The sequence below is a fragment of the Lepidochelys olivacea genome (genome assembly GCF_965140295.1).
Source record: "Lepidochelys olivacea isolate rLepOli2 genome assembly, chromosome: 2".
NCBI classification, from domain to species: domain Eukaryota; kingdom Metazoa; phylum Chordata; order Testudines; family Cheloniidae; genus Lepidochelys; species Lepidochelys olivacea.
In genome coordinates, this window is record NC_140412.1 from 36,001,949 (window position 1) to 36,253,228 (window position 251,280).

The 251,280-nt window shown below is 42.1% G+C and overlaps 1 protein-coding gene across 2 annotated transcripts; it reads left to right on the forward strand.

Moving 5' to 3' along the window:
* The first annotated feature begins 123,361 nt into the window (after window positions 1–123,361).
* On the forward strand, window positions 123,362–229,673 carry LRP12 (LDL receptor related protein 12). 2 transcript variants are annotated; one of them, XM_084621935.1, is made up of 7 exons: window positions 123,362–123,751; window positions 175,346–175,402; window positions 194,839–194,974; window positions 197,159–197,361; window positions 214,440–215,541; window positions 216,782–216,914; window positions 227,335–229,673. In XM_084621935.1, exons 1-7 carry the CDS (start codon window positions 123,532–123,534, stop codon window positions 228,199–228,201), a joined length of 2,718 nt encoding a protein of 905 aa, XP_084478061.1. In that variant the 5' UTR covers window positions 123,362–123,531; the 3' UTR covers window positions 228,202–229,673. The 2 variants fall into 2 exon arrangements, with proteins under 2 accessions (XP_084478061.1, XP_084478062.1); XM_084621936.1 differs by lacking the exon at window positions 175,346–175,402 and having other exon boundaries at window positions 123,363–123,751.
* The last annotated feature ends 21,607 nt before the right edge of the window (window positions 229,674–251,280 follow it).

The following is a 251,280-nucleotide window of genomic DNA, read 5'->3' on the forward strand; positions in this document are numbered from 1 at the left end:
CCAAACTAGTTCGCAGCCAACCGGTAGCTGTCTGGAGTCTCCAGCTTCCACAAAGTGATTGCCACACGGTTCTCTACAGTGAGTGCAGTTCTCAGTCTGGTGTCTTTGTGACACAGGGCTGGGGAAAGCTCAGCACACAGTTCCATGTAGGTGGCTTTTCACATCTGAAAGTTTTGAAGCCACTGGTCATCATCCCAGACATGCATAACGATATGATCCCACCACTCTGAGCTAGTTTCTCTAGCCAAAAAACGCCATTCCACAGTGCTCAGCTTCTCAGTTAATGCCAAAAGCAATCAAATGTTACTGCTTTCCATTTCAGTCAACTCATCAGGCATCTCTGACTGCCGTTCTCTTTGCAAGTTTAAGAACAGCTGCATTGCCACACGCGATGTGTTAGTGACAGCTATCAGAGCAGTGGACAGCAGTGCAGGATCTATTCCTGCTTGTAGATGTGGCGGGGAAAGCAGCCAGACAGCAAGAGGTGTTAAAAAATGCCACAAAAGAAACAAGGAAGTAATGGGGCTGCCGGGACATGAAGCTGTGCATCACAGGGCACTGAGCAGGGACCCAGAATGCCCTCCGCTCACCCTCCCCTTCCCAGAAGACCTATCGTCAAAATGGAGAGAGCTGCACTGTGGGATAAATGCCCTCAGTGTGGTGCTCTCATCGGTGATGGAAGTGCTGCAAATGTAAACACTCTCTGACGCCTGTGGAAGAAAGTGAGTACACAAACTAGCACTTTTCTTTCACTAGCTCCCTATCACCGGTGAAACTGACAGCGCAAAAACTCTGAAAGTGTAGACGTAGCCTTAATTGGCATTATAGAGACAACTCCCATGATTGGAGTAACAGCACTGATGGATATAGCTTCTGGACCAACAGGTATGAAGAAAAAGGAGGCGGCATTGCACTCTATGTCACGAACGTATACACTTGCTCCACAGGTCAAGAGGAAGTGAGCAGCAGATCTACTGAGGGTCTCTGGACGAGGATAAAACGGGAAAAAGAATAGTAGAGATATTATGGTGGGGGTCTATTACAGACCACCAAATCAAGAAGAAGAAGTGGATGAGGCATTCTACAAGCAGGTAACAAGATTAACTAACACACATGGCCTAGTATTAACTTCTCTGATATATGTGGAAGACTGTTGCAGCAAAACATAACATTTCCTGCAAGTTCTTAGCATGTGTAGGGGATAAATTTCTGATTCAGAAAGTGGAGGAAACAACTAAGGGGTCATCCGTTTTGGATCTGGCGTTGACCAACAGGGGTGAATTAGTTGCAAAGGTGAAAAAGTGGTCAGAAATTTGGGAGGAAGTGATCATGATCTGAAAGAATTCAAGATCCTAAGGAAAGGAGGACACGAGAACAGGAAAACAAGGACAATGGACTTTAGAAAGGCAGATTTCAACCAACTCAGAGAAATAGTAGGTGCGGTCCCATGGAAAGACCAATTAGGAAGAAAAGCAGTGAAATGGAGCTAATGTAAGGGGACTGTTGCCCCCTTACTAACATTCAATGGGGGTGTTCTGGTTGGCTAGCTCCCAGTACTCAAAGGGGAAGGGTCTATGGGAAATCAGGACCCTGAGACTGAAAGTCCCCAGGAACAATGGGGAGAGGCCAATGCTCCAGGTTAGCCTGATTGACAGGGTGGGCAGGCTAATCAGGGAGTAAGGAGGCCAGGGAGGTCCCGTCCTCCGTGTCAGCTGGAATTGCCTGGGTCAGACAGAGTGGGGCCGAGCTAAGGAGAAAGCAGGGGCCCAAGCTGAGCTGGGGAGCAGAGCTGTGCCAGATCCAGAGGGACTAGAAAAGCCGCCCAGAGAGAGCAGACCCTGTCCTGGGAGCAGAGCTGCAGCCCCAAAGCCAGAGGCACAGCCCAGAGAGAGCAGATTTGCCCTGGGAAGAAAGCTGCAGCAACCAGAGCCATATGGGCCAGAAAAGCAGTCCCACATGACATTCTGATAGTAAACTAGGAAAATGCGGGCTTGGTAGAACTACCATTAAGTGGATACATAACTGGTTAAACAACCCCAAACAAAGAGTAGCTATTAATGGAATTATGTCAAATTGGAAGGAGGTCTCAAGTGGGGTTCCGCAGGGATCTCTTTTGGGTCTGGAGTTATTTAACATCTTTATTAATAACCTGGATGTAGGAATAGAGAGCATACTGATCAAATTTGCCGATGACACAAAGCTGAAGGGAGGGGTTGCAAACACTTTAGAGGATAGAGCTAAAATTCAAAGGGATCTTGATAAATTGGAGAACTAGGCTATAGACAACAAAATTAGATTCAACAAAGATAAATGTAAGGTTCTACACTTAGGGAGGAAAAAACAAATGCACAAATACAGAATGGGGGATAAAGGGCTTGGCAGCAGCACTGCCCAAAACACCCAAGTTATGCTCTAAGATCCTGATCCAAATCCATTGAAGTCAATAGAAAGATTCCAATTGGTTTCAATGGACTTTGGATCAGGCCCATAGAACCTTTATCTGGATTTCCTAGGTCATCTTATTTTCATCTGTCTATTTAGATTTTAAACTTTTTGTGGCACAAAATGTTTCCCTTTCAATATTTTGCACAGAGCCAAGCAATTGCTGGCCCTTAATAAATAGTACCTTTAAGAGAATAAGAGAGATTGGAGATGGAAAAGAGCCAGTAGACCAAATATTGTCTCTTCTTACTAACACAGGATTGCTTCCTACAGCACATTTATATGTATTTTGTCTAATCTAGTTTTGAGTTCCCCAAATAATAGAGTTGCTACCACTTTTCTTAGGAGATTCTTCCAAAAGCTTCTAGATCTGATTGTCAGGAATATTTTTCCTGATATTCAGTTTAAATTATCCTTTTCTCAATTTCACCCTCCCTGTCATGCCCCCTTACAGTATCCTCCCATGTTGGCATTCATACTGTACCTATCAAATTCCAGTAGCAGCAGATCAACTCATCCTTCATCATTGCTCAGCCTAGATATACGTTTTACATCATTCCTCATACATTAATCCTCCCAGACTCCTAAACATTTTTATTCCCTCCCCCATCCCCAGTTATAATTTCTCTGTATAGTCCAAATTCCATTGGCCCATTTGCAAGCTATTTACGTTTTAATTGTTGTCTAATTTGCTGTCCACTATCACTCCTATTACTCTCTCAGCATCACTACTTTCCAGTTTTCACTCTCCCATTAAGTCTGTGTTCTGATTTATTTTCACATACATGTAATAACTAGAGTTTTTCCAAGATACATTCTTTTTATCCCTTTCTGCTTATGTTTCTAACCCATTAGGACCTTTTGTATCATGTATTTTTTCTCATTGCAACTCCCATCCCATTTACCATCAGCAAATGGTTGTATTAGGCTGGTGGCTCCCTCTTGCAATCATGAATGAAATTATGAAAGACTGGAGCTAAGATTAAAAGACTGTTACTGCCCTCTGCTGGAGAGAATAGCAGACATCAAGTGCATACAACAACGTAAATTCTGGAAGTGCCACAGCTACCAGAGACTCTTCTGTAGCTTAGATTAGAAACCTACCATTCTGAAGCTCAAAGAGGTTGGCTTGTTTAGCCTAACCAAAAGAAGGCTGAGGGGATATATGATTGCTCTCCAGTGAAGAAGCTTCCACAACCTTCCTAGGCAGTCTGTTCCATTGTCCTACTGTTCTTACAGTTAGGAAGTTTTTCTTGAGATTTAATCTAAATCTGCTATGCTGGAGTTTGAACCCATTGCCACTTGTCCTGCCATTAAGTTAAGTGCCAATGTGGACACAAGAACAAATGCCTATAAACTGGCCAACAAAAAGTTTAGTCTCAAAATTAGGCAAAGGTTTCTAACCATCAGAGTGAAGTTCTGCAACAACCTTCCAAGGAGAGCAGTAGGGGCAAGAAACTAACTGGATTCAAGACTGAGCTTGATGAGTTTATGGAGGGCATGTGGCCCATCCGTGACTGACAGTAGCAAAATTCCTCAATTGCTGGAGATGGAACACTAGATATGGAAGGCTCTGAGTTATTACAGAGAATTCTTTCCCATTAATCTTCCTGGCCGATCTTGCCCACGTGCTCAGGGTCTAACTAATTGCCATATTTGGGTTTGAGAAGGAATTTTTCCCTGGGTCAGCTTGGCAGAAACCCTGGGTTTTTTCACTTTTCTCTGCAGCATGGGGCATGGGTCACTTGCAGGTTTAAACATGTAAATGGTGAATTCTCTTTAACTTGAAGTCTTTAAACCATTATTTGAAGACTTCAGTAACTCACCCAGAGGTTATGAGTCTAATTCATGAGTGGGTGAGGTTCTGTGGCCTGCAATGTGCGGGAGGTCCGACTAGATGATCATGATTGTTCCTTCTGACCTTAAAGTCTAGGAGTTTATGAAGCTGAAGCTTCTATCCATGTTCATTTTGTTGGCCATTGTGACAGGGCAACGTCCCACTCCTGTCTTCTACTGTGTCTAAACAGATTTGGAGAGCTTCAGTTGTTTAACACTCTAATGCAGTTTATTTACATTTGTTCTTCCTACAGTCTTACTGATCCACATACTATTTACAGTATCAATTTCTCCTCAGTTCTCTGCTGAAAGTTCTCTTCTACCCAGACATTCTTTCTAGCTCTGCTAGCCAGCATCTCTCTCCCCTGCCTTTCCTGCCTGTGCTTTCTTATACCTCCTGTGTTATTGGGCCAATTTTCTCATTAGTCTTCCCCCAGCACATTCTAATCCACTAATTAGGCCCCATCAGGTCCACCCTGGGGGGAATTAATTGATATTTATGTGACCAGAATGCTGGCTTAGCTGTTGGTTCCCAGCATTCTGTGTCAGCCATGGATTCATTACATTCTCCTTTCCCTATGGTCTAAAGAGCTAAGCAAGGATTTTGTCTTACTGCAGATCAGAAACTATGTATGTCTACAATTGACACTTGGTGTTTTTGCTTCTGTGGCTGACATTTGTCCTACAATGTTACTACTTTATTTGCAAGTAGAAGAGAGAACACCTCATTCTTCCTCCTCCTTCGTGAGGTAAGGCACCTAGTGTGAGTTCTTTTCCTTGGATCCCATTCTGACCATGGTGATTCATGTCCTACAAGGATCAGGTGAGGAAACTTTCCTTTTGGAGCAGATATCCCTGGTTCAGTCTAATCATAGTCTTCCTGGGAAGCTTTCATTTACAGACTTGCATGCAAAAAAAAAGTCTCTGTGGACAATCAGAAACAGTGGAGACTGGAAGCTGGTTAAGTACACTATGCATGGCATCATCTTATAAACTCACTACAGTAGATGTTCTAGCCTGGAGGTTCCATCCTTTCCAGGTTTCAGAATTTTCCACAAAGATTCAACATGCTGTGAAACTTTCACTCAGATAGGATCAGTACCAGGTATTGAATCAAAAGACTATAGAAAGCTCTAAATTTTCTCTACTTAGTTCAATGATTCATATCCTTAGTTTACAATCATGGCCTTGGTTCACCATTACATTACTCCAGTGGAATTATAGCAGTATAAAAGTGGAGTGCAATAGAGAATTTGGGTTAATGTATTCAAAAGCTGAACATACTTTTCCAACATCTCATTCTGTGTAACAATATTTTTTCCGTTTGCCAAAAACTACTGATTAAATACAGGACAAAGGAGCAATTAGCAGTATAGAGCATGAGCGTGGGTCACACCACTCACATTACCATTGAAAGGAGTTATGTAGCTCACATATAAAGTCAACCATTCTTTATCTTTGGCAAGAATTACTTTAAGATAAAATGAAAAATGGGCCTGATTCACTACTGTTACTCCTAACGTGACTTCATTGACATTGACATCTAGGTTTGTTTCCCTCGAAATAAACCAAAAAATGAACTAGTTTTGTTTTAATTTTCTTTAGGATACTAACATGAAGTTTTTGCACAGAAGTTATACATCCCTCACAAGAGTGTTTTAAAATAGAATTATTTACACAGAGAGAAGCTACACACTAGGTGTTATAATTAGGGCTTTTAAAAGTCTGATAATTCCGTTCTTTTTGTTTCTCCTTCTTTGATTAGCTGATAAATGTCACTTAAATATTTGCATGAGCATTCAGTAGTAAAGCTGGTTTTCTATGAGAGAAAACAGCATATACACTTATTCCTCATCTACTGTATATAAATTCTAAACAGTTCCTTGACAGAATTATGAAATAGAAGTGAATGCTTTTAAAAGCATTTGTGGAGTCTGGGGAATAAATGATAGAATGTTCTTATATTTCTTGTATATGCAGATAACAGATATATTTAATGCAAGAAGGAAATAGAATTTTAATAGAATTTTTAACTAAAGATCTTGAAACAAAACTAGACATACATTTTAATTGAATTTCTGGCTCAAATTACAGCAAACCATTATAAATCATTAGGAATCAGTTTTAAAACTGCTTTCACTTTTACCCGTATTACAAACACAGAGGTAAGCTTTTACAGCTACAGATAAGTGTTAATAAATTACCCGAATTTCAAAATTAATGGCTGCCCGGCTGCTTTGGGGAGATATCATTGTGTTTCATGAATATTTTGATTTTGTGATTAGATCAAAATGCGCTGAATTCCTAAACAGTCATAACTAAGGTCTGCTGATCATAAACTGTTCTTTTTTTAATAAATTATATTCCTCGCAAATCTGCTGATATGGAATAATTAGAAATTGGTTGCCTGCATTTACTGTAATATTTGCATGACTTTAGATCTCCACCTACTGATCTAGTGGCTGGCAGGAAATGTACATTTTGTACATTTCTAAATATACCTTGCCTGCAGAGATAATGGTTTATATTGTGATGTTAAGAAGGTTTTTATTTGCAAAAAACAAAGAGGTGTCACTTGCCAGTTCTGGAAGACATTGATTAGGCTGTTTATGTCATTCCTATTCAGAACTTATTATTTACAGCTTTCCTGTTTCCTTTCCTTTGTAGGAGATAATGATCTGTCTCTTTTAAACTGCTTAAAGTGTGCCTATTTTCTCTTTTTTAGAGTCCTGAAATACATTTTATAGAATGCAAGCATATTGAAAATGGAATGTAAATGGTGTAAAATACAGCATATTAATCAAATATCATATCTGTCAATATAATCTTTAGGTGGTATACAAATATTTATAGTTAGGGAAAATGAAAATTGCAAATCCATTCTTTAGTGTGGAATGTATGTGTATCTGAATTTGATCCCACAAAACATATATACTCTATTATTAAATGTACTTACATTTTGGGTACTATTCATTTTAAATGTACTGTACATATGCATATTTATTTTTCCTATGGATCTTCTGAAAGGAAGGGAGGGTGTACTGAGTATGTAGCGTCCACCTCTTAGAACATCCAAAACACAGAACACACAGGGATTTTTGGAAACATTTAAAATATAGGAAAGGATCTACAATTTTTGAACCATTTCTTAATGCTGACTGTACTTTCAGCAGAAAAGAGAGAGACTACATATTACTATGTCATAGTTACATGCTAAAATTAAAATAATTCTCCATTTCAATAACGCCATTAGACAATATGAACAATTCTGTGGCACTGTAGTCCTGAAGATGGATTCAGGAAAAACCAATCAACAACAACAAAAAGACGACGCTGGTGTAAAACAAAATTGTTGAATGGATCATTGACTTACAATTTAATGGTAATGCCCACTTATTAAGAAAAGTTGACTCTGTTGTCTGCTTTTTCTAATTCCCACCACACTAGTTACTGCAGCTCAGTGGAATAGCTTCTTAGTCCTACATTGGACAGCTGGTACTGTAAATTATGAGCTATACTGATCATGGACAATTTAGCCGCTAATTTTTCACAACATTCCAGCTTGTTTGTGCCTTCTTGCTTCACAGTGTTATATGGACATTTGTTCTGTTTCCCCTGACAGCATGACCCACCTGTATTAATATTTTCCAGTGTTCAATGTTTATTTTCATATAACCATACACCCTCTCTATTTTTCTGTGATTCTCTAAAATACAATATATTTTCTTTTTAGAAAGAAGACTATAACAGAGTGAGGAGAACTTCAACATCTACACTTGTTGAACCAGATACCCATATTGGTGCATCTTTACGAACTCTCAAGATTGCCACAGAAATATTTGTGTGTATTTTAAGGGAGATATTTTTGACATAGGAAAATCAGGCCATCTAGCCAAATGCATATGGACAGATTTGGTCCCAAAAACGTTAATGGTATTTGAGATGCCCCTTCCACTAGCTACAATGGGGCTTAGAGTTTCTGTTGCACCCACTATCGCTGGTTGTAATGCCTGATTCTGGATCCAGTTCTATGCTGGCCGCAGCATGCTTCATAGCAGTGCGAGCTCTAAGGTATTCTTCAGCTCCATTCTGCTCCTGATACTATGGGTGAGGAGGATACCAGATCTGCCCCAGATGTGGACTATCCCATGATGTGGACCCTCTGATGCAGAGGGAATTCCCAGGATGGGAAATCTGTCCAACTTGCAACTCCTTTGCAACACCAGAATGGTGCAAAGGAGATGGAGTGACAGAGAGACTTTGTCCCTGTGTGTTTATTCCAAATAAAGATTGGAACCAGAAAATCTGTCTGCCTAATGTTGAAGTAATGAAGATTGTGCCTAGCCTACAGAGAATATGTGCAAGGGCAATTTATCCTTATGATAGCCTTACAATTCCATCAAGGTGAATGAAACCTTGGATTATAAGCTTACATGTTTTTGACATGGAGTTTATAGCTATCTGAAGCAGTATTAACTTGCACAACTCTTTTAAAAATACATTTGTGCTATATTTGTGAATTGTTTCTACTTGCTCCACTTCCCCTGTGTTCATTCATTTCTCCCTTTTGGAGTATACATATCCCCATAGTGCATGCTGTATGCTTATGGATGCGCACATTTGTCTGCATTATGCAAAAATCAGTAAAAAGCTATAAAAGAGATATATTGGAATTGGAAAAAGTTCAGAAAAGGGCAACAAAAATGATTAGGGGAATGGAATGGCTTCTGTATGAGGAGAGATTAAAAAGACTGGGACTTTTCAGCTTGGAAAAGAGTAGACTAAGGGGGGATATGATGGAGGTCTATAAAATCCTGAGTGGTATAGAGAAAGTAGATAAGGAAGTGTTATTTACTCCTTCTCATAATATAAGAACAAGGGGCCACCAAATGAAATTAATAGGTATCAGATTTAAAACAAACACAAGAAAGTATTTTTTCATGCAATGCACTGTCAACCACTGGATCTCCTTGCCAGAGGGTGTTGTGAAGGCCAATACTATAACGGGGTTTCAAAAGGGAGCTAGATAGATTCATAGAAGATAGGTCCATCAATGGCTATTAGCCAGGATGGGCAGGAATGGTGTCCCTAGCCTCTGTTTGCCAGAAGCTGGGATTGGATGACAGGGCATGGATCACTTGATGATAACCTGTCTGTTCATTCCCTTTGGGGCACCTACCATTGGCCACTGTCAGAGGACAGGATACTGGGCTTGATGGACCTTTGGTCTGACCCAGTATGGCCGTTCTTATGTACTCTATGCGGGGCACAAGAGTAATTAAAACAGAATATGTGTGTACGGTAGTCTGTGTATATATTAGCTATAATCAAAACAGTAGAGAAAATTGTACAGATAGTATTTCATATTCTTCCTTCATAAAGTGATGAACAAGTTTTAATCTAAAACAAAGGAATTTTAAGAGTTCCAGTACTGGCAAAGAGCAAATGATCCACGAAGCGTCATGAAGCAAGAATTCCATGTTTTACAGGATATGGAATAATTTTAATCACTTCCATGTTCAAATCATGTCTATATACCCAGTGCTTCTGATGTCATTTAGATTTTCTCTAGGTCATCATGGTCATCTGTCTAAACAACATTATGGATGTCCAACATTTGACTTTATCTGTACTTCTAAAGGGCTTTCAACTGTTTTTGAAGCAAACTCAGGATTTGTTTATATCATGTCACCACTCAGAATAGGTTGCTGCTATTTGTGTTAGCAGAACATTTCAAAGGGAATATGGTTTGTCCAAAAGTGGGTGAGGTGATTTTAAAAAAAAAAGACTAACTTTAGTTGGATGGACCTTGTAGAAAAGCACAGATCTGGTGGGATATTTTATGCTCAAATTATTACCCATCTTAGCTTGAATAATTTTCATTCTTCAGTATCCAGGAAGCTGCCTGATTACATGTGATTTTACATACTGTGCACTAAATTAGCGATACAAATATAAAATGTAATACTCAGGAATAGTACAATGATTTGGGGGACTCCCAGGTAGACTTTGGTTCCTCATATGAATCAGAATGTGAAATACAGTGGGCACCATTAAAAAGCCACATTTACCAGTGTGGTTCTTTGTTAAATTATGTGTGGTATTTCCTTTATTTATTATTCCAAACAGGAATCCTGGAAATTAAATCTTAAATTTTAAAAAAGATGGTGCCAAATTAATTGTTTTCTTTTTGTCTACTTGGTGCTGCTTCTTTTCTTTTGAAATTTAGGAATGACAAGAAAAATCAGTAGTTTTCCTTTGTATCACAAGAACAATCCTGGAGCAAGATTCTCTTTCTGAGATTACTGTACCATATATAATTCAATACATAAACTAAAGTTGTTTGGAGGGTCTTAAATTTTAATTTCCATAATTTCTATTTTAGAGAGGTGGAGAGTGGGAGGAAAATTAAGTGTAAATAAAAACTGCACCATTAGCTTAATAGCTTTTCTGTTAAGTATTTGATATTTACAACTTTGTCACCATCTGTCAAGGTTCCTCCCCCACTCTGAACTCTAGGGTACCGATGTGGGGACCTGCATGAAAACCTCCTAAGCTTACTTTTACCAGCTTAGGTTAAAATTTCCCCAAGGTACAAATTAATTTTATCCTTTGTCCTTGGAATATCCACTGCCACCACCAAAGTCTAACTGGGTTTACTGGGAAACGTAGTTTGGACACGTATTTCCCCCCCAAATCCTCCCAACCCTTGCACCCCACTTCCTGGGAAAGGTTTGGTAAAAATCCTCACCAATTTGCATAGGTGACCACAGACCGAAACCCTTGGATCTGAGAACAATGAAAAAACATTCAGTTTTCTTAGAAGAAGACTTTTAATAGAAATAGAAGTAAAGGAATCACCTCTGTAAAATCAGGATGGTAGATACCTTACAGGGTAATTAGATTCAAAACATAGAGAATCCCTCTAGGCAAAACCTTAAGTTACAAAAAAGACACACAGACAGAAATAGTCATTCTATTCAGCACAATTCTTTTCTCAGCTATTTAAAGAAATCATAATCTAACACATACCTAGCTAGATTACTTACTAAAAGTTCTAAGACTCCATTCCTGTTCTATCCCCGGCAAAAGCAGCATATAGACAGACACAGACCCTTTGTTTCTCTCCCTCCTCCCAGCTTTTGAAAGTACCTTGTCTCCTCATTGGTCATTTTGGTCAGGTGCCAGCGAGGTTACCTTTAGCTTCTTAACCCTTTACAGGTGAGAGGAGCTTTCCCCTGGCCAGGAGGGATTTCAAAGGGGTTTACCCTTCCCTTTATATTTATGACACCATCTTAGCGGAACTATTTGTTTGGGAATTTCATTAGGTTTTAAAAAATGCTAAGGGGTCACTGGTAGAACATGAAAAGCTACACAATGATTCCAAAACTGCTTGCAAGTTCTGCAGAGACCCCAACAAATCTTGCAGATTGCATCGGGATGGACCCCATTTCTCACATCTCCACATAGATTCTCCCCACGTCATGCAGAGAGATTTACCCAGGGCAGGTTGTATAAAGTGGATTTAGTGGAAAACATTTGCCCATAACTCCCAAGATCCTCATACTGCATACTATCAGCTGCTCATCATGGTATTCTTGGTATAAAGCACTAGGAGATGCAACTGCAAAGGCTAGCCCATTTAGAGTATTGAAGATGGAGGCCAGGACCTTAAATTGCATTTGATAACAAGTGAGGAGTCTGTGCAGCACACAGAACGCGTGAAGACATTGTCTACCTATTCTGTTCAAGATATGGTTAAAATGTGACTTGATCACCGCTAACAAGAATCTTGACAGGGAAGAGATTTCTGACTGTAGGTGGCTTTTTAATCTAGCAGAAAAGGACATAAGATTCAAAGCTTGGAAGCTGGAGCTAAAACAAATTCAGATTAAAGCAAATTTTAACAAGTGAAGTAATTAACCATTGAGGTGATTTGCCCAGGGACCTCTTGGATTCTTTGTGACTTGAAGTTTTTTAAATCAAGACTGGATGTGTTTCTAAAAGTTTTGTTACAGCTCAAACAAAAGTTATGGGCTTGATGCAGAAATTACTGTGAGAGGTTCTATGGCAGAAGGACAGACTAGATGATCATAACAATCCTTTCTGGCCTTAAAATCTATGACTCACTTCTGAATAGGTTTGTGCCTTAAAGGCATGGCAGGGTCCATAAAATACTAATCTACTCCATAATTATTGTTCGACTTGGACTGGGAAAAAAAGAATGTTGTTATTCTCCCAAGGTCTGTCACAAACCAAGATCTGCCTTCAATTAGGCATCTAATTGCAGAGTTAGACATTGTCATAAAATGAACTGGCCCTTTAAGAAGGGTTCAGTGTCCATTTCTGACTTGTTCCTGTCTGAGCTCAGAAAGGGGGCATTCTGGGAAGGATTGATCGGAGTTGTAGGCTGGGCAGCCGTGCAAGTTGGGAAAGGGTAGGGATATAAAAGAGTTCTCTTTTTTAATTAAGAAAAAGTCCAGAGAGGAGGAACTGTTGTGTCTACTGTGGCTCTTTCTACATAGAGAGAAGAGAGACCTAGAAAGAGTAGGATCTGCTGGTGAGTCTCTCCAGGTCAGGCCTTGGAAGGAGTCTAAGCAATAAGTGATAATAAAGGTGCCTTACAGAGAGACTAAGGAAGGAGAAATCCCAGGCGTGGCTTCCATAAAGGAAGGAGCAGTGGTGGTGTGGAAAGAGGTCCTTTCATCCGTTCCACACTGCATCCACGTAGGAATTTATCATAATCCTGGCAGAAAATATGGGATCCTAGTGACTCAGTGCCAGGAGAGTGCTGTAAGTTTGTTGTTTACATTTGATTCTTGGACATCAAAAACCAGGACACACATAGCCAGGGACAGCACAACAAGAGGGTGGTTCATTTCATTGAATTCTTGAGGCCAGGCCAGTCATTTGTTTAACTTTGGACCTTTCTGTCCCCGATAAGGGGTAGCATTCAATTTAGGCACAGTGCCAGCCCATTTTTTTGCCCAAAGGGAAACTGAGGATATGAGACATTACCACAGGACCAGGTAACAAATCCGTGATTGACACCTGAATAAATAGTGTGATTTTCAGAGGTGCTGAACACCTAGATGCTCCCATTGACATTACTTAATGCTGTAAACACTGTGGACTAGTCCCTTGTATTGTAATCCCCTCAGTTTAGGATACTGTCCTATTGTATTTGTCTGTAAAGTACTACAAGGATTAATAATATTAAACAATATATAACTGCAATCTATTGAAGCTTAGAAACATAAACTAAATGTTTTTAAAAGAAATACATTTCTGTATTGTTGTTTAGCTTTAACTTCATGATATGTCTTAAACACTTAAAAATATTGTGGTGTAACCTTTAATAACCCGTAGTCAGTAACAATGATAAGGTAGTAGGGAGCTGTTGGGTAAAGGGGGTAGTCACCCTATTCTGTGCGCCCAGGGAAGCAAATGAAACAGTCATTGGGCGAGAGGAAGATGGTCCTGGGGAGCAGATAGGTCCAGATTGTCCAAAGTATTTAGGTGCCTAACTTCCATTGAAATGCCCTGGAGGATCTGGCCCTCAGTGTCTGGAAAAGGGAAGGTATAGTTTCATCCAAGATTATTGTTTCTTTAAAGGCATGGGACCAGGAGCCTCATAGAGTGGGCAGGGCAAGTCTCCTTTTTCTCCCAGCCAGTGCAGACAGGTGTTGGGGTTTTAGACCCAGCTAGGGAAGATTAAGACACTAATTAGTGACTGGTGGGTGACTCTAATGGAGGCTCCAAGCCCAGTCAAGGGGGAAGCTGCTGAAGAAGCTGCAGAGGCAAAGAAAGAACACCTCTTTGAGGCAGCACGAGGAAGGAAGACTGCAAAGCCCCTGAACCTGAGGGGAGAGTCTGCAGGCCAGTGGGTCAGGACTGGAAACTCAATCCCAAGGAGGACTGTGAGACCCTTATCCTGAGGGGTGAGCTCTGGGCTGGGGGTGAGGCCTGGATTTAAAGCCACAGTCCCAAGAAGGAGGGCTGTAAGATCCTAAACCTGAGGAGCTGAGTTTATAGGCTACGACTTAAAGCAGGGGTGGGCAATAATTTTTGCAGGGGGGCCACTCTGTGAATCTTGGTATGTTGTCATGGCTGCACATTTCTCCTATATTAATGGAGGGGGCGTGGGCTCTGGGAGGGAGTTTGGGTGTAGGAGAGAGTTCTGCCCTGGGGCAGGGGGGGTGGGATGAGGACTGGGGCTGCAAGGTGCATGCTCTGACTGGGAGGCATCATATGTGTACATGTTTGTGCTAGTGGCACTGTATGACTGGAGAATTGCTAACATAGTTCCTATTTTTAAGAAAGGAGAAAAAAAAGTGATCCGGGTAACTACAGGCCTGTTAGTTTGACATCTGTAGAATACAAGGTCTTGGAAAACATTTTGAAGGAGAAAGTAGTTAAGGACATTGAGGTCAATGGTAATTGGGACAAAATACAACATGGTTTTACAAAAGGTAGATAGTGTCAAATCAACCTGATCTCCTTCTTTGAGAAGGTAACAGATTTTTTTAGACAAAGGAAATGCAGTAGATCTAATTTACCTCGATTTCAGTAAGGCATTTGATACGGTTCCACATGGAGAATTATTAGCTAAATTGGAAAAGATGGGGATCAATATGAAAATTGAAAGGTGGATAAGGAACTGGTTAAAGGGGCGATGACAAGGGGGGTTACACTGAAAGGTGAACTATCAGGCTGGAAGGAGTTTACTAGTGGAGTTCCTCAGGGATCGGTTTTGAGACCAATCTTATTTAATCTTTTTATTACTGACGTTGGCACAAAAAGCAGGAACGTGCTAATAAAGTTTGCGGATGACACAAAGCTGGGAGGTATTGTCAATACAGAGAAGGACCAGGATATCGTACAGGAAGATCTGGATGACCTTGTAAACTGGAGTAATAGTAATAGAGTGAAATTTAATAGTGAAAAGTGCAAGGTCATGCATTTAGGGATTAATAAGAATTTTTGTTATAAACTGGGGACACATCATTTGGAAGTAACAGAGGAGGAGAAGGACCTCGGAGTATTGGTTGATCACAAGATGACTATGAGCCGCCAATGTGATATGGCCATGAAAAAAGCTATATGCAGTCTTGGGATGCATCAGGTGAGGTATTTCCAGTAGAGATAAGGAGGTGTTAGTACCATTATACAAGGCACTGGTGAGACCTCATCTGGAATATTGCATGCAGTTCTGGTCTCCCATGTTTAAGAAAGATGAGTTCAAACTGGAACAGGTACAGAGAAGGGCTACTAGGATGATCCAAGGAATGGAAAACCTGTCTTATGAAAGGAGACTCAACGAGCTTGGCTTGTTTAGCCTAACCAAAAGAAGGCTGAGAGGAGATAGGATTTCTTTCTATAAATATATCAGAGGGATAAATACCATGGAGGGAGACGAATTATTTAAGCTCAGTACCAATGTGGACACAAGAACAAATGGATATAAACTGGCCATCAGGAAGTTTAGACTTGAAATTGGACAAAGGTTTCTAACCATCAGAGGAGTGAAGTTCTGGAACAGCCTTCCAAGGGAAGCAGTGGGGGCAAAAGACATATCTGGCTTCAAGACTAAGCTTGATAAGTTTATGGAAGGGATGATATGATGGGATAGCCTAATTTTGGCAATTAATTGATCTTCAACTATTAGCGGTAGTTATGCCCAATGGCCTGTGATGGGATGTTAGATGCGTGGGATCTGAGTTACTACAGAGAATTCTTTTCTGGCTGGTGAGTCTTACCCACATGCTCAGGGTTTAGCTGATGGCCATATTTGGGGTCAGGAAGGAATTTTCCTCCAGGTCAGATTGGCAGAGGCCCTGGGGTTTTTTTGCCTTCCTCTGCTGCATGGGGCACAGATCACTTGCTGGAGGATTCTCTGCACCTCGAAATCTTTAAGCCACAATTTGAGGACTTCAATAGCTCAAACATAGGTTAGAGGTTTGTTACAGGAGTGGGTGGGTGAGATTCTGTGGCCTGCGTTGTGCAGGAGGTCAGACTAGACGATCATAATGGTCCCTTCTGACCTTAAAGCCTATGATTCTATGATTTGTGCTAGTGGCACCATCTTCACATTATGGTGACTTTCATTCTACATAATAGTGAACAGTAGAGCATGTTTTAAAGTTAGTGCATGACTAAATTTTAATTGTCTCGTGAAAACTGTATGTTTAATTGTATGTTAAATGGCTCATAGGCATGTTCTATTTAGGCTCAGTTTTATGAAATGCAGAGTGATTTGGACAACAGGGTTCCTTTGAACATCCCAGGCTTGCTGTATTTTCAAGGCAGGCAAACTACAATTACTGTCCTAATGGGTGAGGATTAACCGGCTGATATATATAGATTGCAAAGCACTGTAGAAGTGCTAATCATTGTTATCATTATTGCACTGGAAAATGCAGAGCAGTAGAAACATGGAACTTCTCCTGAAGTGACAATTAGATGTCAGAGACAAAATACTCTGCATAGTAATAATTTGGTTAACTTTTCATTTAGATACGTCCATGGCTCCTGAAACCATACTATCTGGGTGCCTCATAAATATTAATGATTTTAACCTCACAGCATGCCTGTGTGGTGGAAAGGTATTATGGTCCCTACTTTACAGAATGAGTGACTTGCCCAAGCCCATGCTGAAAGTCTGTAGCAAGGCAAGGAATTGAATGCAGGTCTCTACTTTCTCATTTCAGTAACTTAAACACCAGACCATCTTTCCTCTGCTGCTTATGATAAATTGGCAGGAATAGAGGGGATGATATTTGCTAGAAAGGAAAAATATGGGAAATTTGGTATACAGGAAAGAAGGGATACTTAATTTAGGGGAATCTTTTGGCTTCAGTTTGGAACCCTCTGTTCATAACATTCCTAGATATTTCTTAATTTGTGCTATCTATCTGAAACCAAGCATGTAGTTCAAAAACTATCCATCTGTCCTCAGATAATAGAAAGAAGGTGGAAGTCATTGGGTCAGGCATTTCTGTTCTCATAGCTGACTCCCCATGTAGCAATAGTCTTAGTTTTCTGACTATATGTAAGCATAAAATGGTGTAACATCACAGTGCAAGGTAACATTGCAGCTTAATTAAGATAAACCATCATCATCATGTTCCTATTATGCCTCTGGTGTTTAAGGCAGCGACAAAGCACCTTAACTCCTGTCTGTTTCTGGCAAGTCTTTCAATGGTTCCTCAGCTCTACCCCCACCCCCCAATTAAGATAAAGTCAGTGCAATATTCTTTATATTGTCTATTTTAACATTGCCATTGTACATTGAGACTCCATAAGCAAGTTGTGCGCCATAATCCATGCTTTTATTTCTTCTCTTGCCTCTTCTCCTCTTCCTTTTTCTCTGTTTTTTACCAACCTAATAATTTGTTTTTCTCCATTTCCTTCTCTTTTTCTTTTGTTACTCATGATCCTGAATTAATAGTAACCCTCCCCCGCACCTTATTCAAAAATTACCTAATTTCTTGTAAAAAATAAAAAAGGTACATTTGTGTCATCCTCAAAGTTCCCTTTCATTAAAAAAAGTCACTGCCTATCTGACTGGCCTGAGGGAAGGGGGGAAAGGTGTAAATTACCTTAACACATTATGCTTAATTTGGTGTCCTTGGCTTTCCTCCTCTCCCCCCCCCCCCACACCATGCTGTTGTCTGCCATGGCTTTTCATTCACATAGATTGCCTGAGGGCTTTTCACATACACCACATTATATTTACCTCTTAGGTTCTTAATAGGTTTCCTAGGTACCAACAGTAATAAGTGACCAAAAAATCCCATCTTCAGGTAATCTAGTTCAGAATGTAATGTCAACCGATATGATATGATATTTGAAGATGCATATAGAAGTATTATTAATGTCTTAAAAGAGGGATCTTCTTGCAAAGTAAATCACATTGTTGGGCTGGCACCTGTGTCCTTGACCATACTATACTATGAAGAGTTTGAATGGCAATTTAAGGTATCAGAGGAAGGAAACCATAACCATTACTCTTGCCCCTCCCTCTCTCTGCAGAGGGGAGCTTGTACAGAGGGATGGCCAACTCCTGGGATCAGCATTGTGGAGGCCAGTTTAGGTAAAAAGGAGTAACAATAGGAATTTAATGTTAGGAGGTAATATAGGAATGTTTAGTGCATTGGAACTTGTGGCTGGTGTCCAGTGCACATAAAGGTTAAAGGTGCCGGCTCCCAGAGGTAAGTGAGAGCAGGGGTATGGTTGGTGGACCTATTGCCTGTAAGGAAAAGGGGATCCCTGAAATCCTCACATACTGAGATCTCCATCCGCTCTGAATCCTCTCCTGCTCTCGCCCCATGAAGGAGCTAGAGGTTACCAAGTCCTAGGAGTTAGGACGAAGAGTATCTACCCCAAGTTACTGGTTCTGTGGTGAAAGCCCTGTAACCCCACAGTGATGCCTGAGATGTGAGACATTTTTAAGTTAATATAGTTGCATCCTGCTGCTTAAATCCATCGTTGTGTCTGTCTGTCTTTTACCTGTGTGTGTCCTAATCAATGCGCCCAAGATCACAATGACACACCAAGGCAGGATCACTGCTCCAGCCTGAAGCAAGATCAGCTTTGAAAATTAGCCTCCATAGCCACATATTCTGAAAGGTGAACTTCTCTGTGCATAATTAAACAACATTAGCAGTGTTCCTCGCAGCTGGAAGTGAAGTATTGTAATAAAACCTCCACTTGCTGTTCAGAGGAACCCCCTGACAATGGCTAAAAGAGGGAAAGCTATATTTCTGCTGAATAAGTCAGACACATTCAAAAATACAGCTGCACGGTATTATCTAGCTTTCTACTTCTGCTTGGTGCAAATGATAGCTTGACTCAATAACTACCCTTACCTTACACAAACTGTATGCACAAAATTGATGGTTTAGAAAAGGAAACTACCTGTAAACATTTCTTAATACAGCATGGATGATATATTTCCACAATATAAGAAACTGCTGTTCCCTTGTATGCAATCGGAATCATCACTGGTATAAAGAAAAGGCACAGAAATCTGAAATAGACTATGGTCCGGTGAAGAGAAGAGGAAAAGGTATTATGAAATAAAAGAAGACCAGAATAGGAAAACAAAGACATCTAATTTCCATGGGACTTTGCATCAGCTATAGCAACACTTCCCATTGGCAGATCTCAGGCTAGTGGCTTAAATATGAGACTAGAAGGTCAGTGTAAAGTCTGAGGCCTTTTTCTGCAGCCATATTAGGAGAGCAGAGGCCATAACATTGGGAGCCCCTGGCTCTGGTTCCAGCTGTTCTGCTGACTCACTGCAACTTGCCCAAACCTAAAGCAATATAGGTCAATTATTTTCAAAATCCATATTCAGGCACTTTAAAAAGTGGTCTGATTTTCAGAGTCATCAAAAACCTACTGACCTCATTGAATTCATTTGGAACTACGTGCGCTCACAGCTCTGAAAATTGGGCCACTTTAACCTAGGTGCCTAGCTATAAATTTAAGTACTTGGCTTTAGATAACCAAATTTTGGAAACTCTGACCCTAACCTGTCTCAATTTCCCCCTGTGTAAAAGGCGGATAATGATTCTGACCTATAACGTCAGGGGGTTGTTAGGAAGATTAATTTGTTAGTGTTTATAAAGTGCTATGTAGCATCCTTATACGTTTCCCCTCTTATTTTACAGGAATGGAGAATCATTCTTATTCTACAGAGGTTCTTATACCATCCCCCCACCGCTGTAATATCTAAGCTCCTTCCAGTAGTGCATTAAGTGATATGCCTGACAGCTGTCACATGGCTCTCTCATCCTCTGCTGAGGGGGAGAATTGTGTGTGGAGTGGTGTCTTATTTTGGCAGGGTTTTGTTTATGTAAATGTACATGCTGCTGTACATGTGTTCATATTAGAGAAGACAAGGCCAAAGAAGTGTGACTTGCACTTTGAGTGAGAAGGTGTTGAGGTTTGTGGTGGTCCTTATTTCCTGTGGGAGTTCATATCACTATATTGGACCAGCCTCTGAGAAACCTCTGTGTCCTGCACAGATGAGTTTCATTTTACTTCATGAATAAGTAGTATCAGGGTGAAACAAATTTGTATAAATTTAATATTAGGCTTATAGTAGCATTCAACCAAGTTATGACTGTGGCCCTGTTGTGCTAGGCATTGTCTGAAAACATACAAAGACATGTTCCTTGCTGCAAGTGGCTTAGAATAATTAATGAAAAGCAGGAGGGAGTTACATGAAAAAGATGACAATAACTGTGTACATCTTGATGGTAAAGAAGGTTCTGGAATGACAGTGGATTTTACATGAATACAAATTATGACTGTTTATACCCTCCAAAGAAACAAAGTAGGCTCAAGACATGCTGTACTCTATATGGGTTTGGTTTTACCTGTGGTGTGTTTTTTTTTTTTTTTTTTTTTTTTTTTGGAAGACTTGCCTACTCTGCCATAGGAAATTAAATCAGATCATGGATTCATTGAACAATCTGACCTATAATCTTTGGGTCACACAGCATTAGATTATGAATTCACAATGCGGAGTGCTACTTACATGTGCAATCCCATTGGTTCTGTTGGGACTACTTGTAACAGTACCTGCTCATCAATGTGAGTAAGAGGTTCACAATCTGTCCCACAGTGCATCAGTCTTGGTAGAAACAAGATACATCCAATGAAGTGAGCTGTAGCTCACGAAAGCTTACGCTCAAATACATTTGTTAGTCTCTAAGGTGCCACAAGTCCTCCTTTTCTTTTTGGTAGAAACACAGTGGTTATTGATGACTGTCCCCTCCTGTCTCATAACTTGTACCTCTTTCAAAATAACCAAAAGCTCCCATGTCCTTGGCTTTCAAACAAGTGGCTATTGATGTGCAGAAATCAAATCAGGGCATTGGGACAAAGAGAAGGCACAGAGGAACATAATATACTGTAGCATAACCTCTAGAACTCGTAGATACCGTATTCAGTAACACATGGTGTTTAATTGTTATGAAACTTTCCACAAGTAACACCCTGGTGGCAGGAAAAAATTTCCGCACACGCTCTCCAGCACATTTTAAATATTCATTAGGTTATTCACATCTGTTGAACAGCGACTGTTCTAATGAAACTAGCTGAAGGAAAATGTGTCCCTGGAGGAAAAGGGATCAGATTTGAGAAAATAATACAAAGGAATGTTCTCCAGTGGGATGGCAAGATCTAAGTATGTATTATTGGCTCAGATTATTTTCTAATTGATCTGGGTGTGGTAGGGTCCTTTGTCCACATATCCTCCCTGCCATGGATGGAGGACTCTGGCACCTCTTGGGTATCTTCATGACCCTTCCCCTTCATATCCAGCAGAACAATTGCTGTCTCAATGGAGGTTCGTGCAGGAGTGCAAAGGTAGCATTGGGAGTTGCAGACACTTCTTTCCCTTAAAAATATCCCATCCCCATCTCATTGATCCCAGTAATCTGAAAGTGTTGTGGGAAAGGGATATTTCTTACCACAGACCACTGCTAAATACATTAGAAAATGCTGAGAGGGCTGGGAGGTTGTTTAAAAAAGCTGTATTATATTTTACATAATGAAGACCTAAGATAAATATATACGTAAGAGATAGCCAGGTACCTAATGAACCAGTTACTGTCATAATGTACAATATCCAAACAGAAAATAAGAAACAGGAGTAAAGATCAGTCTTGTACAATTTATGTAGGATACTTTAAATTCTGATATCTGGGCCCAAGATAGTCGGATGCTGCTGTGGTGAATGCTGTAGATGAGTCTAGATACATAAATGAATTTAAAAATAAATAAAAATGTGTGAAACTCCCTTCTAAACCTGAAGCATTATTTTAATTGCTCTGTTCAGTACTCATAGATGTAAGGCTAGAGAGAACCATTATGGTCAACTAATCTAATCTCCTATATATCTCACATCCTCCATCTTCATGCAGAGTCAAAGATTTATTTCTTGTTTAGGTAAGCATTTAACCCAGGACCTCTAGTATCCACTGCACTGTCTACATACGCCTAAACCACCAACTTCTGCATGGGGAGATATTTAAAAGTTTTATAAATATCTGTGGAATCATTTAATGTTGCTTGAAGAATAATGATATGCCTTAAACTCATTTTAACTTTTAACTTTCAGTGTCGTTTAATTTGTATTCCCCTCTTAAAGACAGTATCTATTTTAATATATTTGTGTAATAGTATGAAAATAATGACTCATAGTTACAGTTGTCCATGTTGGCTGTATTGCTGGTGGCAGCCACCTTATTGAAAAGTTGGATTGCTTGTACCAATAGCATTATAGGGTCATGATGCCAGATTATGAAACATATGCATTACTTGCTCTAAATTAAACTGTGGGCTCAATCCTCATGCGCATCAAGTCTCACAAGCAGCTAGAAGGGCCAAAGGGAGGAGAGCTCTAAGTGACCTTTCCACCACTCCCAATCCTAGGGCAGCCAGGCTGCCAAACAAGCCCCAGGAATAAATTAAAGCAGCCTAAGGGTTGCTGTAACTTGTGCTATCTTGTAATGGCTGTCTAGGGGCCTTTATAAAGGCAAGAATCAGACTGAGCACAGAGTACTTTGGCTCCATCCCTAATCGTATCCTTTCTGCATCAGTCTTATCCAAGCACACTCCTTATACTAGGGTCAGCCATTAAATAGCATATTGCCAACTATGACAGGTTAATGCCACCGAGGAACTCCCCTATGCCAGAGGAATCCTCAGCAGTCCCTTTAGGACAGGGCCAAGGAACTGGTGCAGTAATAAAAACATCAGTTTAAAAAAATGGACAATTAAAGTTAGGCTCCTAAATCCCTTGGGGGATGCTGGGTGCTGAGCATTTTTAAAACCAGGGCACTAAGTAGGCACCAAAATGTGCATTTAGAAACCAAACTTTAGGCACCCATTCAAAATCTTGGCACTAATTTCCATATACTACATGAGTGTTTCCTCCCTGGTTGTTAAATCCGTCTTATGATAGTTTCAAACTGCTTTACCTGTTTTGCCAGTGTCTTGGGCTATGCAGCAGCTAAACTTTACTTAAAACAAGGGTACTAACCCTTTGCTTTAAAAAGAGAAACTTCAGCAAAGGCAACTTGGGCTGTGCCATATTTAGGACATGTACCTCATCTCTAGTTTCCCACCAGGCATGTGTCCAAGGCCAGTCCTCCTCTATTGCTGGTTCCCTTCATGCCTCCCATGTCCCGTAATCACCTCTGTTCTTTCTCTTGATACTGTATTTCTCATGAAATGCCATCTCTGATCCCATAAACCATTCAAGCTTCCTCATCTCCTTCATATCCTTCTTCAAAACCCTTGATTAGTGTCTCCAAGTGCCACCACATTACAAATAATTAAATAATTAGTGCTGTTTACTGAGGGACTGTGGGTAAATAAACTTATGACCAGTTGCTTTCTTTCCTCACCTTCAACAGGATCTCCCACCTCTCCCTACCACTCATATACTGTCACGTCCATTCTGGTTCTTCTTTGTCCCTGATTGATCTCTTTACATGGCCTGACTCCTCTCCAACTCATTCTCAGCTTAAGGGAGGTACTTGGAACCCACAGCAGGGAGAGCTGGCTCATATTAAGAGGGCAGGCTAAGGGAAGCAGAGATGTTCCTTGTAGGTGGAAAGTGGGATGGGATGTGACCGGCTCTGCTCAAAACTGTGGACTTATTTCTTTTGGCAACCACAAATCATTTCTCTTCCTTGACAAAGTACCGACCCACTCCCTAGAAAACTCGAGAAGAATGACCTGTCCCTGAGGTGATACATACCTGAGGTTTATGCAAGGATTTACTGGGCATTTTACAAAATGCTGATATCAAAACTACATAATAGCTAACTTTTAATTTAAAGTCATGTATGCAGGGATCAACAAAAGGAAATGATAACAAGTATCAAACAAGATGGGGGGAGGGGTAGTAGTGAAAGTATTTTAAAAATTCTACTCCACCTTGCATTGGCTTAGATTATGCCATATCTCATGTCATGGACAGACATGATCTCATCTACCTCAGAGGTAGCTACTATAATTACAAAGTGACAGTAACTTCAAAGCATGTTGAGGTCCTGCCATTGTCAGATGGTAAAACTATTCCAAACACCTGGCTGTTATTTCTTTCTAATGAAAGCTTCCACATGAAATAATACATATCTCAAATGATCAGTGTTATAAACTTCTGCCTCTCTAAAGCTGTTCACTGGCTGAAAGATAAATATTTTGAAAGGGATATTTGTGCAAAAGCATTTTAATGAATGCTAACATGTTTGTAAACACAATGGAAATGGTATTTCCCACCGAGCAGTGTGAGATTATTTAAATAAAAGGTCTGCTGTTGGATGTTAGGCCCTGCTGGTGATCCCAATAGGATTTGTGCTTTATTTTCCAATTGGAAAACACCATGCATATGGACATGTGTTTTTTGAGAGCTGATAAAAAACAAATCTCTATCCCAGGACATCTGTACAGGTTTCTCCTTTATAAATCTGTGCATTTTAACAGACCTCCAACATTTGCCCTGCAAATGTGTCTGCAAGTTCTAAATGCCTCATGCTAAGAGGAGAATATCTGTATAAGAATTCATTATTTTAATATAACTAAAGTTTGGCAGAGGTAGGAGAGCAGAATGCAAATGTTGACATTGCTGGAGGTACCAGCACATGGATAAAGCCCACTTATTTTCAGCACTAAGGTGACATTTGAATACTTTCAATACATTTACTTATAATCTATCTTTTATATAAAGTAATTTGGCGTTACAGGACTTTTTGTCTCTACCTAATGCCAAATCCTGAGAGCCTCATTCAGTATATGAGTTATTACTTAGCCAAAACTAAGTAATTGGGAAAAGTCCTGAAGTCAGTGAAAGTTGTATGTACAAGTTCAAATTGAGTAAGGACTTCAGGATTTGACCTATGGAAAGTTGACTTTAGGCTTCAAACAACTTTACTTTCAAGTGAGATAAACTGACCAAACTGTAACTCATTGAGCCTTTTCTTTCACTCTTTTTAAAGAGATGTGTTTAAACCTGATTTTATTTTGCACCATGAATATGTCGCTCTTCTGTCTTTTTAAGAATCTGACTTTTTAAATATATCTACCCTTATAATTAGATCTATTAGTATTTATATCAGACTGTATTGAGGCTAACGAAGGAATATTCACATTAATTTCAGTGATATATATTCAGTAACAATTTCTGACATTGGCAACATTGGATGGCTAGTGACTAGAAAATCTAGTTATGTGAGACACAGTACTGGAAAAAAAAATCTGAGGGAACACATTTTTAAACGCAAGGTCTGAGTGCTGATTGACATGCTTTGTACGATAGTAAAATCTGGCAGGTGCATTAACTTGCATTCCTCTGATCTGTACACATCCACACTTGTCTTCTTAGGGTACTTGGTAATAAGCTTCTTTAAAGATCCCTGAGTAAGCACTGAAGATAATATCTGGAGTATGTCGCACTCAGTCCTTTTAGAATGGCTTTTTCCTGCTCCTTTCGTTTTCTTAAGAAAATGTCAGTTTAATCATATCTTAATGCTTTGATAATGCGTTCCTTTACATAGCTGTAGAACACGCACTTCAGTGTTTTAAAAGAATTAATGTAGATGTAAAAATGCCAGTTAAATGAGATTTCTTCCAACAGGCTAACAAAACGGGAGTGCAAGCCTTCACAAACTTGCAAAACATCTGCACAGCAACACAAATATGCTAGAACATAGTTTTCTTTACGTGCTTGTTTTTGAAGAACTTCTTTCAATTGCATAGCTTCACCCCTCTCCCTCATATAGTGGCTGACATTTTGCCAAATGTGGCTGTTGCTTTTCTCAAATTAGTTTGTTTATCACTTCCATCTAGCAGTTTGTGTATGTTAGCACCTCAGAAACCTTTATGGTAATTCACATGGGCTAAACATCAGCCACCAGGGAAGGTTGAATTCATAAAGGCAGACCTCTTTATTGCTTAACAATTAAGAAACTTTGTGATGTTTCAATGGGAATTTTAGGAAACATTTTTTGGGGAACAAGGGCTCTCCTTAAAGACCACACAGTGAAGTTAAAATATTAATTAATTACCATTGAAGTACAGCTATATGGTAGAGCAGGCTTATGGAACAATCTGAGATAGTCACCCATACTTAAGTTCAGTTCTGTTGTTCATGGCTCACAATATTCTAAAACACTAATATTGCGCTGCCTGTAAGGGTTTGCAAAATTTTGCTTAGATTTCTTCTTTTCTTTTTTGTAATTACTGTGCCTTTTCACTCATTTCTTCTTAAAAATACAAGGGAGGTCTAGGTTGGACATTAGGACAAACTTCCTCAGTGTCAAGGTGGTTAGGCACTGGAATAAATTGCCTAAGGAGGTTGTGGAATCTCCATCATTGGGGATTTTTAAGACCAGGTTAGACAAACACCTGTCAGGAATGGTCTAGATCAGTGGTTCTCAAAGCCGATCTGCCGCTTGTTCAGGGAAAGCCCCTGGCTGGCCGGACCGGTTTGTTTACCTGCTGCATTTGCAGGTTCGGCCGATCGTGGCTCCCACTGGCCGTGGTTCGCCGCTCCAGGCCAATGGGGGCTGTAGGAAGGGCGGCCAGCACGTCCCTTGGCCCGCGCCACTTCCTGCAGTGGGAGCTGCAATCGGCCAAACCTGTGGACGCTGCAGGTAAACAAACTGGTCCAGCCCACAAGGGGCTTTCCCTGAACAAGCGGCGGATCGTCTTTGAGAACCACTGGTCTAGATAGTACTTAGTCCTGCCATGAGGCAGGGGACTGGACTAGATGACCTCTCAAGGTCCCTTCCAATCATATGATTCTATGATTCAACAAACATAAGAAGCAAAACATTTTTAGAGTCTACATACACTGTAATATTCAGAATTTTATACTTTATAAAGGCATCTTCAGAATGCTGTATCATTGTCACTCATACAAGCTGAGTTACAGAGCAAACACCAGAAGGACTCAGAGGGTAACTCTACCCTGCAATTAAAAACCCGTGGCTGGCCCATGTCAGCTGATTGTGGTGTAGATGTTAGGGCTCAGGCTGGAAACCAGGCTCTGGGACCCCACAAGGGGAATGGTCCCAGAGCTCAGCTCCAGCCTGAGCCCAAAAGTCTACACTGCAATTAAATAGCCCCTTAGCCTGAGCCAGCAGACACAGGTCAGGTGCGGGTTTTTAATTGCAGTGTAGACATACCCAGAGAAACAGCCATAAACTCTTGGTATTTTTTTCCAGTCCTCGTTCCCAAATAGTGTTAATTTTTCCATGAATATGGTGTGTAATATCTTGCCCAAATAGTCTACATATGCAGGAGATGCTTCAGACTTCCAGCTTCTCAATGTGATCCAACTTGCAGAAGACATGTACTTGATGTTACTGATTTGCAGACACAACCCGTCTAGCATGGCTATCACCATTTTGTGAATTTTGCATGCTAGTTCTCAAGATGAAAAAAGGACCTTGCATAGTCTGTTCCAATAAAGTATAATCTATCATATTTTGCAATATTCATTATATGAGATAAATTAATATGTTCATGTCAAGCCTTTGGGTTTTTCTACCAAAAACTTGAGTGTCTGAAAACAAAAATGACTGGTTCTTTATTTCAAAAAAAATATATGCCTAAAAGATTGTATACAAAAGGACAAATCCTGCTCACCTCAAGTTTGGCCTAGTGATGTCACTGGAACTAATTGTATGGCTTTGCATTTGGCTGTATTTAAAAATACATGGCTTAACAGAACTTTTCGAAAAGTTCATTGAATTATGGAGCCGTGGTCCATCTAGACAAGTATCCTGCCTTGGGCAATGGCAGATACCTGATACTTCAGAAATGAAATCACCCCATAATCCACTTAGCCAGTCATGCAATGCTAAGCAACGAAGTGGGGAGGGATCATTCCTATCCCTTTTAGTGATTGGATTATGTCCTGATGAATATGTTTTGATTTCTCTTCTCTTACCATGCATAAATCTATTATCAGTCACTAATTTATGTCCATTCCCTCCATACCTCCATTCAGTTCTGTGAAATTTTACTTATTTTATTTAAGTTGTCTCTGAAACAAACTATTTTAACATTAAGTGGTGTCCCTGGAAGCTGAAGCAAATAAATCCCATATTATAGCAAATGCATATTAAATATATATTTTTAGATGTATTCTGTAAAGCAGTGATCCTCAACCTTGAACTACTGAAGAGATACTATAGGGAAAATATCTGCCAAAATATTAAGTTAGCAAATTCCATTTTTTCTTCCCTTCTCTAGAGGCTGATGTCACCTGTGCAGTGATGAAATCCTCTCTTCTATTTCTTATATCTAGGCTTGGGCAATGAAACTCTGACTTTTCTCCCATCCCACCCAAGCCCAGATAACCACACAATGTGTGGTCCTTCAAGCTGTAATTCTGTATAGAATCATAGAATATCAGGGTTGGAAGGGACTTCAGGAGGTCATCTAGTCCAACCCCCTGCTCAAAGCAGGACCAATCCTCAATTAAATCATCCCAGCCAGGGCTTTGTCAAGCCTGACCTTAAAAACTTCTAAGGAAGGAGATTCTACCACCTCCCTAGGTAACGCATTCCAGTGTTTCACCACCCTCCTAGTGAAAAAGTTTTTCCTAATATCCAACCTAAACCTCCCACACTGCAACTTGAGACCATTACTCCTTGTCCTGTCCTCGTCTACCACTGAGAATAGTCTAGAACCATCCTCTCTGGAACCACCTCTCAGGTAGTTGAAAGCAGCTATCAAATCCCCCCTCATTCTTCTCTTCTGCAGACTAAACAATCCCAGTTCCCTCAGCCTCTCCTCATAAGTCATGTGTTCCAGACCCCTAATCATTTTTGTTGCCCTTCGCTGGACTCTCTCCAATTTATCCACATCCTTCTTGTAGTGTGGGGCCCAAAACTGGACACAGTACTCCAGATGAGGCCTCACCAATGTCAAGTAGAGGGGGACGATCACGTCCCTCGATCTGCTTGCTATGCCCCTACTTATACATCCCAAAATGCCATTGGCCTTCTTGGGAACAAGGGCACACTGCTGACTCATATCCAGCTTCTCGTCCACTATGCTCATGTCTTCCTCCTTTGGTGTTATACAGCCCTAATTCCCATCCTCTATAGTACTGGTTGGCCCCATCTCCCCAGTCTCAGAGGAAAAGAGGAGTCAAATAATATCAAGAAGAGTTATTGTCTGTTGATAAACAGGGAGGGGATAGTTGCAAGAAAGACTATGAAGTGCCTCATGTGCCTCCATGGCAATAGGTTGGTGGCTACAGATCTTATTCTTCAAGTACTGGGTCAGGCTTGATGTTCAAGCGTGAAATGGATACTTAAGAAATAGTAAATGTGTGAAAGTAGATAGAAGTGAAAATAGCACAGTCTTCATCTTTGAGCTCAATTATTTATGTTGTGAATAAAGCTTCTTTTGTTGAAACAGACTCACTTTATTGGCATTCTTACCTACCCCCAGTTTATTTAGATGAGGGGAGAAAAAGTTCAGATCCTAATATGGAGCAGCAGAAGGAAATCCTCTAAGGGGGAGGAAAAACAAGTACAGAACCACACACATAGTTAATGTTGGTACCTTTTCCAATAATTCACATATACACACTTGAGTTAATTTTAAACCCTTGTCTCCCCACAACACAGCTCCCTTAAATCAGTTCAGTTTAGATTATATTTGTACTACAGGTGGGTCTGAATTACAACCAGGGATCCAGTCACCTCCAGATTTGGGGAAAGTTTGTCTGGATCAATATCAAAACTTTGTGACTAGTCCTCATCTGTACAATGGTATGAACCAAGACTCCAACCCTGAATGCTGATGAACCATGGAAAGTTTGCATATGGCTGTCTCAAATGTGGCTCTAGATCTGGACTTTGTATCTAGACCCATCTCAAACTCATACATATTCTCTTCTTGCTAGGTTCAGGTAATGTACCTGTAACACATCTAATAGCCAACAGCAGAGTTCCAGTGATGAATCCATATAAGATCCTGGGCCATAGCTTTTGGTGAAAACTAAGGGGTCCTTTTTCTCCCCTCTACACAAAGTCTAACATCTGCATAGTCCCATATACTAGCTTTAATTGGTTTTTATCAATACCATCTCACCATGCCACCTCCCTTTCTTCTCCTGATCCTAGTATCTCCCATTTCCTTTCTCCTTCTACTTGTTCATCTCTGTCCCTATTCTGTCTATTAAGGTTCTTATACTACCTTGCCCTGCCTTCCACTCATTTTAATTTTTGTCCTACCTTTCTTCTTCCAGACTATCCCATTCTCATGTATCTTCCTACCTCTATCACTACAGTCTGATCAGAAATCTAAACAAAACTTTTAAATGATTCAGAACCAGCTACAACAGATACTGAAACCCAATGCACTATCTGTGGGGACCATTTTGTGTTAAGTGTACAAAAGGTTTATGTAACACCAGGGCCAGGAATTGGATGTAACTCCCAGCGGGGAGGGTTGCTGCAGCTCTGCCAGGAACTAAAATCAGTGGGCAGTGATTAAGCTATAAAACCCCTTCAGAGACATACTAGCCCCTGGGGAAGCTTGCATGTACTAGTTCAAACAGAAACCAACAGATGAATAAAGGGTTTTTGATATAAAACTGACTCAGGGCCTTCCTTCAGATCCATCAAACAGACAGGACCATCTATCCAAGTGCCCCAACCCTCACTAGAGGGTTGGAAAGATTTAGACCTACTAGATCCCCATAAGACGAAGTGTGACCTCAGGTAAGCGTTCAGCATGAGTATAGGAACTATTATCTTCTTATATATATATGTTTTCTCTCTGATGCTTTTACCTTAAGAATAGAGGTGTTTGCTTAGAAAAAGCTGGGTGGTAACTTGGAACTGCTGGCAATACACAGCTGATAGCCTTCAGAGGGAGAAAGCAAAGCACAAGCACCAGCCTTTAGGCATATTGTCTTCCTGGGGATATCACAGTGTAAGGCATAGATCTGTTTAGCATTCACATCTTCGTTAGGAGGGATAGATGTGGGTCTCTGTCAGAGACAGGTAATGGCTGGAAGCTGGAAACCCTAAGTGAGTGCCCGCAGAGGACTATGAAGGGGAAATATGCATGTATCTACCCTGAAACTGTGACACCATCAGGTTGTGCATCAAGCCAGCATACGCAACTATGTAATCTTATGTCTGTCAGCCTCAGCTCATCTCCCACATCCTCCTATAGTGTGTTACAGCTGTTTTAAATTGAAAGACAAACTCTTCGGGGGCAGGGACCTTGTCTTCCAGTGTTTGGGCAGTGATATCCCATTCCTGATTGGAGCCTTTGGATGCTACCACAATACAAATAACCAGTAATAATAACAACCTAGTGAAACCATTCTGGATGTTGGTCTGTCTGATCCAACCTGATTGCCTCCAACTGTTTTTAGAGCCTGGTATTTCTAGCTGCTAAGAGCTCTCAATATACTTTACAGATAAATAGACTGGACCTGGAATTGTCACTCTGGGGCTATGGCAGTACTCTCAAGGCAGGAGGGAGTAAATGAACCATTTTATTCAACTCAGTTTCACTTTGTCCCATCAGGAGGTTTCTTCATACTCTGATGGAAATTTATTCAGCCTCTGAATTAAATCTGTCTTGTACGACTGGTAAAAACTAGTAATAAGGAATGTCCATTATTGGTGGAATTTGTATTGCCCCCCTACCAACTGCCTTGAAGCATGCAGTGATCTAGTCCTTACTCAAGAAATCCTCCTGTGACTTTGATTTTTCTTGCCAACTATTATATAACTGCTACTGGGAAAGAGCATGGAGAAGATGATCCATAACAAGATGTTTATAGCAGCATCTGACACCCTTCTAATTTTTACATATCAGTCAGTCTCCAAACCTTGACATGGCATATGAAGGGCATCAGTCTCCATGCCTGACAATCTCCTCAGAGCAATGGGAAGATGTCAGGTATCCTTACTAATATTGCTAGATCTTAGTGGCTTTGATGCCATAGAGTAGACTATTAGGTGCTGTTTATATGACCCTGGAACCAGGCAAGGGTTGAAGGAATTGTTTTAACATGTCTACTTCATCCTGTTGGAGAGTAGCCTAGGGGTGGTGATCAAATCCTGGTCTTCTTTCCTGGGGGAGATCAGCAGTGGAGTGCCATAGGGTTCAGTCTTGCCAACATCAACCCTTTTCTTGTTTATGTGCAGCTATTGTGGGACGCTGTGAGTGGTATGGGATACATTGCTGCTGTCATGCTGATGACATTCCATCCTTTTCCCTGGACCCAGATGAAGTGGTTTCCACATTCTTCCAATATATAGCAGAGCTTGGGACCTAGGAGAAAGCCAGTTGTATTCATCTAAAATCAAATATAATGGAAGGGATATTGATTGGCAAAGGGAATCGTGTTAAGAAATTGATGAAATCTATGACCACCTCATTTAAATAAACCATCTATCTATACATTGACAAACTGGTTAGTAATCTTGGGGTCTTTCTATACTTATCTCTGCTTCTGCATTCCTCAATAGTAAGTATCCATAAATGCCTTTTCCATCTTCAATTGTCCAGAAGATACTGCCCTACAAGAAGCAGACCTTACCATACTCATCCATGCTTTTCTCATCATGCTGTACCTATGACCTACTATGAAAACCACTCAGAATTGTAAGGTAATGGTCACGTATGACTGCCCTCTTCTGAGGTGGGCTGGTGAGCGCATATTAAGCTTGTATGCAACACTCTGCTCTGGCTGAATTTCATACAGAAATTGACTGTTAATGTGCTGGTTACCAGATGCAAAGCCCTAAATAACCTAGTGCCAGCTAATTCAGAGACTATTCCCCACCCCCAAACCACCAGTCCTATATTCACTGGTATGGTGCAGCATGAGGCAGCTGGCAAAAGGATGTTTTTGGTAGCAGTGCTTTGCCTCTGGAATTTATTCTCACAGGACCTTACATCTAAGCCTGAATTTCACAACATTCAAACTTGGACAAAACAATGTGTCTGTCTGTTGGCTGCGGTGCCTCTAACTCATCCTGTTGTCAAGATTTCCCCCATCGGTGTTCTCTAAAGTAGGAGTGCTATGGAGAAAGTAGGGATATTTGTGCTCTGCATTGGGAAATGGTTTGTTTGTAATCTACACCAAGTAACGTGTACACAGATACTCCAGTGATGTGTGCCTTGATAATAAAGAAAAAATTAATAGTAAATGTCTGTGATGGGAATTTGCCTGAGTAAAAGCAGAGTGAAAAAACGCAGATTTTGGTCATCAGTAAGGAAAAGAGAATTGGAAACTCTTCTAAGAAACTTAATTTGTTCTGTAGAAAAAATCTCAATGTCTAAAGATCATCTCCAGGACTACTACTATTATTATTGATGATAATAATAATAATGCTTAACTCAAGTAGCACTTTTAATCCCTAGATCTCAAAGCACTTTCTTGATATCATGGATTCAAGCAGTTATAATGGATAATATAAATAACAAACAAAAGGGCAATGGTCTCACTGGAGATTTTAACTAATATATTCAAAGCACCACAATCATAGGTAGATTCCGAAATTAATTCTTCAGAGTTCGTTCAGGCATAGGTTATCATATAGGAGGCTGGTGATTGTAGTATAGTGGCCTGAGATTTAAGCCACTGTAGGTGTGCAGCATAGCAGGATGCTAACTGGGTTGCACATGAACATGCATACAAAGAGCACAGTGAGTGAGTTAGGGGGTTTTATGGATGAAGGAACAATATGCATTTAGCTGTGTAAATTGGTTTTTAACTTTACTTATGTGTGCAGCTACTTCTATGCCGCAGAAGAGCCAAGAATTTATTAAATGAAAATTTTGGAACCCAAAATATAAGAGCAGAAACATACCACCAATACCAGAAGATCTAGGACCTAAAAAATTGGCATCCATAATTTGTGTATCCATAATTCAACTGCAGGCCAAGTCTTAGAATCATTTGTAACTGTTGCAGCCACTCTACTCAGATATTTATGCCTACAATTTATTTTGTGGGCATGGCATAAATTTTACCAGCACAACCTGATCCTAAAATTAAACTAGGGTTCAGCTCAGCTGAAAAATACCCTATGTGTGCCTTTGCTGAACAACAACAAAGGGAGCATAGGATAACTGAGTGCAAATATTAGTAGGGTATAAACTAAGCAGGGTGAAGGATTGTTTAAAGTAATCCAAGGGGTTATAAATCAAAATTACAGAAATCAGGTGAATTTAATCTGAATGACATGAAAAGTTTTCGAACAGTGAGGACTATTATAATGTGTAAGTATCTCTCCGGGGAATGGGAGGAAGTTCCATCATTTGAGTCATTTTAAGACTGGACTGAAGAAAACAGGAATGTACTTCAGGGAATAATTAAGAGTTCTTTTCTGTTTCCAATTCTTTCTATTTATATTCAACTCAGAAGTCAGGGAACCATGGAGCACATCATACAGTGTTCCTTTCTATAGATCAAATTAAAAAAAAATCATTCTGCTGCATTAGGGAAGATGGATACACTGAGAAACCAAGCTGAAAACCTGAACACTGGGTACAGAATTTTCCAGCCTGATTACTTATTTCCACTCATATGAGACACAGGATACAGAACTTGTCTATTGAAAGTCCTTGCTTACTATAAATTGCTGCAGTGCCTTCGCCCCATTTAGCTGCTTCTCTTTAAAAAAATTTGTTGAGCTTTAGAACTACTATTAATCTGTATTTTCTTGTCTTCCTTGCAACAATTATTCAATCATTCTTCCTATGTTGAAGAATGTAAAAATAAATCCATCTGCAGCCTGAAAAAATTAGTCTCATGCTTGAACAGCTTGATCTGAGCCCTTTTACTACAGATAAAATTGTGTTCTTAAATAATCACCAGATAAAGCAACTCCAGCAACTCTGCCTGTTGATGAAATAATTGATTTTACAATAAACTTCATAGCAGAATATTTTTTGCATTGTATTATTAGGTAGAAGTAAAGCCTAATAGTTAAGACACTGGAGTAGAAACTGGGTCTTTATTCACAGCTCTGCTGCTGACTCTGTGGCATTGGGCAAAATGTACAATCTTGTGCCCCACTTTATCTGTCTGCAAAATGGGGGCCCATGCATGGCTCCTGTTTTGTCCAAACTCACTTAACTCCTCGAGAATATTTGAGGCTTAATTAGTTAATGTGTTTCAGAGGCTTTAAAATCTTCAAACAAAATGTGCTGTATTATGTAGTGATACATAGCAATTGTAGTGGTGGTTCTTTTTAGCGCTCTCCTGTTTCATTAAAAGTCCATAAATCATTCCTTTAGTCAAGAAGGTGATTTTTGTGTGTGTGTGTGTACTTGGCACATTTAAAAAAAATTTTTTTCAATCAAAGAAATTCTTAGTTAAATGGAGGCACAGTGTAGGTAAGTCTTTACTTGGACATAAATTAGAAAGATATCAAAAAGATTTAAATATTTCAGGAATGTCAAAATAACTAGAATTCATAAGTCAGTTTAAAAAAAAAAGCACTCTATTTTAAAGTGAAGTAAGCTGACTTTGTAAAGTAATTCAAATTACACTTGCAATTCAAGTCCTGGAATTAACCCACTCAACCAAAGTTTGAAAAGATTTAAATGTCCTCTGACTACCAACAATACAATAATGTCTTACAATTGCACGACCACCCTATCAACTGGTGATACAAATACTGTGCTGTAATCTTTGATTCTATAACTAACAGTAGCCAATTATCTTTTAAAAATGAATCTGTACATCATTTTTGAGTTTCTCTGGCTGAAAACTTATACAGACTCAAGTACATTTTAGTCAGGATAAGATAACAACTGAGATCTTCATTTAAAAACTTCTAGAATATTTTTATTGTGGTATTTAACTTCAATTTTTAACCACGAAGAGGTGTGTTCAGAACAAAATCCCAGTACTTTTAGCCCATTGGGTAATGAAAAGAGTATCTCTCAAAGCACTGTGGTGTTTAAGGTACAGTTCCAGTCACCAGAGCTACCATTTCATTTTCAAGGGCTGAGTTCATGGAGGATTCAGTGCAGACTAAGGTGGTAGGATGAACTGGCTGGGGAAAATATAACTGTGTGATTGCAGTGTTTAGACAGCCTGTACCTTTTATCTAATTTGGCAACAGTTCAAAGCAACGTGGAAAAGTAAAATTAGTCTTACGTAAGCTTTTTTTTAATGGGCATGTTATTTCCCCCATTTTTACTGCAAACCAAATAATACTGTAGTGACAATGGGCAGAAAATCTGGTAATATTTAACCATACTTTTAATACTATCAATGATTCTTTTTTAAACTTAGGCGTGATATTAATAACAACCTTACATTTTGGTAACTAACTTATAGCCCGATCCAAAGTTAATGGGAGTCTTGCCATGAGCTTTGGATCAGACCCTTTAAGACTAAATAAGATGCATTAAAGTACTAATGTCAGTGCAATCTCTATACAATAATAGAACATCATGACCAAAAACTATACACATTTAGGTAATAAACAGTGATTTGTGCAGATACAGTTCCCATGAGAAAAAAAAATATCCTTAGGATATTATGGTTATGTCCTTGCCAGTATTTGACATGATATATCTGCAGGACTGATATTTGATAGCTCAAAATATGTATACTTTTCATCTCATAAATAAGAAATTATTTAGCATTAGCAAAACGATATGAAACATTCTAAAGAAACTATGCAAAATAGTGTAGTTTTACATTTATTTTACTTCCTGCTTTTTCTTTTTTACAACGTTTATTAACTAGAAAGGCCTCAGTGACATGTAAATTTCATTTTCTATGCCAAGCAGATTAAAATACATCTGTTTCAGGCATAATTCAGTAAAGAAATAATTTGAATAGTTCATTTTATTAGGAAAAGATTTATGTCAGCATTCAACTATGACAAGAGAGGGGATAGTGGCATGTGCACAATACTGGAAACAGATTTTCCATAAAAAGTATCTGTATTGAACAGAATTGTGCCAGAAATAATGTGGGCTGTCAATAAATAGGTTAACCCACTAGGTTATAGACAACACCAGGGTTTTCATATTCAGACAGTCTTTACTGGCTTTGGTTAATTTAATTGGGCATTTGCATTAATAGTTGATTTAATTAATTGACTAATCAATGTATTTGTTAATATATGTTAGGCATTTAACATGAGTTCCAGATGATTAATTTCCTATCTATTTGCGAATAATGCAAAATCCACCGGTGGAGGGAGAATTTTGTATTTTATTGGGGAGCTGAGTTATACTGGCTGTGGGGGGAACTTGCTATTTAATTTCATTTTTGTTCATGTAATTTGTGGTAGGAGCATCTAAAGCTTTGGCTAGGCACCCTTCTATAGATGCACAATAAATACAGGTATATTGTGCTGCGCTATATCATCGTGTGCCGTATTACTTTGCAGCAGTTATAACACACGGAAATGAAAGGCGATAAAGAAGCATGCATGACTGCATAGTTTAGGAGAATGATAATGTAGTACAGAACCTTTCTGATCTAGTGACTGGGGTGAAGGCAGTCTAGTTTTTAGTGACTGCCATTCAATGAGTATTTACTGTCCTATGTGGGCTGAGCAGATGGTTTTCCTCCATTTTTAAGACAAGTAGTCACATTATCAACAAAGATAGCCATAGTTGGCACTAGAGCTTGGCTAATAATGGCATATATTGGGAATGTTTTGATTTTTAAAGTGTCAAAACAATGTGTACATAATTGCTGCTATTAACAAATTATTCACTCATCCCTATGGACCTGATTTAGGAAAGCACATAAAGCATATCAAATTTAAGCACATAAGTGTTTTCCTGAATAAGGCTGCTTTCCTGAATTGGGTTTGACAAGCTAAGGGAGAAAATGAAAGGAAATATTTGCTAAATAATTCATTTGAAAAAAACCCCACAAAATGTGATGAACTATTGTGTGACTATTCCTGAACCAGCTGTATTTGCATTCTGGCTGGAAGTTTCAGCAGACAGGCTAAAGATCTGGGCCCCAATCCTGCCATCAGATCTGTACTAGCAAATCCAATTATAGGACTGGGGAGTAAATGAGCATGAAAGCTAAACTAAGCTTCAGAAGTGGTCACAGTAAAATAAGGTTATGCCCCATTGGTGAAGTGTGGAGCCTGCTAGTGTGTCCCTGCTCTGTGATTCAGATAAAAATAAGCATATGAATTCTTAAAGTGTATTTGAGAGGTAGGGCCTCTTCAATCCGGGTGGATGACAGCCAACATGGTCCCCTTGGCAGGTATTTAGTGCATAAGTTGTCCCAATATTTTTATATCAGTAATTTGAAGATGGACATTAACAATATATACATAGGGTTATAATTTTAAACTCCATTATAATCTAGCTCCAATATGATGTCCTCAAATTAGCCCTAGCAAAGAAGAAAAAGGCAATGTGTTTGACAATAGCCTATGGCTGACTGAAACTGATGTGATAAAGAGAAGGTAGTGTACTAATATACCAACATTTTTATACATTGTTTCTGACAGAATCTTGTCAATAATATATTGTCCAACTGATAATTATTTATATGTTCTTCCGCGTGACAGAAATATTAAGAACAGTCATATATTAAAGTGCAATAGAATCTCATGAATCTCCATCCAACTATTATTATGGCCACGAAAAGAAAAATGGATCTACAGTGGAACCACCCCCTGCTTATGGAAATGACCTTTGAAAGCATGTACAGAAATAGAGCATATTCCTTTTAAATACCTACCAGATAAAGGAATACATTGTCAATACATCAAAACATATATAGTAATGAAAAATTTAACCGGTTTGAATATTGATATTTTCAGAGGTGAGGTGTAAGGAGCTGTAAGTTACAGAGACGAGATTAGGTATAAAGACGTCTAAGCTGGTGTAACGCACATGCTGTGGAGCCAAGAGATGACATAAATTTGGCCCAGTGAATCTACTCTTCTCTCACTTATACCCCCATAGAAGCCAATTGCTGAAGTAAATGAGTGGAGTATTTGGCTCACTTAATACCCCTTAGACTCACCTCCAAATTTGGCCACCCATAAGAATGTACTTCCTTGGTATCACATCTAAGAAAACAGTTCTTAAAACCATAAAGCCCTTTTAAATGAATATAACTTGTTACCCATCAAAGGAACCTGAATCTGTGTAAAAAAAAAAAAACATGTCAGTGAAACAAAATTATCTCCTAAATAGGTTTCTACCCCGTTGCCATTTAAATGTTTACAAATCATTTAGTTTTTCCTATATAAAACATGTGTTTGTGTCTGTGTGTGCATATTCATATATATATATATTTACTCATCTTTATACCCCAAATCATGGATTTTTATAGACTCAGGTTAATTTTATGCCAAACTGCTCATGCTTGGAATCAGTTACATTACGCTTCTAGGACAGGAATATTCTTCTATTTTTTGCTTTATAAAATTGGAGTAATAAATGAGCCTCTGACCAGCTTCTCCTGTTTGCAGTATGTACTGTAACATTTGATTAAAGCCTTCATGAGAAGGACATTTGTGATAAGAAGACACATGTACTGCATATCTCAATTTAAGGGTCATTTCCTGGTTAAATAAACCAAATTAAACTGGCCGTAGCAAAGCAGCACATGGAAAGGCTTTTATATTAGGACAAAAGTCTGCACTGTTGTTGTTCTCATGGACTTGATTATTGACTATTCATACCTCTGTAAGGATGTACAGTAAATAAGAAGTAGGGAAGATGACCACTTCATTCTGCTGAAGGAGGTTAGGACCCTTACATCCATCTATTTTTCATGAACAAAATGAAGTGTGACTACCCCTGGGTAACCCATTCCTGCATCAATCTCTTTTCAGCAAATAAAATAGCCTTAAGTAAAATGGCTTGAAGAAACTCCCTGTCATTGCAGCCCCAATAGGAACTCTATACCTAATGCAGTTTTTGTTAGAGATAAATGAAATTCCTGGCAGTGGTGCTGGAATTAGGGGTGCTGGGGGTGCTGCCACACCCCCTGGCTTAAAGTAGTAATAACAAACACCAAATACATGGATTCCATGTTTCCATCATCAGCACCCCACAATATAAAAATTGTTCCAGCACTGCTGCACATAGGGATGCCTGGGTTGAGCCTCAGTGAACTCCGCATGGATTAGTTTGCAGGACCGGACCCTACGTGATAGTGTGTTCTAGACCTTACAGAATTTATGGACAAATTTGCTGGCAGTGTTTTCATCATCCATCCTCACTATTAAATATCATTCAATTATTAAAGGCTGTAAAGCCACAGAGCCTAAAAGAATGATGAGATCTTGGGAAGATCTGAGGGTGAAATGGCATTTTTTTATTAGTATAAAGATTATTTAACTTTAGAGCTGTACTAATGATAATTTCTGTGACCAAAATGTTCCCTTATGGTTAATCAATTATGCAAACCATCACCATTTCAAGGCTACTAAAGACTTATTTAATGGCATTTTTCATGCATCTCATGTCTTTAATATACTATTTTTCCCTTTACTCCGACAGAACAATTTGCTGTGGAGAGGAAGCACGGTGCTCCATCATATAAAATCATTCCCCCATATTAGGAAACAACTGTTTATTTATGATACATTTTCAAAATAGATTGTTTTAGAATAACTGATTATTGCCTGGCAGTTTGTCTTATTTCCCAGCAGTTTTTATTATTCTCCCACTGGAATATTTTAGCATAAAAGTATTCCAACATTAATGGTATCAGAAACCAAGAATAACAGGTCCACTGCATTTCCCTCTCTCTCCTTTTTACTGCCCCAGGAATGATCCCATCTCAGCTTGGAGCTACCAAATGTCTATAGAGGGAAGGAAAAGTAATTCATTCAGTCCCTTAACTAATTCACTTCTGGGTATCTTTTGGGCAGAGACGGGCAAGAATCCCAAATTGCATGTTTTATGATGTGGGCTTTTGTGTCCTTTATGAAATGAGCTGAGACATTCAAACTCATTTTAGTTAGCAATTCAGGCCAGACTGTAACACTGTCCAGAGACTTAAGGTCAATGCATTTTGTACTATATTGGAAAGTGCCTGACAAGAGCTAGTTTACTGAAAAAAAGAATTCATAAAGAAAGGAACTTAAGACAATGACTGAGAATTTGATTCACATTTTATTGCTGGGCTTCGTGTATCATGGAAGAAAGAGGTGCTTATTTAAAACCCCAATTACACTAACAAGCTAGATTAATTAATCATGAGTACAAGTCATACAGAGATTTGGGGCAGATTGAAAGAGAGCAGCTTTCGCAGTTTTATTGCTCGGGTTTAGCTAATGCACAAAGTTCCCATTTACGGAAATAACAACGCTTCGGTCATTAGTGGCGCTGCAAGTGAGTGACTCTTCCTGTCTCTTCCTCCCCCTCATCAGGACTGGCTCAAGGCACCAGCAAAGCAAGTACTACCTGGGGCAGCACAGGTCCAGGGGCAGCATCCCGGCCACCCCTTTTTTTGTTTTTTGGGGTTTTTTTGTTGCTTGGGCAGTTGCACTCTCGGCGCGTAGGGTGGCAAATTTTTTGCTTTGGGCGGCAAAAAACCCAGAGCCGGCCCTGCCCCTCGTAATCTGTATTTTGTGGTATTGAGACAATTGCCATAGTAAACCGCATCTAGGGTGACCAGATGTCCCAATTTTATGGGGACGGTCCCCGATATTTGTGGCTTTTCCTTATATATGTGCCCATTAATCCCCACCTCCTGTTCCGAATTTTCACACTTGCTATCTGGTCACCCTAACTACAACCTATGCCAAAAAGTGAAAAAATAGTTGTAACATTTCACCAGAATTAAATAAATGATTAATATCAAGGATAGCATGTACCATTACAATTCTAAATGTCACTTCCTCCTCCATGTAATATGTAATGTAACCTTAATGAAGCTTGTGTATTTAAAACTACACGTTATCTACTCTAAATTACCCCACAAAAAACCCCAAATGCTTTAGTAAAAATATAAATGTCTGAAAAGTAAACTTGCATTGCATGTATCCTGTCCATGATAAAATGGATTAAAAATAAAGAAAAAGCATGATAAAGAAAATTCTCTTACATGGCTGACTCAAGATCCCCACCTAGCGGCTATGTGAGGATTATCAGATTCTTTTCAAAACTAACCTTTCTTATAAAATATGGAAGATTTCCACACACACACCCTGCTTATGGGATCTCCTCACTTTTCTGTCATCTAAACATGAGCAAAATTTACTTCCTGGGCACTGGCAGTTTTCCTCCCCTATGATCCTTATCTGTGGTCTTTACCGTTCCTGTATTCCCACTGCAGCTGGAAGGGAGGAACAAAAACCCTGCACCTGAAGTAGCCATCTTATTCCAGGATCCAAGGGTGAAGAATGTGCTCACATGTAGTGGGGCACCATAGAAAATGGTGATTTAACACCCCCTACACACACACACACACCAAGCCAAGCATTCACTCCAAATTCAAACCAAAGCTTTAGTGGTTCTAAAAATTTTGCTTGCCTTTTGTGAGTGTGCGCATGTGTGCTCACCCGGGCGCACCCTTCTTCAGTTCCTGATTTTAGCTGAAAGTAGTCAATGCAATAGGAGCAAAGTTAGGTCAATAGTGAGTGGTCTTATATCCTACCCACAAATAACAAAATCCACGTAGGGGGCTATTTTGATAATATTTCCTACAGGTCAGCTGTTCTGAGATTTTTCCTCCCAACTTCTAGACTAAAGCAGTTTGGAGAACACGAACCTCTTCATATTTTGGAGCTTGTCCAATACAATTTCTTCTCCAACCTTTAACACAAACAGGGATAAACAGTCAGTGCATTTACAAAGTTGATTTCAGTTTCAGTGATATCCCTGTCATATTTCCTATACTTAAAATGGGAAAGAGTACTAGAACTCCTAATATTTCTATAAATGAATCAACTTTAAGCATACCCATTGTAACCAATCATTTTACAGCCATGCTGAGCTCAGCTATGTGCTTATTTGAACATCTGAAATTTTACAGTTGGGTGATGGAGACTGGCATCATGGGTTGACCAGTGTTGGGAGTTGACATCTCAGTAGTGAATGATAGATGACTGGTAGTGTGGGGATAGACAGTGAAGGGCCTTAAAAGTAAAGATGAGCAACTTATGTCTGATGTGTCGGAGAAGGGAGAACCAGTGGAGGGATGCAAAGAGAGGGTGTTGTGATTGTAAAAACCTCTCTTTTTGACTTTGTGTCTACATTTATTGTATATAAACTAAAGTTTAAGCTTACTTCCTTATTGAATGTGGCCAATGCATTTTATGTAAGTGGACAGGAGCCTTCTCTGCAGTGTGCCATCTCGAGAGGACAAAAACATTACAGTGGTAGAGACTAGTTTTGGCCTAACATATTAACAACACTAATCCTCCCTCAAAATAAAAATAACCTTGTCTTTTAAAGATTAAACAGAAAATTTAAAAACTCATAATACAGAGTATTCTATAAAGATCTCCAAAAAGTTCAAACATTCAAACATCCAAATAACCTTTTGTGAAGCAACATTTAATATTTTTAAAACAAAATAAAGGCAGGCCCACTTGTGCTGTCCCAGGGTAAACTCAATGCACTGCACTCCCTTGAAATCAGCAATCCTTAGATTTCTTTGACTACATTTACATCAGTTGGTGGTACATATTATTTTCAGTTAAACATAACTGGTGGGATAGTGGCACCTTGATGAAGAACAGGAGAGTTAAGAGTCTTCATATTCTTCATTTTCTGTTCAATTCTAGTTATATGATCAATCTCTCACCTGGTCGGTGTGTCTTTTCCCGCTCTATTCATAATAAGGACTGTTATATTATTACTTCTAATTTTTTTAGGCCTTTTATCCAAATTCCTTTTTCACTTCAAACTACTCCAGGAATTCCAGCTTCTACACACTCTGTTTTGCTCCAAGGAGATGTAAATTGTTTTGTTTTTTTTCTCAAATGGTTACCCAAGTCAGGACTTACAGCTTCCAGTCCAGTACATAAACATCTTCCCATTAGTAGTTCAACAGGCATACATTTTGTAGAACTATGTGGTGGTGTTCGATAAGATAGCAGGAAAGAAGCTATTTTCTGATTTAAAGATAGTGTATCTCTCCTGACAGTTTCCATGGCAGTTTTAAAAGTTCTAAAAACATTTGGTTTCCCATTAGAACTCCGATGGTAGGGCACAGATAAAACATGTCAAATATTATCAACCTGAAAAAGTTCTTCAGTTCTTGTGATGTAAACTGGGGTCCATTATATCAGATATAAATTCATCAGGTAAACCATGAATCACAAAAGTGAAGCATGATCTTTAATGGTTCTGGCTGTATTAATGAAGGACATAGAAATAAATTCTGGTTATTTTGATTGTTTATCTCCCACTATTAAAATGTTTTAAACAAGAAAGGGCTGGTAAAATCAATGAGCTCATTTCCATAAGTGTGATGGTCAAATCTAGGGATTTGTTTTGAGGGGCAAGCTTTTGGTTGTGGAAACTGACAAGGTTCATAATTATGAATGTATTATTCTTCAATATCTGTCTATATTTGGCCACCAAGCATGCTATCTACATTAGGCTTTCATACAAACCATATCTGGAGTGTTCTTTGCAATCTAATGACAAAGCTATCTGTGGAGTTGGGAACTCATCTCCCACTGAAAGTGGATTAGTGAGTGGCTTCGATGTCTGGTATATCTCTCCATGATATATAGTTCACTCTTTCATGGCCATTCTAGCAGTATTTAACACCAGGTTGGTAGGCCATCATTTGGATCGCCACTCATTGGGACCGCAGATAAAACTGCAATATTTTTTGCAAATCCTCAGTCTGTGGAATAGAGCGCAGTCCCTTCCAACCACCTTTTTGTCGCCTTGGCACCATGCACTGATGAACTCTTCCTGTTTGCTTTTTGTCCCCCAGGATAGAACTTTTTTTCATCTCCTGCTGTGGACAATTAGAATCTTAGAATTTTCATTACATTTAAACCAGGGACTGTTTATCCAGGAAAGAGGGAGAAGATACTGACAAAGCTAATAAACAAAATAAAAAGCAACTCTATTATCATCATTGTAAGTGTAGAGCCTTCCTTGAAGAGTCTAAACATTTTTGTGAAATAATTGTAGCAGTAACCTTTGATGGTTGTGCCTCTCTCCCCTCTACCAGGGGTTCCTGTGAGGTTGCCTAGAAAAGAGGCTACTTTGCTTCTTCTCCCAAAACATCTGTCTCACCTGCTTCCAAGAAAAAGCTGTGACAATACTATCTCTGCTCTCCCCAGGGAGTCCAGGAGGAAAGCAACTTTCAACTCTGCCTGGGTTAGCCCTACTGGTGGAGGTTGCCTGAGAGCTGCCTCGTTTACTCCTAACTCATAGAAATGTAGGATTGCAAGGGACTTTGATAGGTCATTTAGTCCGATTTCCTGCATTGAGGCCAAACTAAGTATTATCTAGAATATCCCTGACAGGTATTTTTCTAACCAGTTCTTAAAAACCTCCCATGATGGGGATTCCACAGCCTTCCTAGGTAATTTTTTCCAGGGCTTAACTACCTTACAATTAGGAAGGTCTTCCTAATTTCTAACCAAAATCTCCCTTGCTGCAGTTTAAGCCCATTACTTCTTGTCCTGTCCTCAGTTGTTAAGGAGAACAATTTATCACCCTCCTCTTTATAACAACCTTTTACGTACTTGAAGACTGTTGTCATGTCCCTCATCAATTTTCTCTTCTCCAGACTGCACAAATCCAGTTTTTTCAATCTTTCCTTGTAGGTCATGTTTTCTAGACCCTTTAATCATTTGTGTTGCTCTTTTCTGAACTTTCTCCATTTTGTCCATTCTGCACTGAAGTGTGGTGTCCAGAACTGAACCCAATACTCTAGTTGAGGCCTTGTCAGTGCTGAGTAGAGTGGAAGAATCATTTCTCATGTCTTGCTTACAACACTCCTGCTACTACATCCCAGAATGATGTTCATTTTTTTTAGTGCAACAGTATTATATTTTGACCCGTATTTAGTTTGTGATCTACTATAATCCCCAGATCCTTTTCTGCGGTACTCCTCCCCAGGCAGTCATTTCCCATTTTGTATTTGTGCAATCGGTTTATTTTTTCCTAAATGTAGAACTTCGCATTTATCCACATTGAATTTCATTCTATTTATTTCACACCCTTTTTCTGGTTTGTCAAAATCATTTTGAATTCTAATCCTTGCTGCATCCCCTCCCATCTTCATGTCATACGCAAACTTTATAAGTGTACTCTCTATGCCATTATCGAAATAATGTTATGAGGATCTTGAACAGAACCAGACCCAGTACAGATCCCTCTGGGACCCCACTCGATACGCCTTTTCAGCTTGACTGTGAACAGTTGATAACTACTTTCTGCATAAGGTTTTCCGAACAATTGTGCATCCATCTTAAAATAGATTTTCCTAGGCTATATTTCCCTAGTTTGCTTATGAGAAGGTCATGTAAGAAAGTATCAAAAGCTTTATAGAAGTAGAGTTATATCACATCTACTACTTCCTGCCATCCACAAGGCTTGTTACTCTGTCAAAGTAGGATATTAGTTTGGTTCGACTGATTTGTTCTTGACAAATCCATGTTGACTATTACTTATTACCTTCTAGGTGCTTTACAAATTGATTGTTTGATTATTTGCTCCACTATTCTTTCTCAGTTCTGAAGTTAAGCTGAGTGGTGTAAAAATTCCCTAGGTTGTCCTTATTCCCCTTTTTTATAGATAGGTGCTATATTTTCCCTTTTCCAGGCATCTGGGGTCTCTCTGTCCTACTCCATGAATTCTCAAAGATAATCACTAATGACTCAGAGGTCTCTTCAGCCAGTTACTTAAGTATTCTAGGATGTATTTGGTCAGGTCCTGCCATCTTGAAGACATCTTACTTATTCTTAACTTGTTCTTTCCCTGTTTAAGTCTCAGATCCTACCCATTTACACTGGTCACTATGTTAGTCGTCCAATCATTGCTAGCCTTTTTAGAGAAAACTGAAACAAAAAGGGCATTCAACACTTTGGATATTGCTGCATTTTCTGTTGTCTTTGACTCCTCATTGAGTAATGGTCCTACTCTGTCCATGTCTTCCTCTTGTTTCTGATGCATTTGCAAAATGTTTTCTTATTATCCTTTAAGTCTCTAGCTAATTTAATCTCATCTTGTGCTTTGGCCTTTCAAATTTTGTCACTACATGCTTGGGTTGCTTTATAGCTTGTTTTATTTATCTATCTATAAAATAACACCCCTCCCCCCACCCCTCTGTGTGTGTATGTGTGTGTGTGTGTGTGTGTGTATATATATATATATATACACACACACACTTCATAGTTTGATCTAGTTTCCACTTTTTGAATGACTCTTTTTTGAGTTTCAGGTCATTGAAGATGTCCGGGTTAAGGTGGGGTGCTGTTTTACCCTACTTCCTATCTTTCCTATGCATTGGCACAGGTTGCTCTTGTACCCTTAATAACATCTTTCAAAAAAAGCTGCCAACTCTCCTGAATTCTTTTTTCCTTTAGATTTACTTCCCACGGGATCTTACCTACCAATTCTCTGAGTTTGCTAATGTCTGCCTTTCTGAAGTCCATTGTCTTTATTCTGCTGTCACTTTACATAAGTAAGACCTCATTTCTCAATGGACATGATTGGGAAGGAGAATGGAAGATTAAGTTGTAAATAAAGACGTAACAAGCATTAGTCCAGAGTCAACATAGCTAAGATAAGGAAGAACATTCTCACACTAGGGACAATGGACAAGATGAACCTGGACTGTAGAGATCAAGTTATACCTGGACAGAGCATGCTGTACAGGGATTGGTTCCTGAAAAATAACAAGCCAATCATGAAGTGCCTGATGCACACTATAGTCAGGAATGCAGGTATTAATAAAGATTTATACAAGGAAAAGTTTTGCTATGTAACTTTGGATTAGTGATGTACCCTGCATCAGCCTCCTGCGTTTGAGCCTGGCCAGCTTGGGCATAGTGTTGCTGTATGCCAAATAAAGGACCCAAGACAAATTCCAGAGCCCAACTGAGTTTTTGGGAACTGAATAGAAGAGGGTCTTGGGGGAGCCCAGCATAGTGGTGCTGTGACTCTGGTTCCATTAATCTGGAGCAGGCAACATATAATTTATTATATGTTGAGCTTTGATGTCAAGGATCACAACTGAGCTGCTTAGCAATGGCATTGGAAGGGTTCAAATCTGAGGCCATTTCCACATTAGGAATTCGGTTAAATCTAGAGGAGGTCCCCACTCCCCAGGGAAATATTAGGGGAAGACTGAGCCCAGGTGGAAAAGGTACTCTAACAGATATTGCAGGATAGAAAATGTCAAAAGGGAAATGTGATGGGTGACTGAGGTGTCACCTAATGGTTAGGTGGACTCTACCCGTCCCACCTCATATGTTTCTCACTGGCCCGTCACATCCTGTGGCATACAGCCTTTAAATGGGTGTCAACCTGACTCTCCGTTCAGGTCACTGATTAGTCGTATACCTCTCCAAGGTAACGTGCCCAAGGAGTATATCCGGTCCCATGCACTTTCAAAGGGGTGGGCAGAGCAGGATCTTCAGTCTGTTTAGTTCAGCCCTGTGGGTGTTCAGTTCCAGCCATGGAGTTCGCAAAGTCTTTACCCTCTCTGGGTTTCCCCAAGGGGGAGTCTGAGAGAAAGGGTTTTCACACCCTCCATATCAAGGTGATAGGCAGGGGACTCTGGGCCATCCCATTCCACTGGGCTCTGGCCCAGGGCCTTGTGGGATGAAACAATGTCTGGCATCCAGGAGTGCCTTATGGCTGCCTCCGTGGGCCACTTCCTACCACTCGCTATCCCACCACAGTCTTATACTTTACTTTGACATAGTGGCAACAGAAAGGAGAATAACTGAATCTTCAGCAGCTCTAGGCTCTGCAGGCAGGCTCTTTCTCCCCGGGAAAGGTTTCTGTGGCATCCTCCTTCAGGAGCTCTCAGGGTAGGTCTCTCTCCCTGCCCTGTCAAGCCCATCTGAGCGTTCTGGCTCCCTTTTAAGCTCCACCTGCAGGTGGAGTATGCTCTGCAGGTGGGGATTGGTGAGACCGCCTGGGCCCAGAGTTGCTCCTTAACCCTTCAGTTCTGGTATGTGTTCCTTCAGGGGTGAAATCTGCAAGAACAAAATGTGCTTAATAAATTAATGAGAGGAGACTGAGCGCATATTGAAACATTCTTAGTTGTGCTTCCCTGAGAATGCAAAGAGTACATAGAATCATAGGACTGGAAGTGACTTCAAGAGATCTTCTAGTCCAGTCCCCTGCACTCAAGGCAGGACTAAGTATTATCTAGACCATCCCTGACAGGTGTTTGTCCAACCTACTCTTAAAAATCCCCAGTGATGGAGATTCCACAACTTTCCTAGGCAATTTATTCCAGTGCTTAACCACTCTGACAGTTAGGAAGTTTTTCCTAATGTCCAACCTAAACCGCCCTTGTTGCAATTTAAGCTCATTGCTTCTTGTCCTATCCTCATAGGTTAAGAGCAACAATTTTTCTCCCTCCTCCTTGAAACAACCCTTTATTTACTTGAAAACTGTTATGTCCCCTCTCAGTCTTCTCTTCTCCAGACTAAACAAACCCAATTTTTTTCAATCTTCCCTCATAGGTCATGTTTTCTAGACCTTTAATCATTTTTGTTGCTCTTCTCTGGACTTTCTCCAATTTGTCCACATCTTTCCTGAAATGTGGCACCCAGAATTGGACCCAATGCTCCAGCTGAGGCCTAATCCATGCAGATTAGAGCGGAAGAATTACTTCTCATTTGGCATTGAACACACTTTGGTCTTCTGTACTTCTGCCTCATCTGCCACCATCAGGCTCTTTTGCACTGTAACATTTGACCCAGGTCTCTGGAAAGGCTACAGTAGCCAGATGGGCTGCAATAGGGTTAATCATATCCTCCTATACTCTCATTAGATGCCCCATCAAGGCCTTGCATGGGGAAAAACCCATGAATCTGGATTCCCTAGCTCTGGTGTGCATTAGTATTAGTGGTTATATTTCATCCTAACTGCTACCTGTTGCATTAATCCCTTTTCTTTTCTAAGAGACCTGCGTCAAATGTTACAGGTGCAAAAGAGCCTGATGGTGGCAGATGAGGCAGAAGTACAGAAGACCAAGGTGTGTTCAATGCCAAATGAGACCTAACCAAACATCAAGTGGGATTCAAGATCAGGCTCCCATGTCACCTTTTCCCAAAGATGTCCGTACTTAGTGTTGGATCAACTTGACCCCTCCGTATACTTATTAGATCTGGGAGACAAAGGACAGAGCTCAGTCCACGACAGCCACTTTAAAGTAGATTTTTTTAAAAAAAAGAAGTGAGAGACGGTTTCTTCCCTTTTTGTCTTGCAGATCTGAATCCATGTAGTGGGGTTGGTTTCCAACATTGGGGGGGCACTCTTGTGGTTTGGTACAGTGCTGGGCCTGCAGAGAATCTGTGCAGCTATTCAAGTTGCCCCTCCTATCCCTTCAAAAAGCCAAAGACTTCAGTGTGGTGCTGAGACAGATGTTGCGTGTTCACCTGGTCTTGAGGCAAAGCCTATGGCACTGTGCTTGGAGTCATAGAAGCAAGAGGTGATCTACCATGCCATGCATGGTGTCACTGGTGTCTAGAATAGACCACACTAAGAATGACACACTCAGGGCAGACTGCAAGAAACAGGGCAGGCACACCCCAAAAACTCGTGGTTTATTCTATAATTAGATCTACCAGACCAGTAACAAAGAGCTTCTGTAGCACCACACTGGTTAACCAGAGGCCGAAGACAGTGCCCCTTAGGCACTCCAGCCCTTGGTTCCCGTCCAGACAAAATCGTCTAATATAATGAGAGGTGATTGAAAACCCAATTCACCATATGTGAGATTCGACCAATCCCAAAGGATCAGACCCTTACCCCAGGTCAATATATATTTCAGATCTTATCCAAATATCACACTGTCAGCCAATCATTAGTAAACTAACTAAGAATTTATTAATAAAAGAATAAAGTTTATAACTGGTTAAAAATCATATACATATAAATGATTGCAAAGTCCTTGGATAAGGTTTGTAGCAATGATGAAATAGTTTCTCTGAAATCACCCAAACAGATTGGGGTCATCAGTCCTTGTTCAAAGCTTCCTTGTTAGAAATCCAGTTCAGAGAAATGAAGCCAGATATGAAGTCAAAGCAGTGATGTCATAGCTTCCACTTACATACTTTCATTCCAGGTATATGGAAAGTTACTGGCCCAAGATGGAGTCTTGGCTCACAGGTCCTTAACACATGTCCTTACATGTTTTGCTGACTCTCAAGGGTAGCCATTGGCTCCATGCTGTCTGAGGTATTCAAGGAAAGGCTTACTGGGTGGGTGAGTTTCTTCTGAGGTCCAGTGTGAGAGTTAAGCATCCTTAATGGTCCATCAACACATAGTTGACTAGTTCTGATGTAAATGTCTGTGGGGTGTCACTCATGAATACAACACATGTTTAAGATACAAATATTCATAACTTCAGATACAGTGATGACACATGGATTTAACCAGGATAATCCTACTTGATAGATTGTAACTTTTACAGCAATACCTTACATGACATACTTTGTACAAGATATACTGCAACTTTGTAACAATGGTAGCAACAATGATATGAATGGTCATCTTCAATCATACAGCACCACGCATGTGTGTTAGGGTCCTACTGTTTAGCTACCAAAAGGAGTACGAATATGGTCCACAGTGTTCTGTGGCATGCAATGACCTGCCTCTACAAGGGTTTTACAACTCCAGTCATTGTGGGTTTGGAATGTCAAGGTGGCTTCTGAAGTCCAGGTGGTCAAGGTGAACTTAAAGGAGTATGGCATTGTCTGAAATTTCAGTGCTATGTGTGTGCTCAGATAGAATGGTTGTATTGGCATTGGATCCGGATGGATAGTTGGTATTGTTCTCAATTCTTCTTGGTGGCTTTGGTGGAGGGTGGTTCCATGCAGCAAGCCCACAGCCCCTCAGGCACTTACCAAAGTTGGATTAACCTTTCATGGGCCCAGTACCAAACATATTTGTGGGCCCCCATGGGGGCAAAGGAGCATGGCGTGGGAAGGTCGGTCCTTAGAGCAAGGGGCCAGCCAGGGGCAATGGGGCATAGCATGGTGGGGCCGGCTCTGCTCCACCCAGTCCAGTGCAAGGGCACTGTACACAAACTGGCAGTTGCCAGATGCACACTGGCCCGCGCAGCCCTGTGCTGCCAGCATGCCCCTTCCCTTCAGGGGTGGACCCATGCCGTACCACACAGTCCCAGACTCCCTATGCCCAGCATCCCCTGGAACTGCTATGCCCAGCAACCCCCACACAGACCCTCCACCACAAATGCACAGCAGCCTGCACACCACCACCCCTGCCCAGCACCCCCCCCCCACAGCCACACCACTACTGCCCCATGCACTTCCCCACAGCCCATCACCACAACTACACAGCACCCCAATCAGACCCCCTACTGCCCAACATCCCAACACACAGACCTCCCCCCCACAAGAGACCCCCCCCCGGCCAGCAGCCCCGCACACACACACCTCCAGAGACCCACTCCCTCACATCCTGCCCCCTGGCCACACTCACAGGCCATGCTGGGAGGTGATGGTGTCTGCCAGGCTGAGCTGGCAGCACGACCGGGGCCGGTCCAGTGCCAGGGTGAGGAATCACTCCAGCCTCTCAGAAGCAGCACGATTAGCCAGGTCAGGGTCTGACCCTGCCTGGGCCGGACTCCCTCAGGACCCACTTGCCTGGATGACAATACGTCCCCGTTTGGCTGGGACAGTTCCCTTTGAAGTTCTGTCCTGGCCATCCTGACTTTTTTGACAAAAACGGGCATTTATCCCATTTGCTCTTGCCAGCTGATCAAAGGAACAAATGCCCAGTTTACCAAAAAAGTCCGGTGCGTCCCCCTCGTGGGGCGTGGAGGAACGTGCATGTTGGGGGTGGCAACGCGAGGTGTCAGGCAGCAGGGCTTGGGGGTGGGAGTCAGCCCCAGATAGAATGGAGCTTGGTGGTGTTAGGGGCCAGCCCCAACCCCTGGGAGCAGTGTGGGGAGTGTCAGCCCCAATGGCAGATTTAGAGTTAGTGGGGCCCTGTGCTCAGCTTCATTTTTGGGGCCCCTCCTTGAGACCCAAGCAAGAAAAAGAACATTCTCTCTTATCTCCCCACCCACCCCCATTTTTCATTCTTTTTTTCTTCATCCTCCTCCCATAAGTAATAGCAAGTACATGAAAATAAAGTGAGGTACCTTGATTGTTTTTGTAGTTTAACTTATTTTTCCATGGACCACTTGAAAATCGCTGAGGGTTTCGGTGGACCACTTAATGATTTTTCCAAATATTGTTTGTACCGTTAGCTAACTAATGTAAAGTGCTTTGGATCAGAGTGCTTTATAAAAAAATTTTTTAAAGTTGGGGTGTGGGGTCTGGCCAGGACTTAGGGTGCAGGAGCAAGCTGGGGGTTGGGGTGCAGGGTCTGGCCAGGAGTTAGGGTGTGGGAGGGGGCTCAGGGTTGGGGCAGGAGGTTGGGGCGTGGAGCACTTACCTGGGGTAGCTTCCATGTGGTGTGAGGGGTAAAGGAGTCAGGGAGGGCAGGGGGCTGGGGGCTTGTGAGCAGGGTGCAGGAGTCAGGGCTGGGGGTACAGGGTCTGGGAGGGAGTTAGGGTACAGGAGTGGGCTGGGGTTGGGGTATAGGGTCTGGCCAGGAGTTAGGATGCAGGAGGGAGCTCAGGGCTGGGGCAGGAGGTTGGAGTGTGGAGTGTTTACCTGGGGCAGCTCCTGTTTGGTGCGAGGGGTGCAGGTGGGAATATGTGTGTGGGGGGTGCTGATGCTCAGGGTGGGAGTGGGGAGGTGGGAGGGTGCAGGAGTCAGGGCATGGGGTGTGGGGGGGCTAAGTATGTGGGGGGGGTGCAGGAGTCAGGGTAGGGGCCTGGGGGTGCTCCTAGCCCCCTGACCTGAGAGCGGGCTGGGGCTCCTTTGGAGCCTGGGTCTGGCGCCGTGGCGCCCTTGTAAACTCAGTAGTGACACTTACACACATCCTCTCCCCACAGGGGTCAGCACCCTCCCCTTTATTTTGTCTGGTAACCACTCCATGGCCAGAAAAGCATATTCTTATACACCCTTATCATGAGACAGAGATGGAAGGTATAGGATGGATACACCCCCCATTTATTTTAAATTTTACAAAATACAGATTGCCTGGGATCTCCCAGGCCCTGCTAAGAAATGGTTCAAAAACAATATTTGATTATGGCAGTAGTAGGTGGGAGGCTTATTTCAAGGACTTAGGAACCCTAGGAAAAAGAGGGATACATTGGCAACAATAATGGGTGGCATAGGTGTCATGGTCTCACAATGGAATTCTGCAGAGGGACTGAACTTTAAAATTAACTCCTTAACTCTTGGATTTGGACAAGCCATTGAGAAAGGAGGAGGAAGTAGGACTTTAACCTTGCAACAGCAGGCAATGACTATGAGCAATATGCACTCCATTGTGCAAACTTTAAAATGAATTAATAAATCTGTAAATACTATTGTTGATTCACTGACTAAAAATAATGTTTCTCAAGAAATTGCTTCTAGCATGTATGGTACCAAATTTGTTATGCATTTAAGTCAGGAAACAGAAGAAATAAGGCAGAAGGAATGGTCAAGATTGTTAAACACTACACTGATTAGGACCACACTAGTGGAAAAGGGAATTTATAATATTGGGGAAGAAAATTTGCAATTTGCAAGGCTAGAAGGGCCTGGACCTTGGGCAACACATGAAATTAATAATTTGACTATGTCAATTATAATTGCTGTTCCTAGATGGAGAGGGAATACTAAAGAACTGGTATATGTTAACAGTAAGAGTACAATAGAAAATGGGACTTATAAGTAGCATTATCCCACTGAGAAAGTGGCAATACAAGGAGGAGATGAAATAAACAGAGAAAAAGAATAGAGCACACAGAGTTATGTGAGTGCTCAGTCCAAATGAACTGGACCATTGGGAGGGAAATTGGGCCTGACTAGTCATTAAGGAGAGACACAGTATGTGCTTTGGGGTACCACAGGTTTTTGGTTGGGACAACACAGTTACAGATAAATATAAACAAAAGAAACAAACAGGTTAGTCCCCAGAGAAACACAGTGAGAAGTCACCTAGAGTTCCAAAAGCTTAGGTTGAGTTCACCTGAGTCTCAGTCTTTGTTGATCAACTTTATACAGTCTGCTGGGTCAAAAAGGCTTCAATAATATCTCCCCTCCTCTTGCTAGCAGAAATCTCCAACTGGAACGCACGCAGACTCTTTCTGCTCCTCTGCTGGACTGTGAACTCGCTCAGCTAGTCAGCTAACTAATTAGCCAACCAATCAGTATTAAGTATATAATTATATAACCCTTTTCAAGAAAAATACAAAACTGAGAGTAGCAAAATATAGAGGACTCTTTCTCTCTCATCACATTTAAATAAGACAGGAGTTGGTAAATCATACTGGGTAAGACAATTTGATGAAAACAATATAGCTACAATCAAATAACATTTAAAGAGTACAATTAAAGTGAAATAAGTTAGTTTTACCTCCCAATTTCTCCTTTCTGTAACTAAGGCTGCCCATACTTTCCTGTTGGAAAGTTAACAATATTACCAACCTAATGCAAAATGCTTCAGAGGTACAGGAAAACAGCCTGAATTCTACACCTATGGCTAAACTTCTGCCAACCCACACAGGTCACATGTCCTTTTGTAAAGCAGCTGCCCTGACTACTTGCCCTCAGTGGAGTCTGTTAGTTCAGTTTCAGGGAGCCTATTGAGCATTCCCAAAACTGCCACAAAACTTCTGGGTGTGGAATGCTAATTGTGCATCTGCCTAGCAACAATGATCCAGACACAACTGGTTCTTTCCTCTATGAATCTCTTAAATGTCTCCCTATTAGGTAGGTTACACTTGCACCCCCTGGTTCGTACTTTAAGCCTAGTATTAATGGTGGTTCAAATAAGTACAAATACTGTGGTCTTGGGGATGTGTTACTGGTTAGTAAACTTGAAAAAGCAAGCACAGAAAAAATGGAATATGGTGCAAATGGAATGAATACTAACAGAAAAGACAAGAAAAACAAAAGGAGTGGAATGTAGGCCTCACTTGACATAAGTAAGACCTCATTTCTCAGTGGGTATGATTGGAAAGATCAATGGAAGATTAAGTTGTAAATAAGGGCATCACAAGCATTAGGCTGGAGTCAGTCTAGCTAAGACAAGCAGGATCAACCTTGCACTAGGGATAAATGACCAGATAAACTCATACTGTCATGTTATACATGAACAGAGCATGTTGTACAGGAATTGGTTCCTGAAAAGTAACCAAGCCAATCAGGAAGCATGTCATGCACTGGATAGTCAGGAATGCAGGGGTTAGTAAAGATGTATATAGGGAAAAGTTTTGATGTGTAACTTTGAATTTGTGATGTACCCTGCATCTACTCCCTGCATTTGAGCCTGGCCAGCTTGGATGAAGTGATGCTGTATGCTAAATAAAGGTACATGAGTATTGAATTCTAGAGTTTAACTGAGTTTTTGGGAAGTGAGTGGAAATGGGTCTCAGGGGATCCCAGACCTTGAATCAGCTTATTTCCCAGATGCCCTGCACCACCTAGCTCCAGTCCCTTTGATGGGGAGTTTGAAGACTACTTATAATTCTCACCAACTCCCTCTGCACATAATTTCCATTGCCAGGGCCCCGTCTCCTGGGATTGCCAGCAAAACACAAGGAATTAATCAAGCCCGCTGTCTGAATGTCTTAGAGCAAAAGCAGGGGTGATATCTTTTAAGATCTCTTTCATTGAATCTGAATCCCAGAAGATGTAAGCTTTATTTTCATGTAGAACTCCCAGTTTCCAAAGATATAAGACAGGCTTGACTTTTAAAATCTGCAAAGGCTTTTTAAAGTTCTACCACTTCCTTCTTTCTTGTATCTTTTGGCTGAAGTCTGGAGAAATCGTTATCATTTGCCCTTGGAATTCAATGCCTCTTTTTTCCAGGTTGCCTGAAGGATCCTCTCCTTATCTCTCATTTCCACTAAAGTCACAAGCATTGTGTTCTTGGAAGGAGTACCCTTGGGTTAGTTTGGGGTGAGTATTTTATAGCTTCAATCAATCCTCTGATAACTCCAGAACAGCACACTGTCATTTTCCTAGGAAATCCATTAGCTCTATGCTGTCAGTTCCAGCAGAAGCTACAGAGATTCTTGCATAATGTGGTCTAGTTTATATTATGGCTTGTTTTTCTGAGTATTTCAGTGTTCCTTTTATAGACTACATGGCACATAATAACTGATCTATATAATTAGTCTGAATGCAAAGGAGTTTTACCCCCAGCCTTTGTATGCATGATTCATTGATCCAGTGAACCAATCTGATTTTCTGACATGTCAGCATAGAGCAGTGGTACTCACTGACTTTTCGCCTCGGGCCATATGCCACCCACAAGGCACTTCCAAGGTCTCTATTAGTATTCAACATCTCAGCAAGTGATGACACTGTTCTATCCTCATGCCTCCCTTCCCCTTCATGGTTGAAGTAAATGAGTAATTTTCAAAAAGAGATGTGTGTGAAGAGAGGGGAATGCACACAACACTTATTGGAAAATATCTGCCATTTAATGCAATCTGGTTCATTCCAATGCAGAAGATTTGCTCCCAGAAGCATCTTTTTGAGTCGGGATTAAAGTCCTGAGCATTGCAATGCCTAAATACCTTTAAAAATCTTGCCTTTAATTCTTTGGAGGAGGGGGTGTCTCTTACTATGCCTGTGCAACAGAACCTAGACAATGGGCCTCTGATCTCAGTTGGGGCCTCTAGGTGCTGTTGTAATGTAAGGAATAAATAACTATAATAATAATCAGAGGCAGGCATTTCCCCCCTTTACTCACAATGCTGTTCCCTTCCATTCATTTTTCACCTCTTTCCAGTGTACCCTTGCATATATTTACCCATCCAAGTCCTACCTTACTATAGTTATGTCTCTCCTTCTGCCTGAATTCTCTGTCCTCCTGGATTTTCTTATCTCATTTTCTTTCTCTGCTCTGCACTCTTTTTCTTCTCTCTCTAGTCCCATCTTGGCCTGGCCTGGAAATTTTGTATAGAAAGGTTTATAAAAAATAAAGCTTCCTAGACAAACTTGATTGCCTTTTTGGATAGAATTACCATATTAGGGACACCTTTGCCACATAAGTTCTTGGATTCAGCACAGGAAGCCAATTCAGTTTTCTGATCTTCAACCACCCAGACCTGATATAAGTTAGGGCTGCTCCTCTGAAGCTTTAACTCACACTATTGGAGAATGAGGTGCAATGGAGCTCTGCTATATAGCTGCTATGTCCATGCCATACTCTCCTGACATGCCCCCCTTTCTAAACTGGGCATGGAGGGGAGTAGCTGTCCCAAGTGACCTCTGCAGAGTAGAAAATCCAGCCACTGGATTTTAGTAAATCATTTGAAATTGTGAGCTAGATGCTCTTCTGGTATAAGCCAGTGTCACTCTATTGACTTCAATGAAATTATATCGATTTATATCAGCTAAGAATCTAGTCCCACATAAAATCTTATTCTCAAAATTAATTCAAAGGGGGTTTGTTAGGAAACCTGCTATGTGGCTTGTAAACCCTGTCATGGAAGTGTGATTATTTGAAATTGATAATTAGTTCATAGAAAATAACTTTTTGACAAGTTTCATCTCTTTTTCTACTAGCAAATTGTCCACAAAACAGGTAAGTTTTCTCAAGTGTACTTGTTATTCAGAATTATTTGCCAGACCATTTTATTAATAAGTTTAGGTCTACACATTTGTGCAGGATTAGTTCATTGCAAGAACTTTATATTCAAAATTTGAGATGTTTCAGTTAGTTTGGAGTGACCATGTGGGTCATATGGTATATTTCTTCTCATTAATTGGATAATCACAAATCAGAGAAAAAATATGGGAGAAAATAATCTGAAAAATATATACTAAGTGTCAGAGAGAAACCTGGAAACAGTAAAGCTGAATGAGACAAAAAATAATAGTGGCCAGACAATGAGAGATGATTTTGCGGTGCAATTCAACTGGAAAGAAAAGGATCATTCAGTTCTGGGCTGCATATGTAAAGGTATTATGTCACAGTCCAGACAAGTAATAAACCTTCTCAACATGGTTCTGATGTGACCATACCTGAAATACGGCATTCAGTTTTGTCTGACCATCTATCTACCGTATTTCTCAGCTAGACACCCTTTATGAGGAATACGTTACCAGAAAGATCTTGAAAAGTTGAAGGGAACTCTGAAAAGAGTTACAAAAATGTCAAGTGGCCAGAGAAATCAATTTTGAGGAAAGATTAAAAGAGAGAGGCATGCAGTCCCACAATAAATGGGCACATAGGGTGCCATGCAGTTCAATAGATAGATGGACAGATACTGCATTTTTAAAAAACCCTATAAATTAAAATATTAAAGTTGCGTACTCAAACACTCAAAAGTTAGGAAATGCCAGATTCTAGGTTCTCATGAAACCTGGATGTGATCCTCTTGAGCATTATGATACAGTCTTTAATTATATAATCACATACTATTTTTCCCCAGTGGATTGTCATCAGGGTTTGGACCCAGAACCTTCTTCAGATCCACAGTACAGACTTTTACCACTTAAGTGAAGGAGTTAGTGGTAGTAGAATTAGGCTGCTCTCTTCCCTGTGGACTAATCAGTAAAGGAGAGGTTTGACATGCACCATGACTAGGGGGTCATACAACTATTTGCTAAACAACAGTAGAATGTTGCGAAATAGGATGTTTGGGTTCTGTTCCTTTTTTTCTTGGAGAAGAGTACGATCTAGTAGTTACCTAGAATGCAGTCAAGCACACAGATTTAAGGGATACCTTCGGAAAGGCAGTTTGGCTGAGACTTGGGTCACAGACTTGTGTTTTATTCCCAGCTCTGCCAGAAGTTACATTATATGTAAAAGAGGGGAAATGATACTAGCCTGCTTCATGGGAGGAGGGGGCAATCTGGAGACTTGCTCAATTATAACAGTTGTGAAATGCACAGGAATGTTAATAGCAGTGAGTGGAAGATGTGAGCCTTCAACTGATAGTCTCCTAGCTCCCAGTTCAGTGCACCATTACTTAGGCTCCAAGGTATTTTGTGGGATCATGATTTTGGTAGTACTGCAGCTGAGGGAGGTGGGTCAATCTCCTGAATTTTGGCATTGTGCCACAACACCTAGGGCAGGTGATAACCCTAAGAGAAGGTGATAGCCTGCTTTGGATGCTTCTCTGATGGGCAATGAGCACCCCAGGGACAATGCAAGAAGAGTAGGTAGGTGCTCTATTGAGTCTGCCTGGGCCCCAGGCTGGGGAAGCACATACTACAGCTGGTCTCCCTGCGAACAGCCACAGAGACCAGCTGTGAAGAGGAAGGCAGTGCTTATCCAACCCCCGACTCCCCCGTCCCCGGGGCAGTGAGAGGCAGTGATAAAAGAACCTTGGCTGTAAGTTTAGATGGGGAGATAGGATCATTTTTTCTGGGTTTCATCAGTGTTACACTGCTAAGGATGCTCCTGTGTTGCAGGAATTCCCAACTGCTTTGTATAAAGCAGCTGGAAAAGAGGCTAAGTATCTGGCCCCATGTCTAAAGTACAGGAGATTGCAAATAAATGTGCATTACCACTCTCAGTCCTCGCTTCAGGCCCTGCTACGTTTTGTTCTCAAAACTGTTCCTATGGCAATAGTCTGTGTGCAGTGGATCCTGTATTTGGGGCTACTTGTGTTTTTCACTGATGGCAGGGCCTTATGTTACTTCCAGCAACATGGGAGCACTATCAGTAGCGTTCCAGATGTCCTCAGGGAAAGGCCAGCCAGTGTCCTCCTCTGTCTTCTGTAGGTGTTTTTTGCCCCTTCTCAGCTCTAACTGTCAAGACCTGTTGTGAATATGAACCTTTAGGTGGATAGTATAGGTTGCCAGCCTCTGTCTTTTTGAAATTTAACATTATCTGGTATTTCCCTCGCATATAGCTTTGTAACTGGTCAGACACTTGCCATGCAACCTCTTGTGACTAGGTGTGTCTTTACCATGCCCTGCTAACAATTTTTATCACAGGCTTCTTAAACAAATGGCTCAGAGGCTTTTCTTGTCCATTCACCATCCCTTCTTTGTGGTCCAAGTTAATTCACATAAAGTTCCAAAATAAAACAAAGTCCAAAACCACAGTCCATCAGTTTTATCATCTTGTCAGGTCACTCCCAGCCTGTTCCTGCCTGTTGTCCCAGTAGGGAAACCCAACATCATCCCAGGTTTTCTACTGGAGCCTGCTTACTCCCAGCTATCTCCAGTTCACCCTACTCTCAGGCCTTCCTGCCAGAGCCCTTTTCTGTTGTGGCTCCCAGGCTCTACCTGGCTAGAACCTCAGGTTTCTAGCTCTGGTATCAGAATCTTCCCTTGCTTCCTGAGTTTTCTCCCTTCACTGTAGCCATCTGCTGCCCTTTATAGGGAATTTTCTGCTCCAATCCAGATGTGCATCTTTAATCAGGGTTGACTAGCACCAGGCCCTGTTGGCACTAAGGATTTTTGTCCTTCTGCCCATTACTCTCTAAATTAATGATCCTGCTACAGCACTATGAGGTGTGTGATAGTAATCTGACAATGTGTGGCAGCTCTTTATGGAGCCAGCAGCTGAACACCCATCTAATTCTTCAGGGTTCTACCTCTTGCTTCCTTATTGCTAATGATACTGGCTCAGGTTAGTTGTATTGCTAGAGGGGATAAAACATGCAAAGCCAAAGAGAAACAGGTGCAATCACAGCTGAGAAACAAGCCACAGGCTTCGTGCAGGCTGTGAACAGAGATTTCTCATTCACACTAGAGAATGTGTGTGCAAGACTTCCCCCATAATTTGCAGTCCTAGCTCCTAGGAGGATAGGAAGAGAGATTGTGAAGATGTGGTGTTGGCAATGGGTATAGATGCAAGAAAGGCAGAGGAGCTGTCAGGAAAAAGTGAAGTTTAAAAGACCCAGTAGGAGAAAGAGACTGGATCATAGAAGCAAAGTGGGGCAAAAGAATAAACTAATAGGAGCATCAGGGAAATTATATCCATTCAGAGTAGTCTTGTGTTTAGGTTTCTGACTGAGATGAGGCTGTTCAACCAGGTAATACTTAGTCCTGCCTTGAGTGCAGGGGAATGAACTAGATGACTTCTCGAGGTCCCTTCCAGTTCTATGATTCCATGAAAGACAGAGACTATCTTACTGTGTATTTCATAGAATCATAGAATATCAGGGTTGGAAGGGACCTCAGGAGGTCATCTAGTCCAACCCCCTGCTCAAAAGCAGGACCAATCCCCAATTAAATTATCCCAGCCAGGGCTTTGTCAAGCCTGACCTTAAAAACTTCTAAGGAAGGAGATTCCACCACCTCCCTAGGTAACGCATTCCAGTGTTTCACCACCCTCCTAGTGAAAAAGTTTCTCCTAATATCCAACCTAAACCTCCCCCACTGCAACTTGAGACCATTACTCCTTGTCCTGTCCTCTTCTATCACTAAGAATAGTCTAGAACCATCCTCTCTGGAACCACCTCTCAGGTAGTTGAAAGCAGCTATCAAATCCCCCCTCATTCTTCTCTTCTGCAGACTAAACAATCCCAGTTCCCTCAGCCTCTCCTCATAAGTCATGTGTTCCAGACCCCTAATCATTTTTGTTGCCCTTCGCTGGACTCTTTCCAATTTATCCACATCCTTCTTGTAGTGTGGGGCCCAAAACTGGACACAGTACTCCAGATGAGGCCTCACCAATGTCGAATAGAGGGGGACGATCACGTCCCTCAATCTGCTCGCTATGCTCCTACTTATACATCTCAAAATGCCATTGGCCTTCTTGGCAACAAGGGCACACTGCTGACTCATATCCAGCTTCTCGTCCAGTATTGTATTTGTACAGAGCCTGGCGCAATGGGGCCCCAATCTTGGTTGGGGCTTCTAGGTGCTACTGTAATACAAATAGTAATTAATAAATAATAATGTTAAGCACATGCTTAACTGCTTTGTTAAGTAGGGATGGGTCCCTACTTAATACCAGAACCAAAATGATGAAACTTTCATATTTAGGATTGATTTAGAGGAGTTTCTTAATCCATTTATTTAGGTAGGCTTCTTAATTCAGATGGGTGAATTGTCTGATATGCAGTTTGGTTATCTCCCTCTTTCAGATTCCTTTTTAAATACTGTATAAATAGCGAAACAAACAGTAATAACATTTTGATGTGTTTTACTCTTTTTGTGATCATGATTTAATTGATCATCAGTAGTTTTGAAAATTTTATTAGTTTTAAAAAGGATTTTAAAAGATGCATATTAATTGGGTTTTATTCCTTTGCACATCAGACATATGCCCACAGTATCTCTGAAACAAATATTGGACAACTAAAGTGATACAAGACATCTAGTATATTTTATTGGCTATCCACTAGAGGCTGCTGTTTAGTAAGCATTGAAAAGCTCTGTATGCCTGCTGCCAATGTGCTCTATATATCTGGAGAGCCAGGATGAAAGTGCTGAGATAGTGAACAAGTCACTTTTTTAAAAATAGCTAGTCTGCCTTCTGCTGCATTGTACTTCTCTTTTCACCACCATGTCATGTTTACTCAGATTGTCTTTTCTATTGCAGGCCTCAGTTAAAACATATTGAGAGCAGTTACACATTTTGAATTTGTCCACAAATTCAAAGAACAGAATGCAGTCCCTTTAATTTTTAAACTAAGATTTGGCTCATTACAGGGAAGAATGATAGCGCAGTTTGAATGTATTGAGCAAGTGAAGTTGTCTAACCTATTCAGTATTGTATTCAACTACTGGATTCTCTATGACATAATTGGTAGAGGGAACACAGATATTCAGGTACTAATTTCTTTCTTTTCTAATCCTGGTTGGTTTTTCATCAGTAAATTTTCCACAGCATAATACATAAACTGTGGCCTAGAGATTCATAGTTAGGCACACAGAACTGAGTGTATATATTTGCAGACACCTATATTAAGCATGGAAATACCTGACACAGGTGTGTGCTGATCAGGTGTGGTTTGCACTGGTCATGTGTACATGTATTCAGCTGAGCAGCAACTTGTGCATATAAACCATGCATGTCCATGTGTCTGCAGCATTTTTATGCAAGAATTTTTATTTTTTTATGTGAACTTCAGAGAAGCAAGACTAGACAATCAGCATGAGTCAAAATAAACCCAACATTTAAAGACTGATTTTCAACCCATACCAAATCAAAATTCTCCCAGCATCACATTTTCTGGAAGATTTTGTTTTTCACCTGCAATGAATTGGTAGGCAAAAGCATAAATATACCTTCTGTGACAAAGTTCCTGCTCTGCCTTGGTGGGTCTTGCGCTTATTGGTGGATTTGCTCGCCTTGAAGCTTCACGGCAGCCCTCAGCTTGGCCATTTTTCTGAATTCACAGTTGACTCCTCCTGTGTCTGACCAGGAGTTGGGAGGATTTGGGGGGAACCCGGGCCTGCCCTCTACTCCGGGTTCCAGCCCAGGGCCCTGTGGAATGCAGCTCTCTAGAGTGCCTCCTGGAACAGCCGGGCAACAGCTACAACTCCCTGGGCTACTTCCCCAGGGCCTCCTCCCAACACCTTCTTTATCCTCACCATAGGACCTTCCTCCTGGTGTCTGATAATGCTTGTACACCTCAGTCCTCCAACAGTGCACGTTCTCACTCTCAACTCCTAGTGCCTCTTGCTCCCAGCTCCCCACACGCACACCACAAACTGAAGTGAGCTCCTTTTTAAAACCCAGGTGCCCTGATTAGCCTGCCTTACTTGATTCTAGCAGCTTCTTGATTGGCTGCAGGTGTTCTAATCAGCCTGTCTTAATTGTCTCCAGAAGGCACTAGTCCAGGGGAAGCGAGGCAAGCGGAAGGCTCGAGCTCCGCCTCATCTACCCGAGGCGGAGGCCCCCCAGAAGACCAGGAAGGGGGGCACTGATGCTGAACCTTCCGCTTTGCCCACGAGTGCGTCCCATCACCGGTGTCAGCCGGGAAAGACGTGGCAGCACCAGAGTGTAGTGTCTCCCCTCCACGGGAGACCCTCCTCTCCGAGACCCTCGAGGAAGCCCCTTCTGTCCTGATGCTACCTGAAGCCCCCATGAACCCCGAGGTAACCATCGTGGTGGGTGCCTGTTGAGGTTACAGGGACAAACCATCCCGATGTGTCGAAAGAATAGTAAATATGGCAGGCGACCAGCTTGGCTTAACGGTGAAATCCTAGCGGATCTTAAACATAAAAAAGAAGCTTACAAGAAGTGGAAGGTTGGACATATGACCAGGGAAGAGTATAAAACTATTGCTCGGGCATGTAGGAATGAAATCAGGAGGGCCAAATCGCACCTGGAGCTGCAGCTAGCGAGAGATGTTAAGAGTAACAAGAAGGGTTTCTTCAGGTATGTTGGCAACAAGAAGAAAGCCAAGGAAAGTGTGGGCCCCTTACTGAATGAGGGAGGCAACCTAGTGACAGAGGATGTGGAAAAAGCTAATGTACTCAATGCTTTTTTTGCCTCTGTCTTCACTAACAAGGTCAGCTCCCAGACTGCTGCGCTGGGCATCACAACATGGGGAGCCAGCCCTCTGTGGAGAAAGAGGTGGGTAGGGACTATTTAGAAAAGCTGGACGTGCACAAGTCCATGGGGCTGGACGAGTTGCATCCGAGAGTGCTGAAGGAATTGGCGGCTGTGATTGCAGAGCCATTGGCCATTATCTTTGAAAACTCGTGGCGAACGGGGGAAGTCCCGGATGACTGGAAAAAGGCTAATGTAGTGCCAATCTTTAAAAAAGGGAAGAAGGAGGATCCTGGGAACTACAGGCCAGTCAGCCTCACCTCAGTCCCTGGAAAAATCATGGAGCAGGTCCTCAAAGAATCAATCCTAAAGCACTTACATGAGAGGAAAGTGATCAGGAACAGTCAGCATGGATTCACCAAGGGAAGGTCATACCTGACTAATCTAATCGCCTTCTATGACGAGATTACTGGTTCTGTGGATGAAGGGAAAGCAGTGGATGTATTGTTTCTTGACTTTAGCAAAGCTTTTGACACTATCTCCCACAGTATTCTTGTCAGCAAGTTAAAGAAGTATGGGCTGGATGAATGCACTATAAGGTGGGTGGAAAGTTGGCTAGATTGTCGGGCTCAACGGGTAGTGATCAATGGCTCCATGTCTAGTTGGCAGCTGGTGTCAAGTGGAGTGCCCCAGGGGTCGGTCCTGGGGCCAGTTTTGTTCAATATCTTCATAAATGATCTGGAGGATGGTGTGGATTGCACTCAGCAAATTTGCGGATGATACTAAACTGGGAGGAGTGGTAGATACACTGGAGGGCAGGGATAGGATACAGAGGGACCTAGACAAATTGGAGGATTGGGCCAAAAGAAATCTGATGAAGTTCAATAAGGATAAATGCAGGGTCCTGCACTTAGGACGGAAGAACCCAATGCACAGCTACAGACTAGGGACCGAATGGCTAGGCAGCAGTTCTGCGGAAAAGGACCTAGGGGTGACAGTGGATGAGAAGCTGGATATGAGTCAGCAGTGTGCCCTTGTTGCCAAGAAGGCCAATGGCATTTTGGGATGTATAAGTAGGGGTATAGCGAGCAGATCGAGGGATGTGATCGTCCCCCTCTATTCGACATTGGTGAGGCCTCATCTGGAGTACTGTGTCCAGTTTTGGGCCCCACACTACAAGAAGGATGTGGATAAATTGGAGAGAGTCCAGCGAAGGGCAACAAAAATGATTAGGGGTCTAGAACACATGACTTATGAGGAGAGGCTGAGGGAGCTGGGATTGTTTAGTCTGCAGAAGAGAAGAATGAGGGGGGATTTGATAGCTGCTTTCAACTACCTGAGAGGTGGTTCCAGAGAGGATGGTTCTAGACTATTCTTAGTGATAGAAGAGGACAGGACAAGGAGTAATGGTCTCAAGTTGCAGTGGGGGAGGTTTAGGTTGGATATTAGGAGAAACTTTTTCACTAGGAGGGTGGTGAAACACTGGAATGCGTTACCTAGGGAGGTGGTGGAATCTCCTTCCTTAGAAGTTTTTAAGGTCAGGCTTGACAAAGCCCTGGCTGGGATGATTTAATTGGGGATTGGTCCTGCTTTGAGCAGGGGGTTGGACTAGATGACCTCCTGAGGTCCCTTCCAGCCTTGATATTCTATGAGCTGCTATTTTCCCTCCACCGCCCCCATCGCCCCAGAGCTTGAGGCGGGCCTAGAAGCTCCAGCCCATCAGGCACCCCGTCAGAGGTCCGCACCCTGCTTGTCCATTTTAGTAGACCACAGGGCTGCACCAAGGTCCCCGCCGGGGAATAACCGGGAAACCATAACCCCACCCCCCCATGAGCTGTGAGGAGAGCTGCGGAAGTTTTTAGAGGATGTCCGCGGCTCCCACAACAAGGTACAACTTGCTCTCCAGCAATGGGGGGACTTTTCTCAAATCCTCCGGGCCACAAGGGCCCTCATGGGGGAAGGTAAAGGGACAGGGAAGCAGGATGCCTCGGCCTACTGGCGGGTCTGCGTCTTCCATGAACAATTAGTCACCTACGGGATGGGTCACGGACTGCTGCGTGGCCCGCTTGGAGATGCGAGCGTCTCTGCCATTGAGGACCCCCCCGACCCTCCCTATGACACCTCTCACCATCGCAACGTTGAACACCTGGGGTTGTAGGATAGCTCTCTGCAGGTCCCAGGTGCTCTCCTTCCTTTGGGAGGGAGGGTACTCTATGGTTTTCCTGCAGGAGACCCATACGGACCCGACTGCCAAAGACAGTTGATGGCTGGAGTAGGGGGACAGGGTCTACTTTAGCCATGCCATGGTTCGACAGGCTGGAGTGGTGACCCTGTTCTCCCCCGAGCTACGGCCTGAGGTGCTAGGGGTCACCGAGGCTGTGCCGGGTCGCCTGCCTCATCTCCAGGTCCATATGGAGGGGCTTGTGGTTAACCTCGTTAACGTCTATGCTCCGACATGGGCCTGGAGCGGCTGCAATTCTACCAGCGGGCGTCTGCCTTCCTCGGCACCTTAGATTCTCACGAGTGCCTGGTCCTGGGAGGGGACTTTAATACCACCCTCGAGGAACAGGACCGCTCGGGGACCAAGCAGAGCCCGGCCGCTGCGGACACCCTCCAGAAGATAGTTGAACATCACTCCCTAGTGGACATCTGGTGCGAACACCACCTGGATGACACTTCCACATTCACCTTTGTCCGGGTGGAAGCCCATCGGTCGAGCCACCGGTTGGACCGCATTTATTTATCACACTTCCATCTCTCACGTGTCCACTCCTCCAGCATTCGGCTGGCCCCATTTTCTGACCATCATCTAGCCACCGTGACAGCCTCCCTCTGTGCAGAGAGGCCGGGGCCAGCCTACTGGCATTTTAACAACAGCCTATTGGAGGATGACGGCTTTGTGACGTCCTTCCGGGAATTCTGGCTGGTCTGGCGAGGGCAGCGGCATGCCTTTCCCTCGGCGTGGCGATGCTGGGACCTGGGGAAGGTACGTGTCAGGCTTTTCTGCTGCAACTACACCCGGGGCACCAGCCGACGGAGAAATGCGGCGATAGATCAGTTGGAACGGGAGGTCTTAGAGCTGGAGAGGCGTCTGGCCCCAGTCCCAAGGACCCGTCCCTCTGCGGAGCGTGCCGGGAGAAGTGGGAGGAGCTCCAGGCCCTCGAGGACCATTGGGCCTGGGGCGCCTTTGTTCGATCACGCATCCGCCTCCTTCAGGAGATGGATCACGGCTCCCGCTTCTTCTATGCCCTGGAGAAAATGAGGGGGGCCAAGAAACACGTCACCTGCCTTCTAGCAGAAGACGGCACCCCCCTCATGGAACCAGTGGAGATGTGCGGGAGGGCCCAAGCCTTCTATGCAAGTCTTTTCTCCCTGGATCCGACCGACCCTGGCGCTTGCAGAGTGCTCTGGGAGGAGCTCCCTACAGTCAGCGCAAGCAACTGAGACCGGCTAGAGTTGCCTCTCACTCTGGCCAAGTTCTCGGAAGCCCTCTGTTGTATGTCCACTAATAAGTCTCCAGGCATGGACGGGCTGACTGTGGAGTTCTACCGCGTGTTTTGTGACTCCTCAGCCCAGACCTATTGACCGCCTGGGCTGAGTCTCTGCAGAGCGGGGTCCTCCCTCTTTCGTGCAGGCGAGCTGTGCTCGCCTTACTGCTGAAGAAGGGGGACCTCTGCGATTTACGAAATTGGTGTCCCGTCTCGCTCCTCAGCACGGACTACAAAATCGTAGCGAAAGCAGTCTCGCTGCGGCTAGGGTCTGTGCTGGCGGACGTGATCCACCCAGACCAGACCTACACCGTCCCGGACCACAGTATCTTTGATAACCTATTTCTGTTTCGGGACCTTTTGGAACTCGGGCGTAGAGACAGTCTGTCATTCGCCCTCCTGTCCCTAGATCAGGAGAAGGCATTTGATAGGCTGGACCATGGGTACCTCCTGAACACTCTGCGAGCATTTGGCTTCAGACCCCAGTTTGTGGGTTTTCTCCAGGTGCTGTATGCCTCTGCAGAGTGTCTGGTTAAGCTCAACTGAAGCCGAACCGATCAGCTTTGGGCGAGGACTGCAGCGGGGTGCCCCCTCTCGGGCCAGCTGTACGCTCTGGCGATCGAGCCCTTCCTCTGCCTCCTCCGCAGGAGGTTGATAGCGTTGGTGCTGCGGGAGCCGGAGCTGCAGCTGGTCCTGTTGGTGTACACTGATGACATACTACTCATGGTCCAGGACTCGGACAACTTGGCGCGGGTGGAGACTTGCCAGGCCATCTATTCGGCAGCCTCCTCTGCCCGGGTCAACTGGGTCAAGAGCTCTGGCCTGGCAGTAGGAGACTGGCGGCAGGCGAGCTCCCTCCCACCCGCGCTTCAGACCATCTGGTGGAGTGTGGGTCTGCTGCTCTACCTCGGCATTTACCTTTCTGCCATGCATCTCTCTCCACCGGAGAACTGGGAAAATTTAGAGGGCGGGGTGATAGAGCGGCTATGGGGTTCTTTTGGTCAGGAACACAGTGGGACCCCGTAGGGGTTCTTCATCTACCCCTGAAGGAAGGAGAACAGGGCCTGTCCGTGTCTTCTGCCTCCAAGCCCTACAGAGGCTCCTCTATGGTGCAGGCAGTTCGGCGTGGACCACACTGGCGCACGCCATCTTGTGCCACATCCGAGGGCTCCGATATGACTGGAAGCCCTTTTATCTCCGTCCGGGAGGTCTTCCGCGAGATCTCTCGGAACTGCCAGTCTTCTACCAGGACCTCCTCCGGACTTGGAAACTGTTTTTAAAGACCAGGTCCATGGTGGCCACCAAGGGGGTAGATCTCCTCGCGGAGGCCCTGCTACACAACCCCCAGCTCCGTGTGCAGGTGGCGGAGTCCTGCTCGGTGTGCCAGAGCTTGATCCTGGCAGAAGTCACGAGAGTCGGAGACCTCCTGGACTATGAGTGGGGAGACTGGCTGGATCCCCTGACGCTCGCCCGGCGCATGGGGCTCTCCAGACCTCGCACCACCCCGGTGCATACTTCAGGAGGTGAAGGCCGCTTTGCGCCCACTGCTCGAGCTTACCTCGACTGGGTCCTGCTCGAGGGCACGCCCTGCCCACCCTCTACCCCAGGCCCGCCAGATCTTTTAGTTGGACCCCTGCCCCGCAGACCCAATCGACCCCCTCACCCCTTCGCTGCGAGCTGGCTGCATGAACTGCAGATGGTACGCTTCCAAACTGCGCCAAGGAAACATCTATACACGCTCGTGCTCCACACCCTTCTCACCCTCACCCTAGTGTCCCTCCCCATCACAAAGTGGCGAGACCTTCTGCCACCTTTGGAGGGTGAGCAGCCCCGGTGGGCCAGCCTATATTCCACCTTGGTTCCGAGGCCCGTCGGGGACATCAGTTGGCGGCTCCTTCATGGAGCTGTGAGCATGGGCACCTACTTGGTGCGGTTCACCCCCGTCCCAGATACTTGTCCCTTTTTTGGTGTGAGGGAAACCCTGGCGCATGTATATTTGGAGTGCACCAGGCTGCAGCCCCTGTTCCAGCTCCTCACAAATCTCGTATTACGTTTTTGGTTGCATTTTTCCCCTCACCTTTTTATTTATGCACTCCCCATCCATGGCCTCACAAAGTCGCGGGATCTCCTAGTTAATCTCCTCCTGGCCCTGGCTAAAATGGCCATCTATAAAACCAGAGAGAGGAGGCTGGCTAATGGAGTTTCCTGTGACTGTGGGGCCGTTTTCTGATCCTCGGTCTGTTCACGTATCCGGGCGGAGTTCCTCTGGGTGGTGTCCACTGACTCCCTTGATGCTTTTGAGGAGCGGTGGGCTCTGTCCGAGGTTCTCTGCTCGGTGTCCCTGTCCGGGTCCCTTTGTTTGACCCTTTGATTGGGGGAGAGAGTAAGGGACCCCAGCCCCAGCCATTGCCGCTGCAGACACCACCACCTTAGAGGGGTCCTTTCACACGTGCGTGTACATGCCCCCCCCCCGGATTGTCCACCCCACAGCCTGCCCCTCTTCTTGGGTGCTTTCAGAGGAGGGAATTGTTGGTGACACTCAGGCTTGGCGCCAGGTAACTCGAGGGGGTGGAAGACCCCGAGAGTCGAGGAAGCCCCCCGCTTTGGGCCCGGGCAAGCTTGATCACTTCCCTCCCCTGAAGCTAATGAGAAAACAATTGTGATTGGTTGCTGTGTTACACATTGCATATGTTGCTGTTTTTACTTTGTAAGTGTGTTATGCAAATAAAAATATCTTTTGCTTCAAAAAAAAAAATTACTCTCCTGTAGCCATCTGATCTGACCCTGTCACACTTCTCACATGGAGGCCTAGTTTCAAAATTGAATTGTTGCTTTTTATTTATTCCATATGAAGATCTTTTGTGTATTTGGTTGAATACCAGAAAAGTGTTATAATCTATATTGTTCACTGTGCATTCTTTCATGTGAGAAACCATAAACTGTTTCAGTAAACACAAATGGAAGTCAAGAATCCCAGCATATTGGTAGCAGAGTTCATCTTCCACAGATTCCAAAAATAGTAACCATCTTATCTAGTACTGTAGTGTTCATTTTCTGTTTTACTGATGATACCATTCTTTTCAGTGGTCAAGCTGTCATGTAATAATGACTAATAATGCACCTGGCCTCAGAGCTGGCTTCCTTTTACAGTTTCACCTGTGTCTTTATGGGCATTTCCCTGTTTCTATATTGAAGTTAAGTTGCACTGAATTATTAGAAACAGCTACATTACCTACTTATTTTTCTATTCTTATATATCTCCTTCATTAAGATGCCACAAAGGGATGTTTATAGGTCGGCTCTTCTTCCTTGGCTGTACACAGTCTGCTATTTGAGCTCTTCAGCTACACACTTACACCAATCACATCCTCTTCAACACATATCACATCCTTCTCAAGGACTATATATATCAGTTCTTGGGGGAGTTAAGTAGCATACACAGAATTTTACATATGTTTTGTCTTACATTTATTCAAACTGATGAGGATCTGTCTTTTCCATCACTTTCTATTGTTCCAGTTGTTGTCAAGGTATTTTCCCATTGTATTATATAACTTTTATTTTTCTTTGTTCCTCCCCTAATGTATTATGACTCCAAGAGCTCCATGCAGACAGAAATTATGCCTTAAAGAACTCTTTTACTGAGTGTAAGAAAGAAAGAAAATGAAATGAATCAATGCCACAAACAGGTTCATTATCTCTGAGAAAGAGCCCACTCAGCCAAAGAAACACCCTGCCCTCCTGACAGCTCAGAAGGAAGGAGAGAGAACCCCTCCATGTGACTTAGGGATATCAGTTGTGGCCCCTCTCTACCCATGCTCAAGGGGTTGCTCTGGAGAGAGACGGGACAAAGCTACACATAGGATAGGTGAGGAGGGGAATGGAAAAAGGAGTTCATGTGCATGATCTCACTGGCCCATTGAGTAGCTCCAAATTACCACCAACAACACAAATGCAGAACTCGCCCAACCCCCTGCCACTCCCCCTTCCCCGAGGGCACATACCTCCTAGAGCTAGCTGTGCTTCTTTCAAGACCATCCTCAGAATTGGTGCATAGGCAGTGTGTGCATCCACATGAGACTGCTGTGCCCTGTTCTGCATGGATTTAGCTCCAGTTTCTAAAATTGTTTCAAGAGCTGCTGGATACGAATGAATTCTTTACAGTTGAAAACATCTCACCAGTGAATTATCGTGTGTTATTTCCAGATTTCTTTGTCAGACTGAATTTTCTTTCTCAAGCACCTTAGATACCATTTTCAGGGTATGTGCCTCATTATATAAATAATGACATATTTTGGTCACCAGTTATACCTGTTTGAAAACATGACATTTTAACAGACAGACACACACTTGGGATGGTGAAAAAAAAATTCTGTGATGAATCTCATTTTAGGTAGCGATCAAGAATAAAAAACCTTACAAGCCTGCCACCTCCTGAACTGTCACACAAACACATCCAAGTGCCAGAAATATTACAAGAATATCTTGAACAAATAAGACTTCCTGATATGAACTTTCAATTGTTCTTTCCTCCATCCCTGTCTACTCAGGTTCTTATACTGCACCATCACCATAGTATTTGAGTGCCTCCCAGCAGAGCATTAAGAAATGTTCCTCGCATCCATCATTTGTGGTTCTTGCCTTCTTTCTCTCTTCCCCTCCTCAAGGAGAAATGTTTGTCAGCTTGTTGATTCATGTGGCTATGAAATGTAAATAATGGCAATCTAACCATGTCACACAGGGGTTAATTCTCTCCTTTAATCCCCAAAGACTTTTTTTTAATTGATTGGATGGAGCGATAAAAGAAAGAGAAACAAGGATTGCAAAACAGGAAGTCTCTCAGATCCCTTAACATCTTCAAAGCCAGAATAGAGTATATGCCAATTGTAGAAATTCAATCAGTTTTCTGTAATATCTAATATTACAAAACGTAAGTTTATTTTTCTGAATGTATTTTTTTCATCTTTAACGTCAAAACAATTGTCTTGGGATTCTGGTTATAAAGCCAACAGATAAAAAGAGGATCATAAAACTATTTTAGCACAAAGATCAAAAAGCACTGCTGAGTGTACTGTCTCTGAGCAGCACTGAGTCATCCCAGCGTGCTCTAGCAGAATGACTAAGAAACATTATGCTTCACCATTACACCTCTGCTTTTTGCCCTATTTAACTCAGAGGAGTTGTGTCCTGAAGAAGAGCTCTGTGTAGCTCAAAAGCTTGTCTTTCTTATCAACAGAAATTAGTCCATTTAAAAGATATTACCTCACCCAACTTGTCTTTCAGAGCAACAAGGTCATATTACTGCCCTTAATCAAACAAATCTTTAATGTTTATATATTTAGGGAGACGTTTTTAAAAGCACAAAGGGCATTTAGGTGTCTATCTCCTGTTGAAAGTCGAGGGAAATTATGAACTACCAAGCTGCAACTCCTAAATAATTACTTTTCCTCAGGAGGCTTTAAGAAAAGCACCAAGTATTGTGAAACTCATGACAAAATCACAAGAGTCGGCAACAATGGTCGTAGGTAGTTATGATGTGATTTTTGAGAAATCTTGATGCTTCACTGAGATGTGGCTAGTCAGCCAATCAATATAAGTCTGCCAAGATCTGTATCACTGCAACCCTTACTCTAGAATCAGACAAATAAGAAGATGTGTTCTTAGATGTGGAAGAAATGAAGGGGGAAGTTACAAGACTTTTAATTATCCTAAAACTAGCCATCTCTAAAACTCTGCAGACAAAATGCTTGAACTGATAACCTCTCTGGTTATGGAGACAGACAGTTCAAAAAGAGAGAAAAGAATTATGAGCTCTCAGCAAATCAGGCTTACACAATGAAAATGCCAGCCCATGTCTGCTCTGGGATGCTGGAGTAGTTTCCACAGTGACTCTATAGCCGGTGAGAGGCCTGGGTGTGGAGAGACACGCTGGACCTGGAAGTAGTTTAATTAAAAACTTTGCAGTATGAATACGCCAGATTTGGCAGATGCAATAGGAGGCAGAATAGCCATCTGTCCTGGATGGTTTAGACACAACAAATCCTGCATCTTGGCAGGGAGTTAGACAAGATGACCCTTGCGGTCCCTTTTAACCCTATAATACTATGAATATTAATACTTTTATCCCAGGATCAAAACAATACTTAATTTAATGTTTTTGCCTTTGGATTGCATCATTTGACATGTATTCTTTTAAACTCCGAGAAACTCTCCCTGGACAGCTCTGTAAGGGCGTTATCCGCTTCCTCCCAACCCATTCCATTTCATGCAAAGTATTCTTATTGCACCTGCCATCCAAGCCAGCCTATTTGGACTGGCCAAGATTCTCAGCTTTTGCTATGTGCAGCTGACAGGGGGAAATGCAAGGGAGTCGGATGTGGCTCCCAGGTACTGGGGCCAATTCTATCCAGGCCATAGACGACTCATATCTCCTGATACTGGAAGGGCATAATGTAAATGGGGACATGTGACCACTCCACATGTTGCCTCTGGGAGGAACTTCCAGCCTCACCTTGCTTGGCCAGGGCAGCCAATCCTGATGGCTTCTGAGGGGCTGGGGCCACAGGAGTGGGAAGCAGGTGCCCGGGGAGCCTTACAGCACAAGTGTCTCATCACAGCTTGCAGACATCTTGACAGGGGAGGCATGGGTCGCAGGCAAAGCCCCTACCTCCTGCTGAACAGAGACTAGGGAACCTGCTCCCAGAGCCTTCCCCAGGGACCCTGAACCCAGCCCAGGTACTGCTGCACCCTCCCCACCCCACCAGAGTTATCTGTGCGGGAGGGCAGGCTCTGTCCTTCTCCCGCTTCGCCTCCTGCGGCGTGTTTCCAGCTCACTCACCCACTCAGCCTGGCAGCTGGGCCCGAGTGGGACAGAGCCCCTACTTATGCAGGCTGAGGGTGGCCGCTCCGGGTCACTGCTCTGTACAGTGTGACAACTGCCTGAGAAAGACCAGCTGGGGAGGTGGCAGCGGTCCACCTCCTCCAATCCCCACCTGGGCCCTGCTGCCAGGGGCTGGGCAAGCTGGAAACATGCCTGAGGGGTGGTGGAAAGGGGATTCTGATTTCTTCAACCCCTGTCCCCAGCAGCCAGGCCTGGGCAGGGAGCAGAGGGGGTGGGCCCCTGCCACCTCCCCCTCCAAGTTCTCTCAGGCAGCCACCACTCTGCACAGAGCAGCGACTTGGAGTGGCCACCCTCAGCCAATGTGAGAAGTGGCTCCGTCCTGCCCCTTCTGCTCCCCGCCTGACTGCCAGGGATGGGGGCCGAATATACTGGGGGCAGGCACAGCAGGAGAAGGACAGAGCCCCTCTCCCTCCACACCCCCATCAGGCCGAGCAGAAATCTGGAGGGGCACTTGACACCCAATTCTCCCATCACATGTTGGCTATGATCCTGGCCCTAGTATGAAAGTCTAAGGTCTGCTCTAATCAACACTCAAAGGGCCATCTGCTTGCTAGTACAACCTGCTCTGGCTATGTCCCTCACTGTTCCCCCCCACAACTGCATGCTACTTCAGCTATACACCCACTAAAGAATAAGATGGGGGAATTCCAGCAAGGGACTTCTCATTGCTTTCCATTCTGTTTGCACTGCAGGAATGGTACATGTGTTCAGTAGTCTTAAGATTCTTATGAACAGACTGGACATAAAGCAGTGCTTAAATTTCTGGGGCTGTGGTGGCTTTTTCTCAGATTTCCCAATCAACAGCAATGAAAAGGATGTATATGGAATAATGACTTGTATACCCCTATCACCTTCTGATGTGAGCACTGGTATAAATATAGCCTGCTAAATTCACCCCTGCTGTAGCTTTATTGAAGATGCCAATGAATTTTATTGAGTGAGTGGCAATGAATTATCCTTAATGGAAATGGTAAAATGAAAAATTCCTCCTAGAGAGGATGCTTGTGGCCAGTGCCAAGGAGTTAAGTGGTGTTTTACCAAGTATTTAGCAGGTTTGAAATTCTAAGATCAAGTCTTAATACAGAATTTCCTATCTAAATATTTGAAGAAGAAATAAAAGATTGAAATGCAGTGACTATCATTTTTATTTTATTTAGAGTACTCAGTACAGAATTTTATTCCTTTGTAAGTCTTTTCAGGCTGTTTGTTTTGTTTTATTTGTTTTTAAATTAGGTGAGCTTTCCTCATAATTAGGACTACAGTTAACTAAGATGATGGGCTATCAAGGGATGAGTCCTATACAATTCTCATTAACTAATATATTTTAGTCCTACATGATAATTTAGAGGCCTAATATTTGTTATTTCTTCCTTTCTAAAACACATGGAACAAATTTTCTCAAAGACATACACCTTTTATATTGAGTTTCAGCTGGCAGGAAACATTTTGGACAAGCACTCCCACTGAGTGTTAAAAGATACTGCTGGGTATAACAGACCTTTATTTTGCACAAACTGGCCTTGTTTAACAGCTCTGCAGGGCACTGCTAGTACCTCTTTTACTATGGATTACAGCATAGCATGACTATTGACCTTGAACACACAATACCACAATGTGATATTGAAGTCTAAATAAGGAAAACAACAGCCTGATCAGTCCTAACAGTAATATTCTGTAAAAGACAGAATAAGGATGTACCCTAAACTGTTTTTTAGGGAAAGAAATAATGTAATTCTCTTCTGTTGCAAGGTATGATCTATGATTGTTTTTGAGGATTTTCAAAAGTGTGCATAAGTCAGATACAGACACCAGCACCCGCTGTTCAGCTTAATTTACATCTTTGTGTTCAAATAGAAAGTTGGGAGCCATTAGATCTGCTTGTTGTTTTCATATTAAAGCCTACACTACACAAGGCTTTTCAAACAGTTAAAACACAGGCTCCCAATTCTCCACATTCTGTTACAAGCTCCTTGTCTTCATCTTTAAGGCTTTTAACCTTTTAGCTACACCCTAACTATCAGATCTAATATTTTATCATGACATTAACCCCTACACTCCACCACCATGTTTTCTCCATCAGTTACACCAGTCTTTGTCATTCGCTAATGTTCTGTAATACCTTCATGCTTTCTTCCACACTGCCCCTTATACATAGGAAAAGTCCCTGTTGGGATCCAGAAAGCATCCACACTTTCTTCTTTCAAATGACAGGTTTCAGAGTAGCAGCCCTGTTAGTCTGTATCCGCAAAAAGAGCAGGAGTTCTTGTAGCACCTTAGAGACTAACAAATTTATTAGAGCATAAGCTTTCATGGGCTACAGCCTACTTCATCAGGTGCATGGAATGGAACATATATATATATAATATACACATACAGAGAGGGTGGAAGTTGCCATACAAACTGTAAGAGGCTAATGAATTAAGATGAGCTATTATCAGCTGGAGAAAAAAACTTTTGTAGTGATAATCAAGATGGCCCATTTAGACAGTTGACAAGAAGGTGTGAGGATACTTAACATGGGGAAATAGATTCAATCTGTGTAATGACCCAGCCACTCCCAGTCTCTATTCAAACCCAAGTTAATGGTATCTAGCTTGCATATTAATTCAGGCTCAGTAGTTTCTCTTTGGAGTCTGTTTTTGAAGCTTTTCTGTTGCAGAATTGCTACCCTTAAGTCTTTTACTGAGTGGCCAGAGAGGTTGAAGTGTTCTCCTACCGGTTTTTTAATGTTATGATTCCTGATGTCAGATTTGTGTCCATTTATTCTTTTGCGTACAGACTGTCCGGTTTGACCAATGTACATGGCAGAGGGGCATTGCCGGCACATGATGGCATATATCACATTGGTAGATGTGCAGGTGAACGAGCCCCTGATGGCATGGCTAATGTGATTATGTCCTGTGATGGTGTCACTTGTGGACAGAGTTGGCATCGGGCTTTGTTGCAAGGATAGGTTCCTGGGTTAGTGTTTTTGTTGTGTGGTGTGTGGTTGCTGGAAAGTATTTGCTTCAGGTTAGGGGGCTGTCTGTAAGCGAGGACTGGTCTGTCTCCCAAGATCTGTGAGAGTGAGGCATCATTTTTCAGGATAGGTTGTAAATCTTTGATGATGCGCTGGAGAGGTTTTAGTTGGGGGCTGAAAGTGACAGTTAATGGCGTTCTGTTATTTTCTTTGTTGGGCATGTCCTGTAGTAGGTGACTTCTGGGTACTCTTCTGGCTCTGTCAATCTGTTTTTTCACTTCAGTAGGTGGGTACTGTAGTTTTAAGAATGATTGATAGAGATCTTGTAGGTGTTTGTCTCTGTCTGAGGGATTGGAGCAAATGAGGTTGTACCTTAGAGCTTGGCTTTAGGCAATGGATCATGTGGTGTGTCCTGTATGGAAGCTGGAGGCACGTAGGTAAGTATAGCAGTCAGTTGGTTTCCGGTATAGCATGGTGTTTATGTGACCATCGCTTATTAGCACAGTAGTGTCTAGGAAATGGACCGCTTGTGTGGATTGGTCTAGGCTGAGGTTGATGGTGTGGGATGGAAATTGTTGAAATCATGGTGGAATTCCTCAGGGGCTTCTTTTCCATGGGTCCAGATGATGAAGATGTCATCAATGTAGCGCAAGTAGAGTAGGGGCATTAGGGGAGGAGAGCTAAGGAAGCATTGTTCTAAGTCAGCCATAAAAATGTTGGCATACTGTGAGGCCTGCGGGTACCCATAGCAGTACCGCTGACTTGATGGTATATCTTGTCCCCAAATGTGAAATAGTTTGGGTGAGGACAAAGTCACAAAGGTCAGCCACCAGGCTGTTTCACAGATGTTTCACAAACTTTGCCTCTGCTGTAATGCGGCAACCAGCAGACCAAATTTGGTGATGAATCCTGGTCACATGCCACTTGAGGCACGTTATACATACACTAAGAAGAAGAAGACTATCTATTAGGTAATAATCAGCATGAATCAGGCAAGAGACTACGCTGACTTTTTGTAACTTTATGTTAAGGACACAACTGAGAAAGTGGTAACAGCAGGCTTTATGATCTAATGCATTTGTGTTTTCAGATAGCATAAACTATCTATTATAGGATCCTTCGTCTTGGCTTACAAAGTGCACCACAAACATCCAGGATAAAAGCACAGGATTAGTCTAAGATCTGGTTAACAATAAGAAATAAAAGTACTACAATCCAAATGGCAGGAAGTTATTTTGAGTCCCACAGAGCTTTGTATTCAGACCTCTGCTGTTTCTAATCTATATAAATTATATGACAGCTATACCTACAGTAAACTGGTTAACATGTTCACAGGCTACATAACATTTTCAAGTGGAGCATCAGTAATGCGTGCAATAGCTGTGTTAGGAGAGGTTTCTAAAATAAATGTACCAGGGTCATTCAAGAAAGAATTGCCTGGGACGATGGAGAAATGGAGCCACTGAAGAGGAAATAAGCCTTACCGGCTATACAATCTTTATTTACTCTCCCCATTTGTTTGCTTTTATGAAACTAGTGTTGCTGTGTATTCTCTTTCATCAAACTAGTGTAGGAACTATCAAGAACAACATATTCTTCATATATGTAAAGTGAACATCTCATGTGAATATGTGTTTGCACAAAGATTTGTGTGAAAAGTATGAGTTTAGACATCTTGAAATGTCTTTGACTCTTCTTCTTTAAAGCGGTTTGTATTCTAACCAGTGCAGAAGCAACACCATGTAATTTAGGTGACCAACCAAATACAATTTTTCTGTCTTTTTGAATGGAGACAATACACAATGAAATCTGGATTTTATTTTACATGCTTGTGTAACTTACTAGTCATAATAGCTTGTGTTTTATTTTCAGTAGTTCCTCAAGATGTTTAATCAGAGGAGTAGTCTAAACAAATCTAACAAAATCAGTCTGGTTAATTAATACCAATTTTAATTGCAGAGATTGAAAAGGCTTTTTTGTACAGTGCTATAAGTTTTAAAGATGAGTAATTATGGAACAACTGGCTGTATGGACTGAATTTCTTACCCTTTCATTCCATTTTTAAATGCAAATGCTTCATTTTTATTATGGCTTTTAAAAATTATAACTGTTCTTCAGCTGGATCTGGTTTAAAAATCTTATTGGCAGTCCAGTTCCCACCTGGTATAACTATATCTTGTCAATCTATTCATATCAAATCATGTGATGAATTTTCTAAAATTTTATTTTTACTAGGGCTGTCGATTAATCAGAGTTAATTCGTGATTAACTTAAAAAATTAATAGTGATTTAAAAAATGAATCGCAATTAATTGCAGATTTAATCACACTGTTAAACAATAGAATACCAATTGAAATGTATTAAATATTTTGCATGTTTTTCTACATTTTCAAATATATTGATTTCAATTACAATACAGAATACAAAGTGTACAGTGCTCACTTTATATTATTTTTATTACAAATATTTGCACTGTAAAAATGATAAAAGAAATAGTACTTTTCAATTCACCTCATACAATTACCGTAGTGCAATCTCTTTATCATGAAAGTGCAACTTACAAATGTAGATTTTTTGTGTGTTATATAACTTCACTCAAAAACAAAGCAATGTAAAACTTTAGAGCCTACAAGTCCACTCAGTCCTACTTCTTGTGCAGCCAACTGCTAAGAGAGACAAGTTTGTTTACATTTACGGGCGAGAATGGCTGCCCACTTCTTATTTACAATGTCACCTGAAAGTGAGAACAGGTGTTCACACGGCACTTTTGTAGTGGCATTGCAAGGTATTTATGTGCCAGATATGCTAAACATTTGTATTTTCCTTCATGCTGTGGCCACCATTCCAGAGGACATGCTTCCATGCTGATGACGCTCATTTAAAAAATGTGTTAATTAAATTTGTGACTGAACTCCTTGAGGGAGAATTGTTTGTCTCCTGCTCTGTGTTTTACATGCATTCTGCCATATATTTCATGTTATAGCAGTCTAGGATGATGACCCAACATGTTGTTCGTTTTAAGAACACTTTCACTGCAGATTTGACAAAACGCAAAGTAGGTACCAATGTGACATTTTTAAAGATAGCTACAGCACACAATCCAAGATTTAAGAATCTGAATATGCCGTCCAAAATCTGAGAGGGATGGGGTGTGGAGCATGTTTCAGAAGATTTAAAAGAGCAACACTCCGATGCAAAACTACAGAACCCGAACCACCAAACAAGAAAATCAACCTTTTGCTGGTGGCATCTGACTCAGATGATGAAAATTAACATGCGTTGGTCTGCACTACTTTGGATTGTTATTGAGCAGAACCCATCATCAGCATAGACGCATGTCCTCTGGAATGGTGGTTGAAGCATGAAGGGACATATGAATTTTTAGCACATCTGGCACGTAAATATCTTACAATGCCCACTACAAAAATGACATTCAAATGCCTATTCTCATTTTCTGGTGACACTGTAAATAAGAGTTCCGCATTATCCCTGGAAATGTAAACAAACTTGTTTGTCTGAGCAATTAGCTGAACAAGAAGTAGGACTGAGTGGACTTGTAGGCGCTAAAGTTTTACATTGTTTTATTTTTGAATGCAGTTATTTTTTGTATATAAGTCTACATTTGTAAGTTCAACTTTCATGATAAAGAAATTGCACTATAGTACTTGTATTAAGTGAATTGAAAAATACTATTTCTTTTATTTTTATAATGCAAATATTTATCATAAAATATAAATATAAAGTGAGCACTGTACACTTTGTATTCCGTCTTGTAATTGAAATCAATATATTTGAAAATGTGGAAAACATCCAAAAAATATTTAAATAAATGGTATTCTGTTGTTTAACAGCGCGATTAATCGTGCGATTAATCATGATTAATTTTTTTAATCATACAATTAATCGCGATTAATTTTTTAAATCCTTGATATCTCTAATTTTTACACGTTTGTTTGAAGACCTTTGAACTGTTTCCCTATCAAGCATTTTAGCTATATCTTTTATTTGCTATTCATTACTCATGTTGTGTGCTTCACTAGGCAAGTCACTAGGTAAGTCACAAGGTATTGTTTCCACTTATAGGATTGCTGAAACTTTTATAAAGGAGAGGGGGAGATGAAAGAAATGTAAAAATAGCTAAGTAAGTTGTGTTCACTTTTATGCAAATACATTTTCAAGATGTGTAGACAATAGCTGCTCAAACACTTCGGTTGCCAAATTTCACACAAACATGAATTCCCAAAAGTATCCTTGAGATTTACAGTATCTGTGAACAGTTTTGCAAACAGAAAATCAGCCTTTTGTGGGAATGGGTTAAAAAACATTTTGAAAATCTGAAACATGAACATGGTAATGAACATACATTTACAAAAATCCCCTTTATTTTCAGTAGTATGAGAACAAGAAAATACACTAAATTTGCCCTCTTAACTGTGAATAGTTCACTGGCTGTAGTGAACATACTGTGTTTCCTGTGATTGCTGCTCCCACTGGACTTCTTATATTACACAGCTAGCCTGTATTAAAACATCTTGTCGTTACTTCATCCTCCTACCTCACGTCTTGCTTGTTTGTCTGTCTCACTCATCTGTCATGCCTTTTCTTTTAAACTGTAAACTCTTTGGGGCAGTGACTGTAATTTAGTATATATCTGCAGTGTCTGGGACGATTTAGCTCCCACTTTGCCGAGGCCTCTAGGTGCTATTGCAATACACATAAACTAATAATAATAATCATAGAAGCAGTGTCCAAGTATAAGGAATTTGTCTGAAAACTAAGGGGCAGATCCTCAGCTGATATAAATTGTCATAGCTCCATTGACTTCAAAGGAATTATGACAGTTTATGGCAATTTTATACCATCTGAGAATATGCCCCTAATATTCTAAACAGGTACTTGGTATGTGAATACAGGAAGCAGGGCTTTAGATTATGTGTCCATGTTCGTACTTTTTTCTATTATGCTTATATATGAAATAGCTGCCGGCATATACACACATATATGCAAACATAGTATAGGGTACAGATTATATCAAGAGTATTTTATCCACTAGAGTTAAGGTTTTTGACATCCACGTAATGCAGCACAAAACTACTTTGATATTTCCTGTTCCCATTTAGTGCTTCATCCTTTACCTTCCCTTAATATGACCTCACAGTGTGTTTTGCTTTTCTACATGGTTTGAAACTTAGCCCTGGTCTACACTAGGACTTTAGGTTGAATTTAGCAGCGTTAAATCGATTTAAACCTGCACCCGTCCACACAGTGAAGCCCTTTATTTCGACTTAAAGGGCTCTTAAAATCGATTTCCTTACTCCACCCCTGACAAGTGGATTAGCGCTTAAATCGACGTTCCCGGCTCGAATTTGGGGTACTGTGGACACAATTAGATGGTATTGGCCTCCTGGAGCTATCCCAGAGTGCTCCATTCTGACCGCTCTGGACAGCACTCTCAACTCAGATGCACTGGCCAGGTAGACAGGAAAAGAACCGCAAACTTTTGAATCTCATTTCCTGTTTGGCCAGCGTGGCAAGCTGCAGGTGACCATGCAGAGCTCATCAGCACAGGTGACCATGATGGAGTCCCAGAATCGCAAAAGAGCTCCAGCATGGACCGAACGGGAGGTACGGGATCTGATCGCTGTTTGGGGAGAGGAATCCGTGCTATCAGAACTCCGTTCCAGTTTTCGAAATGCCAAAACCTTTGTGAAAATCTCCCAGGGCATGAAGGACAGAGGCCATAACAGGGACCCGAAGCAGTGTCGCGTGAAACTGAAGGAGCTGAGGCAAGCCTACCAGAAAACCAGAGAGGCGAACAGCCGCTCTGGGTCAGAGCCCCAAACATGCCGCTTCTATGATGAGCTGCATGCCATTTTAGGGGGTTCAGCCACCACTACCCCAGCCGTGTTGTTTGACTCCTTCAATGGAGATGGAGGCAATACGGAAGCAGGTTTTGGGGACGAAGAAGATGATGAGGAGGAGGAGGTTGTAGATAGCTCACAGCAAGCAAGCGGAGAAACCGGTTTTCCCGACAGCCAGGAACTGTTTCTCACCCTAGACCTGGAGCCAGTACCCCCCGAACCCACCCAAGGCTGCCTCCTGGACCCAGCAGGCAGAGAAGGGACCTCTGGTGAGTGTACCTTTTAAAATACTATACATGGTTTAAAAGCAAGCATGTGAAAGGATTACTTTGCCCTGGCATTTGCGGTTCTCCTAGATGTAGTCCTAAAGCCTTTGCAAAAGGTTTCTGGGGAGGGCAGCCTTATTTCGTCCTTCATGGTAGGACACTTTACCACTCCAGGCCAGTAACACGTACTCGGGAATCACTGTAGAACAAAGCATTGCAGTGTATGTTTGCTGGCATTCAACCAAAATCCGTTCTTTATCTCTCTGTGTTATCCTCAGGAGAGTGAGATATAATTCATGGTCACCTGGTTGAAATAGAGTGCTTTTCTTCAGGGGACACTCAGAGGAGCCCATTCCTGCTGGGCTGTTTGCCTGTGGCTAAACAGAAATGTTCCCCGCTGTTAGCCACAGGGAGGGGGGAAGGTTGAGGGGGTAGTCACGCGGTGGGAGGAGGCAAAATGCGACCTTGTAACGAAAGCACATGTGCTATGTATGTAATGTTAACAGCAAGGTTTACCCTGAAAGAGTGTAGCGACTGTTTTATAAAATGTGTCTTTTAAAATACCGCTGTCCCTTTTATTTTCTCCACCAGCTGCATGTGTTTCAATGATCACAGGATCTTCTCCTTCCCAGAGGCTAGTGAAGCTTAGAAAGAAGAAAAAAAACGCACTCGCGATGAAATGTTCTCCGAGCTCATGCTGTCCTCCCACACTGACAGAGCACAGACGAATGCGTGGAGGCAAATAATGTCAGAGTGCAGGAAAGCACAAAATGACCGGGAGGAGAGGTGGCGGGCTGAAGAGAGTAAGTGGCGGGCTGAAGAGAGTAAGTGGCGGGCTGAAGACAGGGCTGAAGCTCAAATGTGGCGGCAGCGTGATGAGAGGAGGCAGGATTCAATGCTGAGTCTGCTGCAGGACCAAACCAGTATGCTCCAGTGTATGGTTGAGCTGCAGCAAAGGCAGCTGGAGCACAGACTGCCACTGCTGCCCCTCTGTAACCAACCGCCCTCCTCCCCAAGTTCCATAGCCTCCACACCCAGACGCCCAAGAACGCGGTGGGGGGGCCTCCGGCCAACCAGCCACTCCACCACAGAGGATTGCCCAAAAAAAAGAAGGCTGTCATTCAATAAATTTTAAAGTTGTAAACTTTTAAAGTGCTGTGCTTAAAGTGCTGTGTGGCATTTTCCTTCCCTCCTCCACCACCCCTCCTGGGATACCTTGGTAGTCATCTCCCTATTTGTGTGATGAATGAATAACAAATGCATGACTGTGAAGCAGCAATGACTTTATTGCCTCTGCAAGCGGTGATTAAAGGGAGGAGGGGAGGGTGGTTAGCTTACAGGAAAGTAGAGTGAACCAAGGGGCGGGGGGTTTCATCAAGGAGAAACAAACAGAACTTTCACACCGTAGCCTGGCCAGTCATGAAACTGGTTTTCAAAGCTTCTCTGATGCGTACCGCGCGCTCCTGTGCTCTTCTAACCGCCCTGGTGTCTGGCTGCGCGTAACCAGCAGCTAGGCGATTTGCCTCAGCCTCCCACCCCGCCATAAACGTCTCCCCCTTACTCTCACAGATATTGTGGAGCACACAGCAAGCAGTAATAACAGTGGGAATATTGGTTTCGCTGAGGTCTACGCGAGTCAGTAAACTGCGCCAGCGCGCCTTTAAACATCCAAATGCACATTCTACCACCATTCTGCACTTGCTCAGCCTGTAGTTGAACAGCTCCTGACTACTGTCCAGGCTGCCTGTGTACGGCTTCATGAGCCATGGCATTAAGGGGTAGGCTGGGTCCCCAAGGATACATATAGGCATTTCAACATCCCCAACAGTTATTTTCTGGTCTGGGAAGAAAGTCCCTTCCTGCAGCTTTTGAAACAGACCAGAGTTCCTGAAGATGCGAGCATCATGGACCTTTCCCAGCCATCCCACGTTGATGTTGGTGAAACGTCCCTTGTGATCCACCAGAGCTTGCAGCACTATCGAAAAGTACCCCTTGCGGTTTATGTACTCGGCGGCTTGGTGCTCCGGTGCCAAGATAGGGATATGGGTTCCGTCTATAGCCCCACCACAGTTAGGGAATCCCATTGCAGCAAAGCCATCCACTATGACCTGCACATTTCCCAGGGTCACTACCCTTGATATCAGCAGATCTTTGATTGCGTGAGCTACTTGCATAACAGCAGCCCCCACAGTAGATTTGCCCACTCCAAATTGATTCCCAACTGACCGGTAGCTGTCTGGCGTTGCAAGCTTCCACAGGGCTATCGCCACTCGCTTCTCAACTGTGAGGACTGCTCTCATCCTGGTATTCATGCGCTTCAGGGCAGGGGAAAGCAAGTCACAAAGTTCCATGAAAGTGCCCTTACGCATGCGAAAGTTTCGCAGCCACTGGGAATCGTCCCAGACCCGCAACACTATGCGGTCCCACCAGTCTGTGCTTGTTTCCCGAGCCCAGAATCGGCGTTCCACAGCATGAACCTGCCCCATTAGCACCATGATGCATGCATTGTCAGGGCCCATGCTTTCAGAGAAATCTGTGTCCATGTCCTGATCACTCACGGGACCGCGCTGACGTCGCCTCCTCGCCCGGTATCGCGTTGCCATGTTCTGGTGCTGCATATACTGCTGGATAATGCGTGTGGTGTTTAATGTGCTCCTAATTGCCAAAATGAGCTCAGCGGCCTCCATGCTTGCCTTGGTATGGCGTCCGCACAGAAAAAAGGCGCAGAACGATTGTCTGCCGTTGCTCTGACGGAGGGAGGGGCGACTGACGACATGGCTTACAGGGTTGGCTTCAGGGAGCTAAAATCAACAAAGGGTGTGCCTGTACATCAAGGAGTATTTCAGGCAGGACTGCACGGAGGGTTCCAATAAGAAATGGTGCACCTAAGTTATCGTTGTTATTGGAACAAAGAGGTTAGCCTGGCCTCTGATTGATACATGGCTAGATTTACCTCGCTGCACCTTCTCTGTGAGTGACTGCAGTGTGATCTAGACAGGGGAGGAGGCAAATGAGTACAAAACAAATCTGGTCTATTTCTTGTTCTGACCCACTCCATCTATCTTTTACATCTTTGGCTGGCAGCAGACGGTGCAGAAGGACTGCATGCCATCCACATCTCATGGCTGCTTGGCAGAAGATGGTACAGTACGACTGCTAGCCATCTTCATCTCTTGCCTGCCTGGCATAAGATGGTACAATACGACTGCTAGCAATCCTCATCTCTTGCCTGCCTGGCAGAAGATGGTACAGTACGACTGCTAGCAGTCCGTATTGCCTGCCCGCTCACCATAAGACGGTTCAATAGGACTGCAGGACTAAAGAGAATGACCTGGTCAAGTCACTCCAAATTTAGTCCCTGCGCCCATGTCTGCCCAGGCGCTCCCAGCCGACGTGGCCAGGAGCACCTCGGACACGACGAGGACGACTACCAGTCGTATTGCACCATCTGCTGCCAGAAGGCAATGGGTTGCTGCTACTGTGCAGCAAAGCCGTACCGCGTCTGCCAGCACCCAGGAGACATAGGGTGACGGTTACCTGAGCGGGCTCCATGCTTGCCGTGGTATGGCGTCTGCACAGGTAACTCAGGAAAAAAGGCGCGAAATGATTGTCTGCCCTTGCTTTCACGGGGGGAGGGAGGGAACGGGGGCCTGACGATATGTACCCAGAACCAACCGCGACAATGTTTTAGCCCCATCAGGCATTGGGATCTCAACCCAGAATTCCAATGGGCAGCGGAGACTGCGGGAACTGTGGGATAGCTACCCACAGTGCAACGCCCCGGAAGTCGACGCTTGCCTCGGTACTGTGGAAGCGCTCCGCCGAGTTAATGTACTTAATGCACTTAGAGCATTTTCTGTGGGAACACACACACTCGAATATATAAAACCGATTTCTAAAAAACCGACTTCTATAAATTCGACCTAATTTCGTAGTGTAGACATACCCTTAGCATTTTAGGGATTGCCAACCCACTTTACAAAATTCCATCTTTCCTATTTATATAATCTCTTTGAAATAATAATTTTAACCTCCTATTCCATATTTTCATTGTATGTTAGCTGTAGAAGTAGAGTGTATCACACTTCAAAGTTTTCTACATTTTTCATATTTTTTAAAAAAATGTAAGATGAGCTTTTTTCTCTTCTAACAGATTCAGGTGATAATTAACTGGAATATTTGCACTATTCCATTATGCAAATAGTTGGATTATTAAATTATACTAAAATAAACACTTTATGGGGCCCTACTTATGTCACACAATGAAGAGCTATTTGTCTATTTCCGGAGGATAATTTGAAAATTTAAATTTTTAGAGGGCATGTTTAGCAACTCACCTTCCTACCTATCATGATACCATGCCCAAAGTGGATCATTTAGAAGATCTGTAGCTATACCACCTCTAGCTGTTATCTGGACAGATCTTGACGACAGATGGTGAAATCCTGGTCACATATAAGTTAATGGCAAAACTCCCATTGACTTCCATGGGGCCAAGATTTCATCCATTGTAAGTAGGCTGTCTTGAGTTGGACCAAGCTTGGATGGGAGATCTCTGGGGAAAGCCATGGTGCTGCTGGACTTGCTGTCAGTAATTCAGTTGGTGGCATGCTTTCCTCTGAGTCACTAGTGAAATGATGCATTACATGGTAGTGCTGTCTTGCAGATGAGACATAAAACTGAGGTCCTAACCACTTGTGGTGGTTAAAGGTTCCACGACAAGAGTAGGGGCATTAATTGTCTTAATCTGATTGTTTTTTTTGACCAGTTCCAATAATCAGTTAGTAAATTATATCAAGCATTTAGGATTCATCTAGAGGAAAGTGCTATAAAACTATAACAATGTTAAAATGTATTTAGCCTTACTATCTGCTAGCTTGCTACCATCAATGTTACATCTAATCTCTTCATGACTTTGCAGTTTAGAGAAGAATAGACATTTGACCTCAATTATGTGTATCTGGCACATAATTACATTGGCTAAATAGCCAGTCACGTGAAAAATTGATTGAAATTGACTGAATATGAACATACTAATAGATTTTTTTAAATATATTTTGGTTATTTTCTATGATAAATATAAATAATTTTCTGTTTATTTAAATGTGCTTTGAATTTATAATTCTTGTAAGTATTAGAGCATATTTGGGATTTGTAAAATAGAGGAGAAGCATGCTGGAATGCTGTAAATTATATAGGGTGTAAACTCCACCAGAGTAGTGTAATTACCTAACAAAAGGTTTCCATTTGGCTCCGGTCTAGCCTGGGCTGCCTGATCTCTACCACCCATTCTTCTCAGGTGCTCTGTAGTCCAGTATATCCTTTCTGTATTAATCTCAAATTCTACACAAATCAAGAACAAATCAAATAAGCCTCTTTGATAGTGCCTTCACTGTCCCTGTATCTCTGAGGGTGACTCTCTCTGGCATTATATAAGGAAACTAACACACAAAATGGCAGCTGTCCCTGCTGTAGACAAGAAGTCTGCACACTTAAAGGTTCAGTTTACAAAAAATGGAATGACATCTCCTTTAAGTTTAAGCAGACAAACAGAAGTAACAAATGAAGGTTTCAGAGAGCATAGGTATAGATCACGTGGTTGGAGCTAGAGGGTCTTGGTATGAGGCTTGTTTCGTTCATCTGTTTGTTTTTTCCATGAGGGTTGTATGGCTGGGCTGCTGGCCCCTTCATCTTAAATTTAAAAAAAAATCCTTACCTATGATTAGTACTATCCTGTCATTCTTCATTGTTTGTTTATATATCAACCAAACTTTAAATTACCCTCTAAGAATTTCACTTTTTCTGTTGCTATCATACTGTACGGGTATGATACTGCAGTCTGCACAGATTTAGTCTTTGAGACTACTCATGTGTACAAAGCATAAACATAATTTTTTAGACCTGGGGCTTTAGTTTATATTCCTACAACTCCACTTCTGGTCAGATCATGACCCCCTTGCAGGGGGGCGGGGGAGGGAGGGAGGAATCTTCTGAGTTCTAGTTATCACTCTAATCCATTAAAAAGCCATTAAAAAGACACTATCAGGTCATATTTGGCTCACAGTTTCCACAAAAAATAAAATGTAAGACTTATAGAAATATTTCTATTTAACTTTATTTTTGTCCTAAACTAATACTACAGGCTAGGGTTGCCAACTTTCTAATTGCACAAAACCGAACACCCTTGCCCTAGCCCTGCCTCGAGACCCTGCCCCTGCACTGCCTCTTCTCTGAGGCCCTGCTCACATTCACTCCAGCCCCCCTCCCTCCATCGCTCGCTCTCCCCCACCCTCACTTACTTTCACTGGGCTGGGGCAGGCAGTTGGGTGTGGGAGGGGTTGAGGGCTCCATCTGGGGGTGCAGGCTCTGGGGTGGGGCTGAAATGAGGGGTTCAGGGTGCAGGAGAGGACTTCGGGCTGGAGCAGGGGGTTGGGGTGGGGGGGTGATGGATGAAGGTTTTGGGGTGCAGGAGCGGGTAGGATCTTTGTTTTGAGTATGTAGTATTTTAATATGATTTTTGTCCTTTGAAAATGTGTACATAATCCAAACTTTCTGATATCTGCACTGTTGTTCTGATGGAATCAGATGAATTTAAAAGTTTCCTATTTGATACCAGATTAACTCTTTTAATGTGGGAAGAATTCTAATGTTCTCATCAGTAATGTTGTGAAAAGACCACTTGACATAGTTACAGACTATTGCTTTGTAGGATTTAAAACTGGTTTGCAACTCTTGAGGACTCTACTATATATAACTAATCTTTTCCTTTTCTTAATGACTACAGAACTGGTGCCTATTGAAATGTACACAAATTTGTAACACATCAGGTCAGTTTAAAAAAAAAAGAGAAAAAAGATTAGCAGAACCTAAATTGAATGAATTAGGTACTTACAGACAAAGAACGCTGATATTTCATAATCCTTCTAAGGCTTTTTTTGTGTGTGTAAGATAACAGATTTTTTTCTGCATGTAGTATTATAGTTTCAAGAGTTCCTAAAGGCTGACACCTGAATCTTCACATCTTTGAGAGAAGAATGACTGTGTAAAACTCATTGGCAACTCATTGATATGATTGCAACCTCACAGTGTTCAAAGGAACCATTAGTAGCATCACTAGACTCTGAAAAAGCCTTTGATTGAGTTGCTTGGAATTATGTTTTTATGCTCCATGAGAGAATGGGATTCAGTGACCGCTTTATTGATTGGATTATACTGCTCTATATTGACCCCTGTCTTGGGTGATCACCAGAGACTATTTCAGAACCATTCTCATTACAAAGAGGAACAAAGCAGGACTGCCCACTAACCCTGCTGTTCTTCAGCATAGTTCTGGAACTGCTGGCATGCACAATCTGGGGCTCTGTGGATATGGTGGGTATTAAGATTGATCATACAGAACAAAAAAAATTATGCTGTATTCAGACAGTGGGCTAATTCTACTCTCTAAGGTTGATTCCCCAATTGAAACTCATTGAAAGGTTCAGGTGCTTGTCCACATATAAGATTAACTGGATCAAGTCTGAGACTTTAAGACTAACCAAATTATATTTATCTGGTCTTGCTTAGTCAGTGGGATTTCCAGTGGCATTAAAGTAACTAGGACTTCTAATCCCCAGAGCATTAAAGAAAATAGCTCAAATCAGTTTAGACCTGATTATCTCACAAATCATGTGACATGACTCAATGGGAAGCTATTCTCCTCATCCTTTGGGTAAAAATAAACCTGATAAAAATGAATGCAGTATCCAGATTAATATATGTACTAAGCAGACTCCCACACCAAATACCCCAACACTGTTTTCAAAAAGCAATGGTATCCTTATAAAAAAATGTATGGAGAACAAGGAACTGCCCACATATCTCCCTTAAGAAACTTCAGTCACTAATTAAACTAGAGGGGTTAGATTTCCAAATCTGAGGCAATATCATAACACCTTCATAATAAACAAGGCTGTGCAATGGACATATGCTGTCACAAATAAGATACCTGTATGGGTGACTATCAAGAAGGAACGGTCCCCACGGCTATCCTGTGCTTGATATACTGTAGATATTTTAAAATAAGATCAAATCCCCACAATCCATGTGGCCTGTCAGATATGGGCCAGTTTAGCATGCCAAAACAAACTCCATCCTTCATTCCATGTAGCGACCCCAATCAGAGGGAATCCCATGGAAAAAACTGGAGGGAATGAATTGGAAAAAATGGATGAAATGCAGAATACTATATATATCCCAATTAATAGCTGCTTTTACTTCTCTCCAACTATGATATAGCCTTCTGGCAGCATATTCAAATTTATCACCTCCTCACCTCAGAATTCAGCTTGGAAGCATTTGCAATGTCCAAAGCACCAGAATTCCTCACATTTTAGAGAGAGATATACTATTTTCCCAGATTGGCAGCGACCCTGTATGAGTTCCTAATGACCCACCCATGAATTAATATAGATGTAATGAGAAAAAAACAGAATTAAGAATTGTCTATGAATACCTCACCTCCACATTGGAATAGAGCAATACAAGATTTTAAACTCCAATGACATCTTGTCAAAAAAACAATCTTTAGAGTGCATTGGTCACCGAAATGCACTCCACTTTACAAAATTAAAGCTACCACAAAGATCAATGCTGGAGGTATGGGAGTGAGGAGCTCTTCTTGCACGTGTATTTTGGGCATGACCTATTGTTATAAACTTCTGGGATGGTATTAAAACCAGAATTAACATGATCCAGAGAATTCACTTGAACTGAAAGCAGATAGCCTCTATTTACTGGGTATGTGACCTTGTATGCAAGTATCACCATATCAAAGGGGTTGGCTACATAGAGCTTTATTCATTGCAAGACATCAAATTTTGCTACATTGGACAAGTAAATCCTCCCCAAGACACATGGGCTGGTATAATGAACTGCAGGACCTGGCTGCAAAGAAAAGGATCACATACAATGATAGCAAAGCCCAGAAAAATTTCAATCCACTTGGAAAGTTTCCTGGTACTGATCGACTACAGAGGCTTGGGTGAGAAGTGGGAATTAAATCTACACTCCCTCTCCTTGTCTCCCTTCCTTGACCTGCTCCCCTTTGATTTCCTTAATTTTTTGTTTCTTTGGTTTTGTTTTGATATGTGCCATAAAAATCCATGTGCTGGGAATATTAAATTAATACATGAGAATCCAAGCCTTGTGTAAATATCTTGGTCTTTTTTCCTGATGTATAGTACTTTTATTATTGTTTGCTATGTTGGCACCTAGAATTTGTTTGGTTCACTATAAAAAAATTGAAAAGTTTAATAAAAGAGTTTTGTAGAATGTATTGATTCAATTGAAAATTTGTTGAAAAATTCTTAAAACATTTCATTTTAATAAGGCTGAAGGGCTTCATTTCAAATTTTATATTATAATAGTCAAAACAAAGTTCAAAGAAAGATAAAATCATTTCAATATTTGTGAAACAAAATTTTGGGGAAATTTTGTTTCATGGGAATTTTCCACTTTTCATTCTGATTTGGGACAAAAGTAAGTTTTTAAATGTCAGAATAGAAATGCTGAGTTTCAACCAAGGCTATTGCTAACTTTGGCTTTAACTTCTTTGTGCCTCAGTTTCCCCAAAACAAAATGAAGATAATAAAATCCACTTTTATAAAGTACCATCAGATTTGTGGGTAAAAGTGCTATATAAATGTTAAATATTATTATTCTGAAAAAGCAGTTAGTATTCCAGGCACAAGGAGAAGTCCCTTTCCTAACTGAAATGAAATGAAATTTCAATACTGTTATGAAGCTCAGTCTGATTCTAACAGAAATTTAGTTAGTCTCCAATTTATATTTAATTCTCTATTTGTAGGAGCCAATAGAAGAAAATTGTAACAGTCATAAAAGAAAACAGGAATTTTAGAAAATTTGCCATAGACTCTGTCATAGCATAAAATAAAATAATGCCAATTTAATAAGCAACTATTTCATTAAACTTCCTGATGTCAATAATATTTTGATAATTAAAGTAATACTAAACAATTTAATATAGATGCTGCTTGATAATTACAGGTTTTCCATAGCATTGTGCAATCAGTACAACTGTCATTCTTTTAAAGTACTGTGATTAACATTTGGATTTCTAGCAATGCTATGTTTTGGCAGCAAAATGAAATGAGAGTCATCTGTGAGCATGAGAGACAGCCTGTGTATTGGGGCAGTTCAGTAAAAGATCAGTTTCTTCAGTGGGCAAGATTATACTTGCCCAGCAATTTAGTATTCCATAGGTGATCGTGTTTCAGCTTCATATCCTGAGGATTATATCTCATTGTTATTCCTAGGAATCCAAAGGATCATTAATTTAGTATTTTGTGAGGGACTAGCTGAGAAATAGCTACCTTCTAGAACTAGAGAAAAAAGCAGGCCCAACCCTGCAATCTTTATTCTAGCTTTGCTCAGGCATAACTTCTGTTCAAGTCACTGGAATTTTTGCCCAAATAAGGAAGAGTGCAGGATTTGAACCTTAGTTTGTGATTATACTTTAGTCTTCTGACAATTTTGATGATTCAAGTAAGGAAGCTGCTGGCTAGGTTCACACTTAAAAAAAATGTGATGTGGGACCATTCTTTAAGATTTTTAATAGTGACCTTGCACAAAAAGTTGAAGTGTGCTAATAAAATTTTCAGATGACACAAAGTTGGGTGGTATTGCCAATACGGAGGAGGACTGGAATATCATACAAGAAGATCTAGATGACCTTGAAAACTGGAGTAATAGAAATGGGATGAAATTTAATAGTGCAAGGTCATGCATTTAGTGACTAACAAGAATTTTTCTATAAGCTGGGGATTTATCAATTGGAAATGAGAGAGGAGGATAAAGACCTGGGTGTATTGGTTGATCACAGGATGACTATTAGTTGCTAATGTGATGTGACCATGAAAAAGGCTAATGCAGTCCTGAGAAGCATCAGGTGAGGTATTTACAGTAGAGATAGGGAAATGCTAGTATCATTATACCAGGCACTGATAAGCCCTCATCTGGAATACTGTGTGCAATTCTGGTCTCCCTTATTTAAGAAAGATGAATTCAAACTGGAACAGGTGCAGAGAAGGGCTACTAAGATGATCTGAGGAATGGAAAACCTACCTTATGAGAGGAGACTCAAAGTGGTTGGCTTGTTTAGCCTAACCAAAAGATATGGGGAGGGGAGATATGATTACTCTCTATAAGTACATCAGAGGGATAAATACTAGAGAGAAAGAGAGAGAGGAGTTATTTAAGTTACGTGCCAACATGGACACAAGAACAAATGGATACAAACTGGCCATCAACAAGTTTAGGCTTGATATTAGATGAAAATTTCTAACCATAAGAGGATTGAAATTCTGGAACAGCCTTCCAAAGGGAGCGGGGTTGGGGCCAAAAACCTAACTTGTTTCAAGACTGAGCTTGATAAGTTTATGGAGGGGATGGTATGATGAGACTGCCTTGGGACTGCTAGCAGCAAACATCTCCAACAGTTGGTGATGGGACACTAGATGGGGAGGGCTTTGAGTTACTACAGAGAATTCTTTCCCAGGTGTCTGGCTGGGTCCCCACATGCTCAGGGTCTAAATTGCCATATTTGGGGTCAGGAAGGCATTTTCCCTTGGGTCAGATTGGCAGAGGATGGTGTTGTTTATCTTCCTCTGCAGCATGGGTCACTTGTAGGTTTTAACTAGTGTAAATTGATGATCAAGTATAAACTTGTGTAAATTATGATTTGAGGACTTCAGTAGTTCACCCAGAGGTTATGGGTCTATTACAGGAGTAGGTAGGTGAGGTTGTGTGGTCTGCAATGTGCAGGAGATCAGACAAGATGATCATGGTGGTCCTTCTGGCCCTAAAATCTATGAGTCTTTGAAACTTATTTTCCAGTTACAGAGATATAAAAATTACAGTATTTCATTCTGCCCTAAATATTCTTCAATATTGCTGTGTACAGGCTCAGTTTAACATTAAATAGTCTCAATTGCTGCTGGTCCTCTATAGCCACTAATTACTATTTCTTATTGAAAACTGGTAGATATGGAATAAGCTGTAAGCTAACAATATAATAGTCACAAGTCTCAGAGGAGAGTAGGTCTTTATTTTTCATGAAAAGAAATGGCTATCAGAAGAGTCAGGGTTAGGGATTCACTGTCAACTCATACAAATTTTACCTTTGTGTTAGACATGGGCCTGAACCAAGCCCTCCTGGATTTTGGAGATGCCTGGATACTAGTGTGACGGAAGGGTATACGTCTGTACAATCTGTGTTAAACTGTGACCATCAATTGGCATTACACCCACTATTCTGAAGAATGTACATTTTGACTATGTAACCGTAACTGCCTAGAGATCAAGAGGAGTTTTATTGTGATGCTTCACACTCCCTGCAATGCTAAAACAAGGCCCATCAATGGTGATTGTCTTCCAATCAAAGGGGTCAACCCTTAGAACAAAGGTTTTGCTGCAGAGAGTAGCCAGGCTGAAGGAAACTGGTTTTACCCATTGGGACTATAAGAGGGCTGGTACTGCCCATGTAATTACCTGACAGAATTCTGAATCTGATTAATTGGTCACATGACAGGGAAGAGAAACCTTATTTAAAGGCTGGATCTGCTTCAGCCTTGTCCTCTCACTCAATGGCCAACCATTGCCAACCAAGAAAAGGACTGCAGGAGGGCCTACCTGCCTGACACACAGATAGCAACGTAGTAGGAAAAGAGCCTGAGACATTAGCCCTTGTATTAGAGGCCTGGTATGAGGAAGGACCTGCTCACAGAATCTGGCAAGAACAGGACTGATATTGCAGAAATACACATTCCTAAGAAGTGCTAAATACAAAGTACTCACGCAAACACATCCCGATATCAAGTGGTACCAGAACATCCCGATATCAAGAATGGTACAAAAACATTCCCCAAGGATAACAGGAACACACTGACATAACTTGTTTATATTAGGGTATAAAGATGTATCTAAGAGGAATTATCTTTGGCTAGCCTAGGGGGCAGTGTAAAGTCCCGCCACTGACTGAGCTGCGTCCACTGTCACAGGAAGACATGTCTTAGGTGTAAATCATGATTTAAGGACTCTTAAAGTCTGCCAGGTGCTATTACCATGCTTCGTCGACAAAAAACGTGGCTGGGTGCTTTTGTGCCTTAACGGATCTTGTTGTCATTGGGGGGTTTTCTCAAGGTCTGCTGTGCCAACTGTCTGCGCAGAGCTGGGACAGCACACAGGGAAAATACACACACGCAGCCAAACATCTGACCCCAGGCAGCGGTGAGTGAGCACCTTAGGGAGCATCTCATGACAGCCAGGCTCTGCAGGGGAGAGGCAATAACACATCAGATCAGGGGCGCAGCTTGGAGCTGTGCTGCTCATGCTGTCTGGGGAGCATCCAGCCATGTGGAAGTGGCCTGACTTGGGAAGCAGGGCAGGGAAGACTGCTGGGCAGCTAGCCAGCACCCCAGCTCCTACAGAGAGTCAGGGGCCCGAATGAGCCAGGCAGCTCCCACCAGCTTCCAGTCTGCGAGCTCCTGCCAGTGGGTGACAGTTTGATAACCTCTAGGCTAAATGGAAGGCAAAAATCTAGGGGGGCACAGTTGACCCCATGTTCTCCCCCATGCATCGCCTCTGCCTCCCTCCTCCTCCCGCCACCCCCCATGTTGCCTCTGGTTCAGGGTCTGCAGGCCTGTCTATTTAAGTTTAGCTGTCCCTGGGTTAAAATAAAAAAAGGTTGAGAACCACTTGTTTAGAGGCAAAGAGCTAGATGCAGTGACTGGATGCTGCCCAGATGCTGGTGGCTTGGAAGAGCCAAAGGTTGGGTCCAATTACAACAGACTTGTGATTGTCCACTAGCGGGACTCAGCCGGGTCTCCAACCATTAACTTTTGGGCTGGTCCCAACTGTATAGTGAACTCAACTCCCAGAGGTGAACACCTCATATTCTTTTTTTTGGATCAGGGTCCAAAATGCTGTGGCTTGTGTCTAGAGGCAACTTAATTTAAACTTGTACTCACACAGTTAGTGCAATCTCAGATCCATCTCTATTACACTGCTGTCAGTGGCCATTGATTTCACCCACTGCAGCTTGATAGACCATTTAATTAACATATTAATCTGTTTTGAATATGCAGCCTGCGTAGGTGATAGAGATGTGTACAGCTTATCATTAAGCACTATCTTTACACAATTAACCCTAGAGTTATACCTTACTACTAGGATTCCTTAACCCTATACCTTATTAACAGATAAGATCTTTTTATACATATTCTGTAGTATGGTGAATGCAGTTTTGTATGGGGTACCCTGCAAAGCCTGTGAATGTAATTTCTTACAAGAGCAGCAGACTTGTAACCGCAAAACAGTAACTGTTGCTCATTCCCAGATTCTGGCTAGTAGCCATTGATGGACCTATCCTCTATGAATTTATCTAGGTCTTTTATGAACACTGTTACAGTCTTGGCCTTCACAACATCCTCCAGCAAAGAGTTCCACACATTGACTTTGTGTTGTGTGACGAAATACTTTCTTTTGTTTGTTTTAAACCTGCTGCCTCTTCATTTCATTTGGTGACCCCTAGTTCTTGTGTTATGAGAAGGAGTAAATAACACTTCCTTATTTACTTTCTCCACACCAGTCATGATTTTATAGACCTCTATCATATCCCCCCTTACTCGTCTCTTTTCCAAGCTGAAATGTTCAATTCTTATTAATCTCTCCTCATACGGAAGCTGTTCCATCCTCCTAATCATTTTTGTTGCCCTTTTCTGAACCTTTTTCAATTCCAATGTATCTTTTTTTAGCTGGGGTGACAACATCTGCATGCACTACTCAAGATGTGGGTGTCATATTGTGGGTATCATATTGCCTCTATATAAATCCATTTATAGAGAGGCAATATGATATTTTCTGTCTTATTATCTATCCCTTTATTAATGATTCCCAAAATTCTGTTTGCTTTTTTGACTGCTATTTCACACTGAACCTATGTTTTCAGAGAACTATCCACAATGACTCCCAGATCTCTTTCCTGAGTGGTAACAGCTAATTTAGACCCCATCATTTTATCTGTATACTTGGGATTATGTTTTCCAATGTGCATTACTTTGCATTTATCAACATTGAATTTCATCTGCCATTTTGTTCCCAGTCACCCAGTTTTGTGAGATCCCTTTGTAGCTCTTCGCAGTCTGCTTTGGACTTAACTATATTGAGCAGTTTTGTATCATCTGTAAATGTTGCTACCTTACTGTTTACCCCTTTTTCATAGAATCATAGGACTGGAAAGGACCTCGAGAGGTTATATAGTCCAGTCCCCTGCACTCAAGGCAGGACTAAGTATTATCTAGACCAGTGGTTCTCAAAGACGGTCCACCGCTTGTTCAGGGAAAGCCCCTGGCGCTCCAGACCAGTTTGTTTACTTGCCGCCATAAATATAAAGGGAAGGGTAAACACCTTTAAAATCCCTCCTGGTAGAGGAAAAACCCTTTCACCTGTAAAGGGTTAAGAAGCTAGGATAACCTCACTGGCACCTGACCAAAATGACCAATGAGGAGACAAGATACTTTCAAAGCTGGAGGGGGGAGAAAAAAAGGTTCTCTCTGTCTGTTTGCCAGGAACAGAAAAGGAATGGAATCTTAGAACTTAGTAAGTAATCTAGCTAGATATGCGTTAGATTCTGTTTTGTTTAAATGGCTGATAAAATAAGCTGTGCTGAATGGAATGTATATTCCTGTTTTGGTGTCTTTTTGTAACTTAAGGTTTTGCCTAGAGGGTTTCTCTATGTTTTGAATCTGACTACCCTGTAAGGTATTTACCATCCTGATTTTACAGAAGTGATTCTTTTTACTTTTTCTTCAATTAAAATTCTTCTTTTAAGAACCTGATTGCTTTTTCATTGTTCTTAAGATCCAAGGGTTTGGGTCTGTGTTCACCTATGCAAATTGGTGAGGATTTTTATCAAGCCCTCCCCAGGAAAGGGGGTGTAGGGTTTGGGGAGGATTTTGGGGGGAAAGATGTTTTCAAGCGGGCTCCTGTTATATATTTGTTAGACCCTTGGTGGTGGTGGCAATAAAGTCCAAGGGCAAAAGGTAAAATAGTTTGTACCTTGGGGAAGTTTTAACCTAAGCTGGTAAAAATAAGCTTAGGGAGTTTTCATGCAGGTCCCCACATCTGTACCCTAGAGTTCAGAGTGGGGAAGGAACCTTGACAACCCCTTTTTCAGGTCATAGAATCATAGGACTGGAAGGGACCTCGAGAGGTTATATAGTCCAGTCCCCTGCACTCAAGGCAGGACTAAGTATTATCTAGACCAGTGGTTCTCAAAAACGGTCCGCCGCTTGTTCAGGGAAAGCCCCTGGCACACCAGACCGGTTTGTTTACCTGCCGTGTCCGCAGGTTCGGCGAACCGTGGCCAGTGGGAGCCACGATCTGCCGCTCTAGGCCAATGCGGGCTGCGGGAAACAGCGTGGGCCAAGGGACATGCTGGCCGCCCTTCCCGCAGCCCCCATTGGCCTGGAGCGGCAAACCATGGCCAGTGGGAGCCGCGATCGGCTGAACCTGCAGATGCAGCAGGTAAACAAACTGGTCCGGTGTGCCAGGGGCTTTCCCTGAACAAGCGGCGGACTGGCTTTGAGAACCACTGATCTAGACCATCCCTGACAGGTGTTTGTCCAACCTACTCTTAAAAATCCCCAATGATGGAGATTCCACAACCTCCCTAGGCAATTTATTCCAGTGCTTAACCACTCTGACAGTTAGGAAATTTTTTCCTAATGTCCAACCTAAACCACCCTTTCTGCAATTTAAGCCCATTGCTTCTTGTCCTATCCTCAGAAGTTAAGAACAACAATTTTTCTCCCTCCTCCTTGTAACGACCTTTTATGTGGTTGAAAACTGTTATCATGTCCCCTCTCAGTCTTCTCTTCTCCAGACTAAACAAACAATCTTCCCTCATAGGTCATGTTTTCTAGACCTTTATACACTGCCCTATACACTGATCAGCTTCTGGCCCTGTCTGAGCAGGGATGCTGGAACCATTTTTATAGTTGGGGTGCTGAGAGCCAATGAACCAAACTATAAACCCTGTATATGATGGAAATCACTTCAAGCCATGGAGTGCTGCAGCATCCCTAGTTCCAGCACTATGTGTCTGAGTCCTTGGTTTACAGTGTTTTGCCTCTACCATGAGCTTCTACTCTCCTGTCTCGTTGCCTTGGTAGCCCTACCTGGGATTATTTCCATCACTCTTCAGGCCTTCCCCTCCCCACAGATACCATTCTTCTCAAATTCCTTCTTCAAGGAGCAGAACTGCTTTATGTGTCCCATTTTCCCACCCCTGAAACACTCAGGCTATCACTGCTCTTCCTGCCCCCTGACAGACATTATATTCCCGAGGTGTAGCCCTATCCCTCTAATTGGCTCAATCAGGCCCACCTGCTCTGGCATAGGAGTGCTGGACCTGGTGAAGATTCAAAGACCAGCTATCCTATGATAGGCTGGCTACTAGAAGGAGACGTGACCACAGTCAGTTAGCCAGTGTATTATATGTGCACTGCTGATAGTGTACAGCTGTTAGGTTTCATTAATTTCTCATTTCATAGAATCATAGAATATCAGGGTTGGAAGGGACCTCAGGAGGCCATCTAGTCCAACCCCCTGCTCAAAGCAGGACCAATCCCCAATTAAATCATCCCAGCCAGGGCTTTGTCAAGCCTGACCTTAAAAATATCTAAGGAAGGAGATTCCACCACCTCCTTAGGTAACGCATTCCAGTGTTTCACTACCCTCCTAGTGAAAAAGTTTTTCCTAATATCCAATCTAAACCTCCCCCACTGCAACTTGAGACAATTACTCCTTGTTCTGTCATCAGCTACCACTGAGAACAGTCTAGATCCATCCTCTTTGGAACCCCCTTTCAGGTAGTTGAAAGCAGCTATCAAATCGCCCCTCATTCTTCTCTTCTGCAGGCTAAACAATCCCAGTTCCCTCAGCCTCCCCTCATAAGTCATGTGTTCCAGTCCCCTAATCATTTTTGTTGCCCTCCGCTGGACTCTTTCCAATTTTTCCACATCCTTCTTGTAGTGTGGGGCCCACACTACTCCAGATGAGGCCTCACCAATGTCGAATAGAGGGGAATGATCACGTCCCTCGATCTGCTGGCAATGCCCCTACGTATACATCCCAAAATGCCATTGGCCTTCTTGGCAACAAGGGCACACTGCTGACTCATATCCAGCTTCTTGTCCACTGTAACCCCTAGGTCCTTTTCTGCAGAACTGCTGCCTAGCCATTCGGTCCCTAGTCTGTAGCGGTGCATGGGATTCTTCCGTCCTAATTGCAGGACTCTTCGCTTGTCCTTGTTGAACCTCATCAGATTTCGTTTGGCCCAATCCTCCAATTTGTCTAGGTCCCTCTGTATCCTATCCCTACTCTCCAGCGTATCTACCTTTCCTCCCAGTTTAGTGTCATCTGCAAACTTGCTGAGGGTGCAATCCACAACATCCTCCAGGTCATTAATGAAGATATTGAACAAAACCGGCCCGAGGACCGACCCTTGGGGCACTCCACTTGATACCGGCTGCCAACTAGACATGGAGCCATTGATCACTACCCGTTGAGCCCGACAATCTAGCCAACTTTCTATCCACCTTATAGTCCATTCATCCAGCCCATACTTCTTTAACTTGCTGGCAAGAATACTGTGGGAGACCGTGTCAAAAGCTTTGCTAAAGTCAAGGAACAACATGTCCACTGCTTTCCCCTCATCCACAGAGCCAGTTATCTCATCATAGAAGGCATGACTTGCCTTCTATGATTAGATTAGTCAGGCATGACTTGCCGTTGGTGAATCCATGCTGACTGTTCCTGATCACTTTCCTCTAAGTGCTTCAGAATTGATTCCTTGAGGACCTGCTCCATGATTTTTCCAGGGACTGAGGTGAGGCTGACTGGCCTGTAGTTCCCAGGATCCTCCTTCTTCCCTTTTTTAAAGATGGGCAATACATTAGCCTTTTTCCAGTCATCCGGGACTTCCCTGGATCGCCATGAGTTTTCAAAGATAATGGCCAATGGCTCTGCAATCACATCTGCCAACTCCTTTAGCATTCTCGGATGCAGCGCATCCAGCCCCATGGACTTGTGCACGTCCAGCTTTTCTAAATAGTCCTGAACCACTTCTTTCTCCACAGAGGGCTGGTCACCTCCTCCCCATGCTGTGCTGCCCAGTGCAGTAGTCTGGGAGCTGACCTTGTTCGTGAAGACAGAGGAAAAAAAAGCATTGAGTACATTAGCTTTTTCCACATCCTCTGTCACTAGGTTGCCTCCCTCATTCAGTAAGGGATCCACACATTCCTTGACTTTCTTCTTGTTGCTAACATACCTGAAGAAACCCTTCTTGTTACTCTTAACATCTCTTACTAGCTGCAACTCCAGGTGTGATTTGGCCTTCCTGATTTCACTCCTGCATCCCCGAGCAATATTTTTATACTCTTCCCTGGTCATTTGTCCAATCTTCCACTTCTTGTAAGCTTCTTTTTTGTGTTCAAGATCAGCAAGGATTTCACTGTTAAGCCAAGGTGGTCGCCTGCCATATTTACTATTCTTTCTACACATCTGGATGGTTTGTCCCTCTAACCTCAATAAGGATTCTTTAAAATCCAGCCAGCTCTCCTGGACTCCTTTCCCCCTCATGTTATTCTCCCAGGGGCTCCTGCCCATCAGTTCCCGGAGGGAGTCAAAGTCTGCTTTTCTGAAGTCCAGGGTCCGTATTCTGCTGCTCTCCTTTCTTCCCTGTGTCAGGATCCTGAACTCAACCATCTCATGGTCACTGCCTCCCAGGTTCCCATCCACTTTAGCTTCCCCTACTAATTCTTCCCAGTTTGTGAGCAGCAAGTCAAGAAGAGCTCTGCCCCTAGTTGGTTCCTCCAGCACTTGCACCAGGAAATTGTCTCCTACCCTTTCCAAAAACTTCTTGGATTGTCTGTGCACCTCTGTATTGCTCTCCCAGCAGATATCAGGGTGATTGAAGTCTCCCATGAGAATCAGGGCCTTCGATCTAGTAACTTCCGTGTGTTGCCGGAAGAAAGCCTCGTCCACTTCATCCCCCTGGTCTGGTGGTCTATAGCAGATTCCCACCGTGACATCACCCTTGTTGCTCACACTTCTAAACTTAATCCAGAGACACTCAGGTTTTTCTGCAGTTTCATACTTGAGCTCTGAGCAGTCATATGCTTCAGATTAATACTTTTTGTTGAAAAACTACGGTTTCAGTTTATGACATAGCAGCCCAAAATATTTTAAATACGCCTATACATGACTTTACTCAATTTTTCTCAATGACATTTTGTTAACATCAACATGTAATCTCAACTTTTGTTACCAAAAATATAGCAGAGGTCACTGACAAACCTCTGAGCCATCAGCTGTATCAAGTCTCATATTTTATTTTTTATAAAGGACTCCAGAGGTTTCCAAGATTGTTAAAATCAATGCATATTCTATCTAATAGACCCTTTCAAAAGATGCAGGTTGGAGTTTTCAAAGGGTCTCAGGAAATTGGGTGCCAAAATCTCAGAGTGCATAACCTGCATTTGTGCTTTTGAAAAACTTCCTTGCAATTTTTGTCACTAGTTCTAATAATTGTGGATAAAATCCCTGTGCAAGTTTTTATGCTTTCTCAAGATGAACTGAAGCACCAGTTAAAAACTCAACCTTTAAGATACATGTAAGTAATTCATTTTTTCTTTCATTTCATGCACATTTTATTTCACCCCAAACCAGTAAAAGTACTTGTATCTTTACTGTAACATTACACGCCAGGCTGTTAGCTTCTGCTAAAATGTGCAATGTGTATTCCCTTTAATTCTGCAGGCAACAGACGAGATTGAAATTGTGTATTTTTATATTTTTCCAAAACCTGAAGGCCTTACTCTATATTTTTACTTGGTCCTTACTCCAATAAAACATCCATTGACTTCTGCAGAAAATCTGGCAAAAACCTTCAGGATTTGGCCTATATTGTACATATGGCCCATATTGTGTACATTGTAGAGACCACTTCCCACTAGCATGAATATTGTTGTAGCAAGTGTTAAGGGAATTGAGTTCCTTATTTATTTTTCAGAAGGTGCATACAAATGATGATAGGGAACTTGAACAGAGAGCATTAGAAAGTTGTGAACAGAATAGCATGAAAATGCATCTTAATTTTTAAATATGTTTTATATTCTGCAAATATCGTAAGTTTCCTATCTTCCTAGCATGAAAGCTGCTTAAGGGTTTTGTGAACAGAATCCTTACCAAAGGGAATTCCAGCTGTTTTTCTATCAGAGATGCACAGTACTAGTGCATACGTTCCTGTATGAATTTTGAAGTGGAGAAAATGGAATATGAGGCAGCTGTGACTAGGTTAATAGTAAATTAGCATTTTTCTATTGGAGTGTGAAGAGGGAGGTGAGAAGCATTGTTAATTCTCAGTGTCCCTAAAGAGCTTTAAGAAAACTAGTCAGTTATCTCACAACTTAACATTTTCCAATGCTGCTTAACATTCAGCTACAGCGACTGAAAACCAGCATTGGCTACTGTGCTGTACTTATTAAAGCTGGCAGAGCATTTCAGAAAAAGATTTATGGTTACCTGCAAAAAAAAAAAAAATGTTTCCAACAAGAATGAAAATAAAATGAATCAAAGCTCAAACACTATTTTTAGTTTAGTTCATATACCATCTATAATTTACAAAATGCTGAAAACCTAGAAAATACATAATGCTTATAACAGAAAGAAAATCAGTCAGTAATAAAATAAATATTTCATGTAATAAATCAGCTAACTTCAGTACAAAACAAAACAAAACAAATTCTTCTCCGTCTTCCTAATGAAGAGCTTTTGACTGTTGAATGATATAATCTTCAGTCCCAAAATAATGCACAAAGAAATATGGACATACTGCGTCTTAATATTTCTTTAGTAACTAGGTCTGAATATGGAGCTCTATCCAGAAGGAAAATATATACCATCTAGTATAGTAAAAATATACCATGCTAGTTGTATAAAAAATATAAATATATTTTTGGTATAAAAAATAAAAATAAAAATATTTTAAAAATATTAAAAATATTTTAATATTTTTAATATTTTAAAAATATTTATGGTATAAAAATATATACCATCTAGTATAGTAAAAATATACCATGCTAGTTGTCTATTAGCACAGAATAGAAAATCTGCTTGCTGCTACATAAGGAAAGGAAGTGTGGAGGAAAAAGTTAATTGTGCTCTGATCTCACAAAAGTAAGCTAATAATAAGTAAGTAAGCGTTGTTGTAGCCATGTTAGTCCCAGATCTGTGGCACTTGAAAGCTCGTCTCTTTCACCAAAAGAAGTTGGTCCAATAAAAGATATTATCTCACCTACTTTGTCTCTCCCAATAAGTAAGTAATTAATTCTATTCCATGTAACTCAACTCTCTTTCCTGGGTCTCTCCTCAGCACTCCTATTACATATCCCCTCTCCATGCCTGTCAAGAGGCAGGTGGATAATTCCAAATCCCAATCTTCTTTTTAAACATACAACAAATATACATAACATGAGTTAGGAGGTGGAAGCTTTCCCACTTTTCTCCCCCTCTTTCCCTCACTTGCGCTCAATTTTCCATCTATTATGTGTGTCATTGTTCCACATAATCTTTAGCTGAGCTCTACTTTGAAACCTGGAAGTCGGCTAGGAAAGAACTCTCTCCCTGTCCCTGGGCCATCTCTTTCTTTGGTGATTACATCTTTCATGTACTTCATGATGTGGGAACTTTGAAAGTGGTGGAAGGCAAAGGGTGTATATGTGTGTGTGTGTAGAGAGAGACAGACAGACAGACAGATCCTTAGAATGCCAGGAGTGGCTTGAAAAAAATGTTTATTGTAGCAATTTTCCTACCAGTATCACAATTTATATTGGAGACCCTAGGCCCAAGTTATTAGCCAATATTTGGGCTTTGCCAGGTTGTTTCTCTGAAGACAGTAGGAACACAGCAGGCAGCTTCGTTGCTCACAATTTCCAAGCCTGCCTGCCTTTCCAGTGAGTTGTGTATCCCAAAGAGTTCTATAATTGCTCCCTTTCAGGGCTACCATCACAACTGCTTCTCTAGCTGTCTGCTAGCTTTCTGGCTCTGACACACATAGCTGCAACTAATTGATGCTCCATCCCCTGTGCTTGCAATCAGTGCCCAGGTTTAGCATCTGTCAGACCTTGCTATGTTGGCCAGTGCCTTGGGCAATAGCTTTCTGTTGTTTCAGCTATCAGTACACAAAGGGGATTTTAATTGCTTCTTCATTTAGCCTGAATGAAGTGTGCTTAGTACACCCACTGGCTTTATCCAAGTCTGTGATTGATGGATGCCATTAACACCTTATAATACAACAGCTTGAAGAAGGATCATTCTCCTAAACCAGGTTTCAGAGTAGCAGCCGTGTTAGTCTGTATTCGCAAAAAGAAAAGGAGTACTTGTGGCACCTTAGAGACTAACAAATTTATTTGAGCATAAGCTTTCGTGAGCTACAGCTCACTTCATCGGATGCATTCAGTGGAAAATACAGTGGGGAGATTTATATACAAAGAGAACATGAAACAATGGGTGTTACCATACACACTGTAACGAGAGTGATCACTTAAGGTGAGCTATTACCAGCAGGAGAGTGTGGGGGGGGACCTTTTGAGTGATAATCAAGGTGGGCCATTTCCAGCAGTTGACAAGAATGTCTGAGGAACAGTGTGGGGTAGATGGGGGGAATAAACACGGGGAAATAGTGTACTTTGTGTAATGACCCATCCACTCCCAGTCTCTATTCAAGCCTAAGTTAATTGAATCCAGTTTGCAAATTAATTTCAATTCAGCAGTCTCTCCTTGGAGTCTGTTTTTGAAGTTTTTTTGTTGAAGAATTGCCACTTTTAGGTCTGTAATCGAGTGACCAAAGAGATTGAAGTGTTCTCCGACTGGTTTTTGAATGTTATAATTCTTGACGTCTGATTTGTGTCCATTTATTCTTTTACGTAGAGACTATCCAGTTTGACCAATGTACATGGTAAAGAGGCATTGCTGGGACATGATGGCATATATCACATTGGTAGATGTGCAGGTGAACGAGCCTCTGATAGTGTGGCTGATGTGATTAGGCCCTATGATGGTGTCCCCTGAATAGATATGTGGACACAGTTGGCAACGGGCTTTGTTACAAGGATAGGTTCCTGGGTTAGTGGTTCTGTTGTGTGGTGTGTGGTTGCTGGTGAGTATTTGCTTCAGGTTGGGGGGCTGTCTGTAAGCAAGGACTGGCCTGTCTCCCACGATCTGTGAGAGTGATGAGTCGTCCTTCAGGATAGGTTGTAGATCCTTGATGATGCGTTGGAGTGGTTTTAGTTGGGGGCTGAAGGTGATGGCTAGTGGCGTTCTGTTATTTTCTTTGTTGGGCCTGTCCTGTAGTAGGTGACTTTGTCCTCACCCATAACTATTTCACATTTGGGGACAATGTATACCTTCAAATCAGCGGCACTGCTATGGGTACCCACATGGCCCCACAGTATGCCAACATTTTTATGGCTGACTTAGAACAACGCTTCCTCAACTCTTGTCCCCTAATGCCCCTACTCTACTTGTGCTACATTGATGACATCTTCATCATCTGGACCCATGGAAAAGAAGCCCTTGAGGAATTCCACCATGATTTCAACAATTTCCATCCCACCAGCAACCTCAGCCTGGACCAGTCCACACAAGAGATCCACTTTCTGGACCCTACGGTGCTAATAAGCAATGGTCACACCAACACCACCGTATACCGGAAACCTACTGACCGCTATGCCTACCTAAATGCCTCCAGCTTTCATCCAGACCACGCCACACGATCCATTGTCTACAGCCAAGCTCTACGATACAACCGCATTTGCTCTAACCCCTCAGAAAGAGACAAACACCCACAAGATCTCTATCAAGCATTCTTACAACTTCAATACCCACCTACTGAAGTGAAGAAACAGATTGACAGAGCCAGAAGAGTACCCAGAAGTCACCTACTACAGGACAGGCCCAATAAAGAAAATATACTTTTATACTTCAGTGCTTTTATTCCCACTAATTAACATTCACAGTTTCTAGCCAGGATTGCAGTCCCATGAGTTTTTGTAGTCACAACCTACAATCCGTTGTGCAAAATCTGCATTTAGATATCAAGGTGATCAGATGCTCTAGAAATAACGAAGATAGACTCGTGGCTACATTCTTTAATCTTTCTACATATAGATTTTTGTATTTGTTACATTAACTCAGTTTACTAGGGATACCAGTTATAGCCTCCAGATAGTAGTTACTAGTGTTTTTTTCTTTATAAGAAAAGATCAATACCTTATTTACTTTCTCAACTCCACAGGTATGTCTCTGGCTCTCCATAACTTATGAAATATAATTATTCATTATTCAGTAATTTTATTAGCTAAATCACTGAAAATCTTGGGCTGCATATCGTCCAGACCTGCTCATCTGTATATACTGTATTTTTCCATATATTCCCTTACCTGCTATTTATCACCAGATGTTTTGACACCATCTTCATTACTTAATCACCAGGGTCTCTCAGCAGCTCTCCTAGGCCAGACATATAGCTTCCAAACAAACCCTTTTGGACAGATCAGCAACCAGTTCTAAAGACACTTGGCTCTGGGAATATTGTCTACTCCTTGTCTAGAGAAATCTCTATGAGAATAAGTAATATTGTATTATTTGAGGGATACTATTTAATGATTGTCATAATGAATAAACAGACAAGAGGGCAGAATTAAGGTTGTACATGCATTTACAGCTGTAGAATTTCATGGCTTTTGAGAGCTCTAGAATGTAAATTCAGTGTTCTACAGTATTAACATTTGTGTGGATTTTTTTGGAAAAAAAAAAGATGGAAAAACAAAAAGGAGCTTGAAACTGCAGGTCTGTGAACCTTTTCTGGCTTGCAACAAATTGGCACTAATTTCTGTAAATTGTACTTTCGGAGGGTGGCAGGGGATACCTTCCCTTCTGTGCACCTGGGGATGGCATTTTGTTTGTGCTTTTCCTAACTATGCAGGTACTACTAAGCTGCATCAGAGTGAATCAGTGTGCAGCGGCTCTCATTTGGTTTCACCATGCAGAAGGCACAGGAGATAGGGTGACTGTTCAAGGTGTTTGAATCCCTGCTCTCAAACAGTCTGTGCTCCTGGATGTTCCTTCTGCACTATTGTGGAGAGGTTTGGGATTTTTGGCAGAGATGGAGGAAGGCAGATTAGGAGAACAACATTAATCTGCATTTACCCAAATGCATTAGCTGAACCCCCAGACCAGGGTGGGGAGGAACAGCAGTTTTATGGTAATACTTGTCTCTCATGGGAGGGAGTTCCACAGTCCAAGTCATTCTTGTTACTTGCATTCGGGTACGCTTAGAGACGCCAACTCCGATCCGCAGCCCTATTGTTCTGGGTGCGGTGCATATATTTAGTAAGAGACAGACCCTCCCCCAAACAGCTTACAATTTAAATGGAAATACTTCCTTTGACTATATTTATCATCCCCATTCCTCAACTGGGAAATTGAGGCACAGAGAGATTACATGACTTGCTCAAGATAGTGGAGGACACGTGTGGCAGAACCAAAAATTAAAAACAGGTCTCCTGAACCCCAGTCCAGTGTCTTAGCAACAAAACTATCTTTCTTCTCAGGTCCAGCTCCGAGGTAGGGCCTGTCTCTTGCACTTCAAACTCTCATCCTAATGGACAACAGATTTGTTGTTCTGATAAAACGTAGCTGTTGAGGAAGGTCATGGCGAGCCAGAGGTCATCCCCCATAGCAACAAGTGCTGTCTCTGTATCAAGCCTGATTAAGAGAGATCCAGGATTCTTGTAAGTAACACAGGTGGGATTAGAAAGTGTCATGCTAGGTGTTTTGTTAACTTGACTGAAAAAATGAGCCAAATTATTGGAAGGAGGCTGGGGTGCTGGAACAGTTTTTATAGTGGGGTACTGAGAGGCATTGAACCAAACCATAAATCTTGTATATAATAGAAACCACTTCAAGCCAGGGGGTGTTGAAGCACCCCCAGCACCTCTACTTCTAGCACCTATGGGGAAGGCGTTGTATTTCTGGTCCTGCTCTAATGGGAAGTTTTTATTACCTTCCAAAGAAGGAAGCAGCTTGATCAGGACAGAGGGTTGATCTTGCATTTTTTGTGTACACTTCTAATCAAAGGATCCAGTCCAGGTTATGGCCCACTATGTGTATGGGTCTGAGTTGACCTGTGGGAAATCTAAGGTGAAGAATTAGGATAAAAAGGTTTGGTTTATCCTGTCAGAGTCATTCTCTCTGTGGAGATTGAAATCTCCCAAAGCAACAAGTCTTGTGAACTTCATCCCTTGTCATACAGAATCTGTATTGGCTTCTCTGGAAAGGTTTATATGTCTGGGAGAATTATGGATTAGCAAAATGGCTAGGTTAGTTTTGCTTCTGGACTCATGGATCTGGTGAGACTGGATAATGTTAATAGAATAGCTTCTCTGCCTCCAGATTTGTCCTTCCTGGTTGTGAATCTGTTGTAAATAAAGAGGGTACATTGGGAAGATGAAGTGAGAGCACTTGTTCTGCACTGTTAGACAGTTCTGGTTCTGTGTCAGTTTTTGTTTCTCATTAGAGACAAGATTGTGGATGATGATGAATGGTTTATCCACAGAAGATAATCTATTCCTAAATCTTTGGCCTGGAGACTTGTGAACGAACCCTTAAAAAACTGAACTGAATGAAAGACAATGCAGTGTTTTCCTGCATTTCTAACACAGTGATTCTCAAACTCTTGTACTGGTGACCCCTTTCACATAGCAAGCCTCTGAGTGTGACCCCCTCTTATTGATTAAAAACACTTTTTAATATATTTAACGCCATTATAAATGCTGGAGGCAAAGCGGGGTTTGGGGTGCAGACTGACAGTTCGCAACCCCCTATGTAAGAACCTCGTGATCCCCTGAGGGGTCCCAACCCCCAGTTTGAGAACCCCTGTTCTAACAGATCGAAACAATAGGTCTGAGAAGAGTGATCTGCTCCCTAGCCAGCAGTCCCTGACACCCCCAACAATGTAATTATGCAGTCTTAGTAGAAAATCTTCAGCTCATTGAGAATTAAAGGATGACATATAATGAGTCTCATGATCATTGCCATTTCAGATTGCATGTATCCCCACTTGGAAAAATTCTCTTGGATATTGGAAGCTTTTCCTTCAAGGTTCCATCATTCTCTTACTAATTTGATTATTTTATCCTTCCCTCCTCCTTGCCATCAGCAGTAGTTTGGTTTCCAAGGTACATTAGAGGCAGCTTTTTTTATTTTCAATAAATATATTTGACGTTCATCCATCTTCAATTTTTGCAAGAAAAAAAACAGGGGTGGGGTGTACAGAAAATAAAAAAAATCACCAATTTGGGGAACATTTTTCAAATAAAAACCAGAAATTTGATACAACAGTATGTTCAGGGAGCACTGGACCAGATCCTCAGCTGACATACAGTAGCACAGCTTCATTTACTTCAGTGGAACTTTGCAGTTTTCCACAATCTAAAAATCTGACCAATAGCTTTAAATGCTAGCCACAACGGTTATTTTAAAGTTAGATTGCTATCTGAATGTCTTTGTTCTTTTTTCATTTAGACACCAAAAGATTTCTGTGTACCTTAACAGAAATAGATTTAAAATACAATTTACAATATATAGTCAACATAACAGAATAGGAATAAATTCTGGAAGGGCAAAACAAAATAAAATATAGTGGAAAATATAATGCAAAACCACACAGCACAGAGGGGAAACCAAAAGGTCATGAGCCTAGCCCTAAAGGCAGCCACTGATGTACTTTTGACTATATAGAGAGGAAGAGAAGGAAAGGCTCTATCTCTCAAAACTGTATCTTGGAAAGGTCACTCATTCCAACCCACTGATTTCAGTTGCCATAATGGGAAATAGAGCATCAGAGAGTCCCCTTCAGGTATGCAGCTTCTATATTCCTTACAGAGAATATTTTCAAAACCACAAATGAGAAAGTCAATGGGAAGTAGGTGCCTAGCTGCCCTTTGTACCTCTCAGAATTTCCCCTTACAGTTCTAACTACTAGTAAAAAAACATTGTAGCACATTCTCTAAAGAACAGGCAGTCAGTGCAGGTCAAAGAGTACACGAGTTATAAATTTAATCTTATAACTCTCATAGCTTTTCTTGTATTTAATTAAGAGGTGGTGAAATGCTAATAAAAGCAATGATTTATGTTACTTTGATTATTAAACTTGTAAAGTGTCTTTCTTTGCTCCAAGACATCCCTCTTGTCACAATGTACACTTAGAATATTAAACTATTAACCTAGTGACATTTTATTTCCCTATGATACTGTGCATGATGTACTTTAATATATAAGCCTGCATCTTTTGAATATGTACATATTACTGAAATGCCATTTACTCTATATCTTCTGTACAACATAAATTTGATTTTGCAGACAGAAATAAGTTGTTACATAATATGCAGCAAATAAAGTTAGCTTTATTAAAAGAAAATGGTGTTTCATAAACTAATTCAGATCTTTGTTTCTCTTAAAGTCCCAGTTGCTGAAACCAAAAGATTGCATGTGGATCTTGACTTTCATTTTTTAAAAAAAGGAAGTTTCTAGTCCTCATGGTTGTGGAGAAAAGATTGAAAATATGATGTAAGCCTAACTTAAAAGTTCAGAAACCAAAAGGCAAATTGCCCCCCCCCACCAATAATGTTTGTTTGTTTTTAAATCTCATGGTTTTTAAGCCAATCTCATGATTTTCGAGATGTGACACATGTTGGCAGTAGTAGGATTAGATTCTCTGGATAAGAATTGAAATAGAGGGTGCTAAATTAGGTACACCATCTTTATGGACATATCCTCTCTTTTGGGCTAATACTGGGGCTTCTCCTCTCTTCTGATCATGTGGCAGACCTGTTTCAGTCATTATTCCCCAAAGATCGATGGACATATTAAGAGCCAAATTATTACTTTACACCATGGCCCACATGGTTGGGGCAGAAGGGTGAGGAAGGGCTCATTGCAACAACCTGATCCCTCCTGGGACTTCTGATTCATCCAGAGTTCCCATTGAAGTTGTGGGGGATCCCATACTGGAGCCACAAGTTCATTTCCCTTTACAAGGATGCACCATGTGATTCTTTCATTGCCAGTAAATGTCAGCATGAACCAGAAGCCATAATGTGGAGCACCAACTTGTGCTAGATTTAGAAAAGAAGAATGTTAATATTTGTTAAGAATTTTAAAATTAGAATTTTAATTTTCTATTTTGTGTGTTATGGAAATACACTAACCTTTCAAAAGAAGATAGATGTTTCGAGCTGACTTTCAAAGGAAATGTAGTGCTATTCCATAGCCTCCTAAAAGTTCTCTCAGGTTGTTCTGTTTTGTTTGTTTTTTCCCTTTCCAAATGCTAAGGTTGGAGCTTGTGCATGCACAGTGTGAACTGAAATCCTGGAGTTGTGGCCAAAGTGTATGAATATTACTAACTGTGCTCAACAAGCCAGAGCCCCAAATGTGTAAATGTTAGCATGAAGCATGAAGATTTTTAGTTTTTCACTGACCCAGCCTATGGCTATCTTCAAAACTTAGGTTTCAGAGTAACAGCCGTGTTAGTCTGTATTCGCAAAAAGAAAAGGAGTACTTGTGTCACCTTAGAGACTAACCAATTTATTTGAGCATAAGCTTTCTGAGCTGTAGCTCACGAAAGTTTATGCTCAGATAAGTTGGTTAGTCTCTAAGGTGCCACAAGTCCTCCTTCAAAATTTAGTTACTTATGTAAAAGTAGAGTTTATACAGCTCTTTAATATTAGGGCCAGTTCACTAAGCCAGAGCTATTGCTACCCTAGTGACTGGAAAGAAGATGATATGAGAGAACTAATTATATTTTATTTTATATTATTTTAACAAGATGCTTCTGATTTAGCCTTATTGCTAAAAATTAAAGACGCTGCCAGTTTTAATATGCAGCTTGGAACAATAATAATTTCAATAACTATGCATGAGAAAAACAAAGCAGAACCTAAAAAACAAAAATCTGCATACATATTTGGAGTATCCCTGAGAAAACCGATTTTACCTTTTTATAAGTACCTCCCTCAACTGTAGCTAGCCAGCTTTGGTTCAAAAAGACATTTACGTAAACTTCTGTTAACTTCCTAGTTTTTTGTAGTGAGCATAATTCTCTTCCAGTGCTTTCGTCTTTCCTTTTTCTCTTCTTTGCTATATGACTGTCCCTTTCCTCTCCCTTCTCCCCAGTTCCTTGTGTCTCCCTCACCCCTCTGTGTATGCCTATCCTACAGATGGAAAACCATTAATAGTGAATTCTTCATTTGATAGTTAGCCTGATTCATGGACAGAATAATCTGTGAACAGATTTATATTGTTTCTGATTTAATTGTTCAAAATTGCTTTAATACTTTATGCAACCCGTTTCAGCCTCTCAATAGTCTGTTTTGACTAGGTCTTAACCTATTCACTTTATTCACGGTGTGTGATTATTTATATCACATGATTGTTTCTGTTTCCTGATTGGATTGAAGCTTATTTTTAAAAATGGTATGGTGGTTTAGTGGCAGAAATTGTTTGTGTCTATTAGTGGGCAGATACTCCCCAGTCTCCAAAAGGCAAAAAGGTAATGGATGCTGGCTGCTAAAGAGCTGCCATAGATCTTTCTAATGACAAGACTAGCATGTGACTGTAGATTTTGTGGGTATCTAAAGAAACTCAGTACATAGGCCCAGCCCTCATCTGCCCACTAGTCACTTTGCACTATACTACCAGTATAAAGTGGCCATAAAGCCAGTGTAGCCAGCTACAGAACCCAGTGCAGCAGGTATCTTCCAGCGCTCTAGAGCTGATGTAGTGATTCCTAGGCCACCCCTCTGTTGGTGGTATTATTTATTTAATTAATTAATTTAAATTTCTGTAGAGCCTGGGAACACCAGTCATGGACCAGAACCCCATTGTGCTGCTTGCTGCACAAACACAGAACAAAGAGACAATTCCTGTCCCAAAGAATGTATATTCTAAGTAAGAAGCATGACTTCTTGGCAAATAATGCAAATAAGAATTGTCTTCAGACTGGTCAAATTTACACTCAGGGAACTCCCCAGGATCATGTGAGAGCAAAAGGTGTCTTATATTGCCTTTGTGCACACACCCTGAATTGTGCTGTGTGTTCCTTAGTTGCAGCTGAGTCTCTGGGCAGTAGATTCTTCAGGTATACAAGCAAAGTGCACAGTGCTAAAAGCTGAACTAAGTCAGGTTTTCCCTTCATATAACAGATCTTCTCTTGAGAGTATTACTAGGTGCTTGGATCTCAGAGAATGTTGCCCTTGCAGCAACAGGTGAATGCCTTAATGAGACCCAGAAGCCTTTTCAACCTTTCCAGTGGGTGAAAATGTAATCACCAAGAAATTAGCTTGCAATGATTCATGGCAGCATATGTTACAGATACCATGACTATCATAGATACTACAGAACCCACAGATGTAGCAGTCAGAATAGAATTCATGATGTGGCTCCAAATGTCATCCTCTATGCCTATTATACTAACAGTAATATTAAAGAAGTGCTTAAAGACCCCATTTACATACATGTAAGAGGCAGTCCCTGCCTGGAAGAGCTTACAGTCTAAACAGACAATGCAGACGAAGGGTGGAGAGAGGAAATATCTCAATTTTACAGGTGGGGAACTGAGTTTAAACAGCTAAATCAATACTGTTTGCAGACCATCTTTCGGTTCACTTTGCTTGTATGTTGTATCTCTTTCCCCTACCCAGAGTCTGTCTTAGCTATTGCAACTGTAAGTTCTTTGGGGCAAGGACTGTCTATTACTCTGTGTTTGTACGGTGCTGAGCACAGCGGGGCTCCATTCTTGACTAGTCCCTAGGCACTACCGTACTACTAATACTCAATTATAGGAGAGACTGATGATTGCATGAGCATTCTGCTAAATTCTCTCCAAAAGGAAATAGGAATACCAATACACACCCTAGCACAATACAAGCAGACCCTGCTGATGTCATTGCTATATATTTTAAACACAGTGGCCTTGGTCCAGGCATTTCTGGCAGCAACTTCTATTGCCTTTCATCATTCTGCGGTGCAGTTACTGAGTGTGCTCTAGAACTAGAGTAGACGTTGCCTCAGAGGAAACTCAGGTGCTGAATAAAGAGTTTGCTTATTAACCTCCTTTTCCCAATTGCTGTGCAAACAACTGTTTTCTTGTAAACACACCTCATTTGTGTAATAGATGAAAGGTGATATTCTTGGTTTCATGCTCATTGTTTGTGTTGTGTTATAAAACTAACGGAATGTTATGTTTGAAGTTCTGATTTTCTATTGCTTATTTATTTATTTTAAAATATATAAAATGAGTTTAATTATACAAACTTGGGGCACAAGCACAAAATTAAAAATATTAGTGTTCCACAGACTTGGGATCTGTTGAACTTACAGGCAAAATGAACTCCAGCACACAGGGCATTTAAATAGCTTTAGGACTGTTAGCATTAATATCTCTCATAATCTCTACTGCCACAATGGGAAGGGATCTATTTCTTCAGTTCGCTGGGACCCAGATCATAAAGGACTTTAGCATTCATAGTTAACACCTTAAGTTGCACACACTCTTATTCTTTATTTGTATTATGGTAGTGTCTAGAGGGCCCAAAATCATTGTGCAAGGCACTGCACAAACATACAATAAGCATCAGTCCCCGTGCTGAAGAGTTTATAATCTATATGGACAAGACAAAGAGAAGGGAAAGGGGAGATTGAAGAGAGAGAGACAGAGAGAGATAAGGGGGATAGGGATGGAATGAAAGGAAGAAAAGGGAGTTATAGACGGAAGGAGGGGAATATAAAGGATAGGTGAAGTAAGCCTGAAGTGTAATGAAGTGATTGTAATGGAAGGGGCAAGCAAAGGTGGAACCAACAGCCAATCAGTAGAAGGGAAAGAATATCTAGAGTAAAAACCCAAGTTAAAAAATAGTGTGATGACATCATCAGTGTCCAAAGTTTCCTGTTGAAACTGCTTCAGTAGCAGCACCCACCAGGTTGAATTGTGGGTGGAGGAATGCTTACCTATAATGACAATCTGGGTTTGGTCTGAGAAGAAGCATCTGAGCCATTTCAGGATATTTATGTTTTCCTGTTTTAATGCACAGTAGTAGTATGGTGTCAATTACTGCTCCAGCATAAAGTTATTCAATTTGTTCATCATAAGATCCGGTAATGCTTTGCCAGATATGGCTGTGTTTAGCTCAGGAATCGGCAACCTTTGGCATGCGGCCCAGAAGGGAAATCCGCTGGTGGGCCGGGACGGTTTGTTTATCTGCAGGTTTGGCCAATCACAGCTCCCACTGGCCGTGGTTTGCCGTTACAGGCCAATGGGGGCTGCGGGAAGTGATGGCCAGCACATCCCTCGACCCATGCCATTCCCGCAGCCCCCGTTGGCCTGGAATGGCGAACCGCGGCCACTGGGAGCTGCAATTGGCCGAACCTGTGGCCACTGCAGGTAAACAAATCGTCCTGGCCCACCAGAGGATTTCCCTGATGGGCCGTATGCCAAAGGGTTGCCGACCCTTGGTTTACCTTAACTAAACTACTTTCTACACACAGTGCCATCTAGTGGCTAAACAGTATAATACAGTTTAGCATTCCATTACATCTCCCCCTTTAAGACCTACTTTCCTACCATTTACATCAGGGGTCTCAAACACGTGGCCTGTGAGCTGCTGCGGCCCGCCATAGCTCTCCTTACCCCCCGCTCTGCCCCCCTGACCGCCGCCTCTGCCCCCCCCCCCCGAGTGCACTGTGTTGCTGCTCCTCCACCTAGCTTCCAGTGCTTAGGACTTTCCATGAGGGAGCGGGGAGGAGCAGGGACACAGCACACTCAGGAGAGGAGATGGAGAAGAGGCGGGGCCGGGGCGGGGATTTGGGGAAGGGGTTGGAATAGGGGCAGGGAGGGGGTGGAGTTGGGGCCGGGACTTCGGGGAAGGGGTTGGAATGGGGGCGGGGAAGGGGTGGGAAGAGGCAGGGCAGGACCGGGGCCTCATGGAAGGGGTGGAGATATGTGTCATAGGTACTGGAAATAAGGGTGCTGGGGGTGCTGCCGCACCTCCTGATATCCATTATATACAGGGTTTACAGTTTGGTTCAATGACTCTCAGCACCCCCACTATACAATTTTTTCCAGCATCTGTGTATCTGGTGTGTATAAGGAGCCACGTGGAAGAAGGGATGGAGGCAGTTATCTGACAGTCTGACAAATGCCATCATTATCTCATTATCTTGCATCTTAATTCCCCTAACATGCTCTTCTCTGGTCTTTACAAATCCAGTCTTGCCCAGCTCACATGCAGCTCATCCAGGGAAGAACCAGATTTACGCAAAACCTTGATGGAAGTAATCTGTCATTTTAAATCTGATGCAGTAGCACATGAGGGGCCAGTAGAGGCATTCAAAGAAGAAAGTGACCAAATTGGATCAACAGGCCCAGGAGATGATTTAGAGGCTCAAAATCTTTCTTTTAAAGAATTGTTTTATTTTTTACTATTTATATTACCATAGCACCTAGGAGCCCCACCTAAGGACCAGGACCCCATTGTGCTAGGTGCTGCATAAACAGAACAAAAGACAGTCTCTGCCGCAAAGACAAAACACAACAGATAGAGAGCTTGATGGGAAAGTACAGTGAGACAATACTGGTTAGCTTGATAGGTATGGTCTCAGCACCCTATGTGCTATGGACCTAATTGTTAAGTTTTTTTGTAGGCATCATGGAAAAATAGTTTTAAGGAGAGTTTTGCAGGAGGATAATGTGTTAGTTTTGTTGAGTTCCTCCCAAGCGTGAATGGAGGGTGCTTGCTTAAAAATTTAACAAGTGGGTAATGGAGGCTGGCATCATGGAGTGATTAGAGGTGCAAGTCAACAGCTTGATAGTGAATGAAAGATGACAGATAGGGGATGGTAGGGTGTGAAGGACCTTAAAAGTAAAGACAAGTAGCTTGTATTTGCTGTGACAGAGAAGGGGGACAGATGCAGAGAGAGGGGTGACATGGTGAACGCAACAGGTTAGGAAAATGATCTTTGCAGCAGCATTCTGGAATATGAGTTGGATAAGATTGCATTTGTCAAAGCCAGAGAGAAAGTTGTGGCAATAATTGAGACACAAGAGGCTGGATGAGAGTTTTTTCTATGTCGGTAGATAGGAAAGGCTGTATCTTAGAAATGTTGAGATGATGCCATATCACTGAGAGGTCTACCAATGGCTATTAGCCAAGATGGTAAGGGATGCAATCCCACTCTCTGAATGTCCACCTCTGTTTGCCAAAAGCTGGGAGTGGACAACAGGGGATGTATCACTTGATTGCCTATTCTGGTCATTCCTTCTGAAGCATCTGGCATTGGCCACTGTTGGAATACAGGATACTGGGCCAGATGGACCTTTGGTCTGACCTACTATGGCTGTTCTTATGTTATATTCTGCAGAAAGAATCTGTAAAATTTCAATGTATCCCGGATACGTGCACTTAAAAAGGGGTTTGTTTTGAAGATGATGCCCTTATTTGCAGGGTTGAGTGACAAGCATGATCGTGGCATTGTCTACAGTAACTGAGGTAGGCGGTAGCAGATAGGGCACTGGACTCATAAATTTTGAATAACATCTTCCTGATTCTTGCTTTCCTGACCTTAAAAGAAATCTATTGAGATGAGCATTAAAAGTTAAAAATACACCCTTAGGTATTTTAAACACTTTGTTCTGTAAGATGGCCCTGGCTTTTCCTGTGTATGATCACCTAAGCCTAACATGTATATTGGCTGTGCATTTGCTGATGAAGGCCTGGTCTACACTAAGAAATTAGGTTAATATAACTACAGTAAAAGCTTTGCTACCTGGCATGTTGGAGGAATGGGGGGTGCCAGTAAGTTAAAATTCTGGTTAACTAAGAGGGAGGAAGTTTGGGTGCAGGAGGGGTTCAGGGCTGGGGGTTGGGGCGCAGGAGCGGTGCGCTGTGCCGGATCCAGATGGCGCTCAGCTCGGTTGGCTCCCTGCAAGCGGCGACATGTCCCTGCTGCTCCTAGGCGGAGGCGTGGCCAGGTGTGCTGCCTCTGCCCGCAAGCACCGCCTCCGCAGCTCCTGTTGGCCATGGTTACCAGCTCATGGGAGCTGCAAAGCCAGCGCTCGGGGCGGGAGCAGTGTGCAGAGCCGCCTGGCGCGTCTCCATGTAGGAGTAGCAAGCACATGTCGCTGCTATCACGGAACCATGCGGAGCCAGGCAGGGAGCCTGCCAGCCCCACGCCAACTGGACTATACACCGGACTTTCAATGAAGATCTTTGAAATGCCAGTTTATGGCGCTTTCCAGTTGGCAAAGTGCCGGATAACACAACTTTTACTGTACATTGCTCAGGACTGTGAAAAAGCCACCCTGGGGATAGTTAGTTAGTGAAAAAGCCACCCCTACCCCAAATCCCCCTCACCCCCATTGTTGCCAGCCCTAGGGTGACAGGATAGCTCTCCTGTTGGCCTAGCTCCTGCCTCTCAGGAGGCAGATTATCGACGCTGCACCCCTCCTTTTGGCGCAGGTAGTGCCCACCCTGAGGCGCCGCTGCAGCCGTTGAGGTGTAGACAGGCCCTAAGCCGCACGATGGCCAGTGTCCTCAAGTGCCTGGAGGCCGGAGCCACTCCCGCTCTCTCAGCCGGGCGGTGGTCACTCCTGCAGGAGCCTGTGGCCTGGGGCGGACGGGACCCTGCGGGCGGGGCCCGCGGCGAGCAAGGAGACACGGAGGCGGGGGCGGGCCGCGGCGCAGCCACCTCGTCACACCCCGCCCCCTCCTCGGCCCGCAGCGGGGGGGTGGAGCTCGGGCTTCTGCTCCTCTCCCCTCCGCCGGCTCCCCGCTCCCCGCCCGGGGGCCCGTGGAGAGCAAATCCATGCGCTCGGCCATCCACTGCGCAGCTGCACTGGGCCCCGCCGGAGCGCGCGAGAAGGAGGCCGGGGCCGGCGGCGTCTCATGGATCCCCGAGCCGACGGATGAGGCGAGGGCCGCTAGCTCTCCCCGAGGCAGGCAGCTCCGCTGGGCTCCGGTCTGAGGGGGCGCCTGGCCCCTCCCGCGGCGGCGGCGGCTCTAGCGCGGGGCTCGGCGGCTGCAGCTCCTCCCCCCGTGGCGGTGTTATGGCCCCTTGTTGGAGCACAAAAGGGTCCCCAGGCTGGCGGTCGGCGCAGCTCCTGTTCCTCGTCTTCTCCTGCTGCGGTAGGTACCCGCGTCTGAGGGGCCCGGGCCGCCCCCCCCGGGCAGGGGGGTTGGCGGATGAAGGCTGCTTTGTCTCCTTTCTCCTCCGTGTGTGAGGGGCGGGCATCGCAGCCCTACTGCTGGGGAGAGGTTCCCCTAGTTCCCTACACCCGCCCCGGTTTAATGACCCCGACCCTCTCTTCCCCCAAACCCCTTCCCCCGGCCTGATCTCGATTTAACCCCCTCCTCCAGGCCCTCTCTTCAGATGTCTTCTGCCTTATCTCCCTGTTGTTGTTCCAGTCCGTGGTGGTGGACTCTTCCCCAGGGGTTCCCCTAAACTCAGCCTGGGACTTGGCCCAGATACCTCCTTCCCCCTACGCACGCATCGGCAAACTCCAGAGCCGTTGTGTGACTGTAAAAATCACTGAATTAATAAATCCCTGCAAAGTGCTCCAGCCTGGCCAGTTTGAGACAGATGAGGCCTGGTCATTGCTGGACGTGATCCCCTGACTATGTCAGATGATAAAATGATGATGCTAATATTATGTGATGAGTTCTTGACTCATCCTCACACAGAGAAAGGCCTTGAAGCAATTCCAGAACTCTGTGCTCTCGTTTTGGCTTTTTTGTTTTTGTTCAACCTGTGTAATGATACTGTGTTTATTATATTAACATAAACACCCATATTTCTTTCCTAAACCTCAGCCTTGTATAAAGAAATACTTATCATTTCTATCCCTTGCAGCATTTCTCCTGTTAAAGTATTTCAGAATGATTTACAGACAGTAGGCCAAATCCAGCAGTTGTTACTCAGATTTTACTGTGGAAAATTCCAGTTGGCTTCTTTGGGAGTTCTTCCTGAGGACAGAATTTCATTACTGGGTTCTGGTGGTGGTTGTTTTCTTTAGGTCCCACAGTGTGTTAAGAGGTAAATGATGTCTTATGCTGTGAAGAGCTTACAAACTGCAGCTCTGATTTAGCAAGCTACTTAGGCACTTGTTAAACCTTAAGTATGTGCTTAAGTATATTGTTAAATTTGAGGCTTCCGGGTTTGTTGTGCTAATTAACGGAACAGATGTAAGGCCCTGATCCTGCAAACACTTAGGGTATATCTACATTGCAACTTGGGAACAAGTCTTCCAGTTGTGTTGAAAGACTCCTGCTAGCTTTTCTGGAGGTAGTGCATAGAAAATAGCAATGTGGACATTGAAACTCTGGCAGACACTCAGGCTAGCCACCTGAGCTCAGACCAAGCAGGTTGGGAGGGCTTGAGAGTTTGAGCTGCAATGTCCATTTTTAGCTTGCACGGGGGAGTGGAGCTAGTGCAAATGCTGTGTACCCAGGCTGGGAGGCACAACAGCTGCAGTGTAGACACAACTTTACGGATTCCTGCTCCCAAGATTTTTGCAGCAGTGTAGCTACACTAACGTAGTTACGTTGCTGACAGCACTGTAACCCCGCAAGGTAGTTGCAGTGCACTACTGCAAGTTGGAAATGAGTAAATTGAATGGGTGCAAGCCTCATTTTACATTAGAGCAGCACATCTATCCTGGAGGTCTGTGCTGATGTAGCTACTGCTATATTAACTGCAGTGGTGCACAAATCTATAGTTTGGACAAGCCCTTACATGTGTTTAAATTTACACATGTGAGTAATCCTATTGAAATCACACATGAGACTGTTTATCTGTGTAGAATGAGGCCTGATCTTGTATCACATTCTTCTGTAAAGACAAAGATGGGGAAAGGAGTATAACTTTGTAAGTAAATTGGTCAAGGTTTGGAGCATGTGCACCAATATGGCATCAGCACAAATGAAATAAAGCCACAACTGGCAGAAAACTGATCCGTAGTACAGCAGGAAGTGGTAGGGAAATCTTGGCCCAAGGCACTGGGCACGCTATAGAATGCGCTATGACAGGAGTAGCCAGCCTGAGAAGGAGCCAGAATTTACCAATGTACATTGCCCAAGACTCACAGTAATATATCAGCAGCCCACTATCAGCTCCCCCCACCCTGCTGCCAGTGCCACCCAGCCACCAGCAGCCCTGCCAATCAGCACCTCGCCTCCCCTCCCGATCAGCTGTTTAGTGGCATGCAAGAGGCGGGGTGGGGGGAGCGAGAAAGGGCAGTGGAGGCTCAGGGGAGGGGGCAGGAAGGGTGGAGTGGGGGCAGGTCCTGTGGCAGAGCCAGGGATTGAGCTATGAGCACCCCCCACCCCCTGGCGCATTGGAAAGTTGGCACCTGTAGCTCCAGCCCCGGAGTCGGTGCCAATACGAGGAGCCGCATAGTAACTTCTGAAGAGCCACAGGTTGGCCGCCCCTGTACTATGAGATCTTTAATTTCCATGCAAAGCAGACACGACTTCATTTTTTAGGAAACTGTGTGTATGCCCATCCATGCATTTTGCATGGCACTCAGCCACGATGAGTTAATTTTTTTAATTGCTCTGTGGTTTTTTGACTGAACCAAACAAAAAGGAAATCATATTTATAATAGTGGTTCCTGATGTCATTTACAGTATTTGTACAGTATTATAAAACCATACCCGTACTTTGCAAGAAGATGTCTAACATATCTGTATATTTTCAAAAACCAGAAAACTTCCTTGATCACACCATGCAGCTTTAGTCAAGGTTTTGACAAGGTTTTTATCAAAGACCTACTAGGACAACTGAGTCTGGGGGCTCCACAAATGATTTCCCTGGGCAATGCTTTGCTGAGCAGCTCAACCTCCTCTGTTATGTCTATTGCCAAGGAGAAAAAGGGTGCTGAGACTTCTACCTGGGTGCTGTCTCTAACTTTTCTTGAGGGACTCCTCCTTTTATATCAGTTGTTGTCCCACAGGTGTCTGACTTATTTGCTGACCAGGAAAATAAATTGCTGTAGGAAAAAATATTTGTATTGTGAGACTTGAGGTATTTTGTCCTGGACCAGGACCAGTCCAGGTTTTAGAGATATAAAAGAGTGATTTGATTTACAATAACCTTATTGTAAATCAGTTACTTGTTTTTCTTTTTTAGTTCATCTTGAAGAATTGCCATGAAAACATACCATTCCGGGTACAAATTTTACTGTCCTACCAGTTTATAATGATGAGAGAGGGTGGAATAATAATTTACTCATCCATTTAAAAACAATTGCTTGACTCAGGCAAGTGGGTGAGAAGAACTTTGCTAGGTTAGTTTAGTTAATTTCCTAAAGAAATGATAATTCATGTAGGTTGATTTGAGAGCCAAAACACGTTCTCCCAACAAGATCATTTAGTGTAACAAATTGCTGTACATTAAATTCAGATTCTTCAGTTACTTTTTAGTAATATTTTTACAATTTACTCAACAAGCATATTTCGATAAACAGTCATTGTTTGTTGGAATTACTTTTAACACAACTATTAAAACCAGTATGTTAGAATGGTTTTGTATTCCTTGAAAAATAAAATAATAAATTTAATAGTACAAACCCATAAATATACTTTAGTGTCTGTTATCACAGTGTCCCAGAATTTGTCTGAATAAAATCTTTCATCGTGTTTTGTGCAAGGGGGCATAAAGCTAACTTGCTCTTCAAAATTGTGCTTTGGGACCAGGGCCAGGTTAGGTATACTTACAATAGACCCATGTCTGTGGCTCCAATTGCAGTGTCATACTATGAAACCTAAATCCTAGCTTTTATTTAAAAAGTTTGTAGACTGCATGGTTGCAAAATGCTCAAAAATGTGACCTGTATGTAACTGATGCAGTGATGTCTGCCGTCTCAGAGAACCTCCAGTAAATGGAAGAGCAGCAGCCACTAGCGCAACATTCTCATACGCGGCCACCAGGGGCTTTTCATGCGGCCATGACCGCCTCCTGGGTGGTGATGGGGGGAGGCAAAGCATCGGCCCTTTGCACTCCTCCTTGTTGCTCCTGGATGCGCTGCTTTGCACTGCCTCTGGAGAGAGGCGGGGAGCAACACTGCAGGAGCAAGGTGAGTTCTTGACCCACATTGGGGGGAGGGGGGTGGGTGGCAGGCTCCAACGGTAGGACTTCAGGAGCCTGGCTGTGCGGCCCTGGGCTCCAACCATGGGGCAGCGGGTACTGACCCCCCTGGCTCTGGCCACACAGCCCTGGCCTCCAACTGCAGGGCTTCAGCTTTTGGCCCCTGGTTCCAGCTGTGGGGCAGCAGGCACTGGCCCCTAGTTTCAGTCCCAGGCTCTGGCTACAGGCACTGACCCCAGTCCCAGCTGCAAGGCGGTGGGCTCCAAGCACAGGGCTTTGGGCGCCAAACCCTGGCTCTGGCCGCGGGGCAGCAGGTGCTGACTGCCTGCTCCAGTCGTGGAGCTTCAGTCGGCTTTTGGCCCCCAGTTCCGGCCGTGTGGTGGCAGGTGCTGGCCCCAAGCTCCAGCCACATGTCCCCAGACCCTGGTGGTGTTCCCTTCCACTAACTGCACAGCAGCAGGCGCTGACCCACGGCTCCAGCCGTGCGGCTCCAGCCCCTGATGCTGATCCCCTGCCCCAGGTGCACAGCAGCAGGTGCCGGCTCACAGCTTTGTTCCCATGTAGTGGTGGACGCTGACCCCTGGGCTTCGGCACCTGGCTCTGGCCATACAGCGGTGGGCTCTAGCACTGGGCACTGACCCACAGCTCCGGCTGTGTGGCAACAGGTTCCGATCCCTGGTTCCAGCCACGTGGTTCCTGTCCCCAGCTCCAGGTTCTAGCCACAGGCACTGAGCCCCGGCCCTGGCTGCATGGCAGCAGAAACCAGGCCCTAGCTCTGGCCACACGATAGTGGGGCTTATCACCCACCCCCATCACACCTGGCCCCTGCTGTCTCCCACAGCCCCATATCCACTCTTCCTCCCCCTCCCCCCCATCCGCCCCCGGACCCCACCGCCTTCCTGGCCTTGAATCCATCCCCCTATTGCCCTGGGACTCTGCTGCCTCCCCTGGCCCCGTGTCCATCCCACCGTCGCCTCTGGCCCCAGCTACCTCCCCTTCGGGGCCCCCGCATCCGGGGCTTAATGGATCTTGGGGCTTGCTGAGAAAAGTGATATTAACAAACATGCAAGTATCACTTTTCAAGCAGAGTTCCTAGCTATCTGTGGAAAAGTAATACTTGTATGCTTGTTAATATTACTTATAGCCTCCCAGGTAGCTATTAAGTGTGCTGTGATATTAACAAATATCACTTTTCACAGCAAACCCCAGGACCCATTAAGCCCTGGATGGGAGGAGGAGGGGTGGCTGAAGCGGGAGGCAGCATTTTTATTATTGTCTGCCAAAAACCCCTACAAATATAAAATATAATGACTTGGATGTGAATGTGTGCATTTTTAATTGTTTTTCATAAAGTTAATTAAGTATTTTAGGAAAAAGGCCACCAGTGAGAATTGGTGGCTGCACTCTGGGGCCACCAAAAAATTTGTTTTGAGAACCCCTGCACTAGAGCCTGGTAGAAAGCCCACCTGGTCCCATACTTATCGGAGAAGACCAGGGCTGCTTTTCAAGTGGTGGAGGGGCTGTGGTGTGTTTAGGACCCTGGGTTGTCTTAATGCTGCCCTTTGAGCATTAATATTTCCAAGAATCTGCCTCCTGCTGAGTACGTGTTTCATATTACTTAACCATAAATTCATTAGTTTATATTTGCCTGGGTTAAACCTCATGTTGATGACTAGTCTTGTGGTGCATGGTTGAGTCTCAAGCCTTGAGTTCTCCCTTCCCTCCCATGCATTTCTTCTGTGACCTTGTGCAAATCATTTAACTTTCCTTTGTCTTGTTTCCCAAGCTATAACATGGGAATACTATTCCCATACCTTTCTGGGAGGCTTAATTCATTCACAACTAGAAAGACCTTTGACATCCTTGAATGGGAGTTACTTAATATTTATATAGTATAACATTTTCTGCCTATGTTTATGCTTGTATAGGTCCCCTTTTAGGTGCCCGTTCTGATGTTCACCATATCATCCAAATGTTGCCATTTAGTGTGCTGTATAGATTGAGTAGTGTATTCTTCTAATTCTCTCATCTAGGAATTAATGTGAGCTATCCTCTTTCTAGTGAGCTACACCAAAGTGCTCTAGTCTGAGGCCTGCCTTTCTGCTTGAGATGATCTCGCTTGAAATGTGGTCTTTCTCCTTTTTACAATATGAATACATCCTAAAATAAATGATTGGGAATTGAAGTCTGGCACATCAGAATAATCAATAAAAGCCTGCTGCTTTGAAAAATCCACACTTCTGAGCTGTGTAGTTAAGTTGACCTGAGTCCCTGTGTAGAGACCGCTAACTCTTGCCTCTGAGGGAGATGGATTACCTACCCTGATGGGAGAATCCCTCATGTAGGCATAGGTAATGTCTATGCTGAAGCACTACAGCCGCACCATTGTGCTGCTGTAGCATTTTAAGTGTAGACAAGCCCTTAGTACTGCCATAGGGAGCCTCAGGCTCCCATGATTTCTTTTGAGACACTGAAGCTTGGGTGGAAGTCGTAAATAATCAAAGTTTTCCATAATCAGGGTTATAATAAAATGCATACAAGTTATCCTTTATATAACAAAACTCACTGTTATCAAACAGTAGTTCTGATTACCTTTCCCCCCTTTGGTAGAGTTAAAGCAAGTTGTCTTCAAACGCACAATGATCTCAGAGGTTTAATTCACAAGATGTGGCAGTATTATGAACACCAAGGATGGGTGGTCTGCTTCCTGTACAAATCAGCAATTTAGTTTTCCACTTATCCTTCTTTGTATGTGTGCTGCAGGGGTTTAGGGAAGAAACTACTGTAGCATGCTTGCCTTAAACTAAATGAAAATATCTTTGACAGGTTATATACAACTATAATCTCAAATTGTTTCCAACAGAATAGTTATTTACCACTAGCTTGGAAACATAACATTTAAAATATCTTATATTGACATGGTAAAGTAAGGCAGGCTAAATCTGAATGTCTGCAAGGGGTGTTTCAGAGCATATCAGTTGGGAAAAGGATATGTAAAATAATAATTTCACATCTTTGAATTGCAGCACTGTGCAGCTGGATGCCGTATCCTGGGGCTGAATTGTATCGTGGGTTTAATTAGTGAAGGCATCTCTGTTGTGGAGACCACATCTTTCCATTTCCCTAACATACTTCATGTCAGAGGGTACTGAAAGAGCAACCGATTCCATGGCCAAGGTTTAATTAATAGCCCTGGGCAGAGCAGTTCACAAAGGCTGCAAAAGCTGTGGTGACAGAGGATCCCAAGTTGGGAAGGGAGAGGCAAGGGAGTAAGTCATGACTTCTGTGTTGGGGAGGGAGAGGCAAGGGAGTAAGTTCTCTTTAATAGGGACAAGAAGGAACAATATGGCCCCAACTCTTGGTTTTCTTTTCTGTTTTTAATCTTTTAAATTTTTTAAATGGAGGGTGGAGAGAGAAGAAAGTAAGGGATCCACTTCTATTTTCACTGGGAGGGAGTGAGGATCAAGTCAGCATTTGAGTCATTGCTCCTTTAAGAGTAGGAAGGGAAAGTAAGGAACAGAAGCACTTGATTCAGAAGAAGGATGCTAAGCAACTTGTGCATACCCAAGTGCAATTATGCTTAGTCCTCAGGCAATGAGGTATCATGTAAATTTCGAATCTTGTTCATCCTGATTGAGTGAATGAGCAAGCTGTTACTTGTGAATAGTCAGATGATCCAATCCCCAGACTTTTACTGGGCGTGTTGGAGCTGCTCAGGGGCCTCTCTATGCTTGTTGAGACATGAGTGCAGAAAAAATGATGATGTTTTGGGGTCAGGCCCTTTGTAGCTGCCTTACCTGTTGAGTATATCCCCTCCCCTGGGGACCCAGCTAATTAGGCCTGAATGTTGCTGCTATGTTGGCTGAAGTTGTTTCAGTGTCCCTTAGCTGTTACCTGATTGCTGGTAGTATGCATGCTGCTTAATTCCAGGCCCTGCCTCTTCTTTCCCCTGCTGTCACTCCTATGTGTGCACTCCCTCTCACAGTTATAATTAAAAGCATGAGTTGGGTAACTTGATTACATAGGTGAGGACCAATTGAATAGGTTTGCTGGTAACCCTCTGTTGTAGAACTCTTTGTCCCTTGCGTTAGGAACCTAAAATGCTGGTGGTTCTGGAACTTGGCAGCTAACAGCAACTAAATCAGCTATAAAATGCAATAGCATTTGAGAACCATGAACAGCCTCAGTAAATACAGAGGAAGTAAAATTATTCGTCTTGGGTCCTGCTTGGTTCCAAACTCTAGTCTGAATCTACACAAAGGCTGTTCCTTGACAACTTCTTATGGTATTGCTTAACATTCTCTAGACCAAAAAAATGTAAATAAAATGTGCAGTATGGTTAGCAATAAACTACTAAATATATCTAAAATTTGAAACAAACTTCCACAGTTCCGAAGTCTTGTGTGCATTATTTAAATTATAATTTGATTTGAGAAGAAAGTGGATTGGAATAGCTTTAGAAACTATAAGATGCTGAATTCTTGCCTTCATATAAAGGCCGTGTTTGTAGATCAAAGGTCCTCAAACTATGGGGTGCACCCCCCTAGGGGGGGCATGGAGAAATGTTATGGGGGGCGTGGTGGGGTCTGGGCTAGCGCCGATAAGGGGTGTTGGGGAGGGAGCACCACCCAGCCCCGCTCCACTTCCAGCACTTCTCTGCCCCAGCTGCGGCCCAGCCTCTCCCCTGTCCATGCCCCCCTCTCCCTGAGCAGTGGCCCCGCTCCCAGCCCTGGCTTGGAGAGAGAATAGTGTGGGGGGGGCGGGGTATGTGGACAGGGATAAGGGAGGGCGCAACCCTGAAAAGTTTGGGGACCACTAGTGTAGATAAATATAACAATTACTTGCATGTATGCACATATGAAGCATTAAGTATATAAATTCCAGCACCAGCAAGTTGTTCAGCGCTTCCTTCCAGAGGTCTGATGGTGAAATCTTGGAAATTTAGGGACATGTTTTAGAAATGCTTGAGGTTAACAACATTTATTTGAGGGTGGTGGTCAGTCTTTTGCAGTTTCAAATTACCATTGTTTTGATCCTATTCTACATTTTTGGTCATCCGGAAATCTGCTGTTAGTAACCTGTTTAAAATGTATACTGTAATTATAGAATTTTAAGCAATCCATTCTTTTGTACAAGGTAATGCAATTTAAAGAGTGAAATAGAAATTAGAGGATCCAGTCAATCTACCTGAAATTAGCTCATCAGGAGCTCTACTGTAAGAGTGGTGGTGTTTTTATGGTGACGTTCCATAGAGGCATTGTAAACAAATTGTGAATTTTGCTGGCAAAGAGGCTCTTAATTTGAGTAGAACATGTTTTTATTACACTAGTTCTTTCTGTAAAACATAGTGTATTGAAGCCTAACTCAATAATTTTCACCCTCCTAGGTGTATTCCTTCAACTGGAAATCTTCACCCATTTTTGGTTTTTTTCCCCTCATCTGAGCAGAAAGGAAATTTCTGAGCTTGATTTCATCTTCTGTGACAGCATAGAGTACTCAATGACTGCACTAGCTTATTTTATGGCATGTGTCAGCCTTTTAAATAATTATATAAAGTGCTACATTTTGGCGCAACAGTATTCCTTGTCTGCTAGGATTAATGTTTTTGTGAAGAACAAGCTGAGAACTTCCATGTTATCACAAAACATTTTGTGGATTGGAAGCCCAATCCAATGTCCATTAAAGTCAATGAAAAGACTCCCATTGACTTAATTGGGCATTGGATGCTAAACCAGGCCTGATTCAAACTCCGAGTTGTCAATTGAAATTGATAAAATTAGGGATAATATCTGTGTTGGGTATTTCTAATATGAACATCTCTTTTGTATGCAAGTGCCAGTATATAATCTATTTTGCTTATAATTATCGACAGTAATTAATAGGGGTGGATCTTACAACAACCCACAGCCTTGGCCTAGCTCTGCCTCGTTGTAGTCAATGGAAGTCTTTTACAGTTGATATCAGTTGGCCTGAAGTTAGGTCAACAATGACCGCTTTTGAAAAAAATCTCACTCCTGAAGTCTCATTGCGGAGAAACTAAATGAATTCTTTGCATTGGTCTTCACGGCTGTAGATGTGATGGAGATTCCCAAACCTGAGCCATTCTTTTTAAGTGACAGATCTGAGGAATTGTCCCAGATTGAGGTATCATTAGAGGAGGTTTTGGAAAAAATTGATAAATTAAACAGCAATAAGTCACCAGGACCAGATGGTATTCACCCAAGAGTTCTGAAGGAACTTAAATGTGAGATTGCAAAATTATTAACTGTAGTCTGTAACCTATCATTTAAATCAGCTTCTGTACCAGATGACTGGAGGATAGCTAATGTGATGCCAATTTTTAAAAAGGGCTCCAGAGGCGATCCCAGCAATTACAGGCCTGTAAGCCTGACTTCAGTACCTGGCAAATTGGTTGAAACTATAATAAAGAACAATATTGTCAGACATATAGATTAACATAATTTTTTGAGGAAGAGTCAACATGGTTTTTAGTAAAGGGAAATCATGCCTCACCAATCTACTAGAATTCTTTGAGGGGGGTCAACAAGCATGTGGACCAAGGGGATCTAGTTGATATAGTGTACTTAGGTTTTCAGAAAGCCTTTGAGAAGGTCCCTCACCAAAGGCTCATATGCAGAGTAAGCTGCCATGGGATAAGAGGGAAGGTGCTCTCATGGATTGCTAACTGGTTAAAAGATAGGAAACAAAAGGTAGGAATAAATGGTCAGTTTTCAAAATGGAGAGAGGTCAATAATGGTGTCCCCGAGGGGTCTGTACTGGGACCAGTCCTATTCAACATATTCATAAATGATCTAGAAAAAGGGGTAAACAATGAGGTGGCAAAATTTGCAGATGATACAAAATTATTAAAGATAGTTAAGACCCAGGTCCGCTGCGAAGAGCTAGAAAAGGATCTCTCAAAATTTAATGTTGATAAATGAAAAGTAATGCACATTGGAAAGCATGATCCCAACTATACATATAAAATGGTGGGGTCTAAATTAGCTGTTACCACTCAAGAAAGAGATCTTGGAGTCATTGTGGATAGTTCTCTGAAAACATAGCTTCAATGTGAAGCAGCAGTTAAAAAAGCGAACAGAATGCTGGGAATAAATAAGAAAGGGAAAGATAATAGGACAGAAAATATCATGTTGCCTGTATATAAATCCATGATATGCCCACATATTGAATACTGTGTGCAGATGTGGTCGGATGAGATGAGACAGCTAAGGGGAGATATTATTGAGGTCTATAAAATCATGGCTGGTGTAGAGAAAGTAGATAAGGAAATGTTGTTTACTACTTCTCATAACACACGAACTAGGGGCACCAAATGAAATTAATAGGCAGCAGGTTTAAAACAAATAAAAGGAAGTATTTTTTCACACAACGCACAGTCAACCTGTGGAACTCCTTTCCAGAGGATGTTGTGAAATCCAAGACCATAATAGGGTTAAAAAAAGAACTAGATAAATTCATGGAGGATAGGTCCATCAATGGCTATTAGCCAGGGTGGGCAGGAGTGGTGTCCCTAGCTTCTGTTTGCCAGACGATTAACTGTTCTGTTCATTCCCTCTGGGTCACCTGGCACTGGCCACTGTCGGAAGACAGGATTCTGGGCTAGATGGACCTTTGGTCTGACCCAAGAATAGCAAATATGGCAGGCGACCAGCTTGCCTTAACACTGAAATCTTCAGTGAGCTTAAACTCAAAAAGGAATCTTACGAGAAGTGGAAATTTGGACAGATGACTTGGCAGGAATATAAAAATATTGCTAGAGCATGCAGGAAGGCCAAGGCACTATTGGAATTGCAGCTAGCAAGGGATGTGAAGGGTAACAAGAAGGATTTCTATAGGTATGTTAGCAACAAGAAGAAGGTCAGGGAAAGTGTGGGACCCTTACTGAATGGGGGAGGAAACCAAATGACAGACGATGTGGAAAAAGCTGAAGTACTCGATGCTTTTTTTGCCTTGCTCTTCACAGACGAGGTCAGCTCCCAGACTGCTGCACTGGGCAACACAGTATGGGGAGGAGGTGAGCAGCTCTCAGTGGTGAAAGAACAGGTTAAGGACTATTTAGAAAAGCTGGACATGCACAAAGTCCATGGGTCCAGACCTAATTTATCCAAGGGTGCTGGGGGAGTTGGCTGATGTGATTGCAGAGCCATTGATCATTATCTCTGAAAACTCGTGGCGATCGGGGGAGGTCCCGGATGATTGGAAAAATTAGTGCCCATATTTAAAAAAGGGAAGAAAGAGAACCTGGGGACTACAGACTGGTTAGCCTCACTTCAGTCATTGGCAAAATCATGAAGCAGGTCCTCAAGGAATCCATTTTGAAGCACTTGGAGAAGAAGAAGATGATCAGGAACAATCAACATGGATTCACCAAGGGCAAGTCATGCCTGGCCAACCTGATTGCTTTCTATGATGAGATAACTGGCTCTGTGGCTATGGGGAAAGCAGGGGACATGATATACCTTGATTTTAGCAAAGCTTTTGATACGATCTCCCACAGTATTCTTGCCAGCAAGTTAAAGAAGTATGGATTGGATGAATGGATTATAAGGTGAATAGAAAGTTGGCTAGATTGTCGGGCTCAACGGGTAGTGATCAACAGCTCGATGTCTAGTTGGCAGCTGGTATCAAGCGGAGTGCCCCAGGGGTCAGTCCTTGGGCCGGTTTTGTTCAACATCTTTATTAATGATCTGGATGATAGGATGATTTTCACCTTCATGAAGTTCACAGATGACATTAAGCTGGGAGAGAGGTAGATACGCTGGAGTGTAGGGATAGGGTCCAGAATGACCTAGACAAACTGGGGGATTGGGCCACAGGAAATCTGATGAGATTCGACAAGGACAAGTGCAGAGTCCTTCACTTAGGACAGAAGAATCCCATGCACTGCTACAGGCTGGGGACCAACTGGCTAAGCAGTAGTTCTGCAGAAAAGGACCTGGGGATGAGAAGCTGGATATGAGTCAGCGGTGTGCTCTTGTTGCCAAGAAGGCCAACAGCATATTGGGCTGTATTAGTAGGAGAATTGCCAGCAGATTGAGGGAAGTGATTATTCCCCTCTGTTCAGCCCTGGTGAGGACACACCTGGAGTATTGTGTCCAGTTTTGGTGTCTCCTCTCCCCCCCCCTCCCCCCGCTACAGAAGGGATGTGGACAAATTGGAGAGAGTTCAGTGGAGGGCAACAAAAATGATTAGGGGTTGGGCACATGACTTACGAGGAGAGGCTGAGGGAACTGGGCTTATTTAGTCTGCAGAAGAGAAGAGTGAGGGGGGGATTTGATAGCAGCCTTCAACTACCTGAAAGGGAGTTCCAAAGAGGTTGGAGCTAGGCTGTTCTCAGCAGTGGCAGATGACAGAATAAGAAGCAATGGTCTCAAGTTACAGTGTGGGAAGTCTAGGTTGGATATTAGGAAACAGTATTTCACTAGGAGGGTGGTGAAGTACTGGAATGGGTTTCCTAGGAGGTGGTGCAATCTCTGTCCTTAGAAGTTTTTAAGGCCCGGCTTGACAAAGCCCTGCTGGAATGATTTAATTGGTGTTGGTCCTGCTTTGAGGACTACATGACCTCCTGAGGTCTCTTACAACCCTAATATTCTTTGATTTTATGACCCAGTAGGGCCATTCTTAATTGTCTTATGTTCTACTAAAATCAATATGTCTTATGATGAAAGTGCTTCAGAATCAGTGAAGAAACTAATTTTAGATATTACATATGTATACACATAATTTATATGCTTTAATTATTTGGTCATCAATTTGAATTAGTTTAAATAAAAAAAACACCTTGGTTTGTGGACTTCAGTTGGTGGTTAATGAAAGTTTTGACCACTCCCCAAAGTAGATCTTAAAAAAAGAATTTGCTATATTGTATTGCAAACAACACACAATGGTGTTGGTCATTCATCTTTCTAGTTGAGAATGAAAGGTTGGCCCTTTGAACAGCTCTAAATGATTCAGTTTCTTAGGAGAAAAAGCCAACAAAAACAAATGAGTATACCATGGTTTTATTTTTATCTGGCAGCATTTCTAACAATTACCATTTGGGGACTGATCTAGGTGAATTCTTCAAGAATGAACATACAGGTTGCATGAGGGATCATCTTGGCTGCAGCTGCCCCAACACACATGGTGATGACTGAGTCCATATATACAGGTTATTTGGTAGTGGACACATTCATTCTCAATATATCTATTCCAACATATCAGAGGATCAGTTTTTTTAATGCTGAACCAGATAGCAATTTGAGTATAAATGTCATAAAATATAGTACTACTATAGCCATCTCTGTGGCAAATACTTCAGTGTGAATAGGGCCTGCCTTTTACGTTCAAAAATCTATGTATCTACTTGTTAGTTTTATTCAGTAACATTTAAATCCTGTAAATAAGGGAAGAGGAACTTTTTTTTAAATGGAAAATTAGGTACCATAAAATACTTTGAACTCCCTCTTAATACTTCTCAGAACTATAGATCTCCTAGTGCTGTCATCCTCTTCTTTAGCAGAAACCACAGCAGGAAATTAGTGCTTTTAAACTATGGCTCATTACTATTGATTATAAGCAAAGTTGCCAATATGGAATTGTGCACTGATGAAAATAGATTACATCCCTTACAAGTGTAACAGTACTTTTCATGCAAATTGACAACAAACATACCCTAAAGAATACAACTGCTTCTCAATATATATATTTTAGTTATGTTCACTGTATTTAAAATTTTAGAATGTGTAACATCAATTATTTGATAAAGATGCTGTCTGAATATTGAGAGTTTAACAACATATGACCTTGTTTTCATTTTTTTTTAAACTACCTTTTGTACTTACTTTTAGGATTTCTTGCAAAAGCGCTTTCATTCATAAACCAGAGATTTTAGGTGCTGAGTTTCTTCAAAATGATTTTACACTGAAAGAACAGTCAACCTAATTAGTTTCAAAATTCACTGTTTCACAAATATAATCTGCTAATAAAAATACTCCCAAAGGTTGGGAATTTGTATGTAACATGCAGTTTTGTATAGTAATGCTAGACTTCTGTATTTTCTAAGTTCTCAGTGTGTCAGTTCAGGGCAGCTACACCTGTATTTCCCCTCAGTGGTCGAGCAGGGTCAGGCACTCTCAGGCTTCCAGCTTCCTAGCTGTTGCCTTTCTTGGGTGGAGACATGAGTGTCTCTCCCTTCTGACTGGAACATTTCCAGGCTGTACAGTTCCCCACCTTCACTATGTATTTCCCAGTAAAGACATTCTCCTTAAACAGACCTGCTTGCTTTCCCTTCAGAGACTGATAAAAGTATTGCTACTAATAATAGGGCTGTCAAGCGATTAAAAAAGAAATTATTGCGCGATTAATCATGCTGTTGAAAGTAATAGACTACCATTTATTAAATAATTTATTTATTAATTTAAATAAATAAAATTAATTAATAATTTATTTAATTATTTTTGTTTTCTACACCTTCAAATATATTGATTTCGGTTAGCACACAGAATACGAAGTGTACAGTGTTCACTTTAGATTTATTTTTTATTACAAATATTTGCACTTTAAAAAACAAAAGAAATAAATTGAAAAATACTATCTAATACAAGTACTGTACTGCAGTCTCTTTATCAGGAAAGTTGAACTTACAAATGTTGAATTATGTAAAAAACGAAACAAAAAAAAACTGCACTCAAAAGCAAAACAATGTAAAACTTTAGAGCCTACAAGTCCACTCAGTCCTACTTCTTGTTCAGCCAATCGCTCAGACAAACAAAGTTTGTTTACATTTGTAGGAGATAATGCTGCCAGCTTTTTATTTACAATGTCATCTGAAAGTGAGAACTGGTGTTCACATGGCATGTTGTAGCTGGCGTCACAAGATATTTATGTGCCAGATGCACTAAAGATTCATATGTCCCTTCATGCTTCGACCATCATTCTAGAGGACGTGTGTCCATGCTGGTGATTGGTACTGCTGGGTAACAATCCAAAGCAGCGCAGACTGATGCATGTTAATTTTCATCATCTGAGTCAGATGCCATCAGCGGAAGATTGATTTTCTTCTTTTGGTGTTTTCGGGTCTGTAGTTTTGCATTGGAGTGTTTCTATTTTAAGACTTCTAAAGCATGCTTCACACCTCTTTTCTCTCAGATTTTGGAAGGCACTTCAGATTCTTAAACCTTGGGTCGAGTGCTGTAGCTATGCTTAGAAATCCTCACACGGGTATCTACTTTGCCTTTTGTCAAATCTGCAGTGAAATTGTTCTTAAAATGAACAAGATGTGCTGGGTCATCATCTGAGACTGCTATAGCATGAGATATATGGCAGAAAGCAGGTAAAATAGAGCAGGATTCAGACAATTCCTCATGAAGGAATGCAGTCACAAATTTAATTAATGCATTATTTTTTTAATGAGTGTCGTCAGCATGTCTTCTGGAATGGTGGCTGAAGCACGGAGGCGCATACGGATGTTTAGCATTTTGGCATGTAAATACCTTGTAATGTCAGCTACAGAAGTGCTATACGAACGCCTGTTCTCACTTTTGGGTGACATTGAAAATAAGAAGCAGGCAGCATTATCTCCTGCAAATGTAAACAAACTTGTTTGTCTTAGCAATTGGCTGCACAAGAAGTGGGACTGAGTGGACTTTGTTTTGTTTTTGACTGCAGTTATATAACAAAAAAAAATCTACTTTTGTAACATGCACTTTCACAATAGAGATTGCACTACAGTACTCGTATGAGGTGAATTGAAAAATACTATTTCTTTTATCGCTTTTACAGTGCAAATATTTGTAATCAAATATAAAGTGAGCATTGTACACTTTGTATTGTGTTGTAATTGAAATCAACATATTTGAAAATGTAGAAAAACATTAAAGAATATTTAAATTTCAATTGATATTCTATTTAACAGTGTGATTAAAACTGAGATTAATCACAATTAATTTTTTTGAGTTAATTGCATGAGTTAACTGTGATTAATTGGCAACCCTAAATATGTTACCACACAGTTTTTTCCAAGCAAGGTAAAACAACATTAGAGAAAACATAGTAAAACAATAAAAGAACCTACATGCGTGCTAATAAACTTACCAGAGTTCATCCCAACTCTAACATGGATTCTAGCAGGATAAATCCTTCAGATATCCCTCCCTTCCCCCCAGCCTAGGGGAGTCCTTGTGGCTTACAAGTTTCACAGCTTCAGCTCTGATCAAGCACAAAGTCTTATGAGGCTTCAGTAGCAAGTCCTTTCAATCCTTCCTGTAAGGATTTGGGTCTCTGGGGACCATGGGGTCTGTCCAATTGCTGGATCAGGAAGAAGGCCCTGAGGCAGCCTAAACTCAGGCTTGTTATCCAAAAATGTTTTCTTTGCTGATCTCTGGAGAATCTAGTTTGAACTAGTTTATGAATAGCTCTACAGGGAGATTTCAAAGGCTGATAATTGAGGAAGTTCATTAGCATTCCTCCTCCCTACTGTAGAAGGTATATTTGCCTTCTGACCAAAAAAAAAAAATTACTGCAGAGTGGACAAAAGCCTGAGCCTGCATGGGCGGTGGGGCCAAAGCCCAGGCCCCACCACTCTGGGTAGGGGCCAAGCCCAAAGGCTTCAGCCCCAGGTTGTGGGGGGGCCTGTAACCTGAGCCCCGCCACTCAAGGCTGAAGCCCTTGGGCTTTGGCCCGGGGCCCCAGCAAGTCTAACACCAGCCCTCGTGACCCTGTTCAAACAGGGTTGCTACTCACTTTGGTGTCACTTTGAGAACTGCTGGCATACAGGAAACTCAGTACAAGCCGAGGAACCAGCGTCAAGCTGTTTCTCCCTCTGGATCCCTGTGGTCTGGGCTAGGCTCGGGCCCCGTGGCTGGGCTCTGGTGGGGAAGGGGTGAGAGTGTCTGGATTGCGGGGGGCATAGCTGGGCTCTGGGGAGAGGGGTGTGTGGGTTTCTGGACCCCCTGCTGGGCTCTGGCAGGAGGGGGCAGAGAAACAGGAACTGATCATCATAGGCGTTTCCTTAACTCTCTACTTCTGGAGGAATTTTTGTGTCTCTTGTTATAGACATAGTTGCTGATAGATATTTTGAAATAAATTTACAAAATAACTGAAACTAGTGTGATTGTATAGTGTTGTTTTGGCAAATAAAATGTGCAGAATTTTGCAGAATTTTAAAAATATTGTGCACAGAATTTTTAACTTTTTTGGTGCAGAATTCCCCCGGGAGTAATAGGTATTAATTCTAATTCAGTAAGATTTTACTTCAGTAAACTTATCTTAATTACATAAAACTTGTGTAGGATTTTACAGGATAGTGTCTGTTAGTCATAATGAATACCTAGTATAAAGCAGGACTTGTGTGGGGGATCTTGGACACAGAATGCAGGTAGGGAGCCACAAGCCAGTTTCAGGAGGTCTGTGATCCTGTGTGTTCTGTGGGGCAGAAGCCCTGAGCCCATTGGTAGAGTTGCAGAGGGTCACGGGGAGGTGTTGCACCCCCACTCTCAAAACTACCCCATCCCCTGGCTAGGTGAGAGGCGGGGAGCCAGAGCCGGGCAATGCGGCGTGGCTGCTGCTCTGACTTGTCTCCTGCTGCTGGTGCCCAGGGCTGTGGCTGTTCTTTAGCTCCCAGCCCCCTTTGACTGCCTGCACAGCTGGTAAGAGCTGCCCAGATGCCCGGGGGGACCTGGCTTTGTGGCTGGTAGAGCCATCAGGGAGCAGTGACTGTGGTGAAGGCCTCTTCTGGCACACGGCCTCTAGCTACTCTCTCCCTGCACTCTGAGCTACACCCTAGCTTGCACACTGCTCTTAGTTGACCCCCTGCCTGCATCCTGACCTCCCCCTCTGTCTGCACACAGCTCCTAGCTGCTACTCTCCTGGCCCCCGATCTACACCCCTGCTTGCACACAGCCCTTAGCTGTCCCTCTCCCTGTACCCTGAGCTGCACCCTTCACTGTGCACAGCTCCTAGCAAACCCCTATCTGCACTCTGAGCCATTGTCAACTTTTTGATTTATAATTTTTGGTTATGCCCCCCACCCCTCCAACCCAGACAGGCTGGGTGGCCTGCTGAGGTGAGTAAGGGGATCTGGCCCGAGCCCCAGTGGGCCCTGCCCTGTCCCCAAATAAATGTCAAACTAGGCCTATACCCAAGGGCCCCTGCTCGGTGGCTGGCACCCTGCAGGGCTGAAGCCCGGAGGCCCCCTGTGGGCCCTGGAGTTTTTTATAGTCTGTTTGGGGGAGTGGGGCTTCAGAAAGAAAAAGATTGAAACCCACTGCTGTAGAATATGGTTTTGTTTCCCCTGCTGCTGATTAGAAGGGTCTTTTCAGCTGGGGAAGAATGGGCAGGCCTAAGAGCAACAGTACTAAAGGAACTTTGGCCTGACCCACCCTCCCAGCCCTGAAGGGAATTCAATTTTTTTGTCAGTCTAAAGTAAAACTACATAGCATGAAAAACACAGTATTTACCATTCTGAGGCCACTTGTTAAAGCCTTAAATTATAGTAAGCTAGCTGTTTTATGGTGACTTAAGATGTTGCAGCTGTCTGTCCCATTTGACAAATATTATTACTAATTAGACGTTGTTCTTAAAGATTTAAGAAAATGTTTAACAGTATTAACTACCTGGTAATATCCCATGACATAAATTCAAAGTCTTATCCTGTGGTTTCATTGGTTCAAATATTTTCAGATGCACTTCAAGCAGAGAAAAACTAAAGTCACTAATAATTCATTGGTGTATGGATCCACAAAGGTTTCTATGCTTTTTTGCTGCCAAAGATGGACAACAAATTCTTTGGTAGCCTCTTGTCTGACCTAGTTGGCCCTTTTTCCTTTGTGAGACCTGGAATTTGAGAGGTTTCTCTCAGAGTGTTTGACAGAATTGATCAGTGTTACTAGAGCCCAAGGCTACAAGTGAGTTTACACTTCTCTTCTGAGTGTGCAGGCATTTCTTACTCGGGTTATTGGTCTTCTGTTTCTGACCCTTATGGATGTCTAATCCCAATTTGAGCATGTGATCACAAAAAAACAAAATCTGCTATTCAAGTTATTGCTGCTGTCCAAAGCTGCTGAGCCTGCTGGCTGCAGTGTTTGGACATGAACCTAATTCGCTGCTTGTCTTCATGTATACATTTGTTTATATACTCACTTTTATGTAGAGCCATAGCTGTGGTACTTCCGTACAGTAATGTTACATAACACTGTGAGATCTTAGTTGCTTCACAAATGTGGGGCTGTATATATATATGTGTGTGTGTGTGTTTAATGACTGAAAGATCCAATCTTGAATCTTGAGCTCAGGTATAGTCAATGTTTCAGGTGGTGGTTAATCATTCAAACCAGTATTTGCAAAAAGAAAAGGAGTACTTGTGGCACCTTAGAGACTAACAAATTTATTTATTCCTTTTCTTTATGCGAATACAGAGTAACAGGACTGCTACTCTGAAACCTGTCAAACCGGTATGTGACTTTTGTGTAGTTAGAAACCTTTGATCTGAGTGAATTACTTGGACACATCAGATTGGGAGGGGGATTTTGATGTTTGAACTAGTTGGAAAATTATTTTTCTTTGAAATCTCACTTTATCTTGAGCTCAGTCTGAGATTATTCTTGTAGATTACACACACATCAGACCCCAAGAAAAAATACTGAGTAAGTCTATTTAGTTTACTGAGCCAAAGATAGATGTAAATAGATGTGTTGCTTCTGCCATAAAGATTTTGCTCTTGGTACTATTTATCATTTGTATTACTATAGTGTCTAGGAGACCTAGTCATAGACCAGGATTCCATTTCGCTGGGTGATGTACAACAAAGAACAAAAAGACGATGCCAGCCTCAGAGACTTTTTACAATCTAAGTATAAGCCAAGAGACAACAGATGAATACTGACAGATAAATGGGGGGGAGAAGGGGAGTACAAGGAAACAATCGGACAATATTAGCAAAATTGATCGGTGGCACAAGTTGAGTTTCCATGTGTATAGTTGTGGATTACTAACATTTCAATGCATGTCTGTTTGCCAGAGTATTGTTAAGGCTGTATGTTTGATGTCAGAGGGTAGAGGAGACAAGACCTTTTGGTTGTTTTTTCCCCCGCATAAAATGTTGTCCTTTCTGAAGATGTGATGTTTCAGGAAGGATTTGAATAAAGAGGGAGTTCAGCTGGAGCAGAAAGCGTGTTAGAGAGTTCAGTAGTAACAGGTGGCATAACAAAGGCACAGAGGCAAGAATGAGGGGAATAATAAAAAGGGGAGATTGAGAGAAGTACAGTAGAACCTCAGTGTTACAAACACGTTGGGAATGGAGGTCGTTCGTCACTGAATAAAACCTTATGGTGGTTCTTTCAAAAGTTTACAACTGACCATTGACTTAATACAGCTTTTAAACTTTACTATGCAGAAGAAAAGTGCTGCTTTCCTTTTTTTAGTAGTTTAACACAGTACTGTACTATATTTGCTTTTTTTTTGTCTCTGCTGCTGCCTTATTGTGTACTTCTGGTTCCAAATGAGGTGTGGTTGACTGGTCAGTTTGTAACTCATAGAATATCAGGGTTGGAAGGGACCCCAGAAGGTCATCTAGTCCAACCCCCTGCTCGAAGCAGGACCAATTCCCAGTTAAATCATCCCAGCCAGGGCTTTGTCAAGCCTGACCTTAAAAACCTCTAAGGAAGGAGATTCTACCACCTCCCTAGGTAACGCATTCCAGTGTTTCACCACCCTCTTAGTGAAAAAGTTTTTCCTAATATCCAATCTAAACCTCCCCCACTGCAACTTGAGACCATTACTCCTCGTTCTGTCATCTGCTACCATTGAGAACATTCTAGAGCCATCCTCTTTGGAAACCCCTTTCAGGTAGTTGAAAGCAGCTATCAAATCCCCCCTCATTCTTCTCTTCTGCAGGCTAAACAATCCCAGCTCCCTCAGCCTCTCCTCATAAGTCATGTGTTCCAGACCCCTAATCATTTTTGTTGCCCTTCGCTGGACTCTCTCCAATTTATCCACATCCTTCTTGTAGTGTGGGGCCCAAAACTGGACACACTACTCCAGATGAGGCCTCACCAATGTCGAATAGAGGGGAACGATCACGTCCCTCGATCTGCTCGCTATGCCCCTACGTATACAGCCCAAAATGCCATTGGCCTTCTTGGCAACAAGGGCACACTGCTGACTCATATCCAGCTTCTCATCCACTGTAACCCCTAGGTCCTTTTCCGCAGAACTGCTGCCTAGCCATTCGGCCCCTAGTCTGTAGCGGTGCATTGGATTCTTCCATCCTAAGTGCAGGACCCTGCACTTATCCTTATTGAACCTCCTCAGATTTCTTTTGGCCCAATCCTCCAATTTGTCTAGGTCCCTCTGTATCCTATCCCTCCCCTCCAGCGTATCTACCACTCCTCCCAGTTTAGTATCATCCGCAAATTTGCTGAGAGTGCAATCCACACCATCCTCCAGATCATTTATGAAGATATTGAACAAAACCGGCCCCAGGACCGACCCTTGGGGCACTCCACTTGATACCGGCTGCCAACTAGACATGGAGCCATTGATCACTACCCGTTGAGCCCGACAATCTAGCCAGCTTTCTACCCACCTTATAGTGCGTTCATCCAGCCCATACTTCCTTAACTTGCTGACAAGAATACTGTGGGAGACCGTGTCAAAAGCTTTGCTAAAGTCAAGAAACAATACATCCACTGCTTTCCCTTCATCCACAGAACCAGTAATCTCATCATAAAAGGCGATTAGATTAGTCAGGCATGACCTTCCCTTGGTGAATCCATGCTGGCTGTTCCTGATCACTTTCCTCTCATGCAAGTGCTTCAGGATTGATTCTTTGAGGACCTGCTCCATGATTTTTCCAGGGACTGAGGTGAGGCTGACTGGCCTGTAGTTCCCTGGATCCTCCTTCTTCCCTTTTTTAAAGATTGGCACTACATTAGCCTTTTTCCAGTCATCGGGGACTTCCCCCGTTCGCCACGAACTCTAAGGTTCTACTGTGTTTGCAGTGTGCTTCCAGGGGATTGGATATTTCTGAAGTTATCAAAACCGCCGCCTTACAGAATTGTCCAAATAATTCCCTCCAGGAGTCACTGGGTGCAGGAATCATTGGATGCAATTTTATGGCCAATTTTATGTATGTATAGGCAGTCTGATCAAATGATTCTGGTGTTAGAAGCATATTTGCATATTTCTGACTTGCTGTAGACTTTTATTTTTTTGGTTTTTTAAATTTCCCAACAACTATTGATCCCATCAAGAACATAAAATTTCTTTCCGACTCCGTTTCTGCCTTCAATTGGCTAAAGAGCTAGGTTTTAGTAATTGTGTTCCCATTCAAATGATTATGCGTTCAGAAAGGTTGGATACAGTGTTTTCCTTTCAGGCCCTGTCTACACTAGCACTTATATCGTCAAAACTTTTGTCGCTCAGGTGCATGGGGGGGAAAAAACACCCCCCTAAGTTTTGCCAGCAGAAGCGCTCGAGTACACAGTGCTATGTCAGCGGAAGATGCTCTCCCACCGACATACTTACGCTCGTTAAGCTGGTTTTATTGTGTTTGACAGGAGAGCTGTCTCCCATCGGCATAACACAGCTATGTGAACAATCTTACAGTGGCATAGCTGTATAAGTACAGCTGTGCTGCTGTAAGTTTCCTAGTGTAGACATGGCCTTAGGCCTGGTCTACAGTACGCAGTTATTTTGGAATTAGCTGAGTTAATTCAAAATAAAACTGATTCCGTCCACACGACCAAACCGTTTTTTTTTTTTATCTAAAGGGCTTTTTAATCAGATTTCTGTACTTCACCTCGGCAAATGGACTAGCCCTAAAATAGAGATCGCAGTTCCGGGTTAGAGGTACTATGGACGCAATTAAACGTTATTGGCCTCCGGGAGCTATCCCAGAATGCTCCCTTGTGATCGCTCTGGGCAGTACTCTCAACTCCTCTGCACTAGCCAGGTAGGCAGTAAAAGCCCTGGGAACTTTTGAATTTCATTTCCTGTTTTGGTCACCATCAGCACAGTTCACCATCCCAGGCGACCGTGCAGAGTCCGCCATCACAAGAGACCACGCAGTCCCGGATTCGCAGACGAGCTCCAGCATGGTCCGAACAGGAGGTACTGGATCTCATCGCATGTTGGGGAGACGAATCTGTTATGGCAGAACTAAGTTCCAAAAAAAGAAATGCAAATACGTACGCTAAAGTCTCCAGGGCCATGTCAGAAAGAGGCTACTCCAGGATCACAGAGCAGTGTCGTACAAAAATCAAGTTGCTCAGACAAGCATAGCAAAAAGCCAGGGAGGTGAACGGGCACTCTGGGTCACAGCCCCATACATGCTGCTTCTACTGTGAGCTGCTTGCAATTATGGGGGGTGATGCCACCGCTACCCCACCACTGTCCGTGGACACCTGCAAGGGGGGAGTTGCATGGAGCGAGGAGGATGAAGAGGAGGAGGAGGACAGTGCACAGGCAGCAAGTGGGGAATCCGTTTTCCGCCCTAGCAGGAACTAGTCTTAATGCTGGAGCCAACAGCCTCCCCCAACTCCCAAGGTGGGCTCCCAGACGATGACCCTGGAGAAGGCACTTCTGGTGAGTGAGAGCCTGATCGGAGCCACGCGGTGGGGGGGTGGGAGGAAACCGAGGGTTGGGCTGTTCACATTTAGTTTAAAGGACTCATCCCTGCTCAGAGCCTCATTGGAGCCACGTCGTGGGGGTGGGAGTGGGGGTGCTGGGGTGGGTTGTATGAAGTGATCATCCTAGAGAGCCTGCAGGCCCTCCTTTTATATGGCAAACCCACCAGGCATTGCTTGCTATGGGAAAGGGGGCCCAGTTTGAAAGCATTGAAATGAATGTGGAAGAAGCAGAACCCCACGTGCCCCTAGGGCTTACAATGGCTGCCTGCAAGCTGAATTTTGTTGCCCGGCTGTGTGTGATGGCTTACTCACACCAAAGTGGCAGGCACTTCAGAATAAGAGGCAAAATGTGACCTTGTACAGAAAGAATGTGTTGTGTACTATGAATTGCCTGTTTCACTGAGAAAGAGCGTCCCCTTTGTTCTCTAAAATGTATCTTTTAAAACATTACCCTCCCTTTTTTTCCTCCCGCAGGTGCAAATGTTTCAACGCAGCCCCTATCTGCTCCGTCCCAGAGTCTGGTCCAGAGTAGAAGGTGGAAAAAACAAACTCGGGATGACATGTTCGCCGAGCTCATGCAGTCCTTCCGCACTGATAGGGTCAAGCTGAATGTGTGGAGGCAAACAATTGTGGAGTCCCTTAAAGCATTAAATGAACATGAAGAGAGGAGGGACGTGCGCGATGAGAGCAGGCAGGATGCTATGGCCAAACTCATGGAGGAGCAAACAGTCATGCTCCGCTGTACGGTGGATCTAATGCGGGAAAGGCAGCAAGACCACAGACTGCCGCTGCAGCCCCTGTATAACTGCCCTCCCTCCTCCCCAAGTTCCATATCCTCCTCACCCAGACGCTCAAGAACATGGGAGGGGGAGGCTATGGTGACCCACACACACAACCCGAGAGGATTGCCCAAGCAGCAGTAAGCTGGCATATCCAAAATTTTGTGGACTTGCCCTTTGCTCCTCCTCCTTCTCCACTCCCCTAATGCAATACCCCCCCACATTCCCTCCTGGTCTATCTTCTGATTTCTCTCAATGTGTTGTGCAACAAATAATAAAGAACGGTTTTTAAACAATTGTGACTTTATTTCCTTTCATATATATAGGGGGTGGGTAACTTCAAGAGAAACAAACCCAACTGTCACACCGTACCCTGGCCAGTCATGAAACTGGCTTTCAAAATTTCTCTGATGCGCAGCGCGCCCTGGTACGCTCTTCTGATCGCCCTGTTGTCTGGTTGTGCGAAATTGGTTGCCAGGCGAGTTGCCTCAACCTCCCACCCCGCCATAAACGTCTCCCCCTTACTCTCACAGATATTGTGGAGCTGTCATAAATACAAAGGGAAGGCTAACAACCTTCCTGTATACCGTACTATAAAATCCCTCCTGGCCAGAGGCACAATATCCTTTTACCTGTAAAGGGTTAAGAAGCTCAGGTAACCTGGCTGGCACCTGACCAAAAGGACCAATAAGGGGACAAGATACTTTCAGATCTAGCGGGGGGGGAAAGCTTTTGTCTGTCTGTTCTGTATGCTTGCTGGAGAGAGATCAAGAAAGCAAGCAATCCAACTTCATTAGGATTAGTAAATTCTAGCAAGGAAATGTGTTAGTTTTGTTTTGGCTTGTGATTTTCTCTGTGCTGGGAGGAAGGTGTATTCCTGGTTTTCTTTTTGTAACTTTAAAGTTTTTGCTCAGATGGAAATCCTCTTTGTTTTAAATCTGATTGCCCTGTGAAATTAGCTTCCCTTCTAATTTTAGAGGTGCTTCTTTTACCTTTTTTCTTTCTAATAAAGTTCTTTCTTTTAAGAGCCTGACTGATTTCTCTATTATCCTAAGACCCAGGGGTTTGGGTCTGTGATCACTTTGTAACCAATTGGTTAGGATATTATTCTCTAGCCTCCCCAGGAAAGGGGGTGTAAGGGCTTGGGGGGGATAGGAACTCCAAGTGGTCCTTTCCCTGATTCTTTGTTAAATCACGTGGTGGTGGCAGCGTACCCTCCAAGGGCAAAGAGTTTGTGCCCTGGGGAAGTTTTACCCTAAGCTGGTAGAAATAAGCTTGGGGGTCTTTCATGTGGGTCCCCACATCTGTACCCTAGGGTTCAGAGTGGGGAGGTAACCCTGAAAGGAGCATACAACAAGCAGCAATTACAATTGGAATATTGGTTGTGCTCAGATCTAACTGAGTCAGTAAACTGCGCCAGCGCACTTTCAAACATCCAAAAGCACATTCTACCACCATTCTGCACTTGCTCAGCGTATAGTTAAACTGCTCCTTACTACTGTCCAGGGTGCCTGTGTACGGCTTCATGAGCCATGGCATTAAAGGGTAGGCTGTGTCCCAGAGGATAACTATATGCATTTCAACATTCCCAACAGTAATTTTCTGGTCTGGGAAGTAAGTCCCTTCCTGCAGCTGTTCAAACAGACCAGAGTTCCTGAAGATGTGAGTGTCATGCACCTTTTCCGGCCATCCCACGTTGACGTTGGTGAAACGTCCCTTGTGATCCACCAGTGCTTGCAGCACCATGGAAAAATACCCCTTGTGGTTTATGTACCGGCCGCCCCGGTGTTCTGGGGCCAAGATAGGGATATGCGTTCCGTCAATCACCCCGCTGCAGTTAGGGAACACCAGCGCATTAAAGCCATCCACAATGGTCTGCACATTTCCCAAAGTCACTACCCCTGATAGCATCTGGTCAATGATTGCGTTGGCTACTTGCAGCACAGCAGCCCCCACAGTAGATTTGCCCACTCCAAACTGATTCCCGACTGACCGATAGCTGTCGGGAGTTGCAAGCTTCCACAGGGCTATGGCCACTCACTTCTCAACTGTGAGGGCTGCTCTCATTTTGGTGTCTGTGCACTTCAGGGCAGGGGACAGTAAGTCACAAAGTTCCATGAAAGAAGCCCTACGCATATGAAAGTTTTGCAGCAGCTGGGAATCATCCCATACCCACAACACTATGCGGTCCCACCAGTCTGTGCTTCTTTCCTGGGCCCACGGCATGAACCTCACCCAATGCCACCATGATCTCTCAATCGTCACATGCTGCGCTTCTAGAAACGGCTGTGTCCATGTCCTCATCAGTATAGTAATTGTGCTGTCGTCGCTTCCTCGCCCAGTTTTGCAGGTACTGCACATACTGCTAGATAATGTGCGAGGTATTTACAATGGTCAAAATTGCAGTGGAGATCTGAGCGGGCTCCATGCTTGCTGCGCTGTGGTGCCTGCATGGGTAATCCTGGAAAAAGGGCATGAAATGTAGGAGAGCAGAGTGGCAGCGAAAGAGGTGCAGTTCAGTTCACAATAGCTGAACAAAGGCGGGAAATGGTTGTCGTCTTTAGCTTTCACAGAGGCGGGAGCCCAGGACAGACAACATGGAGAAGCTCGGTAGCGCGGTAAGAGTGGGAGAGCAGAATTGGCAGCGGAAGCTGTGCTGCTCGGTTCACGATGGCTGAGCAGAGTTGGCAGCGGAAGCGGTCGATGAGGACGAGAAAAAGTAGATACTTATAGAGATTACATAGAAAGATGAGAGGAAATGTGAGGTGGATTCATAGTACCAGGAGAGAAGCCGTGCACCATACTGCACCGTCTGCTGAAAGCAGTATGGCGTCTGCATGCCAAAAAGGCACAAAACGATTGTCTGCCATAGCTTTCATGGAGGGAGGAGCGACTGATGACACACACAGAAACACCTGCAAGAATGTTTTTGCCCCATCATGCGCTGGGAGCTTAACCCAGAATTCCAGTGGGCAGCAGGGACTGCAGGAACTGGGGGATAGCTACCTACAGTGCACCGCTCCAACATTCGATGCTAGTTTCAGTACTGTGGATGCACTCCGCCGAATTCACGCACTTTATTGGGGGGACACAAGACCAAGTGTATAAAATTGCTTCCAAAAATTCAAATAGAATAATTTTGAAATAATTTTGTACTGTAGACGTACCCTTAGTGTCATCTTTGTGTCTCGTATATTGTACAGCCATTTGTTTGAGCCAGTGCTCGGATAATATCTATGGCCTGTAATACCATTACAAAGTGTTAATTGGAGCTGTGTTCGCTTTCTTCATAAAGTCTTTTTAGTTTTCCATCCCTGTCGGGTACTTTCTTCCTCGTTAAGTGTCCTATTTAGAAAATAACTAGGAAGCCCTGTGAGTCATGCCATCATTTATTATTGAAGAGAATGTGAAGCTTTGGATGTTCAGTATGCTCCCAGTAGGATTTAGTAGCTTCTTCATGGGGTAGTAAGGTGAAGGATCCAACCTCTGAAAAGCATGAGGTAGCTTTGTATTTGTTCTTATGCACATTTATGAATCATATGGTTTCATTTAGTTTATCTGAACTTCCTTTCAGGGAGAAGTATGTCCAGGCATTGATGAAATGAGGCTAACATAAAGTTTCAAATCTTGTGAGCATATCTAGTGAAGAACACTTTTTTGTAAAATACTAATTTGTTATCCTGACTCCAGATGCAGGCCTGCCGCGGTACACTGATCACTAATAGACATTCTCACTGCTGTTTACAATGTTGCAACTGAGTGGACAATTGCTTACTACCACTTACTCTGCCTGTTTTGAGGCATCAATGGTGAGGTTAGTCTGATCCTGTATAGAGGAGAAGTGAAGTATTTTGCTCCCAAGGTAGTGTAAAATAAGTAGCTGGAACAAGCATGCAGTAGGTGGGCAGCATGGTGGCAAGAAAAAGCATAGTTCTGAAGCAGTTGCAGCATAGTTCCTCAGTCTGTAAAGACTTGACACTCACATGTCAAAACTTGCCTGTGCTCCAACATTTCATTTTCTCACATATAAGCTACTACTTTCTCTCTGCAACTGTGGATTCCAATGACTAGAATTACTGTTTTTGAAAACGTACAGTAGGTCCAAACAGTGGATGTTCTGTTTTTTTAACAGAAGTAGCAATTTTATTATAACTTTAAGATACTTAATAAATTTCAGCATTTTCTCTTTGTAATCTGATATATTCATATTTGGCATTTGAGTGCTTTCAAAAAACACCAATCTAACAATTTGCTTTCTTATATGTAATAGGATTAAATACTTTGAGACCAGGTGTGTAAACCTTATGCAGGAGATATTTTAAGAAATTTGTGGGTGGAGAAACTGTTCATTGTTTTTTTGTTTTTTCTAGCTAGATTCCTTGTGACTGATTTCCTTGAATTTTTATTTATTTTTAGGCAGATATAAGGGAAAATGAATTGTTTACTTTAATGCATGATCTTCAAAAGAGACAGTAGAATACCAACATATTTATATCCAGTATTTAAAGTAATGTCAGTGTTTTCAGTCTGAGGTTCCTTTTTTTTATACTCTCTAGTTTGGTAAAATAAATACAGCCTAAACACATTTTCACCAGATCCCCAGAGTGGAACATCTACAACCTAGAGACAAAGGCCTAATTTCAGGAGATATTTCAGCACATGTTCACTTGTACAGGAGTTGGTATCAATGGACTACTTGCATGCTTAATGTTTGGCTCACATTCAGCAAGATGCCTATGTCCCCGCTAGATTCCAGTTCCCATCATCTACTGCTAAAAGCAAAAAAGGGGTTCATAAAAAGATTGCAGAAATTTTGAGTGAACACAGAAAATGGTGGGTCGTCCCCCCCCATCATTCTGGTCATGTCTGGAAAAAGTCTTAACTGGTTTTGGTGAAACTCTCAGGAAAAATTGCTCCCTGACTGAAACCGAGTATACCGAAAAAGTAGAATTTTGAGAACATTATACTTGGGAATTGAAAGGTTTGGCCAGTCTTAATACTGGTATTTATTCTACCCACCAAACAGCTAGCTACAGGAAAACTGAAAAATACATGGGACATTAACCACAAATTTCCCTCTGTTATATAATGTTGCCGAAGTGAACATGTACATTGTGGTGGGTTTTTTTTTTTATGCCCCAGTATAATTATGGACCCTTGTGTTTATGGACCTTGCATTTTCCTTCAATTGTGGAATGCTTGGGTCTCTAGAAAGTTTTCCCTGCTGTCTCCTCCACTGTCAGTTGCTCTCCAGCAAGCAGAGCAAATGCATGGACTAGTTTTCAGTCAGAGGCAGCTGAATACCGGTTCCAGAGATGTTCTCTGCTTTAATAAATGCAACTGGCAGTGATGAGGAGTTGCTGCTTTTCTTGCGAAGTGGAATAGAGATGGAGGTGAGGAAGAGGGAAAGTTGTCAGGAACTAAACACCCACTAATGAGAACCCAAGAGCTGTATGTCACCCCCTCTTTCTGAGTTACCACAACTTCCAAAACTCTTGTTCCTTTTTCTCTCAGCTGCCAAAGGTACCTGCTCCCCCCCTCCAAATTGCCCGCTACAGTCCCTCCCCAAGGTGCCAAATCCTCTAGTTTTTCCCTGGTATAATGAGATATTGTACTAAATTCTGTAGTAAACTGAAATGTGCTTTCAGTTTTTTATATTGCTTTTGAAATGAACAACATAATCAATTTTACATCAAATTAAAATACTTAAAGATTCTGCAATTGGAAGTTTGCCAACAGAACTGAGTCTACAGTGGGTAGAGAAGAACCCAGTTTAGTGTCCTTGTGCTGTTAGCTTTGCAGTGCTAGCAGGAGTAAAAAGTATTTAAAAACTTTTGTTGTCACTGAAGTCAGTAAATATTACTCAGTATACACACAAGAAGCAGATTTTACAGCTTGTCATACTTGGCATATTTCAGATTAGAACTACACTTTAAAAACATGCTGTTTTGCAGAGAAAATTAGTTTTTTTTAATACATGTAATGTTTTATATTCTTCATATTAAGCTGTATGGTAGAAACATAGTGCTAGAAATTTATCATAGTAGGATTCTAGATTCTAGGCCTGTCACTATTATTAAGCAGACAGGAGATAAAGATGAATAATAATTTAAAGTCTGACTTTTGAAAGTGCTGAGCAACTGCAACCTCATTTGAAGTCAATAGGAAATGCAGGTGTTCGGACACTGTGAAAATCGGATCTTAATTGCACAAGTTTGTTCTTGCACAAGAGTGAAGACCTTCAGCAGCATTGTATATTTCAACAATTTTTCATGGCATAAGGTAGTTATTAAAAGAACATTGTCAAGATTGTGCATTCTGAGTCATTTAATGGCATAATTGATTTTTCTAATTGTTTTCTTATTTTTTAAAAATAAAAATTACACCACAATTGCACTTAAAATAATAACACTAGGTTACACTTTTAACCTTAATATAACTGCACCAAGTAATGTAAACTGTGTGTGGGTGTATATTTTATTCAGCACTCTGACAGTTAATGTTTGTGCATGCATCTCATGCATGTATATCTTTTAAACAAGAGTGTTTAAGTAAGCCATAATTTCAGGATATCCTCATCCATGTGTCACTCTTTTAGTTAAATAGTAAAGGGAAATTATCAATGGGGATTAATTGCATTATTATACAGTTTGAACCTCTCTAGTCCAGCACCCTCGGGACCTGACTGTGCCGAACCAGAGAATTAAGAGGTCAATTCAGAGTGTAAGCAGGTCTCCATAAGCGTGGGAGGTAGGGGTGTGGGGGTTGGTGCAGCACCCCTAGACTTTGCATCCAGTGTGGCCCCACACTTGGGGGTGCTGCTGCCACCTGGGGTCCCAGCTGTTGACCCCCAGCCTGAGGGCTCAGAGGCTGGCCCCAGGTCCTCCCCCTCCCTCCCAGAGCTTGAATGCTGTGAAAAAGCACTGGGAGGGAGGATGAGGAATTGGTAAGTGTGGGGCTGCCAGCTCGTGGGGAGGAAGGGGGCACAGTGGGGAGTTTGGTGCCAGTAGATGCTCCGCACCTACTCTGCTCCAGCCCCAGAGCACCCAGGGAGCTGTTGCCTATGCCGGACCACAGATGTTGCCGGACCAGGGAGTGCCGGATTAGAGAGGTTCAACCTGTAATACTGTTGAAACATACATTCCCATTTCCCATGAAACACTTCACTAAATTTATAGCTATAATATTTACAATACCTTTGCAGCAGAGATTCCTCAGCTATAGAAATCTTGTTGTTTTTTTGCTCACCCTGGTTAGGCATGAAACTTTGGTTGATGTTTGCATAGCACCACGGGAGTGTAACTCAATTATCTGAGCATTTGTGCTCCCATTGAGTGTCTAATTTTGTATTATTAAAACAAATGGTTACCTCTTCCTTTCTCTACCTGCAGTGGCAACAAACATCTTATTGAACAGCTTATGGTGTTAACATTATTTGACAAATGTTCAATTGCAAGTCCTGAGAACCCAATTCTTAATTCTAAAGAAAGATCATAGAGAACATTCAGTTAACAAGATTTACGTATTTTATTTAACCAACGATCCTGTCGTGTGTTCTTCAGCCAAACAGGAAATTATAGATCAGAACAGATAATGCCTAAAAGCCAGTTGCACCCCATCCACAATATCTTTTCTAAATTGCCTATTGATATTTAACAATCATTACAAAATAAGTGAAGATTTGTGTGGAAAGTGATATACCCTTTCTTGCACATGTACAGTGGGTAGAGGTTATGTCTACAGAGCAAAGAAAAACCTACAGATGGCCCATGCCAGCTGACTTGGCCTTGCAGGACTTGGGCTGTGGAGCTGTTTAATTGCTGTGTAGACTTCTGGGCTTGGGCTGCATGCATTTTGGAAGATGGGAGAATTCAACTTTGATGATGAAATAAGTAGAGAATCTGAAGTTTCTCACAGGTATTACTAAATACATTGTGTGAATATAATTGTGTGTAAGTACAGGTGAGTTGCATCATATGCGCATTTAACTTTCTTGAATTCAACTATACGAGCGCAGCAAAAAAAAAAAAAAAAAGAAAAAAAAAAAAACAAGATACCTGTAAATAGTGCAGGCGATTCCGCCCGCCGTTCCACTCAATGAGCATATGCCCCAGAGTGAGATGGGAGACGTGAATCTGCTGTTCCCTCAGTCGGTCTCAGTTCCCATGTGCCTCTCATAGTGTGAGCATCTCTACGTGCTGAGTGTGATTCTAGTGTTTAAAGATACCTATTTTTTGTACAAGATGGCCCCCTAAACGCAAGCCAACTACTTCATCTGGTGCACAACCGAAGAAACAGCGATCTGCTCCAATGCTGGAGGAAAAACTGGCTGTGCTGGACTTATTGAAAGACAGTATGTCTGTCTCCAATGTGGCGCGTAAATATGGCCGCAACGAATCTAGCATCCATGCTATCAAGATTCGAGACAGAGAAATTTGTCAAGCCGTGGCATCAAGTGCTCCAATAACTGCTAAGGTGACGAGCCAGGTGCGTGATAAGACTTCAGTGAAGATTGAAAAGGCATTAAACTTGTGGCTGGAAGACATGAACCGTAAACGTGAGCCTATCGATGGCAACACGTTGCGAGAAAAGGCTCAGCCTCTATGCGCTGTTCAAACCTCCCGCCGAAGAGGGACAGCCTTCTGATGAGAAGGAATTCAAAGCCAGCCAAGGTTGGCTTAACAGTTTTAGGAACCACTTCAGCCTCAAAAATATGCAGTCTACTGGTGAAGCTGCATCTGCCAATGAAGAGGCAGCAAAACCCTACCCCACACAATTAAAGAATATCATAGAAGAAGAGGGGTATCTTCCGGAACAAGTTTTTAATGCTGACGAGATTGGGCTCTTCTGGAAAAAAATGCCCAACCTCACCTACATTTTGAAATCAGAAAGACAAGCGCATGGCTTCAAAGCAGCTAAAGACCGTGTGACTCTGATATTTTGTGGCAATGTGGCTGGGCGTTTAATAAAGCTGGGATTGGTCTACAGGGCTGCAAATCGCCGTGCCCTAAAAGGGGCAAGAACAAAAATCTCCTGCCTGTGTTCTGGCAATCAAATAAAAAGGCTTGGGTGAAGACAGCATTATTTCTGGATTGGTTCCACAAGTGTTTCATTTTGGAGGTCAAGCGGTACCTTGAAGAGAAAGGACTTGACCTTAAAGTGTTGCTGATTGTAGCTCCTGGCCACCCTGCGGCACTCCAGTTTGCGCCTAACAAATCTGAAGTAGTCTTTCTCCCCCTCAATACCACCTCCATCCTCTCAACCAAGGCATGATTTGCTGTTTCAAGGTCACATACACAAGGCTTACGTTCTCACGGATATGTAGTGCTATGGATGCTGATCCCAATCTTAATGTGATGGAGTGCTGGAAGTCCTTCAACATTGCCGATTGCATCACTTATATTAAACAGGCAGTGGATGCAGTCAAGCCTGAAACAGTCAATGCGTGTTGGTGAAACCTATGGAAAGAATGTGTGAATGATTTTAAGGGTTTCCCGACCATTGACAAAGAAATGAAACACATTTGTTTAGGTGGCCAGGCAAGTGGGTGGTGATGGCTTTGTTGACATTCTTGAGGAAGAAATTGAAGAACTAATTGAGAGCCGTAGAGAAACATTGACTAATGAAGAGTTAGAGGAACTGATAAAATAGTCTACAGAAGACAAAGATGATGATGAACAGGAAGAGCCAGCAAGTTGGAATCTTCATAAATTTGCTGAAGTGTTCCAAGCAGCGAAACACTTGAATGATTTAATTTCTGAATACGATCCCTCTATGGTACGAAGCCTGAAAATCACACGTAGTATTATGGACGATTTGAGACACTATCAAGAAATGTTTGAGCAGCTCAAGAGACAACAGTGACAGTTGCTGATCACCATGTTTTTCAAGGAAAAACAACCAGCAGCAGATGAGCTTACGCCTATCCTATCCCTCCCCTCCAGCGTATCTACCACTCCTCCCAGTTTAGTATCATCCGCAAATTTGCTGAGAGTGCAATCCACACCATCCTCCAGATCATTTATGAAGATATTGAACAAAACCGGCCCCAGGACCGACCCTTGGGGCACTCCACTTGATACCGGCTGCCAACTAGACATGGAGCCATTGATCACTACCCGTTGAGCCCGACAATCTAGCCAGCTTTCTACCCACCTTATAGTGCGTTCATCCAGCCCATACTTCCTTAACTTGCTGACAAGAATACTGTGGGAGACCGTGTCAAAAGCTTTGCTAAAGTCAAGAAACAATACATCCACTGCTTTCCCTTCATCCACAGAACCAGTAATCTCATCATAAAAGGCGATTAGATTAGTCAGGCATGACCTTCCCTTGGTGAATCCATGCTGGCTGTTCCTGATCACTTTCCTCTCATGCAAGTGCTTCAGGATTCACTTTGTCTACGACTCGCTCTCCGTCACCCAAGCTTTCTGTCACCTCCGTCTCCTGGGTCGACATCAAGCTCGGACAACCCCCTGTAATTAAAAATACAGTACTGTAAAATTATATTTTGCATATGTACTCTTTATTATATACTGTACGTTACTGTATACATTATACATTTATACATTACTGTATACGGTTGTGTACACAAAACCATGTACAGTATACTGTACTTTATGGGAGATTTAAGGGATTTTCAAGGGTAATTTTGACTATACGCGACTTTTGCCTTATGCTCTGACTTTAGAACCTAATCCCTGTGTAAGATGCAACTCCATTGTATTTAGGACATACATGAGTGTGGTTCATCGTTCTTTCTGTAGTGACTAGGGGCTCCAAACAAGAGAGAGGCCCCATTGTCATAGACAATGTACAATCCCATAAAGCTGGATCCAGCACACTCATGCTTACAAGTAGAGCTAGTTAGAAAATAGGCCCCCGTTTGGCCCTCTCTTCTCCCCCCCCAGTCTGTTTTTTCAACCCCCTTTCCCTCCCCCTCTCTCCCCAAAAAAGAGATTTGTTGTGGAAAGGTGGCACCTTTTTCGAAAAATATTTTGTCAAATAGTTTCAACCAAAAACATTTGTTCAGTCCTATGTACGGTCTAAGTCAGGGGTGGGCAACCTTTTTGGCCGAGGGCCACTTCTGGGTGGGGAAATTGTATGCAGGGTCGGGTTAGGGGGTTGGGGTCCAGGAGGGAGTGCGGTGTGCAAGAATGGGCTCAGGGCAAGGAATTGGGGGAGAGGAGGGGTGTGGAGTGTCTGAGGGGCTCAGGGAAGCGGGTTGGGGTGCAGGAAGGTTGCGGGGTACAAGAGGGGTTCTGGTTCCGGTCCAGCACCGCTTACCTAAAGCGGCTACAGGGTGGCAGTGGCGCTGCCTGCCCTGGCTCCGCGCCATGCCGCTCTGAGAAGCGGCCGGCACCGCATCCCTGTGCAGACCCTGGAGGGGGGGGCATAGGGCTCTGCGCGCTGCCCTTGCCACGCCTCCAGGGACCTCCCCCAAAGCTCCAATTGGCAACAGTTCCCCGTTCCCGGCCAATGGGAGCTGCTGGGGCAGTGCCTGGAGCCAAGGGCAGTGCGCAGAGCCCTCTACCCTCGCCCCCCCGGGGCCCCAGGAACATGGTGCCAGCCGCTTCTGAGAGCCGCGTGGGGCCTGCGGCACCACGGGTGGGGGGGCAATCCTGAAGGCCAGATCCAAAGCCCTAGCAGGCTGATATGGCCCACAGGCTGTAGTTTTCCCACCCCTGGTCTAAGTGGACAACAGTCAAAGTGTGGGAAGACTGAGGCGCACAGAAGTTGTTATTTTCCCAACAGTTACACAGATGGTAAAGTTTATGATGCATGTATTGTGCATGAGTGGGAAAGCCACAAATTATTTAATTCCCTGACTTGCTTTTCTAAGACCCTAGTGGCACACTGAGCTAAGTCCTTCCTGAATCCTGATCCTTTTCTTCCAGTTTACTCGTACTAGGTAAGTGATTACACAGGTCACCTCAAATGAGTGCCGTTAAAACTTTCACACTACACCATCTTGTATTTTGTATATATCACAGAATACCTATTTTAGGAGAGTTTTTGTGATGTAAAAAAACTGTACTGGAACTGCCTCTTATCTCTCTGTTTTTGCAATGCCTTGATTATTAGTGGTGTCAATATACAGAGTATAGAGTGAGTCTTAAAAAGCTATGATTTACCCAAAATAACTTTTCTAGAACTAAAATGGCACAGTTTAAAGCTTGATACTTTCCAAGGTTATAAGCAAGTGTTGGACTCAGTGAACTGAGAATCTTCCTTTCTCAGCAGCTTAAAGTCCCTGATTCTATCTCTGCAGGGCTTTAAGATATCAGACTTAATAGTGATATTTATGTATTAAGCATACTGCTGGTACAGGGTTAATCTTATCTGTTCTGGGTCTGTGGCAGGAGGAGACATTTCTGGGGTGTGTTGGACATTGTTTAAATTTAAGGCAGCTTTATGTAGTTGGTCAGGATTTGGGATGTTAGAATAAATCTTAGGGGAAAAGATTTGTGTACCAAGTTCAGAACAGGCACTCACTGGTCGGAATAATTTTTTTAACTCACAATTATCGCAGTTTATCTCATGGATATGGGCCAGAGTTGTGGAGGGATATCTCTATATACTGTGTGTGTGAGTGAGAATATGAAGATATTAAAAGAATGGGATGCTTCAAAATTAAGCACACAAAAGTCAAAGAATAGCAAAGATAATTGTGAACTGCAAAAATAAAATATGGGTTTGTGCATGCCAGTTTACTGTTTTGACTGTTTTTGGTTGTTGCTGACTTGGATATATCTGGGATGTCAAGTCTGGTTTTGCTGGAGCACTTCCTGGAAGTGTAATGTGAGCTTTCACAGATTCAATTTCTCATCCTTTCAGCTAAGCTGTAACAAAAATGCCTTTCTTCAAAATGTTCATTCGTCAATTAAGTTAAATGTATACTAAAAGAACATTTTTATTTGCTCTGACAAAACAGCCTTTCCTTTCAATTGCTCAGCTTTCAGTCCCTTGACTCTAGTGATGTCATCTCACTGCTGGTTCAATTGCTATGATATCTTCAGGCAAGGAAGGACCTGAATTTCTAATTAAAAAATGTTTAGGCAGGAGAAATAGAGAGAACTGCACGGAGAAATATTTAAAGACTTCTGTACACATCATAACGAAGCAAAATATGAACACAAGCCCAATTTTTCCCTCTTCTGGTCACCTTCACTCTCTGCTTTGTGTGTACGAACTACAGTACAGAATTCATTTAATGAATCATAATTAGGGTCCTACCAAGTTCACGGTCCATTTTGGTCAATTTTATGGTCATAGGATTTTTAAAATAATAAATTTCATGATTCATAGTGTTATAATTGTAGAGGTCCTTACCCAAAAAGGAGGGTGTGTGTGTGTAAGGTTATTATAGAGGGTGGTGCGATACTGCTACGCTTGCTTCTGCGCTACGGCTGGTGGCAGTACTGCCTACAGAGCTGGAGGCCAGGAGCTTGGCTCTGAAGGCAGAGCCACCACCAGCAGCAGCGGCAGCCCAGAAGTAAGGATGGCATGGTGTGGTATTGCCACCCTTCTGCTCTGCTGCCTGCAGAGTTGGGATCTTGACAAACTGGAGGAATGGTCTGAAGTAAATAGGATGAAATTCAATAAGGACAAATGCAAAGTACTCCATTTAGGAAGGAACAATCAGTTTCACACATACAAAATGGGAAATGATTCCCTAGGAAGGAGTACTGTGGAAAAGGATCTGGGGGTCAAAGTGGACCACAAACTAAATATGAGTCAACAGTATAAAACTGTTGCAGAAAAGTGAACATCATTCTGGGATGTATTAGCAGGAGGGTTGTAAGCAAGACATGAGAAGTAATTCTTTGCTCTACTCCTCTCTGATTAGGCCTCAACTGGAGTATTGTGTACAGTTCTCGGCGCCACATTTCAGGATGTGGACAAATTAGAGAGTCCAGAGAAGAGCAACAAAAATGATTAAAGGTCTAGAGAACATGATCTACACAGGAAAATTGAAAAAAAAATTGGGTTTGTTTAGTCTGGAAAAGAGAAGATTGAGAGGGGACATAAGTTTTCAAGGATGTAAACGGTTATTACAAGGAGGAGGAAGAAAAATTGTTGTTAACCTCTGAGGATAGGACAAGAAGCAGTGTGCTTAAATTGCAACAAGGGAGGTTTAGGCTGGATATTGGGGAAAGCTTCTCAACTGACAGGGTGGTTAAGCACTGGAATAAATTGCCTCAGGAGGTTGTGGAGTCTCCATCATTGGAGACTTTTAAGAGCACGTTAGGCAAACACCAGTCAGGAATGATCTAGATAATTAATCCTGCCGTGAGTGCAGGGGACTGGATTAGATGACCTCTCAAGATCCCTTCCAGTTGCATGATTCTATGATTTAGAAAAGCTGGACATGCCAAGTCCATGGGACCGTTCTCAGTGTTCGCAGATGACAGAACAAGGAGCAGTGTGCTCAGATTTCAGTGGGGGAGGTCTAGGTTGGATATTATGAAAAACTTTCACTAGGAGCGTGGTGAAGCACTGGAATGGGTTACCTAAGGGAGTGGTAGAATCACCATCTTTAGAGGTTTTTAAGGCCTGACTTGACAAAGCCCTGGCTGGGATGATTTAGTTGGGGTTGGTCCTGCTTTGAGCAGGGGATTGGACTAGATGACCTCCTGAGGTCTCTTCCAACCCTAATCCTCTATGATTCTTCTATGACTTGTTTTTCATGGCTGTGAAATTGGTAGGGCCCTAATAATCATCTTATTTCTGCTGAACCCCACTAAATTAAGGTTGGATAGTCGGTTGTGAACAAAACTGTTTATCCTGTAGGTTTAAACCTTATTTTGCGGTTACTGCAGTGTTAATTTCTCTAAGGCCTGGTCTACACTTCGAGTTTGTCGGATATAGCAGCGTTAAACCAAATTAACCCTGCACCCGTCCACACAACGAAGCCATTTTTTTCGACATAAAGGGCTCTTAAAACCGATTTCTGTACTCCTCCCCAACGAGGGGATTAGCGCTGAAATCGACATCGCCGTTTTGAATTGGGGTTAGCGTGGATGCAATTCGAAGGTATTGGCCTCCGGGAGCTATCCCACAATGCACCATTGTGACCGCTCTGGACAGCACTCTGAACTCGGATGCACTGGCCAGGTGTACAGGAAAAGCCCTGGGAACTTTTGAATCTCATTTCCTGTTTGGCCAGGCGAGCTCATCAGCACAGGTGACCATGCAGTCCCAGAATTGAAAAAGAGTTCCAGCATGGACCAAACGCGAGGTACTGGATCTGATCGCTGTATGGGGAGAGGAATCCGTGCTATCAGAACTACGTTCCAAAAGACGAAATGCCAAAATATTTCAAAAAAATCTCTGAGGCCATAAGGGACAGAGGCTACAGCAGGGACGCAACACAGTGCCCGTGAAACTTAAGGAACTCGGACAAGCATACCAGAAAACCAAAGAATCAAACGGATGCTTCGGGACTGAGCCCCAGACATGCCGCTTCTACGCTGAGCTGCATGCAATTCTAGGGAGGGCCACCACCACTACCCCACCGCTGTCCATGGACTCCGATGTTGAGGTACTCTCCGCCATGCCTGAGGATTTTGCAGATGGGGAAGACGAGGAGGAGGACAACGATGAGCTTGAGGAGAGCACACAGCACACCGCTCTTCCCGACAGCCAGGATCTTTTTATCACCCTGACTGAAATACCCTCCCAACCCAACAAAGCCAGAGAAGGGACCTCTGGTGAGTGTACCTTTTTAAATACAATACATGTTATAAAAGCAAGTGTTTTTTAATGATTAAGTAGCCCTGAGGACTTGGGATGCATTCGTGGCCAGTACAGCTACTGGAAGTGTCTGTTAATGTGTCTGGGGTGGAGCGGAAATCCTCCAGGGACATCTCCATGAAGCTCTCTGGGAGGTACTCTAAAAGCCTTTGCAGAAGGTTTCTGGGGAGAGCAGTCTTAGTCCATCCTCCATGGTAGGACACTTTACCATGCCATGCTAGTAGCAAGTAATCTGGTATCATTGCATGACAAAGCTTGGCAGCGTATGGTCCCGGTATTTGCTGGCATTCAAGCAACATCCGTTCTTTATCTCTCTGTGTTATCCTCAGGAGAGTGATATCGTTCATGGTAACCTAGTTGAAATAGGGGAATTTAATTAAGGGGACATTCAGAGGTGGCTGTTCCTACTGGGCTGTTTGCCTGTGGCTGAAAAGAAATCCTCCCCGTAGTTAGCCATATGGTGGTGGTGGTGGGGGGGGGGGGGCATTGGTGTTGAGCTGTTCATGTTTGGCTAGCAGGGATCTTCCCTGATGCCAGCCACGCAGTGGGGGAAAGGGTAAAGCGATCATCCCAGAGAATTGGATGGGGGGAGGGAGGGTTAGTTTGGTTTCTGCTGCTGCAAGTTAACAGGAAAACCGTAGCACTAAATGGCCAGCTCAGTGTGCTTTGCTTGGTATGGGAGAGGAGGCACTGCTGTTATGAAGGTTGCAGAAGCCGAAAGACTATGGCTTACCATGGCTGCCTGCAAGCCGAATTCTGTTGCCTGGCACTGCATGTGTGATCTCTAACACCAAAGCTGCAGGCACTCAATATAAGATGCAAAATGCGACCTTGTACCAAAATCACATGTGTTATTGTAAAGGCGCAGACTCACCCCTGCGGTGCCTCCTGCTGGTCATCCAGGAATTAGCTCTTTCCAGCGCGGAGCACCCTCTTCAGGCCGGTGGTCTGCACAGCTCTGGCCCCCATGTCCCTTTCTCTGCCTTTGGGTCTCCCCTTCCTGGGGAACCCCCAATCCGCTGTCCCCACCTTGCCTCAGTCCGGACTACTGCCAGTCATCAGCTAGCCCCCGCTCCCTGGGGCAGACTGAAGTGTAAAGGCCACTCATCATAAGCAAGGGGGTTCGGCCTGGCTGCCTTCCTCTGCCCCCCAGTACCTCTGTGGCTCTTGGACCAGGCCCTTCAGCATGGGGAGTTGCCAGCTTGGAGCACCCCCACTCAGCCTGCTCCTTCCCCAGCATCTGTACTACCCTCAGTACCCTGTCAGGCAGGCAGCTAGGCCTTGCTCTCTCTCAGCTTGGAGAGAGACTTCTTGCGTCTCTGGCTCACAGCCTTTTTATACAGGCCAGCTGGGGGCCTGATTGGGGCATGGCCCAGCTGCGGCTGCTTCCCCAATCAGCCATCCCCAGTCACAGCCCTCTCCAGGGCTGCTTTTAACCCCTTCTATTTTAGGATCAGGGTAGCCACCCCGCTACAGCTATGTAATGTGAATAGTGGTGTTCACCATGAAAGAGTATAGCCATTGTTCTGTAAAATGTATCTTTTAGAATACTTCACTCCCTTTTGCAGCTGCTGGAGGAAAAAATGTTTCAAGCCTCCCTCCTCCGTCCCAAAGGCTATCTCAGATAAGGCGACGAAAAAAAACGCACGCGCAATTAAATGTTCTCTGAGCTCACGCAGTCGTCCGGCACTGACAGAGCTTAGCAGAATGTGTAGAGGGACACAGTAGCAGAGTACAGGAAAGTGGCCGATGAACGTGAGGAGAGGTGGTGGTAGGAAGATCAGAGGAGGCATGAGGCAACGCTGGGGCTACTGCGGGATCAAACGGACATGCTCCGGCGTCTGGTGGAGGTTCATGAACGGCAGTAGGATCACAGTGCTGCTGCAGCCCCTGTTTAACTGCCCTCCCTCCTCCCCAAGTTCCATAGCCTCCTTACGCAGACACCCAAGAATGCAGGGGAGGCTCCGGGCACCCAACCACTCCACCCCAGTGGACAGCCCAAACCACAGAAGGCTGTCATTCAAGAAGTTTTAAAGTGGCCTTTTCCTTCCCTCCTACCCTCCTCCCACACCCCACCTGGGCTACCTAGTGAGTTATCTCCCTATTTTTGTAATCAATTAATAAAGAATACATGTTTTTTAAACAATAGTGACTTTATTTCCTTTGCAAGCAAGCTGTGATCAAAGGGGGGAGGACGGGTGGCTTATATGGAATTTAGAGGCAACCAAGGGGGTGGGTTTTCATCAGGGAGAAACAAACAGAAGTGTCACACAATACCCTGGCCAGTCATTAAACTGGTTTTCAAAGCTTCTCTGATGCGCAGCGCTTCCTCCTGTGCTCTTCTAACCACCCTGGTGTCTGGCTGCGCATATTCAGTGGCTAGGCAATTTGCATCAACCTCCCACTCTGCCATAAACGTCTCCCCCTTACTCTCACAGAGATTGTGGAGCACACAGCAAGCAGCAATAACAATGGGAATATTGGTTTCGCTGAGGTGTGGGCGAGTCAGTAAACTGCACCAGCGACCCTTTAAATGTCCAAATGCACACACCATTCTGCACTTGCTCAGCCTATAGTTGAACAGCTCCTTACTACTGTCCAGGGTGCCTGTGTACGACTACATGAGCCATGGCATTAAAGGATAGGCTAGGTCCCAAGGGTAACTATATGCATTTCAATATCCCCAACAGTTATTTTCTGGTCTGGGAATAAAGTCCCTTCCTGCAGCTTTTGAAACAGACCAGAGTTCCTGAAGATGCGAGCGTCATGTACCTTGCCCGGCCATCCCACGCTGATGTTGGTGAATTGTCCCTTGTGATCCACCAGTGTTTGCAGCACCACTGAAAAGTACCCCTTGCGGTTTATGTACTGGCTGCCCAGGTGGTCCGGTCCCAAGATAGGGATATGGGTTCCGTCTATCGCCCCACCACAGTTAGGGAATCCCATTGCAGCAAAGCCATCCACTATGACCTGCACATTTCCCAGGGTCGCTACCTTTGATAGCAGCAGCTCAGTGATTGTGTTGGCTACTTGCATCACAGCAACCGCCACAGTAGATTTGCCCACTCCAAATTGATTTCCGACTGACGGGTAGCTGTCAGGCGTTGCAAGCTTCCACAGGACTATTGCCACTCGCTTGTGAACTGTGGGGGCTGCTCTCATCTTGGTATTTTTGTGCTTCAGGACAGGGGAAAGCAAGTCACAAAGTTCCATGGAAGTGCCCTTATGCATGCGAAAGTTTCGCAGCCACTGGGAATCATCCCAAACCTGCAATACCATGCGGTCCCACCAGTCTGTGCTTGTTTCCCGAGCCTAGAATCAGTGTTCTGGGGCAGGCTCATGCCGTGGAAACACCATGATCTCCAAATTGCTGGGGACCACGGTTTTAGAGAAATCTGTGTTCATGTCCTCATCACCCTGCTTCTGTCGCCTCCTCTCATGGTTTTTCAGGTGCTGGTTCTGCATAAACCACAAGATAATGTGCGAGGTGTTTACAATGGTCATAACTGCTGCGGTGAGCTGAACGGGCTCCATGCTTGCTGTGCTATGGCGTCTGCTTGGGCAATCCAGGGAAAAGGGTGCGAAATGATTGTCTGCTGTTGCTTTCACGGAGAGAGGGAGAGTTAACTGATGACATTTACCCATAACCTCCTGCGACAGATTTTTGGCCCCATCAGGCACTGGGAGCTCAGCCCAGAATTCCAATGGGCAGCGGGGACTGCGGGAACTGTGGGATAGCTACCCACAGTGTACCGCTAGGAATGTCGACTTGCCACGGTACTGTGAACGCACACCGCCGAATTAATGTGCTTAGTGTGGACGCATGCACTCGACTTGATGCAATCTGTCCCAAAAATCGACTTATGTAAAATTGGAGTACTTTCATAGTGTACACATGGCCTAAGGAAATGCATTTACTCTGACCATACATTGGTGTAATGGAGAGCAGATTTAGGCCTTCAGTATTCAGAGTTGATGATTGTGCCCCTGCCTCATTCGGTGTTCAGGTAGGCAAGTGTGTAGTCAACAAGACCATGGTTTGTACGCACCTTGAAGTATAATATTGAATGATGATTTTTTACACATTAAGACAGTCTTCCAGATATGCACAGTGATACTAAGACCATTGGAAGATCATTTAAAAAAACAAAACAAAACTTATTTTAATTTACCAAATGTTTGGAAGTAAGATTTTTCAAATCACTGCGATTCTTCTAAATCAAAGTGAATCTCTATCAGTAGGTACATGTTTAATTTAAGGTTTGTCTCCTATGTCAGATTCACTTTCTATCCCCTCTGCTTAGGAGTTACAGTTTAAATAAAGATTGCAAACATTTGTTATAATGGCAAAAATATGTGGGAGAAGTGTTTTGTTTGCTCCACCTCTATAAGTGGTTGACTGTAATAAAGTAACATAAGAATACATATGCAACAAATAATGAATTTTTAAAATTTAGATTTTTAGACAACCTATTTTTTTCAAGATGCAGTCTGGTTAAATTTTGTGTTTTGGCTTTGGTAAGACTTTTCTGATAACCAACAAGTGAATGTGTACCTGCATTGTGACTGAGCAGACCTGCAAAATGGATGGCCACACATTTCTTGCTCAGTTAATGTTTGTCAGGTTACAAAGATAGACAGCCTTTGGAAAGCAGCTGAAGGAAACCAACCAGAATGGCTCATACAATGTATTGTGCTGAAAATTACAGCAAATTGAAGTGCACATGGTGTAGTAAAGCATTAAGAGCTGTTCATTTTGACACCTTATCCCTGATAATTATGTGTTCAACAGAAGTGCTTCCATCCAATGTGGTGCTATGGCATAATGCTAGCACATTACATTTTAGCTTTTGTTAAATTAGCTATAGTTATCACTTTTTATAGCAATTTTGCCATGGCAGGTCTTCAATTTATAAACCTCTATTTTAGGTTTCATAATCTGGCTATTAAAAATAATGGCCCAGACTTGATCTTGACATGGAAGGCTTCAGCTTGTGAGAAGACATGTCTGCAAAAATTTTGGAGGAAGGGAATAATTACTGGGTCTGATTGCAAAAATATAGCATGGTTAATTCTTCATATTTTTCACTTGGATAAAGACCTTTTTTTATTTCAGCAATCAGATGAATTCCTCTTTAAAACAGGCTTTGCATTTCTTCAGTCTGTGTGTGTGTGTTTACGTATTTTCTCCAAATTTAATTAAATTAATTAAATCAGTAAAGTATTCCCAGACAGTGCATGTATATATTACGAATGTGTTTTACTTTGTGTGCACTGAAAAATATTCAACACTTTAAAATAGGATTTACATAAATGCAATATATATGTCCAATCTGACTGAATATAATAATAGGAGCTTACAGTTAAGGTGAAGTTTGCCATTTCGCTCTTCAACACTGAGGCACAATTAGTTATTTTTAATCTTAAAATTCCAAACTGTAACTGTTGATAGCCCAAGGTCGATAAGGATAGAAATACTGGTCTATGCAAGACTACCTTCTGATAGAAAATGAAGGCACAGTTAGTCAAAGAAAAATTGTATGCAATCAGTCTTCAAGATGCTTATTTTTGTATCATTGTTCACCTTGTTCATCAGAAATTTCTCTTGTTTTTAGTCTGCACTGAACTTTGCCTACATCAGAGCACTTCAGATAATCTGTAACTTCCTGTACTTCTTACTAGTGCCATGGCATTTCTTTCTTCCCAGAAAAGTGTATGTCCATTCTATTTGGACAACTGATTAATTTGGGCAAAAATCAGAGGAGCAGACCATTTCAGCACTACATGTTCAGAGTTAAGTACTTTCTAAGAATCACTATTGGCTAATTATTTGGGCGAGGCATTCTTTCTTCCCATCTCAGGAGTAAGCCACATTCACTAACCAGTTAGACAGGATGTTGGTCAGAACTAAGAATTGTGAAATTAAAGGCTTGGGTCACAACTCTGTCTGCTTCCAAGGTGACCTAAGTGTGCGTCATCTCTGTACTTCGTAAGTGTGTGTCCAAGTATTAGTCCTGATGGCATTCTGCACCAAAAAATAAAAATTCTGCACACAATATTTTAAAATTCTGCAAATTTTATTTGTCAAATAAATGTGGAGGCTCCAGCATGGCAGTGGGGAGCACAGGCCTCTGGCTGCACAGAGGTGGGAGATCACTGTGCAGCTCCCCCATCCCCATACTAAACAGACTTAGGGGTGAGGCTGCACCCAACCCTCACTCAGTGCTGGGACCTGGCCTGCCCCAGAAATACCCCAGGGCCCTGACCCTCTGTGTGGGCAGGCAGGCTCAGCAAGCAGGATCCAAGTGTGGAGGGGCTTAATGTGGAGGTATGCAGGTATGGGTTGAGAGGATTCTGTGTGGGGCAATCTGAGTGCAGGCAGCTCAGTGGGAGATATGGTTGCAGCGGGGATCTGGATTCACAGAATTGTTGTGGGTTCTGGGTGCAACGGTAATGGGGCTCGTGGGGGTCTGGGTGAGGAGGGGCTGAGTGGGGGGTTCAGATGCTGGGGGAGTGGGGCTCAGTGGGGTGGGGATCCAGGTACAGCTGGTTGGGGCTTGGTGGGGTGAGGATCTGGGTACTGGTAGCTCGTCAAGATGGTCCAGGTGCAGGGGAATGAGGCTAGGCAGGAGGACCTGGGTATGAGGGGATCTGGATGCATGGGGTTGGGGTTGGGTGGATGGGGGAGCAGCTCCTTGTATACGGATCCCTACCCCTTCAGCTGAGGAGCGATGGGCACAGGAAGCGGGGAAGGGAGGAATGGGGAGTTCGCAGAGCATCCTGCAGCTGGGGGAAAAGTCTGGGAGTGGGTCTGACACGGCCCCTGATGCCATGCAGGGGAAGAGGAAGTCCCTTCCTCCCCAGCCCAGCTGTGACTAGCAGCTGAGCCCGACGCAAGGTAGGAGTCACCAGCTGGATCTTCCCCAGTCCCACCTCCTGCCCCACGGTGATTTACCTCTCTGCTGGCTGCCCTGGGGACCCGAAACATATTGATGGGGAGGGTCGAATGACCAGTCTTGTGGCTTCCCTTTGCTTCCCTGTCAGAAAGTCATTTTTCTGCAGGGAAGCAAACAAATCTCCAGGAGACATAAATTCTGCGCGTGCTCAGTGACACAGAATTCCCTCACAAGTAAAGTACTTGCATTTATATCCTTTCTTAAAAGGATTTTGAGGTGCTTTACCAGCATTAACGAATTAAACATCAAGCATCATTAACTTTCGAAAGACTGTCTGTTTTATATCATCAGTCTGGTAGGTGGAGCCATTCTATTTACTGTGACTCCTCCCAGCTTTACCCCCATCTCTTATCCTGACCTTTTTTCCTACGTGGTTCCAAGCCTTTTGGAATTGGGTGAGGAAAATATCCTGAGTAGTAACTACTCCCTATTCTACGTGGCTTTTTTCCATATATTAGTTCCCTTTCAACACTTAGAGGTGGGGAGCATATGGGCTTTTTGGTTCTTTGACCAAGCTGTTATGAAGGGACACTGCATGCTTCCTGCAAACTCCCCCCCACCACCACCATTTCTGTCTGCTGGTAGGAAGTGTTATATATCTTCTCTCTCTCTCTGAGTTGAGATGCATAGAGAAACCTAATTAGAAAACAAGAAATCATTTTGGGGGTTCAAAATAGCAGGAAATCAATCTTAATTGGTCAGCCAAAATTGACGACCTAGTAAAAGTGATCACAGCTTTGTTTTGAAACTTGGAAAGTACTTTGGTAAATAGTTTGAGAAACCTTGATCTAACCTCATTACTTCCAATTTATGTCCTGTTGTGTGGTCATAACAATTCCTATCCATTCTTGGTGTATACAGCTATTTTAAGGGTTATATGTTTCCACTCCTGTTTGTTCCTGACAGTCTAAGTTAGCTATAAATAACTTTCTTAATCTTAAATCATTCCCGCTAATCTTTTTATAATTCTGTTGTTGTTCTCTAAATTTCTTCCAGCTTTTCAATAGCTTTTGATATTGTGTCCAGAATATATGACACATTCTAGATGTGGTTTCATCAGAACTATTACCTTCTTAGTCTGTAACATCATGTTCCTGTATATGCAGCCCAAAATTACTTTGGTTTTCTTCCTTTCTCAATCTCATTGGAAAAGCAAGCTCATTTATTGTCTAGATCTTCTGGATATTACTACTTCTGAAGTCTTTCCTGTCTGCTGAATATCAGTTTTGGATGATTTTTCTCCCAGATGTATGGGCTTGTTTCAGTTCAGACAAATACCTTTTAGTTTTTCTGTACATATTTCTAACCTCTGTAAATTCCTTCATTTTCATCTGTTCCACTGTTCACTTTGCCTCCAAATTTAATAACATTTACAAATTTAATTTAGAATGCTTGTTACCTCTGTTTAAAAATACTAATGAAAATGTTGAATAATCCCTACTGCAATTCACAGGATAAAAGGTCTGTAATTTAAAACAAAAGGTTTAATTATTTAATAATAATGTTTTTCTTATAATTGTTAAACCAGTAGAAAAACAGGACAAAGTTGGTTTGTGATCCCTTGAGGGCACCATACCACCACTGTCACAAAATAATATCACTTTAAAGCAAGACTGCTGCTTACAGTACAGGCTCAGAAAGGCCAACTGTTATTAAAAACTTGAAAATAAATCAGAGGCACAAAAATTTCTTGTAATGTGAATATCTAGATTTTCCTCTGTGTAAAATGGAAACAGCTTTAAATTTGATATGTCATATAAGGCTATATTTTAAACTTTTGTGTAGTGTGGTCAATAAAGAATTAATTGTGGTTTAATGTTTGGATATGGGTATAGGTATTCCTTTCAATTTTGGCAATCCTATTTGTTCAGCTGGACTGAAACTATTCATCATTAATGAAGTTTTTAAAATTTTTCAAATTAATCTTTTTTGTTGGAATGTGGTGTTTCTTTAAACAACAAACCAAAACTCAATTTAGAAATCTTTGGATTTTGCTATAGTGTTCCTTGAAAATTTTTATCACAAGTATTATTGAACTATCAAAATCAATTTCAATAACCTGTTCAATAACATTCACAAATTTTTTTTAAAAAAGGATCCTTTTCAAATACTGAGAAATGGAAACAACTTGGAAATTGTCTTTTTTTTCTTCAGTGTTTTTTCATCCCATGATTGTACAGTTTTTTCTTGGGAAGTGAGTGAAAGAATAGTCTCGCTCCATCTTTGCTGTTCCTTTGCTATCACACAGGAAGCATTTTTTTGTAACTACTAAACACAGCTGTTGAGCATTATGAGATTTGTTCTTGGTCATACGCTTTCCAATTTGTGTTAGAATTTTCATAAACACATACTTTCTCCTCATACTTTGTCCTGTCACTTTCTATATATTTTCCAGTAGACGAATGGAAGAACTCTTCTTCCCATCTCTTCCCCTCCTCTTCTACCCTTTCCCCCCAACATAGGTTCTGAATTAAGAACTCAGACAGATCTTTTTGGGGTTGAGTCCTGTTTGTGGCTGCAAAACTGTCTTACTGGTCTGTTTCTAGCTATAGGTTCCTTTATCTGATCAATGCAAACCATTTATGAAAACAGCTGTCTTGTGTGATCTGCAACTTCACATACGGTAAATGGGCTGCTGCAGAGGTATCCTTATTAGGAGACTCCAAAAACAGTGGTAAAGGTTGACAAAAATTGCAGTGGAAAGAAAGGGATAGTGAAAGTTGATGTGCCACAGGGAGAAATGCACAAAGAAACAGAGGAGTAGAAATTAAAAAAAATAAATATTACATAAAATGGGATGAAATGAACAAATGCAAAAAACCCAACATGGAGAGGAACAAATTCCATCAGAGAAACATGAACTTAAATTTGTAACATAGTGTAGCAGAGCAGTGGCTGACAATAAAAAATATCCTTTTTTTTTGGCCCTCAGTTTTTAATACACTTTTTTCCATACAGTCTTTGCATGGCACATTTAATTTGCAGTGCACATTGGTGGCTAGTCACTGGTTAGATCGAAATTTATCTTCTTGGATAGATGAGCAGGCAGCATTCATTAGCAAAGTTATCTCTCATGGATGTCTTTGTTTGCATAGCAATTGCTTTCCTTTTTGTTTCTCTGTTTAAAAAAATGGTTCATTAAACTAACTTCCCCTGAAAAACAAAATGATTGAAATAAAGTAAAAATGTTGCAGGAAATCCAAATCCCCCCTTTTTTTTTAATGTACTGGAAGTTTCTCAAAACCCCAAAACTCACCAGGTTCTCCTTCCCTAATTTTCGAGTTCATTCAGCCACTCCATACAGACTGATAAAAGTGCTTTGTTTTCCTCATAATTGTACAATAGTTGTGTTTTTCTAATCTCTTTCAAAGGTAGTGTTGTAGAAGAGGCCTAGGATCTCAAATATTGAATATTAATCAAAGCAGCTCAGTTTTGTTCTCTTTTCTATAGAAGGGTATCTGAAGAATTTTTACAAATTTTATCTTGGAAATTAGTTTATTCATTATGTTTAATTTTAGGAAATGGTGCTCTTGCAGAACATTCTGAAAATGTGCATATTTCAGGAGTGTCAACTGGTAAGTCATTTTTTGTAATGTTTAAATTTCATGCATGACTTAAATGGTAAATATTGAAAGCCACCTGGTATCTTAAGAAGAGATATTTGGCTATAAAAATTATTACTGCCTTTTGCAGCATGTAATAAGGAATGAAGCAACTGGAACATGGAAAAAGTCTCATAAGATAAAATTGATACCTGCATGCTCATGAACAGATTATGCTTTTCTAAGTGGACTGCTTAATTATTTTTCCATACAAACATTGAACTAAGAGAAAAGTTGGTTTAAGTTGAATTGATATTTTCTTTCCACAGCAAAGTTTTGTGAAATGAAATTTATTGAAATGTAATTTTGGACACTCTTGCTATCAAAGAATAACATATCCAGAAGTTATACATTTTTGTTGATTAGATTGACACAGTACCTGAAACTACTATTCACTTGACTGCACAGTTTCTTTAATAATAAATAATAATAATAAAAAAAATTGCAGCTCATGAAATTGAGGAACTGATAGATGCTGGTATAATACAGGCCAGAGTGTGGACAAGTAGTGCTAAAGGGTTGCTCCACTCCTTTGCCAATATATAGTCCTGCCTGCAGCCTTCTAATTATTGTAGCTCTTGGGTCTTTTCTGAGGAGTAACTTCCATTTGTGCTGAATTGTGTGTTTGTGGTGTGGACAAATGTCCACGAAGGGACTAGGTGACACTCAAGTAATCTTCATTTGTAACTTCTGTCTCCAGAGATAAAAGGCTAGTAGATTGAAACGCTGTCAGGTGGGCTGTGGGCAGATTTTTTCACGGCTCATACATATATTTAGGATATCTGTACTTTAGAGAATTAAGCTACTGGTAAACATACAGATGAGATAGCACCCATGTAAGGACCAGGAGTGCAAATTGGCTGTTTGGGATGCAGTTTTACTTTGCAACCATCTTTTTACTGTACTGCACGGTTTCCATTACAATGCCTTCTTGGTATCTATCCCACACTTTCTGGTACATCTGCCCAAAGCAGTGGTGTTGCGGTGTACGCACACCCCGTCCCCCTTTGAGGTGGAGTGGGGTTGTGCTGGCACCATGGTTACAAGTCTACCAGACTGTCCTGGGACTCAAAACAGTGCAGCTCAATGGACAGAGTCAAGGTGGCTGCCCTTGGGTTCAGGGCTACGTGGCCTAGTTGCCAGAGTCAGTATAGCAGCCCTCGGATGCAGGGTTGCACAGCGTAGTGACCAGAGTCAAGGGCTGCCGCCAACTGTCTGTGGCGAGAACATTCATCACCCAGTCAGTGGATTTCTGACCACAACACAACTGACTTTTTACAGGTGGAAGATACCATTCGCTCCGCCTCCCTGGGCCACTTCCTACCGTGGTTCTAGAAGCTGTTGTTCGGGTCTCCGGGTTTCCTAAAACCAGGTAGCTCCCTGAAAGTTGAACTGCTGCTGGTTGACTATAGGTAGCAGGTCTCCGGTCTGGTCCCCGAGATCTTTAGTTCCTGCTGTCAGGGGCTGTAGCTGCTCCTGGTCTGGAGCCTCTACCAAGTGTGCTTCCTCATCGGTGGCCAGCCCAGGCTGAGCTGAGCTGCTCTCCTTTATACTAACACAGCAGTTGGAGCATGCCCAGCAGGATCTGAGGGATGGGACTTCCTCTGATCGTAGTGCGGGATTAAACCTTTCTTGCTTAGTGTGGGGTATTATGGGAGACTTCAAAAGGCATTCTCAGAGCCTATTAAAATTGAGGGTGAAGAGAGCCAGCTCCTATAATCTCATGGGGAAACTCCCATTAGTTCCTGGGAACCAGTGCCTTTTCCAAGTTGTCTTTTGAGAAGGAGGCCAGGATGTAAATTCAGCTCTCGCTTTTGCTCAGTGAAAGAGATTTACAAAATTTGAAAATCCTATCCTTGGTGTGTGTGGTTTTTTTGTTTTTGTTTTTATTGCGATATAGTGTCGTGATTAAGCTTCTCATTTTATATGAAGATACTTTTAGAAACTTTAGGTAAGTTTCTGATTAGTTGGCCCTCTCCATCATACTACTTATTTTATTTTATTTCCATTGCTTGTCAGGTGATGACTTGTCAAATTCAGATTACAGTAGACCTTTGCTGTCCTACTGCTTCTGCATCATCATCATTTCCTCAGATTTGGTGTGCAAAGTAGTAAAGTGCCAGGCATGTATAAATAATAAATAGCACAGATGTTTACAGGTCTTATGTATGGTCATTGTTAAAAATGGGGTGGACCCAGCCTCACAAAAAATGTAAAATAGCGTGCCACAATTTTTTGTTAACTTACTGGATTTCTTCTCCTGGACCTCATCCCTTTTCTCCTTGTGACAACCTGCATCATGTGTCACAATTCAGGGGGAGAAAGCATCTGCTGCTACCCCTTTTCATGTGTGGATGGGTAGAAAGTGGTGGAGTCTTGGGTCAGTCCCCTAACAATCTGACCAGCACAGCTGAGCCAATGCAGAGGGTGACCTGTGCTGTGCTAGGAAAAGGGAATAACACAACTTCTCCCTGTGGTGTTAGGGCAGACTGTAAGGGTATGTCTACACAGCAATTAAAAACCCTTGGCTAGCTTGTGCCAGCTGACTTGGGCTTGGGCTGAGGGGCTAATTGTGGTTTTGATGTTTTGGGCTTGGGCTGGAGCATGGGCTATAGGACTCTGTGAGATGGGAGGGTCTCAGAGCTTGGGCTGTGTGATGAGTCCAAACATCTACCCCACAATTCGACAGCCTAAGTCAGCTGGCCTGGGCCAGCCATGGATGTTTAATTGCAGCATAGACATACCCTAGGGGGCTGCCAGATCCTGAGGAGTAAGACAGCAATATGGTTCTTAATTTTTGTAAATGTCAGTTTCTAAATATATATATTCCCAGCTGGAAACAATAAATAAATAGTTTAATTTACCTATTACCTTCTTTCTCCTAAATGTGCATGGTGGAAATTTTTCAATGCAGAATTTTTTTTAGTTTTCTTGCCATTGACCTGCTTTCTGCACATTAATCTCAGATTGTTTTGCAATATAATGTAATGATTAAAATGATTAAAAGGGAGAAGGGTGGAGGTGAGTGAAATAAGTAGTTCTGGAGAGAAAAAAAACACCCAATGATCCATCTGTACCCTGTTTTTAAATGTGTCCATGCCTTATACTGCAGATGCATGAAGTATGCACTTAAATCAGTAAGGATAAGGACATACTGCAGATGTTCAATACCTGCCTTTCAAACAACTACAATTGTCTTTTCAAAGCTTTCCCTCCCTCCCCCCAAAATTTATCATTCCTCAGGATTACATTGAGTCAAAACAAAGTAATTTTATTAGGACATTTTAAAAAGACAAAACAACTTCCTTAAAGCCAGAAAACTTGTTTAAAAACATTTGTAACTGGTGGCCAAAAGCTTTTGCCCTTTGATCTTTTCAAATTCAACTTTAAATTTGACATTGAAAAAGACAGGCATGAAACTTTTTTTTCCAGAAAGTTGTGATTGAAGAGGGGTTTAGAATGAAATGGGTGTCTTGATTTGTCTGTAGACTTCTGATGCTGCTATTCTAAAACTACATTACTAAACAATGCTTTAATAGCATAAAATAGCATGATCCCTGGTGTTTTTGTTGATAACAGGTTATGTATGTCAGACTAGCACTTGCTCCTTAATATAAATGAGCATAGCTTTTTCAGCATAGCGTTAAAAGACAGAATCATATTGTCTGTGTTCTTGTATGAGCAGTTTTTTGCGTGTCAGCTGCCATTAGTATAACCAGTGTTTGGACATTCAAAAATATCCAGGTGGGGGAGAGAAATGCCGGTTTGGAATTCTTGAAGGGGGCATTTCTTCAGTAAATAACACTTTCAGTAAAGAAGTACTTAATGAAAAAGACGGGAGTATTTTTTTCAATATTTCAACTTGTTCATATGCTGCATTTGAAAATGTATTTTGTTCAATATAGTTAATATTGCTATCTTATTCCCTGAGTGATGACTCAAGTTCCCACCCTTACCCCTTTGTTTGTATGAGTCATTCACATGGCAACATGTGAGAGAAATATATTTTTAAAATGATAAATGTGATTATAGAAGCACACAAATAGGCAAGGGGTATTATCATAGAATATCAGGGTTGGAAGGGACCTCAGGAGGTCATCTAGTCCAACCCCTGCTCAAAGTAGGACCAGTCCTTACAAAATGCCCTACAATTTAAATTGTCTAGATTGCAAGCTGATAATGGTGACCCTTTACAGACCCATCTTTATTGTGAAATTGAATTTACTGAATTGGTTTTTCAAAACCCAAATAAATAATCTCAACTTGTACAGTTATAACACCTCTCTGTATTGGTGGTTTTAAAAAAAGTTTTTTTTAAAAAAATCACTCTGTGTGCCTTGTTCATAAACAATGTTTATGAACATTGTCAGTTTTGCAATGCAGATGGTGGCTAGCGTTTTAGCTGTCTCCTTCAGCATTTCAGCTTAAGTTTCTTCAGCCTGTTCTAGTGGCTGGTAAATATTATCCTAAAGACACTCTTCTGTCTCCTTTTCCCCTTTAACAATCTTATCAAATCTGAGTCAACAATTTCTGATGATTTCCCCCCCACACTTAAAAAAAGAAAGTGCGGGGGGCTGAAATCCTCCCTATTTTTGGATCCCCCAAAATCATTCCTAGAGCATATCTTTTAGGAAAAACGTTAAATTTGGTTTTAAAATAGCCGGTGATGGGGAATCCACCACAACCCTTGGTAAATTGTTCCAGCGGTTAATTACCCTGTTAAAAATATAAGCTTTATTTCTAGTCTGAATTTGTCTAGCTTCAGCCATGGAGTCTTGTTAAACCTTCATTGAAGGTCCCAATATCCAACATTTGTTCCCCATGTAGATATTTATAGATTGTAATCATCACTCCTTAATCTCTTTGTTAAAATAAATAGATTGAGCTCTTTAAGTCTACCACTATAAGGCATGTTTTCTAATTCTTAAATCATTCTAGTGTTTTTTTTATCTTAATCCTCTCCATTTTATCAACATTCTTCTTGAATTGTGGATACCAGAACTGGACACAGTATTCTAGCAGCAGTCTCATCAATGCAAAATGTAGAGGTAAAGTAAACTCTCTACTATCTTTAGTAAAGAACAGAATCTTCATACACCCAAATGAACACGATTTGCTGGGGGAAGAGTCAACATGATTTTTGTAAAGGGAAAGCATGTTTCACCAATCTATTAGAATTCTTTGAGCGGGGTCAACAAACATGGAAAAGGGGTGTAGTGTAGCTGGACTTTCATAAAGTGGTTGACAAGGTCCCACCCAAAGACTCTTAAGCAAAATAAGCAGTCATGGGATAAGAGGGAAGGTTGTCTCATGGATCAGTAACTGGGTAAAAGACAAGAAACAAAGGGTAAGAATAAATGAGTTTTCACAGTGGGGAGAGGTAAATAGCTGTGTTCCCCAAGGATCTATACTGGGGCCAGTGCTGTTCAACATATATTCATAAATAATCTGCAAAAAGGGGTGAACAGTGAGGTGGCAAAGTTTTGCAAGTGATATAAAATTACTCAAGATAGTTAAGTCCAAAGCAGACTATAAAGGATTACAAAGGGATCTCACCAAACTGGGTGACTAGGCAACAAAATAGCAGATGAAATTCTGTATTGATAAATGCAAAGTAATACATAAGCCCAACTATATATACAAAACGATGGGCTCTAAATTAACTGTTACCACTCAAGAAAGAAATCTTAGGATCATTGTGGATTGGTCTCCAAAAACATCTGCTCAATGGTCAGTGGCAGTCAAAAAAACTAAGAGAATGTTAGGAACCATTAGGGAAAGGATAGATAATAAGACTGTATCATAATGCCATTATATAAAGCCGTGGTACACCCACTCCTTCAATACTGCATGCAGTTCTGGTCACCCCATCTGAAAAAAAGATACATAAAATGGGGAAAAGTACAGAAAAGGGCAAAAAAAAAATAATTAAGGGTATGGAACAGTTTCCATATGAGGAGAGGGTAAAAAGACTGGGACTGTTCATCTTGGAAAAGAGAGGACTAAGGGGAGATATGAGAGGTTTATAAAATCATGGATGGTGTGGAGAAAGTGAATAAGGAAGTGTTGTTTACCCCGCACATAACACAATAACTAGAGCGTCACCCAATTAAATTAATAGGAAGCAGGTTTAAAACAAACAAAAGGAAGTACTTCACACAACGCACAGTCAACCTATGGAACTTGTCAAAGGTCAAAAGTAACAGTGCGTTTAAAAAAGAGTTAGATAAGTTCATGGAGGATATGTCCATCAACATCTATTAGCCAAGCTGGTCAGGAACACAGCTGCATACTCTGGTATCCTTAAGGATATGTCTACACTGCAGTTAGACACCCGTAGCTGGTCTGTGCCCCGCTGACTCAGGGTTGTTGGATTCGGGCTAAGGGATGGTTTAATTGCAGTGTAAACATTCAGGCTTGGGCTGGATCCTGGGCTCTAGGACCCTTCCACCTCTCAGGGTCCTGGAGTCTGGTCTCAAGCCCGAACATCTACACTGTGGTTAAACAGCCCTTTAGCCTGAGCCAGCTGGCATGGGCAGCCATGGGTTTTTAATTGCAATGTAGACCTACTCTAAGCCTCTGACTGCCAGATGCTGGGACTGGACGACATAGGATGGATCACTCGATTATTGTTCTGTTCATTCCCTCTGATGAATCTGGCATTGGCCACTGTTGGAATGCATCCAGTGAAGTGAGCTGTAGCTCAGGAAAGCTTATGCTCAAATAAATTTGTTAGTCTCTAAGGTGCCACAAGTACTCCTTTTCTTTTTGTCGGAAGACAGGATGTTGGACTAGGTGGACCATTGCTCTTGACCTAGTATGGCCATTTTTATGTTCTAATTGAGACTCCCCTCTTTATGTATCCAAGATCACATTAATCCTTTTGGCCACAGCGTCACACTGGGAACTTACATTCAGCTGATTATCCACTATACCCTCCTCGTCTTTCAAAGTCATTGTTTCCCAGGATAGTCCCCACCATCATGTAAATATGGCCTGTATTCTTTGTTTCTAGATGTATATGTTTACATTTAACTATTCAAATGCATACCATACAACCTCACTATAACCCCCTTTGCAGTAGTGAACCTTGGGCTATAGCGAACCTGGTCCCTGGATCCCACCTCCAGTCCTGCCTGCTGTCCAGTCTGGTGGTGGGGCTGCAAGTGGTAGGGAGGAGGGCAGACAGCTCCTCCAGGGCCACAAGGAGGAGGAGTATGGGGGGCCTGAGGAGCTCTCAGCTTTGCTGCGGGGCTCAAGGTTTCAGCTGCCCCTCTCCACAACAGTGCTTTTTACCTGTAATGAACCGCTGGCTATAAGGACTAAATAGCTCAGATCCCCAGGGGTTTGTTATAGTGAGGGTGTACTGTATTGTTTGCTTGCACCCAGCTTACCAAACTATCTTTATCAGTGACCTGTTCTATTCATCATTTACCACTCCCCCAATTTTTGTTATTTGCAAACTTTTTTAGTGATGATTTTGTTTTCTGTCATTTAATAAACAATATTAAACCATGTAGTGCCAAGAACTGATCCATGCAGGACCCCACTTGACGATGATTCCCTGTTTACAGTTATATTTTGAGACCTATCAGTTAGCCAGCTTTTAATCCATTTAATGTTTGCCATGTTCAATTTATCTTTAGTTTTTTAATCAAAATGTCATGCAATACCAAGGCAAATGTCTTAGAAGTCTGTTACATCAACACTATTACCCTTATTATCCACATGTGTAATCTCAGCAAAAGAAGATACTAAGTTAGTTTGACAGGATATATTTTTCATAAACCCATATTGATTGGCATTAATTATATTAATCAAATCTTGTTTCAGCCAGTCCATTATCTTGCTCAGGATCTATGTCAGACTGACAGGCCTATAATTACTTGGGTCATCCTGTTTATGCTTTTTAAATATTGGTGCAACATTAGCTTTCTTCTAGTTTCCTGGAACTCACTGAAAATCAACTTTAACGTTCCAGTGAGCTCTTCAGTTGGCTCATTTAAAACTCTTGGATGCAAGTTATATGGACCTGCTGATTTAGAAATGTCTAACTTTAGTAGCTGCTACTTTCCATTCCACTAGTATCTGTGAAGGATGGTAAGAATGTTATATGATATGACTACATCTTTTTTTCCCAAATACAGAACAGAAATATTTATTGAACACTTAATCCTTTTCTGCATTATTATTGATAATTCTGCCATTTCCATTGAGTAATGGACCAATACCACTGGCAGGATTCTTTTTGTTTCTAGTATACTTTTATAAACTCCTCCTCTGCTGGTCATGTATTTATTCTTGTGTTTGCTTCCTTTATCAATTTTTTACAGTTCCTAGCTTCTGATTTATGTTCTTTACTATCAGCTTACCCTTCTATTTGTTTTAATTTTTTTTTAAAATAATATATAGCTGCCTTCACTTCACCTTTAACCAGGCCAGTTTTTTTAATGAATATAGCCTTTTCCCTTGATTTTGGGGTTTTTTTTGGCATCCAGTAAAGTGTTATTGAACTATTCCCAATTATCATTCACATTTTCTGATTAAATTCTTCCTCTCAGCTGATCTGGCTGATAGTTGTTTTCAGTTTTGTGAAATTGGCCCTTTTAAAACACCAAGTATATATTTTATTACTGTCTGGACTTTATTCTGTTTGCACATTATAAATGTGTTCAAGTCATGATCACTTGTGCCTAAGCTGCTATTAACTTTCAGTTCTGTGATCGGTTCCTCTTTAGATGTCAAGACAAGGTCTACTATAGAATTCCTGTGTGTTGGATGCAACATGTTTTGAGTTAGATGTTCTAAATGTTTTAAATAATTTCCTAAGGGTGTTTTAGTAATGGAAGTATGAGACCACCACAATATGTCACTCAGATTGAAGTTCCCCATGATCTCACAGCTTTTTTTCATACATGTTATAGATAGGTGTATAAAGAGCCAGTCATCTGTTCGCTAGTTTGATTTGAGCTGTGACAAACACCAGGTAATATCCTATCTTGTGCTTTGTCTGTTATGACATTGATCTATAAACATTTGAGATAATTTTGTTCTGAGTAATCAATAATTCGGAAACAGGTAATGCAATTTGTGACAGAGAGAGATACTTCCCCTCTCTTTTTTTCCCATTTAATCCTTCCTAAATAGGTTATAATCATCGATTAATGTTCTAATCATGTGACTCATCCCACCAGGTTTCAGTGATAGCAACAAGATCTCTAATTTGTGTTCATAAATGAGCAATTTGAATTCATCTTGTTTGTTATTCATGTTCCTTGCATTTGTGCTTAAGGCAGTTCATGAATTTCTTCTTTTCATGTCCTTTCTTGATCAATTTTTTGTTCAGTGCTCTATTTTCAGAGCTCTCATCTTCCTTTTCTACCCTCCCCTTTTGTTAACACTGTCTTGATTACTTTAGCCAGCCTCTTCCCAAGGAGATAATCTTCACTCCAGTTGTAGGGAACCTATCCACACAATGCTACTCTCTCTCCCCATAGAAAGGGGACCAATATTCTACAAAACCATCTACCCTACACCACTTACCTAGCCAGTGGTTTACTTCCAGCATCTTCTGCTCCGTCTTCCTTTGCTCATGGGACAGGAAGGATCTTGGAGACTATCACCTGGATATTCTTCTTCTTCAGCACACTTCCAAGTTTCCTGAAGTAATCTGTTATCTATGAGCTATCCCACAACACATTGTCTTTAGTGTTGATGTGAACCATCACCATTGGATCCTTGCCCAACAACTTCACAAGCCTGTCCAATATTAGAGTGATATTTTATGTCTTGGCTCTGGGAAGGCAGCAGCACACTGTCCTGTTGTCCAATTCCCTTGCAAAGTGTTCTTTCAATTCTTCTGAGTATTGAATCCTCAACAAGGATTTTCTGTCTTTGTTGAACAGTTGGAGAACTTTTTGTGGGAAACTTGATTTTTTTTCTTACAGATTGGGCTGAGCTTCCATCCACAGGTGTGGATGTACATTTCTCCATCCCCTTGGACTGGCTGCATCTTGAGAGGTATCTTCCACAGTTTCCACACTGAGGGCCTGGTATCGATTGGAAACTTCTAGCTATATGGAATTCCTCCTGGTCTTCTTCTCTCTGGTGGGCACAGCCTGCCCATCCTCATCAGTCTGCAGTCATGTAGAATGCTCACATGACCTCTTGCCTCGGATGGTTATGAACTGCCAGGCCTCAACTGACTTCCTGTCTCTCCAACTCCTTGGTGGCCAGCTCCTTTCTTCCTTGAACTTTGGGTGGGGTGAACCTTCTGATCCTGTTTCAGGGGAATGAGAACATGCCATGGATGTTGCAGGTCACCACCACTGTTCAGTCTCAGGCCATCTTGAAATCTCAGGAGCACTGTATCTGAAAGAAAAGACTGTCACAACCTCTTCTCAGTTCCTTCCAAAACTCCAGTTAGCTGCCTCTGTTTATGGCTCTTGAGTTGGCCCAGCAAGTGACTTTTTATACCAAGTGTCCCTGCTTAGCTCAATTTATCTCCATCCCTCCACCAAGGAGCGATTAACCACTCAGAGATATCAAACAACTACAAGGGTCAGAGTCTCTCAGTTCTTGACAGGAATACTTGCTTCATTCTCTGTGTCTTGCTATTCCATATGTGGGCCTCAACTATGATAGCCAGGTTCTTTCTCTTCTTAAGCTACTAACCAAGCAACCAGAATATAGAGATTCTATCCTGTTCCTATAAACAATATGGGAGGAGATTTTCAAAGAAGTCAGTTGGGAGTTAGGCACCCAACTTTCTTCCTCTTTTCCCCTCCCCAGGAATTGACTAGTATTGGCCTTTTGCATCTTACAAAATTTCCCTCATGATTTTCAGGATGTCTCTATTCTTGTGGGGGGAGGGAGCCCTTTATTCCCTTCTCTTAGTAGATCCCAGGACCACTGACTCAACTTAGCCCCTTCCCACAGCTGCTTTTCTCTCCAAAGGTCTAATCCTATATGGGTTGTGCCTTCACTGGTTGCACCACTACTTGTCTTTTGGTTTGGATTCTTTTGATTTTATTAAGCTGTAGGGAGATTTCCCTCTTTCCTCCAACTTTGTTTAATCAGTTCAGGCAAAAAATGTAACCTTTAAATGCACAAATGCAAAAACTTAAGGGGGGAATTTGTTTAACTTATTCAAACCTTGGGAATGAGGAAGCTGCTGTTCTTTTTGTTTGTCTCCCTTCCTTATCATATTCCTGTCTCCCTGTCCACCACTATCACTCTTCTTTTAAATCCTATTTTTACTTATCCTTCAGTGCAGTGTTCTGCCTGTACATTCCATTGCACCCATAGTCTCAATGCTTGCTCTCCCCATGATCACACTGGATAGAACCCTATTCAGTAGGGGCTGCTTGACATCAATTTAACTGAAAACAATAGGACAGCAGCCATTTTAACAGGGAGAGTATGGAAGACAATGGGAAATACAGGATATTTTAAATAAAGGCTAAAAATATAAATCACAGTAAAACTGAGAGTTGGCAAGGATGTATTGGCAACTTCCTCCATCACTATTTTCCCAATTAATTATAACTAAGGATACAATTTACTCACGGAGGTCAGTGGCTGAAGCCGGGGCTGGAGCCAGCACTGTGTGCTCTCCCGTGTGGCTATGGAGGTCCTCCCCCCTGCCCCCCCCCCCCGTAGCTTTGATTATGCACCCCTGCTTTGCAGCTGGGGCTGAAGTGGGGCACTGGAGCGGGCCCCCCCCCACCATAGTTGCAGCCAGGGCTCCCACCCTCCCCCCATGGTGGTGGGGCTCCCCCCCATGAGGCTCAGCTGTCATTCCCCCCAACCCTACCCTCTGGTTATTTTTAGTGAAGTCACTAGTGAATTTTTGTTTGTTGCTTGTGATCGGTCTGTGATTTTACTAAAAATAACCATGACAAAATCTTAACCTTAATTATAACCCAGTTGGCTTCACTGTTTGGGCAGGACATTCTTGCTTTTTATTGCACATCTACCTAATTCTTCCTTTGGAAATGGAACTTCCATTCACCACTATTCTAATATTATGCAGTGTGTCAGCCTGTCCCGTAAATGCTTTCGTTTGTTCCTTCAGGTAGCTATCATATAAAATTCAGGGTACACCTCTTCAGCAGTCTACCTGAACTGCTGAACCAGATATCATGTACTAAGGCCACTCAGTACAGCAGACTTTCTAGGTTAGAACTCTTCTAACTCATTTACCTAGCCTTGCCATTCAGAGAAACTTGTGATAAAATCAGCTAATCTGCAACACTCACTAATTCCTACCAGTCTTTACAGTTTTCCTTTGCACCTTCCATTGTAACCAAATTGCATTCCCCCTTCACAAAGCTTAGGTATGTCCTGGAGTATTTTCTGATTGACTTCTCTTTTTATTCAGCTACTCTGTTGTTTGAGCTGGTTAGTGCCAGAGCATCATCAGTCTGTCACTCTCATGCTCCCAAAACCACCCTGTTAACATAAAGTGTTATATTATTAAAACTCATAAAGTATCTGGTATAAAACAAAAATGGATAGAATTTCAAAAACGTTTTCGGCTAACCTGCAGTTACCATCTGCTTCCAGCACATCAAATCCCGAAGTTCATTTGAGTTGAATATTCTGTGCCGAGAGTGACTCCTAGAGAAATCTACTCTCACATGTACAAATGCAAATTGACAAGAAAAACCAGATGTGTGTGAGCTCTGTCAAATTTATGCATTCCTACTTGCATCCCATGAAAGACAAACAAGAACAAGCCTCAGTGAAATACACTTTTCTTAAAGCTAAGAAGCCAAGCAATGAATGGTCTGGCATGTCACAAGAACACAAACTTGAGTGTATATCTGATAAGTTAAAGACCTGTGGGATGGTAAGTATAGTGAGGTTTGTAGTGATCCGGAGGAAGAGATTTATACATGTTTTAAGACAGAGCTGTTTGGTATCAACATTGTTAGGCTTCTGTCTTGTAGTCAGCTGAGTGATGTGAGTGATAGGTTATGATAGAGTGTTAAAGTTTTCTACCTGTGGCAAAAAGCAATCTTCCTCATTTCAGGAGGAAAATTCCCTCAGTGATATGCAGAAATAACTGCTAGAATTTGGGTTTTTTTGTTTGTTTTTTTAACTGTGCTGGTAAAATATAGAATTATTTTCAAATGAAGAATAGGTTGTGGTGACTTTTAAGTAGGGCTGCCGATTAATCAAAAAAATTAATCACAATTAATGGCAGTTTTAATCGCACTGTTAAACAATGGAATACCAATTGAAATAGATTAAATATTTTGCATGTTTTGTTTACTTTTTCATATATATTGTATTCTGTGTTGTAATTGAATTCAAAGTGTATATTATTTTTATTACAAATATTTGCACTGTAAAAATGATAAACAAAAGAGAGAGTATTTTTCAATTCATACAAGTACTGTAGTGCAATCTCTGTCGTGAAAGTGCAATTTACAAATGTAGATTTTTTTTTTGTTAAATAACTGCATTCAAAAACAAAATAATGTAAAACTTCAGAGCCTACAAGCCCACTCAGTCCTACTTCTTTGTCAGCCAATTGCCAAGACAAACATGTTTGTTTACATTTGCAGGAGATTATGCTGCACTCTTATTTACAGTGTCACCAGAAAGTGAGAATAGGCATTTGAACGTCGTTTTTGTAGCTGACATTGCAAGGTATTTACCTGCCAGATGCACTAAAGATTCATATGCCTCTTCATGCTTCAGCCATCATTCCAGAGGACATGCTTCCATGCTGATGATGCTTGTTAAAAAAATAATGTGTTAATTACATTTGTGACTGAACTCCTTGGGGGAGAAATGTATGTCTCCTGCTCTGTTTTACCTGCAGTCTGTCATATATTTCCTGTTATAGCAGTCTCAGATAATCACCCAGTACATGTTGTTCATTTTAAGAACACTGTCACTTCAGATTTGACAAAAAGAAAAGAAGGTACAAATGTGAGATTTCTAAAGATAGCTGCAGCACTCAACCCAATGTTTAAGAATCTGAAGTGCCTTCCAAAATCTGTGGGGGACGAGGTGTGGAGCATGCTTTCAGAAGTGTTAAAAGAGAGACACTCCAATGCAGAAACTACAGAACCCGAACCACCAAAAAAGAAAATCAACCTTCTGCTGGTGCCATCTGATTCAGATAATGAAAATGAACATGCGTTGGTCCACACTGCTTTGGATTGTTATCTAGCAGAACCCGTCACCAGCATGGACACAGGTCCCCTGGAATGGTGGTTGAAGCATGAAGGGACATATGAATCTTTAGTGCATTTGGCACGTAAATATCTTGTGATGCTGGCTACAACAGTTCCATTAGAACGCCAGTTCTCGCTTTCAGGAGACATTGTAAACAGGAAGCTGACAGCATTGTAAACAAGAAGCTGATGGCATTATCAGCAAATGTAAATAAACTTGTTTGTCTGAGCGATTGGTTGAAAAAGAAGTAGGACTGATTGGACTTGTAGGCTTTAAAGTTTTACACTGTTTTATATTTTTGAATGCAGTTTTTTTTATATAATTCTACATTTGTAAGTTCAACTTTCATGATAAAGACATTGCACTACGGTACTTGTATTAGGTGAATTGAAAATATTATTTTTTGTTTTTTTACAGTGCAAATACTTGTAATCAAAAATAAATATAAAGTGAGCACTGTACACTTTGTATTCTGTGTTGTAATTGAAATCAATATATTTGAAAATATAGAAAACATCCAAAATATTTAAATAAACGGTATTCTGTTATTATTTAACAGCGCGATTAATTGTGATTAATTTTTTACTTAATTAATTTTTTACTTTTAAGACTTCTTGGATTTAAGTGCCATGCCTACTCTGAGCTACTCAGAAAATTTCATTCTAATTGATTTTGTTTTTAACAGGCTGATAGTTAGAGAAAGGCACTTATAGTTGAAATGTAAGCATCATTTCAAATGGATAAAGATGCGGAGTTCACTCTAAGAATATATATATATTGTAGAATCCAGCATTTAAAGCATAAAAATGCTTTAAAAATCTTTCTTTTTAGTGGAAGCAATAAAAACCCTAGCAGGTAACCATGTATGTTACAGGATCTCCCATTCTGTTTCTCTTTAAGAACAATAATCACACGCAGTAGGTTGTGGTGCCTCTGATGTGCTTAGGGCCCTAACAAATTCACAGTCCATTTTAGTCAATTTCACGGTGACAGGATTTTAAAAATCATAAATTTCATGATTTCAGCTATTTCAATCTGAAATTTCATGGTGTTGTAATTGTAGGGGTCATGATCCAAACAGGAGTTGGGGGGGGGCTCACAAGGTTTTTGAAGGGGGGAGGTTTATGGTACTGCTACCCCTACTTTTGCACTGCTGCTGGCGACAGCACTGCCTTAAGGGCTGGGCAGTTGGAAAGCAGCAGCTGCTGGCTGGGAGCCGCCACTCTCCGACCGCCCAGCTCTGAAGGGAGCAGCACAGAAGTAAGGGTGGCATGGTATGGTATGGTATTGTCATCCTTACTTCTGCATTGCTCCTAGCAGGGTACTGCCTTCAGAGCTGGGCACCCAGCCAATGGCTGCTGCTCTCCGGTCACCCAGCTCTGAAGACAGCACAGAAGTAAGGGTGGCAATACCGTGACCCCCTTGTGACATTCCCCCCCCTTGCAACTCACTTTTCGGTGAGGACCCTCAATTTGAGAATCGCTGATCTCCCCACCCCCCCTTGAAATCTGTATTGTATAGGGAAAAGCACATAAAAGACCAGATTTCATGGGAGGAGGCCAGATTTCGTGGTCCGTGACATGTTTTCCATGGCCATGAATTTGGTAGGGCCCTACTCATGCCCAGTAGTCATAATATGCTTCAATGTACATGCTTTTAAGGCATTGAAACAATCTTTTGCCATGTTTCAAGGCCTTATGCTAATACCGGTCTGTGGAATTTGTCAGTTATATAGCTAATAAATACTGCAACTTTCTTACTGATAATACTAAACGAACAGAATTTTCATGTCGATGTTTTTTAAAAAACTTGCATAACAAGTGAAAATTGTTTTTGGTGCCATCATTTGCACAAATGACTTACTGTGACAATTTAATTTCTTTAGCAAATGGCTGGGAGAAGTTAATTATGGGTGGTTGGGGAGTTTTGTACAGGGGGAAACGTATTGAGAATGGGAAGAGGTTGTAAGACAGTTTCTTAACAGATCTACAGCTATTGCCTGTTTTGGGGACAACCTTTTCTTAATAAATGAGTTATGCATGTCTTGTAATGAATGTAGAGTTTTAGAAAGTTCAGTTTCACAAATTTGATGAACAGGTGTTTTGGTGCATATTTTGGGGTTCTAACAGTGTTTCACTTGCCGTGATATTATATATGTAAGCAAATTCAAAAGTTTCTTAAAATGTGTCATATAGCAAAGTTTTATATGTCAGGTTGCAAACATGCAAAACCAGATGGATTTTCTAATTGTGTGTGTTTTACTTGAAATAAACTACTTTTAGTTAAGATATGTATTTTGTCAGTAATGAAGTACTTGTCAAGAATAACGTTTCATTTAAAATCTTTAGATGTGTTTTTCGTCTCTTACTCTGTGGTTTTTTGTTCATGTTAATAGGATATTCAAGGAAAATAGTAAACTTTTAAAAATCATTTTTCTTGCTATTCACGGAGTCTGATTCTTGTCAGTAACATGAGTATCAAACACAAACAGTGTGTATTTCAGTGCTAGCACATAGAAATGCATGTAACATTCCAAAGTATAATGGGGTAAGAGCACCACCTATGGGGTTTCCTGAAAACTAAACCAATTAACTTTTACTAAGTGAACAATTTATTGAATAATGAATAAAAAGATATATTTCTTTATTTTGATATTTGCTTTTTTTGCCATATAGTTAGCCAAATCTTATGTGTACCATAAATATGGCACCTCTATATAACTCATCTATTTAATTATATAGCTTTTTAAAAAAATTACTACTTTTTGTAAGCAATTTTTTCTTGTACTCAAAATGAACTTGTTTTGCTTGATTATATTTATTCTGATAAAGAGAAGGTAAGCACATTTGCCAGTATTTGAATGTTTTTTTAAACTTCATAGCTCTTGAAAGAAATGGATTTACATTGATTGTGCCATACCAGAATACTAAAGTTGGGAAACGGGTGGAGGTTATCACAACTATACTGTGTATGTTAAAGAGTTAGTCCATCATTTTTAAACAAAAATGTGGTGGGTTTTTTGTTATTTTATTTTTTTTAATGGCCTGTTTCTGGGGTGGGGGGCAGGAATTGTGAAACCAGTTAACTGTCTTAAAATTTTTTATTCAGATTATAAATTGAATCTTTTATGTGGTCCATTATTATATGACCCCGGAAACCTCTCTGGACCACTTAGCTCACATTTTTGTTAATTATTTTGTGTTCATTTGTTGTATTTTTTGTGTTGCCAATTTTGATTGGTCATAGCCAAATGATTTTGAAAATGTTGTCTTTGAAAATGATCAACTTTGAAACAAAAATCTATAAATCCACAAAACAATTTTGAAAAAAATCAGTCCATAATGAAAATGATTCCCAAAATTTCATATTTCTTGTAAAAGTTTGACTACCTCTAGTGTGTGGGAATATATGAGGTGAAATTATAGTAATATTGCCAATTCGAAACATTCAAAAAAAATTGTGTGCAAAATTGAGATATTTTATAGTAAAAAATTCTCCATGTGCCTTCTGCTTTTTGAATCAGATCTGCAACCAGGAGAGCAATGAACTGTTGAAAATGAAAGCCGAGCTTCTGGAGTGTTCAAATGGCTTTGTCTAGGGCTTAAATTAAAAACAGTGTAGCAAGATTTGCAATAACCTTGCAAAAGTTAGCAAAATTGGTATAGAGAAAAACACGACTGAATTATACGGTATAATTATGTATAGTGGCTACCTGGATCATGAGAGCAAAGCTGAAATATTTTTTGTAGTCACTGCAGTCCAGAGGTGGAATGAGTCCCAGAAGTAAATGCAATTAAACAAAGGTTTTGACAAGTGACCACCTGCAGAGGTCAGGAATGGATCCCCCCAAATGGTTCTTGGAGGGAGAGGCTGGTTTCCTTTCTCTGGAGCATCAGAGAATGAGAGATGACCGCTACTGGAGATGGGACATTGGGCAGGGTGGGCCAGGACTCTGAGGTGTCACTGAGCATTCTCTCTCTCAGGTGCTTGTCTGACTGGTTCTTGCTCACATGCTCAGGGTCTAACTGATCATCATATGTGGATTTGGGAAGGAATTTCCTCCCAGGTCAGGTTGGCAGTGTTGGTTTGTTCGGTTTTTTTCGCCTTCCTTTACAGTGTGTGGATCAGATCACTCACCAGCATTATCAGACTTAACCTTTTCTCAAGCATTGGTGCACTTCAGTCCCTCCTACTCTCTGTCTGTGGCATTTAATAATCTTATCTCCTGTGGGCTGTAATATTTTGGCCTGATTTCATTTGTTGGGTTTCATATGTGTGTGCAGCATGGTACTCATCTGTGATATACAGGCTGTCAGACTGGATGATCTGGTGAATCCTTCTGACCTTAAACTCTGACTCTAATATTGAGCACAATCAGTACTTTGCTTTCAAAGCACTTGCTATCATGAGGAAAATTCACCTCCATACAGACTACTTAAATCCAACGTACTCCTCAAAATATGGTTTAAGTGGTGGATGGGCTTTGTGCTGGCTCTCCACACACAGGTGGATTTCACCTATTTATTATTTTTTTCTTTATTGCACTCTTTCCTAAAGCATCTATAGTGTCTGAGTACCATAGTTTAATTTTACTGAAAGAATGCATCATGTCTCACATTACTGTATGCCTCACTTTAGACAGTATTGCTTTCTTAAAGGTGAGCATATCCCATGCAAATCAGGAGTCAGATTTTCAGGGATGTTCCAATTCTCATATTGAAGAGAAACTCTGAGCAAAAGAGGGAGGAGTGTGGCGGTGTGCATTAAAAGGGTTGTGGTAGATTCTTTCCAATCTTTTAGTGTGAATTAGAGAAAATGGCATACTCTGCACCAAAGTCTCCTATGGGGGATAATCCAAGTAACACCCTTACCAGCTAGATAGTGATATCCCCATTCTACAGATGGGGAAATTCAGGTGTATGTTGCTTGTAGTAAGACTAAGGGCATGGAGGAAGATTGCGACAGTTGGGATTAATAGTTGAACATGGATTGGAAGCCAGGAAACACCTCTTTCTAGATAAGTATTCTGACCTGTGCCCTTCATGGGCCATACTGGCTGTTGTTATCCAGACTTAATGTCATTGCTTTCTACTGATACAATGGTTTTAATCTGTGAAAGTAGAATTTTTTATTTTATTTTCTGGTAAACCTTGATTCATTTTGTTTTGCTAGTTTTCGAAATATGTAGTGAGTAAATTGCTTTCAATATCTTTCAGCTTGTGGAGATAGTCCAGAACAAATTAGAGCACCAAGTGGGGTAATCACGAGTCCAGGCTGGCCTTTTGAATATCCTGCCAGAATCAACTGTAGCTGGTATATCCATGCAAACCCAGGGGAAATCATCACTATAAGGTAATTTTGCTTTGTACCACCCTGGTGTATTGAATAGTCATTAATTGCATATTGCTAATTATGAATTACTTATTTCTCAGCCTCCTCTATTCAAAATTCAGTATTTGTAGTGTTAACCCCAAGATCTGTCTTTATATTTTTCTACAGCTATTTTATTTTACTTCTACTTTTGCTTGTAGCATTTGTCACCTGGGCCCAATTCTGCAATCTTGCTGTACTCAAAGGCCGAGATTTTCAAAAGAGCGCAGTACCCAGCAGCTACCATTGAAAGAAATGGGGGCTACTGAATGCTGAGTTGTTTTTTTCAAAATTGGTCACTTAATTTAGATACATGAATGGGATCTGAGTGCTTCTGAAGACCTGAAACATGGCTCGAGGTCTGGGTCTGAGCACTTCAGAAAATCTGATGCAAATTTCTCAGAGAAAGTGGTAGGAGTTTTGGGTGTACAAGTAAGTTATTCAGGGTTTATGTAAGTAGAGCCCTGAAAATCCGTGGATATCCACTTTATATCCTCACGTCGCCAGATGTGGATACCCATGGATCATTTTTGCGGATTGTGGATCCGATGCAGATACAAATTTTGTATATGCGCAGGGCTCTATATGTAAGTGCTCAAAAGAAGGAATAAACAGAATGCTAATTTTATAAATGTCAAATATAATGCCTGCATTCAGTGGTAAGTTGTAATGGAAAACTTGATCATTTTAATGTAGTCATTGGTGCTGAAGAGACAAAGTTGTTGCAGCTTTTCCATTAATAATTTCTTTTGGCTTAATTTTTTTTAAACCACAAGTTCATAATAGTGGTCATGCTTTCATACTTATTCAATTTGCTTTTAATTTCTCTGTAGCTCTACGATCCATCAGTTTTGTCAACGTTTTTTTAAAAAGTACATGGGAAATTCCAAAATGCTGCAATGTTGATAGATTTCATCTTCTAGAAATCTAAAGTAATCACAGGCAACAGTTATACATTTTTGAAGGTTTACTTTTATTTTTTGATATCTATTTCATATACCTTGTAAGTTTATAGAGGAAATAATGTCCTGTCTTCTGTACCATATATTCATGTACTTATCAGTTCACACACTCACCATCCCTCCATAACTTCCAGGGAAATCAAAATTTGTTTTAACAACAACTTACAAGTTAGAACTGTGACTGTACACTGTCCAGTGCTGATTATGAAACTGCTTTAGCTGCGGGTTTTGTTTGTTCCCAGTGCAGACTTGCTGACCCAGGCAGAAAGAAGGGTTCTATCAAAATAAACATTTGGCTAAGAATGTAGTCTTTTAAAAATTGTTTCAGTTCAGAGCTTTTATTTCTACCCAAATCTTTTTTTTTGCAGTGGCATGTCATGAAGTTGCAGGGTACAGTGGATGCCACTGTTCAACCACAAAAAATGTTTCCTAAAATCTTTATTCTAAGTTAGGTTTATAAGGTTTGTTATACGTCAGCACTAGCTTCCTTCTGTCAATGTACTGCGTTTTATTAGCGTTTCTGGTCTAGTGCTTTGTTCTCTGCACTGGCCTACTTTTGCCCAGGCACAAAGATATGTAAGGCTGGGAGCCAAACCACTCTGTGGTAATGGAGTCTCGTGACTCAACTATCTTTTTAGTGGATCTAGCACAGGATCTAGCACAGTTCAGTCAGCTAGTGTAGACAGGGCCAAATTATTTTAAAAATAATAATTCTCATACAGTTTGGCTCCATCTACAATGGCAAGCCCAATCATAGGAAGCTGCTTTAGCTGAAACAATGTTGAGACGTGGTTTAAATAAAATATCTTAATATGATTTCAAAATCCTTAGAGATTGGGCCTATAAAAAGTATCTTTGCAACCAGAAGAGTTAAAACCTTTTTTAAAATGAAAGCTAAAATTCTGTCAAACACAGAAGTTGCTAAGTGTCAGGGGCAATAGCCTAAATGCTTTGTATGGGTGGGGAATTACAAGCATGTGGATATCTAGGATCCTGGTAATGGAAAGACCATCTCCGTTACATCATTACAAAGTGTGTAGTAAAATTCTATCTGCAAAAAGACTGACCATTTTCTTAGTTTTTTCAACATCAGACCAGTAAAAACTCCTTCCACTCATTTCCATTTTAAACAGAAATAATTTATCAAATAACTTGTAAAATAGCCACTTCATTAGCAAAGTTTGACTCTTTGTGTCTTTTGCAGTTTTCAAGATTTTGATGTTCAGGGATCTCGACGATGCAGTTCGGATTGGTTAACAATAGGAACCTACAAGAATGTGGAAGGTTATAGAGCTTGTGGCTCCTCCATTCCATCACCATACATCTCTTCACAAGACCATGTTTGGATCAGATTTCACTCGGATGACACTATCTCTAGGAAAGGCTTCAGATTGGCCTACTTTGCTGGTATGTTTCATATAAGGACCATTGATATGTTTTCATATTACTAAGGCTGTTGATTAATCACAGTTAACTCACGTGATTAACTAAAAAAAATTAATCACGATTAATCGCACTGTTAAACAATAGAGTACCAATTGACATTTATTAAATATTTTTGGATGTTTTTCCACATTTTTAATGTATTGATTTCAGTTAAAACACAGATTACAAAGTGTCCAATGCTCACTTCATATAATTTTTTATTACAAATATGTGCACAGTAAAAAACAAAAGAAATAGTATTTTCAATTCACCTCATACAAGTATTGTAGTGCAATCTCTTTATCATGAGATTGTAACTTAAATGTAAGGTTTTTTGTTACATAACTGCACTCAAAAACAAAACAATATAAAACTTTAGAGCCTCCAAGTCCACTCAGTCCTTTTTCTTGTTCAGCCAATCGCGAAGAGAAACAAGTTTGTTTACATTTACAGGAGATAATGCTATCCACTTCCTAATTACAGTGTCACCTGAAAGTGAAAACATGTGTTCGCATGGCACTGTAGTAGCTGCCATCGCAAGATATTTACGTGTCAGATACACTAAAGATTCATATGCCTCTTCATGCTTCAGCCATCATTCCAGAGGACATGCTTCCATGCTGATGATGCTTGTTAAAAAAAAATGCTTTAATTAAATTTGTGACTGAACTCCTTGAGGGAGAATTGTATGTCTCCTGCTCTGTTGTACCTGCATTCTGTCATGTATTTCCTGTTATAGCAATCTCAGATGATGACCCAGTACATGTTGTTCATTTTAAGAACACTTTCACTGCAAATTTGACAAAAAGAAAAGAAGGTACTGATGTGAGATTTCTAAAGATAACTGCAGCACTCAACCCAATGTTTAAGAATCTGAAGTGCCTTCCAAAATCTGAGAGGGACAAGGTGTGGAGCATGTTTTCAGAAGTCTTAAAAGAGCAACACTCTAATGTGGAAACTATAGAACCCAAACCACCAAAAAAGAAAATCAACCTTCTGCTGGTGGCGTCTGACTCAGATGATGAAAATGAACGTGCATTGGTCTGCACTGCTTTGGATCATTATTGAGCAGAACCTGTCATCGGCATGGACGTATGTCCTCTGGAGTGGTGGTTGAAGTATCAAGGGACATATGAATCTTTAGCACATCTGGCATGTAAATATTTTGCGACACTAGCTGCAACAGTGCCATGCAAATGCCTGTTCTCACTTTCAGGTGACCTTATAAACAAGAAGCAGGCAGCATTATTATCTCCTGCAAATGTAAACAAACTTGCTTGTCTGAGCGATTGGCTGAACAAGAAGTAGGACCGAGTGGACTTGGAGGCTCTAAAGTTTTACATAGTTTTGTTTTTGAATGCAGGTTTTTTTGGTACATCTACATTTGTAAGTTAAACTTTCGTGATAGAGATTGCACTATAGTATTTGTATTAGGTGAATTGAAAAATACTATTTCTGTTGTTTTTTACAGTGCAATTATTCGTAATCAAAAATAAATATAAAGTGGGCACTGTACAACTTTGTATTCTGTGTTGTAACTGAAATCAATATATTTGAAAATGTAGAAAACATCCAAAAATATTTAAATAAATGGTATTCTTTTATTGTTTAAGAGCACGATTAATCGTGATGAATTTTTTTGATCACTTGACAGACCTACTTAGTACATTAAAGTTTCTTCTAGTCTAGATTTTATAAAGTGCACAGTTCCTTTCAGCAGCATCAAAAATATGGTATCTTGTACACTCAAGTAATGGTGCATTGTGATGGAAGGGAAATATACATTGCCTGAAGTATTTTAATAGGTTGGGAACTTTAAAATATAATTGCTGATCTAGAGTTTATGGTAATGAACAAAGTGAATGAGGTAGAAAAGAGTTCCATTATAAAGCAGCCTGTTTAGCTACCCATAATTTTTTTTAAAAATTGCTTGGGCTTGAAATTCTCAACCTCAAAATTGAATACTTTTAGTAAAGTTTTTAAGTAAATTGTTTCACTTTTTTGTGTTTAAGTGTCTGTGGGAAGAGGAAAGAAGTACATTTTAGATATCTAGGTTTAATTTTTTTTTATTTTGTATCTCAAATGGCTTTAAGTACAAATTCCAAACTTGGTACTAGGTTAACAATTGTGCATGCAAAAATGTACAAATTTAATCTCTTTCTGATAAATTATTCTCTGTGCATATGACCTATTAGGTAATCCTCAGTAGGTAATAGAGTTTGGCCGGGACTCCTTGCCCAGCCTGGAGGGCAATTCTTGAGCTGCCATTTCTCCCATTGGAGAGAAAGGGAAGCTGGTAGCAGGGCAGAGAGTAGATAGCCTCTCTTGCCCTTCTTTTAAAGTCAGAGATCAACCTGGCAATCATCTGACTTATGTTTTTTATGATGACATGGTGTTAGAATAATTCTTTCGGAGAAGCTGAAGCGAAATGCATTTAACGCTATGCAATGAAAGGGATACAGCAAACTTAACGGGAAAATAAGTACTTCAAACTATGATGCCTTGTGTGTTACGCACCATTGATTTTACTCCTGAGGACATAAGACAATCATATATTGCACAGACAGATATACAGACCTAACCTCTCATGATTTATGTTGTTTTTTAACTTAATCCATTTTATTCAGTTTAGACAATAAAAAGAATCCAGTTTGACTTAGTTTCTACATACCGTGATTTTTTTTTTTTTTTTTTAACCAGTGCAGTGTTGTAGTGTTCAAGTTGCAAACACTTCAGGGAATGCTTAAATCCAAAACTGTTGTCGGCATTTTTTAATTCAAAATATTTTTACTAATTTATGTTGTTAGACAGTCTTTACATAAATCTAAATTTTGGTCCTGAGCTACTAGTTTCCTTTTAACTTTTTAATAAACTTGATGCACCGTTTTGAAGATGTTCAACTTTAAATTTAGTACGGTAGCTGCGTCAGTTGACTAAAGCAGTCCTCAAGCGTCCGCTGCACAAGGAAGGACTGGGAGATCCACACTGATCTTGTCTCTGTATGAACCCTGCTGTTTGTACAGGGAGATCTTGAAACGCAAACATAGTTTCCTCTGAGCATTCAAACATACCAGCTGTTGTTATGTGTACATTTAAGCAGCTATTGCAGAGAGCTGTTATTTCACTGAAACAAGTCTACACTATAGCTGAGGCAAGGGTCACTATGTTGTTTCTTTCTAGACAGTCAGTAGAAAACACAGTAAGATGTGATTAACTTAAATGGATATATTTGCCATGAGTAAAGGTTGTTACATTAGGCCCCTAGTTTGTACTTCTGCAGTGGCTAAAGAATACTAACATCATCTAAATAACTGACATCTGATAATTGTGTGCAGCACTAAAAGTACCCACTTATGTTTCTTAAAATGAAATCTCTTATTAATAGGAAGTATATAATGCATAATTATGACTAAAAATTATTCATTGTGTGATGATAGTAATTTGCCATGTAGTATACCTAATCATGAGTAGAGAAATGTTGAAGAAATAAAAAAAAAATCAAACACTCTGAAAAAAAGTAGTAGTAATGGTATCTTGTCGTATCAACAGACTTGTACCACCTGTGGTGGCTTACTTACAAAAGGCAAAAGTACACCTCATTACAATACTTCAGCTACCCAGCTATAAACTAAATTAGTTTCTATTTGATTTGGGTCAGCGAGTTCAATAACCGTATCTGATCATTAATCTGTATGGGAATGGAGTTGATGCGTGTCCATATCACAAAATCAGCTGACAAGGAAACATATTTATGCCACCATTACAACCAGCATTAATGAGCACCATTCTTGGCAAGTTTGGTGATTCATAGATCATAAGCCCAGAAGGGACCCTTGTGATCATCAAGTCTAGACCTCTTGTATAACACAAACCATAGGACTTATGTGAATTAATTCATGTTTGAATTAGAGCATATTTTTTAGAGTAACATCCAGCCTTGACTTAAGAATTTCCAGTGATGGAGAATCCCCCTCAGCCCTTGTTAAGATTTTTCTGTGATTAATTACCCTCAATATTAAAAATGTATGCCTTATTTCTAATCTAAATGTCCACCTTCAACATGTTCTCCTTCGAGACTACACACAACTACAACCCACTGTAGTTGTGTGTGCGCCTTATGCACAGATGTTGGAGATTTTCTTCCTTCAACAGTGCCCATAGGGGTGGTTCGCTTGTCCCCTGTCGCTGCACAACACTGCATGCTGGTATAAGAGGTTGGAGCTGCTCCCAACCCTCCTTAGTGCCTTCTTACCTCCAGTGACAGTTGTTGGAGCAATCTCAGACGTGTTTACTCAAGTGTATCCCTCACTCGTTGTAAATAGTTGAAATTAATTAGTGTTAGTTTTTCAAGTAAGTTAATGCCAGGTTTTGTTTTTGTATTCTTTGGGACCAATTCTTTCCTTTTGGTACCAGACTCGGTACTGGAACGATGCCTCGCTCCCTAGGATTTAAGTCCTGTGGGACATATTCAAAGCCTGTGCCAGTCAATAGTCCTCATTCACTTTGAAGTGCTTGGGTGTGGCCCATGTTAGGGACAAGTGTCACATTGGCAAGGGCATCAAACCCCATTCAAAAATAGAATAGAGCATTGAGGCTTAAGTGCTTGCTTATGGAAACAGCATTTTGACTCCCCGCTGGCCAAGTCATCACGTTGGGAGAGTGCTTCAAGTACTTCAGTATTGGCATGGCATGCTCCACCAGGCTCAAAGTTCCCCAGTACCGAAGAAGAGACCCAGACCTTCCTCAGGTTCAGCATCTCATTCATCTACCTCTGTACCGACGTAGGACAGAGGTGAGGACTCTACTCAGGGTGAGGCTCAGAGAACTTCTCCAGAAGCCTCACCTCCTAAGAGGGCTTTGCTGCCTTTGGAGCCTGTGACAGGTCCATCAAGGCTGTCCCCTGAGAAACATTTGAGGGGCCAGCAGTCTGGGGTGTTATACATATACATCTGCAAGAGACTTGCTTAGCTTCTTAGTACCAATTCGCATTTAAAACTGTCCAACTCGTTCCTGCTCACCCCTCACCTCACCGAGAAGCCATAGTTCTACTACTTAGATTTCTTCTCAAACCAGTTTTATCAAAAGGTTTATCCCATGGTTTCTCCAGTACCGCCATTCCCAGATTCAGGATACCTTTCTCTGGTATCATTGGAAGACTGATTCCTCATCCAAGGCTGGGACACAGCGCTTACCCTCCTTTACAATTATCAGGATCATGGGCAGTGCCACAACACCAACAGTGGCCTTTTCTGAAGGGGCAATGCCCCGGACAAGGATGGGTTCCAGGTCCATACTAGTGGCCACTCTGGGCTCCATGGTATGTCTATCCTCTGCCAGAACCTCATCCTGACACTTGTGGGGAGCGCATCCGACATGATGGCACCAGCAATGTCATTCCCCGGTACCCGATGTTGAGATAGGGACTGGGTACTCTCCAGTGTCACTCTCCAGTGTCCAGTACTGTGACGGGTCCTGGCCAACCAGACCGTTATCAACTAGATTCTCCATCACAGATTATGGAGTTGCCCCCACCTCAGATGCTAGTTGCATCCTTTTCTTCATCACTAGATGAAGCTATTGACTCAGTGGGAGAGTCACCTCCTCCAGAAGACCACAAGGACCATCAAAACCTCCTGATAAGTGGCCTAGGTGCTCGGCATCCAGGCAGAGGAGGTATGTGAGAGTTCTCACAAGTTGGTAGACATCCTGGTGTCAGACACCTCTGCCAGTCAACAAGGCAGTCATGGAGCCGGTCAAAATTCTTTGTCATACACTCTTCCCTGACTCCCACAGTAAAACAATCTGAGAGGAGATACTTTGTCCACTCTAATGGGTATGAGTATTTTTACACTAATCCCTTCCCAGGTTCTTTTGTGATGGCAGCTGCAAACAAGTAGGAAAGACAGACAACAAGCCTCCGCCCCTAAAAACAAGGACTCAAAAAAACTAGACTTGTTTGGTTACAAACTTTATTAAGAACATAGGAACGGCAATACTGGGTCGACCAAAGGTCCATCTAGCCCAGTGTCCAATGCCAGGTGACCCAGAGGGAATGAACAGAACAGGTAATCATCAAGTGATCCATCCCCTGTCGCCCATCCCAGCTTCTGGCAAACAGAGGCTAGGGACAGCATTCCTGCCCATCCTGGCTAATAGCCATTGATGGACCTATCCTCTATGATGTTACCTAGTTCTTTTTTTAACCCTGTTATAGTCCTGATCTTCACAACATCCTCTGGCAAAGAGTTCCACAGGTTGACTGTATGTTGTGTGAAAAAATACTTCCTTTTGTTTGTTTTAAACCTGCTTCCTATTAATTTCATTTGGTGGCCCCTAGTTCTTATATTATGAGAAGGAGTAAATAACACTTCCTTATTTACTTTCTCCACACCAGTCATGATTTTATAGCTCTCTATCATATCCCCCCTTAGTCGTCTCTTTTTCCAGCTGAAAAGTCCCAGTCTTATTAATCTCTCCTCACACAGCAGCTGTTCTGTACCCCTAATCTTTTTTGTTGCCCTTTTCTGAACCTTTGCCAAATCCAATACATCTTATTTGAGATGGGGCAACTACATCTGCACACAATATTCAAGATGTGGGCGTACCATGGATTTATATAGCGGCAATAATATTTTCTGTCTTATCTATCCTTTCCTTAGTGATTCTCAACATTCTGTTAGCTTTTTTGACTGCTGCTGCACATTGAGTAGTTGTTTTCAGAGAACTATCAACAATGACTCCAAGATTTTTCTCGAGTGGTAAAGGCTAATTTAGAACTCATCATTTTATAGCGTGACAAAGTTCCTCCTCTGCCTTGGTGGATCCTGTGCTTATTGGTGGATTTGCTTGCCTCAGAGGTTTGCTGTTCACTCAGCTAACCTCATCACTGGCCAGCATGGGGAAAAGGAAGAACAATCCCCACAGTCTCTGCTGGTCCACCTAGTGGGTCGGGGGACAGGCCAGGGACCTTCCCCTCTGGTGGGACGCACAGTCCAGGTCAACTCTTCCAATAGGGAGTTGGGGGGATGGGAGGAACCCGGGCCCGCCGTCTTCTCCAGGTTCCAGCCCAGGGCCCTGTGGATCACAGCTGTCTATAGTGTTTTGTGTAATACCTGTGTGACAGCTACAACTCCCTGGGCTACTTCCCCATGTCCTCCTCCCAACACCTTCTGTATCCTCACCACAGGACCTTCCTCCTGATGCCAAACAGCGTTTGTACTCCTCAGTCCTCCAGCAGCATACCCTCTCGCTCTCAGCTCCTTGCGCGCTTTGCACTGACTGAAGTGAGGTCCTTTTTTAAACCAGGTACCCTGATTAGCCTGCCTTAATTTATTCTAGCAGCTTCTTAATTGGCTCCAGGTATCCTAATTAGCCTGTCTGTCTTAATTGGTTCCAGCAAGTTCCTGATTGTTCTGGAACTGCCCCGTTACCTTACCCAGGGAAAAGGGACCTGCTTAATCTGGGGCTAATGTATCTGCCTTCTATCAGTTGCCTTCTATCACACTTTACTTGGAGTGCACCAGGCTGCAGTCCCTATTCCAGCTCCTCTTAGACATCTTGTTAAGATTTTGGTTGCACTTTCCCCTCACCTTTTTATTTATGCACTCCCTATCTGTGGCCCCGCAAAGTCACGGGACCTCCTGGTAACCTCCTCCTGGCCCTGGCTAAAATTGCCATCTATAAAACCAGGGTGAGGAGGTTGACCAATGGAGTCTCCTGTGACTGTGGGGCCTATTTCTGATCCTCCATCCGTTTGCGTATCCAGGCAGAGTTCCTCTGGGCAGCGTCCACTGACTCCCTTGAGACCTTCGAGGAGCAGTGGGCGCTGTCCAGGGTTCTCTGCTCGGTGTACCGTCTGGTTCCCTTTGTTTGACCCTTTGACCGCACTCCTGTCTTTGTTATTTCATTAGTTGTCCCCCGGAATTATTTGGTTTCCAGGTCCTGTGGATCCCCCGCTTAGGGCTGAAGGGGGGATCCTTTAGCAGTGGGTGGGCTTCCACCCGCTCACTTCCTGGATCCCAATAGGATCACTCTCCTGTAGCCATCTGGCCCGACCCTGTGACAGTATGTATAGTTGGGATTATGTTTTCCAATGTGCATTACTTTGCATTTATCAACACTGAATTTCATCTGCCATTTTGTTGCCCAGTGACCCAGTTTTGAGAGATCCTTTTGTAACTCTTCACATTCTACCTGGGACTTAACTATCTTGAGTAGTTTTGTATCGTCTGCAAATTTTGCCTCACTGTTTACCCCTTTTTCTAGATCATTTATGAATATGTTGAATAGGACTGGTCAAAACTGACCATTTACTCCTACTCTTTGTCTCCTATCTTTCAACCAGTTACCAGTCCATGAGAGGACCTTCCCTCTTATCTCATGACTGCTTACTTTGCTTAAGAGCCTTTGGTGAGGGACCTTGTCAAAGGCTTTCTAAAAATCTAAATACACGATATCCACTGGATCCCCCTTGTCCACATGCTTGTTGACCCCCTCAAAGAATTCTAGTAGATTGGTGGGACATGATTTTCCTTTAGAAAAACCATGTTGACTATTCCCTCCAAAGTTATGTTCATCTATGTGTTTGACAGTTTTGTTCTTTATTATAATTTCAGCCAGTTTGCCCGGTACTGAAGTCAGGCTTACCGACCTGTAATTGCCAAAGTCCCCTCTGGAGCCCTTTTTAAAAAACTGGCATTGCATTGGCTATCCTCCAGTCATTTCGTATAGAAGCTGATATAAATGATAGGTTACCAAACCACAGTTCTGCTGTTTCTGCAGTTTCACATTTGAGTTCCTTCAGAACTCTTGGGTGAATACCATCTGGTCCTGGTGATTTATTACTGTTTAATTTATCAATTTGTTCCAAAACCTCCTATAGTGACACCTCAATCTGGGACAGTTCCTCAGATTTGTCACCTTAAAAGAATGGCTCAGATTTGGGAATCTCCCTCTCATCCTCAACCATGAAGACCGATGCAAAGAATTCAGTTAGTTTCTCCGCAAGGGCCTTATCGTCCTTGAATGCTCCTTTAGCATCTCGATCGTCCAGTGGCCCCACTGGTTGTTTAGCAGGCTTCCTACTTCTGATGTACTTACAAAAAAAAAAAATTGGTATTACTTTTTGAGTCTTTGGTTAGCTGTTCTTCACCTTCCTAATTATATGTTTACACTCCATTTGCCAGAGTTTATACTCCTTTCTGTTTTCCTCATTAGGATTTAACTTCCACTTTTTAAAAGATGCCTTTCTGCCTTTCACTGCTGCTTTTACTTTGTTGTTTAGCCATGGTAGCTCTTTTTTGGTTCTCTTACTATGTTTTTTAATTTGGGGTATACATTTAAGTTGAGTCTCTATTATGCTGTCTTTAAAAAGTTTCCATGCAGCTTGCAGGGATTTAACTTTTGGTGCTGTACCTTTTATCTCAGGGTCTGCAGCTCAAGATCGCAAACTAGCAGGCACTCCTGAGTCAATATGACTACACGCTTTGGGAGAACATTGCTAAATTAAAGGACAAGTTACTAGAGGATTGCAAACGAGAATTCTCAGTAATGGTGAAGGAGGGTAAACTGGTCACCAGGACTGCTCTCCAGATCAGTCCGTATAGTGGAGATTCAGCAGCTCAAAACATGGCATCAGTAATCTTCCCGACTACCTGCAGAAGTCCAACAGACCGTACAGGACCTTCTGTTTGAAGGGTCCTACTCTTGTCTCTGGGAAAATTGATGACAGGCTTCGCAGCCTTAAAGATTCTAGGGCAACACTCAGAGCCTTTGGAATGTACACTTCAGTGACAAAAAGAAAGCACTTTCAACAACAACTTTTCAACATCGTAGCTTTGCTCCCCATTCCCAGGGAAAAAAAGAAGGAATTATAGAAGGCACACTCCATCACTGTCCCCTTCAGCATCCCCAGGCTCATCCTGTCCAGCTGCCTCCTCCAAGCAGGCATTTTGACAAAGTTGTTGAAGACAGAATACCAGTCCCCTCACTTCTGTCTGTTCCCCTTTTTTGTATTTACCAGTTGCTTGTCCTGCTTCCTAAGTACCTGGATCCACATAACATCAGACCATTAGATCTTAAGCACAAGAGAATGGGGGTATGCCATCCAGTTTACTTCAAACCCCTCCCTCACCACCGTCCCTCTTCAGGGACCATTCTCTTCAACAGGCAGTCCAATCTCTTCTTCAGACAGGGCCAAAAAGGAGTACCATTGAACCCAGGGGGAAAGGCTTTTATTCCTTTTATTTCATGATCCCCAAGTTAAAAGGAGGCATCAGCTCCATTTTAGATGTAAGAGAGTTGAACAAATTCCTGAAGAAAATACAATTCTGTGTGGTTACCCTAGCATCAATTGTCCCTTCCTTGGAACAAGGAGACCGGTATGCTGCCGTTGACTTGAGGGCGCTTTCTTACATATCAATATGTCATCTAAAGTTTCTCATTCTTGGTGAATGGCTGTCACTGTCAGTTCACAGTACTTCTGTTTGGCCTGGCAGCTGCTCCTCAGGTATTCATGAAGTGCATTATGGTGTTAGCAGCTAATCTTCGAAAATTAGGGGTAATGAACAACTAATTTATCTGCAGTCGATCAGAGTATCAGTCCTGTCTAGCATATCAACTGCTCTATCCATATTCAACACTCTGTGGCTCCTAGTGAATTGAGAAAAATTAATACTGAAGTCTGCGCAGACAATAGAATTCATTGGAGAAGTCCTCTACTCCACAAAGGCCAGGGCTTTTCTGCCAAAAACCAGATTTGAAACCATTCAAAAACTAGTACTTCAAATGAAAGCTCACCCACTCAGAACAGCATGCAAGTGCCTCAGTCGGTTAGGTCCCATGGCAACATGTACCTATGTAGTACAATGCTCCAGACTGCGACTCAGGATGCTACAGACATGGGTAGCATAAATATATACCCTGAATCGTGACGCCCTGGACAAGGTGGTTCAATTGCCTGAGCTAGTCTTGTCTCTGGATTGGTGGACAGATCTTATAAAAGCTTGTGTGGGAGTTCCCTTCCTTCCCACACTACCAACACTCACTCTCGTCACAGACCTGTCATCCCTAGGTTGGGGAGCTCACATTGGGTCCCTGAAGACTCATGGTTTTGATCATTTCAGAACTCAGAGGCTCACATAAATGTCAGAGTTAAGAGCAACAGGTCTAGTCCACTCAATCTTCCTCCCCCACGTTGTCTGACAGACAACTCGGTGACCATATTTTATCTAAACAGGCAAAGAGAAGCACAATCAAAGTAACTCTGTCAGGACTCTTCTGTAGTCCACTCAATTCACCTTAGAGCTACTTACTTTCTGAGGAAACAGAATACAATGGCAAATCAACTGAGCTGATCCTTCACTGATCAACACAAGTGGTCATTGGCCCATGATATGCCTGGGCATATCTTCCAACTTGGAATGGATTCCCAAAGTAGTAGTCTCAGCCCAGGCTCCCTAATAGATGCCTTTCTCCTGTCTTGGGAGAATTACCATCTATATACCTTCCCTCCAATTCCTTTGTCCTCAGAGTAGTATCCAAAATAAAAAAGAACCATACTCGTCTCATCTTTATAGCACCAGTGGTGCACCAGCACCTCCTATCCCTCCCATTGGATCCAGACATAATTTCCCGAGACCACGACCACATTCTGTACTTCAGCCTCCACACTCTCCATCTCACGCATGGATGCTTTGACGGATGTCCTTTGGAAGGTTCTGCTCACAGAATGTCCAGGAGGCACTTCTAAATAGTGGAAAACCCTCAACTAGGATCACTTACCTGGATAAATATAAGTGCTTCTCCATTTGGTCTCATGAGAAAGGTGAATCTTGACCGGCTCCAATATTGCATTGTTGATTGGCAGAAGTGGCCGAAACCAGGATGTTGTGCTGACTGTGTTCTAGATCTAAAACAGAATCCCTTAGTTCTGTAAGGGTGCATTTGGCTGCTATCTCAGCTTTCCATATATGGATGGATAATAAGCCCCTTTTCTCCCACTAGCTCAACGATTCGTTCTAGCTCAACGTTTCTATGATTCTATGCCTACAAAAAACTTAAGGAGAAACTGTTTGGCTGTGGATGCACTGATGCCACTGTCTGTCATGCTGCCCAATATTCTCTCATTGTTTCCTTGTATTCCCTTGTCTGTATCCATCTGTTGTCTCTTATCCTATATTTAGATTGTAAGCTCTTTGGGGCTGGGACTGTCTTTTCATTCCATTTGTATATCACCTAGGACAGTGGGTCCTGGCCCATCTCTAGGGCTCGTAGATGCTATGTTAATATAAATAATAATTTTTAAAGGGTTAAATGCTTTTGTATTTCCCAGGAAATTCATTTTTGGGTTAAGAATATTTCTTTCATTTAAAGTTATCCAGTGGTGAATGTTGTTAGAGGGCTTATTCCTTCACCCACTTTCTTCCCTGGTCCTTCTCGCATGAACAGAGAGCAACAATACCCAAAGTCCAAAGGTGCAAACAATTCGATGTTTATTGGGGTGAACTTCCAGCAAGCATGATTCCAGTTTCCTTCCTTAGTATCCTCCTTCCCAGCTCTGACACCACAGAGCCTTACACCTGTGTCCCTGTTCCCATTCCTACCCTTAGCCAAACATGATTCCAACTTCCTTACTCCCATTCCCTGTTCCCATTTCCCCCTTTAGCAAAACATGATTCCAATTTTCTTACCCCCATTCCCTGCTCCCATTTCCCACCCACACCCACATGCCCACCCACACTTCCTCATTGACTACAGATTATATAGTAAAACTTGAGTTCTGCTTAGCTATACCTTAACCAATCATTTCCCTGAAATTTAACTAACCAATCCTAACATATTGTAACATGATTATGTAACCAATTATATCCCACCACCTTAATTAGTTTACACCCAGCAAAATTAATTATACAGCAGAGAGGAACAATCACAGAACCAGACAGAGATTATACAGACAGACAATAGCAAAGTGGGAACTATAATGACAAAACAATACAGAAGTGAGGATTTCTCATCCCAGCTATTGATAAGTGAGTTCTTGCCAGACAGGATGCTATCAAACTAAGTTTCCTTTTACATTTTCTAGGCACTTCCCTTTCTCTGGAGGTGATAGGAATACAATCCTGTCCTGATAGTGCCTAACAGCCCAATAGCACCTTATTTCAATGTGACTAGTTTGGAATGTGAGGATGTGACCTTTCTCTTCCCAGCTTATGGCTGCCTCTGCTGCTTAGCCAAAGGCCTGAGCCTAAGCACAGGGCCACAAACTGTCACAGTAAGAGAAGGCCCTTACACTGGCAGACAGTGGTTTTGATTCTTTCTTTTATACCTCTATCACTAGCCAAGTGATAAGAATACACCTAAATTCTTAAAGTACAGGCCTTTGCAGACAGGCCTGAATATCTATATCCTAACAAATGTGGTGCTGTATGTTAGGTCAACGTGCCAAACCAGTAACAAGTCTGTGTCCTGAGGAGCTTGATTTAAAGGCACAACAGGTATAACAGTTCTTCGCCATAATGCTTTGTGGAATAGGTAGGTAATTAGAGGAGGAGTTGTTGTTTTAAGGAATAGCTAGAAACCTTTTCATCCAAATGAGTAACTTTTTCCAGAAAGTTTAAAAGCATGTGAAAGTAAGAGCTTAGATGTAAATCACTTCTGCCTTCATTATTATGGTATTGCTTTTAATTCTTGCCTCTTTTAGCACCAGTAACCCTCAGAAACTGTCTTCTGTCTCGCTGATCAACCCTTTTTCATTTTTGTATTCAGAATACTGAGGATTTTAAAAAACTTTCTTTACTTATTACTAAAGGAAACTATGGTTGCAATCTTGCAATATGATCAGTGCAGGCTGTTAGCCGACGGCCAAGGATGTTTGGTGAGGTGCCAGCTATGCCCGTTTATACCATCCGTGACTTTCACCGCTAGGACGCACTGTCCCTTCGCGGCGGGCAGCCCGGGCTAGGCTGATGGATGCCCCAAGGTCCTAACCACCCGTGACTTTAACTGCTAGAGCTCAGAGCTCCTTCGCAGCGGGCAGCCAGGATTGACTGACAGGTGCCCCAAGAGTTTGCCCCGTGGAGGCGGCACAACTCAACGCTAGGCTCTTAGTACTCACCTAATGGCCAGGCTTTAGAGCCAAAACGGCTGAGGTTCTTTAATTGTGTTGGCTGCTTTACAGTAAACCAGAGAAAACAAGTCAGGCTTATGCATAAATGGTTACCAAAATTTATTAAGCTAGATTCTAATCATGTGGTTACAAAATTGCTAGTGCCTACTTATTTAAATGTAGAGATGTTACACACACAAACAAGTTACAAAACTGAAGCCACAATCCCAAAGAAAGAAAACAAAGTATAGAGCTCTATTTCAAAATATGTGTACACTAAAGATAGGAGATCAGGTGTGGGTGCTTCTTACCCTCCTTGCATCTCTCGATTCCAGCGGTGCCAAGCCAGGATCGGTCACTCAATTCCGCGGAAAGACGAATAAGGGACAAGGCATAGGGACCCTCTTAGCTGCAGAAGCCTTGGGAGGCTGTCACTTATCTGACCAGCAGATAGATAGTGAAAAGCACTCAAAAATCATGGTGCTGTAGGTCCCCTACTTATACCTCTATACTCCTTTATTCTCTTTCTCCTTTCTTATGCCAAATTGAGGCTGGTCTGTCGGGGTGACGCCAGCTTTCGCAAGAGTAGTTTACACTTGCAAAGAAGAGAAACAATAAGTTTCGACTACTGGACATTTCTTTTATCAGGGTAAATATTTTCCCACCTAGGATGTTGGTGTGTGTGCGTCACGCTATTTAGTAGGGGCTAAGAGCCATGTCTGTCACAGGGCCTCTGCCTGCTGTGAGCTTAATCGTTGTATCTGTTCCCAGAGGCACATTGTAGCAGCACACCTGTGCTTTCACAGCTTCAAAGGCTGTGCTGGAATATATGTTAAGTGCCCTGTTCCCGCTTCCTCCTGTGTTTCCAGCAATGCTGGTCTGAGGGGGGGGGGGGGTGCTGACTGTCTGGCTACACAGGCCCAACAGTTCATCCACATGGATCCAATTGTAGGACCAGGGCCTACAGTATTTTTAATAATTCTGTAAAGAGCAACTTTTCCAAAATGATAGTATTGTATTAATCCAAATCTTGAGATACATGGCCTTCATTAGGTTCTTTGGGAATTTATCTCAAATTGTCAAACACACCTTGGTAACTCCAAACTGTAGGTGTGCCATAATGGTGTGGGGGTGTAGAGAGACGACAAGCTGCTAATTTGCAGTTTAGAGTTTATATTTATCGTCAGTGAAAAGGCTTTTTTAAAAAAAAGACAAGTCAATCTGTTCCTTTAGTTAAATATTTTGATGTGCTAATATTAAACAGTATTTTATTGGTGAAACAAGGCAATGTCACTAATAACAAATCTGGTTTTCCTTTAGTTGCTGCCCTAACAAGATCAGCATTTTCTAAAGCGCAATCACTGACTGATTTTATATCCCTTCTGTATATCCCTGCTCTCGCTACATGTCTATCTGTTTGTCAGCTAAGCACTCTTGGTCAGTGCTCACTGGGTTTATCACTTGTTTGCTTTTTATTTTTCTGTGGTTTTGTTTTTTTTTTTAAAAAAATAGCCTTTAGATTTTAAAATGCCGGAGGTGCTGTGTCATCCTGTAACTTTGTTCCTTTCCTTTTTAATTGCTTAGATGATAAACTTCATATTTAGTTGATCTTTTGCAGGATAGTATTAGATGTTTAGGTTGAAGGAGAGGAACAGAGAAGTGACTTGGCCTAAGGTCACTCAGCAGGTCATTAGTGGAGCTGGAAATACAATCTACATCTCCTGAGTCATAGTCCTGTGCCCTAACTATTGGAGAATACAGCCTCTGTATTGGTTTCTTTTAAATACACCGTGTCTATTGTTCTGTTTAAAGCTGTGTTAATCAAGCTAAGTTCTTGAGGATGTGCTATACAGAGTCCATCCATCATACTACTTTTAAACAGTACCTGGGAGCTTTGTAAATATGGATTCAACTAACCTAGCTTATAACATGGTTTGGCAAAAACTTTTTTTTAAAAACCTATTCGCATTTATTTAAACATGGTTCTAATGTCTTTGTCCCAGTCTGATTGCAGAACCAAATTATAAGTGTTCTCAAACCATACTTTACAGCTGAGTATAGGTGAAGTCTTAATAAATTAATCTTTGATGAGAAGTGCTATTGCAACTACAAGATGGCTCTGGAAGACAGTAGTGGCCAATACAGTGTGTGGCTCTCAGGATAGGTCTTAATACTGAATACAGTACTTCATACCTTAATGCTGGTTTTAGTATTTCCCAAGGCTATCAAGATCTAGGCATACCTGTCAGGTATCAGGCCCACCCCCTGCTATCTCCAGCTTCCTGGCTATATATTTTTGTTTTCTGTTCTGCCTGCCTGCTGCTGGGCTCTGCTGTCCTATTTGTTTCAGGTTAGGCAGGAGAAAAGTAGGAGCAGCCAAAGAGAGTGGTCGTCGTCTTGGTCCTGTGGGGGGGCTGATGAGGGGTATAATGGCTCCCATCTCCTCCTCCTTCCTGTGGATTCCTGGTTGCAGAGCAGGAGCTGGGAAGCATACAACATGCTGTGAAGGGGAGTGGAGCCTGCTGCTCTAGTGAAAAAGAGCCTGTTCCCTACGAGTTACTGGGGTATGACAATCTTGTGGTTTGGGTGGGAGGGGGAATTGATTTTTATCTAACCCTTATCATCTAATCATTTTAGGTATCTTTGTGCAGACAAGGGGGCCAGATTTTCTACTGTTGTAAATTGTCATGGCTCTGTTGACTTCAGTGGAGCTACCTTGATTTAAAGAAGCTGAGAATCAGGCTCAAGCTGTCATACTGGCAGAATTTGCTGTTTAAAATACTGTATTATATTTGGATGTGTTTGGGGTTGCAATTATTTACGGAGACCGAAATAGTTATAAGGTACTCTGTAACCACATGATATTTATAATTAATATGCAATGATGACCAGAAAGTACTGGAGTTTAGTAGAAGTTACCTATTTTTACAAATTGTTAAATGTGTGTTTTCAGGAAAATCTGATGAACCAAGATGTGATTGTAACCAGTTTCATTGTGCTAATGGAAAATGCATTCCAGAAACTTGGAAATGTAATAACATGGATGAATGTGGAGACAACTCTGATGAAGAAATCTGTGCCATCGCTAATCCTCCAACAGCTTCTTCCTTTCAACCTTGTGCTTACACCCAGTTTCAGTGTCTTTCTCGCTTCACCAAAGTTTACACCTGCCTTCCAGAATCTTTAAAATGTGATGGAAACATTGATTGTCTTGACTTAGGAGATGAAGTAGACTGTGATGTGCCAACATGTGGGCAATGGTTAAAATATTTTTATGGTACTTTCAATTCTCCCAATTACCCAGACTTTTATCCTCCTGGAAGCAACTGCACCTGGCTAATAGACACTGGTGATCATCGCAAAGTAATTTTGCGCTTCACTGATTTTAAACTTGATGGTGCTGGTTATGGAGACTATGTCAAAATATATGATGGATTAGAGGAAAATCCACGCAAGCTTTTGCGTGTGTTAACTGCATTTGACTCTCATGCACCCCTTACAGTTGTTTCTTCTTCTGGGCAGATAAGAGTGCATTTTTGTGCTGACAAAGTAAATGCTGCAAGAGGATTTAATGCTACGTATCAAGTAGATGGTTTCTGTTTGCCATGGGAAATTCCATGTGGTGGTAACTGGGGTTGCTACACAGAGCAACAGCGCTGTGATGGCTATTGGCATTGCCCAAATGGAAGGGATGAAACCAATTGCAGCATGTGCCAAAAAGAAGAGTTTCCCTGCTCTCGAAATGGCGTTTGCTATCCTCGTTCAGATCGCTGCAACTATCAGAATCATTGCCCTAATGGTTCAGATGAGAAGAATTGCTTCTTTTGCCAACCTGGAAATTTTCACTGTAAAAATAATCGCTGTGTGTTTGAGAGCTGGGTATGTGATTCTCAAGATGACTGTGGTGATGGTAGTGATGAAGAGAATTGCCCGGTCATTGTACCCACCAGAGTAATAACAGCAGCTGTCATTGGGAGCCTTATCTGTGGATTGCTGCTTGTCATTGCACTGGGATGTACTTGTAAGCTGTATTCACTGAGGATGTTTGAACGAAGGTAAGTAGCACATGTTCCCAAAGCTAAGATAAAGTATTGTAATTATATAATGTACACAGTAAACAATTTAACATAAGCATATATCAATAAGAATGGTCTTATTAGTATTGTATAACTCCTAAAGGTATTCTTCCTCTCTCTGTATTTTTGAAATTCTTATTGGCAGTGATGGTGGAGATGACGGGAAAGAATAATTTTGATCACTTGCCTGTGGGCAGCTAAAATGTAATATTTAGTTGTCCAACAGAAAAAAATGAAAAGGTGCTAATTTTCAGTCTGTGGTCTCATTCTGAAGTAAATTAAAATTAAATATTGTTGTCGTGATTGACTGGCAGCATTTCTATGTGTTCTGCTTGTTCTCTTTTGGACTGTCATGTGCCAGGGTTTCTCATTCTTCTTTTTCTTAGTGTGTCTACCTCTCACTGACTCATGTGTTAAATTTTGTCCTTATTTTAATATGAATTAGAATGCTGCTTTTGTCACCAGTCTTATCATAGAATCATAGAATATCAGGGTTGGAAGGGACCCCAGAAGGTCATCTAGTCCAACCCCCTGCTCGAAGCAGGACCAATTCCCAGTTAAACCATCCCAGCCAGGGCTTTATCAAGCCTGACCTTAAAAACCTCTAAGGAAGGAGATTCTACCACCTCCCTAGGTAACGCATTCCAGTGTTTCACCACCCTCTTAGTGAAAAAGTTTTTCCTAATATCCAATCTAAACCTCCCCCACTGCAACTTGAGACCATTACTCCTCGTTCTGTCATCTGCTACCATTGAGAACAGTCTAGAGCCATCCTCTTTGGAACCCCCTTTCAGGTAGTTGAAAGCAGCTATCAAATCCCCCCTCATTCTTCTCTTCTGCAGGCTAAACAATCCCAGCTCCCTCAGCCTCTCCTCATAAGTCATGTGTTCCAGACCCCTAATCATTTTTGTTGCCCTTCGCTGGATTCTCTCCAATTTATCCACATCCTTCTTGTAGTGTGGGGCCCAAAACTGGACACAGTACTCCAGATGAGGCCTCACCAATGTCGAATAGAGGGGAACGATCACGTCCCTCGATCTGCTCGCTATGCTTATACTGAGAGTAGCACTCGAATTGTGTAATCATGTGATCAAACTGAATTAAAAATTCTACTACCATAAATAATATGAACCTTATCAATTTTGTTATGGTCTAATCCCTATCTATGAATACATGCTCTCTGTTTATGTACTATATAACTTTTATTTCTTCTTGAAAGATCATTTGAAACACAGTTGTCAAGGGTTGAAGCTGAGTTGTTAAGAAGAGAAGCTCCTCCATCTTATGGACAGTTAATTGCTCAAGGCTTAATTCCACCGGTTGAAGATTTTCCTGTTTGTTCACCAAACCAGGTAAGGTGTTTCTGATTATCCCAAAATAGCAGGCCATCCAATTTAAATTTTTACAAACTTGGCTTTCTAACTACCATGTTTTGGGTTTTGAGATTTATCACTTTCTTCAGCCACATCAATATTTTTGTACCACAATTACTTTTAAATATTGGACAACTCTCCATCATAAGAGATGGTGACGGCACACAACTGAATCACTTTGCAAACAATTTCAACAATTTTTTTAAAGGAATGCCAATATCTCTCAATAGTAAAAGGCATGCTATGTGAAAAGTTACAACTGGTAGGTGCAGTGGTGGATGTTGTGTATATATTGCATACAAAGAACATTAAGGTTGCAAAGTCAATCACTCAAAAGTGTCTCCCCCCCTCCCCCAACCTTTCCCTTCCCTGGGACCACGGCATGCTACGGTCTCAAGGGTTCAAGCCGTGCAGGTCCTGTCTGAAGCCTATGCCAAAGGGAGGACGCACATGACTCCTGTTTAAAGTGTTTGTGGGAAGCCAATCAGACTGAGAAGTGCAAGATCTGTAGGGGCTTCACTAAAGAACTAAAAAGGAGAGGGACTTCAGGATAAAATTGCTCCACATGGAGTTAGCCCTTCATCCCTAGGCAGCACAGGTGGCATCTGACCCTAAGTCCAGCGCTTCAGTGCGGAGTGGACCGGCCTCGGTAAAGAGGCCATGGCACCGAGAAAGGACTTGGATTCCAGAGATCCGCAGCATTGCCACTCCCTGGCACCGAAGACGACCTCCGATGCAAGTGCCCCTATTCGCCAGTGCCGCACAAAAGGAAGAAGACTCAAGAAGAGAGGTTGCTCTCCCACTAGAGCAGTGGAATGAGGAAACACCAGCAATGTGTGTCCTGTGCCATGACACCTTCAGCTCTGACTCAGCCAACACCATCGACTCTGGCCTCACTGGGAAGTCCGTCAAGTCTGGTTCTAGTGGACTCCTCAGTGCGGGAGCCTCGGGAGGAGGACTTAGACCTTCCCTCCACACTAGACACCTTTGAGGTGGCTAGTCACCTCATAGCAATGACAGCACAATCCCTTGTGTAGGCTCCAGCACCATCGGCATTGCAAAGAGGTCCTGTGCCTTCCAGGGGCAAGCAATGATGCGGCACCGCTCCAGACGGAGTCCTCGTGGGATTTGGAGGTGGAATCATTTGCCTCTGGTTGAAGCCGGCACTATTCCAGACAACAGGAGAGGCAGCCAATGCCTATTATGTCATGACCACCACAGTGTCAGGCACTGGCTCAGTGGCCCTTCTGGACCCTGTGGGCCTACCACTGGGGCCAGATCCTTGTCAGTGGTTTTGGAGGTGCTGGCCCCTCCATCATCAACATCTGTAGCCCAGGAACCTCTCTGGGGACAGGAGATGGGCACGCAGACAGGCACTGAGATGGGCACGGAGACCAGCACCGCTCCCAGTGCTATGCAGGGTGTTTCAGCGCAAGGGGATCCCTGCGAGCCAGAGGGTCAGGAAAACCCAGAACCCCCGCAGGCATCTTCCTCATCCTCCCCAATTAAGTGGTGGCAGGCATATCTACCATGTTGCCAGCTATGGACAACAGAGCCCACCAGGAGTTAATCAGTAGGGTGGCTGAAAATTTGGGCATGCAGGTAGAGGAGATGTCAGAGGAGTTCAACTCCCAGGTCGTCATTTTGGTGCTGCGAGGTCCCTCGAGGGTGGCTTTGCCCCCTCATTAAGGCCATCCACAACACTACTAAAGCATTGTGGCAAATGCCCATCTCTCTACCCCCCCCCGTGACTAATGGGGTGGAGAGGAAGTATTTTGTGCCGTTCAAAGGGTATAAGTACCTGTTCACTCACCCTTAGCCGGGCACTTTGGTGGTGGAGGCAGCCAACCAGAAGGAAAGGCAGGGACAGCCAGGACCGACATCTAAATCCAAAGAGGCAAAAAAGCTGGACCTTTTTGGTAGGAAGGTATATTCTATTGGGGGTATATTCCAGGTATATTCCAGCTTTGCATTGCTAACCAGCAGGCAGTCCTTAGCCGCTACAGTGTTAATTCTTGGAACATGTCCAAGTTTAAAGAGCTACTTTTGACGGACTCCCATTCAGAGTTTGCTGCCATCCTTGAGGAAGGCAAGGTTGTCACAAGGCCCTCCTTACGGGCCTCCTTACATTCAGCGGACTCGGCAACCTATACCATGGCAACAGCTATAGCCATGAGAAGAAGCCCATGGCTTCAGGTGTCAGGACTTGCCTTTCAACTGCATAGGGCTGTTTTTGGAGCAAACAGACACTAAGCTCCACAGCCTAAAGGATTCAAGGGCAATTCTGAAGTCCCTGGGGCTTCATACGCCAGCCCCTCAAAGAAACCATTTTAAACCGCAGCTTGCTTCTTGATTCTAGCCAGCTCCTCCTAAGCAGGACTATGGCAGGAAGCGGGGCAGAAGTAACAGACGGAGACCCTCTCAGTCCTCCTCTAACCAGGGACAGGGCTCAGCAAAGCAGCCCCCAGCCTCCAAGCCAAACTTTTGAAGGTGCGCCCAGGGGTGATGCACCAGTTCAGATCCCGGATCCTTCCCCTCCCTTTGTGAATCCTCTGTCCCATTTCTATGATGCCTGGGCACAAATCACCCCAGACCACTCAGTCTTAAGCATGGGAGAATTAGGATATTCTCTCCAATTCTGTTCCCTCCCGCCTTCCCACCCTTCTTCCCTATCCCTCTTCAGGGACCCTTCTCATGAGCAGCTTCTCATGCAGGAGGTGCAGACACTCCTACATCTTGGGGCGGTAGAGGAGGTCACTCTAGAATTCAGGGGCAGAGGGGGTTCTATTCCTGGAATTTCCTAATCCTGAAGGCCAAGGGTGGGCTCAAACCTATTCTAGACCTGCGAAACCTCAACAAATTCATGAGGAAGATAAAGTTTTGCATGGTCTTCCTGGCTTCCATTATCCTCTCTCTGGATCTGGGGGACTGGTACATCATCTTCGACTTGAAGGATGTATATTTTCACGTGACCATAGTCCTGTCCCACAGATGGTTTTTCCACTTGGTGGTCAGCAACACTCACTATGAGTTTACAGTTCTCCCCTTCAGCCTCTCTGCAGCCAACCAGGTGTTCACCAAGTGCATGTCGGTCATGGCAGCCTTCCTGTGGAAATGGCAGGTGCAAGTATTCCCATACCTCAATGACTGGCTAATCAAAGGACAGTGCAGGGCTGAAGTGGAGGCCCATGTGAGCCTAGTTCAGACAATGTTCCTCAGGCTCAGCCTCATACTGAATGTAGCAAAGTCGACCCTAACCCCAACTCGGAGAATAGAGTTCATCAAAGCTCTCCTGGACTCCAGTCAGAAACTCACTTTCTCACCATGGGTGCCATCATAGAGGAACTCAGGTGATACCCCACCACTACAGCACAAAATTGCCTCAAGCTTCTCAGCCATATGGCCACTTGTACATACATAGTACGGCATGCCAGGCTGCGGCTCTGTCCCCTTCAGGCGTGACTAGCCTCAGTGTACAGGCTGAATCGGGACCACCTAGACAAGTTGGTTAAACTCACTCCGCCAGTTATTGAGTCCCTCAGGTGGTGTCTCGACCCGCAAGCAGTGTGTGCCGAAGTGCGCTTTTTTTCTCAGGCCCCAACCCTCGCTGTCTCTAGTAACGGACGCGTTGGCATTGGGTGGGAGGCACACTTAGGCAGACTCGGGGCCTCTGGTCCCAGGTAGAACTTTCGTTGCACATCAACAACAGGGAGCTAAGAGCGGTCCGCCTTGCTTCCCAGACATTCCAGGCCCATCTGGAGGGCACATGTGTATCCGTATTGACCAACAACACATCAGCAATGTTCTATATAAACAGACAGCATGGTGCTTGTTTTTCTCCCCTGTGCTGGGAAGCCCTTAAGCTGTGGGACTTTTGCATCGCTCATTCGATACATCCAGAGGCATCATACTTTTCAGATTCCCAAAACGAGTTGGCCGATCATCTCAGCAGGTCATTTCACAATCACGAGTGGTCCCTCCGCCCGGATGTTGTGATCAACATCTTTCAAGGGTGGGGGTTTCCCCAAATAGATTTGTTTGCAACGAAATACAATAGGAAGCATCACCAGTTTTGCTCCTTCCTGAATTACAGCCCGGGCTCACTCGCAAACGCTTTTCACCTCCCTTGGAAGGACCACCTACTATACACTTTCCCACCCTTCCCACTTGTACACAAGGTACTGCTGCAAGTCAGAAGGGAGAAAGCATCAATGATCTTAATAGCACCAGCATGGCCTCTCCAACACCGGTTTACCACACTTCTAGACCTGTCGGTGGACACGCCAATAACCCTGCCCCATAGCCCATATTTGATCACCCAGGACCCCAGCTACCTTCAGTTTCCCAATCTGCAGTCTCTCCATCTCATGGCATGGAAACTCCGTGGCTGAATCCCTTGGAGCTCACGTGCTCAGACCCTGTTAGAGATGTCCTCTTTAGCAGCAGGAAGCCATCCACTAGGTCCACCTGTCTGGCAAAGTGGAAAAATTCTCCATTTGGGCATTACAGAAACACACTCCACCCTTACAGGCATCAATTTCCTTTATCCTGAACTATTTGCTGCATCTAAAACAGAAGGGTCTTTCAGTATTATTAATAAATGTGCACCTCGCAGCTATCTCTGCTTTCCACCCCAGTTCAGCTGGACGCTCAGTTTTTCAGGAACCCCATGGTGGGCCGCTTCCTCAAGGGATTAAACAGTCTGCCTCCTCAAGTAAAACAGCCAACTCCTCAATGTCAACCTTGGGCTGTCTGGACTGATGGAACCTCCTTTTAAGCCGTTGGCAACATGGTCCCTCCTCTACTTCTCCTGGAAAGTAGTGTTCTTGAAGACGTAAAAACGGTTACCTACCTCTCCTCACTGGTGTTCTTTGAGATGTGTTGCTCATATCCATTTCAATACCCACCCGCCTTCCCTCTTGGAGTATCTGACAAGAAGGAACTGAAGAGGTGGCGGGTTGGCAGGAGCCTATATACACTGCCATGCAGACATGACTCCAGAGGGCTCCACAGCCGACCAGACGGGTACTGCTAGGGGAAAAACCTTCCAACGACTGCACATGGCATGCACACACCTACTTAGAATGGACATGAGCAACACATCTCAAAGAATTACAGTTAGGAGAGGTAGGTAACTGTTGGGTTTTTTGGTTTTTTACCATAATTTGGATCTGTTGTGCATACACATGATGATACACTCAAGAGCTAAAATTAAAACTCTTCATCCAGTAAGGTGTCTACCAGCTCTGTCTATAATATATGCCTAAGTTTCCAAAGCTGACTGTATTTAAAGAAAAACTTAAAACGTCTTTCCTCAAACTTCCCTTTAACTGCACATCTTGAAATCTCTTGACACTTCATTGAGTGGCTACTCTCTCACGGAGCCTTTCGGGAAAACTTGGTGAACTGCAAAGTACATATTATTTTCAGGAAAATGCCATTAGGTACCAGTCCAACTAATGTAAAGAGCATCCTTAAGCTGTGATGCTAATAAATACTTGTAGTAGTCAATGTTGAATGTTTTGTCCTAAGTTAAAAGTCTTCTACTTGTTACTGTCCTTAACACAGAGCTACCCATATATCAGACTTTTTAATGTTAACTCGTATTAGAGCTATTTGGTGATCTGAGATTCCAGGTTTCAGACGTGACTGAGATAGTTTTGCATAGAAATTGGGTGAGTGTTACTTTCCTAATAGTGCATATTAAACCAAAAAGGAACAGCTGGCTTCATTGATGGAAGCAGGTGGAGACACAAAGTCAACAACAACAGATAACTTCACAGCTTTTGTAGGAAATGCTATCCTCCATATTTATCTTGGCAAAAAGAGTTCTTCCCTCTGTCTGGAAATATTTCATGTTCAACAGAGACTTCAGCTGTAGATAGGATTCTGAGCTGAACGTATATGTAATAGATGTTAGAATCTGCCTCTATGTGAGGCCTGTTTAAAAAATGTTTTGTATTTACAGATGTGGCTTATGCAACTTGACACTTCTTTTCCTATTTTAAGCATAGGCAGTTTATGTTATGATTCAGGAATGCAGGCTGTTTAAGCTGAACATCATAAATCCCAGTTGGACACAAACAAGTTCTTTCAGTGTTCTGGTAACATTCAGAATAAAGAAAATAACAGGACATATAGAAATTGGTAAGAGATTAGTTCCTCTCTGTAACAGAGAAAAGAAGGAATATTCTTCACAGAACAATTGTTTTTCTTCAGGCAACTAGGATGATGGAATTACCCTGTTGGGAATTTAGTAAAATAAATCAAAATGACACTTGTTCCTTAATCAAAATTGCTTTCAGATCAGAGGAAGTGGTTCTGTACTAAAATATATATAAATTTGTATAAAATATCCTTGTGACCCTCCTGTGATGTGTGTGGAGGACTCTGTACTTCCTTTATAGGAGTAAATTTGAACAGTAGTATAAATTTATAGAGAGATTTTATAGAGTGTCAATAGGCCTTCATGTTTTTCTGAATCTCATAGACTCTAAGGAGATATAATTTTAGTGCAGAGGACTATACTTCAGTTTTGAGAGGACTGATAAAAGTATAAAGAATATTGAATGGTACAAAGCAGATAACTCAGGCTCTTCTGTTTACCTCTTTTCATAATATAGATCAGAATGTATATGTGAATTTTCTTAATAAACCACAAGGTAGTGAATTAAAACATTTATAATAACTTTTGGAAGTAAAGTACAGCAGAAACTAATAAATGGGATTTACTGCAGATTACTGAAATTTACAAATTACCAAATGTAAAACACGGAGTATAGTGATACCACATCACAAAACATATTCACATGTAATATGCATAAAAACTCTTTTTTTCACCCCAATTTCTCCATCATTTATCCTCATTTAGAGAGAGAGTTTGTGTGTGTGTGTACATTGGTATTTATATATTTATTTAGCCATGGAAGCAGTATCTTAAAGAATTTTTCTGTTATTGTGCTACAAACTGAGATTGCTGGTCCTCTTTTTCCAGCTCAAACCCTATTACTCTGGGGTAAATTGTCTATCCAGGTCCTCTTCCCAGTATGCCAAATATGGATATTTTGTGTGTTAGGAAAGTTGTCTGCCAAGATAGATATCAGTTAGTTACTTTTTTGTTTTCCTGATTGACCAGGTGCCATCACTTCTGTTAAGGTTAGATTTCTGTATAGAAGGGGTTTTTTTTAGGCATTATGTTTCTTAACTTTTTCTAACTTGAACCATGGGAGAGAAGGCCAGTGAAACTTAGTTTTGATTTCTAAATAAATTAGAAAAGTTTCTTTATTGAATAGCTGGCTAATCATATGTATTCTATGGTGCTCTCAATCTTTAAAACTCTGGTTTATGATTTGGGTTAAAATCTATATTATTTTCCGTGGGTGTCATTGATGAGAGAGAACAACATACCTTGTCCTAATTCTATCCCAAACTCATAGAGTAGCCTTTGCTGAAAGATGTGTATACATTTCTGGCAGGTGTGATTCTTTTTATTTAATTTATTTATTTATATATATAAAAATATAAAAATCCATGGTAGCCTAGCAATTTTTACATTCCCACAATCTTCTGTTCAGTAAAGACCTAGTGTTTGGCTGGATTACAACAAACCCCTAATCCACTACTGTTCTGAACTGGCTTGCTTGATGATACCATAGACTATTTGGAATATAATGGGTCTGTACAAAGTGTCTGCAATCATTTTTCCAACAATTGTTTATCTTTAATTAATCCTGTTTGATCAGGGTTTATATAAACTGAGAACATGAACTGCAGTTGGCTAGCTAGTATTTTTACTAAAGCCTCTGTCATAATTCAATAGTGATATGAGTCTCTAGGAGCTGCATAAGGTAAGGTGTTTTCCAACTTTAGGGACAACAACCACAGTCAGAGTCTATGAAAGAAGGTAAAGTTCCTCTTCCAACAGAATAGTGAGAGTTGAAAGATACCCATCAAGGAATCACTAATACCTCCTTTAATACCTTGTAAAATTTTAGCCTACACTTTATATTAAATGTATGCAAGCATTTATGCAAAACGTAAGAGCTAATTTCATTCCTTTGCCAACAACTGGAAGCTCCTATTTAGGAACAGATGCAACGTTACAAAATAGATGCATGTTGTCTAAGGCAGTGGAGAGAATATTATCTGAACTGTTTATAAATTACCCACCAATTCATGCAGGTTTTTTTTTTTTTTAAGTTCTTGTCATTTGCCAGAGCTAGTCATAAAGGACCATGTCTTCCTCCAATTACAAAAATGGATGTACTCCTAATTTTCCATTGATGTCAGTAATTATTCTAATGTGAAACTTGTGTGAAGAATAGAATCACATCTAGTACGTTCCAAAATAGGAATATGAAATGGAGAAGGAAAAAATAATTCTTCTGGTTTTTAATCTGCATATGTAAAGTTGCAAAGAATTCTTCATATTGATTTTTTTTAAGTATTCTTTTTAATGTTAAATCAGGATGTCTTAAGTATTTATTCCTAATGTCTTGATCAGCAGACACATTTCAAATTTGCAGACACTTTTTAGAATTTAAGCTACAAGTATATGGCTAAGATTTTCCAAAAGTTACAGTGACTTAGGGTGATTTTCAAAAATAGGACACTACAGATAGGCGCCCAAATCTATAGTTAGGGCATCGAAATAAGTAGCATGTTTGGGGTGGGGGTTAGAAATGCTGAGCTTCTAGAAGTTCTTGTTGAGATTAATAGAAGCTGCTGGCTGCTCTGCACTTCTAAAATGACAAGTTATTTATTTAGATGCCTAACTTTAGACTCCTGTTTTTGAAAACCTTAACCTTTGTGTATAGGCTTCATTATCACTTAAGCTTAGAGAATTTGGTGTTTGTGGTCAACTTTCCTGTCTCATTCTCCTTCTGACCCAAAATATTTGCCAAATCTTGTCACTTCTTTTGAACAGCACTTCTAAAATCCCTTATTTTAGCCTTCCAAATAAGTCATTCTTGATATACCTTGGTTATCTTGCACCTCAACAACTTCAGCTTCCCTGCATTTCATTGTACAGCTCCTCCTTCACCCTCCCCTATTACTCTTCTAACCAAATTACATCCCTTTTCATGTCCATTCACCTCATACGGGTCCTTGAATTTTGCAAAACCACATCTCATCTACATTACTGTTCTAATTTCCTCCTCCTCCTCCTCTTCCCTCCCCCCCCAAACCGTCATGTTAGTTGCCCCATTTATAGTATATTCCACACCTTACAGGATCTAGGCATCTTCCATACCAATCTTATACTCAGAATGGTCTCCCACTACTCCTATTCCCAACCTCTCCATTTAAATCCCTCTAAAATTTGCACTTAGTGGAGCCTTTAATTGTTCTCTCAAATATTCCAACAGCATTCCAAGATATCTACAGCCTGTGTATTGCCTGGACTGTATTTGATTTTAATTTAGGTTCTTGTCCCAAATTCATCACTGTAGTATCTGAGCACCTAGATTTAGATCTCTCTTGTTAGAGGGCTTTCCCTTCACCCTCTCTCCTGGTTATTGTCATGCACAGACAGAGCAAAAGACCAGAAGTCCGAAGAACAGACAATGCGGTGTTTATTGGGGTTTAGTTCCAAGCAAACATATTCCAAAGCACTTCATACCAGTCAGGATTACCTTTATACAGCGATAGTTTCCCCCTTCCCCTCCCCCAAATATAGTTCTATACGCCAATAGAACTCCTTCTTCTTCTAACCCCTAGCTCCACACTCCAATGGAGCTCCCTCTTCCCAGTGTTCTGTTTTCAGCTCTGGTGCCGCAGAGCATTTACCCTGTGTCTCCCTTCCCAGCTCTGATGCTGCAAATCCTTGCCTCTGTCCCTGTTCCTCATTCCCCTATTCCCAGTCCCCCATTCTCCCATTACTATTCCCAATTCCTCCTTCTTAGCCGGCGCAGATATACCTGGAATGCATGCCCCTAGTCACATCCCTTATAACTTATCGTCATGTTCTGTTCTGGAGGGTTTTGAGTAGGGGTCTTCATCCCACCCCTTTTGTACCCCCCCATCCTCTCTTGCCCCTACCAGATGGTTGCCTGACCTTGCTTTGAGATAAGGAGTTGATGGAGTCATCAAGTGTGTGTGCTCATGTATTACATTCCCACCATGCCCAATAACACTTTTAACTGCTCTATCCTTTATCGCTTCCCATTGTACGAAAAGCCCCATCTGGTTGTGGGAAATGCAACACAGTGTCTTTGTTCGTTGTTCTTCATACATATTAGTATAATATATAAAAGTATAAAAAAGTCAAACCCAAAATTCTATCTCAGGCTGACAAACAAGCCTATATGCTAACATCTCTCATTTAGGTTGTGTATCTTCCTCCTTTTCTGGCACACTGTCAGCTCTCAGTGACTAATTTGTGTGTCATTTTTTTCAGGCTTCAGTTTTGGAAAACCTGAGACTAGCAGTGCGATCTCAGCTTGGATTTACCTCGATCAGACTTCCGATTGCTGGCAGGTCAAGTAACATTTGGAATCGAATTTTTAATTTTGCAAGGTCCCATCATTCTGGATCACTGGCAGTAGTCTCAGCAGATGGAGATGATGTTGTTGCCAGTCAGAGTACTAGCAGAGAAGCTGAAAGAAGTAATACTCACAGAAGTCTATTTTCAGTTGAATCTGATGACACAGACACAGAAAATGAAAGAAGAGACACAGCAGGAGCAGTTGGTGGTGTTGCTGCCACTTTGCCTCAAAAAATTCCACCTGCAACAGCAATAGAAGCAACAGTAGGAGCATGTGGAAGTTCCTCAGCTCAGAATATCTGTGGTGGTAATACAGATAATGGAAGAGAAATGACAAGTGTAGAACCCCCAAGTGCAAGTCCAGCACGCCACCAGCTCACTAGTGCACTAAGTCGTATGACTCAAGGATTACGTTGGGTACGCTTTACTTTAGGGAGATCAAGCTCAGTAAATCAGAACCAAAGTCCTTTGAGACAGCTTGATAATGGTGTAAGTGGAAGAGATGAAGATGACGATGTTGAAATGTTAATTCCGGTTTCTGATGTAGCATCAGACTTTGATATGAATGACTGTTCAAGACCCCTGCTTGATCTCTCCTCAGATCAAGGACAAGGGCTTAGGCAGCCTTACAGTGCAATGCATCATGGAGTAAGGTCATGTAAACGAGATGGCCCATGTGAGCGCTGTGGTATTGTACACACTGCCCAGATACCCGACACTTGCTTAGAAGCAGCACTGAAAAATGAAACTAGTGACGATGAGGCATTGTTACTTTGTTAGGTACGGATTGAATAGGGGAGATTGAATACAAGTTGGAGCAATATCAGTCATTGTTTTGTACTTCATAGTTAAGAAAACTAGATTCTAGTTTTAAAAAGTCCAAGGTAAAATCATGTGATTAACATGTTTTTGCCTGTGTGGTTCAATAAACATTTCTTATACTGGGTAATTCTGGACTACTAAAGTGAACGTTTTAATGACTCGGAATAAATGTATCCAGTGTAAATGAGTTACTCTTTAAGTAACCAGGGTTCATCCAGTTAGTTTCAAATTAGTTTATCCTGGTACTGTAGTTCACAATAGAAACATGGCTACTCAAGACTTACTGACTGCCTGTTTGTTTACCCCATATTAACAGGTTAATTTGTACAGAATTTTTCCTTTGGAAATTGAATCCATTGTATTATTGCCAACGTACTTGTAACTTAATATACTAAATGCTGGTAAGGATTGTTAATGTAAAAATGTGTATTTTTCCTTTTGAGGTTTATATAACATTTTGTCTAAATATTCTTGAATTACATCATGTGAACTTTTTCAAAGGGAGAGACTTTCACCATAACACTTTTTTCTTTCAAAAGTTCAAAATGCAGAGATGTATCAAATTTAGGTATAATTAGATAAACTAATGGCAAAAACCCTTTTATAGTCTTTATAACAATGGAATCTGACATTTAATAAATTGCAATCCAATATGGTACAACTAAGTAGGATATAAAATCCCAGGTCATTCGTTACCTCAGTTTGAGGACAAAAAATCAAATAACTGAAGATGTTACAATATGCATTCTTAAAAATATCTGATATAGGTACATTACTAAACAGGATACATTCCAAATGGTAATAGATCTTTCCCTAGTAATATAGATATAAAGCTTATTTGGATTCAAGGGATTTGCACTAAAATCATATTGAGGTCTCTAATGAGCTTAGTGCACAAGCACTATCACTTTAAGTACTATTCTCTAATATTGCAATTGCTATATATTTCCATGGCTCTTTTCTTGGGGAGTTGCATTTTGTTACAATTGAATTTCCTTGACTAAATCCCTATTTATTCATTGTATTTAAAAAAATTGACTTTCTTGGTTTCAGACTGGTGGTTCAAAAAAAAAAAGAAAGAAAGAAAACCCTTCAGTATATCCATGTAAATTTTTTTTTTTTTTGGTAATATTACAAGTTGGAGCAAAACAGATCAGTGAAAATAATTGTTTATAATTTCCAATTTTGTGATAAGCAGGTAAATGTGTGGCAACTAGCGTGATAGCAGGAATCTACATCTTTTAAAAACAAAAACAAAAAAATTGTCAACTACTGTCTTATTTATTCTTTGCCAGTCTATTTTGAGTAGGCTTAGTGATTCAGTATGAAAAATGTATTTGTGTGTGACTGTATGCTATTTATTAAATTTTAAATACTTTGCTGAATGTCATTTTAAAGCATGTTTAAAGTCTTGTGCATTTCTGTCATGTTATGCTGTCAGGCAGAACTGACTAAAATGTTTTAATATGTATCAAAATTAAAATGAATTTTTGTTATGTTTTGAGGTACTTTTTAAAGATAAACCCAAAGATCTACTTGTTTTTGTTTTTTTGTTTGTTTTTTTTAAACCCTCATCTATGGAGTACAAACACATCTAAAAGAAAAAACTGAATAGTAGACATCTCGCTCGCTCGCTCTCTTCATTCACAGTCAGCAATCTGAGAAAATGAAGCAAAATTTTACAACCTGTAGGTTTATTCTCAAGAGGTAACAGGTATATATCCAGCTCAAGGTATGATCCTGCACATTGAGCTTTGAGGAACCTATGTGCAATACAGGTGTTGAGGACTCTTTGAAATTAGTCATTCTTCAGTTCCCAAATGCAAGCATTAAATTCAGTTGTGCCAGAGGTGTTAAGGTACAAATCATTAGCTCCAGTTTTTTCAGCCCTTATCCTCATTGACTAATACCATATTCTGTTTTATTTTAGCGGGACTACTTGCGGAGCAAGTTACTATGCAGCATGAATAAGGTGCAGCAAAAACTGGCCCTAAAATACATATGAACCAAGTAAACTCTTCACTCCATGTTCTGATGTAAATTGGTATTTTAATATTTTTTTTAAAAAAAACCTAACTGAATCAATGACATTGGAAAGTGATTCTGAAACTGTTTGAATAACTGCTTCCTATCAAGCATTAGTACAAGGCCTCATGAAACATGTCAGACATATACATACAAACAACAAGTGAACAGTATTGATTCTATTAAAGTCTCTAGATTTGCATATAGAGATTTGTTAGGGGAGAAGTGAAGTACAATGGTCAGTTTTTCTAAAGGAGAACAATTAAGACAGAAAACATGGGAGTAGGATATGATTGGGAATTGGGACATTAGCCACTGAAAATATAGATTTTATTTACAGTCTGTTACAATGCTTTTAATGCAACATAATTTAAGGGTAGCTATCAAGCTCATTGTTACTGGGAATACAAATGGTATCATTAGCACTCTGAGCAGACAACTGTACCTCTACACGTTTGTTTCCGTCTGAACTGCTGGAAATATATCATGAAGTGTTTTTTTATTTGTCTTTTCGCAAATGTTGAGACATCTGAAGGAAATGCTAAAGATACATAGTTGCTGTCAAATAAACCTTTTACTTATAATTTAATTTTTGTTAAATATGACATCATGTTCATCTACCAACTCTGAAGACTGCACAGTTTTTATAAGAGGTTTCTATTTTCTGTGTATGACAAAGTTTCTAAATGTAGAATGAGTTCACATGTAGATGTAATTTATTCCTTTCACATACCACATTTTGTCTTTCATCATCTATCATGCAGTCCTAAATATAAGGTTGGTTGCTTGAGTCTCTCTGTAGCACAACTATTTCACTTATCTAGTTTCCAGTTACAAGTCCAACATGTGCATGAATACAAGTGAATTTTTTTGACCCATCCCTGCTCCAAAATTAATTCCAGTAGAGCACCCTGAAAATAAAACAACTTCCTTAGAGTTGTAATTATTGTTGTGTTTTATTTACTACCATGCTAACAAAATCAGAACTCCCAGGCAAAGTTTATGCTTGTTCAAACTGCTAATCTTAGTGCTTATTCTGGGAAATTCATATTAATTATTTAAATTAATGACTGTTAAATCCTCATTGCAAATGGGACTTAATCCACAGGCTCTTTGAGTGATTGCACAAGTCCATTTCATTTCACTTCACTTCAGGTGTGTGCACACCCACTGCACCAGTGTGAGATATTTTCCCCTTAATGCTACCCATTAGGGTGGCACATGCCCCCTGTGCTGCCTCATGCTGCTGTGCAATGGTATAAAGGGTGGAGCCACCCACCTACCTCCCTCAGTCCCTTTTTACCAACTGTGATTGGTAGTCAGAGCACTTTAGCAATTCCTGCCCCCCTTCAGGAAAATTGTTTTCTTATATATAATTGGTACTCATTTTTGTAGTGTTTTCATAGTATAGCTAATAGATCTATGTGTTCCCACTCGTGATGCCCAGTACTGGGGAAGTGCCTCAGTCTCTGGGCTTTAAGCAGCTTGCACCAGCTGCAGGAAATCCAGGCTGGTAAGTGACAACCATTCTCATGTTTAAAGTGCCTCAGTGCAGTTACATCCGGGACAGGTGCCAGATCTCCAGGAACTTTAAGCCCTGAACCAAGAAAGATGGAGAGACAAGGCTTCATCACCTTCTCATGGAGGCTGCCCTGCATCCAACTTCAGAGCCTTCCTGTTTGGTGTCAATACCAAACATGTTGACTTGAGTAAGGAGTGCTCCTCCAGACATTACTGAATCCTGGAGCCTCTTTCCTTCCCCAATGCCAAGAAAGAAACATCGTCAGGGTGTTTTGAAGAGGACTCATCCTCCAAAGATTGAGGTCTCCAGCACTGTCTCCCAGTAAGTAGGCAGGGAAGAGTGTGTCCTCAGAGAGGAGGCACTCCCTGGTGCCAATAGCACCTCAGGCAGGGTCATAGACTCCTGCTCCAAGGTTAGTGTCATTGAGGCCAACCACTGCCACAACCCTTGGTACCAACCCTTCTGATGCAACAAAAGCAGCATCAGGGGACCCTCTTTGTGCCAACAATACTGGAGACTTATATTGTGATGCAAGATTTCTTGTTCCTTTTAGTTCCAGATTTCCTAGCGGTGCAGGAGTCAGCTCATTCGGGGCCATTGGATATGCAGGCTGCAAGCGTGCTGCGTCCCCTGGTACCATGGCCTGCTTCAGTCAACCCAGTGTCTTGCCTGCTACTGTCAAGAGGCAAATCAAGTATGCTCTTCATGGTGCCTAAGTCTCTGGAGACTCAGTGCCAGACCTCACTACTAAGAGGGTGCTTCTGTGTTCAGGAGACTTGGGCTCTTCCTCAGAGTCAGAAGTAGGCTCCTGTGTCCCTCATTCTTGGATAGTAGGAATCATTCACTTTTATTGAGGACTACATTTATGGTATGAATCAGAGGGTTCACACTGGTCCAGAGACTCAGACTAATGAGCTGGTAGGAGTTGGGGCCCTGTGGCCTACCAATGACATTTTTGGAACTGCTGGGGGTTTCCTCCCACCTTAGGTCCTCATTGGTTCCTCCTCCCTTCAGATCCCCAAGCAGACATCACCATAGCTCTTGAGAAGAGACTCAAAAAGTTGCTCCCATTACTGATTTCGATAGTGAGCAAGGCCAAACTTGATTGCCAAAGCCTCCTGTGAAAGGAGTTCAAGAGGAGACTCCTCAACTACCTGTGGAAGCCTCCACCTCATCACCATATGAGGCGTTGATATCTGGGGTGTCCTCTCCTATGCAAGATGACTACAGGACATACCAGGACCTGTTAAAGAGGGTGGCTTCCTCTTTGGACCGTCAAGTGAACTTAGTACAAGATTCCTCCCATAGATAGATGGACAAACTGGCATAGGCCGTACCTTTTCATGTGGCTCTGCCTGTAAATAAGTCCATACTGAAGCCCACAAATATACTATGGCAGACCCTTGATCTCTGCCATCAATGGAACCAAACGGAGGTACCACATTCCTTTTCATGTCATGAGCAATTTTATACTCTTCCTCCCCTGGCTCATTGGTTTTGTTGACAGTGAGCAAGAGTGAATGCTTGGGTCAGCCCGCATCAACCCCAAATCAAGGGAAGCAAAAAGTCTTGACCTTTTCAGTAGAAATGTTTAGTCTACTGCTAGTCTGCATTTTCATATCTTGAACCAGCAAGCATTTTGCTGTCAAAATACGATTTCTCCCTGTGGAATAATGTCTATAATGTCATGGACAAACTGCCAGAGGAGGTGAGGCAGAAGTTTCAGGCTCTTTTGGAGGAAGGTAAGCTGGCTGCTAGAATCTCTCTCCAAGCAGTATTGGATAGGGTGAATTCAGCAGCCAGAGCCATGGGTTTTGCCATTACGATGCATTGATGTTCGTGGTTTCAGTAATTGGGTCTGCTGCTTGAGCTCCAACAGACTGTTAAGGATCTTTTGACAGTCTGTCCCTCTTTTCTCAATAAACTGACTAGAAGTTTCTAATTCATTAATACTCTGAGGCTACATTGACGTTAAAAGGGATTTGTACTCCTCTCCCTAAAAATATACCATTGCACCCTCAGACATATCAGTGGTATCACTCCTTTACATGCAGGCAGCCTGATCAGTCTATGAGAAAGGTGAAGGCTCATAGGAGACCTACGCCTTCTCAATTTTCATCTATCAGTGTTTCTAGGCAGACCAGAAATGCCAGTTGGTTTTACTGCCATGTTGAGGGCTGTTTTACCAGTATGCACATTTTTTCCAACAGTTCGTTCCACTGGTATGCTTGGGGCCATATTTCCACCGATCAGTGGAGTCTAAGCAGATTGGAACTGGAATGCACCCTTCAGTTTATTTCAGTTCCTTCCTTCTGCCTACCCAGGGACCACTCTCACAAGGCTGTCCTCCTCCTGGAGGTCCAGTCTCTTCTACATTTGGGAGCTATAGAGGAGGATTTCTCCACTGAGAAAAAGGGTTTTATTCACATTACTTCCTGATTCCAAAGGCAAAGGGAGATCTCAGACCCATTCTAGACTTGTGAGATCTGAACAAATACATAAAGAGAACATTTTGAATGGTATCCATTATCCCCTGCCGAGATCCAGATTACTGGTATGCTTCTCTCAATTTGAGAAGTGCATATTTCTATGTGGCAATCTATCAAATCCATAGGAGATTCTTCAAGTTGATGGTTAATCAATCCCACTATCAGTTTACAGTCCTGCCATTTGGCCTGTCTGTAACCCGGAGGTATTACACAATGCATGGCAGTGGTGGCTGCATTCCTAAGGAAAACAGGAACACAAGTCTTTCCATACCTTGACAACTGGTTGGTGAGAGGTTGGTCCAGGTGCCAGGCAAAATTCAGTGTGGCCTAGAAATCAGTCCATCTTCATACAATTGGGATTGCTGATCAATGGGAAAAGTCAGTGTTCTCGCTTGTTCAGAAAATAATTTATAGGAACGGTCCTGGGTTCTATGGTGGCCAGCGCTTTCCTTTCCATAGACCAGATTCCAGGCTGTTGGCCATCTCACCTAAAGGCCCATCCAACCACATCTGTAAAGAACTGAGAGACTTTGGGGGCACATGGTCTCATGTGCATATGTGGTTCAGCATGCCAGGCTTAGTCTCAGGAAGTTGCAGAGTTCATTAAACTCAGTGTATTTATTCCTAGATTTGCCACCCAGTGGACATATTGATTCCAGTGATCAGAGGAATCTTAGCCTCTTTGAACTGGTGGATGGACCAACTAACGTATGTGTGAGAATTCCCTTCGTTCCCCACAATTCTTATTGTCTCTGGTTACAGACACTTCTGTCCTTGGTTCATTAGTCCACCTGGAGAATCTGCAGACTCAAGGTGTCTGGACTGGCCAAGATTTAGCTCTCCCAATAAATGTGAAAGAGTTCAGAGCCATTCATCTAGCTTGTTATGCTTTCCTCCCCCATGTCAAGAGATGGAATTTACTACTTCCGAAGGACAACATGGCAGCAACAGACAGGGAGGGGTCAGATCAGGTCTTCTGTGCCAAGAGGTGATGCTGCTTTGGGAATTTTGCAACCCCAACTTGACTCATCTCAGCCTCCCACCTGCTGAGGGTCCAGAATAGTCTGGCAAACTACTTGAGCAGATTTTTCATCAGTCATTATGAGTAATCTTTCCAGCCAGATCTATTGAGACTCATTTTTTAAGCCTGGTGCTGGTGGGGAGTTCCCCATCCATACACAGAACTGTTTACTTGTAACTACAGAAGGTGTCAGCAATTTTGTTCAAGAGCAGGTCACAGACTAGGGTCTTAATGGATGCTTTCCTGTTGCCCTGGAGAGACAAACTCATGTATGCTTACCCTCTGGTTCCACTCATTCCCAGATTGGTGTTAAAATTCAAGCAGCATCACGCTTGCATGCTCCTCCTAGCACCAGCATGACCTTGTCAGCACTGGTTTTCCACTCTGCTGAGCCTCTCAACTAGATATCTATTCACATTACCACCAGAACCAGTCCTGATTTCAGAGGACCATGGTCACCTTCTTCCTCTCAACCCAGTTGCTCTTCATCTTCCAGGCTGGATGCTCCATGGTTAATATCTCAGGAGGAGGTCTGTTCAGAGGATATGCAAAACATCCTCATGAATAGCAGAAAACCTTCTACTAGATGCACTTATCTGTTGAAATGGAAACAATTCTCTTTACGAACTCAGCAAAAAGGTGTTTCTCCTCTTAGTCCAGAACATGTTGTATAGGAGCTATTTGTTGTAGCCAAAAGAACATGGTCTTTCTGTTAGTTCCATCAGGGTTCACCTAGCAGCTGTGTCCACTTTTCACCCTCTGATTGATAATCACTTTTCTCCAATCCCATGTCATTCAGGTTCTTGAAAGGTCTGAGCCGATTATATATGGGACTTAAACCTGGCCTTAACAAAGCTAATTGGCTAATATGAACCACTGGCTACTGGCTTCTTGCTTCATCTTTCAATGAAGGTAGCTTTTCTGGTGGCAATTACCTCTGCAAAGATAATAGGAGAATTGAGATCCCTGGTATCTGACACCACCACCACCACCCCTGACCCCCCTCACTGTATGCAGTTATTTACAAGGACAAGATATACTTATTCTCTCGTCCAAAATTTCTCAAAGTAGTTTCTCTTTTCCATATCAATCAGGCAATATACTTACCAGCTTTCTTTCCTAAACCTCATGCTCAGACTGTGTGTATTATATTAACATAAACACCCATATTTTTTTCCTAAACCTTAGCCTTGTGTAAAGAAATATTTATCATTTCTATCCCTTGCAGCATTTCTCCTCCTAAAGAATTTCAGAATGATTTACAGACAATAGGCCAAATCCAGCAGTTGTTACTCAGATTTTACTGTGGAAAATTCCTGTTGGCTTCTTTGGGAGTTCTTCCTGAGGACAGAATTTCATTACTGGGTTCTGGTGGTGTTTGTTTTCATTAGGTCCTACAGTGTGTTAAAAGGTAAATGATGTCTTATGCTGTGAAGAGCTTACAAACTGCAGCTCTGATTTAGCAAGCTACTTAGGCACTTGCTAAACCTTAAGTATGTGCTTAAGTATATTGTTAAATTTGAGGCTTCCGGGTTTGTTGTGCTAATTAACGGAACAGGTGTAAGGCCCTGATCCTGCAAACACTTAGGATATATCTACATTGCAGCTTGGGAACAAGTCTTCCAGCTGTGTTGAAAGACTCATGCTAGCTTTTCTGGAGGTAGTGCACAGAAAATAATAGTGAGAAGTGTAAGGTCATGCATTTAGGGATTAATAACAAGAATTTTTAGTTATAAGCTAGGGACGCATCAATTAGAAGTAACGGAGGAGGAGAAGGACCTTGGAGTATTGGTTGATCATAGGATGACTATGAGCCGCCATTGTGATATGGCCATGAAAAAAGCTAATGCGGTCTTGGGATGCATCAGGAGAGGTATTTCCAGTAGGGATAAGGAGGTTTTAGTACTGTTATACAAGGCACTGGTGAGACCTCACCTGGAATACTGTGTGCAGTTCTGGTCTCCCACGTTTAAGAAGGATGAATTCAAACTGGAACAGGTACAGAGAAGGGCTACTAGGATGATCTGAGGAATGGAAAACTTGTCTTATGAAAGGAGACTCAAGGAGCTTGGCTTGTTTAGCCTAACCAAAAGAAGGTTGAGGGGAGATGAGATTGCTCTCTATAAATATATCAGAGGGATAAATACCGGAGAGGGAGAGGAATTATTTAAGCTCAGTACCAATGTGGACACAAGAACAAATGGATATAAACTGGCCACCAGGAAGTTTAGACTTGAAATTAGACAAAGGTTTCTAACCATCAGAGGAGTGAAGTTTTGGAATAGTCTTCCAAGGGAAGCGGTGGGGGCAAAAGATCTATGTGGCTCTAAGATTAAGCTCAATAAGTTTATGGAGGAGATGGTATGATGGGATAACATGGTTTTGGTAGTTAAATATTCATGGTAAATAGGCCCAATGGCCTGTGATGGGATATTAGATGGGGTGGGATCTGAGTTACCCAGGAAAGAATTTTCTGTAGTATCTGGCTGGTGAATCTTGCCCATATGCTCAGGGTTTAGCTGATCGCCATATTTGGGGTCGGGAAGGAATTTTCCTCCAGGGCAGATTGGAAGAGGCCCTGGAGGTTTTTCGCCTTCCTGTATAGCATGGGGCATGGGTCGCTTGCTGGAGGATTCTCTGCTCCTTGAAGTCTTTAAACCACGATTTGAGGACTTCAATAGCTCAGACATAGGTGAGAGGTTTTTTCGCAAGAAGAGACTCCATATGCTGGATGTCAAGAGAGCATTAGTTTTTTACTTGGACTAGACTAAGCCATTTAGGTCATCCTCATAACTGTTTATCGCAGTCATGGACAGGATAAAGGGTCTTCCAGTGTCACCTTAAAGAATCTTGTCATGGAGTTCCGCCTACATGTATTTGTGCTACAACATAACCAACATGATTCCATCAAGCAGACTCAATAACATCACAAGCAGCATCTACAGCTTTTTTAGCTCAAGTACCTATGGGGGATATTTGTAGATCTGCAACTTGGCCATCAGTACATAATTTTGCATCTCATCATACCATATTTCAACAGAATAGAGATCATCCTAGATTTGGCCATGTAGTCCTTTGATCGTTATTCAGGTAGACTCCAATTCTACTTCCTAATTGAACTACTTATGGGTCACCTGAAGTTAAATTGGCATGTGCAATCACTCAAAGAATTAAAAAGTTACTGATCTGTTCTGTAACTGTTATTCTTCTATGTGTGCTGTTCATGCCCCTTTATGACCCACTTTCCTTCCCCTTTATATTAGTTCGTTCAGCAGCACAAGGCATCAGAGGACATATGCAATGCCCCAACAGGTACTGCTAAGGGAAAAAATCTCCGAAGCTGGTGCACTGGGAATTCTCACCCCAGAAGTGGAATGAACATGTGCAACACATCTCGAAGAACAACAGTTACGGAATAGGTTACTAATAATTTTTTTCTGCTCAGTCAATAGTTTCTGATCCAATAATTAAGTAGTGTTAACAATCCTTTTTCTGTCTCCAATAACCCTATTTTTCCATGACCGGTCTCACTCTCTCCTTTCCTGGTCTGACCTCTAGTTTTTTCTAGTATGTCCTTTCTGGATCTCAGCAGTACCCATTTGCACATTCTGTACAGTAATCTTGTAACTTTACTGGTACAGGGTTATTCCTAAGTCACCTACTTTTGTCTCTAGTGCTTAGGCCTCGTATGGGTAAGCTGAAATATTACAGCCCTCAGCCTGTATACCTTGCTTTATACCATTACTTTGCTTATATAGCTAACACATTTAGTATAATCAATATGTGATTAATCACAACAATAAATCCTCTATTAAATGATTAAGTGAAATAATTGTCTACAAGTCTCCCCCCCCCACCCGCCTTGATAGGGTGAATATTATGGAAAAATAACCCCATCTCTCTCACATGTTAATACACAGCACACACTATAATTCAATACAAACATAACATAAAAAACTTACATGTTACACATAAGTATCCTTTGCTTATTAGGGACCGGCTGTTTCTTTGTACCGAAGCTTGGGTGGTTGACATACTGTTTCTATGGGCTGTTAATGACATACAAAGCATATGGAGCTTCTGGTACTTGATGCAAGTTTATGCTATGCATTTCTTCATAAATGCTCCTCTCTTCAGCGGCTATGGATGCTGCCAATGAACTAACTGTGGCTAGAAGGGGAATGGAAATAGGGTGTACTGAACACAGCTGGTTCCTAGGCATTTCTTGACTTAATGTTCTAATCTTTCCTCTCATGTAACATAAGGCACAAATAACTCCCCTAGTGAGGATACTGTGGACAACAATCCACTCCTTCCAACCAATTTCCATCCCTACAAGGGTGGTCAATACTTCATCTGTTCCATCAAATAACTTATTCAGTGTTTATTCTGTTTGATCCATGGTATTACTAATTTCAATTAAATATGAATTTTTCCTTTCTGTTTAAACTAAATCTAATGGTGGTGTATCTGCAAGAAGGATTGGGGTACTTTTCTGTGTAGATCTTGAGAATCTGAATTAGTAATAAGTCTTGTTTTCAAATCCAGGTATAGGAGAGATTGTCATATGTCCAATAATCATATGTAGTTTGGGCTTAAAACAAAAGTTTGGAGTTGTGACCACACACCTAATTTGAGTATAATAAAAATCTTTGTGATTAGTTCTTACACAATATTGTGCCTCTCCATTGTAGATCACCAGCTCTGTGGGAGATTTCAATTTGGTTAGTTGCACTGGACATAGTACTGATGTCGTGTTGACTTTCACTAGGTTCCGTGGGTACCCTTCGACCTGGCCACATAGTAGGGTTGTTTCTTCAAACACAGTACACCTACGATCCACTGATACCCTCTCTGAGAACAGGCAATTTGTGTGACTTTCCATGTTTGGGTGTCTTGATACACCACCAGAAGAGGTACTTTCAGTCATTCCTTATAAATGTCTTCTAGGTGACCTATGGAGTGGATAGCAGCAGTTTGATCAAATACATGCTTATCTGGGTCAAACATGGGTAATGACAGTGCAAATGAAACATACAAGGATTTTGAGATGCCACACGTTTTACGTAAATAACGTCATGATTAGGAGGTAGTGTCACAGATCCTAGGTTTCTAATTTCACCAAACACTTTTGACACTTAGTCTGACATTTGGATCTATCTCCTGCATGTCTTTAAATTCAGTTTGGACAGTATAAATTTAAAATGTCTATCCTTAATCAACTGTGGAACCTTTCCTAATTCTAAGAATTGTGTTGCTAGTAGCATTTACCACAAATTCATCATATGCCAAACAATTTCCTTTCTGTTATATTGATTTCTTCACTGATCAGTATTGTCCTATTAACTTCACTGATTTGGACACATATGGAGCATGAATGTAGAAGACATAATGAAGACAGCATGGCAGGAGAGGGTGGTTGGAAAGAGAGACCCTGAGTAAAGCAGAGGAAGCAATGGATTGCTGGCATCAAAAAAGATGGTAAGTGGGTGGACCTTAGTGTTGATTTTGGGCAGATTAAGATGGCAGATGCTTGACCAAACTCCAGATGATGGGATAGGAGGAAGGAGTAGTGAGGATAGTGCCATCTAGGAGTCCCTGTTATGGACCAGGATCCTATTGTGACTGGGTACTGTAAAAACACAGGGAAAAAAGACTGTTCCTGCCCCTGAAGAGCTTACAGTCTAAATATAAACCAAGAGGTAACAGGTGGATGCAGACAGATGGAGTACAAGGAAACAAACTGTACTGGTAAGCATTTGAGGCAGAGGTCTCAGCCCAACCATTGTCAAGTTTTTTTTTTGTAGGCCTCACAGCAAAGTAGAGTTTTGGAGGAGGAATTTGTTTTGTGGATGTTGAGAACTTTTTGCAAGTGTGAGGAGCTGCATGGGAGAAAGCACAAAGAGGCTTGCTTGAGAATTGAACAAATGGGCTATGGAGTCCGACAGGCTGATCGGAGGCAGGGGTCAACTTTTCAATACTGTGACTGAGAGAATAGATAGAATGGGGATAGGGTCTTGAAAGTGAACATGAGTAGTTTACGTTTGAAATGATAGAAAGGAGGGAGTCAGTGAAGGGATGCAAAGAGGGGGTGATGTGATCAAAGTGATGGGCTAGGAAAGATATCTTTGCAGCAGCATTCTGAATGGCTATCAGTGGAACAAGATTACATTTGTCAAGGCCAGCGAGAAAGATGTTGCAGTAGCCAACATGTGAGATTATGAGAACCTGGACAAGAATTCTAGCTGTGTTGATGGATAGGAAAGGTTGTCTTAGAGCTGTTGTGCAGAAAAAGTCTGCAATATTTAGACATAGCCTGGCTATGAAGACGTAGAGAAGTCTGAATTGAAGATAACACCCAGATTACAGGCCTGAGTGGCAGTAATCAAGAAAGCAGGTAGTGGGAAAGGCTTGTGGGGAAGAATAAGAGCTCTGTTTTTAGCCAGGTTGAGCCTGAGTTGATGGCTAGATGTCCACAAGGAGATGTCAAACAGGCTGAGATTTTAGTTTGCACAGAAAGAGACAGGTCTGGAGAAAAGAGGTAGAGATCTGATAGTCAGCAGGATAGAGATAGTAATAGAATTAGTTTGTGGATGAGATTACCGAGAGGTAGTACAGAGGAAGAAAAGAAAGGGACCACAGACAGAGCCCCGGGAAGCCCCCCCCCCCCAGTAGGTTGGATGAGGGTGGGAATGAGGCAGATCCTCCAAACTACATATTGAATGAGTGATTAGAGTGGTAGAAGAAGAATGAGAGGACAGAGTCACAGAAACCAAAGGAGGACAAGGTTTCAAGAAGCACAGTCAACTGTATCAAAGACAGCAGACAAGTCAAAGGTTGAGGATTCTGGAATTTGAATAAGAAATAATTGGAGATTTTGAGAGTGGTTTCTGTTGAGCGCAAAGGGCAGAAGCTGAATTAGAAAGTGTCCTGGGTGGAACTGGAGGAGAGGAATAGCAATTGTAAATAGCAAAAGTGGTCTAAAAGATTAAAGGGAGAAGGACAAGTGGGGTCAAGGATGGGGCGAGACTAAAACATGTTTGTATTATGAGGAGAAAGAACTTAAGGAGCACAAAAGGTTGAGAAGAGTTAGGGGATGAGGTGGGCACAAGGGAGAAGGTATGGGGGAGGGGTCACTGAGGCAAATGGAGGAATAAGAGGAGGAGGAGCAGACAAACCTCTGTATCTGAGACCAAGGAGAAGTAGGAGAGAGTCATCGAAAGAGAAGGGACAGTGAGCCACAGGGAGAAGGAAGATCATGTTGTATTTTGTCAATGTTGTCTTGGAAGAAATCTGCAAGATCCTGTGCCAAGACAGAAATAGAGGTAGGAGGAGGGGTAAGAACTATATCTCTAATTTGGCATCCAGATGAAAAGGCAAACCATTGTATTTTGAATGAACTGATGTTTGCGAAGCTGTGATTTAGAGAAGCTGTAAAGAAGGAAATGACTAAAATTTAGATGAGAAGATGAATACACAAATAGGATTCTGCAAAAAAAGTTGTCCTTCTGAGATGGACAGTGTTCAGGCAATAGTAGGCATTTATTCTGAAAGCCAAAACAATTCAAGATGCTGGGATTCCTTAGTGTGTGGGTAAATATGAGCTGAGTATAGGAGGGCAGGAGGAGGTGTGGAAGGAGTCTCATTTGGGGGCTCTTATTGGCAATTAATAATGTCTGTTTAGGCAACATTTAGAAGAATAATAGTTTACGATTGAGATTAAGACCCAAACACTAAGGATAAGTCTCTCCAGGGAAAGGATATAAATGTGGATGTTGTCTGCGGAAAGTCAGAACTTTAGATTCAGTTCAGGAATGCCCTAGTTTGACCTATGCTGTTATAGCTCCCCTGCAGGGCAACTCACAGGGAGAATCCCGAAAGTGCTGGGGTGACTGCCCAAGACACAGAATGAAACAGGCATGTTCCTGGGGATGTGCTGTGCCCATCAGCAACAGAGGCACAAACGTAATCCTCAGCTGCTGGTTCTGGATGTAGAAGGTTTGCAGCCAGGATAATAAAGTAAAATTTTAAATGATTGAATGTATCCCTTTCTTTTGGCCTCTTGGGAAGGACCATGGACAGTAGCAGAAGCTGTATGCAAGTCTGGAGACAAGAAAATAAGAATGGCAATACTGGGTCAGACCAAAGATCCATCTAGCTCAGTATCTTGTCTTCTGACAGTGGCTAATGTCAGGTGCCTCAGAGGGAATGAACAGAACGGGTAATCATCAAGTGATCCATCCCCTGTCGCCCATTTCCAGCTTCTGGCAAATAGAGGCTGAGGACACCATCCCTGCCCATCCTGGCTAATAGTCATTGATGGACCTATCCTCCATGAACATATCTAGTTCTATTCAAGGAAATGGATGGGAGTCTAATACTACAGTGGTATAAACAATGGTGGGGAGGAAGAGGCAAATGTGCAACCCTAAGCAAATGGAATATCTTACTTTCTAATAGTATCTTCTCCAACATTGTCCTGTGGCAGGCTAGAGAAGGGATGATGTCCCTAGCCTCTGTTTTGCCAGAAGCTGGGTATTGGTGGATCACTTGATTACCTGTTCTGCTCATTCCCTCTGGGGCACCTGGCATTGCCCACTGTCGGAAGAGAGGATACTGGGCTAGATGGACCTTTTGGTCTGACCCAGTATGGCCATTCTTCTATTCCTCCTGTAAATAGATGGATTTAGGGGAAAGGTCATGGTTTTGAGATCAAGCCCTCTATAAAGAGGGATGCTGGATGACCTTTGCTTAATTGACTGTTTAGTCCCATATACTCTAGTTTCAAGCAAGACTGAGTTTAGTGACTGCTTTCATGGTGATAATTTAGTGCATGAACCCCCTCACGTACACACATCCCATTTCCAGGAATACTCTGTGAAAATGTGTCCACTTTGACTGACTGTGCCCTTCAAGAAACAGCCTGCAGATCTGGTGAGTCTTGCTTTTCCATAACAGCTAGGAGCCCAGAATTTTGCCTCTTGAGTTAAACTGTTTTCTTGGTCTTGATGGGAGGAATTCCTTGCCACTAAAAAGTGGGTGACCAAAAGAGCATATGTCTTCTCATTGTTTTTCATGCAGTGGATCCTATCAAGCTCTTGGTACCTTTCTTCCTTGCTTGTCACAGCACTGGTACGCTCAATCTCCCACACTCCAAACACTAGGAATAGGGTGTAGGATCAGCTGCTCTTCTACCAGCTCACTGCAAACTGAAGCACTCAATCCAATGAAAGGGAGACGGAGTTTAGTCACTGTACTGAAGAACCAGGTTGTCCTACAGTACATGCAGCAGCCCTGGTTATCTGTCTTTCCCCAAGAGGCAGGTGAGTTGGGGATAGCAATGCTAGAGACTAAGGGTCAGAAAACCTACGATATAATGGAAAAGATTTGGCAAGTTTGCTTATCTTTTCTTCCATGTTATTGTAGCAAACCAATGGAGTGCCTTTTCAGTTTGGAAAGGGGTTGTGGAGGTCAGTTTTTAAACGTTTACTGTATCTTGTGTGTGTGTTTATGTATGTATACTGGTTATATAATATAGACTGTGACAAAGTTCCTCCTCTACCTTGGTGGGTCTTGTGCTTATTGGCGGATTTTGGAGCTTCACGGCAGCCCTCAGTTTGGCCGTTTTCATGAACCCAGAGTCCAGGTCAACTCTTCCTGTGTCTGACCAGGAGTTGGGAGGTTTGGGGGAAACCTGCCCCCCCCTCCTACTCCAGAGGTCCAGGGCCCTGTGGAATGCAGCTGTTTAGAGTGCCTCCTGGAACAGCCGGGCGACAGCTACAACTCCCTGGGCTACCTCCCCATGGCCTCCTCCCAACACCTTCTTTATCCTCACCATCGGACCTTCCTCCTGGTGTCTGATAATGCTTGTACTCCTCAGTCCTCCAACAGTATGCATTCTCACTCTCAGTTCCTAGCGCCTCTTGCTCCCAGCTCCTTACACTCACACCACAAACTGAAGTGAAGCTCCTTTTTAAACCCAGGTGCCCTGATTAGCCTGCCTTAATTGATTCTAGCAGCTTTTTGATTGGCTGCAGGTGTTCTAATCAGCCTGTCTGTCTTAATTGTCTCCAGAAGGTTCCTGATTGTTCTGTAACCTTCCCTGTTACCTTACCCAGGGAAAAGGGACCTACTTAACCTGGGGCTAAAATATCTGCCTTCTATTATTCTCCTGTAGCCATCCGGCCCAACCCTGTCACAAGACAGACACCAATATCTTGCCTCAACAACAGCCAGTACCAGATGTTTGAGAAGGTGTAAAAATGTCCATAATGGGCAATTATAAAAAGACCATAAAATTACACAGCTAATGAGCTGACATCCCTTAAGTTTTTATCCTACTTCATTTAACTAGATATTGTTCATCCAATCTTTAAAAAAAAAATCCTAATAAGGTCTTTGCCAGAAGAGCATCCTGTGGTACTAGGTTCCAAAGGAGTATTGTGTAAAAATGCATCACTTTTAAATTTAGAAATATAGGAGTTGTCTTAGTGAATCAGGCAAGTTGTTGCATAATGAAGTCCAATCTCATTGAAATATATGGCCAAATTCCCATTGACTTAAACAGGAGCAGGACTGAGCCTGTAAGGAACAAGAAAAAAATTCCAGTGCAGATAGTCTCTGTGATTCTTACCCCCACCCCCACCCCCACCCCGCAACCAATTGTGGCTTGTTCTCCAAGGAAGCACCCTTGCAATGGCTGCTACTGACTGCTCAGCAAACTTAGTTAAAAATCTGATTTAAAAAAAAAAGTTAAATTCTGTTGCCACTTTGTTTATCATCTCACCAAACAAGTGAGAGAGTTTTCTTTTTCTGAGTAGTTTCAGAGATCAAAACGATGAAAGAAGAAATAATATTTTTAAAACTGCAAAAGAATAGTACTAGAACAGAGACTTCACTTTTGGCTGCTGATTCAAATAAAATAGTGCAGCACCTGTTCATGAGCATGAATATTTTTATAGTGCGCATGCACTGAAGTAACGAGAAAATGTATTTAAAACTGAATGGTGAAGGCTAAAGAGAATTATACAGATGTCCTACGTGGCTGTCATAGATACGTAATTTAGTCAAAAGTTATTTTTCTCTGCAATGTTCTGTCTCACTGCCTATGTACATATCTAACCACTTTCTGTGTACCTGGAGAAATACTATGCAAACATTTTATTTATGTCTGAGGACCAAATTCACAACAAATCTAGAAGATACATATAGCCTACAGCAGATGCTCAGGGGAAATGATCTTCTAGTGTATCTATTACTGATGAGACCAGTTCCTTTGGTTTGTGAAAAGTTTTTTCCCTTTTTTATGCTTGTTTTTTATCTTTCTAGTGTCCCAGTTGGATTGTATATCTTTTTGACTCTGCTTCTTGCTTCCCTTATTAGCCACATTAGTTCTGCCACTCCTAGGTTGTTTTTTTTTTTTAACTGGGATAAATTTTGACTGTAGATTTCCTGGGTCAGATTCTGCTCTCGTTTATTCCAGTGCAGTTGATAATGACTAGCACAGTTATGATTAAGGGAGGAAGAGACTAAATTTGCAAGAATAGAAACCAATACCTGACTTGCTATAACAAAGGTTTTTAATAGGTCTGTCAAGCAATTAAAAAAAATCACAATTGCCCGGTTAATTTTTTTAATTGTGATTAATGGCATGATTAATCACTCTGTTAATAATAGAATACCATTTATTTGAAAATGTAGAAACCATCCAAAATATTTAAATATATTGATTTAAATTACAACACAGAATACAAAATGTAGAATGCTCACTTTATATTTTTATTACAAATATTTGCACTGTAAAAAAAATAGTATTTCAATTCATCTAATAGAAGTATTGTAGCGTAATCTGTTTATTGTGAAAGTCAAACTTACAAATGTAGAATTATGTACAAAAAATAACTGCTCTCAAAAATAAACTAATGTAAAATTTTAGTGCCAACAAGTCCACTCAGTCCTACTTCTTGTTCAGTCAGTCACTCAGACAAACAAGTTTGTTTACATTTGCAGGAGATAATGCACCCACTTCTTGTTTACGTCACCTGAAAGTGAGAACAGACATTCGTATAGCACTGTTGTAGCCGGCGTCGCAATATATTTATGTGCTCAATGTGGTAAAGATTCATATATCCCTTCATGCTTTGCCCACCATTCCAGTGGACTTGCTTCCATGTTGATGGGTTCTGCTCAATAACGATCCAAAGCAGTGCAGACCAATGCACGTTCATTTTCATCAGAGTCAGATCCCACCAACAAAAGGTTGATTTTCTTTTTTGACACAAAATAAAGACTTATACATTTAATGCTGATGATGTGCTTGGTACAAGCCATGCACGGAGACATTGTCTGCCTCGGGTTTGAAATCCAAAGGCAGATATAGGTAAGACAGCTCACTGGTAGATACAGAAGATAGGTTAACATAGAATGTAATTTTTTTTTTTTATTTTGTGTGATACAGAGCCTGATCCCAAACCCAGGACAATTAGTAGGTTCTTTCCACAATGCTTAAGATGCTTGTGTGTTTTTGAACGAGTTGTATGGTAAGAATGAGGGGAAAGTAATGCACTGGGAGGGTTTTCCATGAATAGGGGGCATTATGGAAATAGGCATAAAAATGGAAGTAGACAAAGGCGATTAATGCGGTAGTGGTGAGGCTCGCCATTAGCAGGTTGAAACGTGTGGTGAAGACTTAATATGACACTTCCCACCTGCCCTTAGCCTTAGACAGCTTTGTCTGTGCCTAGGTGAAGGATCCCTTGTTTCCTTGCAGCCCAAGCTACTTTTCCTTTCTGAATAAATAACCCCCTACTGTTTTTTTCTGCCTGTAGATTTCTTTTCTCATAGATTTCACAATCTTTTATTTCACCTGTAGCTTGTATGCAAATAGGCGTACAGTACAACAAATGACCAGAGAAGGAGATAGCTATCTGTTACCTCCTGCCTGAAAGGAGCATTGCTGAGGCATGTCACCTCCTGGTGGCTTGCTTTGACGGCAAGACATTAAGAACATATATCTTTTAATATAGATATACAACTCTTTAATTATTATCCATATAGTGTCACAAAGTTCCTCCTCTGCCTTGGTGGGTCCTGCACTCACCCACTACCCACTGCATGGATTTGCTCACCTCAGAGGTTCACGGCAGCCCTCAGTTTGGCTGCTTCTGCTAGAGGCTCAAACCTACTGTTCACTCAGCTAACCTCATCACTGGCCAGCATGGGGGAAATGGAGAACAATCCCTGCAGTCTCTGTCCCCCACCTAGTGGGTTGGGGACAGGCCAGATCCCTTTCCAAATTAGACTTTCCCTTCTGGTATTCTTCACAGACAAGGTCAGCTCCTCCTGTGTCCGATCAGGAGTTGGGAGGAACTGGGGCCCACCCTCTACACTGGGTTCCAGCCCAGGACTCTGTAGATAGCAGCTGTCTACACTGTCCTCTGTATCAGCCGTGTGACAGCTACAACTCCCTGGGCTACTTCCCCATGGCCTTCGCCTAGCACCTTCTTTATCCTCACTGCAGGATCTTCCTCCTGAAGCCTGATCACACTTGTACTCTTCAGTCCTCCAGTAGCATGCCTTCTCACTCCCTGCTCCTTACGTGCCCCCACTAACTAATGGGAGGTCCTTTTTAAACCAGGTGTCCTGATTAGCCTGCCTGCCATAATTTATTCTAGTAAATTCTTAATTGGCTCCAGGTTAGCTTGCCTGTCTTAATTGGTTCTAGCAGGTTCCTGATTGCTCTCGGGCAGCCCCTGCTCTGGTCACTCAGGGAACAAAACTATTCATCCAGTGGCCAGTATATTTGCCTTCTACCAGACTCCTGTACCCCACTGATCTCGGTCTGTCACAGTATATACATTGCAATGATTACGGTGACCAGTGAGCTACCGGCTCCTGGAAAAACATTGCATGCCACCCTTCAATGAAATATTATTCAGATATACAATGCAGGAGATCCCTGTAAAGCCCTCTGCATCCTCTTCCAGTTGGCACCATGGGATTCCTACATCACACCTCCCTAGCCCTTATATTGATGCAGTGTGGTTAACCACTGACTAATCCCTGAGTGTCAGCGCAGAACCTTCTTCCCTGGAAAGTATAATATGCCTATCTGAAAGTTAGGCTGTGATGGAGCAAATCAGTTCTGAGAGCATATATCCCTTTCTGAGGAATTGAAATATCTTCCACCTTAGTACAGCCTCAAAGCCACCTTAAATTATGTTCACTAGATTTATTAAATCCTACAAAACTAAATTCTTGCAATCTCACACCTCATAGAATCCTAGAAGGTCAGGGTTGGAAGAGACCTCAAGAGGTCATCTAGTCCAACCCCCTGCTCAAAGCAGGACCAACACCAACTAAATCATCCCTGCCAGGGCTTTGTTAAGCTGGGCCTTAAAAACCTCCAAAGATGGAGATTCCACCACCTCCTTAGGTAATGCATTCCTTAGACTACGTTGAATGTTGCATGAATATAAACCCATTCCTTAGACTACATTGAATGTTATACAGCAACTGACACCTTGTTGGTAAGAAATAGATCTAGTTTGGGTTTGCCTTTGCTTTTGAGATCATGCAATTAAATTGGGCACAAATTATTCTTACACAGTCTCTCAAATCACTGAATTATGGTGTAAGAGTGTAGTATGAGCAAACATTGCTTAACAACAAACTCTTTTACACAGTACAGGGTCAGGTACTGATTATATAATAAAGACAATTTTTAAATTGAGTGAAGGGAAGTTTGGAAAAACCGTTGAGGTAGGATTTTCAAAAGACGTAGGAGAACAAGTCCCACTGGAAGGCAAGGGCACTTAATAAAAATCCACCCTAGGAGAAAGACATCAGGAACAGGAGATGATGAATTTTCTTCCTGTAGGGTCCAGTGGGAGGTACTTCTATCCAGTGGGGGTAATTCAGGCCAATCCAACAAGGTGCTGTTGCACTATGACCATATTAAACATTTACTAAGTTTACGTAAATGTTGCTGATACAAGATTTTCTTGTTTGTCTATGTGAGCTAAATAAATGGACAGAGCTTCAATATCTGCCAGCAATATATTTCGCTCCAAGGGTAAAACTTTCAAAAGCACCTAATTGACGTAGGCACTTAGAAGTGTGCCTCATTGAAAGCCAGTGGGATTTAGATTCTTTTCTTCATCCTGCAGGCACCATGATACAGTCCTCTATGTTTGAGGCAGTAGAGATCAGATCCCTTTCTACCTGACAGATTGTCTGGGCCTGCTGGAACTGGTCATGAAGGACTGACCACATCTGCAGTGCTCCTACACTTTGTTGGGGTTCAGCTTATAGCTAGATCCTTATTATGTGGAATTAGATATAAATGTGGGTTGTTGGTTCAAGGTGCATTATTCTATTTGTCAATCACCTCTGCACTTCTCAGTGGTTTAAGTTCTTAGCTAGTTACCTTGTCACACTAGGAAACATATTAGCAGGAGAGGGTAATTGTGTTATGTGTTAAAATTATCCCAGTGTTCTAACGTGTGCTTTATAAACAGCTATTTTACAAGGTCTTCATTGCTTCCTCACTTCATTCCAAGCTCCCTTTATTTTTCTTGTTGGACAGATATTTACAAATAACACAGCCATTTTTCAGTCTTTAATGTCATTCCCCTTCTTCCTTTAGGACCTGATTCTGTGAGGTGTTAACCATCCTCCACTTCCAGCATGAGGCTGTAACTTTCTCCTTTCCTCCCTAGTTTTATGCCTTCCTAACACGCCTTTCCCATTTTGAATCCAGAAGAATGGAACTCCTTCCATTTAAGTGAAGTCCATCCATTGGAAGCAGCCATTCCAAAAGGGGAGAAGAGGAGTCCTGACTGCCCTGCCCCCAGTAAAGGTCTCCCAGACATGGCAAGTACCTTGGGGGAAGAATGGCAAGGGGGCAGCATGGTACCGCTTTGCCACTACCTGATCTTATTGTGGGACAAGAAGGATGGGTTTGGGGTGGGATGGGGTGG

Bases quoted from the DNA above. Each gene is read 5' to 3' on its own strand.
- LRP12 (XM_084621935.1), top strand. From the start codon at position 123,532: ATGAGGCGAGGGCCGCTAGCTCTCCCCGAGGCAGGCAGCTCCGCTGGG. The intron at 123,752-175,345 runs GTAGGTACCCGC...GTTTAATTTTAG, and splicing joins CCTCGTCTTCTCCTGCTGCG to GAAATGGTGCTCTTGCAGAA. The intron at 194,975-197,158 runs GTAATTTTGCTT...TGTCTTTTGCAG, and splicing joins GGGGAAATCATCACTATAAG to TTTTCAAGATTTTGATGTTC.